Genomic DNA, 288,358 nt, shown 5'->3' with positions numbered 1-288,358 from the left:
TGTCTATTTTATGCACAGGCGTGGGTGCCCACACTTTCGTAAGCTTTTTCTTTTTTTAATCCTTAGGGAAAGTCCAAAAGTTCAGGTCACTGTTATGATCACCAGGAAAATCTGGCTTGTTCCTCTGGAGTTACTAGGTCTAGATTACAATCTTTAAGGGCGTCCCCACAACAAGGAGCTGGTCACTAGCAAATGCTGTCAGTGTGGAAATTTGAAAAAAATCATCTGAAAGCTGCCAGTATCCCAGTCACCAGAACTGCCCCCTGAATACTGCAGAGAAACGGGGCTGGGTGAGTCCCTGCTCCTGGCCCTCCAAAGAGGTGGGGGCAGATGAGTGGGAAAAGCAGTGTTGCTTAGAGAATGAGACTTGAGTCCCATCTCAGTTCAGCCACCCAACAGTGGTGTGACTTAGCCAGGATGCTTGACTGGTCTGCCTCAGTCTTCTCTAAAAATTGGGCTGGTTTCGGCCACTGTGGCTCAGTGAGTTGAGCATGGTCCCTTGTACCAGGAGGTCGTCGGTTCCGTTCCCTGTCAGGGCGTATGCCCGGGTTGCGGGCTCCATCGAAGTTTGGAGGCAGCCAATCGAAGTTTCTCTCTCATTCACGTTTCTATCTTTCTTTCCCTCTCCCTTCCTCTCTCTGAAATCAATAAAACCATATTTAAAAAAATAAAATAAAAATTGGGCGGGCTACACCTCCGAGGGCTGCTGAGAGTTAGTGAGAGATGCTGACAGCACCCAGCACAGTGCCTGGTGCAGGGCAACCACCGACTGATGGATCGGCGTTACCCAGTTCTGCCTCCAGGGAGAACCTGTTCCCGCGGCCACTTTGTGACCAACACGCCTCCAGTTCTTGCTCCCGGACAGGGGCCCTGAGGAGAAAGGAGCAGCAGGAAGCAGCAAAGGCCCCCGCAGAGCTGCGCGGCGCGGCCCAGCTCACGTTTATGAAGAATGGCATTTATAGGCGAGCGTTTTCCAGGGAGCATATTTCAATAACAGAAAACAAATCACACAAAAATACCAGCGCGCCCCCCCCCCCCCCGGAAAAGTATTTACTATGACGTTTACGAGAAGCTGACTGAACTGTTGAAAGAATGTTGACATGAGCAGCCACTTGCGAAACCTCTCGGGCCTGGAAACTTGTGGGTGCGGGGCTCCGGCCCGCCCCGCTGCGTGACTGTGCGAGGAACGGCTCAGCGGGTGAGCAGGAACGCCACTGTCCCCTCCTCCGAGCGCGTGTCCGTTCCTAAGGAGTCGGCGCCGGGGAGCATCAGGAAATGCCGCTTACCTGCTGGACCCAACGGAGTGGCACTCAGTGAGCGAATTATTTGGCACAGCAAGGCAAGCATGCAGACATAAAGTTGTTTCAGAGGCTCGCGATGCCCTGATTTTAGTTTTACTTTATGATTGAAAAAATGAATTCAAGTCTTCGTTCTTGAACTGTCAAGGGAGCGGGGAATTTATTCCACCTGACCAGTGTGGCCAGACGTAGACCGATTGCATTGTGTTTGTCAACAATGACCAAAATCATATAATCCAGCTGAAATATGTTTTCGTGCATGTATACACATATGTGTATGTGTTAGACTATAAATAGGAATTACATATATATATATAATGTGTGTTAAATACACTGTGCTATAAAATATGATGTGTGTGTGTATGTTCTGTACAACCCCTAAAAATGAGGTGATTGAGGAGTATTCAGAGACAAGGGGAGACGGTAAAGTAAGATGTTGAAAAAAGATTATAAAACAGTATTAGAGTATGATCCTAGCTTTGTAAAATATCTCTCTCTCTCTGTCTCTCACACACACACAGAAAACATACAAAGCAAAAGTTAGGATACATAACAATAGTTACTTGGTCATATCTGGGTGGTTGGATTACTGGTGATTGTGTTTTCTTCAGACTTTTCTGTATTTTTTTACATTTTTTTCAATAAATATAACCAGAAAAAAAAATCCCACGATAAGTATTTTTTGGGGAAATGAAATAGAAACGCTGGTGTTTTCTGCGGCCGAGGGTCCGTCAGCTGCCTTGCCTTCTCGGTTTTATGGCCGAGACCTCACAGTTTCCTCGGCTGATGTCATACGGGCGCCGTGGTGAGAATGTCACTAATCTTTGAACAGGGCCCTGCCTCTTCACTGGGCCCAGCAAATGATGTAGCTGGTCTTGGGTGAGCCTCTGACCTCTCCAACGGGGACTCAGGATTATAAAAGAAAACCAAAGAGAGTAAAGCAACAGGTTAGCTTTCCACCGCTGCAAACTCGTGGTTGCGAGAACAGCGCCCTGGGGAGTGTACCGGGGATGTCCCATGTCCACTGTTTCTGTTCCTTAAGAACAAAGCGGACAAGCTCAGTGCCAGGCTGGTGGGGCTTTCACTTAGCTGTGGACTGATTTTTTCTATCTTCTGGAGGGAGGCTGTGCTGGGGCACTTTCATGGCCAAGCTCTCCCCTAGTGGGAGTCTTGGTGGCACATGGGTGCCATGTCCTCAGATACTTCGAATGACTGTGTCGTCAGACCCGGGGAAGGGCTGCCCTGCTCCCACTTTCTAGGCTGTGCCTTTCAGATTTGTGACTTACGACGAGGCTCGTTTGTTTGTTTGTGTATTTGCTTGTTTGTTTAGAGTGGTTTTACTCAGCACCAAAGGGTGCCATCAATATAACTTGCCCGCTTTGTTGGGCTGGCGCGCTCCAAAGAAAAAGCGAGATGCGTGCATTTCATTCCGAATGGCTTTCCAGGCAACTGAGCATTTAAGACAGAAGACGAAGAGGCTCGGTCCTGACTCGGGCTTTTGCCAGAAAGAGGCAGAAACCCCTTAGTGAGGTCCCCCCGGGACGGCTGATATTTTTGGTTTCCCACCGCTTCAGATGCTGCTCCTGAATGAAACACAAGCCGGCCCGGCCTCCCCGCACCGGCCGCCTGCTGCCGGGCGAGCCCGCGGCCTGGGCGGCCCCTCCGGCTGCCCCGCATTCCCCGCTGAGCCCCGGCGTGTCATGTCCGCGTGGGCTCAGCTCCGGAGTGCTGGCCGTGGTCACAGCATGCCCTGCTTAGCCTCGGTCTCACTCGACCCCGCCGCAGCACGGGGACTTCTCTAATTACAAAGTCGCCCTCCCCCAGCTGTTGAAACCTGGTCATTTGGCACCTGCTTCGCTGAATTCGGAGCGACCGTGTGTTTGATGAGCTGCTCGCTTCATAAATTCGCCCCTCTCCACTCTCAGCGCTCGGCCACCACTCAGTTGTGTCCCCACCCAGCCTCTGCCTCGGCAGCACCAAGGGGCCACTTTGAAAGCCTCTGTTTGCATCAAGGTTCCCAAATCATGATTTTACATCTGTCTGGAGGCTTGAGACAGCGTGATGGACAAAGGATAAAAATTGGATTCTGATCAAAACAGCCCGGCCCGAGGGACCGTGGCCTTCCCGCCACCCCCCACCTGCCCGAACACCAGCCGGGGTCAATGCAGAATTGTGCTTTTCCTAAAATCCAAGTCGAAACCTGCCTCACCTTCTCACCTCTGCCTGGGGGTCTGTGTGTTTGTTTTCCCTTCGTGAAACCACTGCCTGGGTTCGTTTCCCCCTCAAAGATGTTTCAACACCACTAATTGCTGGCAGCACCGAAACCCGGAGCTCCAGGGCGCTTCTGTCACTGCGGGGGCTCAGGCCAGGAGGTGCTTCAGGTTGGTTAGGGCACCGGATCCCCTTTCCAGCCACGAAGCTGCCCTCCTCCTTTTGTCTCGGGGCTGAAAGGGGTTCTCCTCTGTGGGCTCAGACAGCGGCACCCACTCTTCTTACCCCCTGCGTTGCCCATATGTGTTCATCCAGATGGCACGCCCCTCCCGGCTGGCTCCGTGTGGCAGGCTTGGTGACTCTAGAAGATGACTGTCCGTCTCTTTGATGGCATCTCTTTGGGGGCTCCCAAAGTGCCTGTTTTGGACCCGTCAGACCACCCAATGTACCTGGACAAAAGCTCTCTATCATCTTTGCACGATGTGATGACAACATTTAAGTTCAGGGACATATTAGGTTTCAGCCATTTCACTCCTCCTGCTCTCCAGAGCCCCAGGACTCAGAGACCTAAGCACAGAGCAGAGACCATTCGGCTAAAAGAAGGGTTTCAGGCCTCTCCAGAGTCGCCGTTAACTAAGAACTCACAATCTCCAGCGCAATCACTACCTATTATTTTGATATTTAATAATACTACCTGGGACTTCTTTCTTTTTAAGTAAAGATATAATTAACAGACTGTAAAACATTGTTTCTCAAAGTGATGTTGGAGCCACCTGCATCAGAATCACCTGGGAGGAGGGGGGCCTGCTAGTGACCCCCTGCCTGCCCCGCTCTACAGGTACCATATTGGAATCTCTAGAAATAGATAAAGGAATATGCGGTGATGACGAGAGGAGGTGAGCCTGGTGCTCTAACATCTGAGAATCTCCATCAAGCCTGGAGTGTGTGTCCGAGCCTGGCCATCCCCTGGGGCTCAGGGCCATATACCCCAGAGGCTGTTTGCGTATATACCCCAGCTAGGGTAGTAGGGAGGCTGAATTGAGCCTAGCAAGAAAGCAGCAGCTCTCTTACTAAGGAGGGTCTTAGAGGCGACGCCCCTTAACTTATTTGGGAGGGACCAAGCTGTACACACCATACCTAGTTTGAAATTTGGGGTGTTGCGTCCATCACATTGAGCTGAGCCCCTTGAAGAGGACTTGAACTGTGGCTCTCTCAGCGAGTAGAAATGAGTGATCCGCCCTCATCTATTGCAGGCGGGGATGTAAAATGGAGAATGTGCTATGGAAGGCAGTTTGGCAGATTCTCAAAACGTTAATCGTAGAATTAGCTTATAACATAGCAGTTCTCCTAGTTACCTGTCCAAGGTAAATGAAAAGACCTATTCACACAAAGTCTTGTATATGAATGTTCATAGCAGCGTTATTTACAGTAGCTCAAAAGTGGAAGCAACCCAAGTGCCCACTAAGCGATGAATGGATAAACAGAATGTGATATACTCACACCATGGAATATTATTCAACAAGAAAAGGGATGAAGTACTCAAACATGTCACAATATGGATGGACCTGTGTAGGTTGGCCCAGGGTTTTTGTTTAATGGCTATTAAAGATCCTGCCAAGTAACGACAAGTTCACAGCTGCTCTAGGAGGGTAAGTTATCTGGTGACAGCCTTCCTGAACTGAGAGGCTCCCTGAGAGCCTGGAGCCCTGGGCCTGAGGGTAAGCACCCACCGCAGCTCAGGTCCACAGAGGGCGGAACCTCACAGCCCCTTGCTGAGCTTAGAGGGCTTTGCCTCTGGCCCATTAGCTAAATCTGGGCCAGGCAACCAGCCACAGTCCACTTGTATGTTACTTTATACAAGTAACATAGTTTTATACAAAACTATGTTACTTGTATAAAAACCTTTCTGTTTTTGAAAAATTGCCCCAGGTCCACCTGCATTTGCAACTTTATTTGGGCCATTTGGCTGGAAAATGGATGGAATTTTTCAACATGACCATTTTACAGCTTGAAAGATAAACTTTCTTCTGTTCTCATTCAAATATTCCACTTATTGCTAAGATTCTGCCAGTGAAAGGCGAGCTTCCCCCTGGGAATTATTTACACTGTCTCCTATAATTCACTCTGGGTATTGTCATAGCCTTAGAGATGGAACCTCGACTTCAGCAACCGCAAACTCTTTGGAGTTGTAGCGTCCTATTTTTGTTCGATCTCATGAACTTCCCCTACTCCTCCTCAGAGAACCTGGTTATGAGTCTGAATTCTAAGCCTCAGCTCTATCAGTAAATTGTGCATGCTGTTGAGCAAGTACTCATTAAAAATTAGAGTGCTGGACTGGGCTTCAGGGAACCCTTGGTTCAGCCCTTTAATCTACACATTAGGGCCAAAGCTCCTTTGGCAGATTGCAAGTCACTTCAAAAGCTAGTTCAGGCCTTGGTTGGTTCATCTTTGAAGTGGGATAGATAATATTTTCCCTTCATTATTATTATTTCTTCATTCATAGAACTGTTGTGGGCATAAAGTAAGATCATCTGTGTAGATGTGTTTTGAAAAAACTTTAGAAGAGCTAGATAAATAGTACTTTTAATAAAAACATGCAAACTCAACTAAATTTTATTCTGAGAAATTTAGTGTCTGCACTGAGAAAGTCCGAGACCCTCGGTGGGGCCACATCGTTAGAGTGGATTCCTATTGTGCTCCTCTGGTAAACCATGTGTGACAATAGTGGACGAGCTAATTCAGCTTCTCAAGTCCAGAAGGAAAGCTGTATTTAATACACTGTGTTCCCACATATCTTTTAACTGTTCATCAGCTGTATAATTTTCACACTGAAGGAAGAGCTTTGACATGATGTTGTAAAGAGGAAGAAGGCTTGAGGTGAAACTGTGCCATGTCACCAGGGTAAGAGCCATTGTGAAGCAACCATAGGAAAGGGTTTGAGGCACGGCAAAGAGTTGGCTCCAGAAAATGGTATTGGCAAACTTGAAATAGCTGTTAACTGTCGATGTGAAGATGGAAAGATGGGACAATTTAGACTTTCTTGGTTTTGATTTGAATGGAGGGAATGATTCTGAGGGTTGTATGGTGTTCTGGCAGCAATGACAGATTTCCAAGCCCATGTAATCATGTGAGTTGTATCAAAATTTCCCATAACTAAGTAGAGCAATGAATCTTAGGTGAGAAATCAGTCTAAAGGACTACGGAAGTATGCATAGAAATTCCCAGGTGGAAAGTGCAATGAAGAAGCATGAAGGAAGCTAAGACTGGGCTAGAACGCACACCTCTTGGCACTTTCTTTAACAGAAGCAGCCAGATGTTTCTGTCATGCTCGGTGAAGCCAGTTCCACTTACAGGTCAAGGAAGAATGAACTGTAACTTTGCTCCCAGCTAAGAGAGATAAATAAAGTTGTTCTGGTAGATTTTCTGCAAAGCTGAACGAGGTTCAGAATTAGACTGTTGTCTTTATGCTTAAGCTCACAACTGACAACGTTTTCAGCTCAAGTGAAGAAAAGTTTGGAGGTGCCTGCCCAACGCATGCGCCCCACCCCTGAGAACCCCTCCTGCCACCATTCATAGGAATGGGCTCTTCCGGCATATCTCTACTGTGTAACCTCTCCTTCGTTGTCCAAACAGATTGGGCCAGTGGGGGACACCCAACCCAGGTGGAGCCAATCCAATTTTATTTCCCCAGAACCTGGAATTAGAGTTCTGAGATGCTGGCCAGATTCAGCTGGACTTTTGGGCTAGACTAGGATGTGAAGTGGGGTCTCAGGCAGAAGCAGAGAAGACTGGTGAGCAGAGAGAGGAAAATAGAAGGGTGCAGCCACACAGGCAAAAGCAGAACCAAGAGGCCACGTGGCCCCAGAGAGAGGGAGAAACTGACTTGGTTCGACAGCTTTACAGTTTCTGGTCGAAGTCATTATAAGTCACAGCTATACTTCCTGTCCTAAGATGCACAGATTTGCTGAAATTAGTTTCCGCAGGTTTACATTATTTTCTATTTAACAAGCTGTGTCCAAAATCTTGGGGAATTTTGTAGATGAGAAAAGATGGGATGGTTATCTTTTATTAGAAAATATCCTCTTGATCTGTAAAATTTTTCTTGTTTTAGAAAACTTTAAACTTTAACACATTCTTTAAATGTCATATGAATACCATTCACATTATTACATACAAATGCCACGTTAGCCACGGAAAGCAAGATACTTAAATTGCAGCATAGTTCAGGTTCAGTGAGCATTTGTTGAATGAATGAATGAATCTTTCTTTGACAGGCACTCACTAAGCCCCATTCCCATATTAATCCTATATCTCTAAAATTAATGATTAATGTTCTTGGAATATTGTTGTGTCTTTCATCAACACATAAGTGAAACATTTTTATAGATTTCCTAGAACACATGGTCAGCATATGCCATGCAGTTGTATCTGTATTATTTCCATAGAAGAGATTTATTGTCTCCTATTAGCAATAAGGGGAGGAAAGATGGTGTTGGGCCTTTGAAGACATAGTTTGCAGAAAGAACCCGTGGTTAAAGTTCCTACATGGGAAAATTTTAGTTTAGGATTTACTCATTTGCATTGCTTAGATGCTTTGTAGATACCTAAGTGTAAGGTCAAAGTGATTTCCTTCATTTTAGACTTAGGCTTGGAATCAAGTCCTGCTCAGTGTCTGGGAAGATGAATTTAATGCCTCTCTAAACTGCATAGCATTCTTTCCAGAATGACCTTGAAACTGTTTGTGAGAAGCATCCCGACTCCCCAGGAGGAAGAAGTTAATCTATACTGGATACCTTGACACTGAGTGACCCCGCCTAAGGCTGATGTACAGGGGTCCTTCTGGACACAAGCGGGGCTCCTTAACCCCACCTGTCATTTGATGGGGAAGATGGTGGCCTCTGGCTATTTCCACATTAGCTACACTGCCTTTTGGCCTAGAAACTTTCTGAAAGTTAATTTTCCACTGCAGTTGCCCATTTTGAGTCTCCCATTAACAATGAAATAATTCCTAGTCTATGATTTTATATATTTTTCTAAAGCTGTAGGACATTAAAAGGGCTTTTGGGGACTGATTATGCAAGGAACTCTTGTATGATTTTTATTAGCAATATTATTTCTGTTTAAAATAATTTAATTTACATAATCAAAATAATGAGGGTAATGAGTCACTTTAAAGATGTGAAAGGAAATCACAGACAGTTTATTTTGTGTTGTCTGACATGCAGCGTCAAATTCTCATTTGGTTCCACACCTTTTAGGGCAATAGATAGGTCATGGTAGCCGAGATGCTTATGGAAAGCAAAGATGCTAATTTCCTGACATCTGTATCAGAAAATGAGTTCAGCTACAAGTAACAACCCTGTCCCCCAAACAGTGGCTTACACAAACAAAGGGTTTTATTTTCCTCACTTTTCAAAAAGTCCAGAGGGTAGTAGTTAATGGCCTTGGCAAACTGACTTAAGGATACCAAGGCCAAGGTATCTGGGAAGACCTAGGAGGAACAAAAGTAAAATGGTGCAGACCTGCCAGGCCTGTCCTCCTTAAACCCACCTACAAGACCTCTGTTTACAGCCTGTGAGCTAGTCTCTGGGAAACGTGGATTATTAGCTGGGCGCATTGCACCTCCAGACAGAATGATGGTTTTCGAAGAGGGGGCTGCTCCAAAATTACTTCAAAGTGAGGGTGAGGAGAGGGCCCTAAACATCTGGAAATAACACCTCATTGTGGATGTATCGCCCTGAATGTATCTACACTTGCTCAAATCTATTTCTACTTTCAGCCAATCTAGTTTTTAAAGGAAAAATCAACAATGCCAGAAACAACTCAAAAGTGGTTCTTTCCAAGTTAGTTTTTTTGGAAGATAGGAAGAGCACAGTTGGCAGACGGTTATGTAACTTCACCATTTTGGGGGTCCTCGCTCACTTTTTAAAGAGCCACATGGGAACCATTAATACCTGGAGAGACTTCCCTGCCATCCCTGTGCCTCATCCCTCCACACACACACATGTGTTCAAACCTTTTATGAAAATGAACTTCCATTCCCCCACCATATGCCAGACTGTCCTTGAGCCCCTTGGTGTTCCGAGTTTTGGCTCGTCTCAAAGGCTCAGGGTATGCAAAGACGTATGATTGAATTGAAGCAGAAATTTAAATCCCACATATGCAAGAGAGTGGATTAGTTTTCAATGTTTTTCCAACTTTGGTTCAGTGACCACCTTCATCAAAGCACTTGGGGTTTGTTAAGATGCAAATTCCTAGACTCCAAGGACTCATTCTGAATCTCTGAGGGAGAGCTGGGGACATCTGCTGGGATAACGCAAGCTCCAGGAGGGCAGGGATCATCTATTTTCCCTCTATTGCTGTATCACTGCCTGGCACAGTGCCTGGCATGAGGCTGGCACTCAGCATATTTGTTGGAGATGAGTAAGCACATACAATGCTTCCTATGTCCTGAGTACTGTTCTTAGGACTTTTATGTATTAACTCATATAATCCATCTAACAGCCCTTTGGGATGGGCACTGTTGTTATGCTCATGGAACAGAGAGGAAGTTGAAGCGCAGAGAGGTGAAAGGACTTGCCCAACGTCTCAGTGAGCAGGTGGTGGAGCTGGGGTTTGAACTAAAGCTTCTGAATAAAATTAATGACTGACAGCGAACTAAAAATATTAGGTTGGATAAGAAAGAAAGAAAAAGGGACAGAGAGAGAGAGAGGGAAGCACTAAGTAATCTAGAGGATTGTGACCTCTCAGAATGCATCTCTCAAGACTATCAGAAGATGATAGTAGACACTGGAAATGCAAAGATGAATGGATGGGAGGAGACAGACAATTAACAGGGCCGATAACAAAGCCGTGTGATCCATGGCATGGGAGAGGTTGGCTTGGTGGGTGCTGGGAGCTCTTGTGAAGCTAAAGGAAAGAGTCGGAGAGGCCACTGGGGTAGGGCCGTGGTAAGGGTTGGACCTGGAAAATGATAAAGCAAGTTTTTTGCCTTGACAAGGACACGTAGAGAGGAGCAGAGAGTGATCCAGAGCAGAGATGGGTTGCTCAGGGCTTCTAGAGGGCACAGGGAAGAGTTAGAAAATGGATGAGCTCAGGGGCATGTGCTTATTCGTTCTCATGAGCACTAATAAGGCCAGTAGTTACCAAGCATCTATCTGTGGTGTGCCAAGGACAGTCCTCTACCCATGTGTGGGGTATCTTACCTCATCTCTGCTGCAGTCCTATGAGGTTGTTAGTATTCCCATTTTACAAATCTGGTAACAGAACAATTGACTTAACCATTTGCAGGAAAAAACTAGGTAGTTCATCATAGAGTATCAAACCTTCAAAATAGCAGAAAGAAAATGTCCAGGAAGGTTATTATAAGGAAACCTAAATGGTATACCAAATACGATGAAGTCATCCTTTCAACACGATTCACTGTCTCTTCTCTTTAATGTTTGTCAGTGCCGTTCTACTGAATATCAATTTCATGAGTGTTCCATGCTTCAGTTACTCTGAGCACTTCTCCGAAGCTGAATATTTCATATATGAATGGGATGACTTTCCCTAAAATGCAGTTTGTTTGTCATAGGTGAAGCAAAAACTTTGTTTTGTGAAATGGAGAAACCAAGTCTGCATGAATCTGAATGTGGGCCAGGGGTGTTTATATGTGCGTAAGTGTATGTTTTCTTGAGCATACACAGGGACGCTGGATGTTTGTGCATGGCAGATACATATGTAAAGATATTCCTAGTCACAATCTCCCAATTCCCACCCATAACTCTAAACTATTCTCTTTGAATTTAGGAAAGATGGTAGACATAAAATTGAACTTTTTTTTTAGGAAAAAAAGAGCTATTTTATTGTTTATAAAATCCTTGAAATTCATTATATGTTCAACACTAACAAAAACAAGAAGAAATTACCACATCCCAATATACAGTGAACTTTAAGAGACTCCAGCAAAATACAAATTGGAATACATTTCATAAGCATATACTAGAAGCAAGTTTTAAGTAAACTGGTAATTTGTTAAATTAACAAATTGACGAATGGCTATTATAGAAATTGCCTTCTGGAGAATTGGCCTAGAATTCTTTCCACATATATCAGAGTTAGATTGGATAGCTTATAACAGAAAACACAAATGACAGTGGCTTAAGATAGACATTTATTTTGCTCTTCCGTAAAAGGAGTAGGAGGTCCATGACCCAGGGCCGTTACAGATGCCTGTGAGGTCGTCAGTGTGCCAGGCTCCTTGGGTCTTTCATCTTGACCACCCTTAAGGCTTGCCTTCCACCCTCAGGTTCACCTCATGGTCCAAGATGGTTGCTGAAGCTCCAGCCATCACTTCTGGGTTTTAGACAGTAAGAAGGAAAAAGAGAAAAGGGAAGAAAGGACAAAAGGGCAATGTGCCAGCTGCCTGTCCCTCTTTTAAGGAGTTTCCCTTGAAGTCCTGCCTGAAAAATGCCACTTATATCTCAGAAGCAGGGGAGGCCGAGAAATGTCATCTTTCAGCTGGACACATTGCTTCCTGGAGTAAAATTAGGGTTAGTTTGGTAAGAAAGAAAGGAATCGTGGGCAGACCGTCTTGGCCACAGTACTGCACTGAAATCCTGCATCGGTTCTGTACATTAGGGCCCAAGTTTTAAGTAAGGAAGAAAGCCTAGTGTCATCCTTTGGGCACTTACAAAAATGATGAGTTCTCAGGTCGCTGGCCTAAAAAAAAGGGAGATTGATAGCCCAGCAGCAGTTATCAATCTAAAGTCACAGGACCCTTCCTACTTTGGGTGGATAGTAAGAAGCTGGCCTCAGAGCTGCCTCTGGCCTTCACGCTCACGTCTGCCTGAGCATCACCGGACACCCGCCCATCACAAGTGACATGATAAAGGGTGACAGAAGGCACGCAGAAGAAAGTAGATCACTGTTATTCTCCAAACTTGCAGAGAAGCCATGAAAAGATGTGTTTTTCCCCTTGCAGATGAGCTTGGGCAGGGAATCATTTGTGATGCAATGGAACTGGTTGTCCTGAGCTGCAGCATACACTGCTGGATCATCTGAACTCTCAGTTGACTTAGCTGTGCGTTGGGACGGGACGAGGAGAGGGTTTCTTCCCCCTAAAGCCTGCGTTGCTCCAGCACAGGACGTGCCTATCAGTGGAAACCCTCAGTGCAGGGACGAGCTCCTGCCTGGTGAGTGGTTCACCCACAAGAACAGGGTGCTCCTGCCCTGCCCTGGGTGAGGCATGGGGTCTGTGCCGCATCCCAGCAGAGGCGCAGAATTCCACTCCCCTGCTCACGTTCACAGTCAGAATCGACCTGGGGCCTGCTGCGGCTCTGAGGTGAGCATCCTGAACACAGGGGGGCTGGACTTGTGGTAGAAGCACCCCCAGAGACAGTCCCCTGCTGTCTGTGGCATGCAGTGACTTTACAGAGATAGGACACACAGAATTAACCCCAGCAACTGGTGGACAGTTCCCTCCCTCCTTCCAGAAGCTGTGGTTGCATCTGCTCTACCAGCCTAAGCTTCCCCTTCCTCCCTTCTTTCTCCTCCCCCCCCCGGAGCCTTGTGTTGTTCCATCTTCTCCAAAATCACCAAAAGGTTCATAGCACCCTCAACACACTCTAGGCCAGGCTCGCATCTGCTTTGAGGTGCTGTGTTCTGTGAGTTGTAAAAGATATTTAAGGTTTACCCAAAATTAGGCTGGAAGTACTTGGGGTGGGGGCAGGTAAATCCTTGGAAAGGTAGCTGGGGGAGAAAATACTGTGGCAAGGGGGCTGTGGGGGAAACAAAAGCCTCCACTGCGCCAGGGCCCTTGGGGCTGGAGTGGGAGAGTCAGTGGAGCGGGGCTGAGAAAGCCCGGGCAACACCCAGTCAGGCGCCCCCACGGCTGGCTTTTCCTGATGCCTCCCGCTGGGCCACAAACCTGCATCCCAGGGACTAGGAGCTGCTAGTTATGTCACCTGCCTCCGCAGAGAAACTTCAGGCATTGCCCTTGCTGCTGAAGGGTTTGTAATTATGTCAGGACCTGAATTTGGAGCTGACAGTTTGAGGGGTGCTGTGGAGGTGATGGGGGAGTGGATGCGATCCTACCACTTCTCATGAAGATGGAGCATAGCACTGGGTGAGAGAAACAGAACACGAGCAACATGCATCCCTTCAATTTCATCTGATGAAATTAATTTGAATTATTTTAACTTATATATCCAAAATGTTATCGTTCCAAAATGCAATCAATATGCAAATATTACTGAGATACTTTGCAAATTTATTTTTGAACAGAACTTTCAAAATCTGGTGTATATTTTGTACTTGCAGCACATTGCAGGTCAGACCGCCTGCTTTTCGGGTGCTCAGGAACCACGTAGGCTAGTGCTGCCGTGATGATCAGCACAGCTCTGGGAAGACCCACTGCTTCACTTTCAAAGCCACTTTCATCTGTCCCCAGACTCTCTCTCTCTCTCTCTCCTTTCCTTTCTTATACCACTGACCCGTATGAGTCACTTCTAAAATCATTAGAAATGAGAAGACAGTCAGGACCAGGATGAAATGGACAAAAAGAGCTTAACTTTATGGTATAAGAGAAGAGCTATAGGTCAAATTGTATGCAGGTCTAGCCTAAACTATAACATATCAAGGTCCAGAAAGAAATAATATTTCTAAGTGAATTTCATATGAAAAGGGTTCATTAAATTAATTTCATTCATAGTGAAAAAGAAATGCCAACTCTCTTCTGTAACTAAATTACTCCATGCCCAAATGGGTCAAATTTTCCAACAGTAACCATACTGGATTTCTTTCAGTTGCATGGAATCTCTTTAATTGCTCGATCTCGGTCTTCATGAACTAGCATCCAAGCTCATGCATGACATGTGGGGAGCATTTCAGATGCCACACTCTTCTCTGCCACCTGAAGCCCCTCAACTTATACCTACGTTTCTTGGAGACAAGAATGAGAAGATAGTTTCATTTTCCCGCTTTCCCTTCTCCCTCTTTGATGTTCAAGGTCAGCTGAGCAGAGCCTCGGGGTGGTTGGCTCAAAACTGTGGGATGTGGGTTTTGCTGGGGTTGACAGCTGTTCTTCAAAGTCTTTAGTGTGCAGAAAGCCCAGCTTCGGCTCTAAGAGACTTAGATTTCCCCCCGACTTCCTAGTTCCCTCTGGCCCTATTGCACTCAGTGCTACCTACTGAGTTCATCAGAGATCCTTTTTGGTTGATTCTGGGTATTCCTTCTTAATTATCCCAACTCTTCCCTGCCGTTGGAATGCGCTATGGATATAAAAATCCTTTTAAAGTTTGGATTTGGGGCCCTATTGACGTGCCGCCTCAAGCTCTCAGTCCATTGAATTAAAAAATAAGTCAAACCATTGTTCAGCTTCTTAAACAGAAATCCGTGGTTGGCTGACTGTTTTGACTGCCCATTGCCACATTTAGATATGATTTCGGTTAACTGCCTTTCCCACCACGTGCTAGCCGGCACTGAAACTCTGCTCTCTCCCGCTCTAGCCTCCCGGCTGCGCTGGACCGAAGCTTTGGTTGTTTTCTGCCCAGTTTATCCACCACCCACTTCATCTGACCTTAGAAACATGTTTAAATAGATTTCTCGGATAATGACCATTTTCCTGGCAACTTCCCGTTGAGATATTACAGCAGGCACAGTGCAAATTAGAGGGCAGAGCAGAGAGCACTAAGAATCATGAGACCCCGGGTAAATATAGTGGACGTGCTCAGCCTCGAGGGACAAGGCTGGGCCTGGTGGCCGCTCACCCGCTGACTCAGTGAGTGACTCCCGGCGGACACAGTAAAACAATCATTGGTTTCATCCACGGTGACTCAGGCGTGTTGATCTCGATAATGGGGGTCGAAGAGGGAGTTTACTGTCACCAAGACACCTCATTTCCATCCTGTGTTTCACTGTTGGCTGGGCTGGCCTCTGAGTTCACGCCGAGGAAAACAAAGGCCCCTTATGCACAGTGGAGGGGACACTGGGTGATTATCAGGGTGACTGACCTTATTAACAATGAGAAGAGTCTTTCTAAACCTTAGCAGATGGACGGATAGAAAGAGCAGGTCAACCTGATTTTAAAGGTGGCCTTTAATAGATGGCTTTGCTCGATTTGGTGCTATTTTGATAACGTGCTTTGCTGCTCTGTGATTTCAGTGATAATTCAGGTCCACGAATGATCCAGACTTTCAGCAAACAGAGGCCTGCTCTTTGCTCAGCACCCAGCACAGTATTTTGTGCATACTAGGTGCTCAGTGCACCTTGAGAGCGCGGGAGTGGGTGAAGAGCTGGGAATGAGGTATGATTAAATCGTCAATGGGCTCGCTCACTTCCTTTGATGGCAGCTTTACTTGTTGACTTGATTTTCCAGGTGTCAGGATGGTCAAATCTGAACCTCAAGTCTTCTTCCTTTCGCTGATGTTCAGAGTAAGGGTTGGCTTCATAAGCATTTTCAGTTACTTGGCGGCCATTGCATGGGTCTTTTACATTCAGTTATTTGCAAAGGATCAGACGTATGTGGCCTAGAAGGGAAATATGTTGAATAATCTCTCATTAGCTCTTATTAAATAAACTTAGTATTTCCATATTTTCTTATTTTTTTAAATTTATCTTTATTGTTGAAAGTATTAGAGGTGTCCCATTTCCCACCCCCAGTTGACCCCCTCCACCTCCCTCCCACCCCCTCCCCAGGTCCGTATTTTCTGAGTTGAAACAGGAAATGAGAAAGTAAATTATATAAAACTGTATGGCAATTTGATGAACAACTGAATTGAATTTTTTTCAAAATGCAGAAAACAGATCTGTGTATTAGAGGGGAAAAAAACAACTTGCAAAACAGGTTACAAAAAAAGTTAACCAGTTCACACTTTTTTCCTCTGGAGAGTGCAAAAGCAACTTCAAATGGATGAATGATGTTATTATTGGTGAGGTAATAAACATGTCACCTTATACTATATAGTTCTTTTACTCTTTTTACCCCAAATACCTTTATCTACTCCCAGAGTTGCCTGAGGCACAAAAGTGCACTGCGATCCTCGAGCGGAGATGGTGATTGAGCTTTGCCTCCGAAGATCTCTTGGTCTTTTTGGGAAATTACGGTGTATATAAAAATGAGCGAAGCTGGGCAGATTCTGAGAGCCCATTCGGGAGGAGTTCCGGCAATGCTGCTTCCACCTCCCTGAATCAGGGAAGCCTTTCTGGAGGAAGGTGTGTTATGAATTTAAAGGATTAGTTAAGCTAAAGCCAGTTGAGAAAACTGACTTTGGTGGATCAGAGATGCAGAGAAAGGGGCAAAAGCAAACACCACTAAGTCTAATGATTTTCAAGATTCCTTAAAATGTTTCATGCGGATCAGTTTCCGAGTGCAGACTGTCACTTGCGCTATGTATGTGCTGATTGTACTGAGTTCGGGTCCTGGCATGACTCTCACAGAGCCATATTCTGCTAGGTTCCTGAGACAAGCAATGAAAACTATAGGATGGCCTTTGGCTGAAGGATACAGCATCTCAGACCTGCGGCGTAGGGGACACTGCCCTGCTCTCCTCAGGTCCCCTCAAATTCATTTTACCATTTTGGCATGCCCTTCCTGGCTTCTGGATGATTGTTTCCTGGCTCGCATTTGTGACTCTACAGAAGACTGCCCCTTTGCCTGCAGCTTGAAAGCCAGCAGAGCCTGATGGTCTCTATCTCCCTGCAAAGGAGAGTGAAAGCCCAGATCCACTGCCTCCTCTTGGGGAAAATATGGACCTGCAATTCACACTCCAGAGTTCTCCTGAAACAGCAGGTTCACCTTTCAGCCTTTGTGAAATTGCCCTGAAATCACAGCACCACCTGGCTTCCCCCATTCCCTATCCACCATCCATCTTGCTCCATTCCCTCCTAAAGTAAATCTCCACTTCAGAGCCTGCATCTGGGAAACTTGTCCTAAGATAAGGAAACATGCCCGCCTTCCAGTTTAAGCTAAAGGTCTGTAAGAAAAAACCCAGAGGGAAGGGGTGATGCTGCAGCTGAGCCAGAATCATCTCATCATTTGCCAAGCACAGGAAAACTCCCCTCTGCATCTTTTCTTTCTCCAAGTCGAAAGCTCTGGAAGTTTGGACATGGTGACCTCTGACAACTGTTCCCTGAATAGAAATGAACAAGTCTGTCCCTCCGTCTCTAGCGTCCCCCATGCAGTCTGTGTTCATAATGTGCCATTTGGAGATGGTGATGACCAGAAGCATAATCATAGTCACAGCCTGTATCACTGCTCTGGACCCACACAGCCTGTTGCTCACCCACCAGTGTTTACCAGGAGGCAGCTCCCCAGAAAGGAAATCAGCTGTGGGGGCTGAACAACTCCAGGAGCCAATGCGTCAAGAAGGCATTTGTGACTTTTGGGCGTGGAGGCAAAAGTGGAACAAAAGTAGTCTGTTTGCTTGCATCATGGGAGCAGCACTGGGAGAAATCACTACTGACCAGCCAATGCTAGTTGGTGGAGCCCAGATTTTTAAGACCAACTTGCTGTCCACGAGGAATGCTATCCAATGGCCGAACCCACCACCCTGGCTCTCTCTGTCCTTCTGTTCAATTTTTTGAGAAGAAGAGCCAATCTGTGATGGCTGCACTCATGTGATGACTACACTATTGTGCATCCACTGACACTAATGATGTACAGACTTTCCAAAGTTCAACTGTTTTATAATGTTCCAAAGTTAATTCCAAGAGCATTTCTGGGAAGAAGAAGGGAACTACTTTGACATATGGACCAAATCTGATGATTCGTCTGAAACTGATCAGCTAAATTTTTACCTCCTTTGCCCCCTTCTAGTCCCTTAAGAAATAAGAATCAAGCAATGTCACATTGTCCAATTATTCCAAAGCAAGGAATTATCAATAGCACCTTACACTTAAGAGGGGCTTCCTTTGATGACCTCAAAGTTTGTCACACAGAATAGGACATTGTGAAATCACTAGAAACTAAGTTTGTGGCTCATGAATTTTTTTCTCATTGAGTAGCCCAGTCTTGATAGTCATTATTCTTATTGCTAATTAATGACTGGATTTTAGAATATTTTGTATAAAACTTCATATTGAAAGAAATGTCATCCTAAAAGATTTTTCAAATGCCCTGATGAAATTCAGATATGCTATGATTAGCATGCCCTTCCCCCACCATGCCAGGAGAAAGCATATTTTCTAAAAAGGTTATTTTGGCACAATTTGGTCTTAATTATTCCCTGATTCCTCAAGGATGGAGCTTTGTAATCATAGCTGAAGGGGCTTACCAATTCTGAGTTAAATGAACAAATAAACAAAATATAATACCATTGATCCATCCGTTCATTCATCATCTTATTTAGTATCTCTCTCCTTAACTATACTTTCTAAAGTGTTATTTACACTGTAAGTTGGTTTTACAAGATTCTTTTTAAATGAAAGGTAAAATTCAGTTCAGTCATTGTCTTATTGAAAATACCAAATGAATAAAGTCTAAATCTATGAGATTTGACAACTTTATAGTGGTCAACACCTATAGAATAGATAATCCAGGCTTTTATAGGACCTATATGACATCTATAGGCTATCTGGCAGAAAGAGGCTGCCTTCCCCATTTATCTCTTCTTACCTGCAAGGAAACCTCCTCAGAACCCCCAAGCAAGCCCTTGTATATTACCGGCCATGAGTGGATCCATGCTCTTTTCTAAATCAATCATTGACGAGGGAGAGAAATTGACAATAGTTAGGAATAATCAAGATTTGCTCCCTGAGTCATGTAAAGGAGGGGTGCAAACCTGAACAAAAACAAAGGAAGGGAGCAATGGGTGATGGCCAAGATACCAGCAATGTCTGCTCCAACTGCCCACCTTCTGCCCCAAAAGTGGGGAGAGGTGTGTTCGAGGAATGTGAGGTGACTTTTTGTAAGAGTGGCTTTAAGTGAAGACATGAGGCTACTAGGGTATAATTAATGGATGAACATGCTTACCTTTCCAAAATGTCTCACTAGCTAGTCTGAAAAGTCTTATTATATTCTTTTGGGTTAAATTATTTTATCCAGAATGAAAGTACTTAATAAAATGCATGTATAATTTTTGAGTGGTATAGCACAGTAAATAGGATATTTGTTTAATGTTTATTTAGCAACTCTTTAATAGCAAGGCACAATTCAAGGTGCCATGAGAGAGGCAAGAATATATCACAATAATCATTCATGCTGACAATCTATTAGTTTGAGTGAGCTATGTACACAGGAAACAAGGTAGAAAGTGGTACCACAGAGATGTGGCTGGTTATTGGTATTTAAAGGTAGGAACTGTAACTTTGAATGGTGTAGAGCAGGGGTGGGGCACGTCTGGCCTCCGGGTCATACATGGCCCTCAGAATCATTTGGTCTGTCCCTGCCAAGGCAACCACAGGTGGAACTAGAAATTCAATAAATCTAGGAGCTTTTTTCATAGCTAATTTTTAAGTTGATATTTTTGTATGGCCCATGAATGATGTTATAATATCCAAATGGCCCTTGGCACAAAAAGGTTCTCCACTCTGGTGTAGAGGATGGGGGAGAATGGTGGAGGGGATGGTGCTTGAGTGGACCTTGAAGGACTCTAAAATGGAAACAGAGAAGAGGACAACTGAGAGATAAGGTTTTCACAGAGATGAGGAGCACAGGGAGCACACAGGGAAAACTAGGCGCTCTCTCAGGGGAAAGGAGTGGGCAACCCATGGGTCACATTTGGTGCCAAGCTAAGGAGTTCGGTATTTATAACAAATCTAGAGAGGATCCATTAAAAGTATTGGAAGGAGATAATTTTTAAAAAAATAGAATTTGTTTTTTAGAGCAGTTTTAGGTTCACAGCAAAACTGAGCAGAAAATACAGAGAGTTCCCCTGTGCGCCTGCCCCCGAGGTGCACAGCCCCCCCACTGGCAACACGCCACGCAGGGTGGTACAGTTTGTTACAGCTACGTTAGCCGCCATCACCTTACGTCCAGGGTTCACGCTGGAGTTCACTCTTTGTGTTGTACGCTCTGGGTTTTGACAGATGTATACTGACATGTCTCCACCATCACAGTGTCATGCAGAATAGTTTCACTGCCCTAGAAATCCTTCGTGCTCTGCTTGTTCATTCCTCCCCTCTAAGCCCTGAAACCACTGATCTTACTGTCCCCTGTAGTTGTCCCCTGCTATTTCCAGAATGTCATACAGTTGACTTCTTTTACTTAGTAATATGCATTTGTTTCCTTCATGTCTTTTTGGGGAGTGCCTCTTGATCAGAGGTTTTATTTGTGAAATTGCTTTTTAATTGGTGAATAAATCGGGGGGATGATAATAGACTGGCAGTGGTAAAGGCTGTTATTTATTCATTAATGATTTGGAAGGGCCTAGTTAATCACAAAGCAATTCCACATTTTGATATTTGCCATAATCTAGAAGAGAAAAGATGAGACATTAAAGACAAGTAGCATGGTCAGAGAAGTTCAGTTTACACGAACCACCTCACTGAAATGTCTTGGCCATCCAAGAGGCAACACAAGGGTACCAGGGCCCCCAAGGAGTTAAAGTGGGTTCAAGGGTTGAGGTGAGGCCCGGTGACAACTTTGGCTAAACTCAACATTTGGCCCAGAGTAGAGATTTCTCCCAGGCACTGGTAGGTCTCTTTTAATCTATGGATGCTAGGTTCCCAACCACTGTCTATAGCTCCAGGCATTCCCCGAACTGGCACAACCAGCACCCCAGTCTCCCATTTGTTCTTCACTTCCAAATGACTCAGCAGATCATCACGCATGTCGTCTGAGGTGACTTAGGAAACTCAAATATGACAGATGAGACCTAGTTTCCTTGGGGCCTTTATTCCTCCAGGTAGTTTTCCATGGCAGCAGCTATGATTACCTGTGCATTTCTGCCCACAGTACTAATAATTTAGTTTGTGCTTCAGAGATTCTTGGTGGCAAGTCCCGAGTTTTGGAATTCACTTCCCCAGCAATTTTGACTATGTTTGAGTAGAAGTTCTCATTGGGAATTATGCAAGGCCACGCTGTATATGATGGATTCTAATTGAGGATTGGGAAGTAGGGGGTGTTAGGAAACAGCAAAGATGAATTCATTAGATCTTATCCATATTATATATCTGTATGTAAGAGAAGATACCTGTAATTTTTAGGACATTCTATATCAGGGTTTACTTTCGCCAGCTGGGCACTGTTACAGCAGACTGGCCAACATCCTTTATGTTATGGGCAGTGGTCCATGTTAGACTACTAGTTAATACATTGTTGGGCTATCACCATTGCACAAAATGCTGAATTATAAATTTAAAGAATAAAACAAGTAGAGAAAATAAGTTGTTCAGAAAACATGAAACCCCTAACCTAAACACTTTTACACTGGTACACCCTGTGTTAGATATGGCAACTACTGGTGATTTTGCATCTACAGATAATTATGTACAAAGAGGAAACTAATGTGAAAACTAAGTGGCATATTCAGAAGTTCCTTTGGTTTATGAGACATTCTTTTTAAGCAGAGCTGATACTTCAGTAGAACCAGAAAATTGTCAGGAAAAAAAAAAAAAAGCATCTAGATAGGTGTATTGGTTTCTATTGCTTCTGTAACAGATTTCTGCAAAGTTAGTGACTTAAAGCCACACAAATTTATTATTTTTCAGTTCTGGAGATCTTAAATGGATTTTAATGGGCTTAAATTAAGATGTTGGCAGGCTGTATTCACCCTAGAGGCTCCAGGGAGGAATCTGTTTCTTTGCCTTTCTCAGCTTCTAGAGGATGCCTGTATTTCTTGGCCCATGGCTCCTTCCATCTTTAAAGTCAGCCATGGCAGGTTGAGTTGCTCTCACACGGCATCCCTCTGATACTAACTCCTCTGTCTCCTCCTTCCACATTTAAAGGACCCTTGTGATTGCATGATACCCGCCCTGAACAACCCAGGATAATGCTCTCCCCTTCTCAAGGTCCTTAACTTAATCACATCTGAAAACTCCTATTGCCGTGGAAAGAGATGCATTCACAGGTTCTGGGAAATAGGAAGGAAATGCTGTTGGTGAGGCCATTATTCTGCCTCCTGTAATGGGTTGCTAAATGTCACAGTGGTCACACTTAGTGTTTAATCTTAGAGAACCCAGTGGGGTCATCATCTCAGACCGTGTCTTCTTCCTGAAGTTTGCAACTGAAAGACAGGATTGTTTGTCTATGGGGAAGATGGAAATAAATATGAAAAGTAAAGTAAGTAAAGTGGCCTGAAATGAAGAAATATCTCTGTAATGCTGCATGCCAGGCTTTCTGCTGAATGCTGTGGGCGATAACAACAAAACAGAAGAAAGCAGAAAGCACAAACCTATCTTTGAAAGAGCTTCAAACCTTGGAGGTAAAGTGTGTGCACAAATAACTGAAGTCTGTACACTCACCCATCATTTGCTTGGAGAGTAGACTTTTTTGTGTTTCCAGATAAACAGCCTTACTCACAGCCTGGAGCACACCTTGGTGCTCCTTCTGTGCTTTGCTCACAGTGGGCCCTGACCCCACAGGGCATGGTCTAGAAACAGAAAGTCAATTTGGCTGGAGCTGAGGCAGCCTCTCTTCCCTAAAGTGGCCTGGGTAGGGGCTCAGATGTTCGTTGTCATCAGGAACAGTTGGCAGGCTGATGGCCTGCTCCCCCTGCTGTGCTGTCCTCTCCAGCTTGGGCTGGAGCACACAGGAGCTGGCTAGTTCTAATGCGTGTAGCTAAGCTTCCCTCTGACATTTCATTGCTACCACTTAACAATGTCCAGGTTTCGTCAGTGGTCACGAGAAACAGTTTGTGAGACGGAGGGAGGAAAGCTCGATCATGGGGCGAAGTCTTTGCTGAGTGTGTAATTGCACTGCCAGTTCTTTAGACATGGTCCCATTTGGAAACACTTTAGTTCCGGCCCATTTGCGTGATCTCAGAGAAACAGTTCCACCTTCCAGCCTCCCTGCCCATGTCCTTCTTCCCTGCTGATGCCAGGGCTGGGCTGCGTGTTCCAGTTTCTTGTCGTCAGTGCTTCAACAAAGAACTTTAAGTGGGTCTCTCAGAACAAGATGTGGACAGACCTCAGAAACAAACCAAAACCCATGGAAATCGTCCTGAGATGCAAACAGAATGGTCCAAGACCAGTGAGACATAGGGAGTGGGTTGGAGGGCGTCTTCCCCTACTATCTCTCTATATTCCTAAGCACCCTCCGCCTCCTTGGCCATCGAGTCGTTAAGATATAAAAATTACCCTTCAGATCTCTGTGTTCCAGCTCAAATGCTAACATACAACTGTTTCTTATATTTTCTTCCCAGAACTCTAAAGCGATAAGCTGAAATAAAGGGAAAATCAGAAAAGAGAAAATAAATTTCAAAAGCAGATTTTTGAAAATGCTTATTAAATATAAGAAGAAAAAAGAAACACCCTTCAAGCCTGATTAAGGTAAAAAAAGACAGAGCCAAAAAAATTAGAGATGAAAATGGAGATAAACTATGGATTCCAGTGAAATTACAGTAATTATGAGATAATTCCCCTATAGCAGTAAGTTGAAAACTTAAAGTAAATGTATGGACTGGTTCTGCTTACAGTATGGACAAGTAAGCACTTACCAGACTAACCATAAAATATAGACAAAAATACAAATACAACTACTGGAAGGCACTGGAGAGGTAGATTCTGGAGGCAGTTCAAGGTTGGCACTTAGGAGAACGAAACAACTTGGGGTGAACTCCCTCCTCTGCTTTTCCTGAAGGTAGGTTCTAGTCTATAATATGCAAGGTGGCAAAGACCCTGAAGGAAACTCTCAATCTTATTGGCTTGTCGAACCAGAGAATTCAGGGCATCCACAGCCACAAGAAAGAAGATTCTTGGAGAGAGCCTGAAGGGGTGGGCTCCAAATACTGGGTGTAAACTGCTCAACTCTCTGGATGACCCCTGAACTATTACACAGAGACTGAGAGGCCCATCTAAGGCTAAAAGAATGGAACAGGAGTTGAGGCTCCACCCAAGAGACAAAGTTTGCAGTTTGAATCCAACCAAGTTAATTGCTGCTAAAACAGAAAAGTGAAATACTGGGTGTCTATAACTTAACATTATAATATTAAAGATACAAACAAAGTTATTTGACCTATAAAGAAACAGGAAAATGTTACCCATTTTTCGAAAGAAAGATGAAGCCTAAGAGCACTCAGATGTTGGAAGTAGCAGACACAGGTAAATATAAAGCAGCTATGATAAATATGTTCAGTGATATGAAGGAAAATATGTTCAAAATTAGTGAAATGACAGGACATCTCAGCAGAGAAGTAGGAGCCATGAAAAAGAATTTAAAAAATTACAATGTCTGAAATTTTAAAAACCTTACTGGGTGGGATTCAGAGCAGAATGTAGAAGACGGGAAAGAACCAGTGACCAAGATAGATGGAGAGAAAAAATACTGAGAAGAAAACGAACAGAGCCTTTAAAATGTAAGGGACAAAGGTTACATATATGTGGACTTGGAATCTCAGAAAGAGACTAGGGAGAGGATGGGCCAAAAAAAAATTTGAAGAAACAATGACTGAAGATTTCTCAAATTTGGCAAAAGCCAAACATTTTATAAAAATTCAGCTAACCCCAAGTAGGACAAATACAAAGAAAACCATGCCTCATCATGCCAAACCTCTGAAAACTAAAGATAAAGAGAAAATCTGGAAAACAGAGGAAAGTGACAGATTACATACAGGAGAATAATATTTGAAATGGCTTCTGCCTTCATCAGAAACTACGGAGCTAACAAGACAAGGAGAAAACATCTTTAAAGTGCCAAAAGAAAAATAAAAACAAACAAAAACTGTCAAGCCAGAAACCCCCTTAGTTTTCTCAGACCAAAGAAAAGGCAGAGAATTTGTCATCAGCAGATCCGCACCGCAGGAACGAAATAAAGGAGGTTCGTTAGGCTGAAGGGAAGCGATACCAGGGGCAAACCTGGATCTCCAGGAATGAGTGAGGAACATCACAAATGGTAAATATCTGGCTAAGTAGGCAAGATTTTCCTCCTAATTTCTTTAAAAGGCAGTTGACTGTTTAAAGCAAAAATCATAACATTTTAATCTTCTCTTGTTAGTGTAAAACATATATAAGATGAAATACATGTGACAACTATAGCTTACAGTATGGGGTGGGGGAAAATTGGCCTATACAAAAATATTAACTCTAAGGAGACTATGAAATATTAATAATATGTATCTTCATCCATGAGCAACCTTTACAAAACTATAATAATGCAAATAGACATAGCTGAAAGGCCTGTTGATAAATTAAAATAGAATTCTAAGAAAATATAAAGTATCTAAAATAATCTAAGACTAAATGAAAAATTTGTATAGGAAAGTTATTAAAATTTTCCAATAAAATGGTCTTACAGTTGACTCTATAACAGCTCCCCAGACAATCCCAATGGGCAACTGGCATTGGTAGCTGCCAATTTAATGCGTTAACTCATCAAAGGAATTCATAAAAGAATGGGGCAGTTACCAAAGGAATACATCCTGAATGTGGAATTCCAGACATTGTGACTTTTAGATAAAGAAGACAGTTTGGAGTTTGGCACTGAAAGTCCTTTCCATCACTTCTCAATTCACACTGTGTAGCACGTGAAAGTTTTGTTAATGGCGAAGGTCAACTTGGAGCTCCAAAGCTTTCTGATCAAAATTCTCCATGTATCCTGCCTGCAGATTATATGGTAGCATTTATTCCCATTTGTAAGTGCTAGCTGAATGTTATCTTAGTAAATTCTTACAGCAATTCTGTGAGGTAGGCATTATGAATCTCATTTTACAAATGGAGAAACAGAGAGGGGGAGTGGCATGCTGGAGGCCACAGCTGGGAAGTGAGAAAACCAGTTATAATGTTCTCTGCGGCCCGCAGTGCTGCATCCCAGGGGCCAGGCTGCGATGCTGAGCAGACTGGTTTGAGGAAAGGGACCAGAGGAGTAGTTCCCTACCCGCTCAGCCTAGAGGCTCTGCAGACCCATGTCCACACGGCGGCCTCAGGTCAGCTGCTTTTGGGACTTGAAGCTGCGCTAAATTAAAAATAAGCCCCTCTCTTCCTCCTCAAAGTCATTGCCCTTGGGACCTGAGCAGCATTTCCATTTCTCATTATGTCTTCAGAAATGAGAGTTGAGTAAAAACATTGTATTTGACATCTTCCTTTCCCCTGCTCTGTTAAGAGTGCTCTGTTAGGGTCGGGCAAAATTGGGGAGTGACTGGTAGGTGTTTTTGTTATCACTGTCCTTTCTCTTCTGTGTTCTTCCTTCCCTTCTATGGAATCCAGAAACTTCAGGCTTTTTAAGCAAAACTTTCTCTCGGTAGGGGATAAGATCAGTTCATTACACTACAGTGTAAATGACTGATAGGCCCCAGGTGCCACGTTTCCCAGGGACAGTCACATCTGAACAGGGGACAAAGAGTTCAGTCTGGGTGTCCGATGCACATGGACTTGAATCTGAGGCTCTGCCTACATACTGGTTATGTAATATTTGGCAAGCAACCGAACCTATCTTAGTTTCAATGCCCTCATCTCTAAAAAGGGAATAATACCTCAGAGAGCTGTGATGAGGGTTCATGAGATCTGAGAAGGTGCCTAGCACAGTGCCTGGCACATAGTAGGTACCTGTTAACTGTTCCCTTGTCCTTTCACCCCAAGGGCAGAATTCATGCATCTGTTAGGCAGGAGTAGAAGTTCTTTGGGACATGTTATTTAGAAATCTCTCAACAGCAGGTGGCGTCTGCTTTCTCTGTTCCATGGACGGCACAAGGAACACACTGGACTTCTCCCCAGTGAGACACACACACGCGCGTGCTCCATTGCTGTGTGGCGTAGACAGGCCATGTAGGAAGGTCATGACTATATTTAGCATCTGCGCTTCTGGTCAGCCCTTCCTTTCAACCCTGAAAAGCCTCCCTGGGCACCCAGGTGTGACGGTCCATATCTGCCCTCTGATGCACTAACTCTTGGGACACATTTTGGACAAACAGCTAAGTCTTGGTCTTTCTTTCTACGGAGGCTGAACTGCAGTTCTTCTGAATGAGAAACCAGAGGCTGTGTTCACGGCGTGGCTGGCATGCAAATATGCTTCGGAATTTGGGTCTTGATTCCAGTGCATTAAAAAGGTGACTTATTACAGAACAATGCAAAGCCCTTAATTACCAAGCTTTCAAGGAAGCTTTGTGCACAAGCTCGACTTTCATTATCTGTCTTTGTCATCCTTGTAACGGATCCTATTAGACTTTCTACCGAGACAGGGAAACCAGGCTGACAATGGAAAGTGAGTTGTTTAATTGCTGTTACCTTTGCAAGTTTGAAGTGCATTTTTCTTTCATAATTGTTCCAGGAAAAGAAGCCTGGACTTGAGGACTCTGTTAGGTGAGTTAAGGATTGAGATGGAGCTGGCTGCTCCATCAGAATCCTTCTGATGTTGCAGATCCTGCCCAGTGACAGTAGGATTCGGACCTCACCTTGACTGAATATACAGACCCAGCTCTGAGCCACAAGGATCTGGGTTCAAAGCCCAGCCATGCCACTTACCAGGTCGCAGGCCTTGCCAAGGCATGTAATCTCTTCATGTCTCAGTCGCCTCATCAGTAAAATCCATAGGATGACAGTATCTCCAAGGGTCTTTGTTAAGGTAAACAGAATTTATGTGATGTGTTATCACATTGCCCAGGGAAGAGCCAACAGGGACTGCTGATCTTTCTCTCCCCTGTGCGACCAAATGTAGCTGGTCCAGAGCAATTACACTTGATGAAGTCAAACGCGGTGGGCATCACGGGCAGTACTGGAGGAAAAGAGAGGTCACGGAGGGAAAACACCCTGGTGTGTGTGTGCGTGTAAGCCCCAGTTTCTGAAACTCTAAGGATAAGCTGTAAAAACCCCAGTACATTTCGATAACTATCTGATGGCAGCAAGTGCAAAGAAGATCCCCAACACCAGCCCTGGGAGGAGAGCCATTCACCTGGCCTGGAGAGATTTGCTCTCTTAAAATGTCATTTCATAGCACGGGATTTGATGAGTTAATTCAAACCGAGTCCAGGCAGTAAATATCTTGTCGGATAAATAACAATGGGTCATGCCTTTCTGAATCATGTTTTCTGGACTTTTTTTTTTTAAACCAAAGGAGTCTTTCCTGGCTCCCGAACACAAGCCGTCTTCATCTATTTCCTAAGATAATCCATTATAAATTATGACAGGCTCCCAAGAGCCTGGCGGACAGCGCGGCCCGATCTGCTGCCCACGTCTCATTTTTCTGTCCTGGTCATCTCCGACGAGTTCCATGCGTGACTGGTCAGGAGACGGCTAATTCCAGTCCACGCATTTTTCAGATGAGCTTCATTTTATTTTTAATTTCCCCACAAATCCACGCCAGGCGCAGATATCGTCAGTTACAGACATAGCTCTCTAATCTCTGCCGCCCTTCCGTAGTTCATACTATCAGATGAATTAAGGTCCAGTTACATATAAAAGTGATTATGATCAGCGAAATGTCTGCCCACAGTGGCCCTCTCAGAACAGGGCCAAGATTCGAGGCTCTGCCACTCCCCTTTGGCCGCCCTGGGGCCACAAACTGTACAATAAAAAATGACCCCACGGACCGTTTTCTGAAACCCACGCTGCCTTCAGATTTTCCAGCTCCGTGGCCTCGGGCCACCGCGGAGCAGAGAAAGAAATTGCTTTCTTGTGTTGGATGAAATGATTTGTTTTCTGTCTTCATTGGACAAGATTTCTTTTCAGAAAAACTGACCTCATCCTTTAGAAATCTTCCTATTTCACCTCTACCGGCGCCTGGCTTTCGCTCTGAGGCAGGTGACTTCTTTCCAGATCCTGACATTTGAGGGGCAGGACTTCAGGTCGTCTTGGGGGTTCTTGGGAGGCTCATCCAGGCGTTTCTCGGGGCAGGTCAGGGCATGAGGACTCTGTTTCCCCCTCCGGTCGCCAGGGGCCAGGAGCACCCGGATAGGCACTGCAGAGACTGGGAAGGTAATTCAGGAACAGGGAGCAAAGGGACACAGGCCACCTGCGTCTGCACACCGTTTCTAGTCTACTTCAGAGAAGAGCCAATAGTGCCAGGGTGGCATTTAGTTATTGTGCTCTGTCACCTCGATAGGTTAACGGGATACGTACAAGACCTAGAGAACCAGGGATGGTGTAACGGAAAGGTTCTTGGGGGCCAAGGGGCTGGGCCGGGCCACCAAATGAGGGCTGAGACAGGCCTCACTGCCTGTCTCTGGGTGGTGGTACCCACAAGTGTACAGTCTGTCATATTGGGGGCTTCTGTGACAAGTGGGGAGAGGGCTGGGGAATCAGGAAAGCCTTCCTCATCGGAGTTTCTAGAACAATGATCGCAAAAACGTAAGCAGGCTGACCCTGAGGGGACGTCTCAGTCTTCCCCGTGACCAGGCCCCTTCCTGTGGGGTTTGCAATGTGCTGTGCAGGCCCCACAGCGGGTGAGGCAGTTTCTTCAGGCCCTTTGAGACGGTTCTTGTCAGAGTGGAACCAGGATGGTAAAAGGCCCAGCAAACTCTCCCACCTCTGAACCCCAGCAGAGCCTGAGGTGCGGTGCAACAGGGGGGAGGAAATGCTGCCCCCCACTGGCAGGAGCCCGCATTGCACCTGCTCCCCTGGCCCGCCAGGCTGGGGCCCGACCGCCCTCTGGGACAAGCCAACCTTGGTAGTCACCCAACTTGAGGATCTTCTGAGCCCTTCCTGTCGCCATGCCCCACCCCATCCCATTCCGCCCTCGCCTCCTTTTTCTCCCTCTGGCAGCCGCTCTGTTTTCAGATGTTTACCCCGAGTCAGAACCTCAGCGGCCGCACAAGGCCTGGGGTGGGGGGCAGGGAGAGAGCACCCTGGAAGCCGGTTCCTTTGGGGGGCATCTAGGGTGCGGCAGATGGATGCCTACTTTCTCCCTGTGTCCGACAGACTGTGCGGGTGCGTGCATGTTTTCGCTGGTTGACTGTGGTCGGTCTCCAGCTTGCAGTGGCATTAATCCTAGATTAGCCCGAGTCGGATGCCTTTTTTTGGGAACACCGGTGTCATCTGTGCGCCGAACACCCCATCTCAGTGGTCTCAATTTGAGCAGGACATCCGGATTTTGTAACATCATTTTATAACTCTTCCCCCGACCCTGATTCCATCCTTCAGAGCTCCCAGGACGTGTAACTGGAAGCTGCTCCCGTGGCTCTCCCCCTCTGCGTGGACCCCTGTCACCTGCCGCCTTGGCATCATCACCCAGGCATGCACTGTCACACTCCCAACCGGAATGTCAGCTTGCTGTTTGAGATTCACACCGACACTCGGTCCCCAGAGGGCCCCTCGCGGAGCCAGGGCGGCCTGCGCTTGGGAACACATAAAAGCACAGGAGTCCCCTGCTTTCTGGAAGCACTTCAAGCACTAGCCCAACCAGAGATCTTGACCGCATACTCGTAAACTCCACAGGCCCCAAGGGCTCAAACACCACGATATTTATGCTCCCGGGTGGGTAGCCAAAATAGTTGCCTTGTTATGCAGACATGGGTCTCTCAGTCAGGGCCAGCATTTCTGACACCTGTTGATTGGCATTTGAAAGAAGTGAGTCGAGGGGGGGTGGGGGACCTTTGGATCAGCTGCCAACCTGTACCTGAACAGCAGGGAGTCCAGCAAGATTTTTGGCCCACCCAGTGGGTAGGAGATTCCCTGGGGGAGATGAGAAAGGAGTCCAAGGGCTGCCAGAAAGGATAGTCCGAGAAGGAAGAAAATAGGAAGGAGGGTGAGAAGAAAGGTAGGAGACCAAGAGGGGAAGAAAAAATAGAGGGCGGGTATTTTTAGATTTGCTAGCACAGAGCTTTAGCAGTGGCACCCTGGTCCCTGTTTCTGCAGCACCAGCTCTGCTGGCCCAGCTGGGAACAAGCAGTCCCTGTCCTTTCCCCCCCGAGGGTGAAGACCCAGTCACCTTTCAAGGTCAGCTGCAGGACCCCCTCCTCCATGAACCTCCTCTGAAGGCCTGGCCCCTCTTCCTTCTTGGCACTCGTAACACAAGGTTCAGCACCCCCCCATTCCCCGTGTGCTTCTCATGACTCTCCCCACCGACCCCCCTCCCCCATTGTTAATTCCTTGGGGTCAGAACTGAGACTTCTGACCCACACTGCCCAGCATAGTCCTAGACTCAAAGTAGGTTCTCGGTTTCCACACTGATGGATGGGTGTTCTCCCTCTGGTCTTTTTCTCTTTTTGAGTTCCAGGCCTCCTGCTTTAACTTCTGCTCAGCAAAGCCCCCTCTCTGTTCCCACATAGCTTCCAGCTGACTCATCTCTGTGTGTCTCCTTCCCGGTACCTATCTTGAAGTTTGGATGGTCCACAGCTTGACCTTAGGTGAGACTAAGTTTAAATGACTTAGTAAAAACGATTTCTGTATTTCATTATTAGTGCACAAGAAAATGCCCAGAAAGTCCCTATTTATGAACTGATTTATATTCCAGAAGTCAGCTTGTAAATTAGTTGTTTGAATCTGGAAGTTCATAAAAAACAGTATTATAAATGAATACATTCATTCATTCATTCATTCACTTATTCGACAAAGACATCTTGAGCACAACTACAAGGCCAACACCATTTTAGGTGCTGGGGATCCTGTAGAACAAAGCATATTAAAAACCTTTGTCCTCAAGGAGTGTATACCCTGGTGGAGGAGACAGATAACCCACAAGTAAACAGTAAAGTACATGATATGTCGGATGATCCTGAGTGCCATGGGAAGGAATAAAGTAAAGAAGGGAAGGAAATCAGGAGTGCTGGGGTGGGGCTGGGATTATAAATAGGCTGACCTGGGAAGGCCTTATTTGAGAGACACCTGAAGGAGTGAGAATGTGAGTGGGGGGAAGAAAGTTCCAAACACAAGGCAGGAGTGAACTTGCTATGTTTCAGGAACAACATGAAGGTCAGATGAACTGCAGCAGAGTGAGCACTGGGGAGAGAAAAATGCTGGTTGGTTTCTCCGGCCAGCCTGCCGATGTCCATTTAGCCCATAACATGCCTGAGCTGTAATTCTAATTCAAAGCCATGCACATCACTGATGCCTACTGTCTACCAGGGATCAGTGCTAAGTGCTGGTACTAATATCTCAACTAACGTAACCACGGTTCTCTGGGAATATCTCCTTTGGGTGTCAGCTGGGGACCCACAGAGCCCACGCTGGGTAGCATAGGAGGCAGGCAGGTAAGATACAACGCTCGTTAGACACAACCTCCCTCCTGGAGGCAGCGTGGACACTAGAGCCATGTCTTGATTTCCTCTAACGCCAGATGGCTTCCACCATCTGGAGTCATCAACCGTCTCTTGATTTGGAGACTCAGGCACTTGCTTTGTTGCTGAGCGTTGGTTCTTGTTCGTAGGCGCGTTATGTAACCTTTCTGATCTTTGATATCCTGGTGGTGGTTAATGACTGTTTAATCTTTTTTATGTGAAAATTAAATGAGGTTAGTGTATATAACAGAGCCTTATATAATCGTCTTTTGATCTGAGTTACCATAATTTCAGAGCAGTTACTCTGGGTTCTACATCAGGAATTAAGTGAAGGAAAAGGGCTCAGAAATAGGTATCTCCCTCTGACACCTTCGTATATGGGGACTGCTGGCTTTATATTGGCTGTCTAATTTCCTCTGGTGATGGGGTGGGCAGTTTCAAGGTGGCGAACAGCTCTGCTAAAAAATCCAGGTGGGAGAAGAAACTGGGTGATGAAAGAGAAAGTTGCCTGACTCCAGGGGAGGTTGTGGAGTAGAATTTCAGGAAAGGTATGTAATTCACTTCAAAAATGACAAGCAAAAGGACAGACCCAAACAAATCGTTATATAGGTAAAATCATATTTCCTCTTTGTACACTGCTCTTTTCTCTCCGTTTCCCTGCATCCTCAGGCCCCATTTTCCACAGGGTTTAAGCTGTTCAAATAGCCCAGGTGTCACCATCCTGGCCCCAGCCATCCAGGCCCTCCCAAGCCTGCCTCCCTTCCCTCCAGTGCCGGTGAGAATGGGGGACTCTATGCAGGAAGGAAACTTCTTAGCAACAGAGAACTCACTTCCCTGTGATCGTCAGGCTATGCATCCTGGAAAGCCTTTTATTAGAAGTTCTTCCTCTAAGTCACTTAAAATCTGCCCCCTGTGCTTTGTATGCCTACATGCTGGGTCACCCTCTGAGAGACTGAGAGGCATTTTAACTAACTCTTCTTTTAAGACACAGCTTTTCAGGTATCTAAAGACAGGTCCCTATCCCATTGCCCTAACCCAGGGACACTCAGTTCAAGGCTTCCTCCTTATCTTTGGCATTCACAACATAAAGTGTCTGTTGTTGTTTTAAATGCTGCCCTGTATCAGTATGTGCTTTCAATCTGATGATTCATAACCTTCTTTGCTTCTTAAATGTTCTCCACTATTGCTTCTTCAAGCACTGCTTCTCCCCCAGCCACTCTTTCTCTTTTGTTGAAATGATTAGACACGTGTTGGGACCTCCCTAGCTACCTTCCCTGTTTCTGACAGCTTTTTCATATTTATTTCTTTATCTCTTTGAATTGTGTACTGAGTGAATTCTTCAGAAATGCCTTCCAATTCACAAATCCTCTCTTTAACTCTATTGGGTGTAGCATTCACCCAATATTGTTTTATTTGATTTTATTTCTATATTTTAAATCTCTATTACTTTCCCTTTATGCTAAATATCTATTGCATGGAAATGTCTGTCTTAACTTAGAGCACAGCTTTTCCTTTTATGTTCTCCTTCGGCATTCTGGTTGTAATGGCTGTGTTTTCAGAACAATGCAAATTTAACTCTCTGTCTTGACTGTCCCTGCATAGTCCCTGAACTGACTTCATAGGCCTGATCTCCTGAGCTTTCCAGACAGGATCCTGTCCTCTGACCTCAGAACTGAATGCGGAGAACCCCAGCACAGGCTCTGAAAGTCAGTCTTAGAGATGAGACACTGAGCAAACAGGATTCTAACAACACCTGTTCTTTTACAAGAGCATCTATAAAAGGGTAAAAGGAAGACACCAAAGAAATTTCTTGAAGGCAGTTAATGGGCAGGCTTAACCTGGGTCAACTGTAGGGGGTGTAGATCTATGATAAACAATGCCCCTTAATCCAGGGGAAGTCGGACCAAGTCCTAGGTAAGAAGCCTCGATGGGGAACAGAAGTCATCAAAGGCCAGCGGGAGGGAGCCTGTGGAAGCAGGAGGCCATCCATGCTTTGGCTTTGGAGGTGATAATGGTTCCAGATAATCAAATGAGGTATATCCAGTTGGGCCTCAGGTGCTTCTTGATCATGAATTCACTTCCATCTTGTCTATTAATTGTCACTCCGTGGGGGGTCTAACCATAGGGAAGGTTTGCTGGAGAACAGCAGGAGAGCAGAAGCAAAGATCTCTGCTCACAGGGAATGAATTCTCTCCATTCATAGCAGAGGGTGGGCCTCAAACAACAAGGTGATCACAGGCCATTATGGTTGTTTTTCCCTTTTTAAAACAGCCCAGGTGAGACCATCTGGTTTAAGAGCATAAAGTGCCTACAGTTGTCAGCCCTTTGCAAATAGCATGTAGGTTGTCTGCTGGAAAGAGCATGAGTTCTGGACTCAAGCTTTTGAAATCTTGGCTTTATAACCTACGAGCTAGGTGTTGATGGAGTGGTTTCTTTACCCCTCTGAATTCAACTTTTGCTAAATGGGATAATGATACCTACATTATTATAAATGAGGGTGAAATGAAATAATGCATATAAAGGGCATAGAGCTAGTCTTCAGTAAACCTTTTTGGCACCCCTTCCTTTGACTGGGTGTCATTTGACAGAACTGGGGAGAGGAAGGAAGCCAGAAGGTGGGAAAATGAAGGGGATTGTTAAGAATATAGGGGATTATTAAGGGCTGTTGCAAAAGGACCTAAAGCCACTTTGGCCGTTAGCAGTTGATGGAATCTAGTGGTGAATATTGGTTACCTCCAGCAGTTAGGGGTGGGTATAACCCCACGTCTTCTTCCTCCACAACCTGGCTACCTGGTGGTAGGCAACAATACATGAAAGTCTCAGACTCTGGTCTACCACATTCTGACGCTGACCAGCCATTAGGTCCCCAAACAATCATGCGAGCTGATCCCCTGAGCTCAGAATGGCCCCTGTGGCCCTTTTAGACAATCTGACAATCACTTTGCGTGAAAAGTTTACTCCAAGCAGGCCAAGCCAAATGTATCAAACATCCTAACAGGAGAATCGGCAAACACATCTCCACCAAGCTTGAGTCCAGAGGACAAATGAAACTCCAGGTCAAGAGCCACCCCCCAGGTAGGCGGCTGGACTCCCTGGCTTCGTGCAAGGGCAGACAAGGACAGGCAGGCAGAAGACTTGGAGAGGCCTGTATCCTTCAAGTGAAATCTAAAGATAGATGTGAAATTGCAGTCACTTGTTCAGACGGGAACAAGCAGCCCTCTCTTTCTCAGATCTGAATGACTTCTATCGCATGGCTTGTTTATTCTAATGCCTCCTTTGATCAGAAAATGACTCAATTCCCCCTCAAATCTGCTCATTCCACCACCATTCCTCACAGTCTTCAGGAGACATTTTCTATAGAAAGATTTTCATATAGACTTGAGACTTCAGAGATAGGATGGCAGGAATCAGTAAAGACATTGATATCATGTATACCTGTATCTGCATTTCCTTCAAATTCTAATCTGTTCAGTGCATCTGAGTAGCTAACATTCCACCTTAGATAATACTTTTCTAAGCCCCTAACTCCCTCTAACTTTCCCCATTGGTTTGACAGGAAGACCCTAGGCTTCATCTCTGGCAGAATTTGATCAAAGCATGTGGGTCTGGCCTTTCAGCCTCGCCAAAAGTGATCGGGACACTAGTAAGTGAGCACACCACTCTACCTTTATGGTAGAGCCAAACACCCTCCATCTTGGGCTGTTTAATGTGAAGACCACGTTGGGTTAAGAGCCAAATGCCTGGATTCCAGCTCCATTATCTGGCAGCTGGGTGTGTCTGGGTAAGTGACCTGTTCAATGTCCTAATCAGTCAAGTGGGCTATCGAGAGCAGTCAGCCTCACAGGGTGCTCATGAGATCAAAGGGCAGACTGTGCAGATTTAGCTTTGTAAATTATGTGCAAAGAAGTATGTGTATCAATCATATACATACACTCAATCGTTTCTAGTGAATGTACCTTATCTTTCCAAGTAGATCTTAGGATTCTGGAAAGGGGAGGTTACAAACTATGAATGTTTGCAGTACCTAGAAGTACCTAACACCTACTGGTGCTTAGTGAGTGAATGAAAGAATGAGATTTTTTTTAATAGAGAAGATGGCTAGGACTGGGATTAATATTATATAACATGTCTAGAGAAATATTTCAACACCATTTATTCAACGAAAAATTATTGAAGACCTACTGTGCTCAAAGTTTTGTGCAAGGCTTGGAATATAAGATGAATATGATGTGGCTTCTGCCTTAGGAAATTAAGTGGGGTTAAGTGCTGAAAGGGCAGAAAGTCTGTACGGAACACAGGGAACCATAGGGAGTTGGGGGTGGACATGAGAGGAAGGAAGAGCTTCATTCAGAGAGTGATGCATGAATAGGGCCTTGAAAGATGAATGGGCACTCGACATGAGGGGACTCGGAGGGCACAGACACTCTGCTCAACAGGGGTAAGGTGGGCAGAAACTGGAGCAGGGTGGGGCCAAAGGCTATGGTGGTTTGTAGGACCAGAGAGTAGGGAGCAAGAGAGGGCTGGTTAGAAAGATGTGAGCCGTGGCCAGTGTGGCTCAGTTGGTTGGGCGTCTTCCCGTGCACTGAAAGGTTGCTGGTTCAATTCCCGGTCAGGGCACATGCCCAGGTTGCAGACTCGATCCCCAGTAGGGGGTGTGCAGGGAGCAGCTGATCAGTGTTTCTCTCTACGTTGCTGTTTTTCTCTCTCTCTCCCTTCCTCTCTGTCTAAAAATCAATTTTAAAAATATTTATTAAAAAAGAAAAAGAAAAAGAAAGAGGTGAAATTAGAAAGGAAACCTTTCCCACTCTTAGTTTTTAAGAAAGGGGGTTTTTTCCTATGCACACTCCTGGCTCCTCTCCCCCATGGGGAGGTGCAGTGACTTCTCTGGCTGGTAAACTGGGGAAGAATATTCAGGCATGTGTTGCTTAGCCCTGTCCTCTTTCCTCATGGGATCAGGATTGTCTGCCACATGGAAATCTGCTCCTCTGTGCCCCCACCTCAGCCACATGCCTGAGGCTACGTGGGGGAGTCTGCCCAGTTGGGACCAGCTGGCAGTCCCATTGGCTCTCATACTAAGCTGGGTTCTCCAGTTTTTTCTTTATCAGTAGTGAAGGTGATGTTCAGGCCCTATTTGCACCTTGGTTTTATTTTGCAGTTTGCCCAGAGTCCACATGGGGGAAGAATACACTGGGTGTTGGGGACCCCACCGGGCGGCAGATGAGGGTGAGATCATGGAGGGCTTGGAATGCTCTGCCTAAGAGTTTGGAATTACATGGACCAAAGTGTCTCCATTTCAGTGTCACAGGATGAGAGGGCCTGAAGAAAGAAAACAGTAAATGCAGCCTCTGTAAGGAGAACGTGGATCTGGGCATTGGGACCACTGGGAGCCAGCCCCAGCTCTGCCACTAACAATCTGCTTGACTTTGATTGAGTCACTTACACTTTTCTGGCTTCAATTTCCTCATCTGTAGAATGAGTTGGTTTATTAGAATATTTAATGGCACTCTCAAGTTATTTAAAAAAAAGGAGATTTCCTAAAATGGAGAATCCAGCGCAGGTGGTGGAATGTCTTTCCCTGGAGATCTTGAAGAAGCAGCTGGTTTAGCCTCCACTGTAGATGCACAATTTAATTCATGTTTGCTGGGTACTTTATCACAAGCATCATGTGAACTCTCTCATTCAACCCTCATGCCAACCCATGACGTAGACACTGTTATTATTCCTCATTTACATACAAGGAAACTGAGACTCAAGAGTTAAATGACTCTCCCAGGAGCCTACAAGTAGTAAGTGCCAGTGCTGAGCTTTGAACTTGGGCAGGCTGGCACCACGGCTGCACGCCCCGGCACTTCGCCGTACCACCTCCGTGCTAAGGGGCAGCCCTGGGTCCTTTCCCAAAAGCCCATCACAATCCGTGGAGTCTCTGGAGGGACCCAGTTTGCAGCTTCTCAGACACGTGCAAAAGGCAGGTGCTTGGCTAGTGAGAGAAACCGAACTCTTTTGGCTCTCTCTTTGCTCTGTGCCCTCGCTTTTGACATTCAGGGGCGAGAAACACTTGTTTGGCAATTAATAATGTGCCGCCTTCTGACATCTCTTCTATTGATGTCTTTATTGTTCGGTTTCTACGGGCTTATGATTCGTCGCCTTCCTTAACGTTGATTCCTGATTACCCCATCAGGTGCCCTCCTACATGCTTTAAATGTGTTATTTCATTTGACACTCACAACAATCTTTCAAGGTAAGTTCGACTATTATTCCCAATTTCCAGCTGAGAAGTCTGAAGCCTAAAGGGAAAGATACTATTGTATTGCCCATGGGCAGTAGACACTGACAGCATCTACCAGGTCCTTGATAGATATCTGCAAGCAGATTGATTAGTCAAGGTTCATTTATTTCAAAGATTCTCTTCATCCAGCTCCTTTTATGTAGTCTTCTATTTATTCTCTATTAGTTCCCTCTTTTTAATATTTCCTTTATTGACTGTGTCTCAGCTGCTGATTAAAACCAAGCAGCACAACCATGGAATATTCTTAACTACCTGTCCTAGGGGGCCTGGAGAAGTCATAATCCAGAACACACATGACACTTAATAATTATGCATTAATTGGCTAACATACTGATGGCACCTTAGTTTGCTTCAAGATCTCCTGATAAACTTGTTTGTTCAGTCATTTATGAATTTCAGGCCAGATAGTTAAATTTTTTCTTGCTTTTTTGTTGTTGTTGTTCTTCATTCTCCTGACTTTTGGCTTTCTTGCTACTTTGAGGCAGACATAGGAGAAACTAAAATCAGTAGAGTGAGAGTTGATGGGGCAGACACACTTTTCTGAGCCTGTGTGTGTGTGTGTGTTTACACATATGTTGAAGGGAGTTGGAGCTGGGAAAAATAAAACCCTCTCCTCTCTGCCTCTTTAATGTCTCATGAACTGTGTCTCAATGTCAAATCCACAGTATCTATTTTTTCACTTTGGGTTCTGACAGTGAGAGTTTAGTCTCCTCCAGGGGGAGTGTATCCACTGTGGACCCGCCGTTCTACATTAGTGTTATGCTTTGCAAACCAGTCCAACCTGACTGTGGCTGGGAAAACGGTGCCGTGACAGCGGCCAGACCTCACACGCTCAGGGCCCACACCGATGTGCAAGCTGAGGTCCACGGATCCATTGTGCCCACCGCCTCTTGTATCCTGACCTGTTTAAATCTCTGGTGGACAAAATTAGTTTACAATGAAAAGAGTTAAGCAAGAATTAACACAATAGGCGCTTTGCCTCTTTGTCACTGACCCTTCTTTGGTGACCACTGTGCTTGAAGCTGCAGTTAGAGAAATGTGAAATTCAACCTTGGGCCTGTTTCCTTTGGCTTCACTTGTGACACATCTCCAAATAAATGATAGCATTTTGCAACTTTGAAAAATACCAGGAATACATATTTTTCCATGAACCCCAGGAAATTCTCAGTATCGGAGCATGAGCTTTCACCCCACGATGCTCACGTGGAGACTCGTGTGCACGGCCTCCCTCTGGCGCATGGTTAGGCCTCTGCCATCAGGTGCTGCCGGTGGCCATCCGGATAGAATCAGCGTCAGCTCGGCAACAGCGCTGGGGGGACCCCGACTCAGTTCCCTAACAGGACCCTCACGCTCTCCGTCTGCACTGGCCTGAAAATACCTTGTAGAATAAAAGTGGGCCTCTTTCTGATATTACTGATATAAAATTAAAAGCAGGCAAAAATATCACACAATTCTCAGAGATCCATATATATGTATGTAATAAAAGTATAAAGAAATACATAAGCCCTGGCCAGGTGGCTCAGTTGGTTGGAGCACCGTCCCATACACCGAAAGGTTGTGGGTTCGATTCTTGGTCAGGGCACATACCTTGGTTGTGGGTATGATCCAGGTTCAGGGTATGTATGGGAGGAAAAAGATTGATTTTCTCTCTCTGTCTCTCTGTCTCTCTCTCTTCCTTCCTCACTTTCTAAAATTAGTAAACGTAGCCTTGGGTGGGGATAAAAGAAATTAAAAAGATAAAAATAAAAACTACAATGAACTATTACCTCCCGCCTATTAGTATCACCTCTGTCAAAAAACAAACAAACAAACAAAAAACAACAAAAGCTGACAAGGATGTGGAAGAATTGAAACTTTGGCACACTGTTCGTGGGATTATAAAACGATGCATCCATTTTGGAAAATAGTGGGGGGGGGGGACTAAAAAATTAAATATAGAGCTACCATGTGATCCAGCAACACCACCTCTGGGTATACACCCGAAAGAATTGAAATAGGATCTGGAAGAGATATTTGGATGCCCACATTCATTGCAAGATTATTCACAATAGTCAAGATACGGAAGCCTCCTAAATATCCATCAGTGGATGAACGGATGGGGGAAAGGTGGTACATACATGCAATGGATCACTATTCAGCCTTAAAAAACGAAATCCCGGCAGGCGTTACAACATGGATAAAACGCAAGACGTTATGCTAAGTTAAATAAGCCAATCACAAGAAGACAAATGCTGCATGATTCCACTTGTATAAGGCATCTAAAGTGATCAAACTCGTAGAAACAGGGAGTAGAATGGTGGTTGCCAGGGGCTGGGGAGGGGAAAGCGAGGAGCTGTTGGATAGGTACAGAGTTTCAGCGAATGCGGGCTGGGAAAGTTCTAGAGATAACGCTGTGCGTGGCAGGCATACGGTCAAAAATAACCATATTAAGAGGGTACATTTATGTTGCGTGTTTAATCACAATTAAAAAACGAAAACGTGATGAAAGCAAGGACCAGTGTTGGGATGACCTGCCCAGGATCATGAGCTAGTTCGTGCTGGGACTAGGTCTGGAGCTGGCCAAGTCCCAGTCACTGGCCGTTTCCCCACCCCCCGCCACCTCTCCTTGTCTTGATGTCCACTTGTGTTTTTGTTTTTGTAACTCCATTTCAGAGATGTGAGACGGCCTTTAGGGGTGATGGCTCTCGAAGAGAATCCGCTCTGTTGAACAGTGTTGTCTTTCGGTGTTTACTTCTATCTCGGGGAGGTTGCCCACCACGCTTCTCCAGGCTTTTATATGAGTTCCCGATTTTGCTCAGCTTTTGCAGCCTTTCAAATGTGGAGCTCACGGTCCTTCTGAGGCAGCTCAGATCCATGGTTTGCTTACTGGATGAAATGACAGCTGTATTGTACAGAGAAAAATGTGAGGCCCAGAGAGGGGAAAGGGCTTATCTCACATCCCAGTGCCATCCTTGAGGGGAACAAACTTTACCCTCACATTACCTAAAACTTCCCCACCCTCCCCCTCACCTCAGAGGGCGATTGTCTGGAGCAGTGGAAAGTGGTTTAAATATAGAAATATAGAAGTTTTCGTAGCAGCAGGCCCACCTTTGCCCTTGGAAATGACCTCCTCCCCGCTAGCTCTGTGATACTCAAGCCTGAAGGATTCCGTAAGGAAAGTATAAAGTGTCCCCTTGATTCTAAGGACAGCTTTCTGCAGATTTTCATAAAGTTGGGCTGACTGAAACTTTGAGGCGAGAGGGAGCATGGGAAAGGCACCCAGAGGGGTGACATGGACATGTTGAAAATAAGTCACCCCTGCAAATGGAAGTTAACAGCCAAGGGTCCCGATCATGATTCGGCCTCTCTGTGGCAGCCCTGATTCATGGCGTCCCGAGCCCTTCAGAGGTTCCTGCGGGTGTCAGGGCTGCCTTCTCAGGGCCCATCTGCCCAGTAGGGGTCACAGTTGGGCAGACGGCCCCCTCTGGGGGGTGGCTCTGGGCACTGGTCAGCGGCCTCCTGGTTCAGCTCAGGTTCTCAGCTTAGAAAACGGAGGCTGCCCGTTGTTTACGCCGGCTTCCCTGATGACTGGCTTCCCTTCGCTGAACCTGCCCCAGCTGGGTTCCAGGAAAAATGCCACTCCGCGAAACACGAGGCAGAGGCTGGGCTGCGCAGGGATCCTGGCTGCGCTTCTCCAGGGCCCTGCTCCCGCGTGGCCTATGCGTGGCATGGGGTGGGGGGGTCGTCTTCTGGCACCCTTGGGCCCCTGTGACCTGAGTGTTTGTGGGGACGCTCTGCCTCCCGATGGCCAGGGATCTCGCGCGTCGCCTTGCATTCCTCGCCTCGGGGTGGCGCATGGATGCCCCTCCGGCCTCCAGCCTGACCTCTGGGCCCTGGGTGTTGGCACAGATTTATGACCCTGAGCTGTTTTTTATCTCTTCGGGAAGTAAACGTTTTGGTTGGGAAGTTTTTCAATTTCCTCCTGGCCTGGACCAAACCGCTCAGATTTCCAAGGGCGAGATCCCCTCTCCTCCGGGCCCCTCGTGCACTGGGGTGTGTTAGGGGCCTGGGGCCTCTGCAAATGCTCAGAGCCAGGTGGACGGGCAGGGACCTGACCGGCGTAAGGAGGGGACACAGAGCTGCTCCCTGCAGGCCTGCTCCTTTCACTCTGCACAGGAATGGGCCTCTCCAAAAACATAAAGTAGGGCGTAATGACGGCCGTCCTTAAGTGTCCCTGAGAGTCAGTCCACAGTCTCCGGGCAGGGCCAGAAACCCTTCTGGTACGCCCGCCCCTGAGGACCAGGGCTGTGGAGCCTCAGCGATGGCGTGGGGAGGCGAGTCCTGGTGCTCTGGCGTGGAATCCTCCTGCACCCCTGTAGCATCGTCTCCAAGAGCAGAGCAGAAACCCAGGACCTCCCAGTGCTGCCCACTGGGCTCCTCACCACTGACACCAGTAACACGGCTCCTTTACTTTACTTTATTGTATTTGGCCATAAAGTTTTCATCCTGTTACACACACATCTTATTATTATTTTTTTACCTCCAGGGGATCCCCTCCTCCTAACCCACACTCACCCTCCCGCAGTTTCCCCCCTTAGCCCGTTGCCCCACTGGGGTCCTCTGGAAGCCAGGGAGAGCAGTAAAGCCGGGGCGTCCCTTTTCTACCTTCCGAATATCTTCCGTTTGGATGGGCCCTTTCATCCTGAAGCCGTCGCCCACTGCGTATCCCGGGATAGCTTCTCCCACCACTGAAGCACCGCCAGCCGCTCAGAGGGTAAGTGGCAGCTGTTGCCGAGTTCAGGGCAGGAAGTGGGCAAGAACATGATCTTCAATGAAAACTGCGGGGGAATGCGCGAGACACGGGGTCTGATGGGGACTGATGGCCCGGGAGATCCGCCGCCCGAGGCCTGGCCCCAGCTCCGCCACCGGCTCCGGGGGTGACCTTGGGCCTGTCACTAAAACCTTCTGGGCCTCTGTCTCATCTGGAAAACGGTGGTGATGATACCTGCGTCCTCGCTGGGATAGTTGTGAGGATTAGGGAGATTAGGGTCCTGGACAGGGCTCTTTTGATCCCTTCAAAGCCAGCGGCGAGGGATGGATGGGTGCAGAAAGTGGTCTTAGGCGGAGTGGACTCGGCTGCCAATTGCAGGATGTGATCTGAGGTGTAATGAAAAGTCGGCGGGTGCTGGGAGGCCTCCCGGACCAGCCTGCCCTGCTCTAAAGTGCTGGAAGGGAGCAGTTGAAATATAAATGCGACAGATGTGACATTTGGGGGCAACGGCGTGTCCACAGCCTCTCGCCACTTAGCCGGAGCAGTTTGCCAGTTTCCCGGGAGAAAAGGGGCCCCGAGGACTGAGGCCCCTTGGAACAGTTATTGGAGGAAAGCTTAACACAAAGAACAAGACCATTGCAGTTAGGGACTCAGAGGGGAGGGGAAGTGGTGTTCCAGACACTGTGGGGAAACACTCTGATCGGCGTTAGGTTGTTAACGACAGTCAGAGAGCCTGCCAGGTGCTGCTGTGTCTGTCCTCTGTGACACTGTGCATCGTCTCGTCCTGGCCTTGCTCTGTGTGGCACTATTATGCTCTATGTCTATGTCTGTGGCACCAGGAGAGAGGCGTCCTGTTGGAAGTGTGACGACAGTGATGACGGTGCTGCCGCCAGGGTCATCTCTTACGTTTACGTTTGTTAGAGTGCAATCATCGAACCAGGGAGGGTGACGAGTCCTGGGTGCGAGTCGGAGTCCCAGCTCCATCACTTTGCTCTGGAACCCTGAATCCTTGATCTTTCTGGGACCCGGTCTCATTATTTGGAAATGAAAGATAACAGGCCTACTTCACAGTGTTTTCCCGGGGATCAGATGCAGAGGTGCCATGTGACATTGTCCCTTATACACGGCCAAGGGCTACACAAAGGGGAGATGTGGCCTCAGTCGGCACAGGCTGGGCTATGCTTCAGTAACAAGCAGGTTATTGGTAATACCTCCAACATTCAATGGCTGAAAGCAGCCCAGGTGCTTTCTGCTTCTACTGCATGCCTCCCGCACTCTGGCCCAGCTCACTGTGGTCCTGCCAGGACACAAGCCCACAGAGCAGCCACCAAGAGCTGGTCAGAGGGAAAAAAGAATGTGGTGACATCTTAGAGCCTTCCTCTTATAGTTCAGTAGCCCAGGGAAGTTACACACCATATTGACCCAAGTGGACAGGGACCTGCAAACCTATCATGTGTGGGGAGGAGACAGAGCTGGAATATCTACTCGCAGCCCGTCACAGGCACAGTGGCTACTCTGCAAGGCTGGATGAGATGGGGCCCCTGCCCTCAGAAAGCTTACGCAGAACTTTCCTCCAGATCCCCCCCAGAGGCTGCTGAAACATCTCCAGAAGAGCACAGCACTCCCTCCCGCCCCCCTTCTGCTCTGAGCCCTCTTGCAAGCCCCAGGGCTGGGCGGCCCTCTGGCCTCACGTTAATGCCTGTGCTAAAGGCTCCTTGTAAGCTAACCCCAGGCCTCTCTTTCAGAGCTGGTGTCCTTTGTCCTTGGTGCCCAGGCGGCAGGCACCTCAGGACACCTCCCCAGGCTGCCGCTAATTGCACTGTGCTTGAATGCTGCTGGGAGGAACACCTCCCCTTGCCTCCAGCCCTGCTTGTGTCAGATGCCTGCTGGGCTTCCTGAGGCCCAAGCCTGGGTCTGTCCCTCTTCGTCTGGGGAAGAAACAGGCCAACTTAGGTCAGGCTTTGCCCTTCTCACGGTCCCTGCCAGAGTGCAGACATCTCTGACCATCCACAGATTCCTGGCATGGTCTGACACACTCCCTTCCACCTTCCAAACCATGTGCCTTTTCCCTGGACACTTTAGTTGGGGCCCTCAAAGAGAAAATAAAAGTTTAAATAATACTATTAGTAATAACAATAACGATAATAGCTTACCACATGCAAGGCTCTGTTCTGAGCACGTGACAGATATTAACTCATTAAATGTTCACAACATCTTATGAGACATGGATAATTCAAATCCTTGTTTTAGAAATGAGGAGGAAACAGGCCCAGAAAGGTTAAGTCAGTTGCCCAGGGTCACACAGCTAGTAAGTGGCAGAGATAGGACTTAACTCAGGCAGCCTGACACATTGTTTTCCATCATGCCAGTTATTTATACAGCGGTTGAGAGAGGTGGTTGGAGTTATAGGATGTATAGGCCATTGGCTGCCAAATGCTTTTTGTGGCCGGAGGAGAGCGCACCTGGCGCATTATGAGGCCGTGACTGCCCTCCGGTGGCCATTCCTGAGCATTGCCACTCAGCGCACTGAGCAGAGCCCACTGGCAAAGGCCTCACAGGCAGATTCCAAGGGCACCTGGCAAATAAACCTGCAGCTCACACGCAGCAATGACACTGACTACTTCTTTCCCTCTGGTTTGGCATGCTTTACATTTGTTTCTTTTCTCGTTGGAAAAAAAGAGAAAGGGGAATAAAAAGCAGTTCCCCACCTCTGTGAGAGTAAGCAGAAGAAAACCACAATTATGCAGCCATCCTATGTGTTTATTGTCATGGAAATGCGTGCGGTGTAGAAGCCCAGGGCATGTCATCCCAAGCAGATGGGAGAGCACATTTCCAGTCGTTTATAACGAAGTTAGAGTAAAATGCTTTCCCGAATGAATCAGGGTACTCTTCCACTGTAGAGTGTTGCGTGCAAAAAGATTCTTAAATTCACCCGGTTGGGATTATCTATGTCGAAATGGACTTTGGACGTCATGTTCTGATTTGATGTGGAAAGTTGAAGGTGGCCGTGGCTGCCATGGCTGTAAGCGGGCGCCTCGGCCTGAGAAGTGGTGGTTCAGCAGCCACCACTCTTCACGGGGCAGCCTGGCTGCTCAGAGGGCCTCCCAGCCAGGAAGGCCCCTCAGACGAGGTGACCCTGCCCCGTCAGTCTTCATGCAGAGGAGGAGGGAGAGGGAAGGGGATCCCCACCTGCTGCTCCAGAAATCCAATCCTGGACGCTGCGCCCGGGGGACTGCCCAGATGGCCCCTGGTAACAGGTGGGTGACCTACGGCGTCATGGCTCCCGGCGGTTGGGTTTTCAGCCCCCAGACAGCACCATCTGCACCCGCCGTCCTGAACTTGGCTGTTCGACGTTTCTCTCCTTGAGAAGATTGAGCGAGTCATGCGTGTGCAGCACTGAAGTCGCCAGCGGGAAACCCTGCAGCGATCAGAGCTCTTCTGTGTGTATTTGCCCCCTGGCAACACACCCCACTTATATGAATGTGGAAAATCACAAGAAGACTGCTGATGGGAAGAACTAGTAAGGAGACCTACTTTCAGGACACACTTTAGGATGTGTGCTCACTCAGCCCCACTGCGCGTGCCTGGACCGCGCACATTCAGATCTTGCCTTCGGCTAGCATTTTCTGTATCATCAACTCCACACGGGCTGCTTGCAAATCCATTTTCTTACCCCTGCCTGTCCTGGGGTCCCAACTTGCATTCAAGTGCCGGACGGATAGCTCCATCCAGTTGCCCCTCCCCGCTCCCCCAGCACGTCCAAAGCAGATCCAAGCATCCTGCCTCTGCAAGCACCTCCTCTTTCCATCTTGATGTCTTTCAATGACCTCTCCACTCCCCCGTGATTCCAGCCCCAAACCTCCAACTCCTCGATTTTCTCTCTGCTTCTGTCCCACCCACTGGACCTAGTCACTTGCTGATATGCCTTATACCTGCCTTCCTCCTGCTACCCACCCTGACCGCCCTGATGCAGTGAGTTTTGGAGTCAGGCGTGGGTTCAGATCCCAGCTCCACTGTTCATTACATGTATGAATGTAGGCTTTTTATTTAATGTGTTCAATCCTCATCTGTAAAATGGTAATAAATAATACTGATTATGAGTTAACTGGGTGTTATAGAAATAGATTTGTGTGTGTATTAGAGTCAGGAATATAAGTGTGATGTATGTATTAGATTTGAAATAAGTAACTTCATCTTGTGTGACCGAGTGTAATTGTGAGGCCTGCATGCCACGATAAGATTAACACTTTGTAGCCCTGGCTTCCAAGCAGGCCCGCGTTCTGTAGGACCCTGATAAGACACACTGAAGACGCACCACACCTTCAACCCAGCTGTTAAAAGCAGGGGCTTTTCGGCCACATCTTTGGATGCTTGTCTGCCCTCCACAGACTTCATCCCCAGCTCCGGGAAAGCTGACCCTGCCTTGCTCTGCCCTGCACCTCTCTAGGAGAACTCCCAGAGGGCTGCAGCGACCGACACCGTCGCGGCCGCACCCCCAGACCTTGTGTGTGTCTTTCAGCGGATCCTCCGGGTGGCCTGCTGGTGCCAAGAACCATTGGGAACTGGTAAATAAACCCTGTGTGATTTGCTTCATGTTTGTCTCTGTCTCCCTTCTTGAAACTTGAATTATTGGCTCGGTCTTATTGAATTAAAGTGTCTCTCGACCCTCACGGTGGTATAGCCACGTATTGGGAGTTAGACCACCTGCGTTTATGTCTCCAGAGAAACTGGGACACTGGGATAATATAGGTCAAGTGCTTAGCACATGGTGGATGCTCAATATACAGGGTGTCCCCCAAAATGTATGCACACTGATTATACATTATTAATTCTAGTGGGTTAAACCTGAAAAGAAAGGAACATCAATTGAGCTATCAGCTGTTAAAGAGTGTATACATTTTTTGGGACGCCCTATGTATCATTTCTCTTTCCTTTCTTTGAGGCCTCCTTGCTCCTGAGCAGGGCTAATTTAGTAGCCTCTTAATTAGGCCTTGCTTCTTCGCTCTTGTTCACAATTATTAAGCGAATGTGCACTATTTGCTGGGCACTGAGCTGATCACCAGGAAAAGAAATATTAAGCAATCCCATAAGGTCCTGCCCTCATGAAGCTCACAGTCCAATGGAGAAAGTAAAATTCTCTCCTTCCAGGGACTTATTTTCACTCTTCTGCCCAGCAAATCTTGCTAAACCGTGGATTACTTCATGCCGTTTCCCTGCTCAAGACTGTCAGTGGCTCCCCATGTCCCATCTCATGAGATACACATTCCTTTTCCTTGTATCCAAGCCCTCCTTAATCAATAAGGTCCTTACCTCCTTTTGGAGCCTAATTTCCTTCTCTCCCACACATACCCTCCTTTCTGTCCAAGTAAAACTACTTACTAATTCCACAATCTAGTAGACACTTGGTCTTTTTAAAAACTACTGGTCATTGAAGCATCCTGTGTTTTGGAGGAGCCCCCTGACTGCGGTCCTGGTGAGAGGCAGCAGTCCCGTCACACGCAAGTGGGCGCTCCTTTTCCCCACCCGCGGATGTGCGGACACGGGCAAATGACCCCGGCTCATACAGTCCACAATCTCCCCGGGGTTCTGAGTTTGAGAGGGTGACACAGTATCAGATGAAACAGTCAACATGTTGAAGCAAAACGATCTCAATGAAGAGACGATTACAGAGGTGTGGCGGGGCTACGGGGGTTAAGAAAACAAGAGATGATGCTCGAAACCAGTGAATATCAATGACCAGTGAGTATATTGTGCTGGTTTTCCCAGAACACGATATTACAGGGTTTTGTAAGCAAGAGCACTTTCCCCCCGGGAACCAACAAGAGCCACGTGGACTTGGGAGCTGAGTGTGCCACCTGGACACTCTTGCTTCTATGCCCACTCGATAAACAGGCAAAGTGGAAAATATGATTAGCTGGGGCGACTGACCCAGCTACCAGGAAAAATAAGTTTGCTGGGAAAGCAGGTGGAACTGGGGGTCCCCTTTCTGGTTTTTCCTTCCAGGATCCTCCCAGTCCCTCCAGCGGCTCCCGTGTTCCAGCTTCGGCTTTCCTCTCCCCGTCCAGAAGCCCTGTAGTTTCCCACTGGGCATCGTGGACACCACGACTCCTCGCCCCCAGCTAAGAGACACAATAGTTGGGATTTCCTGCAGCTCCCCTCTCCCTCGCCCTAGGTTGTCCTCCCCCCTTGAGTTTGCCTGCCTTAGATCACTGCCCACTGCCTCCGGTAACCCTTCTTCCTCACCACGTACAGGCGTATCCGTCGTTTTCTGTGCGGAATCGTCCTCTAGGGTCTAAATCTATTACATGAACCCAGGTGGGATTTGACAGAACCGAATGGACCGCAGTACCCATTCTTAAAGGCGCACCCCTGAGGCCCTCTCCTCCATGAAATCCTTCCTGCTCTCCCATCCAGAGGTCACCTACTTACTGTTTGTAATTATTCAACGCTTTTGAACATCTTTGGGCATTTGTAATTTTTCATCTTGTATAAAATTTGCTTATTTTATCCCATCCAGTTTCCATTAGACTGTAAGCACTTGGAAAGCAGTCAAAGAATAGTTACCATTGTTGTATTTCTCACAGCAGCCAGCTCAGTACCATGAACTCAGAGGATGTTCTGAGCAAATATTGGTTCCTTTGACTTGATGTTCCAAACAGGGACCCTAAGATCTCAGTCAGTCAACGATTCTGTGGTCTTTGTCATCCTATAGTAGTCATATTTACAGTAATGATTAAATTTTGTTGTTTTTTTTTAAAAAACAACAACTGTGGTTAAATTGCAAAATAAAATTCTATGCAGTAATTCCCCAAACTGCAAGGGAAACATTCTCACACCCTATTTCCTGCCTCGTACTCACCTGTACACCCAAAAGAGTGCTTTCCCCAAACACCATCTCATTTAAACCTCACGCTGACGATGTGAAATGGGAATGAGCTCTTTCACTTCACACAGCACCGAGGGACGGGGTTGGGCTCCTCACCCAGACTTTCTGACTCGAGGTCCAACCTCCCCCTCGCCTTCGTTTCAAGCTGGGGCTCCAGCGAGCCAAGGGCCCTAATTCTCAACGTCTTTTCTCCTCACTAGCAAATGCCACTAGACATACAGGCTTTCATGTTTCAGACAAAAGTACACATGGACAGAGTACTTGTGATTCCTTTGTCCTGTGAAATAAAGGGGCAATGACGGTCTTACTCCTCCGGCCGAGGGGCTGTGGACAGTCGCTTTCTCAATCTCACAGCTCATCGCACGTACATACATGTGATTGGCGCCGGCTTAGGAGCGCGCAGGGACCGTCCTGATCACTTGGCAGCTGCCTTCTGATCGCCTTCAGAACTGGGCTGCCTTGTCCCCCCGAGACTCTGGCAGAGGTTTAGTGAGTTAAAACTGCCATGCTGCCGGCAGAAATTGAACGCAGCCCAGCCACGGCTCCAGTTACTGCTCTCCTCCACCTGTTTATTATTTGCATTCTCGCTGGTGTCCCTTGTCTCAGGGGCTGATGTCATAGGAGCAGATCTCCTTGCTGGGCCGGGAGACTAGGAGCAGTACATGTGCCCTGGCAGAGAGGGAGGGTTCATTCCCTCGCTGTCCTTGGAGCGGCCCCGAATACCTGGAAATGCAGCCCCAGTAAGCTCCCCTTGTGACCGGCTGGACAGGAACTGTCCTGTGGCCAGCCACCCACGCTGCGGCGGGGAAGGTGCTGGAACTGTCGGGGCAGAAATGTCAAGCTCCCCACCACACCCTCTTCCTTACGTTATGGTTGATGCCTAAATTCCACAAACAATAAGTCACTTTTTCCTCTCCATCTGGTTTTTGAATCCTGAGAAATTGAACACATTGATTCTGCGTATCTGATCTTACCCAGTCCCCTTATCTGATCAGACAGTTTTGGCTCCGGGACCTTAACCACTCTCTTAAACGCCAGCCCAGTGTGGGCCAAGTACTGAGAATACTGCCTGGCGTGTAAGTCCTTAAACAAGGTAGCTGTTACTGTTGTGATTTTCATCAGTGTGGTTCCATTTGTCCTGGTGGCCAAGTAGGCTGACAGCAATGGCTCATTCTGACTGAGCACATACTATTCGTGGTGTCCGTCTAAGGCACCTACTTTGCTATTTATGCATTGCAGCCACCCTATGAAAGAGGGGCTATTATTTGACTCATATTAAGGATGAGAAAGTGGAGGCAGAGACTTAAAGAACCTTTCCCAAAGTTAAAGAACTAGAAAGTGGAAAAAGCAAAACTGCTGGCACCCAGAAGAGTGGAGGAATTCGAGGGAGGGGCAGCAGGAATATTCTAACAAACGAGCCGCCTGCTTCTACGAGGGCTGGGAGACAGAGTGTACCTGGAGAACATTTAAGGGAATTTGTCTAGAAAAAAAAAAGTTCAAAGGCTGTGCCATTGAATAATATAGGCCCTCTTTTCCCCCCAAGCTTTCAGAATGGGGCACATAATATCAGAAGAGCCTGGACACGGTATTACTTCCGCAGCAGAGAAGGCGCAGTAGAAATGTGGTTCCCAACCTTCCCTGGTCCCCGTCGGGTTTCTGCGGTGGATGACTCCGGGGGCCTTGCCTGGCTTTGTGCACAACCGTCTCCCAGCCTCGACCTGCTCGTCCCTCCTTCGCTATTCCTCCCAGGAGTGGAGTAATGAAGTCATGTCTTCAGGCCAAGTAACTTCAGAGAGCGTGGCTCTGGTGGCCCCAGGGGGCGACCTCCCAGGGAAACTTGCCCTTCTCATGCTCCCTACAGGATATCCGTGGTGCGGTTATACCTATGGCTTCACCTGGAGAGTCAGGAGACTTCCTGACAGAAAAATGAGAGCGATGAGAAGGACAGAGGTATGGCTGTGCCCACCCAGATCTTGCCAACCCAGTTCAGACGTGGTAGAGGAGAGGTGGTGGCGCACCTACCCAGCTTTCCAGCTCTGCAAACGCATGCCCAGCTTCCAGACTCGGGCTGCAGAAGGGAAGCCAGCCAACCACTGGTTTCCACGCATAACCATTTCTCTTTGCTCACATGGCCACAGGTCAGGGCTGGGCTGGGCTTTCAGCTACAGGTTGGTCCAGGTCTGTTCCAGGAGGCTCTCCTCAACCTTGGATCAGTGGGGTTCTGGGAACATGCTCTTCTCATAGACAGACAGAGTCCTACTGGCTAAGCACCGCCTGAGCCTCCGTTTGCATTGTGTCTTCTAACATCGCGCCAGGCAGAGCATGTCCCACGCGGAGTCCAGTGTTAAGGGATCAGGAATTACACTTTGCTTCCAGTGTGAAGAGCTGCAAAGTCACATGGTAAAGGGTGTGACTCTGGGGAGTGGTGAAGAATTGGGGCCATGGAATTCAATCTAACATACCCCCGGCTCCTGAGACAGGAGCTGCTGCATTTAAAGTCATGGGCAGCCAGGATTGGGATGGAACCTTCACTATGGTCAGCTCTGGTGGCACAGGGGCCTCGGGAAGCTGAGGCAGTGGACCCAGGGGTGGCCCAAGGCAAAGGGTCACTTTTCAGGACACTATCTGCCTCTTTTCATAAAAAGTTTTCTCTGCCCACGAGATGGCGCCCAAGGCCAACAAGCTCAGACAAGCCGGCCCTGCTGGGTCCTAAGTCGCCCCCAGCCCAGCTTCCCCGGTACTGTGGCACTCTCAGGGCAGACCTCACCTCCTGCTCACACCAGAGGGTCCAAACTGGAAGAACTGGTCAGCGCCCATTTGGCTTCCAGGCATCTGCACACCTAGGCCAACCCTGGGACTCCCTTTGGAATTTCTCACCATAGATTTATTAACATTTTCCCAAACCAAATTACCTTACCTTGGAAACTTCTGTTTAGAAACTCCACTGGTTCCCCAAACCAGAAATGACACACCTTCCAACCTCTAGCTGAGATATGTGATCACAAACCTTACCATTTAATGAAGTAGATATTTAATGTAATTTAAGCTTTTGAGTTTACGGTTACATAAAAGAGCCAACTATACTCGCCAAGCGTGGGCCGGGAGCAGCAGTGTGTGCAAAACCTGGGGGCTTATCGGAAATGCAGAATTTCAGGACCTGCCCCTGCCCCACTGGTCACACTGTGTTTGCATAAAGCTCCCCAGGTTAGTCCTGCCACATTCGCCTTTGAGACGCACATGAGAGCCATAGCCCATATGAGGTCTTCCTGGAAAAAAGAAAGGGAGGTGTTTCTCTGCAGGCAGATGCAGCAGATGCAGCCACAAACTTCTGAGCACAGCAGGATTTCAGCGCCCACCAGCATGTGCTGGGGGTTAAGCAGCGCATTAAGCAGAGAACCTGATTACTGATGGTCAGGTGACCTCTCTCCCCCCTTGGAAGCTCCCATTCCCCTTTCTTTCTATAGGAAATGCACCCCAAGATCCACCATCATATGCATATATAATATTTGTTTAATCAGAACACAGCAGCTTACCTGCAAATGTGTCTGTGAAAAGCACTTTTGATTTCCAGCTACAGCGCTTGGGATATTTCTGTCACATCCAATAGCCCTGGCGATCAGAGCTGGGTATAGTCTGAGTCCTGGGATCAGCACACGGCCACTCTCACACTCACACTGCAGAGCCGATGGAGGGACTCGAAGATGCGCCCATCTCTTCCTCACCAGGCACATTATCCCGAGACAACATGCATATTTCTTTAGAGGCTCCGACTCTTGTTTAAGGAGTAACAACAAAATATTCTTGACGGTCTCTGCGTGAATTCTCCTCGTGTTCTTCCTGAGCCTTTCTGCCTGATGCCCAGCACCTGGGGAATTAGGTTAAATCCCCCTGGAAAGCCCTGGCCTGAGCCAGCCTGAGCCATTGATTATTCCGAGGGTGGTGACCTCCTTGGTTTCCCGTGCCACCCACAGAGTGAAGTGTTACCTAAAAGACAAAGAGTGACAAAGGGTAAGAGAGGAGCCCAGAAAAAGAGGCACAGATGGGTGGGGAGAGAGAAGATGGGAAGGGGGGCAGGGAGGTGGGAGACCCCCAGCCCTGCACTCTGCTATGCCCACGCCCACCACATCCTGCAGCGATTTTGCACTCGTTGTCACAAGTGTTAAGACACCCTTCCCCGGGTATCTACGCGCCTTGTTTCCTCCCTTCAGGAAGGTTTCTGCTCAAGATCTCCCCCCAACCCACCCACATAACACTTTACAAACACCCCTCCCCTGCCACCCTAACCCTGCTTTATTTTCCTTTCCCGCCTTTATCAACCTCCTGGCATGTTACCGGTCTATTTTTTTCTTTGTTGTGCTTGCTGGACAGGAATATTAGCCCCAGGAGAACAGGGACTTTGTCTTGTTCTCCATGGATCCTCCAGCACCCAGGACAGTGGCTGACACGCAGTGAGGGGTGGTGACGCCCTGGGAGGGGACAGAGGTCTTGCCTGCGCCAGGCCCCCTTCTAAGGCTGCTGCTCATGTCAACCAGTTTAATCTCCACTGTAGCCCTGGGGAGTAGGCTTTGCACTGACGGGGGCCTGAGGCACAGAGGCGAGGTGACCCTCCGAGGTCTCTGGGTTTGGGCCCTTCTCTGACTGTCCTGCCCAGGCTTTCTCCAGGCAGGGATGCTCCAGGCAGATGTCAGCAAACAGCACCCTGCTGGCCAGACCCAGCCGCTGTCTGCGTTTGTAGAGAACGTTCTAGTGGAACGAAGCCACACCCACTGTGGCTGCTTTCGTCCACAGCGGCACAGCTGAGTGGTGGTGACAGAGATGATGTGTCCTGAGAAGCCTAAGCTACACACTGCCTGGCCCTGTGCAGAAAATGTTTGCCAACCCTTGTTGAACGTAACCCAATATGGAAACCAAGCCAACTCGTGGTTGTCTAGGTGGACGCGCTGGTCCAGGAGCTGAGTTTTGTCACTTCTTTACCAGGCACTCAGATGAGTTGAGAGACAAGAACCCCAACCTTGGATTCGGTAAATGTGTTTTCATCTCCTCTCTGTTCCTCATTAGCGGTGCCACCTCAGCTCATCGGTTCATGTTCCTGGATCTCTTTTCTCATATGTGATGATAATAGTAATGATGGTGATAATAACAGCTCTCACTGAACACCAGGCTCTGTTCTTGGCACTTTACTGTACAATGGTCGTGTTCGATACTCTTGGTGAATGAGCAGGACTTTTCATAAATGTTCTGACTCTGCCCATCCAGCCACATGGTAGATTGGTACTTCCACACACACCTGGAGGGCAGTGCGGCCTGGGACTTGTCTGGTGTCTGAAGTAAATACATATCGTTAACTTACTATTAATTATTTACATTGATTTATAATAATGACATACATATAATTACACAGTGATTATAATTTAAAGTAATTAACTTACAGTGATTATTGCGAATACTGAGAATAAATGAGCGTCAGCCATAGTGTGGGCCTTCTTTCCGGCTGTGTCTGAGGGTGGAAGATATTTCTGGCATCTGGCCTGTCAGGACCTATGAGCTTCTTTTCCCAAAAGCTTGTCATGTCATATTGTGTGAACCTCTGTGCTTGGTACAGCCCCCCTCTGTAATCACTCGCGGACTGGAAAAGCCCAGTTTTGATATTCCAGTAGACCTCTGGCTTGAAGTTAGGTTTTTATGATGGAAATTCATTTCCCCAACCAACCAGCATTACTTTGATGGGTTCTGGTTTGAGATTTAGAGACCTAAGTGCTACCCAGGTCTCTAAGCTTACAATCTTTGGGACATCGGGGATATCTTTTTGAAAATGGGGTCTTACAAATCAGCAAGATTTTGCCTTAGTTGTTTGAACTCATAATACATCCAATATCAAAGAGAAGAAGTCCCATCATGTCTGAAGCCCTGGCAGGTGAGCTTCCAGCCCACGTAATTCTCTAGCAGGATTTCTTTATGTCAGTGTACACATGAAAAATGTAGGAAAATCTACATTGCACATCTTTCCTTCCTTGCATTTTCCTCAGCCTTTTCTCCCCCGTTTCTGTGATTCCGTAGCTGTGTTATTTACAGGAGCTCTATGAGTTTAGGGGAAAGGCGTCGTATACAATGAGCGCCATGCGCGTGGCTCTGCTGTCCCACTGTGGACACATTCTGAGCACGCGGAGCACAGACTTTCTCCCATAGCAAGTGAAAATGAAATGAGTGCAACATTTTTGTTGTATTCTAATAACACTGGAAAGTACTCTCCTGGAGCAGCCCTGAGATGGGCAAACCTTGCTTAGTTTCCTTTACAAGAGGAATAATAAATGTAAAAGGAAATATTAGGTCTAGAATGGTAGTAACTTGTAAATTTGGAGCTAAAAAGAAACTTGAATTCATTCAACTTAGTCATAGATGAGAAAAGTGGATGCCTTAGGCTCGCTGGAGATCAGCCAGGCAGTGGAAACATCAGGCTCAGAACCCTGGTCTCTTAGTTTGCAGCCGAGGATTTATTTCCATGGATTTTATTGTCCTGCTCTGTGTCCAGCGCGGGTTTGAGTTCAGTCTTCCACTAGCATGTGCTAGCGTGTGCCTCACTGCAGCATCAGAATTGGTGTGGCATCTTTTTTTTTTTTTTAATCCGAGGACATGCTTAGGGAGAGGAAAGGAAAGAGAGAGAGATGCCCTGAGCAGGGATGAAACCCGCAACCCTGGTATGTACCCTGACCTGGAATCGAACCGGCAACCTTTAGGTGGACAGGACGATGCTCAGCCAACTGAGCCACTCCAGCCGTGCTGTGTGCCATCTGGACATAAACCTTAACAGACACGGGCTTCCAATCTCTGTAAACTGCATGAAGAGCATTGAAAAAAGAAATGCCCTTTTGCTGGCTCATCCCACATGATGAAAAAATGAGGAAGAATTGTGAAGAAGTGAAGACACTGATATGGATTTTAAGAAGCACTGACATGAAAGCTGTGATTTATGCTCATGAGCATGTCCCCCCCTAATTCTGCCTCTTTACATACTAAAATGTCCACCAGTTGGATTCCATTTTGAAGCTAAAATTCCATCTTGGTGAGGCCGAGAGGAAGATCTGAGCTGACTCTTGTTTCAGTGTGGCCGGAGCGCCCGCGCCATGCCAACTTCTTCATTTTTCCTTTTTTGTGTATTAATGATGCCTTCTTTCTTCCTTGAAGTTTAACTCCATGAAACATCCTATTTAACTGCTCTTCTTGTCCCAGTCTAAACAATTCCCCAACCAAATAGTTCTGCCTCCCAGCACAATACCTCCTCTCAGAGAGCCCCAAACACAGATATGCAGCAAACAAAGTGCAACTGTGTGAAAGTTGTTCAAGAGCCGGCCAGTGAGCAGCCCACCAGTGAGGGGGTAGAGCAGAGGGGCCCGCATGGGGAGAGAGGCAGAGCATCCAAAGAAAAGAGCAACAATTTGCTTTCAGAAACAAGTTAAAGAACACCTTTTGCAAATAAATAAATACTTAGAATAAGAATGCTAATATAGGACCCAGCGCGAGCACTCCCAAGGGAAAGAAAACTGTCTAATCTAGAAAAGTTAAGCAGATGGACGGCTGTTGCATGGAGACTGTTAGCTGCCTAGGGCAAAGCTCTGTGGGGTATCTGTGACATTTTAGGGTGTCCATTAGATGGGTGAGGGTGTCCTATTAGACCAAGAAGATCCAAGGAGTCAGTCCATTGGTTTGGCCAGAGCCTTAACATCCTTGAAATGGTTGCGTGTCATCAGGAAATTCATGCTTTGGTCGTCAGGAAGAAGAAAGGAGTCTTGGTTGGGGCGGGGGAACATGGAGCTGGCTGGTGAAAATGGCCTGAGGCTAGAGAAGAGAGTTTTTAACAATAAGCCATTGACTATGAAGAATTTCAGAGACAAGGCAGAGAAGATATTAATGGAAACCGTGGGTGGGTTGTGAGACTAGGCAGAATGGGATCGTATCAAGCGCCCCTCATACAAACAGTGGTCTGGCTTTTTATCCTTAGGCTTCTATGGAAATGTATGGTTCCTGACTATTGCACGCGCAAATCGGCGGAATGTTCCAGAAAGCGGTGTGTTGTCTTTCTTACTAAGTGGAGCAGTAAATGGAGGGATGTTTTGAAGTCACCCTGTAACGCTTCTTTCAGTAACATTTATTTACTGAAAATGAGTGACAATGAGCTGCAAAATATTCCTGAATCTTGTCTGAAGGGTAAAAAGTGAAATCTTTGAGATTTAACCTGTCACCCCCAAATTGTATTCTTATTTTGAGGAATACTTAAATCTTCTTTTCTCTTTCATTGCTAGAGTATCCACTTTATCTGATGAGCTTTGTCCAGGTGACACAGATATTTGGGACTCTTTTGGTAGTTTTACATTTCTAAGCCAGGTTCAATTTCATAAAGCAGTTAGTTTCATCATCTGTCTCAGTAATTCTCAAGTAGTGGAGTGCACAAATGAAACTGAGGGTCTTTATGACTTTGACTAACTTCAGTTTGAAATTATAGCTCTAGAAATCATCTTCCTCTCTCTCTCCATATATATGTGTGTGTGTGTGTGTGTATATATATATATCTCACAGAGATCTAGCCTTTCCCCAGGATAATCAGTAACCCCTGAAGCAGAAGAAGACAGTAACCCAGACCTGACTAATGGTGACATGGTCTGTACCTCTATAGACTAAAGATAATACCTTGACCTAAGTTATGTGTCAGCTCCTGAGCACTAAGGTGAACTCACCCCCTGGCTACTTTCTTTCCTATGAGACCAGACAGAGAGACACCAGAGCAGACCTCGGAACTGTCCTCAAGACCTGAAGAAATGATTTATTACCTCACCTCCGACCAATCAGCTCCCAGCATCACCCTGAAGCCATAACCCACAGTGTCTTGTGATTTTGTCCTATAGAATATATAACCTACAGGCCATGAGGGAGTTCAGGCTTTTGAGCATTAGCTTCCCCTGAATGGCACCATTCATAATAAAATAGCCAATCTTTCTCCACTGTGATTCTCGGTGTTTATTGTTTGACTCTGCTAGGGCCCATGGACGAACTCTTCTAGTTCTATAATGTAAGTGCCCACTGAAAGCCTGTTAAACTGTGGATTTTTGGGCCCCACTTCCAGAGATTCTGATTCAGAAGCTGTGGGACCCAGGAACCTGCATTGTGACATTCTAGGTGATTCTGATTTTCTCCCAGCTGGTCCACCAGTGGCACTTGAGAAACACTGCCTTGCCTCATCCCCTTACAGTCACTGTCCTCTTCTTCTCTTCCTGCACCCCTTCCATTTCTCACCACCAGAGGGAACTCTTCAGAATCCACATCAAGGGAAAATTAAGTGCCCCAAACTTTCTCAAAGTCTATCTCACAAGTCAGCAGCACCCAACTACTTGCCCAATCATTTCAACTCCAACTCTTCTATCCTTTAGAATCAATCTCTAATTCCACTCACTCTACAATCAGGCAAAGTGAGAAAGAGATTGGTGAGAGCTTTTCTTGAAGCAAATCACAATCATGTCTTTAGTCCTTTGGACCATCAACTATAAAAATGAAACAGTTGGACAGGACTGATGGTTCTCAGACTTGTTTGAGAGGCAGAGTGCCTACAACTTTTTGTGGAATGCTATAGGAATATAGAACTATTTACTTACTCCCAGTGCATGAACCAGGAACAATTTTATTAAAAGAAAACTTGGCCTCACAATATAAAATTATAACCATGGCCACACGAGGGGCAGATTGTCTTTCCCAAAGATGTACACACCCATCTATATATGCCATCCCACATATTCTTCTTATAATGTGACTGACACTTCTAACATTGAGAGGTGGACTCTATGTTCCTTCCCCTTGAAACTGGGCAGGAGTTTGTGACTGCTCTGATCCACACAGTATGGTAGAAATGATTACTTTGTGACTTCCAAGCCATGTCATAAAAAGAATGCATTGTGCCTGGTGCTCCCACCTCCATTAAGCTTATACTTGGAACCCAGCCTCCATATTGAGAGGAAGCCCAACTATGATGAGTCAATCATTCTGCTCTTAAGGAGGCTGTGTCACTCAGGTGTAATGTTTGGGTTAAGGCACGGGGAATTTTTATTCTGTCAGCATTGGGACATTCTCTTATTACCGATACCTGTGCCACTGAGCTTAGGAGTTTTCCATTTATGTCCCTTTAGGGATTTTTCACAACAGACCTGGTTATCATAATAAGGAGTTCTGATTTCATTCTAAGTGCAATGGGAAGCTGTTGGAGTGTAGTAAGGAAAGGAAAGGCATGCCATTATTTACATTTTTAAATGGTAATTCTAACAGATTCATGAAGAATGGGCTGTGTAGAGAAATATGGGATATGGGAGTCCTGTAAGAGGTTATTTCAGAAAAAAATTATGATGGTGTAGATACAGGTGGTAACGGTGGAGATAAAGGTAAGTGGATGGATCTGGGATGTGATTTGGAGGGAGAGTTGACAGGCTCTCCCAGTGGATTTGTCATGGGGTAAGAAAAAAGAGTTCTCTTGGCTTTTTGACTTGATTCCTTGGTTGGAAAATGGAGTCCTTTACTGAGATGGTTAAGATGGAGGGAGGAGTAACGTTGGACTGGGGAGATGCAGAAATCAGTGGTTCCCTTTTGGGATCCTAATAGTCATCCACACAGGTGTATCAAGTCCAAAGAAGGGCACCTGTGTGGAGCTGAGGGAAGAGGTCAAGGCTGTAAGTGCACATGTGAGAGTCATCCCTGGGTCTGGATGAGAGCAGGGAGAGAAGGGCAGTGAGGAAAATGAAGGGAGTAGAGGCAAAGCCCTGGACAGTCCGTCTGGAGAGCTGTTAGAGAAGGTGCAGCTGCCCAAGGAGACTGAGAAGGGGACACCACGGGCAGGAGAACCAGGAGACTCTATGTGCTGATGGGAATAAATGAATGGAAGAGAAAGAAAGGTGGGGGAGGAGAGAAATAGCCACCTAAGCGGAGTCCCTGGGAAGTGAGGGAGGACTGATCCAGAACACCGGTGGAGGGTTGGTCTTCCATGGAACAGAGAAACCGCCTTTGTGGCTGACAGGACCGGGCGGACTGGGCATGCGCAGAGGCTGCAGGCTGGTAGATTTCATGAGGGCAGATGTGCGAGTTCGGCGCGAGTCCCTTGCTCTAAACCCACTTGTTTGTTTATTTGATAATCCTTACGGAAAACCTGTTTATAAAGGTCAGCAGGTCTTCAGGGAGGATCAGAAGCTCAATTTGGCATTACTGGGAAGGTGTTTGCATTGCAGAGCTCGTCGCAGAGCTAAGACTGACCCTGGGCAGATGGGGAGGTAGAGAATGTTTATCTTTAGGGAGCCTCCCTCCCCACGTCCTTCACCATTGCTCCCCTTCCTCAGCCTTCTGCTCAGTGTTCTCAAGGTAACTCAGATCAAAGACGAGAGCGTCGAATACACTTCTCTATCCCAAGTCCTAAGGGCTTGAGTGTCACCTTTCCCAGGACTGTCTGCCTCTTTAAAGAGAGTTCTGGGAAAATAGAAGACAGTTCCCAATGCAAATCCCCAGTGGAGGAAGTCCAGGCATGGGGAAGGTTTGGGGGAGTGGCTTTCCACTCTCAAATCCCCGAGGGGACAGCAATCATCAAACAATGGCAGGACTGAGAAGGAACACGTCAACTAATCACTGTGTACAAATCTGATTACCACTCACAGGTGCCAGTCTGCTTTATCTTCCCAGGTATGTGGGGCACACTGTGAGTCATCATGGTGGGGGGAGACCAGAAGAAGGGGACAGGGGAGGGAGGGAGAAGAGCGAGAGTATGAAAAATATATTATTTGGCATAATTTATTGTTGTAGTTTATTGACTCTAGCTGGCCATGTAATCATACCTTTCTAATAATCCATTTTATATTTGGTAGCATCTCGAGCTGGCATGTTTAAAACGTTGAGATTATAATGTATTCTACATCAAAATGGGCTTTTTATGAGAGTTGGCATAGTTATCATCAGTCACTGTGCTTAACTTTAATAATAAGGTATAAAATTTCAGATAGAGCATTTCTGTGTGTTGTATCAGAGGCAAAGAAAGGAAATCGAGTTGGCTATTTCAGAATTAGGAGAAAAGCAGAGTCATTCTAACCGCAATAGCAGCTACCGTATTGAGCATCTATGTGCCCAGCACAGGGTTAGGTACTTGGTATTATCCCATTTAATTGTTCTCATTTCTTCTTGTAGGTATTTTCTAAAGCCCATGATTTCATCAAATAAGTAGCTGTCAAGTTTGCAAATTTTGAAAGATTGGAAATAAGGTGGCCCTCAAAACCTGTAAAGGTCAAAGGACATGAATCTTTAGCGGTAGGATTTTGTCAAGTCCAAAGAGCACGTGCTCACTGTGTTGATTTCTGCCTCACTCAAGCCAAGGGACACAACACCCTTACCCCTCTGCATTTGCTTTTTGGCCTCAGTTCTACATCTCTGAATCACTTCCAAAATCTCTAGTGATGTGAATGCTGTGGAATGAAAATAGTTATCAGTCAACACAAACCCACACCTGGCCCCTCCCCCTCAGCCAGCAGCTGACACTCAGATGCTGGTAGCATCTGAGTCACAAAGCCAGCTATTGATGAGCTGTGTGGCCTTGGTCACGTTCCTTACCCTCTCTGGTGCTCAACTTCCTCATTAGGAAAGTAAGGGAATCCTGACCTTCCTGTGAAAATCAGATCAGAGAGTGCATGTGAACATACATACTTTGTAGTGGAAAAGAGACATTGAATTTGCTGAGTTTTAGGACCTTTCCATCTGTGAAGGAAGTGGACTGAGAGAGAAAGAGAGACTGGGAATTGTTTTGCACATATGGGAAACATTTGATTGCTGGCTGTAAGGATGAATCAGTTTCAGTGAGAAAAATCACAGTGAATAGCTAACAGTTTTCTCTCTCTCCCTCCTCCATCCGCAGTAGTTTCCAATATCTGCCCCCCCAAAGCTTTTGCAGAGGGGTAAAATGGCAGACTGCGTCACCTTCTTGGGACAATCCTAATAAGGGAAAGAAAATGGTATGAAGGTTTTAGATCATTCCGAAGCTGAACGATCAGCCCCTGACTAGTTGAGAGCTGACTGCTTCTCAACATTGCTTCAGGCTGGTTCGTGAGCGGCCAGTTCAGTGGACACAGAGCCGGGCACGGCGTGCCCACCACCCTCGCAGGGCCTCGCACGGGTATTTGACCTTGACCTAAACTCCACAGAGTCCAGGGCGGCCTGCTCTGCGTTTGGCACAGCACACGCTGTGTGTGCTCAGTGTGTGCTTCATATGTGTTTAAAACATGTCTGCGCACTTTCTAGTGGCCGCAGGGAAACGAGGCTACCGGCCTGCAGCCATCCCTCGCTTACCTGAGGCGGAGTGGAGAAAACATTCCCACTAGAGTTTACTGAGCACTGTCAGTAGAATGATGTCTCGGCTGTGAGTTTAGTAACAGACAATAGTGTGATTAGGAAGTGAAATCTGTAATATATATATAAAATAGATTTGTGCACTAAATAACTATATAATTAGCTGAACTCTATTTAAATTTATTTGTCTTGCCATCTTGAATTCTAAATAAACTGGTATTTGAACTTCCATAAGAGTCAGAAAAAAAATAAAATAAAAACGCTCCCACTCTTGTGTTCTTGTGGACACGCCTGCAGTGGGATAAACAGCCCCACGATCAGTGCTGGCGCTGTGAGGCTGTTTCTTTACTCTCCAGCAGGAGCCACGTGTGGGGGCCTTGTTAGGAAGGGCAGGCGCCAGCCTCGTCCCAGGAGAGCGGGGCATGGAGCATTAAGTGCTTTCTGTGAATAAGTGGAAGCAGCAGCCACCACACACATTTCCAAATCTGTGGCCTTTCTTCTCAGTCTGGGAACAGAATGGTTCTTTCCGAGGCCACTCTGTCACCTTCCACACCCCACAGGAGGTGAGAGCTCGGCCCTCGACGGGGGTGGAGCCGAGAGCAGGTGCTGGCTCGGGCCCCAGGAGCTGCTGTGAGGTCGGGGGCCGGTGATGCCCAGTGATCCCCTCCCACTCCATGCACCCCCACGGGCTCCATCACTGCCTTGCTCATTCCGTTCATTCTTTTCATTTGTGATTGGCCAGGTAGCGGGAGAGGCACCGCCTTTGAAAAGAGTAAAAACAAATCAGGGAGCTGCTGGGCTGAGACGGGACAGGACACAGATCTGTCTGTCTGAAAAAGAAACGTGCTTGTTGTGGGATAAAGTCTCAGGGTTGGATGTGGGCTAAATGGGGACTCCTGTTCCCAAGGGTCCGGCCCTGCTGGGTCTGCAGATACTCCTGGGATCGGAATCATGCTCCATCTATGACTCAGGTTGCAGGGGGCGACTGGACGTTCAGAATGTCCGAGTCAGTGACCAGAAGCACATGCTTCCCTCACTGTGAGAACGAGATTTGAATGTATGTTCCAGCAGTTGGTCTATGACTGATGCCATGTGGAGGGAGGCAGGGAGGGAGGGGGGAAGGGGGAGGGAGGGAGGAAGCTGACATTCATGCTGCTGGTAACATTGGATCTTGCTTTGCCCTGTCTACCTGGCCGGCATCCAGCTGCTGGGCTTTGATCTTGGAGACCCTCGGCCAAGGCGCCCGATGTTCAGCGGAGTGAAAGCAGCTCGCTCCCCAGCATCCTCAGGCAGGGCTCGGTGGTGGTGCCCAAGTTCAGCTCGAGGAGGGGCACAGTGGAGTGGGCGAGGCGTTTGTAAAACTGGCCTGGAGCTGCATCTGCCTGCACACACCACAGTGGTGGAGAAAGGCAGCTCTGTGCCTGTTAGACTTAAGCAGTGAGCCGGCTCTCAGTGGCACTCTGTCGTTTTCCCTTCAAATCCATAGTTCTTTCAATGCAGAAGCTGTGACATCTGAAAAATACATATTTGTTTATTCAGTTGGTTTTAAAACAAGCAAAAAAGTATTCTGATGTAGTCTCCAAATTTGGTAACTAAGTGAGGAGACTGTGACTCCCAGTGGCCAAGCATACGCTTCTTGTTATAAGTTTAGCTGCAAATGACTTTTCCTTTCCTGTTCCTTTCCTGATTTGTTTAACGGGGAAAATTTCCACGATTCTATTTTAATGGGCTCCTAATGATGTTCTAAGCATTCACTTGTACATTATTGGAGAGCAGTGGGCTCATACGCCTAATGAGGTTGATGGTTATAGAAATTCAAACCCAGATCACATCTGTAACGTATGCGATTCTTTTTTAACCTCAATCTACTTGTCAGCAGCTAACGCCTCAATATTGTTTGACTTTTGGCCTTTTACACAGGCATGTGGGCAAATGAAATACTGTACCAGCATTCCTAGGTCCAACACTTAGACCTCAGGGAAGCCTCTGACACACTTAAAAATGCCTTTGTTCTTGAGCTGCCCAAATCTTTTATGGGCATCTTATTTTTAAATAATTTAGCTTATTTTTTGAGTAGATAATATGATACATACAGTATCCAAACAGTATCAAAGATCACCTGGTGGGAAAGCAGGGCCTTCCCTCTCCCTTGTCTTCTAGAAACCCAGTGTCCTGCTCTGAAAATTATCACTGTTACCCATTTCCTATAGATCTTTTCAAAAGTATTCTATGTATATGTAAATAAACATGTATATATTCATTTTCCTATGCAAATACGACATTATACTATAAATACTCTTTGGAACCTTTTTTTTTTTTTAATGTAACAATATCATCTAGAAGAACTTTCCATACCAATACCTAAAGAACTTCCCTTTTTGTACAGTTTTCTATTTTACAGATACCCCATGCTCTGTTTAACTGGTGTCTATGAATGGGCATTTAGTGGTTTCCAATCTTTTGCTGTCATAATATTACAAACAGCATGTTTGCTCAATAATGTCACTTTGCACATGTGAGAGTGCCTGTCAACCAAATGCCAAGGAGCAGAAGATATGAGCATTTGAAATCTGAGAGCTACTGTGAAGGACTACGATTATATGATAATGTCTTTGAAATGACCAATGTTGGGCCCCTCTCCTAGGGAGTAATTCTCCCAAAGGAGCCCCATGATGCAAGGAGCCAGCAGCTTGCTTTGCTTCTCTGGGCCTAGTTGAAGGGCCAAGTGCACACGGCAGCCCATATCTAATGCTGGTGAGTAGAAACAATTTGCAAGAGGCAGGGGTGTTTGGGGTTTGTGGTGGGGGTGGTGAGAGGAGTGAGACGAGCAGACTGATGGCATTTAGAATTAAGGCCAGCCTGGCTGATGATCGCAAGGAATGTCTTGGTTAGGAAGGGTGACTCCCTGGAGGAGATCGTTGTGCAGTTGTGGAAAGAGGGGTGTGTGGAGAGGGGAGAGAGGAAAGGAGAGAGAGAGAGGGACACTAGTACTGGGCCTGGAGTTAGAAGATCCAGGTTGGAACCCTGGCTCCATCTCTCACTCGAGCTGTGTGACCTTGGAGCGATTGAGATAGCAATGCTCGCTTCCCAAGGTCGTTGTGAGGGTAAAGAGAGGCTGCATGTGAAAATGCCTGGTAAACAGTATGAACTTAACGACGGGGGGAATCTGAATGAATTTAGGTTTCAGCATGTTGAGGCCCAGGAAATATGAACTTCAGAAAGTGCGCCCAAACTTCAGCCCTGGAGGCGCTGGGCTGTGTCTGCCTTGCTCACTGCGGTCGCCCCGTGCCCAGAATTGTGGCTGAATCAGTGCTCAGTGACTAGCCACTGAATGAATGAAATTCAGGTCATCTCTACACAACTGAGGAGCGAAGTGGAAATGCAAAGGGACAGGCTGGTTAAGGTTGGAGGTATAGTTTGGGGAGCTCTACACTTATAGTTATTAGTTCTAATCAGAAGGAAAACCTAATTGTGTAGCTGTTTCATGAAAATTTGTTGATTAAATCAGTGAACCAATGAACTTCTCAGAGTGCTTTCAGAAATTATTTCATGAAGTCATCAGCTCCCCAAACCCTAGAGTAGGAAAAGAAAGATTTTTATTTGACATATGTCTATTACAGTGACTTGAACTGTTGACAGAGTTACTCCATATTTTATTTTCCTGTATTTTTAAACTATTTTTTGACCCATGCTTTGGTTGGAATAGATTAACAATGCATGCCAGCCCCTGTTGTTGGCCACAGAATCTAAGGTCTACTTTAAGTGTCAAAGCGGTTTATGTCTCCAAGTGGAAATACACAGATAAGGGGCAGTTCCTCAGACTTGCTCACTGATCAAGGATCAGGTTTTCAAAATGAAATGAGGAAATTGGATTAGAGGATCCTGCATGTTCTTTTCTGCCCTAAAATTGTAGAATAACTTTATGAATAAAAGCATAAGGGGAAGAGCAGAGGTTTAAAAACAAAACAAACAAACAAACAAAGAAAACCAGGATCGCTGGGAGGCAGAAGCTACGTTATACTACTTGGGAAATGATAATAAACACCTGACATTTATAGAGAGTTTACTAAGGGCCAGGCCTCACACACACCTTGTTTTCCTTAATCCTTACAATCCCTATAAAAGGGGTGTTGGAAATTCTGCCTGGTGTCGGCAGCTGGAGAGGAGGCGATCTTTCTAAGCACATACCACAATCGGAGGCCGAGAATGTGCCAACAATAACAAGCTTTGTCAAAGTCTTTGCGGCCCGAAGTCAGAGCACTGTCTTGCACCGAGTTGAAAGGGCTATTGAACGCGGGGTGGTCTCTCCAGCCGCAAAGGCCTGTGGAGATCATGTCATGGTTGACTCGAGGGCAGGGTTCTGCTGGCTGGGCCGCACGGAGCAGGCCTCTTTTGCTTCCCTTTCTCTAGGATCTTTCTTTCCTTAACGGGCGGCCACCCTCTCCCTCCTTCCATCTGTTTGCTAGTTTTGCTGTGAGCTGGCCTAACCCAGCCTGGCGGCATAGGGTCCGCAGTTCCTGTACTCAGACTCGGCATTTGTCAGTAGGCAGAGGTAGGTGAGGACTGCGCGGCTCCAAGCCCGTGGTCATTGTCCAGCTACTAGAAGCAGGCGGGACAAATTCTGCTCCACACAAACATAGCTGACAGCAGTCATGAAAGCATGCAGCTCAGTGGCTTCAGGTCCTTGCTCTTTTAGATGTCCCACTTACTCCCTGTTTAAATGGAATATTTGGAGCAAATGCCATAACTTCCTAAAGGCAGAGTTTGGTTAACCTTGTAGTTGCCAGCAGATATCCAGAATCCTCCAAGCCAGCAGTGAGCTTAGGACCATCCAACCTTGGGAACCATTTTAATGTGCCAAGAGATTTCTATTCTTACACCCTGCCCGTTCAAGGACGGTGGGTGTTTCTACACTATTCTAGCCTAGCAGTTGGCAAACTATAGCGCACAAGCCAAATCTGGTCTGTGCCTGTTTTTGTAAATAAAGTTTTATTGGAACACAGCCATGCCAATTTATTCACGTATAGTCTATGGGCTGATTTTGTGCTACAATGACAGAGTTGAGTGATTGCGACAGGGATCATTTGCCTTCAAAGCCAGAAATAATTTACCATCTGATGCTTTACAAAAAGTTTTCTGACCGCTGCACTAGCCAATCCATACTACTATTTTCAGCAATGGAAACCCATTGTTAATATTCATATTGCTAATTAGCAAAACCTCTGGTGTGGATCCGAGATAAAGATAGCTGAAGTGCTGACAGCAGCTGCCTCTGGCATGTGGCCTCCCTATTAAGTTCTGGATGACACCCTGCCATGTGCGTGTCCCACCACAGCAATAACAGCCTCTGAGTATTTATGAAAACTAATGCATATTTACAGAACACTGTCAATTTGGAAATTCTGAAGGTAAATTGCAGTCATCATAATACTTTCTTTTATAGCTCCTCAAAACCCATGTTTGGTAATGATTCTGATAAAACCTTCAGACACTCTCAAATCAATAACAATATTAAGCCCAGAGTTTGAAAAGTATGTTAACCGATTGGACCCCAATGCAATAGCTAAGATAAGACAGGTTTGTTATGACCCCATTTTATAAAATGAAAAGCCTAAGGTCTGAAAGTAAACCTCATTTTGTCACAGTTGCAGAATTGGTGAGTGCCCAAGTGAGACTTGAATTTGAAGCTTTTTATTTCCCAGATCTTAGTCTCTCCCCTACACCATTGTAGCTCCCCAGGAACAAAAGCACGTTAATCATCTTTTTGGAGGAAACTTTGCAGATTTTAACTTCAGTCAATAGAAATATATTCCCTCATCAGAAAAAAATAAAATAAATAACATTCTTAGAAACTTCTTGACTATTTTTCAATCTACCTTTATAACTCCTTTCTTCACCTTTTTTTATTCTTAAAGTTGTAGAGCCACCATTGAGCTTCAGGATTGGTTACTAGGGTTGGGGAGAAATTTCCTAGAGGAATCAAAGGAATGAAGGTAAATGCTTGAAAATGAATCTGTTTCATCAGCTACATAAAATGAGACCCTTCAGAGTCAAAGAAGGCTTTGACGGGCCACCCAGACTTAGTCGTCTGTAACTGCAGCACAGTGGAACACGGCTGCAGTGCCAGACATAGGCTCCCGGCTAGAGGAAGATGGGGCTCATTCTTAGGTCAGCGAGTTCACCCCCGCCTTACAATGCTGGGCTGTTCTCTCAGCGGCGTGTGACTGCATGGGAAGTTCATTTATTATTGATTGGCCGGGCGGGGGTTAGCAGAGCTGGTGGGCCGTCTCCTCAGCCTTTTCTCAGCCACTTTGCCTCATGACTCTAACCCTCAGTTTCCCATAATCCAGCCCTCCCCATCCCATGGCCTCATCTTGGCTGGATTTAAGCCCGTAATTGGTGCTGGTGCGTCTCACTTCTTCCACCTGCAGGCTCTGAGCTGGAGGCAGGGGAGCTTTTCCTCTAAGACAATCCCTTTATATACATGAGCTCCAAGGGGCCTCTGTCATTACCATAACTTCTGGGGAACAAGCTAAAGGGGCAGATACTATATTCAGGGACAAGAAAATTTAGGAACAAAGATATTAAAATATGAGTCTAAGAAGGAAGTTAGAGGTCATCTCTTCACACCCCGAGTGGTTGTCTGCAGTGATTTGGATCACAAGTCATAACCATTTGGATTCTTCTAGCAAATGAGTGCCCCCATTGGAGACTTAACAACTTTAAAGTAACAACTCAATAGTGCAGAGAGACAAAAATGGGTTCAAATGTGAGTCCACTGGTAGATGTTACAACAGCAGTAATGCTAGGAGAAGTCCCATGTGTGTGCATTGAGAAGATATAAGTCACTTAGAGATAGCTCCCATTTCTGAACATCTGGGAATCTTCTATGTGATTCTTCTGGCTGACTTTTGATGACACATGGAAATAGCAGTGTAAATGTTGGGAACAAGACAGGACTTTAAAAAATTTGAGTTCAAGATTAAATATTTATGACCCAACCTCAATAGAAAAAGGCAAAAAATACCCAATGAAATCTTGAATTCTGATTTTTTGGGAAAAGTCTTATTTTTCTTTTAAAGATAATTTACTTTTCACATAGTACTAACTTTAGGATTATATAGTATTTCACACACGGTAACACAGAACCTCAAAATCTCAGTGGCTTAAAATAAGCAAGGTCTATTTTTCATCAGCGTGACATATCCATTGTGAGTGTTGACTTCCCTCTGGGACCCAGGGTTACAGAATGATCACTGTGGGACATGGCCAATCACTGTGACAGAGAGAATGAGAGCTTTGGAAGGACTTGACCCAGCAAGTAAAAGCTCCAGCCCAAAGTAATATTTGCTCACAATTCATTGGCCAGCACTGGTCACATGTCCCACTCAATCACAAGGGGCCAGCAAGTATAATCCTACTAAGAAGCTGGGGGGCAGAGAGCTGAAAGCATTTGTAAACTAGCACTAATGGGGTCCACCTGCCATTAAGGTTAGAAGGACAAAGTTTGGGCTGGAGTATGTGCAGAATCATGCATGTCAGATGCTTCTGGTAATGCTGATAAGTTGACTTTAAAAGTGAACACTCACAATAGCAAGAGGCTCTACCCAGTGGTTCTGTGCACTTGGAGAGTGAACAACGGGATGTCTCCAAAAGTCTAAAAACCACTGATGCCTGGGTTCCACTCCAGAGATTCTAATTTAATTCATTTGAGGTTCAGCTTGGGCATCAGGATTTTAAAAACTCTCTGGAGTGACACTAAGGTACAGGCCGAGTAGGAAGTCACGGTCTATTTTAATGGAATGGGTATTAGGGTGATTTTCAACTCCAATACTATCTATTTGTGTGGTCTTAAGTCAGTTAACATCTCTGATCTTCATTTTATTATCTGTGAACTTGGGGTAGAATACAGTGACTTCTAGACATCCTTCCAGCCTAAAAAATCTCTCATAGGCCACTGACTTCTATTTAGAAAATGTTTCAGAGCTCAAGTTAATGTGTAAGTGCAGCCAAATTACTTTGTGAGTTAATCTGGTTAAGCTCCTTTATTTTCAATAATGGAATAAGTCCCTGGAAGGAGACTTTCCCAGGTAAGTAGCTGGGTTTTCCCACCCAACCAGGGAGCCTGGCCAAACTGGGGGAGAGAGTCGTGTTACAAAAAAGATGTAAAGTTAACTCAATCTCTTGGTTGTATGTGGACTGAGGGTGAACTCCCTGATCTAAAACGAAAAAATTGTATTACCTAAGGCTGTTCAGATAGAAATAAATTTTAAAAAGCCACTTCCCTCCATTCTTCTTGCTGAAAATGACAGAGTTAAAGGTTTCACAATTTCTCTGCCATGTAATCCTATCTTCGTGCGGTCAGTGTCTTAATAGTGTATTGATTGGCTCGCACTCCTGCTGTCTTTTAAGAAGCATATGACCCTGTTGGGCCAAACATGAAAAACTACTTTTAAGGACCTTTTTAAAGAGTTTTTTGATTTTTCAAAAGCTTCTTGGGGGCTTATTGAGCTTCTCTGGCAGCTGGAATTAACTTTACATGTGATTTCTCTATTTCTGACACTCAGAATTCATCTGAAGCCAAAAGCTATCAATGACTCACAGGCAGGAGAAGATAAGGGGACCCTGGAGATAACTTAATTCGGAAATTATTTACATCGACACCTGTAATTTTAGGCTCTTTCTAAGAGCTACATTGGAAACTGGGGATCATTATCAAGACCCATCTTCAATATGTGAAGTTAATTCCAGTATTAAGGGACAGAAAGTGAGGAAAGGAGAAGATGGGTGGGAAAAATGAAAACCATTAGTGCGTAAAATAGAATTAAACTGTTTTCAATTATCAAAATGCCTGGCAAGTTGAAATAAGACAAAATCTTCATTTTTAGCTCCACTGGATTTATTCAATGTCTGTATCTGTCTTCTTCAATTATTGGAAAAAAGCATCAGAATAATTTTTATTAAATGCTTAGAAACATATTGAATGATATACACGAAAATGCTATCACCTTGGGTGATGGATGGGACTGTGGGCGGGTCCTCTTTCATCCTCTGGGAATCTCTGTGTTTCACCACTTTTCTCTGCTAACCATCCATATAAAATCACCCATATATTTGGAACTGGTTTCACTTCTCACTGTGTTTTGTGGGAAATTACTTGACCATCCTGAGCCTCATTTTTGCACCTTAAATGAAGGTGATGATAGTATCTACCTCAAAGGGTTGTGGTAAATATTAGATTAAATCGCATGAAATAGCTGATATTTGATCACCCTTTGACCTATGAAAATCATTTGAAATGATTCAGCATAATCATAAACACTTAGCATTGTGCCTGACTGAGCAGTCAGGAAGCATTAGCTATGAACAAAAGGTTAAGGAAATATGGAGAGAACAAATTTAAAAATAGAAGACATAATATGCTATTTTTAAAATTCAGGTTTATTGAGGTAAAATTTACATACAGTATACACTATTTAGAAAGTTGACAAACACATTCAATTGGGTAACCACAGTCAAGATATAGAACAGTTCTACAATCACCCCCAAAATACATCCTGCCCTTGCAGACAGCCCCTCCCCGCCACAGTCCCTGGCAACTGCTGATCTTTAAAACTAGTATGAGTCTCCTTTATGTGCATTTACTACATTTATCTTCAGTGTTTTTGTCCAAATGCAGTTTCACACTTTTTAAAATGTAAAATATAAACTGCCTGAAACCATTTGATATACTTAAATATCATACATCTACTTCTTGTTCCTACTTTTTTATACCTTACTCTCATGCCCAGGTTTCCAAGCTTACACCGGGTCTACGAAGCAGAGCATCCGAGTAGGCCCCTTGGTTCCCTTCGAGCTCTGAAATGCTCCCTTAGCCCATCCAGCCTTCCCCACTGGGTCTCAGCCTCCACCTGCAGGTCAGGGGAGCTATGCTCCTTGGCAAGTTTGTTCACTGGTATGTCAGGGCTAGGCAAACAGCAATCTGTGGCTCAAGCCTTTGGGCTCCCTCCCTGGAAAAATACCTCTTCAAGCCGTGATGTTCTCAATTCAGACAATAATAAAATCTTAGGATCAGAAGTTTCTTCTATGTTACCTGGACCCTTGTCACTCAAATGTGGCCTTTGGATAGGCAACTAGGACATCATCCAGGAGCTTGTTAGAAATGCAGAATCTCAGGAGCCACTCAGGCCTGAATCACAATCTGCATTTTATCCAGATCCTGAGAGATGAGTGCACACATTTAAGTCTGAGAGGTGCTGCCCCAGACCAGCTCCTCTTCTGATGGATAAATCCGATTTTCAGGGTCTTCCTCCTGACCACCCCCAAGCTTTCCCCTCCAGCTTCAAGATCGACTCTCTCACTGTAGAGCAAAGGTTCCCAGCTTTGCCAATTAAAGTCACTTGGGGAGCTTTTGCAAATCCCAATGCTGAGAACTCAGTGCTGGCTAACTAAATCAGTCTCAGGAGAGGGAGCCCGGGCACCAGCATTTTATGAAGTTCCCTGTGAGATTCTAATGTGCAGCCAAGTTATGAACCCCTGATCAAGAGCCATCCATTTGCATCTGAGGCTATTTACTTTATCCCTGGCTCTGATTTTCTGTGAAAATGCCAATATCCCCTCAGAAAGGCAAAACTGTTATCTTTCCTTAACACTTTGCTTAGAAATACAGTTCACTTTTTTACCCAAATAAGTAATTTATTGCAAACTCTTTGATATTATGCACTAGTTGGTTTGGCAGATCACTCAAGAAGAAAGCGCAGGATATGAAGGCAGGTTGCTGAGGTGTAGACTTCAGGTTACCTGTTGACCTGTTCTCGGTCAGTGAAGCTACCTTGGGTAGGAAGGGGCAGGGCCTGGCCAAGATCCCAAAGTTCCTGAGGGGAAAGGGAGGTAGGGGGGCAGTGAGAAGCTCTATAGCTGCCAGGCTGGTGGGCCCATCATCTGAGCACGAGGTTCCCAGTCTACTCCTTGGCCTGAGAGATCCAAAGGAATTTTGCTAATGTCATAACCTTGCTGACCTCAAAAGCAGATAGCTGTTTTTGTCCACTCAGTAATCCTCTTGAGTAATAAACCCTTTTGTTCGTGACAGGACTGTCTGAGAAACTGAAATCTGTACTTTTTCTTTTGCAAAGATTTAGGGGGAAATAATTTTGTTGATGTTTTATGAGCTTTTAAATGATCTGGTTTTATTTAGACAGTGCTGCATTAGAATTGTTTAGGAATATATAAATTATGTTAACAGTGATTCTGAACAGACTGAATTCATAGTCAAGTAAAAGTTTGGGGGAGAAGGGAGAGAGTGTTATTTTAAAAGGAAAATCAAATTACTACCCATCGTCATATTAGTTTCCTAGTAATATAATACAAAACAAACCCTTACTAGTACATAATTTTGGAAGCTCTAACTTTAGATTCTAATGAGTATCATTCACATATGAAAATAAAATTTAGAAAAATTGCAGCTTACAGACTCTCCTTTCTACATATTTGTTTTGCAAACTAAATACCAATAAGCTCATTGATTTGGATGTTGGAGAATAAAACATCATCACACCTCTTCTCCCACCCGTCCCCTGCTCGCATAGACCTTCCGATCTGGATAAACAGCTGAGAGTGCTTGTTTAGTCATGGATCTGACACATTAGACAGACAGGCGGGTGCTCTAAGGATTTTAAAAGTTGTCAGTTCCTTAAACATCCCAATAGGTAACCTTAGTGATAACTTGCTATTCAAGTTGACTCTTCAGACTAAGCATGTATTGTAGGACGCGAGGATGTGTTTTGGGGACCTGGAAAGGTACAGAGAATTCTTTACTGGCTTACATTTTTATTTCAACAATGCTTTGTCTTTATATTTCAATATGCATAAATTAAAATTAAAGCTAACACTTTAGCTTGAGTGTCAATTCTACTCTCAATGAAAACATCTGGAAAAGTCTCCCTGAAGTGACTACTTTCCTAAGATTTTTTAAGATCATGAAAAAAACCATCTTCCAAATGGATCTTTTGCATAAATTCTGATTTCTTAAAAAGAAAGACATGCTTGTGAGAGCCACCAATTTGAACTGGCAATTTTGTTTATCTGCTTGACTTGTCATTAAAATGCTGAATAGTTGAAGTTTGAAACTGTGTTATCAAACTTGTTAGCGAGCCCTGTGTACTTCTTGGAACAGAGGCGAGAATGTTCCTCCTGGTCTCTGCCTCTTCCTCTTCTGTTCTTTTCTCTACTCCCAATTTGTTTCCTTGACTTCTGGGCTGCTTCTTTGTCCTGATTCCCCTCCATGTAGTTCTCTACTGTTTGGGTTGGGAGGCCCAGGTGTGCCTGGCATGGGTGGGGTACATGGGGCACATATATACATAACACACTTGAGGATGCATCCAAAGTAAAGTCACTGCATTGGTCCAGTCCGCTCTTCACCCCAGCAAAAGGGGACAGCTTGAATTGTGTGTTGTCTTCTTTTCCCAATTAAACTCATGATCATAATAGAGCTTGGGACCAAAGAACAATTAAAGCCATCCCTGTCTGTTCACCAAATGAATACTTTCAGGACAGTCTACTATGTGCAAGTCAACATCTGTGTCCACTTCTTGGCTTTTCCCATCTGGACTCAGCAACTACTTTGGTCTGTTCCTTCAGTTCAGACACTAGAGCCATGGTGGCATTTCTCTGGGATAAGTTGTTGGGTCTGGCAGGATTGAGGAGAATGTGCCCGGGGCTGCCGTGCCCGGGGCTCCCATGCCCCAGCCCAGATGCAAGAGTGTCCAAGCTGGGAAGGACCTTGTGTTTCCTGCAGTTCAGCCCATGAAACTGATGCCAGGGAGGCCATGTGACTCACCCAGGATCATGCATCAGGGAACGTGAAAAACATGCATACTGAATCAATTAGGAGGCACTGAAGCTGAAGGAAACTATGAATGGGCGAACGTTCCCAGCAGCTGTGAGGACTCGCTGGGGTCCCACCAGCTGGAGGTGTACCCCATTTGCGTTCACTTATTTTGATGGCTCGGCCATTATTCTTTCCCGGGACCATCCCTATCTAAGTACGTCATTATCTTTTGGGAGAGATCCTTCATTGTCCCAAAATACAAGCCCCCATTTTCCATTGTTTCCAGTTCCTGTTGAAAGTGTCTAGATCAAAGCTTCATCGTTGTCCCCAAGTCTTCCTGTGCTATCCTAGACATTATCCGCTGGTGCTTCTGGGCTTTAACTCTGGGGGGGCTTAGCCTGTCTCTGTGGTAAATGCGAGTGAAGGATCAAAATAGAGCCAACGTTCAGTGAAAGCCAAGCATGTGGTGTGCACGGTGCCCTGGATTATCCCATCTGGCCACACAGCCTTCAAAGCAGGCGTTACACCCCCTTGCACAGGGAGGAAACCGAGGCCGATTCCCTCTCGCCCGTCACAGTTGATCTTCCTTTGTATCGTCGTGACTCTAAGTCATCCCCTCCTATGTTTTGGATAAGGAGAGTCCTTTGAAGCTGTCCCGCTCCTCTTCCTCCCACCAGCACTGCCATCCTGACCTGCAGACAGCTTCCCCAGCTTCAGCCTCTCCTCTCACACCCTTTCTTCTCTGGGCTGGGTAATGTGGACAGAAAAGGGGCCACGTACTAACCCGACAGGCTCAGGGGAGGCCTGCAGAGCGGGCCCTATACTCAGAGGCTGGGTGTAACCACATAGGATGGTCTGAACTTTAAAATTCCTAATGAAAAGCAGGTCGTGGCGGGTGGCCGTGTCCTAGGCCTGTGGCTTCCTTGACAGGTCAATCTTTACCTTATGTGTCTTCTTGCATCTAAGATAACATACCTTGGAAGTGTCTTAGTAATCTCCTTTTTCTGGACCCATTAGGGTCCACCCACAGAACTCCTCATGGTTATATGGTTCCCTGCTGTAAATGTTAATTATTAACTATCCTGTTCCCACCCATGTAAACGAGTATGTGTCTCTCTGTTTTACTTTTTATGTGACCCCACCGATTCCCCTGCTTTGCTCTCTCCTGCCCCCTTGATCTCCCATTGTTGGATTTCATGTGACCCTCCTGATGTCTCCGTCTCCTCCTTTGATTCTAACGTATAAAATAAGCTGCAAAACTGCCATTCTCCGGAGCATTTTCTCAATTCCTTGAGATTTTGATTCCCGGCAATTGCCATTTTGGCTCAAATAAATGCTCATAAAACTTTTTCTTAGACTGGATGTTCTTTCTTCAAGAGTACAAACGAAGACTACTACTCCCCCAGCTACTTTCTACCTCCTGGACACCTTCTGATTGGTGACACTCACCCACTAGATCACAGCTTCAAATCTTCCATTCCCCTCCGCCTTCTCACTTCCTCCCTTAAAAAGCACACAAATAAAAATATAATCAAACTCAGAAGGAAAAAACTGGCCTTTTGCTTCTTTCCACAGGTTTCCTCTTGTCATCAGAAAATCTGCATTTATTTGTAGTCACTAAATAACCCAGAAACTGAGCCAACATTCCTGTGCTTCCTACGCCACTTCCCAGCTCTAGTCTCCCCTGCCCCGCCCTTCACACTCCCCTCCCCACTTCCTCCGGCTGGCTGGCCTGGGAATGTGTGTCCTCTTTTTGTTTTTAAGTCGTGACATCTGTCTGTCCTGGGAAAAGAATAGAGCTTCTTCTGTGGAAGCCGAGATTGCGAGCCCAGGACAAGCTGGGACACCATCTTATCCAACGCCCCCATTTGATAGAAGAGAAAACTAAGGCCAAACGAGGTCGTCGATCGAATCCCCAAAGTCCCACTGACCATCAGTGACAGGGCTGGAGTGACAGTGCAGGTCCCCTGAGATTTTCCTGACATCATCTTGCTTCACAAACAGGCCTTGCGTTTGGGGCTTGCGGGCTGGCTCGGTAGAGATGCCTTTAGGGGGGCGAGCAGTTGCCCGTGGCCCCTGCGGGGCTCTGGCACTGGGTCGTGTCGTGCGCGGTCCCGGTGAGCCGGAGCTCACACAACCCGGGAGACCCCCGACACCTCCAGCAGGCTGCAGGAGCACCTACACGTCCAGGGGGATGCCAGCCCCTTGCTCTCTTGCTTGCTCATTAAACCCGGCAGCACCGGACTGAGTCCCGTCACCGGGGAGCCTGCCTCTGACGCCCCCTCCCTCTCGGCAGCGCCTGACTCAGACCCTCCATCCCTTCCTTCTCCTAAGATGTGTGGGACCCGAGACTCTTTTCTGGGCTTTTCTGTCCCCATCATTCCTCCTGTCACTCCGCCTTGATTTCCCTATATTCTTTGACAACGCATTCCTACTTTTTAACCCAAATAAAGATATTCCTATGGTTAAAATATAAGCAGTAGAAAAGAGCACAGGGATATTTCCCCCCATTTCCCTGAGACCCCCAACCCCCTTCCTACACTCAGTTAACACCTGCGCTCCGTTCTGCATCTTGCTTTGTCCGTTTCGTTCCATGTTAGCGCAGGAAGCGCCACGTCCATTATTTTTAGATTGCTGGGTTGTGCTCCATTATATTCCATGATGCGTTTTCCCAGTTTCTCCCTGGTGATGGAGATGATTCTTGCTTCCGGGGTGTTGCTGTTACAAACGACCCATATCCCACATTCTGATCCCCGAGCACCACAATTCCCCTCCCAAAGCACAATCAGACTCCTGTGTTCCGCCTGCTGCAGCCCCTGGTGCTGATGTCCTAAGCGACGGCTACATTAGCTAATACGTTAGTCTTTACCTCTGTGTTAACAGGCATAGTGTTAATGAGGTCTCTCTTCCTTTTCAGGAAAAATACATTCATTTCAAGAGGGATCACTTAGATAGAAGTTCTTAAAATATCTCTGTTCCATCTCTCTCCAGTGCTTTTTGGAATAGTAGGGGTCTAAGTCCTAAACAAGTCATACTGTCAACCCATGGCAAGTATCTTAGAAATTTGAAGAAAACGGAGAGACCAGTAAGTGAGATATTTTGGAGCAGATGGGCTTTGTTTATGTTCTGAAATCCATAGTTCAGGTTGGCTCTGTACATGGCTTACACCAGGTGAGAAGTGCAGTCACAGCTTTAGCCTTGACCGTCAGCTGGGCTGATTCTCGCAGGAAAAGGTGGAGTCCAGAGCCACATCCTGGAACTCACACCTCCTCCCTGTGGAGATGCAGCCGCCCCTCCAGGGGGGAGAGTCCAGTAAAAAAGGCTCTGAGCACTACCCCACATCATACGCAGAAATCTACTGCTGACCTAAATATGAAAGGTAACCAATAACTCCTTCAGAAAAAAACACAGGCTAATATCTTTGTGACCTTGGGCTAAATGTTTTGCACAAGACATAAAAAAATGCTAGACATTAATGAAAAAAATTGATCGACTGTACTATATTAAAACTATGGCTGTTGTTCAATAAAAGCCATCATTAAGAAAGTTAAGGGCAAGACAGAAGGGGAAAAATATTTTTTATTTGTTTTTCCCCCCTTTTTATTGAATTTATTGGAGTGACACTGGTTAACAAAAAATATTTTCAATATAAATATCCACCAAAACCAAAAAGACTCCTATCACTTGTATCCAGAATATATAAAGAACTTCCACAAGCCAATAAGAAATAGGCAGATAATCCAATAGAAAAATGGGCAAAAGACATGAACAGGCACTTCACAAAATAGGATATATAATAACCAATAAACAAGTGAAAAAGTCCTCGACTTCATTAGTTATCAAAGAAACACAAATTAAAACTACATGATATTGCTGCACACTCACCAAAATGACTAAAATGAAAAAGACAAACAGTATCAATGCTGGTGAGATTGTGGAACAACTGGAACTTTCATATGCTGCCAGTGGGGGTAGAAATTGGTAGAGCCACTTTGGAAAACTCTTTGACAGTGTCCAAATCTAAACATGTGCCTACCAGATAACCCAGTAATTCTGCTCACAGATATCCCAACAGAAATGCATACTGTGCTTACCAAAGGTACATACCACAATGATCACACAAACATTTTTAGCTGTAGCTCCAAACTAGGTAATACCCAAATGTCCATCAGCAGGAGAATGTGAACAAATCAGAATATATATACATAACAGAGTATTATACAACAATGAAAAATAAACAACTTGAAGGAAGATCGTAAACACAACATTGTGTTAAAGAGACTAGACATAAATGATTACATTACTGGACTAAACTACTGGATTCCATTTACATAAAGTTCAAAACCAGGCAAAACTAATCTAGAAGTTAGAAATTAAGAAAATGCTTTCCCGTTTGGTTGTGGGGCATGTTATGACTGGGGGAGGAATGAAAAGGCTTCTAGGGCCTAGCATGGTTCTATTTCATGATCTGGGGGCTTATCCCATGGGTTTATTTCCTTTGTGACAATCCATTGAATTATACACTTAGGATTTATATACTTTTATTTATTAAAAAGTTTACATTAAAATGAGAGGCTGGAGAATCATCAGGTTGCTCAATTTGACTATAATTCCCGGTCACTTTGAGTGAATGCTGCTAAAAATGTATAGAGAAGAAAGGACAGATTGGGGAATACCAGGTAATTTGCCCTGGTGACCAGTTCAGCTCCTGGTGAATCCTATTATGTATATAAGCAAAGTTTAAACATTTGTAAGGTTAATGGCTGTGTTTTTAATATATTATTACATAGGCTGTCATTTGTAATACAGGGCCTTTGTCTCTTGACAGGACAGCACGCTGATTGCACTGTTTCACAGAGCTTCCTTGGTTCTGCTTTGTGGAACCGTTGGCTGTGCAACCGTCTTCTTTCAATGACACTGTAGTCTTCCAACAACACTGTAGTCTTCCTGAGTGCAGAAGACACTGCTGGGTTTTCTTTCCTGTTAGTCTTTCTCTTCTCAGCACAGAGCCTTCTACATAATGGGATCAAATCTCAATGAATGTTTGTTTCATTTTGAGGGTGGGGAGTGCTTACATGTTTCGCTGATCTATTTTTATTTGTGTATTTTAATTAAAAGTGAATGGGAAGTTTGAACTCCATTAATACTTCAAAAATATATAAACATCTAGGGCAGAAACATGAAGAGGGGTGACTGGGGTTGCTGGCCATGCCCCCAGCTCTTGATCTGGTGGTGGTGGTTCAAGTCTGCTCGTACAAGTCTTTGCTGCAATGCATCAATCAGTGCGCTTATTATTTGTTTACTTTTCTTTATATGTTGTATGTCAATTATATGTAATCGACATGTATATAATATAATATGTAGTTTTAGTTTGATAAGACACTATGATGAGAGTTTGTGGAAATGGTCACGCTCATTCATTGCTCATGGGTGTATAAATTTCATACACTCTCCTTGGGAAGAAATTTGGCCAAATTATCAAAATGAAAAGGCATTTACCCTTTGGCTGAGCAATAGCTAGTCTAGAAATGTATCCTACAGTCTATTATAACATGTGCAAAGTGTTATATATTCAAGATCAATCACTACAGTGTTGTCTATAACAGTAAAACAGGAAACCATAGAAGAAAGAACAAATTGCTGTACATCACACAACAGAATATTGTTCGGCAGTTAGGAAGAGGGAGAGAGATCTGTGTTTGCTGATTTGGAAAGATCTTCAGGTTAAAAGTGTGTACAAGATGCTCCTGTTTGTGTTAAGTATATGTGTATATATTTGTTTGTTTGTTCCTAGAATATCTCTAGGAAGACACACAAAAAACTGATAACAGTGGTTGCTTCTGAGAGAGGAAGGGGTGAAAAGAAACTTAATTTGCACTGTACACTCTGCCTGGTGCACATTTAAAATTTTATATGTACATATAACCTATTCAAAAACTAAATCTAACGCTAATTTCTTTGCTGCTGTCTTTTTCTCACTCTCATTCAGGGACTTTCTAAACATTCAGTAATTGATAAGTTTGCCTTCACTTTCCTCTAACAACCTCCAAATCCATTCCATGGAGCAGAGGTCAGAGTCTTTTTCATGATATTGAGCAAAGCGTGCAGGTCAGTCTTCTGCTGGCGACCTTACTAATTGAGTTTAGGCCTCCAGTGAATTGGAACAGATTTTTAAAACTGAAATATTCAAAGCCTTCTTGCCTTCTTTAGCTCTGCTTCTCCCAGGGGCAGGAAGAGACTGAAAGGCAAGTGTTCTGTTTGTCTTTCATCAGATTTACAAGTGTCATAAACTGGATGTTAAACGGGAAGAGGGATGCATATGGACCAGCCAAGGGAAGGAACAAGTTCAGTCTGATGTGTGCCCTAGATCTGTAACAAGAAGATCTCAAGGAGCAAGTTCTTAACTCGATGGCCTGAGGATCCAGAGCTTCTGGAGGCACCAAAAGTAAAATATAACAATATCTTCAGAGGAAGTCCCACAAGGAGGAAACAAGAAGGGCCTCTGAAGAAACCAAGTCAGCTTCTAAATCGCCTATAACCACCTGCAGAGGATGGGAGGGAGGCCCAGGGCCAAGTCTGAGGAGATGGTGTGGACGAAGGTCGAAGGTATCAGCAAGGCTGGAACTCAGGCTTGCAAAATCTGCAAGGGACAATGTGTACAGGTCTTTCAAAAAGCATATTCAGAGCAAGAATGGCTTGGATTAGATGGTGCTAGTTTCTCACATAATAAAAAGAAAGCAAAATCTGTTATTCAATTATGATTTCATCCAACCCCTATATTTGACCAAGATCTAGGACAAGTAGGGTCCAGGAAGAAACTCCCACATGTCCTGTTTCTCAGTCCCCGCTGTGTCCACTCTTCCTCCACCTGTCTGTTAAGCCCGGACTCTGGAACCAGACCGCCTGGATTCCATCAGAAATCTGTCTCTTGGAGCTGCATGACTTTGGACAAGTTACTCACCTTTCAATGCTTCAGTTTCTCCATATGTCAAATGGGAATAATACTACTATCAATACCTACGTGGGATGGCTCTTATTGGGGTTATTGAGCAATTCAAAGAGGATCTGGTACATAGTAGGTGTTATATAAATGCTAGCTAGCCACGATACTCGTGGTTATTATGACTTCCAATTTCTACATCAGGGAGGGTCATTTTTTAAGTGGGAGATAGCAGAACCAACGAGGTAACACTTGCTTGGGTGTGGGTGCTGCCCTGGGTCAGATATAAGAAACCACCTTCTCATGAAAAGAGCTTCCAACCACCTCTGGGCTGGAGAGTCCAAGCCAAGGATGCTGAAGGCAGGTTCCTGTGGGTGCGGAGGCAGGGCCTAGATGACTTCTAGGGGCGCTGCTGATCCCTAGGGTCTGTGACTCCCCTGCTTGTGAGACCAGCAGCCCTGGGGCTGTCCCACCGCCTGGCTTCCAGACACGGCTTAGTCATAGCCATGGAAGTGAAAAGCACAGTCTCTCCCGACTTTCCTGCTCCAGATCCGTGTAAGAGGACAAGCTCCGGTGCCACAGCTGACTTCCAAGCGCTCCGGTTGGAGTGGACTTTATTTATGGGCAGTGGCCCACCTGGGAACGCCACCATCAGGGAATATACCCACAGCTTTGCTCACGAGCAAGACCGGGCTCAGCACACACCCCTTCTCCAGGGGGTGCGTCATTGGGGGAGATGTATCAGTCAACCTTTCTTCGCTCGGGCTCTCCAGGCCTGGGAGAACAGGCAGGGCGGGGGCGCCGCAGCCTGGCTGCGCGGGGGCGGCGCGCGGCCCCCCGGGTGGGCCACCAGCCCGGCTCCCTCCGCCGGCACGTCCCGGGCCTTGGGTCCGGCGAGGCTGCTTTCCCTCTCGGTGTTTATCCGTCTGCTCCCTCCTCGCGCGCTCGGAGCCCAGCGCGCCCGCGCGCACCGCGCCTGGCGTCCCGGGGGCTCCCCTCTCGCCGGCAAACCTGGCACAAGGCGCGTTTTACTAAGTCCTCCGGCAGCAAATCGGAAGGAGAAGGTGCCTCGATGGGCCAGGAAAGCCAGCCGGGAACTCCGACCCCGGGATCAGGGACCAGGACCCTGCGCCGGCCCCCAGCCCCGGCCGCGTCTTCTCCGTGCTCCGCGGGCCTGGAGCGCGCGTCCCGCTCCCGGACGCCAGGCGTAACCTGGAGTTTCATCTCCGCCCCCGGAGGGTCTCAAATTGCCTTCCTCCGCCGCGAGGGGACCCCACTGCCCCGCCCCGGCTTTAATCTCCACCCGGCGTTGGCTCCCGAGCCGTGGGGCAGCGGCTCTCCATCTGCGCGTCTGAAATCCCTTTATCTTCTTAGGGGACCCGGCCGGCCCCGCCCCCTCTGCCGCCGCCCGTCTCCTGTTTGCAAAGCGCAGACCCTCCGCTCCGGCTCCCTTGCCCCCAAGTGCGCTGGAGACGGGGCGGCCTTTGGAGGTGCCGGGGGAAGTCCCCAGGCTGGGTGGGGACCTCCCAGAGCCCAGCGGCCGGGGCGCGTAAAAGCAGGGGGGGGGGGGGGCGCCGCCGTATTTCAGCGCGAGGACCTCGGCCGAGGGTCCCGGACTCTCTCAGTCACACAACTCCTGCCCCGCGTCCCTAGGGGTTGAAGTTGCCCCTCCTAGTCCCCCATCTAGGTCGCCCGCCGGCGGGGAAGGGCCGAGCCGGGGTGATGGGCGGGCCGTCTGCCCTAGAGGTAGGCGCACAGTAAATTGCCTCGGGGCCGGCCCCTCTCCCTTCCACCCGACCCCCACCCGGTTGTAATTCCATCCCCGGGCGGGGCGAGCTCCCTCCCTGTGCGCCCGCCTCCCCCAATCGGCCCCCCCCCGCCCCCCCCGGAAAAGCCCTGCTGCTGGCAGCCGGCTTCACTCCCGCACAGCGACCTCCCAGCTCCTGTCCTGCCTCCTCGGACTCCTCCGTGTTTGCTGGTCCGGCACCCGCAGCCCCGCACCTCCTCACCCCGGCCAGGGGGTCCTCGGGGCCACAGCCCTACGAGTCCCCCCCCCAGGAGACGCCCTTTTCCTGTGCGCCCGGGACTTGGTGGAACTTTGCAGGCGCCCGCGGTGGAATGGATTTCATCCAGGGCGTCTTGCTCCGGCTCCTGCTCCTGGCTTCCAGCCTCCGACCAGGCACCGCGTCGCTTGGAGACGGTCTCCGAAAACCAGGTAACAGGCTCCGCACGCTGCGCCCGCGCGAGGGGCACCGCGCCCGGGGCGCCCGCGTCCTGGTCCCGGAGAGGACGCGCAGCCGTCCACGCACCGCCTCTCTCCCGTTACCAGCCGCAGTTAAACCGGGTTCCTCTCTGCCCAGGGCTGAGAAAAGATGCAATCCCCCCCCCCCCATACTCCCCCCCAGTCCCCCGCGGGCCCAGGCGGTTCCAGGGATATTTGTTTGTTAAGGGAATGATCTATTATGCAGGCTCTGCAGAGGTGGGAGGCTCTGCATCTGATCACAGAGCTGGGGCTGGGGTAGCGATCATGCTGTCTCAATTACGGAGGATTGCAACTGTGCAGTCAGACGGCTCCTCCTGTGTCTCCAAACGTCTTATTGAATTCATATTGTCCAGAGCCCAGCCATTTCCTGTGAAGTGGCTGAGGATTTGCCTGGAGTCCCCTCTGCCCATCTCTGGTCCTGCCCACGCACAGTGTAGGGATGTGGCCTCTAATGTCAGGATTCTCTTGCACTCTGAGGCCACTGTCTCAGAAAGAAGCACCCAGTGGGTTCATGCCATCTGGTTCTGAACTCCTGCCTTTTCTCTGAGATTTAAACAAAATGTATGGGTTGTAGGCTATTAGAAAGAATTGGAGAGAACTTGAAACGCAATAAATTGCATTTCCTCTAGTTACACGGGTAAAAAATCTCCCTCTATTTTGTTTACTTTGATTTGGCCTGCGTTGTGAGGTTATTGAAAGTAGAACATTCTGAGCAATAAAGCTCCAGCCATTGTTTTCCCTGAATAACGATTTTTCTTTTTCTTTGCTGACACTATATTTAGAATCCTGAAAAATCTGTTTTTTCTTAGTTTACTTTGTAAGCAAGGTTGTCTTATGGAATTAATTATATCTTACGAACAATGGAAAACAATATAACTTTATTTGAACGCAGTCTGCAAAACTTTGCAGAAAGTGCAGTTTGTCTTTGCAAGTGGCGTTTTTATAAGAAAGAGACAGACCAGGGGAAATTGATCAGAGGGCAAAGGAAATCATCTTGGCAGATTCCCATATGGCTGCTTAAATATATTTGCTCTTCAAGGATCTCTCCATTTGGCAGTGTGACTTGTTGCCTTTCAGCCCTGGGAGACACCCTCCCTCTTCAGACTGTATCTATTATCACCCGAGCCTTGCTACCTGCCTTGAAATTGAGAACATTACCATAATCTGCAGCATACTTAAATTATGAGCTATTCTATTTCCCTGTTTCCACTGTTCATTCATTTTGAAGACAATAGCAGCAGTCCAAGGTAATATTATGTTAGTTTCTTTTCCTACGTGCACACGCACACACATCTACCAGGATTTCAGTGGAGGGCTTCTGGCTAATTTTTCCTCCGTAAAGTAACCACATCATGATTAATTGCATTCTATGGGTTTATTTATTCACATAAGACCATCTAGTCACAATTTTGGACAGTGTGTACTTCTGTCTGTAGTTCTTAAACATTGTGTATGCAATGTGCTTTTAAGGATAGATTTCAATCATTTAAGCAGATTTTTTTTACAAAGCATTTTACAAAACCTTGCTGTACAAATGGCTCATAAGATTCACCATATTTCCTTTCTTATTTTTTGTAGCTCCTCTCCTAGAAATGTTTTCTACCTGGCTTATCCAGAGCCTCACTCTGCTAGTCGTGCCATGATTGTGTCATGTTGGCCTCTTTGGCTTTATTTGAAGCATGGATGGGGGCTTGATAGTGGAAACTCCACCTGTTAAACAGGTTAGCATATTAAATACATCAAATTTGAGGTAGAAGGAGTGTTTGGACTATGTTCAGCCTAGACAAATTTTTCATTACTTTATAATTCCATCCAGACACTGGCTTTCAGGTTGGAAAGCTGCTCAGATTAAAATGACAGCTATTTTATAAACTTCAGGAGGAAAAAAATTTCCTCCTGGGCTCATTTACATCCTTTGGAAAGACCAGTTTTTGATCCGGAAAATTGGTCCAGATTAAAAGCTGAATGTGCCCCACTTGGCCCTGATGTGAACAGCAACCAGCTAATTTATAATCTTCCCCAGACACCGGCAAATCCTGTTAGTATCCATATGGGAGATTCTTTGTACCTTGTTTCTTCAATAGAAATTGGCTCGTGCGCAGTGCTTTGAGTGCAGTATTGCCCCCGTGTAGGCGTGCTGGAGCAGTCTTGTTTCATTTGGTGACCCTGGCCGTCTCCTCACACTGTGAAATCTACTTTTGACAAGTCCAGCTTTGTTGGGGAAGTCTTGGATTCACAATCAACCTGAAAATTCCCCATCCCACCCGCCTCTGGTGACAAAAAATCAAGTAGCGGTTCCAATTACAAGTCTTTGGGTCCAACATAAGCACTTTCCCTGCACCCCAAGATAGCTCATCTTCTGTCACCAAGCATTAATAAAGAAACCTCTGCATTATCCGAGACCCACAAGAAATGACAGTTTTCAAGTTAAGTCAAATTAAATAATAATAACTAACACTAATTAAGTGCTTGCGACAGTGTTCTAAGAACTTGACACATATGGAAGTATTTGATCAACCCAACAGCTCTGTGAGCTGGGTACTGTTATTACCCCTGTGTAGCTGAAGATGAAATTGTGGCTTAGAGAGATTAAATATCTCACCCATGGCCACACAACTAGCAAATGGGGGAATGGGAATTCAGGCTCCGACGTTCAGGGCCAGAAACAGAGTTCCCTGCAGCTCCTGGGCAGAAGCAGTGGCCTGTCTTGGAGGGCCTCTGCCTCCTGGGCCAACAGGCGCATCTACGGGACAGAGCCAGGTGACGATTTTCCCCCTGCTGCTGAGTGCAGGGAACCTGTGAAATGCTGTTAAACATTTGCACATGGAATTATGCACAAGTTTCCAAAGGTAACAGAATGAGAATGATAGCACTAGGGAGTTCTGGAAGCTGCTGTCTACTGACATCCACGAGAATCAGGGGCAACTGTGCTGGGTGATGAAGCGCTTTCTTCCTCTTGTTGAACGGCTGGGAGCGGAGGCTTGGGAGGGGCAGAGTTCCTGCAGGTAGAAAAGGGGCTTCTGAAGATCAGCAGGACACTGTCATTTCCCCAGGTCCTCATGACATGGAAATGCCATTCATTGGATGTCCTTCATTCCTTTTCAGATTATAAATCAGAATCCTAGACCTGGAAGGAGGTACAAAGCCCTCATTTAACAGCTGGGCTCAGGGTGGTTGAGGGATTTGCCCAAGTTAACAGCAGAAGCTGAACTTGAACTCGTCCCAGACCCTCTTGATTGGTCTCTGGCACTTCTGCCTTACGCTGAGTCTCACCAAGAAGTGCAGGTGAGCCTTCCCATGTGGGGCAGGAAGAGGGGAAGGGAAATCCAGACACATCTGCGGGACCAGCACGCACCAAGCCACGCCTGCTCCCAAAGGCAGACTGGTGACTCTGGGGTTAATGAACTCTCTGGGCTGGGGGACTGCATGAGGGTCCTGCCTCCCTCCTCCTTTGCCTGACGGCCCAAGGTCAGCGGAACAAGGTCAGGTTAGGGTTCAGAATTCAAGGTTTTCCCTGGAGGACCGGGGGCTCCGCAGTCATCCTTAGGGAGATGCAGGTTTCTAACCTTTCCCTTTGTACCCTTTGCCCTCCCTCCGCATTTCTCTACATATAAAATTGGACAAAAATGATGATCCGGGGAAAGTCAGAAAGAAAAAAACCAAAGCCTGGAAGAGCAGAGATAGCTCCTGGATAATGTACCTTGTCGGTTGATGCCGGGGGAATACCTGTGTCTCTAGGTGGTTTCTGCTGCTGCTAGTGTGAGGCTGCAGGGGTCAGGGGTCAGGAGTCATCCTGTTTACTTCCCTCATCCACCCTGAATAACCTGGTTTCACAAGATACTGGTTACCTCCCAGCAGCTCTCCTCCAAGTCCCCTTCCCCTTCCCTTTCCCAAAGCATGTAACTTGGGGGATGGTCGTTCATCTCTTCTGAATGTCCCTCCATCCCCCTTTCCAACCAACCACAGAGGCCTCCAGGGATATGTGTGTGTGTGTGTGTGTGTATAATTTTATTGAGCTAGGCAGATACTGTGTTTTTTACAAATTGAAGGCAAGATCCTCCACCAGCAAAAAGGTGTCGATGAACTGAAAACTCAGATGATGGTTAGCATTTTTTAGCGACTTTTAAAAATTAAGTAATATCCATTTTTTAGATATAACGCTACTGCACACCTAATAGACTACAGTATACTGTAAACATAACTTATATATGCACTGGGGAACCAAGAAACTCCTGTGATTTGCTTTATCACAATATTCACTTTACTGTGGTCGTCTGGAACTGACCCCTCAAATCCCTGAGGTGTACCTGTCTGTACATCGCCAGCACCCGGCTACCAGGTCAGTCCAGGCGCTAAGCAGAAGTACCTTCCTCCCATCCTTCATTCCATCAGCCTTCCTGCCCTTCAGCATGTCTAATCCTTATAAAGCAGCCCTGTCCCCTCTCCCTCTCCCTCTCATCGTTTCCCCCTCCCCGCCCTTTGGCTCTTTATGAGGTAATGGCACAGAGAGGTCCAGGTCAGGGGTAAATGTAGTAAAACATGACACAGTACTTCTTTCTCAGGGTTCTTTCTCACGGAACAGTGACTTGGCCAGGAAAGAACTGAGTGGTGTTTTTTGTCTTTCTTACCCTGAACCAGGGCTTTTATAACCTTAGAATTCTTTGGGGACCAGTTGTCCATCTGCTCACGGGTTACTGTAGCTCAAATGTGGCCGAGTGACTCAGAACTAGATTTCTGGAAGACAGGGACTTGAGCATCTGAGGTGCGATGGGACCTCGGCTCCCGCAGGGTTACCCTGTGGATATTCTGTATTCTCCTGTCTCACCCACTCGGCAAGCAGGACTGTAGTTTCTCCCCACTGATTGAATGACGTAATGTCTTGATTGCAACAGGTCTTTTGAGCTGGCCAAGGCCCCTGCCGCTTGTTTTAGTCGCAGCATGTCACACTGCAGGTATTGGAAGTGCACCTGCTGTTTCAGGGCTGGGGAAAGGAAAAAGGTGAGGAGATGCTACAGAGCCTAAATGGCAGTTTGTAGGGGACACCCTCCCCAGACCCATCTTTGGTTCCATTGGTTGGGAAGCTCCTTTTTGAGGAAGGACCCCAGAGTGTGGATTCTGTCTCATGAAATGAGCTAGAAGACATTGCCACCTTGAAGAACCCCTGATCTCATGGGATGGGGAAGCTGGGTTGGGATGAAAGTCAAATCAAAGTGTTGCCAGCAGAGGGCACACTCTCCAAAACTGGCCCGAGAAGGTCTCTAACCTCAGGCCTCAGGCCTCTGACCCACGTAAATAATTCCCATGTGGGTAAGAATTCTTGGAGTGCATCCCAGGCATCTGCCTTTTTTACATGACCCTCAGGGGACTTGGTGCACGTGGGTCATAGGCCACGCTTTGAGACTTGACAAAGTAGAGTTTGGGCTCCTCCCACTGCCTCCTTCCCTCAGTACCTCTCTCCCAGGTATTCTGTGTGACACTGACAGTCTCCACTTTGTTCATCCACACCAGGGGGATTGGCAGCAACAACATGACCAGTACTGTAACCAGAACAGCCCTGGGCTTAGACTCTGCGGGTGTTCCAAAGGTTGGATTTGGGACTTGTGGCCTTCTGAAAGCTCCTGAAGGATGTCTTTTCTTAGCAGACCCTCCTCCCACTCACCCTGGCTTCCCCAACCCACTCATTGAGAGACGGCTGCACAAAAGGGGGGAACCCTGCAGCTGCATTAACAAAAAGCCATGCTCAACTTATATAACCAACCTCTCCCCGCAACTTCCCTCAGTCCACTCCACCCCCACCAGCTCGTCTCCCAGCCTCCAAGGCTGGTTTCTCCCGGCTGAGCAGGGAGGCTTGGGAGAGAGCACAGACTCTGAGATTTAACAGATTTGGGTTCAAGTGCTGACACTATTTTTAATTGGTTACTTGGTGACACAGGGCAAGCTGTATTAGTTCTGTAAGCCTTAGTTACCTCATCTGTAAAAATAAGATAGTGAAAAATCTACCATTTAAGGTCGTTAGAAGGGTGAAGTGAGGCTACACATGTACCAAGGCATTAAAAAGGGTTAGAAGCCTGAAGCTTGAAGGCAATGTGTGTGAAATGGGGACTGTTTAGACGGGGCGGGGAGGGGGCGACACGGGACCTGAATGAATGGGGGTAACTGAAGGGCTGTGTTCCAGGCATGGTGATAAACATGGGCGCTTTAGGATGTCATGCACTTCGGTCCTTTTCGATACATGTTAATGTATGATTGCTTACATGCGATTTAATTTGCACTGAGTTGTAAAATTTTTGAGATAAATTAATTGGCAAATCCAGAAGGCTCGTTGGTCAACCACATGCCTTGATTTTGGGCCTGGAGAATGTGGCTGCCAGCTGTGTGGTCTTGCTTGAATGGACTTTTTTGAGAACCAATAACCCCAAGGGTGATGGATGATTTTTGACTAGTAATTGTCTTGGGGAAGTTTTGCAGGGTGTGGAAGGGTTGGGGGTGGAAGGAGAGAATTATCCAGATTGATGTGTGACTGGGGTTGGTGAAAATCTCAATGAAGCTAGAAAGCTAAGAAAGGCTCATTGATCAGTCAGTAGGAGCAATCCATGCGCCCTGACCTGTGATGCAGAAGGATAAAGACCAGACTCAGTGGGCTCTTCCTTTTTCTATTACTGATTTTTTTTTCATTTTCTCAGCTTTAAAAAATCCCCCACTTAGGCCAGATAACCCCACCAGCTTACTTTCAGAATCAAAGGAAATAAAGCAGACCGGCGCTTTGAAAGCTGAAGTGCTTCACAAAGATAAGATATTTTTATCTAACAATAATCGTGGTAATTATTATTACCTTAGCCAAGCAGAACAGCCCGGGACACACTTGCTAAAGCTTTGATCTCATTTGCGTTTTCTCCTTTCACTCCCCTCAAGACACCGGAAGATTCTTTCCTCTGACTCTGCAAATCCCGAGCAATTTAAATCTTAACACTTGTGTTTGCTGACAAAGGCACCCAAAATCTCGAATCAGATTTAATGCCATGTTAATTCTATTTATTTTTCTTGGTGCAATAAGTTTATATTAGCCAGTTAGTGGTTTACGTTGTGCAGAAGGAGTTGCATCAGCAGGCACTTTTCTGTAACATCTGGGCAGTTGGAAACATAATACTTAAAGACAACCTGAATTTAAAGCCTTCCTTGGACAGATGGCTAATTTTATTGATCTAATCTTACACTTAGAAATAGATCCCATGGTCCTTTGCTCCTAATTCTTAGAGTGAGCGGAGAACTGAGTGAAATGGATGGTGGCTGTGAATTAGATGCCTGTCCTATTGTTTGTAATTCATTTTTTAAATACTTCCATGTAGACAGTCACCATGTGAATTACCTTAATCTCTACCCTAAGGATGCTTAATTAATACTTGAAGTAATCCAGGAGACAAAATACTGCTCTGGGGTAAGAGTTTACATCTGTTTTAATGTATTTTAATCTCTCGGTGGGTGACTGTGCTAGACCTCTGGTGAAACAATATTTCCAGTGTCACCTAGGCTCTAGTGGGGGGACCTGTTCCCTGGGGCTGGTTTGTCACTGTTTGGAGAACTTTGCAATGAAGCCCATGCTCAGAGGTGGCGGGGAAAATATTCAAAAGGATGTTATCAAAAGTCCAGGCTACAGGGTTTGTTAGTTTGCACAAATCATGTTCGAAATAACGTTTTCATCGGCGGAAGGTGGGATTAGCTGGAAAGGTGAACTTCGATCTTTACAGGGACCGAAAGTGAGAGTGCCACCAGGCCGGTGGCCGGGCTCCTTGGCAGCGGGGCTGCAGCTCCCTGCAGGACTGCGTGTCCCCCGCTTCACAAGCAGCAGGCTCAGTGGCCTGGGCCCGAGCTGGTTTGCCGGCCCTGCCGTGAGAACGCTGACATGCCCGCCTCAGCAAGATGCTTGCAACAGACGACTCCACATCTCAGGGGCTCGACACACAATGTGTTCTTCATTTACCCCAAGTCCGAAATGAACGCTCCTTCTTGGGCTGCTCTCTTGGGCTGCTCTCCTCCACGCGGTGACTTGAAGACATGAGTCACTGTCTTTAATAGCTCCACACTGTCACGTCACCATCTTTAAAATGGGGTGCCAAGGTGTTGTGGAAGGTAAGGAGAAAGAAGGCTTGTGTGAGACGTTCTTGTGTGCCAAGTCACACATGGTCACCCGTAGGCTGGGAAATGTACGTAGTTCATTGTGTGCATCGGAGGAGAGTGGCCAGATGTGATGGGGTGTCTTTGATGCAGTACTTTGGAGTCCCTAAAAGGGACAAGAGTAGAGAATGTTTGTGACTTCTTGCCCATGAGTACTTGTATATGTGGCAGAATTTGGCCTGGAATTTGCCTTCATTGTAGTGGACAGCCTGGTTGAAAAGCAGGTAGTTGCCATCTACCTTTACTGGCTGGAGGCTACTATGATTTAACAAAAGATCCCCAAAGCTAAGCAGTCAAATTGAACTAGATCAGTTTGCACTAGGGCCCAAAAATATGTATATGGTTATACGAATGTATGCTATTTGTTGCTGTATATTTCCTACATTTTACAAAAAGTAAAATTAATCCCTTTTAAAAAGTAAAATAACTACCTAGTTCGTAGACAGAGGAAGGGGGAGGGGGAGAGAGAGAAAAACGTCTATCTGTTTCTTCCTGCACTCCACCCCCCACCAGGGATGGAGCCTGAAACCTCGGCATGTGCCCTGACCTGGAAATGAACTGGCGACCTTCCAGTGCACGGGGCAACGCCCAACCAACTGAGCCACACAGCCAGGGCAGGTAGAGTGAATTTCTAAGGCACATCAATTAAAACTCATTTTTTCCCCTACAGTTCTCTAGAAGCTTTTTCTATTTGTGTCCCATAATAAAAAAGAATATTCATGGCAGAATAATTTATTCAGTGAGAGATGCATCTGAAAATATAAAAATTATTTTTTAGACACCGCAGCCTGCTTTAACGGGGGTGAAGATGGTATGGCCTGATCCCAACAAAAATAAACTGAACCACTGCCCCTTTCCAAGCACTTTCAGAGAATTGATATCTTCTAACCCTTGCCCCACGAGGAAGTCTGGAGTGACTGATTTAGCAAAGAGGAAACAGGCAGAGCGGGGACATGAACTCAGGTCATCCAGCCCCAGCCCCGTTGCCTCCCATCAATCCAGAGGTGTTCCTGCAGCTAATGGGTAGGGGCGTGATCACTGCAGCGTGCCCGGCCTAGTCCTGCAGCCAGGAGGGACCCAGCAGGGACCTTGCCAACAAGACTCGCCACCCTTCGCTGGCGGAGGCTCCATACATTTCATGGGACACTGTTTACAATGAACTGGTATTGTTTGACTCATACTCCTGGCAGGTTGGTGAATTTTACAAAATATATGATGACTGAGGAGCTCTTTGCAATTGAGAGACGGCTATAGTAGCTGAAGGATGGCTCTAGAATCCTCCCAGTGTCTTTCATAGAAAACCATTTTGGGGTCTCAGGGACCACCCAGATGACTCAGCCTGGCTTTGAAGCTTTCCATTCTACCACCATTTCACCATCTTCTTTAGAAGCAAAATATATTTATTAGAACTTCAAAGTGGCGTATTTCAATGTGGCATCATTCAAGTCTCAGGGCTTTCTGTGAGTTTCTTAAACATCTCTGTGAGGGCCTAGGAGTTCTTAATTGGTGTAGTTGAACAAGTAAACCATTAGTTTGAAAAAAGAAGCATTCCTCTGATAGCTATTTTACAGTAATTGATGGGTTTTGGTTACAACTTACACACATAACATGCATCCCTTCAACTTGGAGGAATTGTAACAAGAATCCTATAAAACAGACCTGAGTTTAAAGTTAAAATTTATGGCTGTCTGATCCCTGATAGAGCACTTAATCTCTTCACACCTTTGATTTCTCACCTGAAATATAAGGCTCATAGCACCTACCACAAGGGTTTTGAGTAATAAATAAATGAGATGATGTGATGACTGGAAATGCTCCTAGGAAAGTGCTTAAACATCTGGTACATAACGGGCAGCCCAAAGTTAGTTCATATTAATTAGGTCATTAAGAGTCATAGAGTCTATGTAATGGTAGAGATGATAGTTTTTTCATGTTCGATACAACCTCAAATATGGACAATACTGACACAAATGTATAACTGAGCTTAGGCTCCCATGAAAATGGAATTGAAAAGAATTTCATTTCTTTAATTTTATATTATAAATTCTTATATCCCCAAAGGGTGACTTTTGGTGTCTAGATCGGTCATAAAGTTCATGGCATTGATGAAAGACCTAGAGTCAGCTTAGAGCTTAATCAAAATAGCCAACGTGCTATGGACTTTGTACACAACCAAGAAGACTCAAGATCATATGTTTTTTTATAGCCACTGTGGAAGAAATAGATTTTCATGTATCAGCTATATGGCTCCTCACCCAAAAAGAGGCTATTTGCCATTAGAATAGCTGCCCTTTTTACTGTGATATTAAGAGAATAAATGTAAAATATGCTACTTCTATGATGTCCACTATCTCCCCATTTTGCTTCAACCCTACTCTGCTGGAATAGTCTTCCCCAAAGGTAGTTCTCATCTTGTCCCTCTTGTGTTTAGCATTCTTTTCTGGCTTTCTATTGCCTTCCAGACTCTAAAGCTGAGCACCCGAGGCCTGTCACATGTGGCCCCAACATACTTTTTCTGTTTTCTCCCTGGATGCACACCTGTACCCCGTCCAGCCAAGCGAGATTATTTGCCATTCCATGGACCTCCTCTTTGCTTTCCCAGTGCTGAACCTGTCCACATGTTGCCCTTCCCCCTTGGAACATCCTTCTCTCATCTCTGCCAAGAGAAATGCAATGACCCTTCAAAGCGTGACACCATTGTCCCTGTTCTGTGACACCTTCATGGACTCTCCCAGCTGGAAGCCATTTCTCCCTTCCATCCTGCCTTGTATTGCGTTATTGGTGTATCTGACCCATGCCTTCTCTCAGATTTGTAACTTTGTCAAGGAAAGTACTGTGACTTTTTCACTTATGTGTCCCCTCCATTGCCTGGCGGAGTGTCTCGCAAGCAGCCGGCCTTTCCCAGACAGCTATGGAATGGAAAATGATGACCTCCTTTGGGGAAAATATGTTTGAACACCGTGTAAAAATTCGATCCTGCTCCCAGCTCCCAAATTCGTTTTCTTCCTCCAGTACAATTTGGAAAAGGGGTCACTTCTATGTGTCAAGAGTTTTGCTTCACCTGAGCAGACACTGAAAAACCCACACTCCTGTGTGATTTTGAGAAGGAAATGGCCCAGGGAGTCTGTCTGCATCGGTATGTAATTTAAATCCTACCTCCATGCTGCCAGAGGCTTTTGGAATTGTGGGTTTTTAAGGAGCATCTGCTTGAGCCTATACTATGAAATATGTCATTTTCGATACCTGGAGAACAGGTAGAGTATAAAGTAACATGTGGAGCTGCCTCAGACCTGCTTTTTCTCATGTCTTGGAGGTTAAGAAGCAAAGCCAATACCCTTACCACTCATACATCAAAATATAGTGTGTGGGGGAGGAAGAGTTAAAACAGTCCCATGTTCAATTCCCCTCCTTCCCCCATCTGTCCTTAAAAGCAAAGAAGGAAACTGGGGCTTGAGTGGGAATGGCACTGGGTATGGTGGAGAGGGCCTGGCTGCAGGCGAGGGGATGAAGGCAGTCCATCTCTCCTAATGAGATCTGCTGTGAGGTCATGAGGAGAACAGTCCTCCAGGTCTGCAGCATTCCTCTTCGGTTTGATAGTGCTGACCCTGGCTTGCTTACAAAGATCAATTCCATAATCCCTGGAAGGTGAAGCAGCCAAAAGCTAGTGTTTGCGGAGGTTTCTGCAGTCTTTGCTACTGAAAGGACCAACATGCCTGATAAAAGGAATGTCCCTGGGTGGCCCAGTGGAAGCAACCAATTGATTGCCCCATTCACCAATTATATATATTTAGTTCTTGGAATATACTCAGCTCTAATGTGTATATATGAATAAAGTAGAGCTGAAAATGAGTTGCGTTGTACTGGCAAATAAAAAAGCTAAGTAAATGAGATGATGAAGTATTTAGGGGGAGGTGTATGGCTATCTGAACTTCACTTTGAAATACATCAAAAATAAGATTCACTGATGGATGGAGAGAGGGGTGGATTGCTAGATATATATATGGTGAAGCAGGTGTAGTGAGTGTTAAAGGCAGAATCCATATGGTGAGTACACACACGTTCACTAGAAAGCTCTTTCACTTCTCTGTGTTCGATTAATTTCACAAGAAACCGATGGATGGACAATATGAACTAAGTATTAAGAAAACAAATGAATGCAAGCCTGACCCATCAAGAGTGGGGTTCCAGCATGTCCTGCTCTGCACCCACACACTCATGGGTCTTGTGTTTTTGTCCTGTTTCTCACTCCACTCTCTGCTCCTCTCTGCCCCACTGTGCTCCGTGGGTCCCTGGTGCATCACTCAGACTGCCCTGTCCTTTGGTTTCCTTTGGGTCCCACTAAGGGGAGGCATCAGAAGGAGATCCAAGGAGAGCAGGGGAGAGAATCTGGGGTATTTCTTCCCGATTCCTCCGGCCTCTGGTACTGCGTTTCTCTAACACCACATCTCTCAGTCCTCCGCGGCTTCCAACCCTGCTGGCCCCATAGCAGTTTCTCTCTGTCTGCACATTCTGCCCGGGGCACTGGCAGCATCTCATTGGTGCTGGCCTCTGGCTGCATCAGTGTTCCTGGCTGGTCCTTGAAGCTGCTCACACCTCTGTAACTAGTCTTTTAATTGAACTCTTTTTACATTAAGTATGTCCTTTCTGTTGGGACCCTAACTGATAGCTTTGGTTCTAATGCTTTGTAATATATGGTTTATTTCTACTAACTTTCCTCCTTGGGCATAGCCATAAGGTGTTGATTTGTGTTTAGCTGGCATTCAGAACTCTCTGAGGGTCTGGTCTGATTTCGCTTCAGGATACCTGCTGTAAATTCGTGGATCAACTACAAGATCAATAGAAATCTTGATCATTTGAGGCTGAGCTTGTTCTCTGGGCCCAGATCTGCTGGCTTCTTGGATAGGAGCCCATTGAAGCTAACCTATCCATCGCTGTGTGGAGTTGAGAAATGACTGCAAGTAGTAGAAATTCTGAGAACCTAGAGGTTTCTGGAACACATGAAATGAAAGGATGATAATTTTTTATCTCTTGAGAAAGTCAAACTAACCTCTTATAACTAGCGAATTTGACCTAAAAGGAAGGACCACAGCAAGCTTGGACTTTCTCCCATTTCTATCAGGTTTGCTTCTGATTTTTAGGCTCTTGACACTTTTAGACTCTTCTGATTTCTTGGCTTGTACCTGATATTTTACTGATGAGTAGAGTTGAAAATGCTTATTTTTCTTCTTAAAAGAATTAATTAGGCTATACCCATTGTTTTTGTTTGGATTCCCCATTCACAGACTATAGGACAAAGATTTGGATGAAAATAGTTAATTTGAAATGTAAAACAAAACAACACAAAAACAAAAAACAGGAGAGTGGGGAAGTGAGACTGGGAGTGCACTGAGGAGGCAGTCCATGGTTTTCTCATCACGCAAGTTATACTGTGGATGGTCAGAGCTGAAACTCATGGAAGAATTTCTAGAAAGTGGTATAGAACACATGGCTCAGAGTTATCCTACCTGAGGGGTGAGGTGGCCTGGGTACTTCCATCAGTGCCACCCGTCACTGGAAGAAGGCTGTTGCAAGGCTGGCAGTTAATCCCCCGCACCTCCAGCCCACCAGGCTGCCAGGCAGAGTGGGTTTCTGTGTCTTCTGAGAAGACTCTTGGGCAAGAAGTTGCTGGGGTTGGTGGCTGGAAGCGGGCGGCCAGCTCTGAGGAGGTGAGGCCTGCCGGGTTACGGTGGCTCCTAACAGCTCTTAATGACTTATTAAGAGCTACACCCGTAAATGACTTATTTGGAAACTCAAGACCGAATGCCATTTCCACTGTGATAGTCAACCTCTTCCCCACAAAGGGTTTATAGATATTGTGGGGAGAAGACAAAGGATGTTTGGGTAGTCCAAATTCTGAATTCCACTTCACAGTCCCAACTTGAATCAAGATTTTTAGGAAGAAAAATTCTACATTGTAGTTCAAAATATAGGCTAGTGATCAAAGCAGTTCTCCAGTTAAAGATATATAAGAAGGGTGATTGCTAGGGTTTTAGATCTAAGAACCACCATCAACAACAACGCTCCCCTTCCCCGCAGAAGAAAGCTTTAATTGAAGCCAGTGGAAATCTCGGTCTTCATTGCTTATGGTTATGCTCTGTTGTTAGAATTTGCTTTTAGATTGTGGATCGTTATAATGAGGATGAGCCCACATTTCCATTTAAAGGCAAGCATTGTGCACTTACAACACAGTAACGCTAGCTAACGCTCATACAGTGCTTGTTATATGCCAGGCACTGGCAGTGACGGCACAGGCTCCCGAGGCTGGCGTCATGGAATCCTAGAGTTTTAGGGAAGGGGCCGTAGGGACAGCTGCCTAACCCTGTGTGGCCTAGTGAAGATGAGGCACTTGCCTAAGGTCATGCACCTGGTTAGTGCCAGAATCAGCACTAAGACCCAAGCCTTCCGACGCCCTGGCCTAGCACTCTGTCTATTAGACCCACCACCTCTATGACCACACGGTATGTCGAGACTCATACGTGCAACTTCTCTTGTCATTGACCATCTCTTTTTTCCTTTGACTTTGGTCTTGCTGTATGTTTAGAGGTAATGAACCCCTATCCCCAGCTCCTAAGACAATGCCACCCCTGGAGAAACAAATGAAGGTGGCCCAGGCCTCCTTCTCGGCCCCTCCTGGTACTTCAACCTGCAGGGTCTGTGAGAAGTGCCGTCTTCCCAGCCAGAGAGCCTCAGGTAGACGGATGGGGTGTAAAGGCCAACAAAAGAGTACAATTGTGCAGGATCAAGATCCCCACCTGGAACTGTCTCCACAGCATGCTCTTCAGGGAATCCTTCCAGGAGGCGCTCCCGAAGGGGGAAATTGAGGGGACATTTTGTCTTAAGACAGTGTCAGGGGCTTAGTTGATCACTTGGCTTGCCTCTCATTGTTGAGGATAACCCTGAGGAATTAATTCACTATGGCAGAATTCCTGAACATTTTTAAAAAGCGCAGTTACAGCCATACTTCATAAAGTGCTGCCTTGTGGAGAATTGATCCTTTAGAGCCGAGGCGAGCAAACTTCTCTGTTGAGGACCAGATAGTAAATATTTTATTTTTTGTATTTTTATTTGTTGGGTCTGTATGGCAACTGTTCAGTCCTGCCATTGTAAAGCAAAAGTAGTCTTAGGCAATATGGAAATAAATATGTGACTGTGTTTCAGTAAAACTTTATTTACAAAACAGGCCGATGGCCAAAGATTGCTGGAACCCTGTATTTATATATAAATACATTTTATTTTTAGTTAAGAGACAGCAGTATGAAATTTATTTGGCAGTGTTTGGATGTACGCAAAGCTCTTTTTTTTTTAATATGGGCCCACCGATTGGAGTCCTTGTTCACCCTTCAAGCACAAACTTAAACAGGGTACATCTGCATACAGAAGGGTGCTAGAATTTCCATTCTCATAGAGCTGCAGTAATTGTTGTTTAGGAATCACCTTTATTGAGTTATCTCAAAGCAGTAAACCTAGCCTTTACAGAAACAACTTTTTCTTATTGCATTTATATTTTATCTATTACAAAACGAAAGGTCATGGGATTAAAATAGCAACATGGAACAATACAGAAACTCTTGGTAAGCACAACACTCAGCTGGTGGGGGTGGGGGAGCCGATGCCCTGCCACCCGAACCCTTCCCAGGGCACTGGCGGCCTTTAGCCTCCAAAGCTTTGCAGAGGGGATGGAGGCTGCTGATTAATTCAGGATGTGAAAAGGTCAGCTTTCTTGTGTTCAGAGTGCTTTGGAAAGTTGTTTTGTTTTGCTTTGTTAAAACAGACCTTGCCCTCATGTTCACACTCATATTTTTACAGGTAATTTCTGCACAGTACACAAGCTTCTGCCAAACTCTGGTGAAACTGTCAACTAATTTTGCCTTGGTGGAATTCAAAGCAATGAAATTGTTTCCAGTGAGTGTCCATCCGGTTGTTCATCTGGACCTGGATGGTCCAGTTGACCATCTGTGTCTTCTCTAATGACACATAGGTTAAAAAAAAAGAAAAAAAAGGTGACTAGTAAACCATTTTAGAATTTTTAAAAAACTTAAACATTCATATAGCTTTACATCCCAACTATTATTTCAAGTACTTAGAAAGAATATACTTTTCTTTCTTTTAACATCCCTTTGAGGTAGGTCTTACCCTTGTGCAGATGAAGACACTGGGGCAGAAAGACATGAAGTGGCTGAGCTGGGATTTGAACCAGGGGCTGGAGCTTTTCTTCTTGACTACTTCCTTCTGCCTCTCTGGGCTTAGGTTGCCCAGCAGAGAATGGGTTGGAGACTTGACTCAAGTGAGCCCTCTGACACTGAAATATTTTCTATCATACAGTTCACTCCAGTCAGCACAAGTGAGAGGTTCTCAGCACAGCTATCATGAGATGTCAACCTGGGGGACGTAAGGTGAGCACAACTCCCAGGTCACAGGGCTCCTCAAAGAAGACACGCTTGGTGGCCATGGTAGACATCCAGCCAGAGAGAAGTCCTGCCAGGGCATGAGAAGCCCTGAGTGGGCCCAGCCTCTTTAACCCTCGGTCATGTACCTGAAGCTCCAGCATACTTAACAGTATGGACACAAAATTGCCAACAGGAAGCCTTATCACTGGGCTGAGCACCCGAGGGCAGGATCCTGTGCCACCAGCACCAGCTTGCTATGCTTTATGCAGATAAAACAGTGAGCAGATATCACTCCCAAATAGTGAATTTGCGCCTATGGAACGATAGCCAGTGTGTGAACTCCTCAAACAGTCATGTCTGATCCAAACAGACCAAGGACGGGCTGAACACAGCAGGCCTGGCCAGAGCATACCCAGAGGTCCTGCAAAGTCAGGACCCCACTGATGTGTGCAAGGGTATTTGTTGCCTTCAGACAAGAGCTATCTATGAGGGCAGTGATAGAAATGTAGGAGACTGACAGACTATGATGACGATAGCTCCTATTTGCATGGTGCTTCAGAGTTTGCAGAACTCATCTGTGTTATTAGAGTTGCTACTAGTGATAGATGTGGGAGTCAGGTAGAACTGTTTTGCAATCCTACCTCCTGCATTTGTGACCTTGGTCAAGTTCCTCCATCTTTCTGACCCTCAGTTTTGTTCTGTTTTTTCACGTGTAAAATGGGGATCATTCATTTCCCATTTGGAGTTTTATGAGTTAAGTCCTTTAATGCTCACGATGTGCCCAGCACTGAGCCCAATTTGCTGTGGGTTAAATGAAGATTTCCTTTGCATATGCAAACAGTGGTAGAACCAGTCCCTATGTCTTCTGACTCTTACGGGAGTGGCCTCTGCACTTTATTCAACATTGTCCAGAGGCAGGCACGTTTCTGTTTAATGACCTGCAGGGCAAAGCCACCACCCGGTCAGAATGGACACCCAACCCATCAGAAAGAAATGGATTGGTGGTCTGAGCTGAGACACGGAGGTGAACATCACTCATGCCCTGAGTGGGAGCCATGACAAATGAATGTGCTTTTGCTAATCACTTATTTATGATTATATATTCATTTATTCATTCACCACTTGTTTAGTTAGCAAGTACCATATGCCAGGTATTGTGCTAACTGCTGGGAATAAAGTGAATAAGAAATATAATAATTTCCCTAAAACTCATTAACGCTTTTCAAAATGCCAAAGATATAATGACTCCTGTTGGAAATAGAAATTGCTTAGTTTCTAATTTAACTGTATTAGATTTAAATCATCTGATTACAGATTACAGAACTAATTATAAAGCTGAAAGGTACATTATGACCTGGGTTTTTTTTCCAGTATAATTTCTTAATACAGATCTTTATTAATGTATTTTTATATAAATGAAAATTCAGCACACAGGTTAGATGGTCTGCAGATTATAAAAGTAACTGTTAAAAGGGCTTAAGTATATGATGAGACTGTTTTATTGTACCACCCAATTTTCTTGACATCTTCTAGCACTTTTAATATGATTAGTAAAATAGCTGTGACTTCTGGGTTGTGAAAGAATATGGTCATTTTTAAAATTGGAAAATGGAAAAAACATATTGCTGGCGAAGAAAAGACCTTCACTTTGATGTTATCTATTATGCATTTTATTATTCTCATCTTCTGGCCAAATAGAAGGTCCTCATTTCACAGTTGTACTTTACCTAGAAAAATCAACTAATTTCATAAAACTTTATAATATCAAAGGCTCTGCTTTTAAAGTTTGAGAGTAGGGTTTTGAGTTTCTGAGACTTTGATCCACAAGTTGAGAAAATGTAGGGCACCTATCAATTTTTGAAGTAAAGTGGTATTTTTTTCAGTTACATAATGAAGCTTAGGACGACCTAAATGCTAATTTTTCTCTGATAAGACTCTCTCAGATTATAAGAAGGAGAAATATGATGAGTACTTGCTTTATTTTTCTTACAAGTTACATAATCAATTTGTCTAGACAGTATTAAATCAACCACATTGTTGAGCACCCCTCCTCTGGCTGTGTAGACCAGATGTGTTATTTTCTCAGTGTTGGGGCAGTTGTGAGTGGCGGGAGGAGCACTGGGTCGTAGGGCGGGGGCCAGGAGTCTGAGCTGTCCCACCGTAGGTCCTGTATCGGATCCATAACAACGCGTGGTGATCGGAGACCCACGATCCCTGTGTGGGCAGAGGGCATAGGAAGGCTTCTTTTGGTGGTAAAGGGTCAACCTCTTCAAACTCGCATCTCGAAACAAGCCAGCCTCTCTGGGACCTGCTGTTCTTCTCTGTTGCCTTTTCCTTCTACCATCTTCCTTCCAGTTTCCAAGCTTGAATCCCTGGAGTCATGTTTAATTCCTTTTCTCTCCTCTTTTACTTGCCCATTCTTCTTCCTTGGCAACGCTCTTTCCCACTCTCACGTTCCCCTTTCTAGGTCTTATTTCAAACTCTTTTTGCTTGAGGCCTGCAATAGACTCCTAAGTAACCTGCCTTCAGTCTCTCTGCCTCCTTCCACCTGTATTAGTCAGGATAAGCTAGGTCATGCTGCAGTAACAAACAATTAGAGATTCTCAGTAGCTTAAAACAAAATTTGCTTGTAATTTATGGCCATCATAGGTTATAGGAGGCTGATATCCACAGCATCTGCGCTCTGTGACCCAAGCTCTACTATTTAGCATTTTGTCAGTTCCTGATGCAGGGGCTAGAGGGACCTGGAGAATCTCACATTGGCAATTAAATATCCTGTGCCAGAAGTGACTCACTGATTTTCACTCAGACATTTACCAAAACTAGTCACATGGCACAAGTGTATAACTCTCTCATGCTATTAGAATAAGTGGAGAATTGGACATTGGGGAGCACTAAGGGGCTTTACTATTTCATCCTACAGTGAAGGCCATGATTCTACCAAGAAAATCAGAGTTCAACACTGAAGACCAGAATCCTCCAAGGAAGGTCATTGGTAGTCCCCTCAAAGCACTCCTTTACATAAAACCTTCCCACAGTTTCCCACTCTCTACCAGACACCCTGGGTTTCAAGGATCTCTCACGTTTATTGAATGGCCAATATTTATTAAGCACTCACTATGTCAAGTATCCTGCTAGGTCCTTTATAACCATTATCTTACCTATTTCTTACAACAATTATTCGAGGTCGGCATTATTCTCCCCATTTGACAGATGAAGAAACTGAGAATTAAGGAATGTCCTAGTTTGGGTTTCTCCAAAATCAGATCCTGAGGCAAGGGCTTGGATGCCAGGAAACACAGTGTGTGTGTGGGGGGGTGGGGGTGGTGGTGATAACAGCAAGAGAGCAGTGTGACTAATGTGTTAATGAGTGGGTTACGCTGTGGGCAGCTAGGGCTCTTGGTCCAGCTTCGGACCATCCTAGAAAGTGTATGGAGCAGAGCTCCGCACTTCAGGCCCAGGGCCTAGGGTGGTTTTCTACCATCTTCTGGACGTCATTGGTTGAGGGTTGCTCTTGAGAAGGTAACTACCCAGCACTTTTGCCCTGCCCTGCCCACAAGCCAGGCACACACCATCAGCCATAGTGGACCCTTCGGCAGAGGGCGCAAGCTGTCAGCTCTCTGGGACAGTGCTGACAACCCCAGGGGCTGTGAACGTTGGCAGTGTCCGCTAGAGAGAGGCGAAGTTACTTGCCCATGGAAACAGTGAATAAATTAAACCTAAACACTCTAATTCCCAAGCCCACTGTCTGTCCACGCTGGCATCTTACTACTTACTAACAGTGGACAGAGATCTTTGCTCCAGCCGAAGTGGATCCCTGACCCCTCTGCAGTCCATCCTGTCCTTTCCGTCTCGATCCCTCTGTTCGTGCGTTTCCTTCTGCTGGCAGTTTCTTTGCTCTGCGCCTCCTCTTTAAATTCTGTCCATGTTCTGTGCCCAAAACATCGCCTTCCCCATGAAGCCTTCTCTGATTGTCAGACACGCTGCCCCTCGCCGCTAACCCCTCCCTGGTCAGCCGGGCCGCTGTCCTGCCCGCAGGGCAGGGATGCGTGTGTGGGTCTTCCTCTGGGTCAGACTGTAGGCTCCCTGAAGGCAAGGACCAATTTTTATTCCGTTTCTTCTAGTGTTGGTGGAATAAGGCAGATGAATATAACCGTAGATGGACACGTATATCCATATGCGTATTTATTTCACAAGCTGGCTGGCCTTGCCAAAGGCCACACTGAAGTCTGGATTTCGGGAAGGGCTGCTTTTCTGTTCTTATTACTGTGCCACTAGCAGCTTCTCTGCTTCCCCAGCTTCTGGCATCTGTGTCGCCACTTGTAGTTTCCACCCTGAGCCGTGACAGGAGAAGGAGCTGGCTGATGAGGGAAGGGTGCTTCCCTGCAGTGTGCGGCAGGTCCCCTCCATGTGTCATGTCTGAAAGATGTGCACCTGCCATTATTGCCACTAGAAATGGAAGTGGGATCGAGATGGTTTGCCCCATTCAGATGGCACGACCAGGAGAATGCAATTAACCTTAAGGTGACACTCCATATCCCAAGCATTGCTAATGACTAGGAACCTTTGGCTCTGTTTGGTTCTAAACTGGGTAAAGGAAGCGGCCCTCTAAGTACTTTCGCCGGACAGAGTTACACTCCCTGTTGCTGGGACAAGTGGTGGGGACCGAAGAAGAAATTCCACCTGCTCTGCCTCGCTTTCAGAGACACCCGTGTTCCTGAAGAGTGGCCACCAGTGCACACGGAGCTCCATATTGAGAAATAACAGCAGGATGGAAGCCTCAGCCATGTGTCGCTTCTGTCACCCCATGAGGCTTTCTAACGGTCATCCCAACCCCTCCTTCAGTACTGCGTTCAGTGTTAAAGCCCAGAGCCCAAAGAGGAGGTTCTGGCCACAGAGGTGTTCATTCTAAACAAAGCTAGGGGAACCTTCTCGACTTTTCTCCCCTTAAGTGCAGAGACAGATTATATTATTAGTCAACCCTTTCCTGGAAAAAACTATATCAAGTCACTTGCCTTAATAATTTCCTGCTCAGCAAATTCTTAAGTCAGTGATATAGTGGATGGAAAAAAGTGCATTTTCCTTAATCTGTTTAAAATGAGTTGTTTTTTGATTTCCTTGACTGCTCCTTTGTTCTTATATGACTGAGAGTGTATTTGAAGAATGGCAGCCATGGGTGGACCTGGAGAGCATCACACTCAGTGAAATAAGCCAGGCGGAGAAAGACAAGCACCATACGATTTCATTCATATGTGGGATCTAACGAACAAAATAAACTAGCAAACAGAATAGAAACGGACTCATAGATACAGAGGACAGACTGACGGCTGTCAGAGGGGAGGGGGTTAGGGGCGGGCTGGTGAAAAGGGGGAAGCAGAGAAAACTCATAGACACGGCCAGCAGTGTGGTGATTACCAGAGAGAAAGGGGTGGGGCAGGTGGAAGACAGTAAAGGGGGATAAATGGTGATGGAAGGAGACTCGACTTGGGGTGGTGAGCACACAATACAATATATAGATAATGTGTTGTGGAGTTGTACCCCTGAAACTTATATAATTTTATTAACCAATGTTGCCCCCATAAATTTCATAAAAATTAAAAAAATAATAATTTCAATGTCCTATTTAGGTTAGCAATGCACTCTGATCCCTGGAAGAGATTTGTTCATTTCTGATAAGTTTATCTTTAAGAGGAGTTAAATCTTTTCTAAGTGTGGGTTTGTTGAAATCAACTATAAAATTATAAAACTTTGCTATAACAAACAAGTTTATCCTCTCTTCCAAAAGCAAACAAACAAAAAAACACACACAACAACCAAAAAAGGCTTTGTGGTGTTTTGTGTTTGTCTCCACTGCTTAAAAGAGAGAGTCTGAGAGGAAAACATTGACAAAATCAGCTGCCCAGTTGTGAGTCTCTTGCAAATACAGGCAACCTCCAACTTGGCTTTTATCCTCCAGCCTCTGAAATCCATCCCACTTATAAATCACTCATGTGCCCCCCTTTGCCATGCTACACTAACCAAGTACCCAGTCAATGAGTTAATATTTATTCCTGTATAAAAAAATCATACAAAGATCCCAGATATACTAAGAGGATAGTACGCACATGTACATGTGTAAACAATTTAAGTGCACTTTGCAAAGGTACGTGTTGGTAGTATGTGAGTTTTGTATATATGTGTGTCAGCAGGTTGGCCAGGGCTAGGAGGGTGGGCAGTGATTTATCAAGGAGAGCTTTCTGGGAGAGTCAAATTTGGTGTCAGTGTTAGGAGGAAAGAGCATAATGCTATAGCAAGACATATAAACCTTTATTATTATACTTGGGGAGATAGTGATATTTCTATGGAAAACCATTAACAATTGTTTTAAAAAAATCCGTTCCTGCTCTCTGGCTATTCCCCTCACTGTGGAACCTGCAGCAGAGTTGCAAAGCAGCTCCACTGTAAATCTCCTTTCCTGATTTTTGTTTGAAGCTTTTATTTTTGCCTTGAGCCTCTGATTTCATGTTTTTCACTCAGAAGAGTTTGGACTATTACTGACTGAGAACTTCTAGTCTAACAGGCTTTTTATTTTTAACCTTTTAATTGTCCCAGTGTTTCAAACGATGGAGACCCTTTGCTCTCCCATCTGGGCTGGGTGCCACTGTTTCCGTATGTGCTGTGGGGGGAGAACATGGGATTTGAATCCAAAGACCTTGGTTTGAGTCAGCTGTGTGACCTTAAGCAAGACCTCTAATCTCTCTGAACTTCTGTTTCCTCGTCTGCAAAATAAATTAAATGGGGATAACAATACTTAACTTTCCACAGAATTACAGTAAGGATTAAATTCAGTCATATGAGTTATATGAGTTTTAAATGTTTTTTTTTTAATGATCAGTGTTATAATTACACTGGCACTATATAGACTTGGCTGCTAGGAATTTCTCCTTTTAAGACCTTCCCCAATTCCTGAAATGCTTTAACTGTGAACAGTTAACCACACAGAAAACATCTTTTTCCTTAGCAGTTGCTCTTTCCCATCCCCCCAAAGTGTCACGTGCAGCTCAAGATAGAAACAGCGGCCCACAGTTTTAATGGGGCCATTTCCTAAGATCACGTCAACAGTGCACAAGGAGTCAACTTTATTGTTGAAGTCTTTATTATTGTTATTCTTCTTCATAAAGCTTAGTGTATGTGCTTTGATGTCTACACACGCGACTCTCATTAGGGAGCCTTTTGCAGGGACAGTATTTCTCTCTAAACACTGAAATCACACTCCGGGGCTCAGAGTCACCCTGGGAGGTGCCTGCGGGAACTGATCCGTTAGGAAGAAGCGGGCTCACTCCCGTGACACACGCACTCTAGGTGCTCACTCGTTAAGCACAGGGTTATGTCGATGTTTCTTTCTTTCCTTTCCCTGATTACTCCATCATTGGCAACCCCCCGCCACACCGCATGGCTTCGGAGAGCTCTCATTCTTTCTCACTCGTGCTCCTGCAGGCTGCCTGGGGTCAGGTTATCCAGGCCGGACTCAGCTGGGCAGTGCCGTTCAAGGTGCAGGTTCTTCTGGGCTTGACTTGCTGACACTGGTCAAGTTCAGGCCTGCTCCGTATATGTCTGTTCAGGGACCCAGGCTGCAGGGGCTGTCATGGCAGTGATGGAGGCAAGGAGGCAAGTCCGAGTGCACAAGAACATTTACGCCCCTGTTGTATCATGTCTGCTGACATCTCAGTGCTCAAAGCCAGTATTATTGCTAAGCTTAAAGACAAGAGGTGGGGAAGGATATCTATCTATCTATCTATCTATCTATCTATCTATCTATCTATCTATCTATCTATCTATCTATCTACCTATCTATCTATCATCTATCTATCATCATCTATCATGTATCTATCTCTATATCTCTATCTCTCTCTATCTCTATCATCTCTCTCTCTCTCTACCTCTATCTATACCTATTCCTATTCCTATACCTACCTATATCTATCTATATCTATATCTAATCTATATCATCTATATCTATATCATCTATCTATATCTATATCGATCTATATCATCTATATCTATGCCTATACCTATATATCTATATCTGTCTTTATCTATCACCTACCCTGCTTACTATGAAGCCAATCATATGGCCAAGCCCGGTGTCAAAGGGGCTGAGAAGTATGCTCCTTCCATGTTGGGGTGGGGAGGTTAAGGATTTTTGGTCAATGATCTAATCAAGCCCTATTGCCTAGTGCATAAGTTGAGTTTCTATAGGTAAAATACATACGTATGGTACAACTCCCCAGTATAAGCATAGGTCCAGTGCCCCTCTACCAAGGCCATCCTGAAGTGATACACGGAGGACGGTGGTCACAGGATGATGCCTCCGCTGTTAGAATCTTTTTTATTATTAGGGAAGGTGAGAGGCTATAGGTTTTACCGGGTTGCCTTGGATCTAGCTATAATCCTACCATTGCTCTCCCTTTCCAGAAAGTATATCTTATCTTGGTTTGTTTTAAAAGACAAACCAGTCTTCAGCTTTGGGACTTCAGGTATGATGTGTAATGAATTGCTTGTGATAAGCCGCATGCTCATGGCAGCAGCCACAGCTAAGACACCCCACACTCCTGGTCACGCGATGCTTCTAAATGACATGTCAGCAAAAAGCCTGCCATGAGGTACTGAGGGGTAGGACAGAGAGGAGTGGTCTCCATCCAGGCGCCTTATGGGAGCAGCCCAGGCTGAAAGGTAGAAAGGCAATCCCTTGACTCTTATTGTTTTAATTTTATTCTAAACTGAGCTAAAGGATTGTCCCACAGGAGGCAAGAGTCAATTCTGGATGATGATGACGATGATGATGGTGACAGAATTGACTTACTGAATGTGTTCCCTGGTAAGTTGAATAGTTTGGATTCTAACAGAAGCCAGTTTAACTCTGAGCCCATTCTCTTTCATCTGGACTCAGCAGCCTCCCCAGCGCCCTCAGCTGCCTCTTACTGAAAGACAATGGCATCTTCTTTACAGAAGAATCACAATTAATAAAAGTCAAAGGATTAAAGGAAATAGAAAATCACTATTAGTCTAAACATGCTGCGATATTAACTAATGAAGGGCAGGATCTAGCCATGGATGAAGTTAGTGGGCGAATGTTTAAAGAGAAGCAAGATAATTTGTAGTAACAAATTCTCGCCCGAAGATATTTTTTAATTACAAAGGGAAAATCTTTAACTTTAACATGGAAAAAGTTGGCAGACACCTCCTCATCTGTGTGACCAGGTTAATCTCACCAGTAATAAGAGATACGGACATTCTGTATCCCTCAGAGAGGCATCCCTGCTGTGGTATTCTTGCCTAAAATGTATAACTTCATTCTAATCATGAAAAAAGCCAAATTGAGGGATATTCCACAAAATAACTGACCAGCACTCTTCAAAAGTGTCCAAGTCATGAAAGATAAGGAAAGATTTAGGAGTTACTGTAGACTAGAGGACATTAAGGAGACACAACAATTTAATGTAATATGGGATCCTGAATTGGATCTTAAAACAGAATAAGGATATTTGTGGAAAAAATGGCAAAATTGGAATAAGGACTATAATTTACTTAATAGTACTGAACAGTATTATTTTGTGGATTTTATCACTGTGCTAAAGTTACATAAGATGCTGATATTCAGGGAAACTTGGTGAAGGGTACACAGGAACTCTCTACTATTTTTGCAAATTTTCTGTAAGTATGAAATTATTTGAGAGTAAAAAGTGTAAGAAAATAAAGATAATGGTACAGTTTAAATTCATAGAGGCTGGGGATTTTATTGTATCATTAGAGTTACCATTTTATCAAATAGAAACTATGATCATCTATTATTTACCTATGAGAAATATAGAAATCCCTAGAATTTTAAAAATATCTAATCTCTTGGCAATGAATTGCAAATTACACAATTCTGTTTAGCATTAAATTGTCAGTTGGATATTTCCTTTCTTTTGACGCTGCCGTGTGGATTTTGGACTTTTTCTATAGACTAGGCTAATGAACAGTAAAGGGAATATTTTCAGAATAATTCTGTGCCCAGCCAGCATGGCTTCCCGGTTGAGCATCGACCTAGGATCCAGGAGATCGAGGTTTGACTCCCAGTCAGGGCACAGGCCCAGGTAGTGGGTTCAGTCCCCAGTAGGGGGCGTGCAGGAGGCAGCCGGTCAATGACTCTCTCATCATTGATGTTTCTCTCTCTCTCTCTCCCTCTCCCTTCCTCTCTCTGAAATCAACAAAAATATATTGGGGGTAAAAAAGAAGAATTCTGTCCTAAGCAAAATTTGCTGGACTCTCTGAGCCTGTCCTGACTCTTTAGTAATTATCTGGTCTCTAAAGTCACCCTTCTCAGGAACAAAGTCAGCAGGAGCCATTCATTAGTAAGTGTGATTAGCACCAAAGGATTGAACTTGTTGTTCCCGGGCTCACTATCCAAATAACAGCACCAGGAGGTGTTTCAATCATTTCTGGGCTCTGAGAACCTCCCAACAAAGCTTCAGAGCTATTTCTGGGTGCTCCCAGTGGCCAAGGGGGAGATGGCTTGCAGCTGGGATCTGCTCCCCATCAGGGTCCAAGGACAGTGTTTTCCCAGTGCCTTTCAGTCAGGATCCAGCCGTTCAGCCCAAATCCACATTGAGAGTACACAACACCATGGGGAGAGTGGTGTCTAGAAAACTAAAGTCTTGGGGGTTAACAAAGACTCGGGCAGAAAACATGGCCAAGCTTGACAAGACAGGTAACAGAGGAGCTGTCGCCAGCTTAGGGAAGGACACAGGTGCTTTTCCAATGTGCTCTGCCAAAGAGGTGCTGCACCTCCCTTCGATGTTCTCTTCTGTTGTGTCAAGAAGAGCCAATAAAATGCCCCGGGGTGGAGGAAGCACCCAGGAGGCCAGGGTGGCTGCAGCTGGGTGGCGGGGGCGAGGGAGCAGAGCTGTGGCAGGGCTCAGCCGTGCAAGGCCCTGAGGGTCAGATTGCTGCTGAGGAAATGAGGAGCCACTCGGGGTTTTGAATTTTCTTTTAAAGTAACACTCTGGCTGCTGTGTTGAGACTGGACTTTGGGAGGTTAAACATAAAAACAGGAAACCTATGGGAGGTCATTTGATAATCGCAACACCTCCTGGTTCCATAATCCCGGAGAGAGAGCGGACGGTGACCCAGCCCAGGGCGTAGCAGCAGAGGTGGAGGGAAGGGCTTAAATTGGGGCTCCTTTTTGAAAATAAAGCCAACAGGATTTCCTGATGCATTAGCTGTGGGGTGCGAGGAAAAGGGAGGAGGTGAGAATGACGCCACGGGTTTTAGCCCAAGCAACCAGAAGGAAGGACTTTGCGCCAGTTCAGATGAAGGAGACGGGGCTGGAGCAGGGCTGATGGCTGTGGGACCATCGGGCTCTGGGTGTGTTCCGTCTGAGATGCTTGCTGGACATCCCTGCGTCAGGACAGCAGTCGCAGATGCGTCTGGCGTCCAGAGGAGAGGCCCTGGGCAGGATGGCGGTGTTGAAGGCCAAGGTGGATGAGCCCGGCAGGGGAGGGAGTGTAAGCACTGAAACATCAAGACGTCAAAGAAAAGGAGGAATCAGCAGAAGGTTCTGCAAGGCGAAACCGGGAAGAGCCCAGGAGAGCCTGGTGCCCTGGAAGCCAAGGGAAGAGAGTGCGGCAGGGAGACCTCTGGGCCCTGGCAGGTGCTGCTGGCAGACCCGGTGAGGTGGGCCAGGGAGCTGGCCCGTGGGCTTCGCAGGGGGCACGGGCACCTGAAGACAGGCGTTTCACTGCCACGGGAGGGTAAAAACCTGCCCTGGCGGGGGAAGGGGAAACGGGAGGAGAGGAGAATTCGCATGGCTCTTTTGGGCAGTGTTGCTGCAGAGGGGAGGAAAGAAGTGGGTGGTATTTCCCAGAAAAAGAAGAATCTGGAAATTTTTTTCTAAGATGGGGAAAACAACAGTAGGTTGAAATGATTCATAACTCGGGTCCCTTTAAATAGCATTATGACATCTTCCTGTGCTAGGGTTCACATAGAAAACCCAATAAAATGTTACTGCTGGGGTCAGGTGGGGATTAGAAGAGAGGCAGAGTGGAACAAGATAGAAATGAAATGGGAAGGAAAAGAGAGATCTGAGGGTCGGCGCATCTTAAATTCTGTGAATCTGGGGACAACTGGTTATCAGCCAACTCTAGATCAACCCAGTGTCTTGTACCAGGTGAGTTGCCCAGTGCCTGGTCTACAGCTGGCATCAATCTCCCGCTCCCCTGACAGCCCCAAAGGTCCAGCTTAATCCTGTGATAGAAAGAGATCAGCCTAAACTAGACACATAGACCTCAAGCTATAGACGGGAAATCTAAAGCCAGGCTTTCTCCAAGATGGTAGTGATGGACCTCACATAGACCTGGGAGTCAGGCAAGTTGACGTTCAAATTTCCGTGTGTCCACTCTCTTCTGTGTGAACTTGGGCGAGTCTCTGAGCTTCCATTTCCTTATCTGCATCATGAGAACTGTAATAATCACTACCTTAGAAGTTATAAAAATGCAATGGAAGGATAAATATAAAAAAAGAAAAAGGAGCCAGTAAATTAGTTCCCTACTCCCTCCAAAAATATAAATTAATTTTATTTCCATCTTTAGTTTCATTTTCCCCTAACAATTCACAGGCATTTTTTCAAACTCTTGAAGTTTCAGACTCTATTTCTTTAAGAGATTTGTTTTTAAGTGTCTGAGAATCAAAAAAGGGCACCTGGAAAACAAGCCTTTTTTCCCATGTTCAAATAACTGTAAAATGGACAGTATAGATTTTTCTAAAGCTCCCTCACACCTGGTAAGAAGCAAAGCCTTAATTATCTCAGCTCCAGGGTGATTTTCTGAACAGGCTGTACATGCTTGAAGTGAGTTGTTCATGAGTAATCTTGCTACTCCCTAGCTGTCCTTATGCCCTAATAGCCCAGATTCAGTGGTGAGCTCATTCTAGACTCTTGGAATCCCAGGGATTAGCAAGTATCATCCAATTTAGTTTGTATAGCTGCTCTTAAAAAAAAAAAAAAAAAAAAATGAGGGAGGTTTTTCATTCCCATTTTACAGAGGAGTTAAGAAAAGCACTTGAAGTTATAGAATTGCAGAGAACACACCCCTTGTCCCTGGGGTTTATCCAGAATGCTTTTGGGATATCTTTAAAGGATTTCCTAAAGATAAAAACATTTCCCAAGTCTAACTGCTCCACCTAAGTCAACTGTGGCATTCTCATTTGTCCTCAATTAGGGAGGGATGAAGGGGGAAGGCCACTGAGCAGTCACCTAAGGAGTGCAAAAATATCACATGGAAGTAAAAATTTCACTGCAAATATAAGATGAAGACAATAGTAGTTATCAGAATTCTTCTCATAGAGAGTAGTTTATGATTAGAAGATATATTTTGATAAGATACTTTGGGATGGGGTGGATGGGATAAAACTCTCAAGGGGAATTCTTGTTAACAAGAGTCCCTGAAATTCCCTGTAGGGAGATGAGTCCATTTATCTACTAGGGCTTCTAAGTTTTGCTGAGTGAGCTATGCAAGTCTGGGCCAGAGCTGAATTGCTGGGCATGGGTAGCATATTGAAAAATATATACACAGAATGCCAAGACCTCTAGTCTTCCTTACTCATCTCCCATATTTTTGACAGACAGACTTCTCCTTTCAGGTCGGATATTGAAGGGTCCCTCTCTGGGATTTGACCAGATTAAGAGGCACCATTTAACAGTATTGGTATTAAAAACTTGAAACACCTACAGTAAAGTTCATAGTCAAGGAGCCCCAATAACGCACACGTTTACAGTGAGCTTTTTATTAATATCTAAATATGAACAGATAATTGAGGCTTCTTAGGCATCTAAAGGATGTCTCTAACTTGAAAGATAGAAACCAAAATTATACAACAGAAAGAAGCAACTTGGAAGAAATAGGGACTGTGAGAAGGAAAAAAATTATAAAAGAAACACATAAAAAATTATTCACTCACATCCTTAGAGAGATAAGATATTGCAACCATGAAACATGAGCAGGATAATATATAAAAGGAAATACTAACCAGAGGGCAAGAAAAAGAAGTCTGGGATCTTAATACTATGATATCAGAAATTAAAAATTCATTACAAAGATTAAAAAGAAAGTTGGAGAAAACTTTTAGAAAGCAGAGCAAAGAGAAGGCAGAGAGGAAAGAAAAAGTAAGAAAGTGAATGCCCAGTCCAGGATATTAAATGTCTAAATAATGGGCATTTGGAAGAATAGGAGGGAAAAGCCCCAGAGAGGCAGCACTCACTCACCAGGGACTGCATGTGCATGGTTCCTACGGTTGTCAGCAGACTGAGCAGCGATCAGATTAGTCGAACTTGCAGAGATCTTCACTGTTGGCTAGTTTATCACGGCATCCCTAGAACTGAAGTGGAAAGAAACCTATTAAATTATTACTTGGTTTGTAAAAGTCTAGGCCTAGTGAACAGAAATCTTATTTGAATCACCACAATTTTTTAAAAGACATTATCACTTTGAAGCGGCACCAGATCATTAGCCGATCCACAAATCTAAGGTTAACACTCCGCCTCATGGGCATATCTATTCCGAGACAATGGACCCTGCAGGGAACACGTTTTAGGCCTGGTGGCTGCCTAGTTTAGGCTGAAGTCCTGGTTGTTGGTGGCCTGGCCTCTAGGCTCACGGGGAAGCTCTAGCCAGTCCCCAGTGTTGGCTTTTAAAGGTCAGTGTCTCATGTTCAGGGCCATCTCACTGAATTGCACTGCGCTATTGTCGCCATCCCATAGTTTATATTCTTTTTGCTTTCGAGCGACTATTTATTCTGCTTACATATGCACTGAAGTCACACTGCCGAGTACGCCATAGCCCTCAGCCTAGTGAGAAGAGTCACCCCGTGGTGTGTTCCCTTGGCTTCCCCATCGGGCCGTGCGCCCTGTGGGTATTTACGCCCTCCTGCTGCCCTCTCTCTTGGGATGCTGTGTAGCTGTCATTATTTACGGTGTTTACTGCGTTCGTGGGATTATTTACATCTAGTACTGATCCCGTGGAAATCCTGCAGCTTCTCAGCTCCCCTTCGTGTTCAGTGATATCACTGGTGACTGAAAATTGGCCGGGGTGGGAGTGTTGGCACCACAGGAGTTGGCTCGGCTGCCAATTCGGGCATTTAGAGCACCTCTGCCAGCACCCCCTGAGTAGACAGGCTCGAGACACGCACACAGAAGAAAAGCATCGCTCTCTCCTGCAGCCCAGCAGTGGCCATAGTGAACCAGAGGCGAACACTAGGTAAGAAAAGAAATGAGGAGTGAAAGGCAGCGAGTCCCCTGAGCTGCGGCTCGCTGTGCCCTTGCCTCCGCCTCTGTCCTCACTGGGCTCACCCTCTCCTGCACTGACCAGCCCACGGCCACCCCACCCATGTGTGACAGCTGAGGAGCCGCGTGGGGCGCGAGCGGCAGCCCTGAGCCGCGCAGCATTTGCACACAGCACCCGAGCCAAGGTTGCAGCTGCACCTCGGCCCGGTGCTCTGGGAAGTGGTCTCTCAGCCCTGACCCCCGGGGGCACTCGCTTCATCGCCCTCACTCCTCTGACACAGCAGGAAAAGGGGACAGACACACCGCCCACGATCAGCTAGTAAATTCAATTCTTTGCGGGTCAGGTAAAGTCCAGCCTGCCTTTCACTTTACTGAACGATAGCCCGACACTGCACGGTAACACCCAGTGCCACCGTGCCACACGAGGTAACACCGCCCGCTCCATCGGCCGTGGCAGGGAGCTGGCTCAAACGACCCCCAGCACCGTGAGAGCCTCGGGTGCCACGTGCGAGGAACACAGCCCCATGGACACTAGATGGGACTAGTCTTCCCTGGAACAAAAGCTCGTTCTTACCTTTTGAGGCGTTTTAACAGATTTGAGAGACCTTTCCCATGTGCTCTCCTGGCCCTTGTTTCTCCAGGTCCCCGAGCAGTGTCATCTCTCCTCGCCATGTAGCTAAGCCTGTTCGGCTCTGAGGTCGCGCTCTGCAGGCTAGAGAGCTGTGGCCCGGGGGCCAGACGCTGGAGCTCAGATCCTGCTGTCACTTACAAGCTGAACAGTTTGTGCCTCAGTTGCCTCATCTGAGAAATGGGAATGATAACAGCACCTACTGCATGTGATTATTGTGAGGATTGGATGAGTTACACATACGATGCCCACGCTGCTTGTGTTCCTCACACGTGTGGCACATACTATGTACTGAGTTAAGTCACTCAGACCCTGTGTGAACCAAGGCTCAAAACGTGTCTCTTATAATTATTCTTTAATTATTTTCATGTGAAGATGCTGTCTCCCCGCCCCTTCTGCATACTTTCCCCCTTCTCTGGTCCTCTCTTTGTTTGAATGTTAGAAACTAACCACTAAAAGAAAAAATGTTATCAATTTTTCCCTAATATCTTACATAACTTTAAGGCCGTTATCACCTACCCTTCTGGACTGAATCTGCAGAGTTTTCAAACAAAGCACAGGTTATAAATGCAGTGACATTGACCTCAAGTTTTCAGCCTTGTAGCATTTTATCTGACATGCCCCTATTTCAACCAATTTGGCCAATAAACTCTTTCCTTCTCACCAAGAACTGTTCACGTGTGAAAACTGCTGCAGAATGATCATCTCGGGGTGTCACTCTGCCAGAAAGCCTGTGATGGGGAGATGGGGGATCAGCATCTCCCCTTGCTTACTTTCCAATTGCCCCCCCCCCCCGCCCTCCCTCTACCTGGCCCCTTGCCTTTCTCTCCTACTTGGAACCATGGGGTTGTCACTAACGACATTTTGTGTGAGCATCCATCTGTGTTTTATATATATATATATTTTCTTTGTTTTAATGGGAGCAAGAATGGAAATAAAGACACCTACAAAACATTGTAATACATTTATACTCCCCTCCTTACCAAGCTCTTCATCAGATCATGAACTTGGAGCAAAGTTAGGAATTCTAGAATTGCAGATGCTGAGAAAGGAAAGCAAGAGGCAGAGAAACAGAGGGAGGGATGACTGATAAAGCCTTGGACACGCAACGGGCCGAGCAACCGAGCGCATCCTTCCTTAACTAAAGGAAAGGGGGTGCAGAGGGAACGGGAGGAAAGTGTGGGAACTGTGTGTGCTAGTTCCTTAACCAGGCCAGCCGTCCAGTGGGTAGGAAGGCGCTGGGCAGAGCCGGCGCCCGAGTTCACAGGCAGGCTCCTTTCCTGCTGGCCCCGTGCTGTGGTCACTTAACATTCCCAAAGCCTCAGTGTTCGCGTCCGTCAAATGGTATCCGTGGGTTGCTGCAAGAGTTAAATGCCATAATCACTGTATAGTTACAAGCACTGCCTTTGGAGCCTGTCTGTGTAGGTTCAAATCCTGGCCCCATCACATACTCACTGGCTGTGTGATTTTGGAAAAGTCGCTCAGTCTCTCTGTGCCTCAGGTTCTTATCCATAAAATAGGGTGAATGAAACACCAATGATAGGATAACATATGGATCAGTCAGAGCATATCTGCCATCTAATGTGTGTTAGGTGTTACTCGGCCTTTAGTTGTAGGTGCTTCTGCCTTGATTTTGTCAAGTACCCAGCATGACACCTGACGCAGTCAATACTCATTTATTATTATCAATTATTAAGATGCTTATTTATCTCTCATAAAAGTACTACCGCTCTTTATAGAAAATTTAAACATATGGAAAAATAGGAATAAAAATTAGTCATTTTGAGCCAACTACGAGAAACTTTTACTGATTTCTTCTCTGGGTTTTGCTCTGCATAATTTTGTATTGTATGTGCACACATTTCTTAGGCTGCCTTGCTTATGTAACATCCTCACAGCAACATTTATTATAAACTCTTTGTAAACATCATTTTAATAATATTAATGATAGGCCATCGATTACGTATGTTACTATAACTTACTTAAACATTCTTGCCTGAATTCATGTTTTTTTAATAAAGATTTTATTGATTGTTTTTTAGAGAGAGGAAGGGAGAGAGGGAAAGAGAGAGAGAGAAACACTGATGTGAGAGAGAAACATCGACCGGTTGCCTCCTGTACGCTTCTTGACCAGAGATCGAACCCGCAACCTGGGTATGTGCCCTGACCGGGAATCGAACCTGCCACCTTTTGGTGTACGGGTGACTCTCCAACCAGCTGAGCCACTCAGCCAGGGCTCATGTTGCTTTTCATTTCTCAGCACTATGAATATATTGAGATGAACATGCTTGTGCATAAGACTTTCCCCCTCATTCCTGAGATTATTCCTTCGGGACAGATTGTGAGAAGTACAAGTACCAGGTCGTATTCCATATTTCAGATTCCTCATAGGTTGCCCAATTACTTTCCAAAAGATTTATACTAAGTAAAACTACAATCAAAATGTATAAAAACACATCCTTTGTAGAACTGGGTTTTATCATTTTTAAAACTTGTTCAATTTATAACTAAGCAGTGACCCTCAGGGTTGCGGGAAGTTGTGCTTCTTTAATATTAATGTGTTTTGAACCCTTTTCTCTATGTGTTTGCAAACTTTTTCATTTTTAGTAACTTGTCTGTTCATGCCCTTTGTCCATTTTTCTCTATAAACCATAAACTGTTTCTGTTGACTTTTGTATGAGTTCTTTATATATTAAATGATACTAATTTTTTCCTCTATAAATATTTGTCCCCAGGCTATATATATGTTTTATCTTCGGTGGTTGTTTTGACAGGACAAAATGTTTATTTTTTTAATGTGTTGTGTAATCTGTTTATTTTGTGTCTGATTTGTTCTATTAACAAAATCTTAAAAGTAAACATGCTGGGTGGTTGAGGGTAAAAGAAGGAGAGTCTTAGTGTTTTATGACTCACAAGTGTAAATTTCTCTAATTCTTTAATCCTTCCAGAGTTAAGTTCTGTTGTTGGTGTGTAGTATGAATTAAGACTTGAAATTGATTTTCTCTTCTACTTTGCTAACGAACTGTTCTGTCATCTGTTGAATAATTCTTCCATTCCCATTGATCCCAAATACCTCTGTAATCATAAATTAAGTTTTTTATACATTCTGGGGCTATCTGTTCTTTCTATTGATCTGCCTGTTCATTTCTATGCCAATACCATGATGTTTTAATTATAGTTGAAGGGTATTTTAAGTCCACTATTTCAAGGGAGAGAGCCCAGCAGAGCCAGAACAATTACGTGAATGTGAGGATATGGGCAATAGATACTTACAAATGCCTAATAGTTTTGTTCTCCTTGCCCATCTTTGGGCCCCAAACATGTCACAGAGTGTTGGTAGTTGTTGAAAGGAGATACTCAGGAATGCAGACGTGCCCCTAAAAGGCCTCCCAGGCATTAGCTCCCTGGGGCAGGGCTTCGGTAGGTGCCACTGTCGTTTGCCTCTGCTTCTGCTTTTTCTGTCTTCACATGAATCCCCACCCCCCACCAAGGAACAGCATCCTTTATCTCACACCTTGATGGGATGCTAATGGTCATCTATAACGTTGGCATCTTGAGCTCAGGTGGGGCCATGTGACTAACTCTGGTTAATGAAGGTGAGTGGTAATGACATGTGTCACTACTGGGAAGAGGCTTGAAGAGCCAGCAGGTGGCTTACCAGCTTCCAGGTAGAGGGTACTTCATGAGCCCGGGCCCACCGTGGGGACAGCGTGGAGGAGAGTTGCAGCCTCGGCAGTTTTATAGAATAAATGATAAGTTAATTCTTATTGTTGTAAGCCACTGTGTGGGGGGTCATTTATTATAGCAACGTGACCTCGCCTACCCTGACTGATGGCAGGTGTTGGAATATTTCACTGTTGGTCTACTTGCACACCAGCCAGGACACCGTGGGGTGCATCCAGCATGCCGCTGGCCTTGTGCTTTAGTCAAGTCTTATCACCCCCATCTCTAAGGTGACTTTTCATATCTCCAATCTCATTTACTGGGTATTGATTTTCTAACTTAGATTTTATAGTCCTTAGTGATTCCAGTCTCTTCTCTGTTACCAAGGACATGCTTTGCTGTGCTGGGCAGTAGACAACTTCATATTTTATTGTTTCCGCTGTGTTTATCTTCTTTCCTCATTGAGATCATAAGTCCTAATAGGCATGGTCAATGTTGATGCAGCTTCTGTTCCTTCACGGACTATAACGCCACGCTGGACCTTTCTTCATTCATCCACAAATATGTATCATGTGCATTTTATATTTTCAAAGCCTGTGTGTGAGAGGCTCCCACTTTGCTTTGTTAATTAATCCTAAGACCTTATTGCTCCTAATGGAACAGAACTGCACAGATGATCTGAGATGAGAAGCATTAGGTGGGGGGAAGGATATTGGTGTCCTCCCCACTAAAAGGGGGGATGGTAAAGCCTAGTGGTTGCAAGGATTGGTTTCTGGAGTCCAGCCACCCTGGATTCCTAGCTCCACTGATGAGGTGTGTGATTGGGGCAATTTTTTCTATCTCTCTCAGCCTCAGTTTCCTCATCTATAAAATGGGTTCTTGGTAAAGATCAGATGAGAAAATATGTATAAAGTGCTAAAGCACAGAAGTGATTAAAGCAGTTATTTTATTTGCCTTTATTACTCGTTTAGCCCAGATGTCTTTGGGGGTTCCCGTGCTCCTGGCTGGTTGGTTAAATTGGTAGTAAGTTCCCTGCGTTACACCCCAGGGCTCTGGAGTTGTCCTCAGTGCATGGTCTGTCTCCATCCCCTTGGAATAGCTACTTAACTTCGCTCTTTCTCAGATTTCTCACCCCTACAATAGGACAATATTAGTGCCTACCTGACAGAGATGTCGTGAGGATTGGTGGGGTAAGACATCCTGAGCCTCTAGAAATCCCCCTGGCGTGTAATAGCGGTCAGTAAGCTCTCACTGTAGCTATTCCCCCCTCCACGTTTGTAAGTTTGGCATTGTTTGTTGACTAGTCGGCAGCCACCCTCTCCATCTTTTAGGCTCAATTCCATTACATTCTGCTGCCTCCCAAAGCCCGTGCTCCCACTACCTGCCCCTCACTGACCCCTGAGCCTCCTTGAGACGTAAGGTCCCATTCGGCTGCTCCTGCTATTTCTCTTCTGGGAAATAGCCTTGCCAGGTCAGCTTGCCCCCCACCCTAAATCTGGGAAAATTAAATTTCCCCGTTTTCTCATGTTACCATTTAAGACGCTACTAAGAAAGGGTGGAGGGCAAGGGAAGCCTTGCTGTCTTGGTCCAAGGGCAGAATAAAAGGCTATGCCATTGATAGGACTTTTGCCAGCAATTAGTGTCCCGTGTAGCAAATCCCTTTGCTCCCATCCACACTCAAATGGCTCTCCCGTCACATGGCCCTGGAAGTAGTTGCAAACATCTATTTTGGATGGAACTTCTACCCCCGGGGTAAAATCCTGGCGGCTCCATTTTCTATGATCTTGAACTTGTTAATAGTTGCCCTTCCTCAGTTTCCTCATTTTAAAATGGGTATAAGGACACCTACCTTGCAGAGCTGTTGAAAGAATTAAAGAGAGTAATTTCCACAATGGTGGGCCAGGCGTGTGCAGCCGAGAGTTGTGGAAATCAGGAATGCAGCCGGGGGTCACTGTCAACCCAGGGGCCACTGAGGCCACACTGTCTGGGAGCAGAGAATCCGTCCTGTCTCCAAGCCTGGGCCTGGCCTGGGGTCCCGTGTCTGCCTGGAAGAGGACATGTCCTGTTTGCCCAGACATGACCTATGGTCTGGGGGTGATGGAATGGGCTCTCTGTAAAATGCTGAAGACTGCCAGGCCTTGAGCTGACGGTCAGTAAATTACAGTTGTTATCCTTAGCAAGCTCCTATTCCGAAACTATGGGCCTACTGCTTTTAAAGTTTCCAGCATTTAGGGCAATGGAGGGGGTTGGTTTAGTTTCCATTTTTAAATGACTGTTAACCTCTGTTCCCTGAAGGATAAGAAATGGTTAAGTATTTTGTGGTTACATACGAACATATGGACTTATTCATGGTGAAGCTTCATGTTCTGCTCACCCAGTGGCTTTGCCAGGAAGGAGCCACAGGTGAAGGTTTGGCAACATGCTTCTTGCTGCCACCCTGAAAGTGGCAGAGGCCAGACTCCGGCCCAGCACCAGGGAAAGAGGGAAGCTGTTTCCTCAGTCAGTGTAGCCTAGGCACCCCAGCACCAGATGTGCCACCATATGGCACAGGGGCCAAGGCTGGCAGGGGAACAAGAGAAACCTGACCCTGGAAAGACAAGAAAGAGCGAGAGCTGCTCTCACCAGAGAGTTACTGTGGCTGCCCAGTCCTTGCAGGTGGGCAGTGACAGAGAGGGATGCTATCAGCTTTCTGTCATTGATTTTCAGGCTTGGGACAGTTGAGCTTCAGGAGGGAGACAGCCTTGCCCGGTTAAATGAGCCCTGCCTGAGAAAACAGGGTCTCCTGCTGGGATTAGGATGAAAAAAAGGAAGGATCCACATTTTTCCTTCAGCAGTTTTATCTGGGGGATTAATTTTAGATTTCTGGAAGAGTTGTGGCAATTTATAGAGCTTCTGTAACTCAGCTTTCCCAGATGTGAGCATCTTACATTGCCATGGGACAGTTATCCAAACCAAGATGTTAACGCTGGGTATGTGCCAGTAACTGAAGGATGGTCCTTTCCCAATTTTTATCAGTCTTTCCACGAATGTCTTTTTTTCTATTCCAGTATCCAGGGTAGCACATTGCATTTTTTGGTCCTATGTCCTTAGTCTCACTCCATCTGTGGCAGATTCTTTCTTTTTCATGTCCTTGATGCTTTTGAAGAGTATTAGTTATTTTGTGGAGTGTCATTCAACTTGAGTTTGTCGAGTATTTTCTACTGATTAGACTGGGGCTGCATATTTGGGGCAGGAATACCAGGCAGGTGAGGTTTCCTTCCCCTCTCTTTAGATAAGGGGACGAACAATATCAACACGGCTCCTCACTGGTGATGTTGACCTTGACCACTGGTTAAAGTGGTGGATGGCAGGCTTCTCCACTGGTGCTGCCATTTCTGCATTTCATGCTCCATTTATTAGAAGCAAATCACTAAATCCAGGCCACTCTGAAGCGAGGGAAGTTAAGCCCCATCTCCCAGAGCAGCGATCTTCAACCTCTTTTATCTCATGTCTCACATAAACTAATTCCTAAAATTCTGCTTCAGACCCAAAAATATAGTTATGGCCAACTTGACCAAAAAAAAATAGGTATCATTTTGATTCATTCACACTGGACAGCTATTGTTTTGCTGCCTGATGTCATTTTTTTATCTGACAACCTAAGGGAAAAGAGGTCAGTGCCCCTGACTCAATAGCCAGGTGTTGCACGTTTTAAACATTCCTGCAGCACACCGGTTGAAAATCGCTGTCCTAGAGGAAGAAAGTCAAAGAATTGGTGGACCCTCGTTAAAATCACCACAATAATTAGTAAATATTGTTGACAAAATACTTTGAGGCTATGCACACATTCTCTGTATCAGAGCTTCCCCCCTGGAGTTTTTCTTGGCCCATGGATTGTACCTGCATCAACGGTCACCGTGGGGTTCTAACGGTGCTTCTCTCTTTCCAAATGCGGACCCTCGTGGTCACATTCTATGGGATGCCGGGAGCAGCGTAGAGATTTGCATCTAGAACATAAGAGAGAGGAATTAAAGGTGTTCCCAGGTTTTGGACTGAAGGGAATGTGGGAGAGAAGGAGATTTGGAGGCTGACGATGATGGTTACCATCTGGGACATTTGGAGTTTGAGGGGTTGTGAACCATCAAGGCTGAGAAGACCCATTAGATACCCATGTGGAGCTTACTTGAAAAAGTGCATCTGGCAGATGCCTGGGGCACACGGGAATGAATGAGATCATCTGGAAAAATGAGACTCACAGTGGGGCTCAATCTGGAACAGGTGGGGAGTTCAGTGGACGCCCACATAATCATTTGTGTAGAAACTCACAATTGATTCAATAAGCTAACAAACTGTAAGATGCGATACTTTCTCTCCTTCTAACCCTGACAAATATACTTTCGTCATGACCTGGAAGACCACATTCAAATTTGGGTTTCTCAGACTCCCTGAGTTTCCACTTTGGAAAGAGGCAGCATGAAGAGAACTGGCCCTTGAGCCCTGCTCTGGCGCACCTCGCTCTGCCCTTCCCTGAAGGGTGCTCCTGTGTGTGGAGGTGGACCCCTCAACCTGCAGGCTCTGTGCACCACCCATCCTGGCAAAGAGCAGTCCCTTGGCCACCTCTCCCCCCGAGGGTGCGTGCTCCAGCCACATGCTCACCCTCAGAAGGACAGACCCGGGGAAGAAGCCACCAAGGACCTGGAAACAGGCTAAGGACTCTCTAGGCAGGGAATCTGGGGTCTTGGGTACTCAGGGACTGGCCTACAGGTGGGGGGGGGTCCCCAGATTCTCAGCAGGCATGTCCTCTTAGCCCGGGATGCTACACTCCAGCAGCCATGGGGGGGTCATTAGCCAGAAGTGGTAGGTTATGCTCTGGAATTAGACTCTGGAGTGGTGGGTTACTCTCTGGAATTAGACTCTGGAGTGGTAGATTACTCTCTGGAATTAGACTCTGGAGTGGTGGGTTACTCTCTGGAATTAGACTCTGGAGTGGTGGATTACTCCCTGGAATTAGACTCTGGAGTGGTGGGTTACTCTCTGGAATTAGACTCTGGAGTGGTGGGTTACTCTCTGGAATTACACACTAAGGTGATGGATTTCAGAGGGAAACACAATGTGATGTGAGTTCTACCCTGCGTCCCCACAAAAGAAGCTGACAGGGCTCTGGTAACATTTCATGCTGCTCCTAGTGTTGAACTAGGATCCCTGGGTAACTAGAACAAACACTGGTCTATGTCTTCAACTCACATTTTTACTGCTGCTTGAAGGCATCACCTTGGAACTGGCCTAGTGGCAGATCTGTGGTTATATATTCTTAGCCCTACTGTAGTAATAATAGTTGGAGCAAGCTTCAAAAAGATGGAAATAGGGTTTTTTCCTATTCAGAATTCCCCAACTATTTTTAGTTAGTCCGGGCACTTTCCAGTGCATCAGAATCTAACGTGGTTCATTCCGTGAAAATCAAATAACTAAAAAGCTGGCGATGTACTTCTGTCACAGGTGATATTTTTATTTGCATTTTGAAGTGTTTTTATGAATTGAATCACAAAACTAATTGAATCAGAGATGAATTTTTCTCAGGAAGTTGAAGTATTTGATGAAATAAAATTACCATAAGAAATTGACCTAATTATTCAGAAGTTTCTGGTGCAAAAACCTAATACGGTTTTGAAAGCCCTCCAATGAAGAAAGCCCAGAGTACAGCTCCCTCATGGCAAAGAGACACACTCTTTCTTTATTTATGTCTTAAGAAGTATAGGTTTAGCTCACAAGAACACAGCTTCAGGATATATTGTGTAAATGCATCATACTAGTTTTAAAGCCTACAGTTCTTCAAAATTAGTTTTCTATTGTGTAATATACTTCTCTGTCATTGTAACCATTGTTGGTTAAATATGAGTGTTATTTTTGCATCTAACCGCTAAAATCTTGTTCAGTCCACATGTGAGTGGCCTACTACTTTGATTTTTTTAATATTGAAGAAGCGTTGGTATGTTTTTATATTATAATAGATAAAATCCCAGAAGACCTCAGTGCTATAACCATTATCAAAACCTTTTTGCTTCATTCAGTTTTTGGAAAAGGCAGCTGGGGCTTGACATTTCCAAAGATTAGACTTTCTCCTGGCGACTCAGAAATTGTAGAGATGTGAGAAAAGTTCATTTCACTCTTATCTCTCACTTGGTAGCTGGAAAAGATTTAGGGAAACACCTTGATTGGCTCACCTGGATTAGGATCACATAGATGTCTCCTAAGCTCACATCAAGCCATGTGGTCAAGACCTTTCCTGCTGGTTTCTCTGGCCTTCTGGTCCACCACCCTTCCTTGCCTGGACTCTATCTTGGGGGCTGGGGGAGGAGGCGTGCTTTTCTCCTGCCTTTAGCTTATCCTGCTCCATACATATGCCAATAATTGTTCAAGCTGTGTATAAGCATTGTGCTTGGTCTGCAAATACAGCTTCAGATGGCCCCCAGCTAGAGACCTGTCCCACCCTCAAGGACACTTCCAACAAACACACCCGGAGAAAAATGCTGTGTTGCTATGCAAATGTGCCTTCAGACCAGGCCTCTGGTGCTTCCTTCCAACCAGGGGCCATTCTTCAGCCCTCCTACTCCAAGTTTTAAAGCCACCAGCCCTATGGCCCTAACAATCTTCATGTTTCATTCAGCTGCTTTGCAGAAAAAAAGTTTCATTTAGTTTACTAACACGCATTCTTCAGAGGGGTGCAGGCTGTAGAAGCTGTGGGAAGGAAACTATCCCTTAGGAGCCAGAAAGGCCAGAGATGCCAGCGGGGAAGTCTTGACCAGTGGCAAGCAGGTTCCACTGCCCCAACAGCTCTGAACACTGGTAGAGTTGCTCCAGGCACTGGGTTGAAGAGGATTCTGAGGCCCCCCCATGAATAAGAGAGGATGGGTACCATGTGACCTATTTGATGCCGAGGGTGACTGCCAGGTTACTGGAAGTCATGGTGGATGGCGATGCTGTTTACCAGGACGGGGATTGCTGCAGAGGCTCGGGTTGAAGAGAAAGTTGAAGAATTCAGTTTAGACATGTTGACTCTGAGAGGCCCAGGTGACATCTGGGTCCACTGGGCAGTTGAGTACGTAGGCCTGCCTCTCTGAAAGAGACGGCTGGCCTAGAGAAATAGATTGGGGAGCCACCAGCATATATGTGGTAGCAACTGGCAGGGATGGGAGCACCCAGGTAGAGGGCATAGTGGGAGCTGAGGAGGTTGGGCACAGCCGCCGAGAACACCCACGTTAAGGAGTGGAAAGAGGAAGACTGTCTCTGCCTTGTTTCTCAGCATCTCTGTGTTTGCCCCATTGATACGATCTTACATCGGTGCGCAAGGATTGTCTCTTCTCTGCATCCTGTCGGCACTATTGTCTCTTGGCTTTGTGATAATAGCCATTCTAACAGGTGTGAGGTTTTGATTTGCATTTCCCTGGTGATTAGTGATGTGGTGCACCTTTTCATGTGTCTGTTGGCTATTTGTATGTCTTCTTTGGAAAGATGCTTATTCAGGTCCTTTGCCCATTTTTAAATTAGATTCTTTGTATTTTTCTGTTGAGTTGTATGAGTTCCTTTTACATTTGGGGTATTAATCCCTTATCAGATATATGGTTTGCAAATATTTCTCCAATTTTATTTCTTAAAATGATCTGAAAATCGAAATATTAATAATAATTGCAGTATCATATGAATGTTAGTTTGAGAAAGAAAGTCTTCCAGTCAGTGTGTGGGGACATATGAGTAAATCTATGTGAAGGCAGAATGCTTGGAGCACTGGGCCTCCCCACCAACTCTAGTTTAGGATCTTCATGAAGACACGAAGCCAGGGCCCTGGTCATGCACCCCTCACTCCTCCCCTGGACGTGTGAGACCTGGCTGGGATTCTCTAGGCCTTCACGTCCTATGAGGCCCTGTGGCGATGACCCTCTAGCTTCCACTATGTGAAGAATCCAAGGGCAGAGCTGTGAGACATAGTTTATTTATTTTTAATTTTTAAATATGTCTTTATTGATTTCAGAGAGGGGAAGGGAGAGGGAGAGGGAAAGAGATAGAAACATCAGTGATGAGAGAGTCATTGATCGGCTGCCTCCTGCACGCCCCATACTAGGGATCAAGCCTGCAACCTGAGCATGTACCCTAACCAGGAATCAAACCGCAACCTCCTGGATCATAGATCAATCCACTGCTGAGCCATGCCAACCGGGCGAGACATAGTTTAGAATCAGAACTGTCCTAGGAAATCCAGGGTGTAAAACCGTATATATATATTTTATATATATATAATAAACACAACAATAAATAGAATAAAAATAATATAGATGCATACATAAGTATTTTAAAAATTGCATGTGACTAAAAGGAGGCATACTCTATTAAAATATTGACAAGACTTACTTCTGAATGGTGAAATTAGTATTATTGCCGTATTTTTAAAATTTTGGCAATCTGCACATATTGTTTTTATGAACATAAAGTTTGTTATGTCTAAGTGTAAAATTATTTAAGGTAAGTGTACAATAAAACGTTTGACATTTTCTAGCCCCCGTTTGACACTGAACCATATTTCGAAACATTCTGCAATGGGAATATACTGGCTCTGTAAAGACCAGTCTATATAACACATATATAAGACATCCGTATGTTACTGATTTTAAAAATTCATCGTCTTGCTTTAATGCATTCCAAGCTCCCGGAGTCAAGTCAGAGCATTTGATCTGTGGTGCCCCACTTTCCCTCTACTGGTCCCTAAGGTATTAGAAGTAACAGAAGGGCCTGAGGGCCTGAGGGCTATAGCTGGGCTGATTTCCCTTTCAGTGCCAGGTTGGGAGGGGACGGCAGAGTTAGGTGAAGTCACATGGGAGAGATGGCTGCATTGCCTGCTCTATCTGTAAGCACCCGCTCTTAAGTCCTGTGTAATTATACGCAAGGTAGGATGCATGGACCTTCTAACACAATCTCTTTTGTTTTGGCAAAAACAAAACAGGCAGGATGGGGCCTCCTCTGCACGTCATGCTGGACGCATTGAACTGTACGGCTTTCAGCATCCAGTGGAAAATGCCAAGGCATCCCAGGCATCCCGTCATGGGGTACACCGTGAGTACCCGGGCACGGGTTTCTGCAGTGGGTGTGCTGGGATAACTGTGCCCCTTCTCACCTCTGTTCCTCTGGATATGATTTTCCATCAGCTCTCCCATATCGGTCACTGCCCCATTCTCCCTCCTGAAGCCAGAGGAAATGTTTCCCTTTCAAGGGCATTTGTAAGTGCCCTGAAGGTCAGTTAGGATCTACCTGGTCCTTCCTCTGCTGGGGGCTGGGAAAATACAAACTAAGTAGAAGACATGGTTCTTGAACCCAGTTGCCTGCGGTCAAATACAGAGACTAAAGCAGAAACATGGGAAATACTAGGGAGTCACTGTGGCATGCTGTTGATCCATACCAAGTGCTGTAGTGTACAATCTGAGCTAAAGGAAAGGGGCGGACTGGCAAAGTGGAGGGGGAAGAGAGAATGCGTCCTTCCTATCAGAGGTTACAATTAGACTGACTGAAGTTCAAAACGTTTTCTTCTAGCAGTGTTTTTTAAAATGACTCAACATGTAGAAGTCTAAAGATTTCAGATAAATATGTGGAGTTCTCAGATCTCTGGGGATATTGGGAGAGGTGGCGGCACTAGGTCCGCATTCCCATGGGCACGACGTGGGCTGGAGCTGAGCCGCCCACTTAGACAGGACGGAGCCCCGCTCCCACCCTCACCCCAGTCTCATTCTTTCACCAAGGGAGGGTAGCCGTTTATCAACGCCCTTGTCCTATTGTCTTCTTAAAGTAGAGAAATGTGTTTCCTGACTCATTGTATCAAAGGTGAGAAAATGAAAGATTACCTGAGAGCCATGGTTTTGAAAAAAGTAACAGGAGCTGGGTCGAGCCCTGCCCGGCCCACCTCACTGGCATGGCCTCGGCAGGCTCCCGAGCCGGGGACCCTGGCCGGGTGTGCCTGACGCCTGTGCCCTGTAGGGTGTGTGGGGTGAGGCAGGGACCCAGCGTCCACCACGGTGAGAGTGCGCCCAGACCCCGGGCCCATCCGGCCGAGGTGGGGAAGCCCTGCCCTGCTCTCAGCTGGCGTCTGCGTCTCCCCAGGTCTCCTACTCTGCGGTTGGCACAGATGAACCCCCGCAGGAGCGGCACCGCAGCGCGCAGCTCAGCCAGGACACCGCCGCCACCGTGAGTACCTCCATCCTGGCAGCCCCAGCACACCCGGGGCTGGCCTCTCCGCGACACTCAGGAGGATTTCCAATAGGGCGTGCGTGCTGATGTGCGGGTGGTGACAGTAACCAGTGTTGCGTGTGCCTTGTGAACGTGTGGGTGCCTTTCGCGTATGCGTGCACCTGAGGCTACAAAGGCGGGCACGCGAAGAACGAGCTCTGGCCTCGGCGCTCAAACCCTGCACTCAACCCACCCATTCACCGCTCGAGACATCAGCCACCTAACCGCTGTTCTTCCCCTTCTGTCCTTCAAAACGTTCAACTCTAATGTTTGTGAAATCTCAGTAAAGCTTTATCGGTAAATAAACACACGCGTGTCCTTCCCGCTGCCTGGAGACAGAGCAGAGGAAAAGGAGGTGATTTGAAGTGTACGTTCCAAGGGTCCAGGTCCTTCATTTCTGTTCTCGGACCCGCACCCTGCTCTTCACCAAACAATTGTGGCTCTTCATCCGTTTCTTTCCTGTTTCCTGTCAAGGTCTCTGGGTGAATTTCTCTGCTTTAGGCATCTTTTCTTTTTCCTTTCCTCTCCCCCTCCCATCCCCTCCCTTCCCTTCCCCTCCCCTTCCCTCCCTCTCCCCTCCCCTCCCCTCCCCTCCCCCTCCCATCCCCTCCCTTCCCTCCCTCTCCCCTCCCCTCTCCTCCCCCTTCCCCTCCCCCCTTCCCGGCTCTGCAGTTGTCCTGCAGGCTGGACTTTCCAGCCGCTGCAAGGAGTTCTCGGTAGTGCCCAGAGCACTGCGGTCATGCCGCCAACTCCCCCTGGACGGGTGCCCACTGGGTGCTGCACACGGAACCTAGTTGTCCCCGTGATAAGCAGCTATCACTTACCGAGCCTCTGGTACCCACCAGGCTCCATCCCTCACGCTCTCCATTTGTTTTCCCGTTTAATCTTCACCACTGTCCTATGACCTCATTTTCCTGACAAGGATGCTGCGACTCAGATGGAATGGCTCCCCCAGATCATACACTCCGAGTAAGAGGTGACTGTAACCCAGGGCTCCGCAGCCCTGCTCTGGCTGCTTGTACCAAAGCCCTCATGACTCCTAAAGAAGACACGCGCATTTCCAGCTTGCGTGGGCTTTGCACGATGTGCTTTTAATCTCAGACTTTGGCTCAGGCTGTTCCTCGTTTGCCTCAGCAGCCCTCAGCCTCCAGGTCTGTGGTTTCCTCCATCCTAACGGGGAGATGGGGTTGGCCTCACCTGGGAGACCATCAGTTGAGGTTCAGTCTCCCCTCGGCAGCACTGGGACTTTCCACAAGCCTGTGGTCCTATCAAGGGCTGGTGGTGTCTTGGGCAGTGTCCCCAAGCCCTCAGCCTCCAGTTCTGCCATGGGTGTGGCTAGAACCGTCTGGGGAGGGGCGGTGTGCTGGTGACAGGTATTTCAGAGTCTTGACTGTGCCTCCAAAATCAGGATCCCGCCCCATCTGTGAACCTGGGTTGGACACTTGCACCCTTTGACTGTGTACCTCACATTACACGGCATGTCTGGACGGCCACCACAATGCACACAAGAACAGAGGGCCAGGAGGGGACAGCACCCTGGGTTACGGACCACCTTCCTGTCCATCGACAGTGTATCTCTGATTGCAGGCTGCATGCCAGGGTGCTCCAGGCTCGCAGCCGACTCCCAGGGGCACATGGAATATTTGGACTTTTCAAAGGAAACAGCCCCATCTGCATGAGCTAGTGCTACCAAGTCACTTGAGTATAACTATAGAAGAAACGGAACTGTTAGGCCTTTGGATTAAAGGTGCTGTAAAAATATTACCGAGACACCGAAGGTGACATGAACAGGGGAAGTTTGGGAACCTCTGTCCTGTACCGTATCAGCTTTTAGCATACGGATGTCGTGAGCATTAAACGAGGTCATGACCAGAGCCCTCCCCAGCCTACCTGCCAGACAGGAACCGAGGGAGGGGTGGGCAGAATCCACGCTGAAGCTGTGGGAGTCAGTGGGCTCATTTCACTCCTGCAGCGCTTCCTTTCCTTCTCATGTGGTTTATCTTTCTCCTCTGCAGGGGCAGCCTGAGCATCAGGTGATTTTTGTAAGTATGCTTGAGAAAAGTTAAACCCTTGCCCCACCTGGGGATCCGGGGGTCTCTTTTGATCAGCCTGTTGATTTCCCCATATCTGCCTCACACGGACTGAGGCCCAGTGAGGACGCTTAGTTCCTGGGAGCAGGGCTGCACAGCACCCCAGGTGAATTGCTAATCATCTGGGGAGAAACCACGTTCCATCTCATGTCTGCTGCTCCGTCTCCCTGGGTAGAGTAAGATTAGGGAACATTTTGAAAGGTTGAAGTCATGTAAGCTCTGTTCCAAAACTGGGTGAAAAAGACTGAAAAGGAAAGAGGCTATTTAATGAGTGAGCACCACTGTGGGGGTATTTCCCCCCTACCCTCTTCCTTTCTCCTTTCCTTACTTCCCCTAATCCTTGCAGACCTCCCCAATAAGATAGGACCAGGCCACCGAAAACTGGGTGATTGACTTTTCTGGATTGAATGACAACCAAAAGATTAGGCTGGCAAGTGATGAAATGACCCGAGTTGCCTGGCTGGGAACGTGGAATTCCGATGCTTTCTTTGATAATCTGCCTACGTGGAGGCTTCTGATTTGGTTAGCATTTTACACTTGCCTTTTTCTCAGGAGAGCAACCTGCAGTTTTGTCCTGGGAAAATAAACAGTAAAACAAATCAGGGCAACCTGGTAATTTCTTGGAATTAGAAATAGAACAGGATGTTTAAACTGGCAGCCTCCACACTTTTTATCATACATACCATAGGTGAACAAATACTTGAACATGTACCAATATGTGTATATTTATGTACTTATCAAGTATACATATGCTACTCTGCTGATATATTATGTACATTGTAAAATCCCACAGAATTTTAAAGGAGGCCTTAACATAGAAATAGAAAGGTCTCGTGTTTTCTTCTCGGTGGATTGTCTTGCTCACCCAGGGGTGGGGGGGGTGGGGGGGGCGTGCACCACCACCCTGCTTCGGACTCATCTGTTCTGATTGACCCAGAGCAGTGATTCTATTTGGATCTTATCCAAGGTTAGAGAAAGAAAACTTAGGCAGGAATCATGAGACTTGCATCTAGTCCCAGCTCTGTCACCACAGCAAGGGTAACCTTGGGCAAGGTCACTGAACCCCTCTGAATGTCCCTTTGACTATAAAATGAAGGGGTTGATGAGAAATGGTTCCCAACTCAGGGGTCCTTTCTCCCCTGTAGGGCACATGGAGATACGTGTGGGCATTTTAGTGGACAAACTTCAGGGATGCTGGCTCTCTTGTAATATGTAGGACAGACCCATACGAGAAAGACTAGTCCTGGCCCAGAGCCAATGAGGTCCTTCCTGCCAAACCCTGGAAGATACTCTCTAACTTCCTGTGGTCACCCAGGGAATGGAATCCCTCCAACTCCTCCCTCCACTCGGGCCTGCACAGTCTTTCTCTGGACCGCTGGAAGAAGGATGTTTGGAAGATGGTACTTTTTTATTTCTCTGGTGCCTTCCACCTAATGATCCTGGATAGTCCCAGCTTGCACTAGAGCAACTGAGACCCAGCCCTGACCTGTCGAGTCAGCCGTGAAGTTGAATCCAAAGTTACCATGAAGGTTATTTAAGGAGAATCTTAGAAGTTCTGTGTTAGAACTTTGGCCCAGAGAAGGTAAATGGCACAGCTGCTGGCCCAGAACCTGGGTGCCCTGGCTCCTGGTCCAGGGCTCCCACTTCATGCCTCCTCTCAGCCATGTAAACTGCGTGCCTTCACAGTATAGTAGCTACATGTCTGGCTAGTGCACAAGACAACATCTGGCATCATTTTTGGAAACAAATATCCTGGGTTTCCAGCAGTAGGAGCAAATGGGAAGGGGAAAGGTGAGGTCTGAAGTCAGGGTCTGATATTTGAGTTCTGATTTTCACTGATAACCGTTAAATTCCTGGTACATAATCTACATTTATCAATAAAATGACAATACTCTGGTCTTCACTCTTTATGATAAGTATGTTTTGTAGATTTAAATATTATCTGATATTTTTCATCGACATCTTAGAGAATTAGAACTTGGGCCTTGAATTCAAACAAAGCAGACTTCACACACTGCCTCACCACCTCATCAATATATGTCCGTGAGCAGATCGCTCTCTTCAGGGTTCCCTCTTATCTTCTACAAATGAAAATCAGATACCTACCTCATAGGAAGAATTAAGCCAGGCTATCCGTGTACCTAGGACAGAGAAACAACACATGGTCACTCACGGGAGCTGTGTTTGGTGTTCGCTCATAGCTGGCATCTTTAATAACCTGTGAAACCACATCACTAGCTCCGCACTTCATACAACACAGTGACTCCACAGGGCAAGGGATCCCATAGGAAAAGCCTGTGAGAGCATCATGTGGGCCTGGAAATGCATCTCTGCTCCATAGGAAAAGCCTGGGCGTGGCAGCTGGGAGAGAAGTGAGAACCGAGTCTGCTGTCCGCCTGCGACATCCGGTCTCTGAACCCAGCTTGACATGAAACCAGGGGACAGATGGTGGAACGAGGGCTCCCAGATGCAGGGAGCTAGAGCCGGAGGGGCTGTGGAAGCAGGCGCACATATTCAGCAAAGACCCCTTGTCAACTGTCAGCTGCATGTAGGAAAAAAGAGGGTTGGGGAGGGGGGAGATGGAGATAGACACTCTCCAGGTGGCTGTAGAAATGGCCCAGGTCAGGATGCGGAGGAAGTGGAAGGAGGGAGCATCTGAGAGGCATGTACAGGTGGCTGGAGGGAGGTGGGTGAGAGGGAGTCATCCCCATGTCTGGACTTCCTCACTAACTCCAGGGCCTGGAGCACAGGTACAGATGCTGTGAATCAAGTCAGAGGGGCCAGTTGTAGGAGCTAGTTCTCTATGAGGTCATCTGTTTGCATTGGACATCTTGGTTTAATTTCTTTCTTTTGCGCATTCACTAGTTCATGCATTTGCTCATCCAAAAGCATTGTTGGGCATTTGCTACATGTCCATTAGCACTATGCTAAGCTCTGGGATGCCAGAGGGATAAGAACTTGCCTTCTGCCCTCGGGAAGGTGGAGATAAGGTGACAAATAAACAGACAGTCACAATATAAGGTGAGTGGTGTTGAGATTGAGGTGCACCAAGGACGCCAAGAAGCAGAGAGGAGGGGCGCCTAACCAGACTGGAGGCTGGGGCGCGAAGAAATGAGGTAATGTCTCAGCTGAACTGAGTCATGAAGGAGGAGCAGAGCTGAGCCAGGCGGGACTGGGAGAAGGGCATTTGGTGTAGCGGGAGCAGCAGGTTCAAAGGCCCCAAGACAAGGGATGGAATGGCCCAAGTCTGAGCCCTGCCAAGTCCTTAAGTCTGACTGGAATGTAGAATGCGGGGGAGGGAGGTGGCATGAGATGACACGGGGAGTAAGCAGGGGGACACAAATATGCACTTCTAAGGGGGTTTAAAGTGGGAAGAAACATCAGATTGGGGTTCAGGGAGATAACTCTAGCCTGTGGAGTCTACATTGGGGGTGCAGGCAATCCTGGTGGCAGGGAGAGTCAGAGCCCGTTGTCAGATTATGAGGACTTGGACTGAAATGTCTGTGAGGATGGAATGAGAGATTCAACTGATGTGAAAGAGCACTGTCACTGTACTGGTAACCTGTTGGATGGTGGTTCAGGAAGACAGTGAGCAGAGAGGAAAGTGTCAAGGATTTCTCCTTTGGATAGTGAGAAAGAGAGAGCATAAGAGAAAGGTTTTGTTTTTTGGGGTTTTGCTTTTTGTTTTGTTTTGGTTTTGGTTTTTGGTGGGAGCAAGAAGAAGGATTAGCTGAGCTTTGGTTATGCTTGAACTTGAGTTGCTGCGTCGTTGTTGGGTAGAGATGTTCAGGAGGCAGCCACAGAGCCTCAGCTGGAGTTCAGGGGGCAGGCCTGAGCTGGAGATGCAGACTTGGAAGGTGCCACGTGAGGGTGGTGCTGGAAGCTAAGGGAGCAGTAGGTGAGCTTACCCCAGCAAGACAACAGCAGTCTTCCCTTATCCGAGGTTTCGCTCTCCAACGTTTCAGTACCTGTGGTCAGTTGAGGTCTGAAAATATTAAATGGAAAATTCCAGAAATAAACAATACGTAAGTTTTAAATTGCACGCTGTTCTGAGTACCATGATGAAATCTCGCACCATCTTGCTCCCCATTGACACCTTCCCTGTTTGTTCATTGACAGGAAGAAGTGATCGGAGATTTGAAACCAGGCACTGAATATCAAGTGAGCGTAGCAGCTTCCAGCCTGATGGGCAAAGGGTGGCTTAGCTCTCCTCGGCATGTTACCACCTTGCCCCAAGGTAAAGTGGGTTCGATTCATTAATAATAGGGAAGTGATGAGTGCTCTTCATTTATTTCTTCATTCAGTATATGTCAAGGAAGACCTACTATAATGCCAGGCACTATACTAGGCTCTGGGAATTCAATGGTGAACAGAACTGCTCTTGCCTTCTTGGAACTTAGTGGGGTGGGTCAAGACTTCATCCAATTAATGAGTAGTCACAGATTGTGATAAATGCTACCTGCAGTGCTGTGAGAACATACAAAGGAAGACCCAATGTAGGGGGGAGGTAAGAATCCCCTGAGATGATGGATTTAATTGACATTTATAGAACATTACACTCCAAAGCTGCAGAATAGGCATTCTCCTCAAGTGCACTTGGGACTTTCTCAAAGATGGACCACACGTTAGGACACAAAACAAGTCTTTACATTGAAATCATATCAAGCATCTTCTTGGACATTTACACCATGGAATATTATGCAGCTATAAAAACAAAGGATCCCATACTCTTTGAGACAGTATAGTGGGACCTGAAGAATATTATACTAAGTGAAATAAGCCAGTCATAGAAAGACATGTGTCACATGATCTTACTCTTATGTAGAATCTAATGAACAAAATAAACCTATGAACAAAATAGATCCAGAGACATAGAAGCATGGAACAGATTGAGGAATCTCAGAGGGAAGGCGGGGATGGGTGGGGAGAGATTAACATAAGAATTTATATGCATATATGCATAATCCATGGACACAGACAATAGTGGGGTGAAGGCCTGGGGGAAGGGGTACAGGGTGGAGAGGATTAATGGGGGGGAAAAGGGGACATTTGTAATACTTTCAACAATAAATATAAATTTTAAAAAACAAATAAAAAGAAAAATGTTCAAAGTAAAAAAAAAAAAAATTCCCTGAGATGACTACTACGTGTAGATCTGACAGTAGAGGGAATTAAGAAAGTGAGGAAGAGGAGTGGGAAGAGAGATTTATAGGAACCCAACAAAGGCTCACTAAGGTGGCCCTGGGGGCAAAGGTGCTTTGATCACATGTCATGGCTCACAAGGGGCTTCTGTGGAGGGAGAAGCAAATAGTAAGCAAGCAGGTCCAGTGTATCTGAGATCTGTGCAGTGGACTTTGGAGCAGTCAGGAGAGAGCACTCCCTCCACCTCGAGGCTCAGGGAGGGTTTCAGGAAGAATCATATCGTTGGCCCAAATTTTGAAAACTGTATAAGATTTTGATAGGAAGAGAAAGCAGGAAAAATGTTTCTGGCAGAAGCAATAGTATAAACAAAGGCTGAGAGATATGAAAGTCTGGGTATGAAAATAGTAGCAGCAGTTACCTTGGGGTGAGAGGATCATGGGTGGGACCTACATCTTTACCCATGAGGGCATTTCCCAAATGTCCTACCATTGGTATGATTCTGATGATGATGAGGAGGAACACACACACACACACACACACACACACACACAAAGTGCCTAAGCATTTATTTTCCTTGTAGGTAAATATCAACTCCAACATGCAAACAGAGATGAAAGGCTGGGAGGAGGTGGGAGTATGACTTGAGGTTTTAAAGGGTACACACCATTGTGTGTCCCAAAGTCAATAATAGTTCAGTTGTATTTCCCTCCAGGGGCCTGAGGGAAGAAGGGGAGACCAGCTCTTACTGATTCAGAACGTGCATGGTGAATCCAGTTGTGAATATTTTTTGGTTGGGTTGTTTTGACTTTTGAGGCTGCTCCGCACAGAGATATTTAGGCAGTAGGAAGCACATATTTTTATATATATGTATTAAGCCTCTCCAGCAGCAAAGATCACAAGCCAACTAGCCTCTTGCTGTCTTGCCTAGATTCCTGCCTGCCTCCAACAGCACCCCAGCAGCCTCATGTCACGGTGGTTTCCGAGTCCGAGGTGGCCCTGTCTTGGAAACCTGGAGAGAGTGAAGGAAGCTCCCCTATTCAGTACTATTCTGTGGAATTCATCAGGTAAGTGTGTGTGTCACACCCAAAAGCCAAATGTAGTGACCTCAGGTATCCCAAGCATGATAGAAGACTAGAGGCAGCGTCATCTCAGAGCATAAGTATTTAACAGATGACAAAGGCATGGAGACTATATTTATACTCTGTCCTTGGGCCAGCACCTGTCCCCCCTCCTCTTCTGTGGTGGGTCGTCTGGTAAACCTGTCCTCGCTCACCTGACCTCTTTCCCATGTCCCTTCCACCATCAGAGACTGTCCTTGCTCCGAAAACTCCCGAGGCACCCCTGCCAGCAAGCCTACCTGCATTTCAGGCTTGAAACTTGCCTCCTGCCTTTGAAACATTGTCTTCGAAGTCAATATTTGCTGGTGCTTTTCTGGAGGGAGAGAGAAAAAGCCCTTTAAAAACAAGCACAATTCACCATATCTGTACTGCCTTGGGCAAGTTTCTTGGTGTGGTTTCAGCTCTTTTTCCCATATCACCTCTCCAGCCCTTGTTGTTCAGCTTCTCTGAGGGTAGAAGGGTGATTAAAAGCTTTTCTAAGAGTTCGCAAATGTGAAACAGGGCTTCTCAGGGCTGCTGTGTGATTTTAAGCAAAAGGGGAAAAACGAGAGGCAGGAATTCCCAGTCTAAGGTCCTTGCTCGGATCTCCGGTGCAGTTGGGATTTGAGTCGAAGCCCCCGGCTGGTGAAAACAATGTCTGTGGAGCCGGTGCTCTCGGCATTAGAGGCGGTGGGCTTGCCTGGGGCGGCTGCTTCACGGTTCATGAAGGGACTTGCTCAGTTCCTTGTTCTGGAGGCTCTCTGGAGGATCCTTCCAGGATTTGAGTAGCTCTGCTTCTGGTCCTTGGCTTTCCAGAATATTCCTTGGTCATGGGAAAGTTATTTGTTTCTCCAGAGAAATTCTGCGCTGAGTCTCTTCAAAGCTTGGGTACAGAGCTTGCTGCTGGCAGGTTTCTTGAATTCCAAGTGGCAGGAGCTTGAAGGAAGATGAAGCAGTAATGCATTGGTTCCTGTGTCTGTGAAGACCAGCAGCAAGTCTAAATCAGGGAGGACCAGACCCGTGTCACATCGGCAGCCTGTCTCGGGCCATTTCTGTGCTACGCTTTCCCCGTTGTTGGCCTTGCTTTCAGGGAGGCTCTTCCTGTAGATGGCAGGATGGCCACCAGGCACTGAAGACCAGCAGTGGGCTAGCTTAGCTCCCTGCTGGGAAAGGACCCATCAGAGTCTCAGTGTTCGCTCCGATTGACCAGGCTTGGCTTCCTCTCTGTTCTCTGAGCCAATCATTGTGGCCAAAGAGGAGACCATGTCATATTCAGAGCTCTGGAAGCATGGAGCGGCGGGTCATTCAGACCTGACATGGACTGAGAGTTCAAGAGGGTGGAAATTGTGGTGCAATTAATGGAAAAGGTCCATTGCTTTTCCTTGAGGATAATCCACAATCCTGCTGTTGAATGGATTTGGTAGGCAAAGCCCAGAGTAAGTCTGGAGTAGGAAAGATTCGAATTCTAGCTCCAATAATAGTTAAAACTATAACCCTGAAAAGTCCTAAAACTTCAGTTTTCACATCTACAAAACTTGGAGTGAAATTTAACAATTCTAATTTATCAGCAAAGCAAAACGTAATACTTCAAAATTTTGAAAAAGTGCAAAGTTTTTCAAAGGTAGCTTCGCAGATGGTCTGTGTAACCCCCAGCAAAAATGATGGTTATCATTTATTACTCATTTTGCACTAAGGTGTGTATTTTTAAAATTTATTTTAAGTCTGGCATCTGGGTGGAAGGTAGAAATTAGTTTGTTGCCTTGTGTGTACAACTGAAATTAGGAGATATGAGAGATTCATTGGATTAAGAACCAGAAGAACTGGGCAGGTGGCCTTGTGCTTGTCACTTGCCCTGCTGAGGCCTCCATGCCTCTCATAGTTTAGGGTCCCCCAGAGCAGAGCCTGAGACAGGATTTGGGTGCAAGTCATTTAATTTGTTTGGAAGTAGGAATGAGATGTGAAGAGAGTGAAAGAAGGAAGAAAGACATGTAAGGATGTGTTGCTCAAGTCACTTCTGCAAGCACCCGGGGCTTCAATGGGAGCGTGATGCCACTGTGAAGTCTACAGAATTCTTCCTCTAAAATTCCCCTGTCAGAAGGGCAGGAGCCTTCTACTCTCTGACTCTGTTCTCCTCTGTTGATTGAGTGTTTCCCCAGGAGTGTAATTCTCACCTTCTAGGCCCTGCTGGCTGTGGCTCAAGGAGGGGGTCCTGGGAGAGCAGGAGCTGTGATATGAGCACAGCAGGTGCTTGGGGTTGGACACTGGCCACACAGGGAGAGTCTGAGCTCACATGAAGCTCTCTGAGCCACAGCTGCTGCTGAAACCAGAAGTGGGACAAGGGAGTTGACAGAGGCCCCAGAGGCATTGACGACAATGTCCTTATCTGCAAAACATGGGTGATAACTGCTTCCAACCGCACAATGTGTGGTTAGGAGAATCAAGTGAAATCATATAGGAGAAAGAATTTGTAGACATTAAAAACCTACAAAAGTGCGAGGTATAGGTGACTGCTCTGTACCTACATTTAATAATTATCATTCCTCTCCAGCAAAATGCATTTTAACATTTGGAATTGCCTCTAATATTTGGGGAGGCTGAGGCCCCAAATTCTCAAGTATAAATATTTTTAAATGACTCACCATCAAAACAAACTGTTACATATTTTTTTCTGTTTACCTTGAAAAATATACCTTTACAATGCCTGGAAAGCTGGCTTCAAACTTAGAACTGCTGGACATGGTGGAGTTCCTAATGGAGTGTGGGAGCGTGGGGAAGCCAACCCCTGGTTCAGCCCTGTACTAGGAATTCTGCCTCTATTATCTCTCCCAGAATATGTAACTGGTCACGTGCCCTTATCTCAGACTCTGTGTTTCCTCATCTGTGATATCAAGTTCATGTGACCCTCATTGCAGGGCTGTTGGTTATAGATTTCACACAGTGTGTACACATAGTATTCAACCAGCGTGTTATTTCTTTCCCACCATACCATTGTTTCCCTTTAACCAAGAAAGAAATTGAGATTCAGTTGTTTCAGTTGCTTTGCTGAGGCAAAATGATGATGGGGACAGAATTAAAATGGGAAGTGAAGTCCCCTGACTTCCAGCCCACTGCCCTTTCTGCACAACCCCCATCTCTTCATGTCTGACCCACCTTCAGAGACGGAAGGAAGCATCAACTCAGCCCGCCCGGGGCCCCACTGGCTGAGGGCATGGGGAGCTCAGTGTAAGCTGCTGTTTGCTGTTGGACCAGAAAGAGAGCTTTCCCAGCTGGTTGTGGCATTTACTGTTTGGCTGCCGGATAAATCCCCACATTCATTTGTAAACATCTCAGAGTCTCTCCCATTACAGGTGAGTCCTGAGGATGTGTGTTTAGCGAGAGCTTTCCTGGGCTCTATAGCAGCAATTGCAATTAGCCTGAAAAGCTTTGGGGGTCCTCAGATCATTCTGTTTTCCTCAGAGAGGTCTGTTTAATGTTTAATATTGAATTCCTTTTGCCCAGACAACCTCCTGTGTACAGAAACACCCGTGACGGGTCTCTGTGTAAGCACAAAGTTTTTTGTTTTATCCAAGAGACGGGCCTTTGGAAGGCCAAGGCTGGGAAATTGTCGGAATCAATTTATATTCTCAGTTTCAACCATCTTAATATGAAGTCTACATCTAGGTTCTATCCTTGGAAGATTAGGTTCCCGTCCTCTCTCTCGGTAGGTGCTTATACATCAGTTGTTCTTCTTACTTATTAAATGAACATAATGGTAACAAAGGCATTGTTAAGAAATAGTCTTTAAAACCTTTATAAATACTTAACTGGCTAATAAACAATTAACCAGGGAACTTACACTGGACCAGGGCGTGGGGAACTGACTGCTTTTTTGCTAGTTTTAATGATGTCTCAGGTCGACATTACGTATTTATGATGCTCTCTGGGGTCCTGGGCTTCCGACCAAACACATTTTTGTTCCTCATGTGCCTCCCATTGCCCCCCCGAGTCGGCCTGGGGTTGTTCAGTATCTTCCTTGCTAACAGTGGATTTTTAAATTTTTAATCAGTGTTGAAAAGATTTGAAGAGGCAAATTCTAAGTAAGGCCTCAGGCGGTAACATATTTTGCAATGCTTTCAAAATTTTCACCTGCTTTCTTAAAACGGAAAAATCACGCATCATGGTGAAAGAGAGCATTTCTAAAGTGATACTGAAAATTTCTTCCCGGGCAGCAATGCTTAGCTTTCATGAAAATGAGAACCAAGCATAAATATAGCTACCTATGTTTTGAAATATTTTGGCTATAAATATCTGAGAAACTTTCCTCCTCCTGCCTAAGAATTTCCCCAGGGTAAGGGCCTTTCTCACAAGCAAAAAACATATACTATGCTGGCAATGAAAACCGAGTCCCAGACGATATTCCTCACCCCTGATGTCCCAAATGGGACTCCATGCTTCACAAACACTCTCTATCAGGTTGGTTAAAGGTGGAGAATACTTTTCATTTAACTTGCCTATAGTTTTTCTGTAGCATGACCGGATTTGTTGAAATTGCTTCAGAGCTTTGCAGTGTCAATTGCTGAAAAGGGTAGATTACGGTTTTCAGTGGCTGTCTTTAATCAAAGTCCACTGCTGGCTTTTTCTGGTGTGCATGTGAAAGTTCACAATATTTCTGTGTATTTTAGGGGCACAGGTCAAGAAATACGGATCTCTAAATCTCAGCCCAAGAGAGTTACACTCATCAAGGGGACAGAACAAGGTTTCCTTTCTTTTCCCTTTTACACTTTCCTTCCTAAATCATCCCCTGACCCCTTGCTTTCCGCCATAAGACTTGCAAAACTCATCTTCACACAGGGCTGCTTCCACACTGACTTTCACTTGAGAATCTCAAGGTCATGCCCATCTGGGTGAGTTTTGAAAATTATTCACACATTGACATTTTTGTCAAAATCATCTGTCTTTCCATCCCATCCTAAACTCGTTAATGTTCAAGTGATGAATGAACTTAGTTCCTTCACAGGAAGTTCCTCTGCAGGGGCTGTTACTGAATGAAGATTGACAATGGAGGCTGGTCAGGTTCTGGATTTCCTGGGAATAGGGTTGTTTGTTTGTTTTTGTTTTTTAATTTATCTTTATCGTTGAAAGTATTACAGGTGTCCCATTTTTCTCCCCAATTGACCCCCTCCACCTCGCTCCCACCCCCTCCCCAGGCCTTCACCCTGTCTTTGTCTGTGTCCATGGGTTATACATATATGCCTATAACTTCTTTAGTTAATCTCTTCCCTCCTCCATCCCCCTTCTCTCTTCCCTCTGAAATATGATCATCTGTTATATGCATCAGTGTCTCTGGATCTATTTAGGTCGTCAGATTGTTTTGTTCATTAGCTTCTTCTTAAAGAAGGCCCTTCAACATTTCCTGTAATGCTGGTCTGGTGGTGATGAACTCCTTTAGCTTTTCCTTGTCTGAGAAGCTCTTTATCTGACCTTCAATTCTAAATGATAGCTTTGCTGGGTAGAGCAATCTTGGTTATAGGTCCATGTTTTTCATCACTTTGAATATTTCTTGCCACTCCCTTCTGGCCTGCAAGGTTTCTGTTGAGAAATCAGTTGATAGTCGTATGGGTGCTCCCTTGTAGGTAACTAATTGCTTTTCTCTTGCTGCTTTTAAGATTCTCTCTCTGTCTTTAACCTTTCGCATTTTAATTATGATGTGTCCTGTTGGGGGCCTCTTTGGGTTCCTCTTGTTTGGGACTCTCTGTGCTTCCTGGACTTGTAAGTCTATTTCTTTCCCCAGATAGGGGAAGTTTTCTGTAATTATTTTTTCAAATAGGTTTTCAATTTCTTGGTCTCTTTCTTCCCCTTCTGGCACCCCAATAATACGAATTTTGGGCCTCTTGAAGTTGTCCCAGAGGCTCCTTATACTATCTTCATATTTCTGGATTCTTTTTTCTTTTTGCTCTTCTGGTTGAGTGTTTTTTGTTCATATTCCAAATTGCTGATTTGATTCTCAGCATCCTCTACTCTACTGTTGATTCCCTGTAAATTATTCTTCATTTCAGTTCATGTAGCCTTCATTTCAAATTGGTACTTTATTATGTTATCTATTTTCTCAGTTATTTCCCTAATAGTCTGCTTAAACATCCTTATAAACAAAATTCTGAATTCTGTGTCTGTTAGCTTGCTTGGATCTATTTCATTTGGTTCCTTTTCTAGAGATTTCTTCTGTTCTTTCCTTTGTGACATATTTCTTTGCCTGCGCATTTTGGCTGCTTCCAGGTGTTTGTTTCTGTGTATTAGGTAGAGCTGCTGTGTCTCCTGGAATTGGTAGAGTGGCTTTGTGTAGTAGGTGTCCTGTAGGGTCCAGTGGCTGAGCCTCCCCAGTCACCTGAGCTGGGCCTTCTAGGTGCTCCCCTGTGTGGGCTGTATGCGCTGTCCTGTTGAGCCTTGGTTGCTGCTGGTGTCACTGGGAGGAATTGACCCCCAGGCCAATCAGCTGTGAGGACCTGCTGCAACTATAGCCAAAGAGCTGCTGTGCTGGAGACACCCCTATGGAGCAGGATTTACTTCAGTGGGGCTTTGGCGTTCACCAAGTGTGCCCCTTGAGTGTGTCACTCGTGGATATGGTAGGGTTGTAATCCAGTGTGGTCCCATCTGACCACCAGGTGCACTGTCTCTGGGGCCTCCCGGGAAGTGCAAAGTCAGCCTGTGCCAGTGCCTTGCCCAGGGCCACCCAGCATGAGCTACACAGCAAACCGCAGTTGGCTGCTCCTTGTGCTGGGCTTGGAGGTGCCCAGGAGAGGCCAAGCTATGAGCCAGTGCAGCTGCCGCTAGTGCCAGGCCTGGGCCGCTTATCAAGCCGAATGGGGCAGCTGCTGCTTGTTTGAGAGATTTTAGGAAAGTCCTAAGCATGAGGCTTGAGAGGCCACTTGCACAGAAAGGCCCCTGGAAATGGCCTGGATGAGCTGCAGGTGGGGAGGGGCGGGGCCTCCGGGAATCACGGGGCGGGGCCAAGGGTGAGAGTCAGGTGCTGGCGACTCAAACATGGCGCCCGCCTGCCGGCTGTGCGGGGAGGACTCGCCACAGGAGCCATGGCCTCCGCCAGCCCTTCTGCCTGGAGGAAGCCGCCCTCCGCCTCTCGCCCGGATCTCAGGCAGGTTAGTTCCTCCCGAGTGTCCCGGGTCCTTTCAGGCTGCTCCCGGCGCTGGGCTCAGAGGGAGCGTCCGAGTGAGTCCGTGCCGGGCCCTTTGAGAGGAGCTGCTGGGGCTCCTGCAGCCTCCGCGACCTTCAGGGACAGTCCCCGCTGGTTTCACAGCCCCAAGCTGTGGGGACGTCTATTCCCAGCCCTGGAGCCCTGGGCTGGGGGCCTGCGGTGGGGCTGGGACCCCTCGCTCCTTGGGAAACCCCCACCGCCAAGATCCCCTCCTGGGTTTACCCCACATCACCGGCGTGGGCCCCCGGCCGCGTCTCTGAGATCCAGCCCGGATCCCCCGCGTCTCCACCCCTCTTGCCGGTCTCGGTGCTGCTTCAGCTCTCTGGTTGTAGGGCTTCTGTTCAGCCAGATCTCAGGAGGCTCTGAGTGATCTCCTGGGAATAGTTTTAAGAAATGATGTGATTTGACTCATGGTCAAGGTCACCGCCTAAGAAAGTTAAAAAAGTTTCTCATTCAGAATTGAAACTTACAGTCCGATTCTTGGTTTTATATCTCAGGTTTAAGTTTGTCCAAATGTGGAATCAGAAGACAAAATCTGAGTTGGCCTCTAACCCTTGGCCTCTAACCCTGGGGACAGGTGGCTTGGTTCCATTTCTCAGCTTCCCTACATATAAAATAAGGCTGGACTCTGATTTTCTATTGTCATGACCAAGGAGAGGTAGCGTAGACTGGTGGCTTATGTACAGGCTCTGGACCTAGACTCGCGGGTCCAACCCTTGCCCCCACCACTTTTAAACCATTTGCTCTTAGCTGGATTATTTGTGCCTCTTCTTTGTGCCTCACCCAGAAGAATGGGGATAACAGTTTCCTCACCTCGTAGAGCTGCTGTGAGATTAAATGAGCCAACACCCATGAAGTGCACAGAACAGCGCCTGGCACATAGTCAGTGCCCCCTCAATGCAAAGTCTTCCTACTTCTGGATTTTGCGATAGGTCTTTTCCGCTTTTCTATATAGCCATGGACTTTCTTGGCTAGAAGTCTTTAAGCTGCTCTTCTCTGCCAGGATAACTCTACTACTTCTTTACCTACCTAACTCTTACTCATCCTTCAGGACTCTTGCTTAATTATCACTTCCTCCAGGAAGCCTTCCTGTACTTCTGCTCCTTCCTCAGACCGCAGTTACCTGCAACACTCATCGCACTTGCAGTTAGTTACTTGTTCAAGGTCTGTCTTCCTCACCATGACGTGCGAGCAGTGACTGACTCCCTCCCTTGCGTGGATACAGCACCCTGCGTGGAGCAGACACACCACGAGTCAGGGAGGTGCCGGCGAACAGCTGGACACAGGCAGTCATGGGACTGAGTCTAGAGAACGCCAAGAGCTCGCCGGAACCTGCGCGAGCTCCTTCCTTCGGCTGTGAAACAGGGATGATGTTAGCAGGGTTGTGAAGATAGGAAAGTGTCTGTACAGCACGTAGCGGAGCGGCTTGTGGGCGGTTTTGCGTATGTTGCCCCTTTTTCCCACCCTGAGCCACGTGGAGATGGAAATGTATGGCCACTCGGGCGGTCCGTGAGCCCTTTGCCCCTGCTCTCAGAGACCACGACAGACACCAGCATCCTGCCTGTCCGCCTGCAGGAATCAAAGCCAGACAGAACCCCAGCACGTGTCTGCACGGCCCCTCCCCTCTCTGCCCCCTACAGTGTTATTTATGGCTTTTGTTTTCTCACCCTAAAAGGAATATCGGTCTTGGTAAAAGTAAGTAAGCCTCCAAGACTGCCTAAATGTATCAGACTAACGTGGCAGTTCCCACTGTGAGCCCATTTCACATTGAATGCCGACCTGCGTTTTGGAGCTCTTTGTAGCGTGTGAGTGAATTGTCAGTGTTTTTTCATAGCATTTTACTGGAATGTGTATCATAATTGGGCAAATGGCTGCAACACATAACAGTGATGTGGCCCAGTGTCAGCCTTCCTGCCCCTAACAGTACAGAACTTAAAATATTTAAATAATTGTTTTTTCACAATCAGTTAATTTGGGGGAGAATGGGGAAAATCCCCCTGTCTCTGTAAGAAAGTGTTTACGAAGTTATGCTTAAGTAAAAGCCTTTCCGACCACCAGGGATCGCCTTAGAAATAAGGAAGAATGGTGCCCGGTCCCAGAAATTCTGGTAGCTGTCAAGTTCATCCATTCAGGCTCGAATGGAAGGGCAGTTCTGCAAGTCAGACCAACTGCTCCACAAACTGATCCCTGAAAGCTTCAGTCCCTCCCACCATGAGCATCTTGATGTCGTCCCTGGTCCGACCCAGGGCAGTCGACATACATTGAATTCTTGTGTAGTGGCCGTGGAGCCGTTTGTAAACTGTAAATGGCAGTGTGCTCCCCTTGCCCCGCCTGGGACAGAATGCCAGCCGAGTTTCCTTCTCCATTCTGTCCCTCTGCTTGTCATTTGGTTTAAACAATTTGTAAATAAAGAGAGAAGGCTGAAAGCTGAAGGTCAGCTGATACATTTTTTGAGACTGTGTGGTTTTGGACTTAGTGGTTTTGGACTTTTCCTCTGCAGTTCATTTCAGTGCAGAGCAAATCCTGTGGAACTGACAGAGAACTGAAGGATTTTTTTTAAGCGTGAGGTTCTCTCTCTTTCCTACCATGGTCGCCCTGGGTCATCTCGGGGATCATATCTCTTCTAGAACAGGGTGCTAGCCTGCAGTCTGTAGATCCTCAAGAGGTCCATTGGCAGAATTCAAAGGGTCCCTGGACTTTAGTTGGAGAAAAATTACATCCTTAGTTTTACCGAATCCTGCATTTTTGTTGTTGCTTTTAATTATGAATGTAGGCAACAAACCACAGTGATATTAACTCCTGAGACTTTGTCACCGTTAGAATCCTAGATGTTTTCTTATCCCATTGCAGTTGTTGCACATATCCCCAAATATTCATTATACTTAGCACTACTTTAAAATTATTGTAGTTATTAAATCAATTGCTAGGTAGTGTTATTTAATGTATTAATAAAGAAGTTCAGATACCAGTATATCATAATTTCTTGCTTTTATAATTATTTTCAGTATAATTGGTTTCCTTGGTGATCCTATGTATTTCTTTTTTTTTTCCTTTAAAAATATTATCAGAGAGGGCTCACAGGCTTCTTCAGACTATCAAAGGGGCACAAACAACTTTAAAGATTGTTGTTTTGGGCCAGGGGTTGTACAACTCTTTCTCACCGGGTTGGACAGCAAATATGTTATGCTTTGCCAGTTATATGATCTCTGTCTCCGCCACTCAGCTCTGCCATTGTGGCAGGAAAGCAGCGATGGACAACTAAACAAACAAGCGAGGCCGTGTTCCAGTAAAACTTTATTTACAAAAGCTGGCAGCCGGTTGAAATCTGCGGCTCCCTGGTTTAGGGCATCTTGTTACTCCTAAGGTCAAACTCTAAAGATGTCCCAGCTCAGCTCAACCCCCCTTTATTGGACACTTGCTACGTGTCTGTACCCATCCAAACATGTGCTGTTGAGCACCTTCTATGTGCACAGAGCTGAAGCTGCCCTGTCTTCCTCCACCTAAAGATACTCCTTCAAATGCACAGACACATCCCAACCCTAACTTAAGTTCTTTCCCACCCTCATAGACTTTCCCCAGGATTTCTGTTCACATCGACCCATTCAAATAGAGCTCTTGAAATGTGCTATTTTGCATTGGCTTCCTACTGGTCCTTAGATGTGTCATCCCCCAACTAGATTGTAGCTCCCTAAGCATGGAAGTACCTTTACAGTTCCTGGAGCCTCCAGAATGCAGCTTCTGTGACGGATGCCCAGCCGACCCTCATTAATCACTTGCCAGGGGACTCGCCCAAGGCAGCTGCCTGCTGGGCTTGATGGTACCAAGAAAAACAGCTGTCCACTAAGGATGAGGCTGGCAATGGCAGAGGTGCTTAAAATGCCGAAAGAAAGAAAGGGAATGAAACAGAAAAATATACCGTCGAGTGATTCTGTGACTTCGGATCAGTTATTTCCTTCAGTGCCCCCACGGGTCCAATGAGAGCCCCTCGACGAGACAAGTGACTCTTAAAGCTTTTGAGAATCTGATGAGTGCTAGGGACCCTTTGCTTAGGAAGATAAGGTGATGTTCACACATAAGAGCTCACATGTAATTTCTGAGAGCCTCAGGCACTCGGACGAAATGATCTCTAAGGTGCCCAATAACCAGGTTGGATGCTACATTGCCAGCAATCGGGCTTCTTCCCACCCCAATGAACCAATAAGTGAGTCTTGATTCCTTGGATCGGCTAATTGGGATGCGAGCAGCCACTGCCAAGACCTTGCTTGTGCCCCTGAACTCCCTGCCCAGCCACCTCCCAGAGCATTCCGCTGACCTCCGGAGACGCAGGGCCCGACCCAACCCTCGCCCATGATTTGGAAAAGTGCTTCCAGTCCCCATCCGCTGGTGGCTGCCCATCTTTACCTGGGGTGGCAGCGCGTTCTTAGCGTCTCTCCCTCTAGCCTTTTCATTGTTGGGGAAATTGGCGGGCGAGTGTCGCTCTGGTGATTTGACTGGCAACTGTGTAGTTGAAGAAAATAATTTTCTTTAGTTGCAAAAAGAAGCTCTGGCTGGAGGGTGATCTGAGACAATACTTTTGCCTAGTTATCCCTTTCTCAACATCCCCTTTGCACTTTTGTACTTTGAGAGACACTAAAAACATTTAAATGCAAAACCCGTGAGAAAAGCCGAGGCCAGATGTTAAAGGTTTTGAACTGGTACTCAGCCTGCGTGAGCTCTCCTCTCTCACTCTGTATAATGAAATGAAAGGTTAATAACGTTAATCTCTTATTTGCTGAAAAGATAGCTTTCTTTCCTGCGTTAAATGAACAAATACAAAATAACCTCCCTTTGTGGGAGAGGGCTGTAATTTTTACATAAGATTGTTGCAGATATTTGGGTAAACAGTGGCATTTAAGAACAGTTATAGGTCATTTCCTCTAGAAATGCCACGGGGAAGCTTAGCAAAGACTCATGGGAGAGCAAGATTGCATCTTCTCTGGCTTTGCTTTTAGGGCATTTCCTGTGGCTTTCCTCTGTGAAGTGATTTTATTAATTTGAGTTTGTAAATGTGTTTCCAGCCACTCACTGAGGTTTCCTCTTTGATGACAAAGTTAGTTTACAGGAGAAGCCCATCTTTAGGGAAAGGATGTCAAGAGAGAGAAACCAGCCCTGCTTCCTCCCGTGGGCGCCCTCTGTGACCTCTGCTTCTCCCAACATGTGGATTTCCTACATGATCCCGGCCCCACAAACTACTCTGCTCCGTGAGCCCAAGGAGGCATCTTCTCCTGGGCTTACGGACCCCACCTGGCATTCAACTTGTTAGAGAAATCTGTGTGTAAGTCCCTTAGACAATGGGTGACACATGCCGAGAGTTAACGATGGGATGCCAGGCACCATGCTAAGGATGTAGATCTAATTTCGTCTTTACCACAGCCGTCTTAGATAAGTACTTTTATTACCCCCATTTTACAGATGAGAAAATTGAGACTTAAGTCACAGAGACAGGATTTGAGTGGCTCTGTCCAGCCTGAGTTGTACTCTTACCCTCTGTGTGTGGCCTTCCAGGTGGCAGCTTTAAGCGAGGGTCTGCACTCTTTGTAGGGTTCTTAGGACACATGAAAACCCGGCAAGTTGGCAGAGTTGCACGGTTCTGTTCAGAGGAGGAAGAAAGGCCACGAACAGAATCTTCCTGGGTTTTCCCATGGCGATTCCTACAAATTAGTCACCCCATAAAACTTGTATTTGTTTATTTTGCGAGCAGACTGTGAGCCGATGGAATCTGTGTTCTCCCCTGACCTCTGGGAATGGGGACCAGCAGGGGAAGGCTTGTCTATGAAACATCTGGAGGACAGTCCTGGAAATGAACTCCTACGGGGGACCTTTCGCCGCAGTCAAGGCCTTGCGAGGAAAAGCGGCTGGTCTTTAAATGCTGCTTAAAACTGATCTACTTGCTTTTATTGGCAGGGACTTAAAAATGATGACCTATGATTTAAAATCAGGATGGCTTTTGGATAGGACATGTTCTCTCATTTTTATAAGTATTGCTTCGAGTTCAAGCCCTGGTGGTTTCCGCAGCGAGCAAGCGCCCCTTTCCCCTGCTGTTCGTAATTAACTGCTTCTTGTTTTGTTTCCTTCCTTCATCGATAAAGACCAGATTTTGACAAGAGTTGGATCTCAATCCAAGAGCGAATCCAGATGGACTCCATGGTTATCAAGGGCCTCGATCCGGACACCAACTACCAATTTGCAGTGAGGGCGATGAATGCCCACGGCCCCAGCCCCCGCAGCCAGCCCAGCGACATCGTCCAGACCTCCAGTGAGTACCAGGGCCCTTCAGAGGGACAGATGCAGCCACATGGCTGAGGTCGCCTCACGAGGGCCCACTTAGTGCCCTGCACAAGGGCAGCCTGGAAGGGGCTCCCCTCGGCCTTTCCTGTGACAGTTTTCCCAGACCTTTGCAAGTTGCAGGCTTTCACCAGGGACACAGGTCAGCGGAAAATTTATTTCTGCACCATCCTTAGGGAGTATGAGGTCAGTTTTCTTTCACGATCGCCGCAACAGAGCACATACCACACTTTTTATTTTTTGAGAAAATGGGTTCATTTTGAAACCATTTTAGAATCAGTGCTCCCAGACTCTTCAGGGCTAGTGTTCCCTTGCAAATCAAGGACACTCAGGTAGGTCAGTCCCTCCGGACTATGGTCAGGGAGAAACAAAGGAGTCATTGGTATGCTGACGTGTTATTGGGGGTTCCAGCTGATGGCAGAAGTTCCTGCTGCCACAGTGCCGCTCTAGGGGGTGGGGAAGCTGGGTGTCTAGCTGATCTCCTGGGCATTTTTTTAAATGTCAGATTCTTATCATAGTCCAGGGTTTAAGCAGCTCCCACATGATTGATTCAGGAACCACACTTCAATTACTTAGACCTCCCTGCCAACCCCTCTTAGAAATCTTTGTCTTTTAAAAGTGGGGGGGCACATTTACACAAAGCTGGGGCCCTGTGTAGTGGGGAGATCTCAGAACTGGAACATTGGCACTTTTTTTGGGAATACTGTCATCTTTTCAGTTTTGCCAATAAATTCCTCCAAGTTTCTGTCTGAAGAGCCCTGCTGTCCCCCTGGCTCCCCTTTCCCCAGGAAGGAACTTTGCCTGACACTGTCATTTGGCCAGTGCAGAGCCCTATTTCTCTTGGTTAGTGGTTCTGAATAAACCCCTCCCCTCTCACAAAACATCCACACAGCTGACTTCCAAGGTCACTGCTCTTATCGGGGGTGGAGGTTCGCCAAGTCCCCCAAGTCCTAGGAATTTTCACTCTTCAGAGACTGAATTGTTGGGGGATGTGGAGCTATGATGAGGCCACACACACACTCACACCCACTATGATCATCCAACAATTGTTACACTCCTTCAGAATTTAGGAGCTAAAACTCCCCAGGCATATGACAAGGAATGAAACTCCTTCTTTCTAGAAGAAATGTTAATGATTCTATTTCAGATCGAAGGAGGGCCTCCTTCCACTCTTGCTGGCTGAGGTCTTTGATATAATCTTTGGTTAAATTTTGTGATGCGTGGGCAAAAATTGGGGTAACCGGAGCCGGGGCAAGCCTCGGGTCTGACTGTATTTTGAACGTGTAGTTTGCCCTTATCACAATCTGAGCGGCACTCGCTATGCCCACCCCAGTCTGCGCCGCTGCTGTGAGCTGACCCATGCTCACCTCCTTCCTTCCAGCCCCTAGTGTCCCCTTCTCCGCAGAGACAGGACAGGAGAAGGGGGAGATGGAACAGCTCTGGCCCTGGACGTGGGTGTGGACGTGAGTCGGGGAGGGGGCGTGGGCTGAGGCATCCCTTGCTCTTGCTCTTTTTAAACTGAAGCACGGTTTTGGAGTTTCTGGTAATCATTGGCCACTGGTGGGTCCCAGTTTTGTGGATTAAGTAGGATAAGCTATGCGAAAGTGCTTTACAGATACATAATGTTTTTTTATTGAATTTATTGGGGTGATATTGGTTAATAGAAGTGTATAGGTTTCAGGTATACAATTCTATAGTGCATCACCTGTATATTGTATTGTGTATTCACCACCCCAACAGATACGTAACATTTCATTACAATTGGCCTCCTATGAGAAGTAAAGTTTTATCATTTCAGAGTAATTGTGTGCAAGGGAGGTGGCTGACTCGGTGAAAACTCTCAATTATGAGCTATTCTTAAATAAATACACTGTAACTGCTTTTACATATACATGGTTACTCAAATCAGGATAGCAGAAATGGAATTTGCTGGATGGCCTGTGCAAATTCTATTGCTGTAATTGGTATTTCAGTTGTGTGGTTTTAATTTTTTTTTAAGATTTCTAATGTTTTGGAGACCCCTGTATTCCAGCACATTCACACTTCTTATTTGCTTTTAGTTTAAACTATTATTTTGTTCCCAAAACCCATTTTCCAATATATGAAATTACCTAATTACTAAGCAGCACTTATTTGGATTAAAATAGGTTCTAGATATGAGAGCTACCGCTGTGAAAACCTCCTGTGAGCCAGGCACCACACCAAGCACATTATCTGGCAAATCTCATATTAATCCTCACAAACAACCCCATGCCGGAGGATGTCCCTTTTCATAGGTTTTTAAAAATTGAGTTTTTGAAAGGTTATGTATTTTGCCAAGAATAAAAGTTATAAAGGTAGGATCTGAACTCGGGTTTGGCTGACGGCAAAGCCACTTCCCCGAGAGAGATTCAAATTAAAGGAGGTTCTCATTAATGCAGAGCAGCACCAGAATGGTAAGGTCGGCGATTAAATAAATGGACTGCAGAGGTCCTGACACCACGGGACAAGCATATAAGATTTTTTAAGACTATGTTTTTATTGATTTTTAGAGAGAGAGGAAGGGAGAGAGATAGAAACATCGATGAGAGAGAAGCATCGATGGGCTGCCTCCTGCAGGCCCCCTATTGGGGATCGAGCCCACAGTCTGCATGTGTGCCCTGACCAGGAATTGAACCAGTGGCCTCTCGGTGCACGAGACAACGCTCAACCAACTTGGCCACACCGGCCAGGGCAGATTTCTTTTTCACTTAAAACTTGTGAGGTGTGCTGTACATTCGTGCAGGCCTGAGATTCACCCAGTATGCGTTGGTACAGCCCTGGGAGTTTGCAGCCAGCAGCCCTTCTGGTTGGTTAGACCCCAGCCCGGCCAGCGGCACCTAGTTTGAACGAGGCCCTGAAGGAACTTGTGAGAACAGCATTTCTGCCTGTTGGGCTTTCCCGCTCACTGCTCCTCCTCTGCACCTCAGGGTCCTTCCTCCCTGGATGTTTCCTTGGTGTGATGCCCACTTGGCTTCCTGAACAGCAAATGTCAGTACAGGATGTTCAAGTGACTACAGAGGCCCAGAGTGCCCTAGGGGAACCTTGGATCCCACCCTGGACAGGCCACTCGCTGGACTCCTCTTGCCTATTTTAGGCCTCTGCCCAACTCCTTTCAAAGGAAAAATAACACTTCAGCTTTACCAACAAGGCTTCACTTCCCGGGGACCTATTAATGCCAGACCCTATTAGCAGCTGATTGCTCAATGGCACGACTGGTAGATCTCATTGCTTTTATGCCCTTTGGTTACTGAAAGCCAGGGCCAATGTTCTCCTTGGTTACACTCAGCCTGAGTGAGGCCGGGAGGGGGGGTGTTTGATGACATCACTGTTGCAGCGCCCATTCTGTTCTAGTAAGGAAACCCAAGGCAGAGGTCATGGACCCTCAGTTTTTGCCCCATCCTGCTCCATTTTTAAAGAAATACCAATAACATTGTCATTTGCCTCAGTGTTCCGTGGCATTCTTCTATCCCCGTGATTGATTTATAAATTAGCCAGTCCGAGCAGGGGCCTTGTGGAGCCTCACAGACACGGGTACACATGTGGCTCTGTGGGACATGTATGTGCCCGCCAGGCAGTCACTTATTCTCTAGGAGCCACGAAGGATGGAACAAGTAGTAAAAGTATGAACTCTAGCCCTGACCGGTGTGGCTCAGTTGGTTGGGCACCAAAACGTTGCTGGTTCGATTCCGGGTCCGGGCACGTACCTGGGTTGCGGGCTTTTTCCCAGGTAGGGGGCGTGCAAGAGGTAGCTGATCGACGTTTCCTTCTCACATTGATGCTTCTCTCTTCTCCCTTCCTCTCTCTCTAAAACTCAATAAACTACTCTAAATATACACACATATATATATATATGCACTATAAATAATAGAAATGGCAAAAATCAGAAAGCGTTTTCGTTTTACCAAAGACACATGAAATGAAATAAAAAAATAACTGGCATGCGTGACCGGCTTTAGGATCATAACAGCCTTCCCTGGGAGCCTGTATAACCCTGGCCCCCTAAAGCACTGAATTTCCCGTGTTCTACCCTCCCGGTATAGGCAGAGAGAACCAGTGAGCTCTTCACGGAAGCGAGGTTGGCACCCTCAAGGCAGAGCCCAGGAGATGCCCTCTCCTTGCTATCGAAAGGCATTTTCTCTTCCCCGCCTGGGCGCGTTTGCACCCTGTTTTCTCTGCTGGGACTCTCCCTCCCCAGATCCTTCCATGACCATCCCACTCACCCCCTTCCTCAGCTGGGCCTTGGCTTCCTCAGACAGGCTTCCCCCTCACTGTTACTCGGGCCCACCCCCTGCTTGATTTTCTCTGTAGCCCTTTCCCTGCCTGAACCGAAACTATTTGTTATGTATACTGACCCAGCAGGATGAGCTCCAGGCCGAGCTGGAATGCCTCGTTCAGGGCTGTGTTCCCAACACCCTGTACAGGGCAGCAGCTCAGTGAGTACTGATCGAAGGCGTGAGTGACTGAACGAGACTTAGCGCAGGGACAACTCTGGGGGCTGGATAACTCTCTACTGCTACTGTCTGGGGAACCCGAAGAGGAGGTCGGGGGGAGAAAGTTGGTCGAGAAACTCACCAGAGTTGTCCAGTTGGTAACATTTATAAGCAAAGGCGAACTCCCAGAATTGCAATGTGACACTAATAAGAAAAAAGTAAATAGAGTCAAGGAGGGAGGGAGGGAGGAAGGAACGGAGGAAACAGACCCAGGGGGATTAAGCTCAAGGCAACAAGGATGGGAAAGAGGCGCTGGCGAGAGATCCCAGTGATCAAGAAGACAATTTGCTACTGTGGAGCAGCACCTTTAGACAGAGCAGAATCCAGCAGGCATGGCTGGTCTGAAACCAGGAGAGCTGTTCTCTTGTTACCTCGCTTTGAGATCTTGGCAAAGTCACGTCATCTCTCTGGGCCTCAGTGTCCTCATTTGTAAAATGGATCCAGTAATGTCCGAGGTAGGTATGTTTTCTACTTCTCAGGGTTGTTTTGAGGAAATAAATACGTATGTATGGACCAAGATTACGACATCTTCTCACTCTGCAAGATGAAGGAGAGTTTATCCATGAGTCATTGCTGAGGATGCTGTGTCTGGCCCGGTGACCCCAGCTGGTCTAGAGCTCTTTCTTAAAGACTTCTGCTTGAGCTCTGGTCTTGGGACTCGAAGGCATTAGACATCACGATTCAGAAACAGAGGTCCAGGAGCAAAGCGTTGCTGACAGAAGTAGAATACAAGGACCACACGAGTTCAGCCAAGTAGAATCATTAGCATGGGTTTCGGTTGGTTGGTTAGTTTCAGAGGCTGCAGAGTTAGAGGACATCAGAGAGTCCAAACTGCAGGCACAATAAAATTTTATAACTCACTACTCAAGCACATCCTGGATCAGGCAGAAAGGAGTAAAAAAAGAAAACCCCACAGTTAGTGCTATACCCCTGGTTTTTAAGAGCGTGTTTGCTTGTTTGTTTTAAGCTTCCCACTATGAACCATTCGCTTAGACAGGGTCAGCACATTTTTCTGTACAGGGCAAGATAGTGACTATGCTGGGAGTTTCAGGCACCTCTGTGTGGCAGCGGCCTCGCATAAATAATGTGTGTTCTTGTGTTCTAGTAAAACTTTGTCGATGGACACTGAAATGTGTATTTCATATGGTTTTCATACGTCACAAAATATTGTCCACTTTTAAACCTTTTATCAACCATTTAAGAATGTAAAAACCATTTTTTTTAAATTCCTGCATTGTTAAAAATGGTTAAAGAAAACAATTTAGGTGATAAAAACCATTTTTTTCTGAGACTTCATGGAGCGGACAGTCTCCGTTCTCAAAGGTCCAAAGAACTAGAAGATGGGGCCGAAGGCAGGACGCATTTATAGGATAAAGAACAGGAGACAGAGACAGAGGAGTGGTTGAGGAAACGGGAGATCAGTGCAGAGCTCAGAGCTGGCTTGGCATCTGTGGATTGGCCCAGGGAACACCTGCGGTTGCGGCCAGCGGAGCATCTGCAGGGACCACGAGTGTCCGTTTGCTAAGGTGGCGCCGGACAGAAGCAGCTGCGTCTGGGCCTGTGACCTGTCAACAGTAGAAAAGCAGGTGGCAGCCAGATTTGGCCTCTGGGATGTACTTTGCTGACCTCTGGAGAGTGTCCAGGAAATTTGGGGAACCCTCTTATGGGTAGCAATTTTGTCAAACTTGGAAAGAATCAATTAGCGTGTATGAATGAAACTGTCGCCTTGATAGATATCCCTGTGATTCATTTTTCACATGAATGTTCCGAAGTACACCGGAGACCTGGAGAGCCTGCGACCCGGTTGTATTCAGACAGGTCTGTGCTGCTCTTAGCACACAGAGACGCGGGGGGAGGGCTTGTTGGCTCGGCGTCACTCCGGGAGCTTGGAATACATAGGCCCACACGGCGGTGAGCTTACGAATGTGTAAACCTTCGGAAGGTGACACGAACAGAGGAACAGGAGGAAGAACAAATCGTTTGCTTTACTCAAAGCCGAGAGCGTCTGCACGTTAAGTGTGCAGCTTGTACATGGGCATGCCTCGGGGGCTTGGTTTGCATTCGGGCGCCCTCCTCGGGCCTGGCTCTCCGAGCATGCAGCGGCCTCCATGCGTGCAAATCGCAGTGACAGTCACTGGCGCAGCTTTATCGGTTCCAAAGGAAATGATTCACTTTGCTGCTTAGACACCTGCTGCCTGTTAATCGCTCCACTGAGGCCTTGTACGTCGCTCATCACCATAGGTTTACTTACGATCAGTTCACCGGTATCCCACCCCCTCCGGCTGGTCAGGGCGGAAAGACCGAAGCAAGTGATAAGCCAGTAGACTTCTCCAAAGAAAAGGCCCTCTCGGTGCCCAGCTTCAGTGCAGCCTCTGTCCAGTCAGCCCGCTGGCACTCAGCAGCCGCGTGGTGAGCACTGTGCGCAGTTTATTCCCGTCTCAATGGATTTTTCAACATTAATGTGTTGAAGTGAGCCATACACAAACGTTAATGATTTTTCCTTTGTTTCCTCCTGTTTCCTTGCTACTTGGTTTTTTCTCCTTCCTTTAGACTCCTCATTTTATGGTTAATCTCTACTGTTCTTTGCATTGGGGCACTTCTTGTTTTTACACAATTCTCCATTTGGATGGTTTCTTAGCATCTCGATCCGAATCACTCAGGTTCTTTGATGAGCGTGAGCAGGGCCATAATTGTGGTTGAGCCCAGATAAGGAGTTATAGGAAATCAGCCCAACACAGTGACTGAAGTACAGGAGGGACACAGGGACAGACACAGTGGCTGCCAGCTGAGTCTGTTTGATCTCATCTGATTATGCAGCCAAATGTGGAAAAATACGTACAAACACGTGCAAGTCAGAGACAACCGTGGGAGAAAGAGACAATTTTTCTAATGATCTCAGTTGTCACCAGGCTCCCGGCAGGAAACAGAGGCACGTGCGATCCGGTCATTTGAGATGAATTTAGTGAAGGGACTGTTTGCACAAGCTCAGACAGATGTAAGGGAATCGAGAGGAAGCAATTGCCAGCTTCTGGAGACAGACAGGGAGGGCCACCAGGCAAGAGCTGTGACCTCCAGACGCGTGTCTGTGTCCCGTGAAAACCTCATGGGATGGCAGTTGAAGAACAAAGACTCTGACTCATTTCCCCCCACCCCCCCACTCTCCTGCTGGGGCTTCCCGATGGGTAGAACACAGCTGGGAGCCAGGCAGCTCAGCCTCCTGGGGCCCAGGACAGAGTGGAGAAGGGCAGGGGTGGGTCTGGGGGGACATAAGGAAGAAATCCACCTCAAGAAGGAACAATATCATCTCATATAGTAAGAGAATGGTGCCTTTTATGTGGATTCCAAAACTATGAGTTATTTCTTGGTCTTTCACTCATAGATTTAGAGCACAGACCTTATCTTGTGCATCTTTGCCTATTGAGCACATTGCATTGAACACAGGAGATCATCAGGTCTCACAGTCTAATTTTTGTTGATTGAGGGTTTGTAGACTCCTAGAGCTGGAAAGGACTAGCTGAGAGGAAGCTGAGGCCTGCAGTGACCCAGCAGCCTTCTCAAGGTCACTTAGTGGCAGATTCTGGGCAGGAACCCAGCCTGAGATTATCTTGTGAGTGGGATTCCCACTTTCTAAAGAATCAGTTCCCCAAACTATTTTACAACGTATCCGTTTATTCTTTCAGACTAATATTGAGCGCCTACTATGTACCAGGCACTGTTTTGGATGCTGAGAATTCAGCAGTGAAGGAAACAGGCCAAATCCCTGACCTTACAGAGCTCACGTTCTAGTCCGGCAGTCAGACAGAGAACAAATACATTTAAAAATGTAGGTAGCAGATCAGATGGTGATAAGGGCGATGGAGAAAAACAAAACTGACGATAGTAGTCAGAGAAAGCCTCCTGAGAAGGTGACATTTGAGCAAGAAGAGCTGGTGAACTCTCTGGATATATGTGCCTGGATCAATTATCTGTCTGTCTGTCTACCTATCTGCCTGTCCATCCGTCTATCCACCCACTGTGGGAAGAGCATTCCAGGCAAATGCTGAGGTCCTAATGCAAGAGCATCCTGGGTGTTCATTGCTCAGGGACAGAAGGAGGCCTCTGTGCCCTGGTTGGTAGGTCTGAGGGACAAGAGTGGAAGGAGATGAGGTCACAGTTGGTGGAGGCTGATTAGGACCCAGGAGACCCCAGGAGACCACTAGACTTTGCTTTTGCTCAAAGAGCAGTGGGGAGACTGGAAGATGGGTGGAGGGGAGGGTGTCGCTTGACCAGAGGAGTGGGAAGACCTTGCTTAGGTTTCAGCAAAATCTGAAGGAAGGACTCTAGAGGGGCGAAGGCAAGAGCAGGGAGAGCAACGTTATAATAATCCCCAAGCAGAAATAGCTTTTTTGTTGTCTCTAAAGAGAAAAAGTAATCCATACTTATTATTAGAAAAAAATTCAAACAACATAAAAAGTGCAAAATGTAAAGATGAAAATTATGTCTGATCTCAACATCGAGACATAATCACTATTAACATTTTGGTATATAATCTTCCAGAATTATTTTTAATCCAATGATGAGGTCATAGTACATACACACTTTCATTGTGTAACAAAATGCTATGCACATCTTTGAATATAGATCTACTGTGTTGATTTTAACAACCACAGTGTATTCCATGGTAAAGCTCTACCACATTTATCGAACTAATTCTTTATCGGTGGACATGTAGCTTGTTTCACTACTGCATACAAAGCGGGACCGCGTGGCAGTGTCCTGACTTATCTTTTGGCTTGTCCAAGTTTGTATTTCCCCTTTTGACATGTCAGTGGAGCAGGGCGGGTCAGGTCTGTTACCTCTCTGTGTTTGTTGATGGATAGACTGATGTGCACAGCCACAGGTAACATGGATGGCGTTTGACACCCAAGTCTTACTTGCTAGTCTAACCGTATCCACAGTTAAGACACTTTTGAGACAATTTTTTTTTTTTTTCAGAAGAAAAAAATCATCTGCTATAAGGATGAAAGTACCTATTTTTTTTTTTTTTTTTTTTTTAGCTCAGGTCTCGTATTGGACATTTTGGTAGCTCTAGCTTGTCACTTGCACCTGCGCTGAGAACAGAGATCTGTCACAGAACAGGACTGGTTGCCGTCTAACTCCACCCCTAGGGTCTACCATATTTAAAAATGTAAATGTATGCCCATCCTGGCCCAGTGGGATGTGCCTCCCATCAGTAGTCTTGATCACACAGTCCTCAGGGATTCCAGAGCCCAACAGGATCGGAGGATCCCGAACATTAGGGAACGACCCGCCAGGGGGCCTCAGGAGCAAGTCAGGAGACCCATCTCCAGGTGGCGGCGGTTCACAAGCCATCCAGCAGGTGGTGACAGGTCACAGACTTTCAGAGCCTGGAGAGCCCTTTAGAATTAGTTTGGATGGTTGAGAGGAAGGCAAAACAGAGCAGGTCTATTATACTGCCTTGGGTGGGGGACTTCGTCCATCACTAACTAGTCCCAGCCAAAATGGGAAAGGGCCACTAATTTCAGATTTTAGTTTTTGCACTAACATGTGTTGCAAACATCCGCTTCTCTGTGACTTCTCTTTCATGTCATCGTATCAATTACTGAATAGAGAGGTATTTTATTCATGTCGTTATAGTTCAGTTTTTCATCCAGGATGCATGTGTTCTAGAGTTTTTCAACCACTTCCTTTTTCTAAGGTCATGAAGCAAAATCCTGTATTTTATTCTAAACATCGACGTTTTTTGGTTTTCATATTTAGGGTTTTAACCTGCCTGGGATTTACTTATAGGTGTGGAGAAGCAGGAACCTCATTTACTACATTTTCTTCGTACAGATAACCAGCTACCCCAGCACCGATCCCCGGCCCACTCATCCTCTGTCCCGCTGACCTGTCACGGCACCTTCTGACGCCTCCCCTCCGTGCGCGCGTGGACCCGTTTCTGGGCTCTGCGGTCCCCTTTTTTATCCCTCCATCAGTGCCACCCTGCCCTAGTCTCTACAGCTTTATAAAGTCACGGTGCCTGGTGGTAATTCTGCTCCACGTTGCTCTTCAGAATTGCCCTGTCTGTCCTTGACCCTTTGCTCTTTAATATACATTTTAGAATCAGTTTTTCCCTTCCATGTAGAAACCTGTTGGGATTTTTAAAATCAGGATTATGCCATATATACTATGTATATATAGAAAAACTGCGATGCCTTTATAAAAACAAACAGGGTTTTATAAAATAAAAGCCGTCCTTAATTGATCAATGGAAGTTTGTATTTTGTGTGTTAGTTTTTCTGATAGTGGAATACCCTTGAACTTGTTTTTTATCCAGTCAGTGGTTTGACTGTTCTGGTTCTAAATAAATGCCTCCCTTTTAATGTTCTCTTTTCCTAATTAACAAAGTGCCAAGTAGAAAGAGATAAGTTATGCACTTTAATTATAATAGCCCCAGGCTCCTGGGAGAATTCTTATCACTGGCTTAGACTGTACATTCTGTCTTTAGTAAAACCTTCATGTAAGCCCTGGATTTGAGATCTAAGGTGGTGGGGCTGGCAGGACCCGACAGCAGAGAGCTTTATTCCAGGTTTCTCCCGGTCATGCTGTGTCTGGTCCTCTCTGTGTGTATTTCCTTCCTGTTACAAATGGGAAAGGACTGTTAGCCTGGGTTAGCATGAGAGATGGGGAGTTTGAGATGCTGCAGAGAGTACTTGACATGGCACCGCGAGTCCAGAATTCCAGATCATCTCTGCCACCAATGAGCTGCCTCCCTGGGCGAGTCGCGTGGACTCACTGAGCATCAGTTTACTCCTCTGTAAAATGCACTTTTGCTGGCTGATCGCTAAGGTCTTGCTACAAAAGGAAAAATTTCTTTGGCTCTGAGTCTTTGTAATTCCATATTCCTTTCCCCACTCTTATCTCACATCCTTTCTGTCCCCAAACTGAGAAGTAATTTCTGGCTCCTGGGAGATAAGTTATATACAGTGTCAAAACAGAGCAATTTTTATAAGGACCAAAGAACTTTATCCGGTGACTAATCCATGCCTTATTTATACTTGTCAAAATGAGCAGAGAATCTGGAATCATTTCCATGCCCATCATGGTACCATTTTGCACCTGCAGCCACACATCACGGTCCTTTTCTGGAAAGAGGTTCCTTCAAGATGGACTTCCTAGGATGGGTTGGGGGCAGGAAGTCACTTCTCTTCTGTGGCCTCGGTTCACACATTTATGAAATGGGCAGTTAGGACTGGGTGCTGTCTAAGTTTCTCTCACCTTTAAACTTCTAGTCTGAGTTGGGGAAGGGACAGGAACAGTGGCAGTTTCGAGGGTATGTCTTTGGATTTAGGGGCAGAGTCTCCCCGTGTAAGGTTTCCTCTCCATGCACATCCTGTTGGGTCAGGACGGACAGAGAGAGCCCACCGTAGACTAGCAGCATCGCAGGAGAGGAGATCTTGGCCGTTGGTAACCACGTGATGTGTTAATTAAATGGGGGAGGGAAGGAATATCAAGAGTCTAAAATAAGGTTTCTGCCCTCCAGGGGTCCACAGCTGAGTTGGGGAACACAAGGACAGGCATTCAGAGATGTAAATACTGTCTGAAACATCTATTGATTTCATCAACCTATGGAGCTGGTTCCGAGCTCACGACTAGGGGCAAATGTCCGTGTGCCGACAGCCCCATCCAGGAGGAGATGCAGGAACACCCAACAGGTCTCGGCAGCTCCATCTTTTGTGGAGTCACCATTTTTCCTCCAAAAGAATCTGATGTTTTCTTGTTAAAATGTCTCTTGATTCTGGCCGTTGGATGCTGCCCTGTGTCTCCACAGAATGCGTGTAGCTGGAGGGATGGAAAGCTTTGCAGAAGGATGTAGGAGAGGGAACAGGATGGCAGTGTGGAGAAGAGCATTAAGCAGAGTCTTGGGGTAAGAAAACACAAGACATATTCAGGAGTCAACTGGTAGACCCTCTTAGCTATTAAGACCTTTGAAGAGGGGGGAAAAAGCTGAAGACACAATTTGGAGGCAGATCCTGAGAGGCACGATGTAATCAAAGAGAGTCCAAGGATAAACTCTAGCTCTGCCATCTACTATCTCCATGCCTTTGAGCAGGATCTTTCATCTTTCTGAGTTTATGTACCCATAGGTAAAATGGGAGTAATAATGCCAGTTTCAGAGGATTTTGTGAGGATTACAGAAACAATGTCTGAAAAGCTCCTGGCACAGTAAAAATGATCAGGAAATGTTAGTCGTCTAAATCCCAGGCGCCTCTACCTGCACAGTGGCTCTTCTCTTACAGGGGACTTGGAGAACGGCACCCGGACAGGCCTGGCTGGGACTTAGGCTCGGCCAGGTACAGGGTCTCTGATCTTGGCCGGGTCACTTCACCTCTGAGCTTCAGCTCAGTTATCCACAAAGTGAACTGGACCGTACTTACTTACCTAACAGGATCACTGTAAAGTTTAGGAACTTATTATGTTAAACACTCAGCAGCGTGTGTTTGTGTTCGCAGGGGAGAGGCAGTGGGCTTCAATCGGTAACGGTGGTGGGAGAAAAAAGGAGTAGGAGCGGCTGGTATCACCGAGATCCTTGGATTCTTGACCAGGGAGCCTGGGTTTATCTTGTAGGCAAGGGGGGTGGGGGGCAGATCTTTGAAGGTTTTTTTTCAGATAGGGAATCATAAGAGGAAGGATCTTGACGTTGATGAGACTAGAACAAGAATTAGAAAAGCATGCACAGGGCAAGAAAGAGCACTCTGGGCACCGGTGAGAGACGAGCCTACCGAAGGTCCAACCCAGCTTGCTTCGTGAAAGTGCCGTGTAGCTCTATTACCAAACGGATTCTTTCCTCTGAAATCCGACAGTTCTGAATGTATGAGGGAAGCTGACATGGAAATGGACAGCGAGAAAGAGAGAGAGAGAGGAAAGAGACCCAGAGAAAGAAAGAGAGGCTCGGAGGGAGGCAGAAAGATTCGCAGATGCAGAGACCACAGGGGGGAGCCGTCTTCTAGGCTCCCCGACTTCCTGCGTGCAGACATCTGGCGCCCAGCTGTGCAGGCTGCAGGCAGGTGGCTTGGAGAGCTCGCGTCAGGTATAAATCTGGCACCGGCAGGCCTGAGTTTTCAGCTGACGTGTGGGCCGTTTGAAATAAAACGGGAATTGGGGTGGAGGTGGCGCGTTATCCCACCTCCCCCGAGATGCGCCTGAGCCCCTGCAAACAGCTCCTTCCGCGGGCTCCGGATCCTCTGCCGGCCACACTTCCCCCTCCAGGCCCCCGGCAGATTTCTGCCCAGAGCTGCCCGCTGAGAACACTTCCCACCCTCCCTTCTGTCCTCTCCTTTAGCCTTGTTTCCAGCCTGCTTGCTGCTTTGCTTAGAAGGGGGTGCATTTGCTTTTGTGAGAAAGATGTTTGGCTTAGCTTTTCTGAAAGCAGACTGTCTTTAAGTTCAGTTTGTTTTTAATGTTCTCTCTCTCTCTCTTCTTCCTCCCACCCTCCCTCCCTCCCTTCCTTCCTTTCCCTGTCATCTAAACACTGGATGTCTAATAACTAGTGGGCATCAAAAACCTACAAAAGTCGGCTCTGTGGCCCGCATTGCCCCTGCCCTCGAGACTGGTGCCTTGTGTGCCTGTTGGGGGAAGGCGGCTGGGGCCTGCCCTTGCTCAAACCTGCTGGGAGGAGGTGGGGTGCTACGGAGCAGAACTCTGAGAGACTCCCACCTGGAAAGTGCTTCTGGGTCTAGCCCAAGTCAGGACTGCTGCAGATCAGTAGACTCCCTGGTTGACAACCGAATAAAAATGCGAATCTGACCATCCCCCAAAGGACAATGCCAGTATTGTCTCCTGAGAGTTCTTCTCAGCCCACCTTCCAGCGCTGCTGAAAGATTCCATTGTCCTGCTCAGTTGAATGGAAATGGTTGGCCCCCAGGATACCACACAGGGCCCCTTTTTCCTGGGTGTGGGAGTGCTTGCTCCAGTCTCTTTCTTATTTTAAAGAATTTTCAAGAAAAAATATACACAATATATAAATGTAATATGAACACTCACATGTACCAGCACCTATCTTAAGAAATAGAATATTCTAGATACTCTTGAGGTCCTGTAACACCTCATGCACATCCTTCTAACTTCCACAGGTATATTTGTCACTGTCTTACTTAACCATTTAAACTACATGTATGTGTATTTTTAAATAAGATATTAAGTTTTGCTTGCTGTTGACTTTTATATAAATGGCATTAAACTGGATGTGGTTTTTTGCAACTTGCATTTTTGGCCTGAAATGATGTAAGATGAAGCCATGTTGCCTTATTAAATGCTCATTCATTCATTTCCTCTGCCACACAGCATTCCTTTCCATAGATATGCTATAATTCATTCATCCATTCTCTGTTGAGAGATATTTGGGGTGTTACTTGCTATTATAAATAACAAATTTAAGATCTTTTTTACGGTTACAAATTCTGACGCTATGAACATGTCTTGCGCGTGCCCTGGTACATGGTTTTCCAGATTTTGTAAGTTAGGGTAGGATTGCTGGGTCCAAAAGCATGAACGTTTTCTACTTTATCAAATGTGTCCAAGTGCTTTGCAGAATGGTTGTGCCGTCTAACATCAGTGAATACGAGTTCCCGTTGACCCCAACCTTGGTGGTACTTTTTATTGCCCAGCTTTGACATTTTTGCCAGCCGTGTCAGTATAAAATGGCAGCTCTTTCTGGGTTTAACTGGCATTTTCTTGATTACTTACGAGATGAGCCACTTTTCCTCTTTTGGGGTCATTGATGCTTCGTCTTCCGTGTTGAATTCGTGTGTGCCCAAGACATCCCAGACCCTTCGGTGCCGCTGTAGGTGACTGAGGCAGGGTAGACGGGCGCAGGATGGGCTGCCAGCAGTGTGCTGCTTTTCTCTGTGAAGGCCCCGAGGAGGCGGGAAGTGGCCGCTATGGACCCCATTACCTCACGAGCACGGGAGTGGGTGACGATGACGACGGATTTGAAGACGACTTGGATTTGGATATTTCCTTTGAGGAGGTAACGAAAATCTCTGCTCTTAAAACCCAGGGTGTTTTTTGTTTTCTTGCTGAACAAGGCAGTTTGGCCGATGGACTGTGAGCATTTTACTTAAAACTGACTTAAATGGGCTCATTTGCTTTTAACACATTTATTTCCTCTGACTGTTAGGCTCCAGGTGATCATAAATTAGCAGTGATTAAGTACTACCCACGCTGATGTTCCAGGGGCAGCCCTGCCTGCTGACTTCCCGGCCCAGCCAAAACATATTGAGATTTCCCACCAAGCGAACTTTTACAAAGTCAGGTATTATAAGGAAATGAACAATTCCTTGATGATTCCATCTTTGTGGTATTGTAATAATAATAATAAACCAGCCCGGCTGGCGTGGCTCTGCGGTAGAACGTCGACCTATAAGCCAGGAGGTCACGATTCAACTCCCAGGCAGGGCACATGCCTGGGTTGCGGGCTTGATCCCCAGTAGGGGACATGCAGGAGGCAGCCGATCAATGACTCTCTCACTATGGATGTTTTTATCTCCCTCTCCCTCTCCTTTCCTCTCTCTAAAATCAATAAAAACATTTAAAAAATAAATAATAATAATAAACCATGTAATATCAGCTTTACTACTGATTTTCTGAGTAATAAAAAGCAAGGTACTAAAAATCCTGAGCCTCAAGTTCTTTATCCGTAAACTGGGGTCAGTGCTGTCTGCCCAGTCTATATCCCAGGGTGTGGGACATACCAGAAGTGGCATGTTTTCAAGTACCAGGCATCCACCATAAGCTGGCAGTCTAATTACTGGTGCTCTGTGTCAATCCTTTCCTGGCTTTAGGTTAAACCACTTCCTGCTACCCAAGGAGAGAATACGAAATTATTGGTGGAACCCAAGACTGCGCCAAGATCAAACCCAAAGGCCCTTTCTAGGCTTGTGCCCCCTACCCCAGCATCTCTCCTTACGCCTGCCGTGGCTCCCCAGCCCACCCCAGCGAAGAGAGAAGGAAAGGATGGCGTGCCTACGATGCCGAGGCTCTTTCATATTCCTTGTGATGAAACTCTCTGCCCTGTTGACAGCTTTTGTGCCAATGACTACACCTGGGGGCGCTCACGATGCCACTGCAACCTGGGCAAAGGTGGTGAGAGCTGCTCAGAAGGTAGGCCACTGGTGGGGGAATAGCATGGTGGTGGGGTTGGCCCCACTGGAAACCAGAGGGCAGTTTTGCGGTTCACCTAAGATAAGCCCCTTCTTCCATGCATCAGTCATTAAATTAGCTACACGGGGCAAATGTGAGGCCACTTCCATTGCGTGGTTGGAGAACAACCCGATTTCTATGTGTGCCAAGCGGGTAATACTTTTGGTGCGATGAATAAATCACCCGGATGGCACCTTGGGGAGGTGGTCTTTACTTTAATCACATGTCTACTGAAAAAATGCAGCCGAGATATGTGCATGCAAATTAAGAAGGGTCATAATTGGGCCCACGTATGTTACACAGATGTACTGCTGGACAGCAGGTGTCGGTAATCTTACAGCCACCTTCGGTGTAGGGTAGCAGGCGAGAGTCTCCAAAGGCCCAGGTCCTCCCTGAGAACTTCAGGAGCTCAGAGTCCCCCAGAATGAGGATTCTAGGTGCAAAACATAGAGAAAAGAAGACCGTGAACTAGGTTTAACAGATGAGAGGTTTTCACCTAATGACACCCAAGTAGCGGTGTGCATTGATTTTTGCATTTGAAGAAGAGAGGAAACGTCGGCTTCTGGGTTGTCTTTTTATCTTTTCAGATATTGCTATACAGTATCCTCAGTTCTTTGGCCACTCTTATATGACCTTTGAACCTCTGAAGAACTCTCATCAGGCATTTCAGATCACTCTCGAATTCAGGGTAAGAAGGATTCGTTGTTTTATGAGTGCCCATTGGACATCCTGTCACAGGAGGAGGGGGAGGGGGCAGAGGAAGCCTGTTCACAGGGTAGCAAGGATGACAGGCGCATTCACACGTTCAAGGGCACCAGCAAGGGCAGGTGGGTTCTGCATGTGACTGAACCATGGACGTGGCTGGTCTGAGGTTCCCAGAGAGAGTGTTTGAATCCCAGCCATGTTGCTCATAAAGTGACTCCTCCCTGGCCAGGACATTAGAAGGCACGATGCTTCCTCACTCCCAAACCCCGTGAAAGGGAGCCCAAGTGTCTGCTTCATTGCTGCGGCTGTAACAGAGCAAACAGAAACTGAAATACCCTGGCGTGGAGTAGATGTTCTCTGATCTGAACCAACTGCACATCAGAATTCAACCAGCGACTTCGGCTTAACGCGGTTCTTTTGGGTATCTCAGAGGACATGAGAATGTCTGGAGATCTGGAAACAAGTCCCCTTTCAGGTCACGGTCACAATTTTTTTTTTTTTTAAATTGACTTTAGAAGGAGAGGAAGGGAGAGGGAGAGAGAGAGACATTGATTTCTTCATGCAAATCATACACCCACTGGTTGATGCCTGTTTGTGCCCCGACTGGGGATCGAACCCACAACCTTGGTTCACCAAGACAATGCTCCAACCAACTGAGCCACCTGGCCAGGGGGTGGTCACAATGTTGAGTGACCAGAAGATGATCTGTTGCAGCCCAGGATGGCCAGCACGGGTGAAAACCAGACCAGGCTATTAGCTGGGCTCTGCATGGTCCTGCTCTTGATAGAAGGAAAGAAGCAAATTTGTGTGCTTCTCGGAGGAGGGAAATTAGGAAATAAATAAATGAAGGCTGACTACAGGATGCTGTCTGGGGAGATAGAGCTGATGAGCACAGGAACCGCCTCTCTGCGACCCTGGTCTTTGTGCCCGTGGTTTCCCGGAGGCTCTGCTGGTGGATCCACAGAGCCAGGAAGGAGCAGGTTGACTACGGGGCTGCCCTCCCCTTTGTCGCCTCCCTGCCATTCCTCACACCGTTTATACCACTGCCGTTGGGGCATTAGAAGTGAACCGGGACTACGTACCTGGGGATGCTTGCCCGTTTGTTAGGACCACAGACGAGGGAGCTCAAGCTCCCCACTCATGAGTGTGTCCAGGTGGCGCCCGATGGACGTGGCGGGGCTCACCATTCCCCTGGCTCTTGTTTGTCTCACAGGCAGAGGCGGAGGACGGCTTGCTGCTCTACTGCGGGGAGAGCGAACACGAGAGGGGCGACTTCATGGCCCTGGCTATCATCCGACGCTCACTCCAGTTCAGGTGACTCTGCCAAAAGCCCACAGATTTTTCAATACTACTCTATGTTATATTCCCATTTTTATAGTGGGAGCAAAGTAAATGCAGGATGATAAGGAACAGCGTGTGTGAGGTGGCCACGGGCCAGTCTACTAAGTCCTGGAGTGTCGGGAACACGAGGTGACCTTTGCAGCGTTTGGAACCCGGTGACCATTCATTCGTTCAATAGCAAGTGTTTCTTGAGCACCCGCAGTGTCCCAGGCTCCGCTGTAGATCCTGGGATGCAGTGGTGAGCCACAGCGCTCAAGTCCCGTCCCTCCTGGGCTCTGTGGATGTGATCAGATGAAGGCTGGAATCTTCTCCATGTCGTCTACGGTCAATACAACTGACGGTCATGGAGAGCAGAGAGGAGCCAGCAGCCTCCTGAGAGCTCCCAGAGGCTCAGGCCCCATCCTTGCCTTCCCTCGGGGCTGTGGTGGCCTGTCTGGCTACCTCCTCTGGCCTGGTCATTCCTCTCCCAGCACTCTGTGGAAGCCACCTTGAGTTTGCGCATGGTTTCCCTGGGCAGGGTGCAGCGGAGGTGGGAGTGTTTTAGCTGCCTTCAGGGAGGTGCACACGGCACGGATGTGAGAACCGCCCGTGAGAATCAGCCTTGTCCTTCTCTGCAGTGCACTTGTTAAGATCCTGAGGATGCCATCCCCCCCTGCCTGACCCTCAGCAAGAGACAGCCTCTCCAGGCCTGCGCTTCCTCCCAGGGCTACTGTGAGCATTACACGAGTTAATGCGTGAGAGTGCTTAGAGCGGTGCCTGACCCGTAGCAAGCTCCCAGTCAGCATCAACCACTGTTGTCTTTTGATTATTTCAGCACAAAACAATACCTTGGGTTGGAAAATAAGTTGGAGGAGACTGTTGAGCATTGCACTTGGGGTAGAAATGCCCCCCTCCCCTGCTTCCTTGGCTCAAGGCTTTGGCTCATGGGAGCCTGATGTCAGTCACCAGGATCGGGCAGAGGTTCTCACCTGCTGGGGCTGTAACACTTGGGGGACCTGATGGGCTCCGGTAGCACCAGTGGTTATTGGCTGGTGTAGCTGTCCATCCCGGCAGCTCCCACTCGTGATTCTGGTATCTTCCTGCAGTGCCTCTGACCCCTCTCCACTCCACTGAGGATCATGAGACAGAGGGAGCCATGAGAGTGGCCGGAATTGGCTCAGGTCCTGATGAGGACCATGCTTCCTTCCCCACCAGCGATCTTGGGACCCACGGGGAAGTGGCATGGTGGCTGTTTGGAAGTTGACGGGAAAGGGTCAGAATTCTAGATGTCAGGCATAGTGACCAGTGGGCACCCCGGGACGTAGGGAGGGTGAGGGAAAAAGAAAAAAAGAATGCAGCCATCTGAAAATGCTCCCTGTGCGCCCCCCACACCTCGCCCCTGAGCGCGAGCCTCCTGGGAACCTGCCCCTGCATTGGGCGCAGCTGAACTCGGGTGGCAGCGCTGGCCGGCTGGTCAAGAGGAGTGTGAAAACTTGGCTTTTGACATTTTATTAATATCACTGAGCCTGTTGTTTGGAAGTCGGAGGAAGTCCCCAGAGAAATCCCTGAAAGCAGAATGACTCCAGTTCGGGTTCCCTGCACCTTGAATCTAATTCAGGCGCCTGGTCATCTCTGGAAAGGACTGGGATGTTCTTAGTTGCCCATGATTTTCTGAGCTGCAGAGAAAGTCGGGTTAGAGAGGCCCCACATTTAAAGGTTTTATGGACAGGTTAGAAATGACTAGACTGACCTCATCCCAGAGAACAGGCTTCTAGTTCTTCCACGCTTACATTTAAACTGCCCTTGATATTTGTAAGCCTAATTCTGAACAGGTTGGCTCTCAGAGAAGCCATCACCCTGAGATGATGTCCTTGGGGCCTGAAAACACAATGAGCTGGTTGATCAGAGAATCTTTCCTTTGCTTCCTCCGCAGGTTTAACTGTGGAACTGGGGTTGCCATCATCGTAAGTGAGACCAGAATCAAACTCGGGAGCTGGCACACAGTCACGCTCTACAGAGATGGGCTGGAAGGGCTGCTGCAGCTGAACAACAACACGCCGGTGACAGGCCAGTCCCAGGTGAGTGCAAGCCTCACTCCCTGCCCACCCACCTGGCACTCACCCTAAGCATCCTGAGGGGCCCCGCCACAGAGGGCTGAGGCAGGCTTGGCAGGATGCAGGCTCTGGATGGGCCATTTCTCATGGTGAACCCATGCAGCTGAGCTCCGGCCTGCTCCTGCGGGGTCTTGCCACTCTAGGTGGGCTTTCAGGGCGCACATCCATCCCCCATCTACCCGAGAGGAGAACGGAATCCGCAAGCGTCATTGCGGTAGGCACCCAGGGACGTGTTCTTTTCCCACAAGGACATGAAAGCCAGGGTCAGGGGAAGAAGCCATTATTAGTGCCAGACCCAAAGCTGCTTTTGGGACGGGGTGGGTGTTGCAATCCTGCGGCTTTGGAAAATAGTTCCAGGAGGTTCACTTGGTTCGATATGCAGGAACAATCCATTCATCTGCCTTTTTGGGGGACTGTGATTATGGGAAGTGGTGAAACAGTTTAACCATTGGGCTGCTCAGCAAATCACCCAGGTAGTCACATATTTGTCATCCTTGGGTCAATTTTAGGACCTCGTTTGGAATAAACAGTTTGGGTTAGCAGCCTGCCCAGGAACCGAACCTATAATTATAATCAGTCAGGTGTCCGTATCCTGAGGGAAAATGTAGCAAGAAGGCCTTTGTGTACATGCGGACAGCTTCCTCCCTGCCTGGGCCCTTCGCCACTCTTTGCTGGCAAGACTTGTTAAATGAAGGGCCACGCCTCGCTGATCCCCGTTAATCTGGACCCCGATGGTTCCAAAGGAACAGGAATCCAAATAGAATGAGTGCGAATCCAGCGCAATCACTCACACATGTATTTCTAAGGAAGGAAAAACCAGAATAAATGAACTACAGAGTCACGTCAGTGCCAGGACAATAGGCCCAATGCGATTAAAATTAAGTTTGATAGGAATAAAGCAGCTTTGGACTTGGGTCCAAAATACTAACATGAAAACAGGATGAAGAAGCTATAATAGAAGCAACACCTGTGAAAATACCTTAAGATTTAAAGCAAGAAAGTTCAAGGAAGGTTAACCAACAGAGCCATGTGGTGACAACAAGCTAAAGAAATTAGAGGTTATGTTAATAGAGGTATACCATCTAGGAAGAGGGAGGTGATGATCCTGTTTTATTCTGGTGACCCTGATCCTCTAAGAGGATTGTATTCAGATCTGTGATTACACTCTGACAGGGTTACAGACAAACCAGAGCATGTTCAAAGAGCAGCCACTGAAACAGGAAGGTGACTTGAAGTCCCTGGAATGACTGATTGAAGGAGCACTGTTTAGTTTGGAGAAGATGAAGGTGTGGATGGTGGCTTTTTACCTGAGTCAAAGAGAAAGTGTTGGGGAAGGACTTACTCTGTGGATCCCAAGGCTGAAGCTGAATGGGGTGAGCCGCAGGAGCCAATTTTAGCTTTACCTAGTCGTGTAAAGGTGTACAGATGTGCAACAGACTTTCTCAGGCGATGACTCCCTGTCCTTGGGAGTGTTCCAAAAGTAGCTTATCTAAACCTCTTGGTAAGGATGTTCAAGGAACCCAGCAGTCAATGGGAACTTGGGTTATATGAGGTTTCATATTTTTCTGATCCTAAGAGTCTGCAGTTTTAATAGATATAAGAATTAATTGCAAGAAGCATATAATTTTATGGATACTCAGGGCAACGTTTGTCCCTCTCTGCTACCAGGACTCGCTAAGCAAGTTGTATAAGCAGGACCACAGATGTGGAATGTTTAATAAACTGACTTGGGAGAAAATGACTCTGTCTTAAGTTGGAGTTCCCCAGAAACAGACCTGAGATGAGGAGTCTTGTGCGAGTGGTGCATTAAGACACGGATGCCATAGGAAACCTGCAGTGGCGGGGAGAGATGGACAGGGAAGGGCAAAAGTCAGCAGGAGTGGCATCTCAGGCACAGCTCTTCAGGGCCTGGCTGCAGGCTGACCCCGCAGGGGAGCTTGAGTATAAGTTACACCTCAGAGTGATTCCAGCCCAAAGCAAGTGAATTGAATTTTCATACTTTTGCGCTCATTGAAAACTGTTAAGGGCTGTGCCAGGGGAATGCAAACTCTGGGGCAATCCCAGTTCCCTGCATAAGCAGGCAAAGCAGGCTCTAGGGACCTGAAGGCAGCCCTCATCAGAGGAAGGAAAGGGCTAAGCTCAAAGACTGTCACCTGGGATGTCGCGAAGGGAGCCTCAAAGTAACCGGCTGCCCTACGATGCGTCTGTTGCTCCAGAGGAGAAAAGGCTAGGGGTGCCAGGCCCCTGCCATGGTCCCGGGTCAGGGAACAGGGCCAGAGGGTGAGTGTCAGGATGCTGACGAAATAAGCCAACAGGGCACTCAGTCCATGTAATGAAAGCAGGAGGCCAGTGGCTGCCAAACACAGTCCTTCAGCTTCACTGTGAGCACTTTAAACCTGCCCAGCTCGAGCTCAGTATACTGTTTACAAAGGAGTCTTTTCTATTCACTAGCAAAGATAAAGCAATGACTATATCTTCTGCTTTTTGGTGACAGTGTAAAGGAGAAAGGTTACATTTCAGTGGCTTAGCTTCTGGACACTTTGTAAGTCTGGCAGCTTGCCTTCTCCCAACCCCCTCCTATGCAGCCATGCATCCAAATGGATGGGATATTCCCACAATTGAAGGACAAATGGCCACGGGTGACTTAATTTTGTGCCACCTAACGCTCAGCTTTGTATTTCGTAACCCCAAAACCTGCAACCCAGGTTGCGGTTTGCTCTAAAACTGAAAATGTCTCCACCTAACTGTAATAACACTTTAAAAAAGAAAAGAAAAGCTGTATCCATGAGCAAATTTCCAAATATTTTGCAACAAAATCTGTTTGGACATTCCCCCGCCCAGTGTTTCTTTGCAGGATGTAGTATAAAGGTGACCGGGACAGAGAAAGGGTAAATGTTAGCCCACGATACACAAAATTAACATTATCACCTTCGAAATACAGAGCAGCCCTGTGACCCATCCAAGGTACACAGTAAACCGGTGTCAGGACTGGAAAGGGAAAGTTTTCTTTGGATGCCCAGCCTGGTCCACGGCCTGCTGGGTTGCTCTTGGCTCTGGCCTCCCCTCCCTTCCTTTCCAGGCGCTCCAGAACCCTCCTCGCTCCAGACAGCCCTCCGAGGAGCTCGCCGAATTCCCCAGGGTGACCGTGGGTTTAATTTCGCTGTAGGGCAATGTCTTAAAGATAAATACGGGTGGCTGCAAACTACCCCCTAATCATGTACCTCATTAAAATCAGTTGCATTTTTGGCTTTTGATTTTGTTTAGTGAATCGGTTTTCTTGTTTCTTAAAGGGCCAGTACAGTAAAATTACCTTCCGGACGCCCCTTTATCTTGGTGGGGCTCCCAGTACCTACTGGTTGGTCAGAGCAACAGGAACGCACCGAGGCTTTCAAGGCTGCGTGCAGGCGCTCGCGGTGAACGGGGAGAAGATGGACATGAGGCCCTGGCCGCTGGGCCGAGCCCTCAGCGGGGCCGATGTGGGTGAGTGGCTGCTGGTGGGCTGGGGGCGCTCGGGGGATGGCCTTTCTGGTGGGGGCCGGGGACAGGGGGTGAGCAGCTTAGTGAGTTGCAGCCTTAGGCGGCTGGTGGATGCAGAACCTCAGGAGGAGGTGGGCCCAGGGGAGATACTGGTGCTCTGCAGACCCTGGGCCTGGACACCAAGACGTGGAAACGGGAGGGCGCAGCCAGCCAGCCCGACTGTAGGTGGCTGCACCCCGGGCCTCTCTGAAATGCGGCCTGGGCTCACCCCACAGAGCAGCAGGCAGGCGGGCCCTTTCGCCCGTGCCCACCCCGCCCGGTGGAAAAGCTGGCACAGTAATGGAAGAAGAGCTTTCTCATGCTCTCTGCTCCTAAGAGAAATGGGCAGATTCTAATTCTGGACCACCATGCCCAGCACTTTCCCGTAGGCCCTCTCCTTTACTCCTCACACTCACTCTAGGAGGTAAAAATTATTATTATACCTGTTTTATATGTGAAAAAAAAATGGGGCTAGTAAAAGTTAATAACTCATCCAAAATAACAGGCAGAGCTAGGACTGATTTTTTTTCTTTTCTTTTTTTTTTTAATTAAGATGTTATTTTTCGAGAAGTTTGAGAGTCACATCAAAATTGAGGGAAGGGCCCCGCTGGTGTGGCTCAGCAGTTGCGCATCAATCCATGGACCAAGAGGTTGCCAGTTCAATTCCCGGTCAGGGCACATGCTCAGGTTTCGGGCTCAATCTCCAGTAGGGGATGTTCAGGAGGCAGCCAGCCGATCGATGTTTCTCTCTCATTTATGTTTCAATCTCTCTCTATCCCTCTCCCTTCCTGTCTCTCTAAAAATTAATAAAAACTTATTTTTCTTAAAAAATTGAGGGAAGGTACCCAGATTTCCTGTACACCACCCATCCCAACACAGCATAGCCTCCCCCGTTAGCAGTATCCCCTACCAGAGTGGTGCGCTCGTTACAGAGGATGAACTTACACTGACACGTCATAATCACCCAAAGCCCATAGTTCACAGTGTGCTTCACTCTTGGTGCTGGACATTCTGTACGTTTGGACAAATGTACAGTAATATATATTCATCATTATGGTATCATACAGAGTATTTTTAGTGCCCTAAAAATCCTCTGTGCTCTGCCTGTTCATCTCTCTCCTCCCACCTCCAACCCTGGGCAACCACTGATCCCTTTTTTTTTTTTTTTTTAAAGAGAGTATTTTTTTCTTTTTTTTTTTTTTTTTAATCTTTATTGATTTCAGAGAGAGGAAAGGAGAAGGAGAGAGAGAGATAGAAACATCAATGATGAGAGAGTCATTGATCGAGCCCGCAACCCGGGCATGTGCCCTGACCAGGAATCGAACCCTGATCGCCTGGATCCCAGGTCGACGCTCAACCGCTGAGCTACGCCCGGCTGGGCCACTGATCTCTTTATGTTCTCTATAGTGTCGCCTTTCCCAGAAGGCCATAAAGTTGGAATCATACAGGATGTAGCCTTCTCAGGTTGCTTCTTTCACATAGTCATGTGCATTTAAGGTTCCTCCATGTCTTTTCATGGCTTGATAGTTCACTTCTTATTAGTGCTGAATAATATTTCCATTGTCTGGATGCACCACAGTTTACCAATTCACCTACTGAAGGGCATCTTGGTTGCTTCTGAGTTTTGGAAATTATGAATAAAGCTGCTATAAACATCCACCTTTTTTGGGTGGGCATAGTTTTCAACTCCTCTGGATAAATACCAAGGAGTGTGATTGCTGGGTGTTCACACTTGCTCAGGCCCCCTCCACCTTAAACCAGCACCATGTTCCTACAACCCTGCTGCCCTTCTGGTTTGGGAACCCCGGGCACCTCTCCCCTCTCTTTCAAAGCCTGACTCCAGCAACCCTTCCAGGCCTGTCTGAACCTCCTGTGGTGGGGCTTCTGCCTTCCCTTCCCCAGCAAAGCTGCTCTCCTGAAGCTCCGATCATCCTCACGTCACAAACCCACAGCCCAGCCTCTGCCCTCCCTCGGTATTGACTCAGCCTCTCCCTCTGTGCCTGCTCCTCCCTGAGCTCCTGAACCTGCCCTGCCCGGGTCCCCAGGGCCCTTTGCCTGTCTCCCTCTGTCTCCTCTGCAGGTTCCTCACCCTGTTTGGTTCCCTGAGAGTTCCATGGGCCCCTTTCATCCTGGCCTCTTTCAGGGGGCCATTTGTCCTTGGCGTCAGGGTCACCCCGCATTGTTGCTGCGCCTCCATCCCTCACCAGTGCGTGGATCCCCTCCTGCCCGCGGCCCTGAGCGGCAGATGTCTCCACAGTCAGCAAATACTTAAACTGAGCAAAAGCCAACTCCTCCTCTGCTCCCCAGTTCCCGCTGACAGCGCATCCATTCTTTTCCTCTTGTTGCTCTTTCGTCTTTGAACGAGAAACCTTGAGGTCACGCTGGAGTCCACCTTCTGATGCTGGAATGAACTGGCTATTTCTTCTTTCCCCGTGTCTCTAGGATTCCTCACTTTCTCTCCGCTTCCTCTGCAGCCCTGCTTCCTCCTGGAGGGTTTCTTCCCTCTCGCCCACCGCTCACATCTGTCTTGCCTGCATACGTTGCCAGAAGAAATTACTGCAGCGCAATTCCATCAAGTCAGCAACTCTGGCTGGCTTTCACCTCCCACCCCACCCCCAGCTCCCGCCTCTTAAAAAATAGCTACAATGCAAATATGTTAAAAATATATATATTTTCCATGTGGATGTAAGATGACCCAAGGGACCCCACTTCTTCCTGCGGGATTAGCCCCTCTCTGAGAAAGAATCTCAGCCCACAGAGATTGGAGCTCGGGGACCTGCAAGGGTTTGGTTCTTAGGATCAAAGTCAGCCTGTCTGTGGAGCCTGTGGAGGCCCGTGATGTTCTTAGGGCTCTGGCTGAACAGAGACCTGTGGTCACTTCTGCCTCGACTTCCAGTGGCCCCAGCTGGAATTCCCAGAGGCCAGCCACCCCGGCTGCAGGGCAAGCCACCTGGAAGGGTTTTCATTCAGTTCCCCTATCAGCCCCTGACAGCCGTCTTCTCTCCAGAGTGCACACATGCCCCCAGCCCTTCCCTTCTGCCCAGTGAGGCTTTATGGAAAGAAAAGACCGGATCAGTTAACAGACAGGGGTGACCGATGCGGAAAGGATACGGGACTCACCTGCTGAGCTGATAGTAGGAGCAGCACTTTACCGGAGCCACACACATGAGAACACTTTTCCCATGCACTCTCTGTTGACATGGGAGGGACTGAAACACTCTTGTGGGAACAAGAGATGAATTAAAGCAGGAACGACTCAGCCTTCCCCATCAGTGGTCATAAAATTGCCCCAAATCTAGTATGTGATTCTCTGTGCCCACCATGTTTGGAACAGTCTCTGTGTCTGTTCGGAAAGATCACGCCAGAATCAAACCAAAAGAAAGGTCCCACGCACCCTGAAGGCCGGCTTGCAGCTGCGAGAGGTCCGAGTAACAGGAGTGGGGCCTGAGGTGTGCTTACGCGGAGCCCGGAGCTGTTGGCGTGGCCCTGGGCTGGCTGGAGACAGATCGGCTGGGTCATTTCCGTTCTGTGTCCAGGCGAGTGCAGCAGCGGGATCTGTGACGAGACCTCATGCGTCAACGGTGGCACCTGCGCAGCCAACAAAGCTGACTCCTACGTTTGCCTCTGTCCCCTTGGATTTAAAGGCCGACACTGTGAAGACGGTGAGAGAGAAACAAGTTGATGGCGATTTCTATCTGCATGTTAACGGATGGTGATGTAAATTTTCATCGGTGTACTTTTAGCAAAGTCCCACGCATGTTTGTGAGATTAACATTGCTTTATTGGGAGGGTTGGATCTTTTTTTTTTTTTTACTAGGTTGGAATATCAAAGTATCAAACCAAAGCTTCATTTTAAGATGCCCCTGGGCCAGGCTTTGGTGGGTTCCTCTTGGCCCTCAAATAACTTTGAAAAGCCTGTATTGTGTGGCCTGTATCTGGCTCAGTTTGAAGCATTGACATCTCCTGCTCCTTAGAGTATCTGAGAGTTTCAGAGCAAAGGTTGGGAGACATGCTCAGGAGCATTAACCGGTAATGGGATAGGAGTGATCTTGTTTCATAGTCTTTGCACTGCTCTGCTGAGTTATCCCACCTCTCAATACTGTGTGTGTTGATTATATATATAATCAATTACGTATGCACACATATATTCACATACATGGAAACACATGAACACACTAATACACACATATAAGAATGGGAAACTTTAAAGATTTTGGAAAACCACGCGGGGTTTTTTAACTTTTCCACCAGTGATTCAGACTTGCACCTCAGGCGCCATACTGGAGAAAATTTTTGCAATACTGTATAATGTAAAACGCCATGTCACCTAGAAGAGGGCGTAGGCTCAGGGTGAGCTGAGGCTGTTACGTGCCATCTCATTTCCGCAGCCTAACGTAATAAAGGTTGATCCTTGCTCAAGTCCCACATTGCTGCAGGTCAGCGGAGGTGCTGGTGGTCGGGGGCGTGGCCTCTGCTCCACGCAGTCATTCAGGGAAACAGGCTCCTGCTTTCTAGCGGCTCTGCTGGGGCCTCAGAGTCCTCCACCGAGCCAGCAGGGGAGGGAAGGGAGAACACGTGGAGGATGGGGGGACGTTCTGGGGGGCAGACCTGGGTGCTGTGTAGTCCTCCCCGCCACGTTCCCCTGGCCAGACTTCAGTTCCACCACCCACCTCACCGCAGGGCAGGGCGGCTGAGATGCAGTTAAACTCCCGGGAGGAAAAGAGCGTGGCCAGTCCTGCCACGGAGGGATCTCTAACGATGTGCTTCTTTCTTCAGCTTTCACCCTGACCGTTCCTCAGTTCAGAGAGTCCCTGAGGTCCTATGCTGCAACGCCTTGGCCCCTGGAGCCCCGGCACTACCTGTCCTTCGTGGAGTTCGAGGTCACCTTTCGGCCGGACTCGGGCGACGGCGTCCTCCTGTACAGCTACGACACAGGCAGCAAAGACTTCCTGTCGGTCACCGTGGCAGGGGGCCACGTGGAGTTCCGTTTTGACTGTGGCTCCGGGACTGCCGTTCTCAGGTAAAGGCTGAGACCTTCAGTGGCCCTCCTCCCCCAAAAGCCAAACAGCAGCCACTTTGGGAAAAGATGAGTTTGCCGTTCGATAGCTTGTGATCTCCCTGTGTTCCCTACACGGTTATCTTTCCCAAAACCTGCCCCGATTCACCCGGGTGACATGCTTCCTATAGATCGTGCTGGCTGCTGCAAGGCTCCCGTTCTTAAATAACTACCCAGTAGGCGTTGATTCTCTGCCGCAAGCTAAGGAAGACGGGCTTGCTTCAGATGGGGCGCGCTGCCTTCCTTTCCACGTGGGGTCACACTGTGCCACCAGCAGAGACGTGAGGAGTTGTACCGGATCAGCACCTTGCACCGAGTGTCACTTGGTGGGTGCTCAGCAAATAAATGACTATCAGTAAATGTATTAATAGAGCCCTGGCTGGTGTGGCTCAATTGGCTGGGCATCCCATGCACAGAAAGGCTGCTGGTTCAATTCCCAGTCAGGGCACATGCCCAGGCTGCGGGCCCTATATCTTGTAGGGGTCGTGTAGGAGGCAGCCGAGCAATGTTTCCCTCTCACATCAGTGTTTCTTTCTCTCTCTCATTCTCTCCCTTTTTGTCTCTCTAAATATCAATAAAAATATTTTTTTTAAAGTAGTAACAAATTTAATGAACAGAAATGTCCTTGGCAGCCTCGCTTCACATTTTAACGTTCCTCTTGCGCCGTGTCTTCAATGGTGACTTGCTCTTTAGCTCATCTCTCTCCCACTGTCTGTTCTTTGACAATGAATCCTCAACAGTTACAAAGGCCCACCTCTGACCATGTGCTCTCGGAGGCTGTGTGATGAGTGGCTCAACAGTATGGCAGTAAATCGGTGCCTCAAGTACTTGCTAGTACCTGCAGAATTGGTTCTGAGTCATCAGAACTTTCCTTCAGTTGCCTGGTTTGTGGTATTAATTTACTGAGCAGATCGATTGTTCCCGTGCAGTGTGAATACCTTTGTGAGTCCCTTGGAGCCTGTGGCTGGGAGGTGCAGAAGTTTTTCTTATTTGATTGTGTCTCTCTCCTCTTTTTTTTCCCCATGATCCCTCCACCCTGTATTCCCCCCCCCCCCCCCCGCCCGGCTGCAGGCCTTCATCTCACTATTGTCTATGTCCATGGGTTATGCATATATGCACATAAGTTCTTTGATTAATCTCTCCCCACCCACTCCCCCCAGACCCCCTTCCCTCTGAGATCCCTCAGTCTGTTCCATGCTTCTGTGTCTCTGGATCTATTTTTTTCCTTGGTCTATTTTGTTTATTAGATTCCACATATGAGTGAGATCATGTAAAACAATCGGGAAGAATCAGAAAAACCCCCAATAGGCCAATAGCAACTGATGAAATCGAAACAGTAATTTAAAAACTCCCAGCAAACCAAAGCCCTGGTCTGGATGGCTTCACAGGAGAGCTTTCTAATTCTTTAAGTTGTAGGGTTAGATAGTTTTCTAAAAAATTTTCTTGCTTTTTGAGGTAGGCCTGCAGTGCTATGAACTTTCTTCTTAGGACTGCTTTCGCTGTGTCCTATAGATTTTGGGTGGTTGTATATTCATTTTCATTTGTTTGCAAGAAGTTTTTGATTTCTTTCTTGATCTTATTGGTAACCCATTCAATATTTAATAACATGCTATTTAGCCTTCATGTGTTTGAATGTTTTTGACTGTTTTTACTGTAGTTGATTTCTAATTTCATGCCATTGTGACGAGATGTGTGATATGATTTTAGTCTTCTTGAACTTGTAGAGACTGGTTTTGTGTCCTAACATGTGGCCTGTCTTTGAGAATGACCCATGTGTACTTGAGAGGAATGTATATTCTGCAGCTTTGGGGTGAAATGCTCTGCAAATATCAATTAAATCCATCTGATTGAGTGTGCCATTTAATCACTGTTTCTGTGTTGACTTTTTGTCTGGAAGATCTATCCAGTGAGGTCAGTGGGGTGTTAAAGTCCATGACTATGACTGTATTGCTGTTGATCTCTCCCTTAAAGTCCTTAAGGTTATTACTGATAGGTCCTTATTTATTGCCATTTTAATTCTTTATGCCTATGTTTCTCTCTATATTTCTTATTATCACAGCAGTCCCTTTAACATTTCTTGCAATGCTTCTATTTCTACTTCTAATTACAGCAGCCCCTTTAACATTTCCTGCAATGCTGGTTTGGCAGTGATTAACTCCTTTAGTCTTTTTTTCTCTGGGAAGCTCTTTATTTCACCATCTATTTTGAATGATAGCCTTGCTGGATAGAGTAGTCTTGGTTTCACATCCTTGGTTTGCATTACCTTGAATACTTCATGCCATTCCCTTCTGGCCTGTAGAGTTCTGATGAGAAGTCAGCTGACAACCTTATGGGAGCTCCTTTGTAGGTAACAGATTGCTTTTCTCTTGCTGCCTTTAATATTCTCTCTTTGTCTTGAATTTTTGGCATTTTAATTATGATGTCTCTGTGCATGGGCCTCTTTGGATTCTTCTTGCTTGGGACTCTCTGTGCCTCCTGAACCTGTGTGACTTTTTCCTTCACACAGGTTCTCTAACCCTTGCTTACTTTCAACCTCCTCTGGCACTCCTATGGTGTGAATATTGTTACATTTCATATTGTCACACAGCTCCCTTAGACTGTTTTTTAATTGTTTTTTGTTTTTGGGTCGCTGATTGAGTGATTTTTTTCTACCCTGTCTTCTAATTTGCTGATCTGATCCTCAGCTTCCTCTAATCTGCTGTTTATTCCTTCCAATGTATTCTTTATTTCTTTTATGTCATTCTTCATTTCTGACTGGTCCTTTTTCATAGTTTCCATATCTTTTTTCATGCTATTGAGCATCCTTACAATCAGTGTTCTGAACTCTATATCTGAGAGATTTCTTATCTCCATTTTAGTTAGCTCTTTTTCTGGAGACATCTCTTGTTCTTTCATTTGGGGCTTGTTTTTTTTGTCTTCCCATTTGGCTGACTATTTGTGTTTGTTTCCATGTATTAGGTATATCTGCTAGGACTCTCAGTATTTGGAAGGTCTCTGGTGCAGGCCAATGTCAGGCGCTGTTTGTGACTGTTTGGAGCTATCAACAACCCATGGCTTAAGGTCTCCTCTGCTAGGGCTGGGTGCATTTGGACAGGACCAAGATGCACATCCAAGTCTGCTTTTCCAAGGCTCAGGTTCAGAAGCAGATCAGGCAAAGACTCAAAGCACTCTGAGGTCTGCCTCTGCCTGCGGACTGATTAATCTGATTCTCTTAATGAGCCTCAGGCTGTAGAAACTCCTCTGGGTAGGGCAAGAGGTTTTCCAGCAGGGTGGGGCAATTGCTTCCCCTTCAGGCAAGAGCTTCTTGGAAGGTAAATGTATGCCTATGAAAGATATCCTCTGCAGTATGGGGGAATGACTTGGCACAGGAATACAGAGGGGTACCCTCTGAGCTCTATCTCCAGAGCCCACAACTCTAGATTCTCCCCACACAGCTCCAGTTCACTCTGCCCTCCCTTTGCCAGAGTCCAAGGTGAGTGGCCACAAATGAAACTTAGTGTGTTGGCCCTTTAAGAGGGTGCCTGCAGTTTCAGCTGCCTCTCCCTGCCAGACAGAAACCCCACTGCTTTTCACAGCCAGATGTTATGTGGGCACCTTTCTCAGTTCTGGTGCTCTTGGCTGGGTGGACCAGCCTGGGGTTTAGGCCCCAGAGTCCTCAGTGGGAACCCCCACAGCTGAGATCTCCCTCCAGACCTTCAGCTGCTGCCTGTGGGAGCCCAGCCAGCCCTCCTGCACCTGCACACTTCCTACCAGTGTCTATGCGGTCTCCACTTTTCCTCCTTGGTTATGACAGTGCTCCCCAGCTCATCTTCAGTTGCAGTTGATTATTCAGGGTGTTTTTTCTATATTTTAGTTGTCATTCCAGTTTGGTCCTGGGAGAGTCAGTGTAGCTTCCACTCAGTCCACCACCATCTTTAATATCCTCTCTTCTCTTAACTGTGTTCCTCCCATGGTAGCTTTTACCTTCAAGCTAATCTAGTGCAGTGTGCTTCTTGTTCCATTTGTTCAATTCTACTCTTTGGAGACTTACTGGGATGTTCGGCTTCAGAACTGCCTGCAGCCAGAAATCAGTGAGGTTGCTGTTGTTTGGAAGGTGATCCCAGGTCATAGTTAATCCAGTCATATTGCTGGACTGTCATTTCTAGAGCGAGCATGTGGGTGAGATGCTACAATCATGCATAGCTCTGCATTGCTGGTCATTTTTCATGGCTGATGGGAAATCCTCACTGTTGGATTTCCATAATTCTTCAAAAGGACAATTCATCTCTGTCCTTACAGCTGAATCCCTGCACATCAGGGACACCTCCCGCCTTGGAGAATGGACAAGAATTTTTGTGCCTCTGGTTCTGCAAATACATCCTGTGTCTCAAAACACCTTGGGTGGTATTCAGTTGATGCAATTTACATGTGATTATGCAACCAGTCTAAGCAATTCTCTGGGAACTATTTGTCAAGTTGAGAAAAGAAGACACCTTGCATATCACCTTGTACTTTCAGGTGGCGTCATCCTGGGTAAGGAATGAGGGGCCAGGAGCCAGGGAGGGTCTGGGCTCATCAGCCCTCCTCCCAGACAGACTGCTCCCTGCACCTCAGCAGTGGCAGCTAATAATAAGTTATTGTTTTCCTGCTTGTCCGGAAAGGCACCTAGAAACACAATTCTTGAGTATTAGGTGTGATGAAGAGGAGGCAGGCGAGCGCTGAGAGTGCACAAGGAACAATAGTCATCTGTTCCCTTGTCCCATCCCCTCTCCAGGGTAACCTGACAACTGTGATCACTGTGGGTATTTCATATGCCCTTTTGGAAGATATTTATGTTACAAACCGTTTCAAACACTTCCTGCTTAATTGGGAAAATTCTGTGAAAGCCTGAACTACAGGGAGTTGTGGAATGGGCCAAAGCATTTCAACTTTAGGAAAAGGGTGCAGTATAAAATTCATTAGGAACTTGATTCGAGAGTCGAGGCGATTGTAATGAGCCGGTGATGGCCGTGATCGATAGAGCCGAGCTGAGGAAGCGGCGTATCGACAGGGAGCGACCTCTGTAGGACAAGAGCATGACTCAGGCCAGGTGCCGCTACTTGTTATGGACACGGGGCCACTTACAAATGCCACTGGTTTCTTTATTGCATATTGATTTAGCCAAGGTGATTAAATCCTAATTGCTAAGGACAAATCACGAAAGCATTTGCCAGAGCAAAAAATCAAGTAAGGGGGTGAAGACCTTGCAGTAATGGTGCCCATGGCTATTCCTGATGGTTTCCAGAGATCGTCCCTGACCACAGAGTAATTGGGAGGTGCAGCAAAGGCCAGGGACCGCGTCATTAGAAATACAGATGCAATAATTACACCTTGTACACCTCGCTGTAAAATGTGTAAAACTCGTATCGATATCTTTTATACTTCAAAGGCTTCCACCTTGAATTGAAAACGGAATGTTTAAAGAAAGTTTAATCACCCTAGCCGGTTTGGCTCAGTGGTTAGGATGTCAGCCCACAGGCTTGAAAAGTCTTGGGTTCGATTGTGGCCAAGGGCACATACCTCGGTTGCAGGCTTGCTGTGTCTCTCACATCGATGTTTCTTTGTCTCTCCCCCTTCCACTCTCTCTGAAAAGCAATGGAAAAAATATCCTTGGGTGAGAATTAAAAAAAAAAAGTACATTAATCCCTTTCACAAAATCAGACAACATGGAACCTGTCCTGGCCTGTTTTATTATGAAAAATTTCTAACATAGAGAAGTTGAAAGAACAGTACAGTAAACATCCTTATACCTGCCTCATGTAGTCTACAGTTACTGCTTTGCTGTATTGGCTTTAATCCCATATGTAGCCTCCCTCCCCCCCACCTCCCTCCCTCCCTCCCTTCCTTCCTTCCTTTGTCCATCCATCCATCCATTCTCTTACTTTTCTTTGCATTTCAACAATGCTGCAAACATTAGGACACCAAGGACTCTCTGTTTGCCCCATTGCCCTCATAATTTTCTTTTCTTCAGCGCTTATGTGCAACAATGATCACATTTTACCCTCCTGTCACCCCTCATCTAGAAACAAGCTCGTCCTACCCACATGTCCAGCCTGTCGTAAGGAATAAATATGATAATAACTGCAATTTTCCTGCCTCGAAGGGGTCCCATAAATGGAGCTGCTGCCGCCGTGTGTACTAGGTAGTAGGATGATCGTTTTCTTTTCGCTGAACAGAGTGAGGTGCTGAGGTTGGCATCCGTGTCATCAGAGCTAGATTGACGAACAGTATCCGTAACACGGAGGATGCTAACCCACGCTCAGCTTCCTTCCTTCGACAGGAGTGAAGAGCCCCTCGCCCTCGGCCACTGGCACGAGCTGCGCGTATCTCGCACAGCAAGGAACGGCATCTTACAGGTGGATAAGCAGAAGGCGGTGGAGGGCAATGCGGAGGTAAGAAGGACTCGCTCGTGCTCCTGGTGGTGTGTGGGGACTGGGTGACTGTTCTCTTCCTGTCCTGGAGACAGAAACAGCAGTGGTGACTTACCGGGGGCCCAGATCCAGGCTGCCTGGGCTATAACCTGAGCTCCTCACAGGGCAAGTTACTTAAACTTCTGTGCCTCAACTGTGAGTGCAGATAATAGCAGTAGAGGCCTCGCAGGGTCGCCGTAAGGATTAAGTGAGCTACGACAGGGACAGCACTTGGAAAACTGCCTGCCACCTCCACTCCTCAGCCCTTTCTGTGGGTGTGCAAACCACTGGACCCCAAGTTTGTGTTTTCTCATCTATAAAATGGGGTTAATGGTGATCATAATAGCACCTACTTCATGGAGTTGTGCAAATGAGAACAACGATATATGTAAATCACAGCAGTCCCTGGCATGTGGTCAGCACTATTTAACTGTACTTACTATTATTAGTTGGCAGTGTACTCTCATGGCCTCAAGAGCTCAGAATTTCTACTCAAATTTATAACTTGATTTTATTTCCCATGATTTTATCTCCAAGGATATGTCCAAAGGAAAATGACATTTTTAAGAAGAGATAAGAGAGATTTGCTTTAAGCTATAACCTACTAAGATTCTGCACACCCCAAAAAATTTTACAGCCACCTAAAAGCAGAGGGTACTTCAGATTTGCAAGTATTTTAAATCCCGACACTCTTTATTTTGTGCATTGCAAGATTTAAAGAGGGCACAGGTGAATGTGGGCGCTCCGGTAAGAAAATGGGTCGGCAGAAAAAACACAAGGAAAGAAAGAGGCTTTGGGTGGGGAAAGAGGGATTTGGTTGCGGAGAAGAGAAGGGCTCATGTCCGGGAGCCACCTCGGGGACGGCACAGCGAACCACTCCCTGGCTCTGGAAGCTTCTGCCCAGAAGTGGTTCACGTCTCTCTTGCTTCTGTTTTATTGACAAGCACAAGGGACATGCCCCTCTTGAGACTGAGGTTGGAGGTGGCCTTCCAGCCAGGAGAGGGTGCTGCTGCTGGGGTCGCCCGCCCCATTCACTGTGGCACACCCGTGAGGTGGATACTGTGGTGGGGATGGCATTTTGGAGATGGGGAACCTGAGTCTCAGGTTAAGAAATTCAGATCAGTGGTCAGTGGCAAGCAAAGCAATGTGAAAGTCAGACCGACAAGAAGACGCACTGTCGGGATGGGTCTTGAAGGGACCCGAGCTAGTCTTAACGATCTTGTCTTAAAGTTAACCGCGTTTTGTTTTTAATCTGCTGGCAGGGCGGCTTCACACAGATTAATTGCAACACGGACATTTTTGTCGGCGGAGTCCCCAGTTACGATGAGGTGAAGGAGAAATCGGGCATCCTCAAGCCGTTCAGTGGGAGCATCCAGAAGGTACGGGCTTCTCTCCCTCGTGTTTGTTGCTTGGCCTTGACCGCAGGCAGTGGAATGGAGAATTGTGACCAGCGGGCAGCCTGCTGCACCCAGAGGCATTCTGAGAAAGTTTTAACATTTTTAAGACTCATTTTTGAATGGGCACAGCACGGCTTCCCAACCCCATTTCTTATGATGTCTGCTCCTGGGTCCGGGCCCAGCGGACATAACATGAATGCAGCTCGATGAGGGTGAGTTTTTACAGCAGATCCACAGAAATATCCTGGGACTGTTGAGGGAGGCAGATGGCATCGGGTCACTGCAGGAACCTCAACAGAGGGAAGGAGGTAAATGGAGTCTTACGGAAGTCTTGGCTGTTTGCTTCTCTGTAGGTTTACTTGGCACTTTGGCAAGAACCAGCTTATTCCCCCTCCCCCAGCTCACCCCCACGCCCCGTTTAGCAGTTGTTCGTCAGTCATGTAACCAAGTTCTCAAGAGTCTATTATTAGAGTCCTTCCATGAAGGCTCAGCTAGTGAAGGACAGAGGACACTGGCCCCGCGTCTACTCATTCATCTCTTGCCCCTTCCCCTGGGGCCGCCCGGGCCCTCCGGGCATGAGAGCAGAGAGCTCTGTCTGCAATGGACATTCAGGTCGACTCACCAGCCCAGGTCTCCAGGCCACCAACCCTGGGAGGGAAAGGACTTGAAGAAAAGCATATTGGGTTCCTGAGTGGCAGTGCCATCCAGCTTTCCTTCAGCTGCCGAGGGTGCCACGTGGGCCATCGGTCCTTGTCAGCCCTGAGGTGGAGCAGGGCCTGGGAAGGAAGGTCCCATCAGGATTCGCTCATCGGAGCTGGGAAGGGCCCCTGGGGCTTGTCCTTCCCTGCTCAGCTTTACGGCCACTTGGAAAGCTTTGGAAGGTCACTGGTGACTGGGTCCCACCCTCAGAGATTCTGACTCGGTTGCCTGGTGGGTCCTGGGCGTTAGATATTTCCTAAATCTCCCCAGCGAGTCTAATAGGCGCCAGGTTGAGCACCGCACTTTGTAGTTACTGGACCTTCTCTTTGACCTCTGGTGACCAGGCCTCCCAGCCAGAGGTGCTTGACTCCTGCCCATTTTCCACGTGCCCCACGTCACCACTGCAGTTCCTGTGTCACTTAGGACTGTGAAGGCAGCAACTGGACTTTCTCTTCTTTTTAAGGCCCTCTCACTGCACGTGGTTCCGGTTAGTGGGCCAAGGGGACACTTGACAAACCACAAAGATGTCTTCTGAGGTCCTGAATCTCTTTACGTTGTCTCTCCCCAAGATCACCCTGAACGACCGCACCATCCACGTGAAGCACGACTTCACCTGGGGCGTGAACGTGGACAACGCCGCCCACCCGTGCGTGGCGAGCCCCTGTGCCCACGGGGGCAGCTGCCGGCCCCGGAAGGAGGGCTACGAGTGTGACTGCCCCTTGGGCTTCGAGGGTGTGCACTGCCAGAAAGGTACACGCGGGGGCTCGGGCTCGGCTCGGGGGGCGGGGGGCGGACAGACTGTTGGCGGACCGAAGAGTTGGTGACAGAAGGGCAGCTACACCCGTTATTTTTATCAATGATTCCAATGACATTGTAGATGGTTAATCATATATAAACTGCTATAATTAATAATGAAAATGCTGAAATCCTCCTGTAACAGTAGGTAAATACCGTCCCCATGCCTCTGCCTGGCTCCTTCCCTGAGAATCCCCTCATGGGCCAGCATCTAAAAGGTTAGCCCATAATGTAGGGGGGCTTCCAGGAACCTCCTCCATCTGAGGTACTCCCAGAGCCCATCCTGATAGACTGACAAATATTTTGTCTAAATAGTTTGACCCCTGCCTATGAACATTATAAAGAAATCTCGCCAAATACAGAAAAATACTAATTGTACTTCTCCAAAGTATAAATAACCGCCCATAGTGTGCTATTTTCCATGCTACCTAAGTTTCCCCCGTGCCTCAGTTTCCTCATTGTAACATGAGAATAAAAATAGCAACAGCATCTAAGGCAGGGGGTGTGGTTGGTGTGGATTCAATGAGACAATGTCTGTTCCTTGGAAGGGTGCCTGGTAAGGACTCAGCCAAGACTAGCTGTCATTATTACTGGTGAAAAAAGTAATATCCATTACTTGAGCTGGACTGAACCTCCCTCACCAGCTCCAGGGAGGCAGGGCCACGGCCTGGAGCCTGGAGGAGGTCTGTCCACATGTGGCCAGCTCGTGGGGCCACGTGGAGCTTCTTGTTTAGATGTCAGAATGGTCTCACCTGTTCGAGAACTAATTTTTTAAAAAGGTAGACAGCCCTGCAGGCAGCCTTAGTGAAGGAGTACACTCTCTGTCTTTATTATTTGTTTCCTGGTTCCTGATTTTTATCGGACATAGGGCTAGAGGAAAGCTAAGATTATGAGGCAGGTCTTTCGGTGTATGGAATGATAGAAGTTGTTTTGCAGCAGTCTTGGAAAATATGAAAGATGCCAGTTGGCCAGGTGGAAGATTAGTAGTATCATACTTAAATGAATTTTGAAACCTCCGTCGCAAATCGTGTGAAGTATATTTATTAACGTAGCTCACCAGAGTGATAACCCCTCAAAGAAGAGCCATTGATCCATTTGTGAGTGAGCCTGATGAGAATTCTGACAAGCAAATCCTTGTTTAGCTAACAGCTTGTACTTGCTGAGATTTAGTTCAAGAGTGGCCTGTTCATTCAGAAGACTGGGTTTGGATTTCACACATCAGTGTTTGAATTTCCTCGGTCTCCACCTCACCACCAGCACTGCAAGCTTGCTCCTGCCTTAAATACCAGGACTCACGGTCAATTTAAAGTCCAGGCTTCCAGGAACAGTTAGCAGCTTCGGGAATTAGAGGAGGAAGGAAAGGATCATTTGTGATCCTGTTAACCCTGGTTTCCTGCTACAGAACATTAGCCACAACAGGTTAAAAAAAAAAAGAAAAAAAAAGCTTACGTTTATAGCGTCATAACTGTGGGCTCAGATTCAACAAGAAACACATTTTACCAGAATGAAGGGGCAGGTTGTATCGTTACCTCCTTGTGCTTTGAACAAAAGACGGTCCTCTGGCACCCTGGCAGCTGTGACTCATTCTGGGGAGACTCACATACGGGAGGCACAGCCTGTACCACAACTTCTCCCATTACATGGCTTCCGAGGAGTAACAGGGCTCAGGGTGCAGGTTCGTGCTGCTAAGGACAAGTTTTCCAGGCCCCAGGAGGCACACAGTGGAACACAGACTGCTGTTACACTGGGAAGAGCACCTCGTCCCAGGTAAGGATTGGAAAAATTGCGAGGTGGCAGCTATAATTGTTCCGTAGGATGCAGAAGAACATTCTAAAAGTTTGGGTAAATTCTTAGCTTGAAAGACCACAAATGGTTGGAAGCCATTCTTGGTGGTCAGAGAGAATGCTGTCTAATCCAGCAAGGTGGTTTGTAGCCTCATAAAGATTTAGGGGGTTTTTGCCCCCTACCTGAAACCAGGTCATGCTTCAAAAACAAGAGCCTGTTCCTAGCATTCCCCATGGAAGTTAGACCCGCCCCATTATACTGAGCCACATGGTGTAGAAACCACCAGCACCAGGCCCCATTCAACCCATACCAAGGGGCACCTCCTCCATCAGGAACGTAGTGTGGGGGCTCCTCTGTGAGTCTGGTTTTCTCTAACCTCATCAGGCAGGTGAATTCCACTTGGGACCTCATTGGGAGCTGGGACACTTGTCCGGAGGGCTGGGCCCCAAACTTGGACAAACCTGAAGGAGGTTCTGTGGCAGTTTCAGGAGCCCCCTGCTCCCTGCAAGGTCATGGGCAGGAGCAAGAAAGCCTGAGCCTTGACTTTGGGGGGCATGGAGGCCCTATAAGCTCCCGGGGCCCCCAGGGCACTGCAGGCTCCCTGATGCAGCAACTGCAGAAAATGGAGCCACACTGTCCCCACCTCGGGGACCCATAGGTTCTTCTGCCTCCCAGCCAGGACTTCAGGTGCTGATGAAAACCAAGAGGCTTGACTTTGGCCATCGCCTCACCTTCATCTGGGGGCTCTCCCGCTTAGGTGTCTTTCTCCACCTCAAACTTCAGCTCCCCAATACCAAGGCCCCCTTCCTGTCTCACCAGAGGGGTGTCAACAAGGCCTCCCTCCTCAAAAACAAATACGCCCCTTCCTTAGAGATTTTTTCTTCTTTCGACTGTCATCCAAATGTACCCATCTTGTGTTCCAGTTCCTCACAGCTCTGTATCCAAGTAAGTTACTAATAAGTTAAAGCCGAGTTTCACAAAGTGCACGTAAAAATTTAAGTTCTAAACAATACTAATGGCAAAAAAAAAAAGAAAAAAGAATATTAATGGCTGTTTTGCACATACATTCACATGCACACAATGAGAGGAAGGGTTCTGTGGTCAAAGACGTTTGGGGAAACATGGTTATACAGCTTCTCTTCTGCAGGACTTCTCAGAGCCTATGCTCTGAGTGTCCAAGACATGGGTATAGGATGCAGCTGTGTTTTCCTGGGGTTCTCCCAACCAATAGCACACAGGCTGCTTGGGGAAGAAATAGGAGCCTGGTCCTCCCTTCCTGTCCATGACTGAGAACAGTTTGGACTCAGTGCCACTAGATGGGGTTGTTTCTCTGTAGCAGGTGAGCTGACCCAGCTCACTGCAGACACCCACAGCCACTGAGGCCACGCCTGGGCTTCCGGCACCCATTCTTCATGGATGCAAGATCCTAAAAGGTGCGATCTGGCCTGACCTACCCTGACCTACCACATACGCAACATTTAGGACATTTTATGTTGCTTTTAGTAGATTCACACCATATTGCTGGGTCTGATTTGGATTAATTTTTCTGGTCCCAGTATATGAAAAATAGCTTCAGTAAGTATAGGCCCTACTTTAAGAAAACCCAGTAAATAGAAAAACATCAATAAAATAGGCATGCCACCGGGAATTCTTTTCTCAGGATGGTTGATGATTAAACAGTGAAAAATTGGGGGCTGTCTAAAGACCAGATGCTGGTCTTTAGATAGCCGAGGGCTTGTTGTATAGAGAGAGATTTTTGTTTGTTTGTTTCCTTTGTGGCTACAGAGTCTGCTTCATGGAACAAGAATGCTGTACCAGGTAGTTCTGTCCCCCAAGGGCGGGCGCTGCCCCCGCCAGGATGAGGGAGGTGCCTTTTGCGGGCTGGGCTGCCATCCGTCAGGGTTTTGCTGAGTGGAGCCCTGGTTGTTGGGAAAGCTGCATTACAGCACCCCAGGCCCTCCCTTTGCTCCGTCCTGTGGCTGCACGAAGGAGCCGGCCCTCCTCTCAGCCCTTCATAGTCTGCTGGGAGTTTCAAGTCCCTCGAGTGGACAACATGCTTGGCTGAGAGGCTGCCGTTCACGGGGGCCAGAGCATTGTAGGTACAAATGTGAGGAAGTGACAAGAGCACATGTCAACTGATGCATCAGGAAGGTCTTCACCACAGGGAACAGACAATGTGTAAAAAAAAATAGAGAGAAAGGGCCAGGTTCAATATAATCAGGTTTGCAATATTTCAACAAACCTTAAAGGGCCCCAAAAGGCTAGATGGTCACCTCCAGCTCCAGTGTTTCGGGATAGAGTTGCACATGTGTCCATATAGACTGACTAGAGAGGGTGTTGCCACTGTTTGCTTCCGGTGCTATCATTTCTGGACGGTCCCCGGCCCTTTGTTAATCGCAAGTAACCAGAGCTCTGGAGTCTTGCAAAGGGGGGTGCCAGGGTGGGAATTAGGTTGATATTTTCCACTCTGCAGAGAAAAGAGGCAGCTGGCTGGCTTATGGTTCTTTGTTTACACACAGCCTAAAGCCAAGAAAAGTAATAATCGCTGACAAGGTAAGTAACTCTTTAGCAAGGACCTGTTTCTCCAGCTTTAGAATAAATGAAGACTGTCAGTTCAAGGTCCGAGAGCCTCAGAGGTGTCAGACAACTTGTCATACACGTCCTCTTGGTCCCCTGCCGGCCCACCCTCACCCCCACATGCAGCGGGGCTGGGAGGCGAGCTGGGCCCTCTGCAGGCCTTTATGAGGGAAACGCGGCTGGTTTCCAGTGATCTGCACCGGAGTAGCTGGGGTTTTACAATGCCTGTGAGATCCTGACTCTCTCTGTTCTGTTTCACGCTGGCACATGGCAGAGTGTGGGAACTACTGTCTCAATAGTAAGTACAATAAGTCCTGGGAGAGACTGAGAGCGCTCTGGGCTTGCGCCAGGGAAGGCTCTGGCCGGGCTTCGGGCACGGTGCAGGCCAACCACACACAGGGGGTAACCGGGGTGATCGGCGTGGGACTCGGACATACCCATCAGGGTGGTGGGAACCCCCCCTCCAAAAGAGCCAGCCTGAGAATGCGCTTGAGTCCCAGCTGGACCCCAGGAAGCACTGAGCTCCTGAGCTGGGGGCTTAGCGGGCAGCTGGACAGGGCTCACACAGACCCCTTGGAGGCTCCGTGGGCAGAGCTGACATGTGACTAGCATGTCCTGACCATTTCAAGGAGTCCAGAAGAGCCATAGCTGTTGGCCACAGGCCCGCGTCCATGGCCAACAACAGCAGAAACAGGCCCTGCCTGTGCCCCGCGCCCTGGGGTTGAACCAAGCCGAGCGGGGCACATTGGTTCTGTGCAGCTCCGGGAAGGACTCCTCCATCAGGCCGGCGAGTCTCTCTTCTTCCTCCATTCTCAGCACCGGGTCCCTGATTCAGGGCTTGCCCCCCTCCCCCAGCTAAGAGCCCCCCAGTACCTCCAGCAGTTTTGCGCTCGCTTCTCTCCTGGTCCTCCGTGCCTGCCCTCTTGCCCCGGATCCATTCTCTCTGCACCTCGCCTTGTCCATTCCCCTTTCCGTTCCCTGCCCGGGGCTGCCGTCCACCTGGCGCCCTTCCTTTTCCTGCCTTCCCCTCCTTTCTCTCTAACTTGCCCCTTTAGCCCCGCTCCCCACTGTCTGTTTTGCACCCCATTCTTTGCTCCTGTCCCTCTTTCCCCTCCCCCTCCTCCCCCCGAAGGTGGAGATGCCAGTGGCGTGGCCCAGAGTTTAGCGGAGACGCTTGGCTCCCTGACTCTGTCTCCAATAGGCCCCCTGGGCCGGCAGGCACTTGTCCAGGGCTGTGTCGCTTCAGGGAGCCAGAAAGCTACTTCTCAGAAATTACTTCTAAAGTTTTTATTTCCCTTCTTTTTCTTTTCTTTTCTTTCCTTTTAAAATTTTTACATTTTGTGAAAAGATTTTGGGGAACATGCCATAGGTGATCTGTCAACATAGGAACTTTTACTCGGGGGCCCAATGTCATTGGGTTTTGGGGTTTGCTGTTACCTCTCTTTTTCTAAAAAAATGTTTAGAAATTATATTTAAACTCTCCTGGTTGTTCACAGTCCAATGATTATATATGTTCTCTCCTGGGGGTAGACTCCTGCGTTCGGTGTCTTTTCTGCACCAACCACATATTCTTGTGAAACTCTAACTTATTTTATAAGCTGCCTTATTCTCTTATTTTGCACATGTCTTTGAAAATGAGATTCATTCTACCTTAATTGTTTAAATTGCCATTTCTGTGTTTTCCTAAAGAGCAAAGAGATATGGGTGTGACCTCTTTGGCTGCCATCTCCTAAATTATCCCCCAGTGTTTTTTTTTTCAATATATCTTTATTGATTTCAAAGAGAGGAAGGGAGAGAGAGAAACATCAATGATGAGAGTCATTGATGGTCTGCCTCCTGCACGCCCTCAACTGGGGATCGAGCCCCCAGCCCTGGCATGTGCCCTGACCGGGAATCGAACTCCAGTCACATGGATCCTAGATCAACGCTCAATCGCTGAGCCACGCCGGGCCGGGCTATCCCCAATTTTTGACACCAAACATGACAACATAGTCTATACTTGTGCTAACTGTGGAAAAGGAAGATTTCTCAGGAAGACAAAGCAAGGGCAAATTGAGAGGAAGGAAACACACTTCTGAAGTCCTGGAAAGTAAAAAGCAGGCCGAGGACCAGGAGTAAGGGGAGTCGGTCTGGGTCGTGCTCTCTCGCCCTCTTAGCTGTCTAACCTCGGGCAGGTCCTGGATGGTTTCTGTGCCTCATTTGCGTCTCCTATAAAATGGACATAACCAGCCCTCCCCTTTCCCCAGTCTCCCGGCTGCTTCATGGGGCTGTGGGGAAGGGCCTATGAAACAGGACACTGGAGGCGATTTGTGAAATCGGGTCAGCGCCTCATTCCTCGTTCTTCGCCCCTCCCTCGCGGTCACGGCTGAAAGGGTCTGGGGCAGACTGGCTCAGATACAGGAGTCCTGGTGGGCTTGACTGGGGGGTGTTTCCTCCGCCTCCATGGAGAACATCTAGGGCCGCCCTCGCTGCTCCCCACGTGGCCCGTGATCGCGCTTAGGCTCACAAGAATAACTGGGCCTGGCGTACGGCAGGCCCTTCTCAGCCTTGCCGAGGGCATTCACAGGACGGCCAGCCCCAGGGAGGGGACAACAGGGAGGCGCCAAGTCCAGGCCATCAGGCCAGGCAGCTTCAAACCAGGTCAAGAGGAAGGAGCTGACAAGTTGTTCAATGTCCTAATTCCAGGAGCTGCCCTTCGTATTCTCCCGCCACGTGGTCGAGGGCTGGGGTCGGGAGAGCCACAGCCACGTAACTTCCATTTTCTCTTGCCTCAGCCATCACAGAAACCATCGAGATCCCGCAGTTCATCGGCCGCAGCTACCTGACCTACGACAGCCCGGACATCCTCAAGAGGTAAGGAGTCTCAGCGGGCACCTTCCCTATCTCCGTGCGGCGGATTTCTCAGTCTCTCTCCCCAGGCTTTTCTTTCATTTTATGAGCCAGAACATAATCCTCAAAGAAGGCAGTTTAGCCATGGCCTTGGGCGAAAACCACCGCACATCATAAACATAGAAACTAGACTGAACACAACAAAAAAAAAACAAATTAAAAACTTGAAAGAGGCAGCCTTTCAAACAACCCAAACCCTGCGGAGGGGGAGCGCCCCGCCTTGGGCTCTCCAGGCCTCACAACTCCCCAAGCCGGGCTTGTGAGTGGTTTCCCAGGCAGGACAGCTAGCTTTGTGCTGTGCGTGGCCACCGTCTGCAGCGCCGCTTCGGACCTGCAGCAGAGGGTCCCGGTGCCCCCGCAGCTCCGCAGACGGTGCCAAGTCCCTGTCCTCCTTCGCCCCTTCAGCCACGAAGGTGCACTGTCCAGCCAGCTCAGGGAGGGCCTCAGCTCTCCTCACGTGGATAACAGCTTCTTGGCCCTCTCTGCCCAGCCTTCGCAGCAACACCGCTCGGGACCATTGTCCTATCAGGCCACCTCTCTTGTCCGACACCCCGCCTCCTGTCCAGTTGCGCCTCTGCCCTCAAGGACAGTCACTGGTGGAGCTGGCCATCCACAGCCACGATCACAGCCCAAAGAAGCTGCCAACTTGAGCCTCTTAGAAATTAAGAAACCCACTTTCTGTTGGGGAATGGGGGAACACTTTCCCAAGGACCCATCAGTGGTAGGACAGCGAGGAGGGAGGACTGGGGTGCGTATTGGGGCCCAGCCTGGGACCGTGGAGTTGACCAGGATCTGGTTAATCTGGGCTCATCGAGTGCTCTCTCATGGGGTCGCACCACACCTGGGACGGAGACATTGCTGCCGAGCAAGCTGTCCAGACTTTTAGACCCTTGGTGTTGTGACTCGTGTGGTGATGCCTGCCCCAGTCTCCTGGTAGGCGTGTCAGAAATGCCAGGTCATTCTTATCCCTGGCTGGTCAAGGCCAGCTGATGAAACTCAGAAATGGATGTGGGTGGACAGTGGTTAATGGGGTGCAATTGTTTGTGTGTTTCCTCTAGGGTGTCAGGATCAAGATCAAACGTATTCATGAGGTTTAAGACGACTGCCAAAGATGGCCTGTTGATGTGGAGGGGAGACAGCCAGAGGTCCAACAGCGACTTCATTTCCTTGGGCCTTCGCGATGGAGCCCTGGTGTTCAGGTAACCCCCTGCCTGCTGCCTTCGGCATCACCTTGCAGGTCATGCCAGACAGAGGGAGGCGAAAGTGAACAGAGTCTGCTGGAAGGACTGGAGCCTGAAGCTCCAGGTGTGGCCGAGGCCCCTGGGCTTTGTGTCCAGCATTCGCCTTCCAGAGCAGCAGCCAGAGGTCCACAGCCTGGGTGCCACATCTGGCCACCCACCCATTTTTGTCAGTGAAGTTTTATTGGGACACTGCCAAACTCGTTCACTTATATATTGTCTCTGACTGCTTCATGCTACAGCGGCACACTTGAATACCTTTAATAGGGACTGTATGGCAAAGCCTAAAATGTTTGTTATCTGGCTCTTACAGAACAATTTTGTGACCCCCCCCCCCCCAGTTGCACTATGTTTCTGCCATATGCTCCCCACTTGCAAATAGGGGACTAGTAGAAAGAGGACTCCATACAGCTGAGCATGGACCTGGGTACTCAGCTTGGGGCTCTCGGGCTGTAGCTGAGCGGGGACCTGGGTACTCAGCTCGGGGCTCTCGGGCTGTAGCTGAGCGGGGACCTGGGCACTCAGCTCGGGGCTCTCGGGCTATAGCTGAGCGGGGACCTGGGCACTCAGCTCGGGGCTCTCCGGCTGTAGCTGAGCGGGGACCTGGGTACTCAGCTCGGGGCTCTCGGGCTGTAGCTGAGCGGGGACCTGGGTACTCAGCTCGGGGCTCTCGGGCTATAGCTGAGCGGGGACCTGGGCACTCAGCTCGGGGCTCTCCGGCTGTAGCTGAGCGGGGACCTGGGTACTCAGCTCGGGGCTCTCGGGCTGTAGCTGAGCGGGGACCTGGGTACTCAGCTCAAGGCTCTCTGGCTCAGACTGAGCTGATGATCTGCAGTCGGGAGACCTGGGGTTCAGTTCTGGCCAAGCTCCCTATTAGCTGTGCAGCCTCGGGAAGGAGAATGCTGCTTTCCAATCAACCACTGCGAAGGGGAAAAAGCATAGGTTTATATGTCAGTAGATCATCCTAGCATTTGGGTTTTTGTAAATGCTTCTGGGTGATACTTGTAAGGATGTCCCTGGAGTTCTTAGCTCTTTTCAGTGAATTTAGACTGCTCTCAGATTTTTCAAATGGAGGGCTATGAAACAGAGAAAGGATCCCCTGACGACGTCTTCCCAGCAGCCTGGGAGGAAGCTGGCTTCCCACAGGGCCAGGACTGGCTGTGTGATAGGAAAATACTTCTCTGGAGATCCTGGTAGCACCTCCTCACTTGAGGCTGAAATAACTCCTCTAGACCAATGGTTCTCACAGTGTGGCCCCTGGCCCAGCAGCAGCACCCGGGAACTTCCTAGAAAAGCAAATTCCCAGGCCCTACCCCTGACCGGAAAAGCTCCAGGAGTGGGGCCAGCGCTCTGCTCTCACCCTTTCTCCAGGTGGGTCTGGTGCTGGCTAAGGTTTGAAATCCCCACTCGCTGTCTGGCCCGTCTCTCTGTGGGGGCAGGAGTTTCTCTGGCTTCCCCGTCTTTACCCCCCTCTGATGCCCAGCACACGTGCTCACTGGGGGTACGGAGTTCATTTGAATTGAAATAGACAAAGGCAAAGTAAGGACTACGGGAGGATTCTGGGCCTGATTCTGGGCTCTGTGGTCAGGCACTGGGGTTCCTGGCAGCCGGGGTAGGACCATGGAAGTCTTTTCCACTTGAATAAAAAGCATCTTGAGAGGAAATGTCCCTCATCCAGCACCACCCTTGCCCCTAAACAGCAGAGCCTAAGTGATGCGATTCTGGGACTGTCGGGGACTTTTGAGGGACCTGTGTCCGGAGGCTAGAGGCTGGCCAATGAGAGCAGTTCTAACCGTCTCCGCCCCTTTCCCCCCTGGCCCCAAGGTCAAACGCCAAGCTTTTCACACCCGGTTTCAGGCTGGCTGCCGCGAAGCCATTTTCCTGTGGTTTTCCTGTGGTTAACCTCACCAAGGCCTCAAGTTCTCGATTGTGCCCAGAAAAGGGAACTGAAACAGTAGCTCAGCAGTGGGTGGGAGGCCAACTTCCCCGGTAACCTGCCAGCTGAAACCTATTCACTACCCACCCCAGCAGAACAGGGAGACTCCATCTGCTGGGGACCACCTCGCAGCCCCCACCGGCCTCACACCCACCAGCCCTGGCCGGCCCCCCGGATGCCCTCATCTCCCCACACCCCTGGGCACCCTCCTAACAACTCCACTCCATCCGGAACTTTTTCCTACGTTGCTGTGTCTTTCTCAGGTTTTTGGAAACTGGCCCCATGTTTTTCTTTGAAGCCTGGAGCTCTGGCTGTGCTCTGTGTCAGGGACGTACAACTCGGCACCCCCTGAGCCTGTCCCTGGGCCTGGGGCCACAGCTGCTGCTCCACTGAGCAGTTAGTTCCCTTCACGAAACACAGATGTGGGAATGACCTGTGGGAGGCTGGGCACAGAGGGGACCAGAGTATAGGCCAGTGGCTTAGGTCAGCCGGGAGCTTGTCTCAGAGGTAGATTCCTGGGCCCAACCCGGAGACTCTGATGGAGCAGGTCTCCTTGGGTGCCAGAGCCCGACAGGAAACAGTCGGGGACCACGCCCTGGGAAACTGGGTCTGAAGTGGTCAAAGGCGTGAGCGTCCGAGTCAGAGAGGCTGGTTCCCATGGCCGCGTGACCTCCTGCAAGCTACCGGCCCTCCCTGTGAAAAGGAAAGGGTTGGTGGCGAGGGATGAATGAGTCCATTCGTGTACCGGGCTTAGTACAGGGCCTGGCATGTCTAGTTATTAGTGATAATGATTATCAAATTATTTCCTTTGATCAAGTGTTTTCTATGATCTAAAAACCACTATGTATCAGGTCGATAATATAAGTAAGGAAATTAGAACAATGTAACTGCTTCATAAAATGTAGCTATTATTATTGTTATTGTTTTTAGTAAGAAGTAGGCCCCACCTTCAAGCAGCTTACGTCAGTGGACCCTAGAGCGTGAACTGGCCTATTGGGTAGGAGAAACCGTTTTTGAGGTTTTAGTGTGTGACCCAGGTCCAAAGCAAACAACAGGAAACATAAGAATACAAATATGTTCTCAACCTTCTTGACTTTTCCCCTTCACCTACATGTTGGTCCTTCTGCTGACTTAGTGCTCAAAGCCCTTCTGGCAAAGAGCAAGGAAGAGCAATGAAACTCTTAAAAAAAATCATTTATGGCTTTTGCGCAAGATTAAGTAGAGGAAAAGGAATCAAAGTGCTCAGCTGAGTGCGGTTTTCCGTTCCTGTTTCGTTTCATTTTGTTTTATGATTATATGTGGCGCATAAAAGCCAGTGAGCGAGTTTTGTGAGAATCACTGGGCCGACCATCTTTCCCGCTCGTTTTCTACGTGACCTTGGTAACATTTTCATGCAACAGAGAAAGGGCAGAGATCTAACCTTGGCAAGGTGCCCTGTGCTAGTTTGAAGGGGGAGCGGCTAAGGGGAAGTGTCGCCACATGGAGGCGGCCGAACGGTTTCTCGAAGGCCTCACCCGCTGGTATTTCCTGGAGGCCACCTTGGTGCTCAGCTCACGGCCTTTGGCGCCCGCCGCACTGCCCAGGAAAGCTCGCATCAGGAGAGCCGAGTAACGCTAGCCACCTCCCCAGGACATTGCTAGTGAAACCAGACAGGCATTCATTTGTTCATTTTTTTTCATTCATTCCCATGTTTCTCCTTTTAAAAAAAACACCTGAGTTGTAATTTACATAAAGTGCACAGATGTTAGATGTACAGTTTGATAGATTTTTAAATGTCTAAACACCTGTGGACCCCCCCCCCCCCACACACACACACACAGAACAAGATATTATAGAAAAGAGAGAGACACTGCAGGATGTCCGGGGAGGCAGGAGACTATTGGAGGGTCTACATCAGAGGGAGCTGGGCCATGGAGGTGCCAGCTGAGTGTTGCAGCCCCATGTGGTGCTGAGGCTGGGTTCCCGTCTGCTGGATTTGGTGCTGCCTCCCTGGGCACAGTCTGGCTGCCAGGCTGGGCAACAGGAGGGAAGCCCCACCCTGTCCAAACACAACTGCAAAGGTTTCCACTCACCGGATTCCAGTCGCGTTCCAGTCCAGCGGCCCCGCCATTTTTCCCGGTCACCTCTGTTCCGAGATCTGGGTGTTCGTGACCTTTCGGGTTACATATTGACAGCCTGTTGGTTTAGGCTCACACATGACTACTCCGGGAGAGGCCTGACGAGTCGAACTCTCGCGGCAACTTCCTCCTTCCCGGCGGTTCCTGCGGATCCGTCGCCCGCCCTGTCTGTGAGCTGCCTTCAGTACGGCGCCTACTTGGGGTGTTGGGATTATTTGTTTGGCCTCTGCTAATGTGCTGTGCTCTTTACATATGTTATCTTGCTTAATATCCCCTAGGACCCTTCAGGGAAGGTATAATTACCCCCATTTCACAGATGAGGAGACTCAGGCTCAGAGAGATGCAGCACATTGCCCAAGGCCACCAAGCTGGTAATTAGCAAGAGCGGGAATAATAATCGGGGTGGGTTAGTCTGATCCGTGGGTCCCTCTGCCTCTCATGAAAGCCACACATAGTCGTTCAGCTACGTGCCTGCCAGCCGGCCCTCAGCCCTGCTTCCTAGTCATTCATTTCTTCGAGACGCCTTTGGCCAGTGAATCGTGAAATCTGAAAATTCCACCCCTAGGCGGCTTCATACAAGGAGACACTAGATGTGGGAAATTTCATCGGGAACCAGTGGACTTTTCAGGGTCAGAGTCACAGCCTCGTCTCGTAGTTTGTCAGGTCACCCAAGTTCTATTCTCGATCAAATGTCAATGGGCTGTGGGACTCCTTTGAGCCTCCGGTATTGACGGAAGAACCCAGAGAGCTTTCCCTGGGGAAAGCCGGGCGCTCTCTCTTCTTGCTCTTTTCCTGGGCTGAGTGCGTGCGGGGGCCCAGGAACGAAGCCAGGCTTCCTTATTGCTTTCTCTTGGCCAGTGAAGTACAGGAGAGAGCTGTCCCGGGTGGAACACACTTCCCTCCAAAAGCATGATTATGTAGCTTTATTACGTTACCAAGGGGAGGTCCGCGCACTTGGCCCTGTGCCTGGCCTAGCGTGGTCACTCACTAAATATTTGTTGAATCAAATCAGATTAGAAAAATTGAATGAATGCTGGACTGAGAGGGATACTTCTCTCTGGTAAACAACATGTGCGTGTCTTCTGATACCCTTAGGGTTTCGGGGCATCTGGAAACTGAAATAGAAAATAGAAAGCTACTACCAAGTGGGCCAGATATCAGAGTAAACTGAGGGGAGGAGCAGATAAGACACCAAGTTCAAATCCTACCCATTAGCTTTGGGATTTTAGGCAAATTCCTTTCATCTCTCTCAGGCTCAGCCTACTCTGCAATGTTGTGGCTTGTTTTGCTTTTTAAAAAGTGAAAACACATGTATTGGTTTCCAAGGGCCGCCATAACAAACTTTCACAAATTGGGTGGCTTAGAGCAATGGAAATTTCTTCTCTCAAGGTTCTGGAGGTTCAAAGTGTGACATGCAGGTGTTGGCAGAGTTGGCTCTTCCGGGGGCTCTAAGGAGCACGTGGCCTGTGCCTCTCTCCCGAATTCTCGTGGTCACTGGCAGCCCTGATAGCTACATCACTCCAGTCTCTGTCTTCATCTCCATAGGGCATTCTTCCCTGTGTGTCTCTGTCCAAATTTCCTTTTCTTATAGGACACCGGTCACATAGGATTTAGGGTTGCCCTAACCCAACATGACTTCATTTTAACTAATTACATCTACAAAGACCCTATTTCCAATTAAGGTCACAATCTGAAGTTCTGGGTGGACATGAATTTGTGGGGGACACTATTCAACCAAGTATAACACATTATAAACGATAAAGCCCTTCTTGTTCCTGATGTTTCTGTACATGGGCCTAAAAATAATCAGCCTTGAGGACACAGTGCTGAGTGAAATAAGCCAGTCACAAAGACACAAATGCTGTACAATTCTGCCTATATGGGGTACCTAGAAGTAGTCAAATTCCTAAGATAAAAAGTAGAATAGAATGGTGGTTGCCAGGGGCTGAAGGGAGGGGAAATGAGTTGTTGTGTAAGGGGTACAGAGTTTCAGTCCTGCAAAATAAAAAGAGCTCTGGAGATTGCTTATACAACAATGTGAGTATATAAAACATCACTGAACTGTACCCATAAAAATGGTTAAGGCAGTAAATTTTGTTACGTATATTTTGCCACAAAACAATTTTTTAAAAATATGTATCTTTATTGATTTCAGAGAGAGGAAGGGAGAAGAGAGAGATAGAAACATCAGTGATGAGAGAGTCATTGATCGGCTGCCTCCTGCACGCCCCTGACTGGGGATCGAGCCCGCAACCCGGGCATGTGCCCTGACCGGGAATCGAACCCCGATCGCCTGGATCCTGGGTTGACGCTCAATGGCTGAGCCACGCCCGGCTGGGCTAAAAAATTTTGATCATCCCTGGCCTTGCCTGGAAACGTAATTGATAACACTGATTTGTTTCGTGTTGGGGAAACTGCATCCTGAGTTCCACAGGCCTTTTGCGACGAGAGGGTTTGTGGGTGAGTCTGTCTGTGCTTCAGCGCCCGATTCTGTTCTGCTTCTTCTCGATTCCATCAGCTACAACCTGGGCAGCGGTGCGGTGTCCATCATGGTGAACGGCTCCTTCAGCGACGGTCGGTGGCACCGGGTCAAGGCTGTTCGGTGAGTACCTCCCACAGCGTGGGGCAGAGCTGGAGCCCAGAGGTGGCACGTGTTCCCCAAGTCCCTTCAGTCCCACTCTCCTCCCCCCAGCCTTGCCTGGCCTCCCATACTCCTGACTCAGGTCATTCGGGGCACTTTGCTACCAACTCCCACTGTGCCCTCCAGGTCACTCAACAGCAAGTTTCTGGAGAAATAACTTTCCGATGGCTCACAGGAACAGGGCCTTGCTGTTTAGTGAGGCTTGGACATCTCTAGTGAGATGGGATTTCAGGGCATGTGGACTTTGAGCAAATGCTTCAAAGCTCATAATGTAGGCAACTGCCTGCTTTTTCTTTGACATCACTTTATCTGAACCTTAAAAGCTTGTGTATCCTGCCCCTCTCACAGAAGTCACGACCCTGGCCTCTGATTAACTTGGGGTGAATCACTCCCTTAAAATTACGGTCTTGCTACCTATGTCCAAATTCCTAACAATATATTTTGAGAAACCAGATAGTAGGCCCAAACTTAGCTGTGTGCAGAAATCTCAATCCTGCCATGTTAGATGAAGGTTCCAGGAGATGAGCTGAACAGAGTTTTTGATTTGGGTCCCCCGAGAATTTACTACAACCCTTTCTGGGGAGGTTAGTGGGTAAGGTCAAAAGTGACACTTAGGAAGCATGGGGCTACCAATGTCAGCTTCCTACTCCGTACACATATAGCCATGGTGGGCGCAGCCTTGCTGGATCCCCCTCTCTTGTCCACTGTGCCTGCCTTTGACACCCTAGAGGATGTGTGAGGACACAGAGGCAGATCTGTGCCCATCAGCTGCCCAAGTAGCCTAGGAAGCCCTGGCAAGTGATTTTGATGAAGCCCCCACTCTGACTTGTTGAAAAAGGAAATGTCTTCCCATAGTGAATATTTACAGGCTTGATCTAAAATATACTCTAGAATATAAATTTAAGTGCTCATAGTCCAAACCAACTCCAAGATAGGTTACACTATGTGGCTTCTAAGTTCTTCATTTCTCTCTCACACTCGTCTTTAAAAGGGCTTGCTCAGAAACATCCGAAGAAATGAAATACTTGACCACACTTGATCCCTGTAGCTCCCATCCTGTGAGCATCCCGCTCTCAATTTCCTTAAACAGAGAAGGTTGTTAGGACACTCAGATATTGTGGAAGGATTTTTAAGCCCTCAAAATTGTTGTGGTTTGATTATGTGCATCAAGATACACATTGGTGGGGATTCCAAGCACTTCCTAGACATCTAAGGAAACAGATGTTAAGTGACCTTCCCTAGACTTTACAACCGTTTGTGGGCAGAGCCAAGACTGGATTCTGAGATCAAAGTTCTTACCTTCCCACTCCATGGTGCAGCCCACTCCAGCTAGCATTCCAGATGTCTCGGAGGGAGAAGACAGGGAATGTTCCACCAGAAGAAACTCAGATGTCAGAGCCTCAAGCTTGGCACCGTGAAGATGGTTTGCAGGCTTGGTTCTCACTACTGTAATCACTGACATCTCCCCTAGCGGGCCTTAGGCTGCAGTGAGGGTTGAACAGAGAGAAGTGAGACCAGGAACTGTACAGATGGGAGGATTCAAGCAGATATTGTGATCCAGAGGGGCAGATAGGCCTGGAAGGGAAGGTTCAACAGATCTAAGCAGGAACTGGGTCAAGGCTACGGATATCAAGCATGGCAAGCAGGGTTGAATGGATACCTTAGTTCTTTGCAGCAGCTCCAGGGTCAGAGATTGGGGGGGGGGGTGTCAATGCAGCCATCTGCAAGGGGAGCCTTGCTTTGTACCCTGTCTTGCTCTGAGTAGTCCTGGTCTTGCAGGCGTTAATCCTGGCAGAAGAGAGAAAGCAAGTTCTCACTTATTAAGCATCTTCAGGATGCCAGGTGCTTTACATACTATATCTTAGTTAATATCCATAGCAACGTAAGCTTTATAGCCTTCATGCTGTGGGTGAGAATGATGTATTGATAATGGTAACAACACCCCCCCACACACACTCTTTGCAGAGCAGGCATGTATTGGGTGCATGCTCTGTGCTTTGGATGCACAATCGCTGACCTCAGAGTAGCCTGGAGACGGGCACAGTTATTCCCCTTCCAGATGAGTTGTTGAAGGTGCACAGTTCGCCTGTTCATTCTTCTGCCTCTGTGAGCCCTAGACTGTTCCAAACACGTGGGATACATCATCAAACAACACAAGCATCCTTGCTTGATGGGCTTGCGTGCTAACGGGAGGCAACAGACAATCAATATAAACATATGAAGACGTTCATTACTCAAAGGTTAAAAGGTGATACCACGCTTATTTCCAAACTGAAGATGCCATTGATTGTAAGACATATTCTCATTTTAGAGATAGAGAAAATCTCTTAAAATTGATGAAGTAAAGTGGAAAAATGGAATTTTTTAGAGTAATGGAGGAAAATGGCAGGCCGGGCAAGGCAAGGCGTTGGGCGCATTGGTGATCCCAGCATTCAGGTATGAGATTCTAAACCAGCATCTCCACAATGGGGAGGCAGCATGTGGTCTTGAGGGTGGAGACAGAACAGGAGAAACACCTCCAAAGCCAGCTGCTAAAAGGGTTGCTCTCAAGAAGTGAGGCCTGGGCAACCAGATACATACCATTGTACCCCCCTCCCAAACGGGTAGAGCCAGGAAGGTGAATGAGGGGCTAAAAGCAGGAAGATTGGCTTAAAAACTTTACTTGAATTAACTTGAGGAGTTAGAGCCCAAGCTCTACTTCATGTAGCTGGCGCACAGCCCTTTTCCTACCTGTGGAAAAATAAGTCGATTCTCTGGACAAAGTAAACTAAAAGTCTCCGGAATGGGGGACACTAGGTCTAACTAAATACTGGGCTACTGTATATTGTACAAATTAAGATGAGACTTTGCGACAGGTTGCATGTTGAATATTAAGCACTCCATAATTCTTTCTCCATAATTGGGATTCCAGAATGCTGGCAGCCAGACACAGTAGGGGAGTAGAAAATCCAGGTGTCCCCCAGGACATGATTGAGCCAGACGAAGCCACAGTCAGCAAGACCCATCCTGCAACCAGAGCTTCCAGGCTGCTTTTTCAGAGCTCAGCACTTAACTATGAAGGGGTAGAGACCACAAAGCCCTGGAAAAACGTTTCCAGTATAAAAGATGGGTATCAGAACGAACAGACATAATAAAGCATCTTGTAGGAAACAGAGACTATGAATGAAAAAATGATAGAAATATTAATATCATCAGAAAGATAAGAGAGGTTATTAACCCAAGAAACAAGCACTGTTTGCTATAGAAAAGGAACGTTAAAAGACCAATAAATCTTAAGGGGAAAAAAAAAGAAATGCAGCTTGAGCTGGTATCGCCCCCTCCCCAAGAGCTAGGGAAGCAGACGTACTTTTCTGAAGAAGGTTCCTGGGGCTGGATGGTTTGGGAAACCTGCAAAGCCGTCGCACAGATGCGTATCTCCATTCCACTGTCCTCCGAGTCACTTCTGGGTGACTCCCTGGGTCCTTTAGGAACTTCTGAGCTATTCTTTTTCCTTCCCTAGAGTAGTCTTCCACCTACCAAAACCGCCTCACTGGGTTGCCATTAGGCTCAGAATAGCATCCGGACTCACCGCGTGTCACCAGAACTGCTCCCTTTGAAGTTCTCTGGTCCCCTCACCTGCAGGATAAATTCTAACTGGGCTCTGCGTGCCCTTCACCACCAGCTCTGGCTTCATCTTTCTCCTCTGGGCCGCCACCCCCGACCTCGCTGTGCTCAGTCTGCACCAACCCCTGTCCTCTCTCTTGTCATGGCGACTTTCCATCGGCATTAGCTTCCTCCCTCGCTTGACCTACGCAGCCTCCAAAACTCCTCTTGGGGGAATCTCCTGGGGAAGCGTTCTCCTGTCGTTCCACAGGGTCCTGGCAGTCTTCCGCCTCAGTGTGGTGACACTGGGCTGTCACTGGTAATGCGGTTGTTTTGTCTTCCACAGCAGGCCTGAAAGCCCCGGGCGCCGGGAACGTGTTCGTTGCTGTCGTTTTCCTTTCTGCAGCTCTATCCCTTAGCGTAGTGCCTGGTGCACAGCAGACACTTTAACGCATTTTTATTGAAATGAGTGGAACAATTGAATGAAACTCCTAACGTGGTGGTTTTCACAGGGACGGTCAGTCGGGAAAGATGACTGTGGACGACTACGGGGCCAGGACGGGCAAGTCGCCCGGCATGATGAGGCAGCTCAACATCAACGGGGCGCTGTACGTGGGTAAGTGACCTGGGCCAAACCTAAATGACGCCGGTGCCTCTTCTCGTTACTCCTCCATCGGCCTTGCTGGGCTCCTCAAAATCTCGCGCTTCCCCGAATCAGCCAAATACTTGGCAACGGGACGCTCTCCAGATAGTCTGTTCTCCTGGTTTCTGAACTTCTGACTCATGGCCGAGGCAGGAAGCCCTTAGATGCCTTTGTGCTTTGGATGATCCACCAGGAAAACCAGGCTTTTCTTGTTTATCGAGCAGGAATCTGCTAAATTTAGCTCCTCGATTTCCCTCCAAGGAAGGAGGATCTGTTTTTCTGGCCCCTTTCAGAATTAGAATGAATGGGATTTCCGTAAATAGCTTAGAGCCTGCTTGCGCGCACACATAAGCGTGAAGGGATGCCTCCGTCCGTATATTTTCTAAGCGTGAACTTAGTTGAAAGCACTCAACGTCAGTGTATTTCTTTCGGTTTAAGATGACATCCCCTCTAACTACATACTACACTTTATTGATATTATACAACATTTCAAAATGTACCAGGTACTGTTTGGTTGGAAGTGGCCAGCTGGGTCAGAAATCACACGTGAGGTGGGTATTTATAGCCTCCGGTTGTGTATCCCACTGAATCAAGCCACCTGTTCCTTCAAGGAAACTATAAAGTAGATGCGATGCACTGGGCAGTTCGAGGGACCCACAGTCCTCCCTTATCCTGTCCGTCCAGGGAGCCTTGATCAGTAGATACTCACGTGCCCTAAGGAGACGCCGATCCCTTTGGCTCACCCCATCTCCCTCTGGCTTCCTGGCAGGTGGAATGAAGGAAATTGCTCTGCACACTAACAGGCAGTACATGCGAGGCCTCGTGGGCTGCATCTCTCATTTCACCCTGTCCACCGATTACCACATTTCCCTCGTGGAAGACGCCGTGGATGGGAAAAACATCAACACTTGTGGAGCCAAGTAACACCAGCCGGCCTTCCCAGAGGGACGGCGCCTTCTATCCCGAGAATCCTGGGGGCCCCGAGACCCTGCCTGAGGCCCTGTGCCACACACAGAGGCATAGGGACCAGGTGTGTTTGCCCTCATCGAGGAAAAAGGACACCCTAGTGGGAAACTGGAACCAAGCTGGGTCCCTGTGTGGCCTTTTCTGCTCACACGCTGTGGGCCACACCCAACAGAATCTTCTGCGTGGGAAGCATCGAACTTTGTCCGTGGACTGTACAGTGGCTGCCAGGGCTCACGCGTGAAGGCAAATTCGAGAGCCCGTCTGCTGTAGTCAATGACCGGGTTGTGATTCATAGAGCATTAAACAAAGAAGGAAAAGAGAGACCCAAAGGGCAGCATTAAAATACTCCTCTCCTTCCCTGACTCACGGCACTTACAGCAGAATGACTGTGTGACCTTGAACCTGGGATTTCTCACCGTGGCCCCTGAAGTACTAGGATTAACCCCTTCCACCCCTCGCTGGCTGGTTCAATGTGCCCTGACTCTTCCATGAAAGTAAGGGTGAGGGGGGACTAAACGTAGAACCGTAATCACAGTGCTGCCCCCGCTAAAGTTTACCTTTAGTGAGAAATCCCTACTTTTTATAATGCTCATCTAAGAAAATGGGCACCCTGATTTTGTAGCTGTCCTTTTGTATGTGTATATTTTTATAGCTGCAGATTGTCCACACAGTATAATTTTGCAAGTTTGGGTGGACGACCCTGAATTCTTTGCACAGTTCCTAAAAATTTTCTCCCAAAGGAGACTGTTGGGGCCCTTAGTGGCATCAGTGGAGTAGGATAGGTAACCTGGGGTGGGCAGTCTCCTGGGGAACTGACCATTCTCTTTCAGTAAATGTTGACGGCTCAAGGAAATGAATCTGAAGCTTCCAAAATAAGCAGATTAACAGGTACATGTGTTACTGAGGGGGTCACTGTCATTTTTGTTTTAAGAGGGGGGGGATGGCTATAATAAACTTGAATAAAGGAGATGAAGAAGGCTAGAGCTCCTTTACTTAGTCATTCATTCATTCATTCATGGAAGTGTCACTGAGCCCTGCAGAGGCCACGTCCAGAAATGGGCGCTAAGACAATCAGAGCCTCCAAGGCTGTGCTGCGGGGTGAGAAGCAGGGCTGCCTCCTTCTGAGCCACTGGCCGTCTCTTTGCTATTCATGCACGTGACACTGGTGACAGCTGGCTCGCTGGCAGATCCCCATGACAGGACTCGCTAAGGGAAAGGTGAGATGCACGCTGCCCCCAAAGAGCAGGGAAATATGATCCAACGCACGCAAGAGCCTATATTTAGTCCCAGCCATGACTTCAACTCTTGTTTGTGTAGCATTCATTCAGCGAAGACGACTTTGAGCTTTGTGCAAAGCACAGCTTCAGGCACATTTAGAATTCTATAAAATGAATAAATTAACCTAGAGACATTCACCTGTGCCTCAGCCTCTGCCTCCTGTCTTTGGGACCCTTTGATGACCAAGACCCTCCTCCCAGAGAGACAATAACAACAACAACAACAACAATTCATACTCTCCTACATCTGTCTCCTTGTGTGTGCAGTTTGGAGGAAAGACCACACGGTAAAAAGTGGGGTTTAGCACCTCCCGAACACCCTCACCTCAATATCTTTTCCTTGGAGGCTGTTAGGGCCAGTGCTTCCCAAAATATGAGTTGCTTTCATAGCACGTTTTGAATCAATTGCCTTCAGCCAAAAATGTCTTCGTGATTTTAGAAAAATGTCCAACTGAGCTGAAGCCAGAAGAGCTGTGTTGTCCATGAGCCATTGTTGCATGCAAGTGTTATCCCGGAAAGAACGCAATGGCCCCGGGATGCGCTTGGGGGGTGTTGAAGTGGGTGAGGATTCTGAGCCACCAACTTGGGTGGGATGCAGAAGGGGCTAAAGGGGGAAGGTGGCAGGCACCGGGATGGGCTCAGCGCAGTCGAGACCCTGCTGGATGAGAGGGCTGCCCAAGAGGAGCTGATCACACGGGAGGCTCAGGGTAGGACAGCAAGGTAAGAGACAGTAGATCCCACGCCAGGAGGAAGGTTCTGTGATCTTCAGTGAACAGGACCCAGGGGATGAGGGCTGAGTGTAGCAGAGGTGGTTGTGAGGGTAAAAACTGTGTCCTGAAGCTGAGGGATTAGGCCCGGGCTCAGAGGCAGGCGAGCCGAGCTGAGCCTGAGTGTGGAGGTCCCCCGTTTTCTCTCTAAGTGTATCTGCTATCTGTGCCTACAATAATGCCCCACGACAGACAGCCGCAAACCCCAGTGGCATACCAGAATAAGTGTGTCACTTACATGCCTGGAGTGGCCACCTTGGCAGCCCTGCGGATCTTGGCTGGCTCGACCAGGCGCTTCTCCTGGTCTCAGCCGGGCTTGGTCACGTGTGTAGCAGCTGGCTAATACAGGACGGCCTTGCCTGAGACGGTGAGGTGACGAGTCAGCTCCATGGGGCTCTCGTGCTCCGCCTGGGACCTGTGGGACCCGACATACCCTTTGCGTGATGACGGAGGAGGGTAAGAGCCCTAAGCGTGAAGCTTCAGGCCTTGCACAGCTGAGGTTTGGAACTGTCACATCCTATTAGCCCAAGTTCGTAGGTTCAAGAGATGAAAATACAGACTCCACCCATCACCACTGGGCAAAGGGCATGGATACAAGGAGGGTGAAAAGTCAGGGCCGTTCATGCCAGGAACGCAAGTCATGTGCGTTGGGAGAAGTGGCGGGTAGTCCTCCTGCGGGACCCTTGCAAGGGGAAGGGGTCTGTGAAGTTCTCCGTGACGGGCCAGGCCGGGCCAGTGGGGCAGCACTTGCCCCTCCGCCACCTCCTCTGCTTCCTCTCTGCGGTCCCTCGTTCTCACACCTGTCCTCTGCCACCTGGCAGCGTCATTCTGAGGAGGGCGGCAGCAGAGGGGTGGCATCGGTGCCTGGCTTAGGGCAGCGGCTCCGAGGGGACGGTGCTGGAGACGCTGGCTGGGCTCCTGCCCCGAGACAGGTCTGAGGAGCAGCCAAGGAGCACCGAGCGTCACACAGTCCCGCCTGCCCAGGAAGGACACGGTGAAGCCTGGGTTCCTGAAAGCCTCTGGTCCCACCGTCAGGATCTGAGAAAATTCCCCCCAACTTCCCATGTGCTCTAAGCAAGAAAGGCCGGAGGGTGGGGTGAGGGACCGTTCTTGCTTTTCCTAGTAAAACTGACTTGCTCACAGCCCACGTTTCCTCTAAGCCCCGACCGGGGGTTTCCCTCGGGAAGGTCTGTGGGCCTTGCTTGTCCCCACGCTGCCCCAGAAGCCGAGGGGCGGCAGCCTGGTGACCTGCCCGGCCTCCCGCCCCGTCGGTGCCTCTCCTTTCCGGAGCGGGTCCTGCTCCAGCGGCTCCAACACAAACAGGCCCGCTCTCCCTGCAGCAGGCGGCTGCGGCCTTGCCTCCTGCCCCCCCCCCCCCCCCCCCCCCGCGCTCCCACCGCCGCCCCCGCCCTGCGTGGGAGGAAGGAGCTCGGACCCGTGCCCGGAGCTGGCAGCCAGCGCTTTCCACTTGGAGGAAACGCTGCATTTTTCACCTTTAACCTAGAAAAATATGGTTCTCAGAAAGCTTGTTTTCAGCACTGCGCGTCCCCAAGGAAGACGAATGGGGAGTAGGAGGGGCCAGGCCCGCCCGCGAGGCTGCTGCTCCCTGGGAGGGAAGCCCTGGGACAGCCCAGGCCCTTAGCAGAGCAGGGCACCGGGAGCTCACCGAAGGCCGAGGGGAGTCCCCCGGGACCACCGCCCGAAGGGGCCCGGAGGGCAAGGGCCGCCAGCAGGAGTCAAAATCAGAATCCGAAGTGAGGGACTTGCTGCCGCGGCCCACCCCGCAGGTGCCTCCCAGGACGGAGACGGGCCACCCCACTGCAGCTCCACCGCCCACGCGTGGGGCACGCACTAAACACGGGAGGGAGATGCAAGCAGCCCCGCCCCGGGCTGCTGAGCCCCTGGAGCACAGGGTCGGCCCTGCGCAAGCTGCTGGTCTTCCTGGCGGGTGGTTAGGAAGCTCAGCTCGCAGGTGGCTGCATTTAGGCAGCAAAACGACTAATCCAGCTCAACACGTGCACCCGCTCCTGGGGTCGGTCCCGTGAGGAACCGCACCGCAGCCTCAGGCTCAAAGAATGTTCTTCCTAGCAGCCCCCCTAGACGGGGTCAGCACACACGGCAGGGCCTGCTCGACTCGGGGAGACAGAGCCACTCAGGAGGTTGGGGTGGGCGACTTGCCGTGGTCCCACCGCGAGGACACGACTGTGACGCTTCACCGGGGCTCCTGTACCTGTTCCCTGACCTTCAGATGCCCCCTGCCCAAGGACCAGGGCTGCTCAGTGTGCTCTGGGGCCCCCTCGGGCCAGCTGTCCTGGCAGTGCAGTCCTGTGGGTGAGGGGGCTGGGCACAGGCCAGTTTCTCGTCACAGCGCCAACTCTGCCTTCTTGCGGAGCTCTCCTCCTGCAAGGCCCGTGGGTTGAACAAACCTGAAAGCAGGGACCAGGGCCGCTCCACCAGAGTGGGGTTCCGGGTGCCCCCAACAGGGGAGGAGGTGCTGGTGTGAAGCCTTTCCCTCCTCTCCTTTCCCTTCTCCGCCGACGGCCTCCAGGGCTCAGGGGGGCTGCGGACAGCTACCTGCGAGCAGCGGCGTGCTCCCCGGCCGGTCGTGGCCCAGCCCGGAACCGGGGAGCAGGGCAGGCTGTGGAGCGCGCCCCTCCTCCCGTCCTGCCCAGGCCTCCGTCCTAGAAAGTGCGTGGCTCCCGGGAGCGCCTGCCTTTTCCTGGAAAGAGGGAGGGGAACACTGCGTCTCAGCATCTGGGATGCGGCTGCCGTTCTGCCTGCCTTCGTCTCCCTGGCTTGCTCAAGTTCCAAACGGTTGACAAAGGCACGGACATCCCCGAGCATGTGGCGCGGCCTCCCCTAAGGCCCCAGCCGCCCGCCTCCCAGCCGGGCCCAGCGCCGGCCGCGGCCTCGGACAGCCCGGCGCTGAGGGGCCGCAGCTGCGACCGGCTGAAAGGTCACTGGCGTAGGAACGCCTCTGGGAAGGGGGGCCAGGGAAGCTCCAGAAATTCGCTCATATAATACACTCATTTAGAAGCAAAAGTAACAGGCGCCAGGCCGCGGGATTGGGGCAGAAAGCCCGCTAGGAAAGCGGCGAGGGCAGGCGAGGCTGGTCACGGGCGGTCAGGCCCAGAGCCGCGGAGGAGGGCCGTGCGGGCTTAATTAATGATATGCATTACTACATCAATAATATTTATGTATGAAAATTCACACGTTCACACAGGAAATCATCTGAAAGGATGTTAAAAATAGCTAGTGCTGCCTGGGAAGGTTGTGTAATTTTTTTTTTTTTTCCCTTTTGTCTATTTTCTGGTTTTTCTTCAGCTGGCCGGGAGTGGGTACTGTTCTGTCCACTCTGAATGTCGCCTTGTTTCTTTTAGAGAACTGGTTCTCCTTCAGCCCGAACAGGAGGTTCTTCTGAAGGTGGCCTCTGACTACAACCCCCCCACCCCCCATGACTGGCCCAGGCATGTGACCAGGCCAGGCCAGGCCAGGCGAGTCCTCGCTGGGGCTGGGAGGAAGGGCGCCCTCTCCTCTGGTTGTAAGGCTGTCGGCTTGGAGGAGCCTGGGACCAGGGCCCAGCTCTCTGGGGACAGCTGGCCTGAGAGAAGGAAGTTTTGGATACAGAGAAGAGACGTGCGCTACATCTGGGAGGAGTGGGGCTTGCGGGATGTAGCAGGACTTACCTACCCACCAAGTCGAGGCCTGAGAGTTGGGCAAGGGCTGGCTCCCGGGGAAGCAGGTAGCTACCCAGGGAAGAGGGGTGGGGACAGGGAAGAATCACTTGTCACTTGGAAGGGTACAGAGAACCTTAAAGTGAGGAGGAGATGAGGGGAGCGGATGGCCAGGGGTAGAAGGGCTCTAACCTGTTACTGCAGATAAAGCCTGTTAATCCGTTGTTGTTGAGATGAAGGCAGATTTCTGTGAGAACCCAGGGGAGCCGCAGTGGCCCCCACGTGAGCGACGCCTTGACAAGCCGCCTGGCGCAGGCCTGGGAGGAGCTGCCTTGGCCGCCCCACCGCAGGGGGCCTGGTTTGACGGGCCCTCCTGTCTTTCCACAGCTGGAGACTTCCACAGGAGGTTCACCTTTCCCTAAAATAACTCATTTCTAACGTCCAAGGAAACACTGAGCCACTGCTGTTTTCCAGGCACAGTTATTTAGAGTCTTTACCAAGCACCGTGGCTCAGCAGATAGCGCTCTGCTCTGTGGACGCATCGCCCCGCGGGATAGATCCGGTGGTTCATCCGGGACTCCCAGGTAACCTGAGGCTCATCGGCCCGACCTGAAGCACTTACACCTGTCAGGTGCTGGGCAGGGTCGGGTGTTGCTGAGGTCGCTCAAGGGATAGAGGCGCACCTGTCCTGTGGGGAGCAATACTTACGCTCCCTGGAATCCTCACAACTTTGGAAAAGTAGGTTATTAAGACCCGAGGTTCAGAGCTGAGAATGAGGTTGAGCAGCTTCTCTAAGGTCACCCGGGTAGTAAGTTACGTGGTGACACTGGCCCTGAGCCTCTGAGCAGCTCAGGTGGGGCAGCAGCTGTCCTGGGCATGGAACCTTCAACAGCCACCACGGGAAAGGAACGGACCCACGTGGTCACGGGGGGATCCGACTCCGGGTCCGCTGCTGACGGGCGCGGCTGTCGGCCCCGGGAAGTGGGCGAGTGGGGACTAGCGGGGCCGCCGGTTAACACTCTGCTTGTCCGGGCTTCCCGGCTCCCCAGCGGCTCCGAGGGCACGGCAGGCCGGTCCCCGCCTCTGCAGCCTCCGTCCAGACGGGACAGGAGTCCGAGCTGGGACGCGGAGGTCGTTCCCGCCTTTCAAATGTTGGGGGCCGACGAAGGCTGCGCAGCTCAGGGCCCTGCGCTCACGGCAGCGCGACCTCCTAAGGGCTTTGACGCTCAGAATCCTCCTCAAAGGCCTTCCTTGTCTCTTTAATCTGAGACTAATCACTCAGGGATAAAACCAGCTCCAATTTAATCCCCAATCAGTTCAAGACATCTCGTTACTTCAACTTCTCTGCTTCTCGCAGATGGAACAAATAGAACTTGAGTTTGTAAGCTCACATTTCGGTGTGATATAGAATACCTTACATTAAAAAAATATTCACACATCTCTAACTTTCTTTCCTCTAATTATGACATCACTCCTCTTTTTCTGACCTTTTCAAAGTTCCTGGGTTGATGGTGCTATACGTTTTGGCTCAAGAACTCGCCATCTGGGAAACAAGTTACGTACCGAGACCTCCTGGTACTTAAATACTAACACGTGTCACAATTAACTTCAAATTGGTCTGAAGGTGCTTCAGGTTAAACCCAAGCCCACTCACAGCTCAGCTGTTACTCCAGGTAAGTGTAGGCTACATACGACTACTGAATTTCTCCCCCACGAAGTTCTATTTAAGACCAATTCATACTTTAAAATTACCGAGGTTTTGCTGAATCAATGACTGTATTTCCAAATTCAACGACTTGCAATGACATTTTGATATATTTCTAGAATCTCCAGAAATGCTGAGGTTATCTTCATAGGAAATAAGTTAAAAACCGTACTTTAAGGACCAGGATTTATTTTGTAATGTTAGATTCCCACTGATTATTTTTATGCTAACTTCTCTGGTAAGTCGAATACAGATTTAATGGAACATATGAAAGGTTTTATCGATGCACAGCGATGTATTAAAACACTAAAAATTTAGTGATAGCCCTAGGCGACCTCTTCATAACCACTGTAATTCTTATGAGGTGGAACTGAAAGTATTAACAACAAAGCACTTTTCCTAAATGCTTAAAACAAGAAGAAAAAACACACACCACCAAACAATGCACGTATCTGTCAGGGTGAGTTGTAAGAAAATATATTTATTTTTTCCATGACAATACTATGATAAAATTGTTAAATACATGCATGTTTTAAAAACAGACATAGTAACATCTTTAAGAGTTAACAGCCAAGCATACTAGTTTTACATTTAAGGTCTCTTAGTAATAGGTTACTTATAGTCTATGTTCTTGCTATAACCACGTTTTCCAAAAGATATTGAAACTAAACTCTGAAATTATACGATATAAAATGACCAAATTTTCCATTCTAGCACAACATAATCTCCAAATTTTCCCGAGGCAAGAAATACCTGTCACCTGTGTCGGTGGAGCTGTTTTACTCCACATTCGACTCAGAATTCTGCGCATGAGACTAAGTCACACAAATGTCCTACAATCTACAGCTTGCTTCCTGTATGTATGTAAATGTTTCCTTATATGACTAAGCATGATCTTAGATACAAAACATCACACCTGATGATTCAGGTCAAAAAAAGGGTCTGTAGTGGTAACATTTCAAGAAACGAAAGCAGGAACAGTTTTCGATTGGCAGTTTCTCCCTGTCTTTCAGCTACATTTGCACACACCTGACCCAACAAAAATTAGTAAACAGCTGCTAGCATTTATTTAAAAAATTGAAAATATTTAACACATAACATCCCCTTTGAAAAAACACTCATTCTACAAACCTTATAAAAACAAAAACTTATAGCTGTTCACAGTATGTGTATTTTGTAAACAGTAATTCACTAGAATGCAATTTTGAAAGTAAAAAAAATGGTGATTTCCTAGCATTGTAAGAACTTACGGACAGCTAATGAAAGAGAATAAAAAAAGAACACATTCCTACTAAAAATGTCGAGTATTTTTAAGTGATTTGACCTTTGGACATACCTTTTATGGTGGTACCATCTCAAACTTAGGATGTCTTTCTACCCAGGCCAATCTTTCCAAGCAATTCTGAATTGAAATATTGTTTTTAAAAAGGCCATGATCTTTTTTTTTTGGGGGGGGGGGGATAATAGGATAAAACAAATCCTAGGCATCATATAATACCCACCTTTCCACAACAATAAACAGAATAAGGTTTCTTTTTGTGTGTTATCTTCAACTACTGATAATGTGTTCACACCTTTCCTAAACACTATGTATGAAGAAAAAAATTAAGTAGAAGGCTATATCGTAAATAATGGGGAAAAGTATTTGTAATCTAACAGGGGGCAGAATATTTGAAAAATTATGAAAATTATTCAATATTGTTTTCTATGACCAATTGCAAAAATACTAATGTCAAACCTAACAGCTAACTTGTCTATGTTTAAATGACAATTGTGTTACCACCCAGAAATCTTCTGATCTTTTATAACACACCACTGGAATGCTTAGAAAAAAACAGTAAGTTCAGAAATTGAAAGTTAACCATTTAAAATGGACTAATTCTAAAGAGAAGAACATTTTAAATATATATAAGAGAGGTGGAAGAGGGTGTGTGGGGGATAAATGGTGATGGGAAAAAATAATAAAGTGAAACAAGGGTAAAAATATATGTATATAAGGGAATTCAATACTTTTAAGTGAGCCATTCAATCAGTTGTACAAAGTATTGTTGGTGTAAGTGCAGCATAAGGTCTGTGTTATTTTTTTTAAAGTTCTGATTGGCTACTGCAAAGGCAATCTTAGGAGATATATGTAAATGTAATAAAATCAATTTCCTTATCAATTAAATATTAATTATTTTCCCATTCACATCTCTTAGTTTTTAGGGTATTGAGTTATAGCAATCATAAAGTAAGGTAAGTTACTACTGCTTTGTATTTGGTTAAATATTCAATCAGTTAATAGTTTACTTAAGGGGTTTTGAATTTTTTGTTTCCATGGTTCTTCAGCTAGGCACTTGCACATAAAAACACTCAGAGGGTTTCCCTCTTGAAATATTTTTAATTTTCATTAAAGTGTTGCACAGTTAGAATTTGTCTTGCATAGGTAAACTGTTTATAACCAGGATGCTTATAATCCAAAATATTAACATTCTTAATATTGGGAAAAATAAGCATTACTTAAGGTTATAGAATCCTGTCCTAACTCAGTATCATAATTAAATGGATTTGTATATATTCTAGATTAAATTAACACCCCCTAAAATTTTACTACACACCATAAGGCCTGACATTTGGACTGAATGTTGCTCTTAATTCTCCATACTGGCACTGGCACTGACAATCGATGGTACATAATCTGTGAAGACAGAAACCGACCAAAGCAAACCAAGGAGTTTCCAATGATGCCCAACTTGACTCCTTCTAAATAAAAGATTTCATAAAAGATACACAGATTTTAAGAGACAACAGCAAACATTATTTTAAACAAACAAGCGGAAAAAGTCTTCTCAGATTACGTGCCTGAGCAGAACATTCTGAGATAACATTTTCTGCACTGTGACATGTTAGGGAGTATACTTTAATTTCAAAGTACCATAAAATTGATTGCAAATTCCTTTTGGAAGAAAATAGTCCCTAGTCCCCTTTACTAAACTAATTATTCAAATACAGAAAGGATGGCAATGCTCTTTAATATGGATGGTATGAAGACAACTAAGACACTATAGGACTAATTTCCCACAAGAGTACAAGTTGCATGAAGTGTTAAAAATGGGACTTGCCACAGTGCGTAGGACTAGCTGTTGATGAATCCCTCAACCCATGAGCCATGAAGGCCGGGCTGGTATGGAGCACGAGGCTGACGCTTCTGCCCTTAAACGTTTCTGTGAATGGCTGCTCTGGGTCTAAGCTGCAGGAACACGGCACCTCTGTCACCTGAGCACACGGGCTATGACTCAATGACCCAGGTCTTCGTGGCCACAGTATCAAATCCAGGTTTCTACAGGCTCAACACACTGAAGACTGGAGTTGTATATGGGTCTACTCCATGCAAAACATCATGTCGAAAAAGGTCTACCTAATGTCAAAAGCCTAGCTAAGTGTCCTAAGAATATTTTTATATGAAGTAGTGTTTATTTAAGAGGGCCACTCACAAGAGAAATACAGTCATAATGACCACCAGGATCTCCCTCACGAGCGAAGCTGGACTTGAACTTGGCTGTCAGAGACGTGAAGATGCGGTCTGTAGGCAGCGCTCTTCAGCAACACAGGGGAACGTCACTCGTGGACAGAGCGAGAGGATTCCCGAGCCCCAGGGATAGTCACCATCAGCCAAACAAACGAATCACTATGTAGAGGGCACTGGGTCCAGAAGGTCATGGGTGAAATACATCAATATGGATGACAGGGCTCATGGTCTTTTCCCATGATCTCAGTTAGTGTCATCTGGACCAATAAACTTTTACCTTAGCCAACACTTATCCTATCTTAAAGAGATAAAGTGAAGGGCCTGTAGGTTTCAGTGGGGAAGGAGGCAGGGGTTGGGGACAAGAGGTACTGTGATGACAGAAGGCAGCCGCAGGTCTGAGTGGCTTGGGTGAAAGCTGAGGGAAGGAGCCCAAGAGGAGAAATAAGATGAGAGAGCAAACCCTGTTAGGGGCGGCTCTGGTTTGACACCTGTCTCGCTGATGAAAGCCTCTGCGCTGTTATAGTTTTAATATACTATGTGTGTACACAACTGATTCTGTATCATTCCTTGTGCCCACAGAGCGTGACGCTCGGGAATTTAGCTGAATTCTAGCAGTTAAAATAGAATTCATAAGCAGAGTACCTACACAGGTTTTGTCTTTTGTCGCCTTGTGGATTTTTCCCACAACATGGTTTTTATAAAGATGCACGAGCTAGGGGGGGAAAAAAGCCCCAACCTGATCCGTTATGTACAAATACATCACAGAGCCTCTGAGGAGGGAAAAACAGGCGTATCTTGACTTACTGAGATATTTCGAAATATTAAGGACTCTTAAGCATCAAAAGACAAAATATACAGACCACCTGAGGTCAGGGACAATGTAAGATACACTTTGTAGATTTTTATCTGCTTTCCCAAGAACTGCATTCAACCCAGACATCACCTATGACCACCAGGGTGGGCACAGGATGCTGGGGGACACAGGTGCGCCCACCCACGCAAATGGATTTTATGACATTTCACATAAATAGCCCGTGAGTAATTGTTCCTTTAAGAAGCATTACCTTTTTAGTTTATATTTTTAAAAATTGAGGACTGGATCGAATAGTCTGGACTTCTGATCATATAAGAGAGAGGAACTGCTAAGAGGCGCCGTCAGCAGGAACATCTGCTACGAGGTGTCGCGGCCACTGCCTGGGTGACCCGGCTCAAGGGCATGGCCTTCCCAGGGGACACGGAAGCCAGTCAGAACTGCAGAGCGCTAATGCCGCTAGATGTTGCTTAGTAGTCTCAAATAGTAAGTCACCAGAATTGTATGTTTAAGAATAGTACTGAATTTACTCATGTATTTATACAACTGACGCCGTGGAATAAAAAATAACCCAGATTAAAAAAAACACACAAAAAAAACCTTAGATGTATAGTCTTAGGAATTTAAGATTTAAATATTGGGGCAATCAAGTGCGATATGGGAAGCTGGCAGGAAAGTTAAAAGAATGGAGAGGTTTGCGAACCCTTCCCGAGGCGGGAAGGGCGATTCCGACTTGGGCTGCTCAGCGTCGGCTCGTCTGCCAGGCGTGTACCCTGAGAACACTGCGTGGTGACCGTCATACAGCAGGCACAGAGGTCAGCACGCGTATCAGACACACGAAATGCCTGTCGCTGCGGCAAACACCGTATTAACTTCGGCAGATGCTGTGGCTGGAGGACCATGTCGGAAGTCTTCAACTCTGTGCTTGGTTTTCATCCAGACCGGAGCCCACGCCAGGCGAGCCCGCGCCAGCGGCTGCCCCGCCTCCCGCCCTCGCCCGCGGACCTGCGGCGCCAGCGGCCACCGAGAAAACCACCGGGACAGCAGGGCGCGGCCGGCGGGCGGCCTGCGCGCAGGACGGGCAGTTAGGCCAGAAGAGCTTCCCAAGGGCAGGGCCCGGGAGGGCGCTGTGGCTCGAATCACAAGTGGCTCCCAGTCGCGAGTGGCGTGGGCTGAATCAGTGTCCCTGTGCTTTGGCTCTAGGCTACACGGAAAGCACACGGACACGCGCAGCGGGACTTGCACACAGTGACGTCCACCCTGCAGACAGCGCTCCCCAGGGTCCCCCCACGTGCCCGGCGCCCACGCGGCAACGCTGGCGACGGGGGCTTATCGAGATGGCGGACGGAGGGGACACCGTTAATCGTTTGGTTTGTTCTGGAAAAAGTTTGTGAAGGACCACCCTCCCCCGTCAGATTTCGGAGAGTCTTCATCCTTAGGCGGAATCAAAAACTGCCGGGAGTTGATGGAGCAAGGGCTTCCGAAGGACACCACCTCGCTGTTGCTGTCCGTGGAGCGGGGGGAGTCTGGGGACACCAAGGTCCAGGTGTTCACAGTGGCCTGCGGTCGGTACCCCGCGGCCTTACCCAGGTCGCCCTCCTCGGCTGCCTCCTCCACGGCGGCCGCCACGGGGAGGCGCATCTGCGGCTTGTAGCCGGCGCCCGGCGCGGCCTCGGCCTCCGGGTCCTCCTCCGGCTTGGCCTGCGGCTGGTACATGGACTGCACGTCGATGTAAACGACCTGCGAGGTGCCCCCGGCTTCATCCGCCCCTGGGTTCGCTATTTCCTCCTCGATGACGGGGGGGCAGTAGGACACGACCACGTGGTTCTCGGGCTCGGCCTCCGCACGCTCCTGCGGACGCTCGGCCACCGGGGAAATGATCTGCGTGTCCTCTATTTTAGGACCCGCTGCCCGAGTCTCCAGAACCTCCACGTTATTTGGGGTACAAGGATTCATTTCCAGTGTTTTAAGAGCGCTGTTTCCCTGGAAGTCAATTGCAAAACAGAGATGAAGGACAGCACCAGGGCTCCCGCACGAAGGGGCGTTATTTTACCCACTTTCCCAGGCCTGCTTGTAAAAATCGCTCTCCTGTCCTGTGGTGCATACCAGAGCGAAGCTACCTTTTCCCACACATCGATGCTACTCTCGCTATTAACAGCAGTGGGGGGGGAAGCATGATGCAAGTGATTTAAAATCGATAGCTGCAGAAATTCCGCAGATGTCAGAGCACCGTTATTTTTTCAACATATTTTACTTAGGATGACATTTGCATGTTAAAAACTTTTCACAAAAGACTAAATAAAATAGGTAAATAAAATAAATAAAATAACAAAATACAATAAAAAAAAATAAAAGCCAGTGCTGCAGGATTACCTCACAGGTGCTCTTCTGGAACTGCAGGGCTTTGCAGTTCTCGGGATTGGGGATGTCCGGGTAGAAGGTTTCCTTTACCCTTTAAGTAAAGAAGAATCAGGCACATTTAATAACTGGAAGGCCAGCAATTAGGCAACCAAGAGTTACTGAATCACAAGGCCGACTGGACATTTCGTAAGAACCCTGAACGGACACGAGATGAAGAGGCAAGGTCGTTCTCGGTGTGATCGACCATTCACCGGGACTTTGCACGCCATGTGTCCAGAGGCTCCGGTTTTAAAACCACGGACACACTACTCTTAGTTCCAGAGCTGCAACAGCTTGTGCATCTTACGGAGATGGAAAGCAAAGCATTAAAATGGTGACCGGGCTCTTAGGTCAGAAGTAAAACGCAGGCCTTGCTCACGTAAGCGAGCTGTTCGCGCTGCGCACCGCGTGAGCAGGATGGAAAACGCAGGGGACTCGCTTGTGTGCCGCTCTCTAGGCTCCTGGCAGGCTCTGGACTATCAGAGAAAGGAAGGCTGTTCACCCTGAGCAAAAACTGAACACAAACAGAAAGGAGACTCCTCTGTGCCATGCCACCGCACAGCGATTCAAAAGGGCTTTATTGTTTAAAATCCCCGCAGGGAAAAACCTTGTTAAAGCAAGCCTGAAATGCTCCAACTTCAAACTCGCTCCGCACTTGATCTCTTTTTTTGGTATTGAAATCAGTTTTATGCTGAGAGTGCTGGTAATGAGAGTATGGTTAGCAGGACAGGGTTAGCAGGACATTATTACTATTTTGATTTATAAGCCAGGGTTGCTAGAATACATTCTTGTCTTTCTCATAAATGATGGTTTTTGAGGCCAGTGAGGACTGTCTAAGATGGACACAGCCACCGGCCCCAAGCCCAGCCCCGGCCAACCTTGTCAGCTGACCACGAGGCCTGTCTCCCGCTGGGCCTCGCGTCCCCTCCCCTCCCCTCGCCTCGGGACACCGCGCCTCACCTCCACACACAGTTCTCCTCGCTTTCTCCAGATCAACTTCTTTCCCAGCTCCGGGTCCTCACAGAAGTCACTTTCCCTGCCTGGAACATTCTTTCCCCTCCTTACCCTTTGGGATGCTGCCCAATCGCAACTCCCGCAGGGAGCCCTGGCCGCCACCTCCAGGGCCACGGCTCTCGTGCCCTTCTCACGGCGCCCACCTGCTCGTACCCACTCTCACTCTAAGCCCGCAGCTTCTGGGTGGTTATGGCTTCATGTCCAGCACCCCACTAGGCTGGAAGTCTGTCAGGACCACGCTTAGTTTACCGCCACCTCCCTCCTCACCTGGGAGGCGTCGCCCATGTCTACTGACTAAACGAATAACTGACCTGATTTTCTAAGGGGGTCACCAAGACAAGCGAGGTCTTAATCACGCAACTACATTTCACCTGGCACATAGCTATTGTTATATTTAAGCCCGCGAATATTATTTTTAGCACAAATGCTATTATTTTAGGTTATTAGGAAATACAGTAGGGAAAACATTTGCACGTTTATTTTTAAACCTTTAAATAATATGCCATGTTCTTGCCTAACATTAAGTCCAACGTTAATTCTCACTAAAACAAGTATTTCTTTACCAACTAGCTTCAACCAAAAAAAAAAAAATGTACTTATTTGTTAAACGTAAACAGCCACACCCACAAGAATAAAAGAGCAAGAGTGAGTGCAGATTACCATTCTCGCTTCCGGTAACAAAGGATACTTGTCACCACTCCAACGATGACAGCCACTGCCACCGGGATGAGAATGGCGATTATCAGTCCCACGGCTGGAGAGAGAACATTGCAAATACTGAAATCACCATTTTCGGTGTGACATATAGAATAAATTCACCTTCGGAAATATTTAAGTTGGCAGATGAGAAGGAAAAATCCTAACTGCTCCAGGGACAGGGGAAAACTATTAAAATATAACCTTCAAGCATTTTAATAATTTTTATCTTCGTACTTAAATTCTTCAGAGCAGGGCTACTCAATCTTGGCTCTGCTGACATTACAGGCCAGGTATTTCCTCACGGTGTGTGTGTCTGTGTGTGTGTCCAGGGAAGGCTGTCATCCACTGTAGGAAGTTTAGCAGCATCCCTGGGGTCCTCACCCCTAGGTCCCAGCAGACCTGCCAGTTATGACAACCAGAAGTGTCACCAGACATTGCCAAGTGTCCACAAGGAGGCAAAACCACCCCCAGCTGAGAAGCACCACCTCACAGCCATTTACACTGAGAGTGCGCAGGAACTCCAACCACAGGCATCAAAGTCAAGTCTGCTGCTGCCAACGGGAGGCAAGTCCATCACGCCTCTCTACTTTCCATCTCAAATTTATAAGCTGTGCTCAACACATTTTTAAAAAAATATATTTTTCACTCTTCCCTGGATATGTTAAAAACCACAGAATAATTAGGGCAAAAGATTTTAAACTGGTTGGCCATTATATAAACTCCACATGAACTGAGAACTCTGGACTTCAGGTGTATCCTTCATTCATTCATTTCTCAGATACTCATGAGGAAACAGCTTCAAATAATTAAAAAGAATAAATAAGTCTTCTCATGGCCTTTTAACCCTGCCTTATACCAACTATAAAAATGCAACAAAATGTGAAATTTAATAAAAGGGAATTCCTATACAAAGATCGTTAGAAAACTGTACACTTAAGTATGGGAAGGATCTCAACAGCAACATTTAACTCACAGTTTTCCTTGGTCACCACAAACATGCTCTTCTCGGGGCCCAATCCGCCATTCGTGTAGGCCCGCAACACTAGGTGGTAACTTGTTTTACCCTGAAGATCAGCGATTCTCAGTGTCTTCTGGGATATGTCCGTGATGTTCTTAACCTTGACGTCGGAACGACCTGTTTTTAAAGTGAAGAATATTATCCTTATTTCTACGGCATTTTAAACGCACCCCCGCATCCCTGCTAGGGGAGTCCAGCAGCTGGCCACATCCAGGCCTGAGCCGTGGAGCCAGCCAGGGCCACGGCCACGGCCACGGCCACGGCCACGGCCACGGCCGCCAGTGAGCAGCTGTGTGAACTGGACCCTTCATTTAAATCTCCCTGAACCTGAGCGTCTCTAGCCATGAAATAGAGTATTAGGACCTTATCTCGCAGGGCCGTGTGAAGTTCTCACCCATTCAAGGCAGTAAACACAAGCCACTTCTCTTTCTGCTGCTAAGAACATGAAAAACCGATGCCACCCGTGAGTGAGACCTGAGGCAGCGAGAGTACAGATCAACGGAGAGGACCCCCAGCCACTCAGGAAAGAGGCTCTCAAGTGAGACGCTAGTGAGGAAGCCTCTGGGTCATTTCAAAAAGCAGTGTGAAGAACTGTGAGCCGGAGAACACAGAGGCGCCTCTCACAGGCCCAGCCAACGGCAGGCTGATGGCCAGAGGGAAGGGGGGTGGGGGCTGTGTGGAGGCAGGGACATCTGCAATAGTGTCAACAATAACGGAAAAAAAGAATTGCTTAAAGTATTATTTTTTAAAATTTCAACCAAAATAATACATTATGTGGCTAATAACCAAAAAGCAGCTGTTCCCCATCAGCGTCTCCCCCACCACCTACACCTACTTTAAAATCATGTTACCAAGTTCCTTGGATATTTACTTCCGTATTTCAAAACAGACTTAGGTTGGCAGTGCTTGATTTTTAAATTGCGGGATTATCTACCCATGTCCCACAGGTAGATGCAGACTTAGCTCTCTCACGACTACCCCCCTGGCCCCACACCCCCATACCTCACACAGAAACATCAGAACACCCAGTAAAGCCAGTGTTTACGTTACTGTGATCATCTGCAAATTTTGTAGGATGTTTCCTTTCTTGTTCTTCTCTTATAACTGCTTTTTACCCTCGTCTGCTGGATGCACCAATTCCTAATTCTTCCCACATCCTCCAGTGACTATTTGGTACACTTTTCCATGTGGTCCAACACGATTGAGTCCCAGGGCCATCGCCGGCCCCCAACCCCCACCAGCTCCCCCCAGGGCCAGCTCCCCGCCGGGGGAACCTTCCCAGAGCATCTTCTCCTGACTGGACTCCCTTCCCCACTGTGTCCTCACTGGTGACCTTGCCCAGCAGCTTCCAGAGAAAGGGCGTGTGCAGGAAGGAAGCCGGTGCGGGCTTGCAAGCCTAAGAATGTCTTCATTCTCCTCTCCTATCCGTTGACAGACGGCCAAGTACAGAACTTTAGGCTGAAAGTAATGTTCACCCAGTATTCTGAAGACACTTCCGTGATACCTTCTAGTAATGGGTGTGCTGTGGAGCGTCTGGGCCAGGCTCGATTCTGAGGAGTTCTACCTGTCTTCTGATTTTCCCCTATTACAGTGACATGTCTTTCCAAATACATACGGCAGGTCTCAATGACCCAAGCAAGTTTTATTTTGTTTTAAATTACTCTGTTCCTCACATTGAATGTTTCCTCTGATTTCTTCTGGTTTCTGTCTCTCATGTTAGGAGCTTTCTCAGCCACCTGGTTACCCCTGGTTGCTACCCACGTTCCAGAGGAGCCACTAAAAGGCCCACGGAGGCTCGGTGGGCGTGGGCAGGCTTATTTTTATTGATTTTACAGAGAGAGGAAGAGGGAGAGACAGAAACATCAATGATAGAGAAACATCTATCTGCATGCCTCCTACTGGGGATCAAACCCACAACCCAGGCACGTGCCCTGACCGGGAACTGAACGGGAGGCTTCTTGGTGCGTAGGAAGGATGCTCAACCAACTGAGCCACACCAAACAGGCTCATGGGTGGGGTTTATTGGTTGGGGGCTTCACTTATTCCTGGTGGGGAATGACCAGGCTTTCCATTGGGACAAACCCGCAAACATCAGTATCTTTTATGTCTTTCACCAGGAACCATTTATTTTTTCCAGAAAAAGAGCCTATAATCCCGACTGGGAAAACAGGCCAAGCTAGAGACGTCCTACTGGCCGGGTGGGAAGGAGAAAGGGGAAGGTCTGCCGTTTACCAAGCTGACCCCCTCTATGGAGGGGCTCTCAGTTCAGTTTCTCCAAAAAATAAACCTCTTGCCTTCAGACAGGGCCTGGGCATTCCTATCAGCTACGTGAAGCTGGCGTAGGGCTGGGGGTTCTAACTGCTCCTCACACAGACTTCCAATTAACCCCCGAGGCTCGGCCCAGGTCCACCCTAACGGTCCCACAGGATGAACCCAGCGATCTCTCACCGATGCTGACTGTCCCCTGGATCCCACCAGCCTCCCCTCCAACAGCCTCCAATATCCAAAACTCCTTTCCTGGTGTACTCTTACCCCTCTAGTTCTCTTTGTGGCTTTAAGCATTGGTATGATGATGTTTTTTCCTCTTTTTACTCTAATTTTAGTGACCAATCCACCATGTCTCATGGTAAGTCTAGATGCTTGAATTTTAACTGGTTCTAGTGCAAAATTTCTGAGCATTTGAGGAAAATTACACCAGACTCTGGGTGTCTGTAGAGTTTGGCATTTAGGGATCCCTCCTTCATAGGCAACTCTGAAGGCTCAGGAAACACAGACTTGGGGATCTGGGGAGCGTGTGTTTAACGCAGCTGCTCTTGGGAAGGGACTTGGCCCAAGCCTGGTCAGCATCTCCATGCAGGGATGCTATGCTGTTCTCTACTTGTCAGACCTGCACTGGATAATTAAAACGGTTTCTTTCCGGGGAGAGGTCATTAAGGGAAATGAAAGCACACAGACTGATAAGGTGATACGCTTGTATTACGTGGCTACAAATAAACATCTGACTCCAAAAGAAATATAATTTAGGGAAATGCCAGAAGCCTGCACAAACATTTTTTGCGTTTGTAAATTTGGGAATTCTCTTACTTCTCTGGACATACACTTACCAGGTGTCAGGGTTGGCTGTACTTTTACGATCTAATGGATACACTTGTCTTTAATCAAGTCCATTAAGTTTCTCAGCTCATTAAAGCCAAGGCTATCGGTGAGGGAGGCATTTTGTCAGATAACAAAAGAGGCTCCGAAGCCATTCTTTGGGTGCCTGAGCTTTTCCCCTCCGTTATTGTAAGTACAGGAAGACTTTTTTTTTTTAGTAACCTTCATAAGATGCGATGTAATGGATCAGGCCTGACTAGTAAGAGATGGGGCTTACAACTCAAGGCTTCAGAACAAATAATTTAAATAATTTCTGAAAGATTACACTTTGATTATCATGGACTTAAACTATTAACATTCTCGTGTTTATAAAATGATAGCATTTCCATTTCCCTATTTTCCAGGCGGTTCTGGAAACCAGCATCGTAGCAACGAGCCGCACTTCCCTTCCTCCTCTTCGTAACTAACGCAGGGCTTCTTGGCTGCCCTCAACTCACTTTAGTAACGGACTTACCTGGTTCCAAACCCCTCATCTTCGATGTGTCTCTCTCTCCTTTTTCAAAGTAGAATAAATATCCCCGTAGAAAGCCCCTAAGCTCTTCCGCAGGAATATCTTCCCATTTCACTAGTATCGAGTCTGCAGACGTATCCTCAACGGTAAAATTGGGAGCGACGATGGGAGCTGTAAAAGGGGACAGTCACGGGTGAAGGGGAGTTTACTGATACAGAGTAAGACACCAACAGTTAACGGGATTTCTAGCCTCGAAAATAACTAAACTCGGAATCAGGAGTTTATTTCCTATTTAATCATAAACTTTCACACATATTACTACAAACACTTCTGCTGTGAAGCTAATCACCAGACACACAAAGGCAGGACTATTAGGGAAGCAACTACGCAAAATCTCTAAGTGGATATTCAAACAGACTCCATTTGTGGTTCCCCTCTTTACTGGTTATCTGGAATAAGTCGATAGCTGTTTCAATTTGTATAACTGCAAACTAAGTATTCTTGACATGCAAAACACGATTTTTTTCAATGACAATGAATTTGTGAAACACACAATTAAACAAATGAAGTACGAATAAGTAATCATAAATTATTTTAACTGTCATACAAATTATTTTCCCTTCCCTGAACTAAACTTCCCCATTTAATCTAGTTTTAGGACCCAACTGTTCACTTATAATTCCTCACGTTACCTTGAGCTCTGAGAAAACGGGCCCATTTAACGTACCCAGCTCTTCCGTGTATCCGATCACAGAGCGCAGCAGCTGATAGCCTTGGTTTCTGCATCCGTACAGGAAGAAGTTGTACCTCACGCCGGGGCGAAACTGATCTACAGGGCGGACAGTCAGTCAGCTTTCGTCAGTGCACGTTACCATGAATTTCTATCTCAGAAACATCAAATTTACAGGAACGTACTCTGAAAACTGCCAAAGCTAAATTTAAATAGATGCTTTCTTATCAAAAATACATCCGTATTTTCAAAACTGGTAAATATTCACAATGAACACTGACTAAAAAAATTTTTTAAATTTACTTTCATTGTAATGAAAAGTTGAGCATTATTAACATGGTGACCAAGGCTTTGACTTTGTTCCCTAAAACCCAGCAATGACGCCTTCGTCCAGTCTCGGTCCAGGGTCAGGCCCACATCGTGCTCTGAAATGCTCCCCCCCCTCGGCTGCTGTTGGTTCTGGGTCTGAGAGCCGCCCAGCTCGCCCCTCAGGCCAAGAGCAGACACTGAAACGTCCACTGGCTTTGGATGCATCCATGTGAAAGGAGCTGGTCTTAGAGTCTGTTCCTTTATGGCATCTCCATTTAGTGCCCTTGAGTGACCCTGCCATACAAGAGAAGCACCTTAACTTCAGTCAGGAAGCCCCTTTTAAATGCCCCCTCAACACAATGCCATGTGGGAGACGCTGGGAACAGAGGCCCTGGCCTGGAGAAGCGGGCAGAGAGGAGAGGAGAGACAGGGGGACTCATTGTGAGACCAGGGGGACCTATCATAGGCTGTGGCACCTCCGAGGAGGGACAACGCCACCAAGAAGTGACACTGGAACAGGGACTTGAAGGGCAATTAGGAGCTCACCAATGGTGGCCTGGGGAGAGGATGCTGCCTGGGGAAAACGCCAGTATAGGGTTTGCATTTAATTCATGGAACATGACTTTTCCAGTGCGGCTAAAGCACTGGCTGCCCAGCTCTGTGCCCTGGAACATCGGGGACCCACAGGCTCTGAGGGGAGCTGGTCACCCTCTAACATCATTTCGTCACTTTCTCCTTTGGAGGCAGGTACGCTTGAGGTTGTGATTTTATAATGCGCGCACGCTGGTAAATTTGTACCTAGAGTTTGATGTTTCAATTACGTTTATCTGTATCCATAGTCTAGGATTCCGATTCCTGAAAAGAAAAGGTGCCTGGATGGGTTACAGCAGGTCATGAAAGAGGGAAGACGGGTGAGAGCGGATGAGAAAAGAACAGGAGAAACACCTGCTACGGCCACCCGCTGTTCCCGCAGCAGCGAATGAAAGACAAAATCCCCAGCTTCCCGAAGCCCCGAATTGCTTCGGATTTGGATCCTGCTGCCATCGCCCTCGTCCTGTGACCTTGGGCAAGGTCGCTGACTTCGCTAACCCAGGAGGGCCTCGTGGCTGGGGCGTTCTGCTCAGCCCACAGGTGTTGGCTTAACTTCCGTCCAGATGCTGTCCCTCGGGTGGCACCTCCGCACATCACTGCACCTGCCCCAGGCCCTCCCGCGGACCCCAAGCCCCGGTGAGGAAGCATGGAGGGGCGGAGGGGGGCTCAGAACCCCACAGAGCGCCCTGGGCCAGTGTGGGTCTCAGGCAGCTCCCGTGGGGGAAACGCAAGGGAAGGTGCAGGAAAGGGGGGCTGAGGTGCGACCAGCAGGCTGGGAAGTGGGGTGTCCGGGGAGAAAGGGTAAAGGGAACCATCGCCCCTGCCTTGGCCGACTCTGCACGGGAGGCCGTCTGGCTGCGTTCCAAGTAGAATGGGAACATGAGCGGCCCCCACAGGTGGTAAGTGAATGAAGGGGACCCCTCCTCACCATCTGACAGCGACAAAGGGAAGGAGGAGAGAACAGTCTGGCGCCCCTGAACCTCACCAGCACGGGGGTGGGGGGATGTTGAGTCACGGGGTAAGGACATCACCACCCACAGACTGCAGGTTCCAGCATCCCTGTACCCTCTGAGGGTACAGAAACAACACTAGTCAGCCCCTGCGAAGGAACAGGGACAGTGGAGAGGGGGCACCCATTCCCCAGGACAAGGCTGGCTTAGCCGGTAGTTACCAAGTGCCCCTGGGGCTAAATTCAGGCTTCACAGTACCAACGGCAGCTGCCAAAGAGGCCCAGGGCTCCCCAGCAACCACGGAGCTGGCCCGCCCCCTGTGCCCGCTGCCAGGCCGACGTCCCCTTGATGGACCCCAGGCTAAGTGGTAATAGGGGTGCAAGTCCTCTGTGCTCAGTCTCCCTGACCTCGGGAACCTGGGCCCTGGGCAAACAGGCAAAATTCCTGCGAGAGCCCACACTCCTTAGTTTCGTAACCTTCTTCGTGGGCATTTCCCACACTGTTAAACCTTCCACGCGTATTTCAGTGCTACTTAAAACTCCATCTCACAGAGGTACCAGTTCAACTCCCTCTCCTATTGGCTGTTTTCCATTTTCACGACTATAAATAATGCTGCAGTGAACATTCTCAGATGTAAATCTGTGTTGCTCTCTCATTATTTCCTAGAATAAATTCCTAGACAAGTAATTATGAGATCAAGGGATCTGAATCCTTCTACATACACATTGCCTGGAACCACCTTCCAAAAAGCCAAACCAGTCCAGCCTGGCCCAGTGGTCGGGAAGAGCGGTCCGGGGGCTGCTCTTTTAAAACTGATCTTGGAGACCTCCGAGGAACACATACCGGACTCTATGAGGGTCTCGGTGCTGTTCGCAGGGACCTTCTTCCAGTCCATCAGGCAGGGCTCCGGCTGAGAAGAGTTGCACCACTTAACGACGTAGTCGCAAGTCATGTTGGGGTCGTGGTTCCACGTGAGGAGGATCCCATTTCCCATCCCGACCGTCTGCTCGATTTTCAGATCATCTTCAATGAGAAAGAAGGACACTTATTAGCTGGTGTTAAAAATAACACTGTAAGGTAAACCTCATGAAAATGGGCAGGAGTTAAAAAATTTACTTCCCTGTACAGAAATTTTAAAAGTGCTCAAACTAGATAAACCTTTAGTAAGTGTCACTCTGTTATTTCTGTTGTGACCATGGCAATTACCTGTACACACAGATTAACTCAGCAGCTGAAACAAAGGAGTAAAAAAGCAAGTAGATCAGGTGGAATGAGTGGGGCCAGGACACGAAGGTCGAGGGCCGGGGAGGCTCGGGCAGAGGGCATGAGGGCACCAGAGGGTCCAGGGCAGGCCGGAGGCAGAGCACGAGCAACAGCCTGCTGCGTCCCTCCTCTCATTACCACCGTGGGTGTGAGCTCCACGGTGGGGGGCCGTGCCTGCAATGCCAGCCCTGCATAGCGCACAGGGCAAGGGCACAGCAGCAGGAGGCGGACGGAAGGCTGCTCCAGCCCCTCTTCCATTCCTGGAAGACGGCCCTCCCGCCCTGCCACATGGGCTGCAGAGAGGAGGAACCTGCTGAAATGGTCTGGGATGAAACACCGTGGGAGGGGTGGGATGGCCAGTGAGGGCACAGAGAGGGAAAAGCCCAAACAGGGCCCGTGGGAGATGGAGGGGTGAGGTGCTGAGGCTGATGGGAAGGGGCTAGCACGAGCCGGTGCCAGATCTTGGCCTAGGTGTCAGGAGAGGTCCAGGTGGGGGGTGAGAAATTGGCGTGGGTTAGGGCGGCTTGGCCAAAAGGGAGAGGGGGCCTTTTTCCACAGTAACACGGGAAAGAAGTACAGCCGGGCCTCCGTATCCACGGGTTCTGCATCCGCCGATTCAGCCAAGCGTGAAGACGGTAACCGCAGCCCGTGGCGGGAACCCGGCGGATGCGGAGGCCACCTGCACGCTCCGTTCTGGTCATTACCTGAGAATCGTGGGCATCCATGGGCCTTGGTTTCCCAGAACCAACCCCCACACGTGCTGAGGGATGGCTGTAATTTCTATAACCGATGCGTGTTTAAGGGTTTAGTAAAAAGCCAAAGACTTTTTAAATCAAGATTTGCATTCATAAAGCAACTACTACTGAGGACAAGACAATGGTCTGACTCAGAATAAAGACTTTGGATATAACAGCTTTGTGGTTCACTGTGATTAAAAACCCACATGGTCATACTGTGCTGACTGTGAGGCCTGCCACTTGGGAGAACCTCCAGGGACGGTGATTTATTCTGGGACGTCAGGAATGAGAGCTGACGAGGCCACTGTGAGTTCTGTAAATCACCACACTCTGGAGACACATGGAAAAGGTAACAATATAGGTCTTGGGTCAGAAGATAACACGGCTATTGCCTGTCATGAGAGCAAATATCTAAGTGAGTGGTTATCTGCTTCGAGGCTGTCCGCACATCTCTGTTTCCCCCTTACCCTCTGGGGCCCTGGCTGGTGTTGTGCGTCTGAAACATGCTGTGCTCCCCATTCCCTCCTTCCGATTCCCCTGCATCCCACTGAAGCGAAGAACCAGTTCAGTAACAAGCAATAAGACTGCCTCCAGCAAGAACTAAAAAGATACTTAGAGGACCCAGCGGGACCAATCTGTCTTCCTCTAGAAGTGGGTGGTCAGAGAAAGGTGCCCCATATTGGGGCAGAACAGCCGGGGGACAACTCAGAAGAGGAGCTGACCGGGACCAGAGGCGGACGTGGTATTTGAACTCACCGCTCAAGAAGCTGTCGAGGCAGCTAAGGAGGAACGGACTACTCACTGCTAACCCATAAAAATTAAAGGAAGGCATTAAGAAATTTTAAAATTACACCAAATTTCTTTTATAATGAAGGTCTAACTTAGACTTTCAAGAAGAATCCATAAAGGACTCCTATTTAAAGAATGTCTTATCAACAAAGCTGCCATTTAAACCGAGCATCTTTTCCTGCCCGACAGGATGGAAACAGCCCAGCTGACGTAAGAGTCCTCTCTCAGGGTGTCGGGGGACAGATGAAAAGGGCATCTGAATGAACCGCTAAAGCATTTCTTGCTAAGAGTAGCAGCCACCACGGCAACTCTCCAGCACTATGCGCTAAGGTAACAGGGTCAGCGATTATCTCGCCCACCCGCGCAGGTGACAAGTGGGACTCGCGGCTGCCGTCTGGGCGAGCGCTCATTCACCCACCCGCAGCCGCAGGGAGCACGCGACGCCTCCACCACGCTCCCGCTTTCCCGCCCCCGGGCATCGCGGCGCCCGAACACTCACCGTTTGGGATTTCCATGCTGGCTATTCTGGACGGTGGCGAGGCGCCCGCCGAGTTCTTGGCCACCACGCTGATGATGTAGTCATTTTTGTCGAGCTGTATTTCTGCCTTGTGCTGAGGATCGGGGATCTCGGAAAGGGACTGAGTTTTCTCGTCCGACGAACACGACACGTTATAGAAGAGTATTTTTCCATTAGCTTCGTTAACGGGCAAAGGCTACGGGAAACAGAAGGGTCGCTTCTGTTATAAAACCTGCAACACTGACTATGTGCGGGGGCAAGGCCATCGAGTCTAAACGGGACACTACGCTGATCGTGACAGGATAGCATCGGGAAAGACGCAGCGGTGACAGAAGGTGTGAAACCCACCGGGACCTCGGCAGACAGGAAGGTGGGGCCGGGGGATGTCAGTGCTGTGAGCAGGACAAGCACACACACGGGTGAAAATTAAGTACGTGAAAAACAGCATTTAGCCTCACACTGTTCAGGAGCAAACCGAAAAGAGTTACGAGAAGCCCTGCTCTATATAGAAACAAACACCACATTAACAAGCACGGCATCCTAGTTTTTTAAACATTCACCGTTTCCTCATTTTAGAGCGGTCCGTGCTCATTACAGAAAGCGTGCCCTTCCCTGCCGGTCGCCGGGCCCCTCTGGCCTTCCCAGTCCCCTCTGCTGGCTCCTCCTTTGCCGGCCCTGGATCTGCCGCCAGCTCCGAGGCCCCCGCCCCGGCCTCTTTCTACCTGTACATTCTCCTGGAGGGATCCCATGTACTCAGGGTGGGGCAGCAGAGTTAATTCTTGTATTATTATTTATTAACTACTGCATTATTTTCCGCACAAACAACTCTAAGCCTACTTTCGCCCCACCCTGGATGCCACTCAAAGCTCTGTCTTTAGCTCCCATCTCTCCCCTGAGCTCCAGAGCCTTACTTCAAACCGCCACCCACTGGACTCTACTCGGATATCCCAGTGACACATGTTTAAAAACCTCAACATGTCCAAAACAACTTAATTTTCTACCCAAATATGGCAGAACAATTAACCTCGTGGCTGCAGTTAGTCTGAATCACTTCAACATTTTTAATCCCTGGTTAAACAGTCACCCAGTGTGAGCAACATTCCAAACGTCCTCTACACGGCAGCAATTTGTATAATCATTACCGTTACGTGAAATCTGACAGACGACTGAGGGGAGCCGGCGGAATTTCTCATCAGGAGTAAGGGGGGAAGCCACAGTCCCATAGAGACGAGCCCAAAGCAACAGAACTTCTACAGGATGTGTGCTCAGATTTCACTACTCAAAGCTGTACTGATGTCACATTTTTGTAAAAATGACTTATTCCACTTTTGACAACAAAATTCACTATTTAAAGGAATCTGATGATGACTGCTCTTATGAAATCTGATGTAGAAAACTGACTTCAATGTTTATAAAGCAGATAAAAAATATAGCAACAAAAATGTTTGTTCTACTAGGGAAAACCAGTAAAATGTAATGCAACTCATATTTTATCTAAAATTCTACCCAACTAAAATTGTCATAATTTTGATGTAACTTAATTTAAGGGAAACAAATTACACATAAAATATATAAAAAGTTGGTTTCCTATTCATCAAGGGTAAAAATGCAATATAAGTAGTCAGGGTTCTAACTTGTAGCTTTTGGCTTTGTTTCTGACTAAAGTGAGAGGGACTGAATTCATGAAACCCTCAGGTCCTTTGTAGGCCTCATAAACTCAAAGCACAGAATCCTGAGATCCTAACTGAAGTGACCGGGGTGCAGCAGTGAGGAGAAATCCAGGGGTTTAGGAGCTGGGTTACATTCTCAGCAATTCTGCGAATCTGAGAAATCCTAGTTGCTTGATAACCCAAGTACCATATGTAAGTTAGGTAGTTTACCATAATCAAGTGCTGCAAATATTCAAGGAAACATTCGATATTTACCTTCCAATATATTATTAGATTTTTCCCATCAGAACGCCACTCTCTCCAAGTATCTGGTCCCTTTGAAGGAACTAGGAAAGAGATGGAAAAGTTAGTATTTGAAGATGCATGATCCGTCAGTTGACAATGTCAATAACTCAGATGGCGGTGCTTGAAATTTATTTCTAGGTTTTTGGAATTCTCAATGAACATAGGAGCACATAATAGCCTCCACTCAGAAAACAAAGTAAGGAAAAGCCCTCCACGCCTTCAAAGCATACGACCCTTTAGAATGGGTTAAAAACACCCTCAAGGCTGTAAGTGACGGGTGAGGGTCCCTCTGCTCTGGCCACACTGGCTTCCTGGCAGGTCCTCAGACCTGCGGAGGACACCTGCCCCAGGCTTTCTGCACTTTCCCGCCCTCTTCCTCTGCCCAGAGGCCCCTGCCCCTGAATAAACCACCCGGGCTTCACCTCCTTTACACCTCAGAGCAAGCATTACCTTATTAGTGAGTCTTGCCCAACCGCCCTATTTAAAACTGCGACTCCCTCCCCCGCCACCTGGCCTTCCATCCCCAGCGCCCTTTCTAGGCTTTATGTTTCTCTGCGGCACTCACTACCACCCAACATACTACTATGTAATAAAAACAGTCATTCCTAACCCTCTACCGTATACATCCCACCAGCAGAGATTGCTGTTTTATTTGCTGCTCTGCCCCCGTGACCAGAACAATTCCTGACACATGGTGGGTGCTGGGCAGGTATCTGTGACATGAATTCCTTCATCTTAATGAAGTACGAACAAACTGCTCCTTTCCTTTCGGCTACAATGGCTCATCCACTGAAGGATAAGTGCCCGTGGAGGCAAGTCTACAAAACGACCGATGGAACTGGTCAGCACTCCTGATGTTCCTGCCCTTGTGGGTGCCCTCCCACCCTACGTCAGGTTTGGCTTGTGTGACCAACAGGGTACAGCCAACAGGAAGGCTTGTCCCTTCTGAGGCTGGGTCCCAGAGACGCTGTGGAGGTAGCCTTGTTCTCTGTACCATCACAAGTCCAGCAGGAGATGGTTACCATGTTCAAAGGACACCCCGGCAGCCCTGTGCAGAGGAACAGAGGCCTCCTGCCTGCAGCCCTGTGAGAGAACCATCTGCAGGCAGACAATCGGGCCCCAATCAAGGCTGCAGCCCCCACCCAGATGGCTACTAGCTTCATGAGAGACTCTCAGGCAGAGCCACTCCGCTGAGCTCCCCTGACACTCACTGTGGGATAATAAATGTTTGCTGTTTCAATGCACCAAGTCTGGGAGTAATTGGCCACACAGCAATAGATTAACACACTCTTTCTCTGGACTCGTGGATAGGACTCATTTCTAATGATCCAAGCAATTCTTACCCATACTGCAAAGCTCCTCTCCCCCTCTCTTTGCTCTTCACGTGGGGAGACAACATCCGGACTAACGTCTGATCGCTTTTGCTTTCCCGTTTGCTAAATCTGGGAGGAGAAGCCTTGTGCTTCCTATTTATATAACGCCAAGAAAGAACCTGCTATCTTTTCATGAACGATTCCTGAAAATCATACCTATTTCTATGTTCTGTCTTAAAGCTGACATCTGATTAATCAAGCAGAGAATGTTATTCTGCCTTGGGAAATTATACTCAGAAAACCAGTTCCCTGATTTTATAGCTGTTTTGCTCTGTGTTCTGTAGAAACTAAAGTTCAAGACCTTAGCCCCATCCATTTCTCAGGCTTGGGCCAGAAATTAAAATCCCAACTAATTCTCTTCATCAATAATTGTTGTTAATAAAAGAGGCCATCTAAATAGATTCCGGAAAATCCGGGAAAAGGGGGAAGGAGTGAGAAAAATCACCCCACAGCCTCTCCGCGGTCCAAAGTCTGGGTTCCTGTGCTCGCCTGAACACAGACGCGACCGTGCTGCAGAGGGGGGCCTCGTCCCGGGGCACGACCCAGGCCCTTTGTGCTTCCATATCGTCACAATGCTCCAAAGACCCTCACTGAAAACGTCTATGTAATATTTTACTAGCAGATAATACGGAATTACGCAATCTGTCTAAGCATTCTCCCGTTTTTAGTCACTTTGGTGACATTTTCTCTAAAAATAGTTATAGGATTTCAGGATCCATAGTAATAATTAACCATAAATCACTCTGTTAACTTACTGGCCTCTGTGGTTAAATATTGTTTTTGGTTGCTCCATTTGCTCCACTTCCAGAAAGTTTCACTAGAACAACGAATCCGAAAGGTATACACAGTATATGGATTTAACTTGTCCACAGCAATGAGATAATTCGAGTTGTCCACTCCTTTGACTGTGACATTCCGCTATTAGAAAACAGGTATGTATGTGTAAAGTATCATGTGTGCGTGAATGCATATATATATATACACATATACACATACTTTTTAAAATAAGCCTCCCAAATTTATAACAGGAACTGACTGCACATCCACATGAGCCCACCTCTGTAAGATCAAAGACAGTTCATCCCCTATAATATTTTAATTCTTATATAAATGCCAAATCAGGGAAATTAAGCTCTGCAATAGCAATAAACAAAACTGAGGTGTCTTCTTAATCCAAATATTGAATCTAAAGAGTAACGGTCAATTAAATCATGCAGAGAGGAGAATATAAACTTGGTAATAGTCGGTGGCTAATGGTGGTGCCGTAAACCTTAATATATTTGAGTAATCTGAGATGACCTTGAGGATTACGTGTATTATTCAAGATGACATTTGGAAGCTTACTCGAAGCAGGCATCATCTTAGACCTGTTTTCCCATATGGCACTTAGCAGCTCTAGTGTAGTGCTAAACATGCATACTACTCAACACATATTTAAACTAAATAAAATTAAAATGAAGTAAATGTGAAGATTTGCACACCTCCGGGAAGCTTGTGAGCTCCCGATTCCTTATTATAAAAGAGTTCTCAGAGTTACCTTTGACAGTGTGACTGGTATTCTAGAAATCACCAGCAAGTTTCCAAATGAATATGTAAGTATGATACCATTTATTTTGGACTTACCACAAATTACAAGACAGTGCAGTATAAAAGTCAACCTAAGTACTTAAAATGTATTAAAAAGTCATGTTTTGACTCATAATAACCAATTATAACTTGCTCCTGTGGCTGCACTTAGTGGTTTTTAAAAATCGTATCTTCTCTCTGGTGCCAATTAGTCCATTATCTGGTGCTAAAGGTTACAGCGAGAATGAGTTGCTAATTCACAAATTTATTGAGCACCAGCTATACGCCAGGTGCTACACTAGAGCTGGAAACAGTATGAGTGGCAGAAGTCAAACTTATGTTCCATAATAGCCAGTATTATAATCGTTTTCAAGTGCTAAATACAATGCTGTTATTACATTTATACATAATATCTCGGTTCTTAGTAAATCTCTATAATAAATAACCAGAGCTTAGTTACTTTTGAAAAGTAAGTATTTCATCCAACATAACCTCTAAGGAAGCTTGTAGAAGTATCTTACTCACCAATTCTTGCACTGAATTAGCTTTGTTAATTTCAACTTGACACAGCAGATTAATCTTTGCAAAGCTGCCTGGCAAATGCCAGGAAAGTGTAACAGCTGTTGAATTAATATCCTTCACTTTGATCGAAGTAGGAGTATGGGGATAAACTGTAAATATAATTTTTAAAGATTAATTACTTTAAAAGCTATTTTCTAATATGACAAATAAGAATCAAGGAAAGTAAAAACAAGAGCGGCATTGTTCGTGCCGATCGACAATATTTCCTCCGTGTTTGTGGAATACACAAACCTCACTTCTTTGCTGACAACGTGCCAACATTTTTAAAGAATCGATCACACTCAAGGTTCCCTGGCGTCAGGAATAGTAACAGGTAGTTAGAGCACAGTCTCTACCTGGCAGGAACCCCTGATTTACTTGGGGAATGACAAACAGAAAGAAAGAAAATTAACAAGAGCATCTATGCTAAGTTCTAAATGCGTGGCACACACGTTAAACACTGCAGGAATTAGATACAGACATGGTAAGGAGGTGCCTACAGTGAAGGCAGGACTTCGGGCGAGCTTTGAAAGAAAAATCAGACCAACACGGGCAAACCAAAGGCAGAAAAGCATTTCAGGTTGGGGTCCTCGCACAGAGAAGCAGAGTGCACGTTACACTGGCGATGGTGCACATACCCATTTGATGGTGGGAAAGAATCACGTAGTAAATACGGCTGAAATGGCAGAGGGCAGAGAAATGCATACGAACGCTGCTACTCAAGCATAAAAGGTAGCCATCCTGTCCTTCGGTGAAATGAGGAAATAACAATGATGATGGGAAGAAATAAGTGATGAAAGTGACTTTCATGTAAGTAAGGAGACGGCAGCAGGGCCACCTGCCAATCGCCTGCCAGGCGACACCAGGGGGCACTGGTCTAAGCGCCTTCTCCCCCGAGTCTCCGGTGTTGCAGAGCCTGGCATGGGGCAGGGAGCTGCAATGACCATGGGAATGAAGGACAGAATGCTGGACCATATTTTATTTCTGTTTTGGGCTATATATTAATAGGATTGGTAAAAATGAAGAAATCATCAGCAGTAGAAAGGACTGAACTATTTACTGATCCAACCAACAACTTGGATGGATCTCAAGGATATTACCCTTAGTAACAAATGCCAACCTCCAAAGGTTACATACTACATGATTCCATTTATATAACATTCTCAGAATGACAAAGCAACAGAGATGAACAGGTCTGCTGTTGCCTGGGGACAGGGGTGTGCAAGTGTGTGTGTGTGTGGGGGGGGGGGGGCGGTTAAAAGGACATCATGAGGAAGTCTCCTTGCGGTGAAAGAGCAGTCCTGTATCTTGACTGTTTTGGTTCCATGAATCTACACATAAATCCGATTGCACAGACTGACACACATACACGCACACAACACACACACATACACACACAGGTGAATGCATATACAAACTGGTGAAAACTGAGCAAGGTCAGCAGTGTGGTTCGCAGTACTGTTCCAAGGTCAATTGCCTAGTTTGGACAGTGCACTAAAGAACATAAGATGCTGCCACTGGGGAAAGCCAGGTGAAGAGCTCACAGGGCTCTGATTTATTATTTTTGCAACCACCTACAATTATTTCAAAATAAAAACGGTGCAGAATTTTTTCAGAAATCAAAAACTATTAGATGAAGCCACTGATGGTTTCCATGTAAATGAAATAACTAATTCAAAATTTTACCTGGATTCAATAAACAGCAAAACTTGAAATTACACATTTTAAAGCTTTTAAAATAAAATTTGCAAGATTAATATTAAGCAGTTATAAAGAAAATGATCAGTAAGAAGTAATCCGTAGACGAACTTCTCGTTAACCTGGAGATATTTCACCCCTTCTCGTGTTATTTTGAGGCCCTGATCTAAGGAGCAGCTTACCTTTCTCAGTCACATTAATTAATGTTGTCGATTCTGAGTGACCCAGAGGGTTGCGAGCATTCAAAGTAAAATTATACATTTCTTGATTTGGATGCATTTGGAAGAATAGCTGATAGCTGTCATTTACAGGCACTTCGACTCTTTTAAATTTAACATATTCTCCTGAAAAACTGTGAATTAAGAGAGGAAGAAGGAACATTAAAATAATATCAAGCCCTGGCTGGGTAGCTCAGCTGGTTAGAGCATCACCCAATACACTAAGGTTGCCGGTTCAATCCCCGGTCAGGGCACATTCAAGAATCAACCAATGATGCATAAAGACGTGGAATAATAAAAATCAATGTTTCTCTCCCTCTCCTCCCGCGCCCTCTTTAAAATCAATCAATTAAAAAAATTTTTTTTTAAATGTCAAAATGGCAAGAGATAAACAGGGCAGAAAAGAAGTGAATCGATAAATTTCTAATAATGTTTTCAAAGTATTTGCATTTCTAATTATAGATGTACTACATACTCAGAAAGGAAAGTGTAGACGATACTGAAAATAGAAGAAAACAGTCGGCCATGAGCCCACGACCGAGAACCAGTCTCGTTCGTATTCGAGGGCTCTTCTTTCAGGGCTTTGTAAAAAAGGAGGCAAACCGAGTCTGTGCGCGTTAAGTTGCAGTATTAACGGTATGCCCAGTTTTATACCGCTTGTTTGGTTTTATATCTTGCTCACAATATAAGAGAGAGAGCATTTCGCTGTGTCACATAACGAACCCCTTCTGACCGGCTCCGCTGCTGAAGCCTGGCGTCCCCACCTTTCAAACAGCGTGTAACTGGTGCCGCGTGGGCCCACCAGCGCCGTCGGCCTTCCTGGCTCCCAAGTGCAGATGATCTCTTTTAAATCGTAAGTCTCACAGTTCAGTTTCTGAGGAATATCAGGTGGATCTAAAGGGAGAAAGAAAAAAAATGTACTTACTTATTTTAACAGACATGCTCCCTGAAAATGTTTCACATGTTCATTTTATTTTGTACCATTTCCTTAAAATGAAATCATGTGTTGTTTCTATTTTACTTTTTGAGCAATGCAGGAGTTACCATTCTTTCCGTAGCATGCTTCTTCGGAGTTCATGATACATCAGACATGAAAGATGAAAGTATGCTGAGGAGCGAGAATCGGCTCATTTGACAGCCCCCCAAGAGCAGCCCGAGGATACCGACTACCTTTTTTCCCTGAAATGCTTTCCGAGTCTACCAAACCTCTCAGAGGGAGGTGTGTCCAACAGGACAGAAAAACCTACAGGTTAAACGTATTATTACTGGTCATCCGCATATATGACTTGAAAAGAAGTACCAAGTCCTATTAACAGTCAAGGTAAATCATGTTACACGTTTCGAGTTCTTAAATAAGTCACAACGACTATTATTCACAAAGTAACTCGCAGTAAAATTCAGCATCTCCCTGTATTCAAAGTGAATACTGCTCTTCTGTAGCTTTCGTTCTTAATTGAAACCATTCTCTCTGGTTTTGTTCAGGCAGGACTAGAGAAAGAAAAGGTAGTGTGTCTTTTTAAGCGTGTATGAGACTGTTAAGGTGATAGGGGGAAATTCTGCAGTCTGACACCGATTATAGAAATTGATATTTCCGTGATCACGTTTACCCAAACTTATGTAGAAATCGGTATTTCCTACTATGGCGTTTATCTAAACTGTCACTGAAGGTGAGCTTTTAAAAAAACAATGATCTACTTGTTGAAAAATTCTGTAAAATATTTTTATTTTGAAACAACTAAATTTTTAAAATAGTTCTTAGTTTATCAACCAAGACTCAGAAGATTTCACACGCCTGCTCCAGAGATAAGCATATTGTCCCTCAGTGATATTTTAGGCAACACCAGGAGGAGTAAGGAGTATTTACATCAAAGCCTAACAACAGGGCAATGAAACTAACAGTGACATGCCTGTTTTGAAAATTGTTTTAAATCTAAGGCGAAACTTTCCTTTTATTAAAATGACATACCAAATTTTTTAGTATATTTAAAACACTGACTGTTTCAGTATTTGACAGATATATTAAGATGAAAAGTCCAAATAACAGAAGCAAAACAGAAAGAAGTGGAAGCAAAAAGAGAAAAAGTATGAGAGGGGAGTATTTATAAGTAAACACACAGATTTCCTTTTCTGTTCAAAGAAATTAACTTACAAAAGAATCAACTGAAGCTGGGCAAGCCAGGTTTAAATCAGCTGTGTTTCCATGTACCGGCAAACACAGCAAATAGGAAATACAATTTAAAAATCAAAGTCATTTTTGTGACAATATTTTCAAATGAGAAAGTATAAAATTGGACGTGTGAGACAGTTACATGCTCTAATCCCATGTCACAGTGTATTATTTTAAAATATCTTAGGTATGATGAAAGATTGACATTTAGGTCAATATTTAATGCTGAAGTGGCACTATCGATCGAAATAATTCAACTGAATGATTACTGAACAAATAATGTTCATAAAAGATCTGTTTTGCTTATGACTAAATTAGCTCATGCATGAACACTGACAAGTACTGGTAAATAATTATTCTTCTGACTGCTGGATAATAAATTTACTGTTGATTACAAAAATAAACTGGAGAAGACAAGAATCAATTTTTATGGCATAAACATCAAACATGTAGGAGTAAATTTACTAAAAGATATACAAGACTTTGTATCACTAAGATAAATTAGGGAAGACCTAATTAAATGGAGGGATGTACCATGTTCTTGTTTTGAATGACTCAATATTATAAGAAAAAAAGTTTTCCTAAGTTGATAGGTTTAATGTAACCCAAATTACAATCTTGGCAGGTTTTGATTGTGAATCTGTGTGCATAGGGGGAAAATGAAAAGCTGATTGTAAAATTTGTTTCTGTCTTTTCAGTGAACTGTGGGCTAACAGGACCCCCACAGGGGAGAGAAGCTAAGTCAGTCTTGATCCCTTCCTCACACCACAGACTGCCCGGGGTGCACGTTCCTCCACAGGGAAATTCTACAGCTGCTTCTGAGTTCACAAATATCGAGCAACATTTCAACCTACAAATGTTACAAGTGAAGGTTAAGTTAGGAAATAAATGGGCTTGTCCTAGAACTATGATAAAAGATTGGAACACTGAAATAACACCACCTGTGGATATTCTCATCTTTTAAGTGTTAATTTTTTTCTTTCATACTTTTGAGTGAATATCTCACTTGTTGGGTGTCAGCTATCAGGCAGCTTTGCTCTGTACACCACTGGTTCTCAACTCAGACTGCAAGTAATTTCCTAAAATATCACCAGGAAAGAAAATGTAATTTTCTACAACTTACACTGAACATAACCTCACCCTCCCTGAATTCCACACTGCATTGCTGGGGAGGTAAAAGAAGAGTAAGGTTACAGCCATCAAGCTGAGAGGTGCACCTAATCCTGGCTATTCCCTTGGAAGTAGCTCAGCCACTGAATGTAATTCATCCTAAGTTTGTGTGTGAGAGAAAAAGAGACTGAGGGCAACTGATCTGGAGCACAGCCGAGAATCAGAAAAAAGCAAAAGAAAATCACAAAGCAATAGAAAGAAAAATCACAAAACCTACACACTACATTTCACACGCTTTGTTTCGTGAGACCCTCAGAGGGCACTCAGAGCCTTGAATGAAGAATGGGGGGACAGGAAGCACTGCAGGAGTCAGAGCCACCCCTGCGCTGCATCAGAGGGACCGACCGCGGGGGAGGGGGCCGAGGGCAGTGTTATCCATGCTCGCTCAACACAAGCCAGGGGCCGGGCAGTCCCTGCAGCGGCTTCTGGGCTGCGTGGCGTTTTAGGCCTGTAGGAGCGACCACATTAATAAAGACGCCCTTGCGCTCTGGGGCACAGTTCACACAACGCAGAGAGAGGGTGGCTGCTCACCCGTGTCCTCCAGGTACCTTCTTCTCAAAGATATTCTTTTTTAAAGTTGGAGAAACAAATATTATGCTATTGACAGATTCGGGGCAAAAATCATTACAATTTCATTAATTCGGGTACTTACTTTACAAAGGTATGCTGTAATTAGGTGGAAAATGAACTTATATGAGAGAATTCCTAAGCAATGTGGGATTCAGAAATATTATATATTAACACCCCTTGACTCATAAGCCTGTTAACTAAGAATCTAAACTAACAGTTTTAGCCACTGAATGTTTAAGTCTTAATACAAAACCTACAATTATATAGATACACGTATGCAGAAAACAAGCTTAGATCTCACTTTTAAACAAGTAAAAATTCTGATGCCTTTTATATCATTAACATTAACAATAAAAATAAAGTACAATCGCCCCCCCTTGCTCCCAAAATAGCATTAAGGCTTTTGGAAGAGACAAAAACTGATGAACAGAAACTGGTTTTAAAAAAATTATCTTATACTTACATCCTGCAAAAATAACTGTCCCATAAATGTTCTCCTTTGTTGTGAAAACGACGTTTGTCCCACTGTTCTCAGAAACAGAAATGTTGTGGATGTGGATTGCCACGTTCTCCCCGTCGAGATGCACAAGGGGGCACTTTGTGTAGCCGATCTGCGCCGATGACACTTTTTCTTGAGTCACACAACAAAATGTGATATCTGAGCCCACGAGTATCACTTTGTCCTGAGGAAAAACCTTACTCTGAGAACGAGCAGACCCTAGAAAGAGCAAAAGGAATTACAGATACTTTAGAAGCCTTTTACCATGAAGGAGCCCAGTGCATACAAAACACACCTGGGGAGCTTTCTAATAACGGTGGTCCAAAGATAAGGCGTGTCCTCCAGGTTCCAGGGGAGCAGGACATATACAAGAAATCAAGGTGCGTGGTTTTATTTACTTATGGGAGTGATGGTGCAGGAGTGGAGGGGATTGTAGATCAATGTCTAAGGTCACAGGTCACAGGTTAATGCCTGAGAAGTTCTAAAAATTCGAGAAATGGGTTTACATCCACATGTGAAAAATCAATACCAAGAAAATGTCACTCATCAGGCCCACTCCTTGGAGATGACCCCATGTGTTTAGGGCAGACTTCCTACCTTCCATCAGCCTAAATCTGTGTGCAAGTCCTCCACGTCCAAAAAAAGCACTTTAATCCCAACTCACGGCAGCTTAAAGCCACACCTGTGGTCGCTCTTCTCCTAAAAGGCCCATCCTTTAGGTTACCTCTCGTCTCCTTTCTACCTACTCACTCCTTCCCGGGCGCAATCCGGCGCCCACTCCCCTTCTCCCGAAGCAGCCAGCTGGCCCTACTGCTCCGGGAGCTGCCTCAAGTCCTTCTGCAAACTCCCTTGGCCCCCGGGTTCCCTCCGTCCCCTCCCGGGCTACTCTGCCCCTCTGGCAGCTGTGTGCTTTGCTCGTCTCTTTCTTCCCTCCTCCCCTTGGGACACAAAGCTTCGAAGGACTGGGTCCTTGGTCTCCATTCCTTTTCCTGAGCTACGGTACCTCCAGGATGTAAACATTTCCACATCACATATGTGCTGATGATTTTCAGATATGTACCTCCAGCTCCAACCAGTCACCTGGATGCCGAACTTGTACTTCCAGCTGCCGATGAGACACTTTATTCGTACGTCTCTCAATCTCAATGCACCAGAAATGAAGCGGATCTTTCCTACCTAATGTGTTCATACGTCTTCTCTCAGCTACCCAGCTGCCCAGTAAACAGTCACCTCTGGCTCTGTTCCTCCCGGACCCAACGCACGGTCCCTAATTCTCACTCAGCCTCCTCAGTGTGTGCTCCCCTTCTCTCCTTGACATTTCTAAACCCAGTGTCCTTGTCACATCTTCACTGTCCTTTGCTAAACTGCAACAAGATTCTCCTTACTTATCCACCTGCTTCCAGGCCTGCCTTCCTCCAGATTGCCACTGAAGTGAATCGTCTATGATGACCAGCGGTCCTTTAGGGACTTCACTGTACTGTCAGTAATTTGCTAGGCCTTCCCCACACTGCCAGCGTTCTACCTGCACATGAGTTTTACTCAAGTACCGGTGATTTGGGGCATATTTGCAGATTCTCATGTCTCTGCAAAAACCATAGCTCACGGGTCTGCTCTGTGGATGAGAAACTGGGAACCTTTTTTTTTTTTTTTTAAATACAGACTTGATCTCATTACCACCCACACACACATTTTACAGGCTCTTCAATGTCTCCCACAGTGATTTTCAAACCTGAATGTTGATCCAATCATTCAGGAAGTCTTTGAAAATACTGGGGTGGGGGACTTGGAAGATCCCAGGTGACCCCCATGCAGACAAATGGGGTTCTGAGAACTGAAAGCTTAAACTACATCTTCCCCTGAAGCAAGGCTAATCCCATCCACTTGAAACAAAAATTCTTTAAATACAAGCTTACAGGAAACGTTCTTCAGGGGGCTCCAGTCACTCCACTCTTTGCGACCAGAGAAATGAGGATCATCGACATAACATCGAATTCCTACGGAGTGAGTGGCACACTCCAGGGGCATGTCTGAGGCCCAGCTCCAGTGGTGAACTGTATCCTCTCCATTCAGAGTGGTGCTGAAGGTCTCCTACAAAACGACACAAACACAGAGTTACATTGCCCAGTAGTGACATGTTCTGCTTTCCTTCAGGATTAAAAAGCACAATAAACTGTGTGTAATCACCAGCTAAGTAAGTTAAAGGTTTGTCCTTTTATAAAACTATCTCCGTTTCCTATAAGGCATAGGAGAAGAGTTATAGTAACAATAATCATCGTTCATTTATGTTTACTTCCTTCAACTTCAGGCCCTACTACATTTTTATACAAAATGTTGATATTCTAAAACATTCAATACAAGAGTGCACAGACAATTTTAAGGTGTAAATGCACAAGAAACACCACCAATAACATCTGGGATGCTGGACAGCAGATGCACGAGGGAAACTGAGCCAGAAGACCTGTGAAGGCTCAATCTCAAGCCTCCAGTGGGAGAGCCAGAAACAACCTGATTTCTTTCACAGAAATGCCACAGGGCTCAGGACGTGGCCGCATCAGGTTCCCCTGGAAATGCACTGTGAGGGCAAGATGCAAAACAGGAAGATTGCTTCAAAGTTGTTTGAAGAGACGTTAGGCACCCATATCTCCTCTCACATTCTGTGCTACCAAAGGCCTAACAGTCTTCACCTTCGCAGAGGAATGTATATTTATATATTTATGCTCTGGAAAAGTAAAACAGAATACCTCTGGATTGAAGAACCTCAGGAAGAGTTGAGAACAGGGAATAATAGGGGAGAACACCAAAAATAGGGGGGTTGCTGACCCATGCATTCTGAAAGCTGGGGTGAGGCTCCTGCCACCTTCCCCTACTCAGCTCCCAGGATAGTGATGGCCAAGTTCACCTTCACCATGTAGGAAGCAATGCCAGCTCATACCTGTTTAGCAGCCTTATAAATATCGTATCATTAACTAGAGCAAATATTAGCACCACTTTACAGATGAGAAAAGGGGGGTTTCGAGAACTTACCCTAAGCCAGTAAGTAGGAAACCAGAACACAAAATGTTCAGCCATAATAAAAAGCTGCTCAATGTAATTTTAAATCATAATTTTGAGACAACAGTGTAGAGCTGTATCACATCTAGCTGTAAATTAGATTGACAGGCAAGAACTGCCATTACAATTCAAGAAAAGAAAGCATTTTAGGCTGAGGTCATTAGGATGGGCTTTAAAATAGGATTTTACTTGAGTCTTGAAACGCAGGTTCAATTTGGATAGGTGGAAGGAAAGGGGGCATCTTAGATGAAAAATTTTATTCTTGATATGTAAAATAAAGTGTAGTGGCTAAGAGGACAGGCTCTGGAACCACACTGCCTGGGTTCGAGTCCTGGCTCCACCACTTAACGTCTTCCTGTGACTCTGTATCTTTATCCTTAAAATGGGATGGTGCCAGCAGTGCCTCCCTCGTGGGGCTGTTGTGTGGATGGAAAGGATTAACAAATACAGAGCTTTCACAACCGTGTCAGGCACTCTGCAAGCCTTAGATACGTGCTAACAGCAATGGTGACTGTTATCATCTCAACACTTAGGTTGCCGAAGAGGAAAAATTAGATAACTATGAAGGAGAATATCCTATTTATTGCCTTTACTATTTTATCTATGTACTTACGCAAATAAACTGTAACACCATGAGATACCACCTAATTCTTAAATCTCTAAGCGTACTGCAAACCCATTAAGGAAGAAATAAAAGGGGGAACTGCTACACAGCAGCTGTGAAAGCTTTCTGCTAGTCTCATGATCCCTTAGATTAAGAGCAAACTAGAGACAGATCATAAGGAAACTGTTCCCAATTGCATTTTATCAAAATAAGAGAAAGCCCAGCTGGTGTGGCTCACTGGTTGAGCGTCTACCTATGAACCAAGAGGTCCCTGGATCCATTCCTAGGCTGGGCATATGCCCAGGGTCGTGGGCTCGATTCCCAGTAAGGGGCGTGCAGGGGGCAACCGATCAATGATGTTTCTCTCTCTCATCGGTGTTTCTCTCTCTCTCCCTCTCCCTTCCTGTCTCTCTAAAATCAATAAAAACATTTTTTTAAAGTAATTTTCTCAAAAAAAAAAAAAAGCATGTATTACTAAATATAAGAATGTTGTTTCAGATGAAGATATATTCAAACTTAGATTTATCCAAAATTTCTCAACAATTACAATGACTATACATGTTCCAAAACATTTCTTTTTATGTTTACAGTATTAGACAAAGATAAAAAGAACAAACTAAATTATATGTACACTTTTAATTCATTTCTGTAAAATCATGCATATAAAACAGGCTAGACCGGAATACACAATGCAAGGTTTACCATGTTCAAGTAGTAGAATCACAGACTATTCCTCCCTTAATTTCCTTCTTACAGTGGCTGCACATTATTTTAATCATTGAGTGATTAGTTTTTAATGAACCCTGAAAGGCTGCTATCTGATCTACTTCCTTAATAATCCAAAGGTTCACCGATCCCACTTTAAAAATCATTTAAAAAAGCATTCCGTTTCTTTCACGTCATAGGGGGAAAAATCTACTTTGATCAGGCTTACCAATTTCACGACTTCCATATTCTCTTTACGGAGAATTTTAATCTCCCAGATGACATTTAAGTGACGTGGAAAAACGGAGCCCCTGTCCTTCCACTTCAGGTGTAACGTGGAAGTTGGGAAATCAGCAGACAAACTCAAGATCTCCGGAGCGTCTGGAATGAAGGCTTAAAAAGGGAAACAAAAGATAAAACTTAGTAAAGTAAGTAATAATTTTTCATAGTGTAATTCCATTAGTCAACTCATCTTAAACTCTATTACTTCCTAATCAAAAAATAAATAATTAAGAATTAAAAGCAAACTCTTAAACCCATTACTGAAAAAAGAGAATATACATATTTATTTGTATAAGCAGCTCCCAATGATTCGCAGCCAAATCTGAGAAATTCACTCATCAGCCAGCTGTTTCGAATCCATAGTCTCTCTTCTAATAGCAGCGGGGTCCCCGCCACACCCGGTGTCCCCCGGCCTGGGCCTGCAAGCAGGCGCCATCAGAGAAGGAAGGAGCTGCCTTTGCACGGCTGTGGGCCGGGGCTGAGAAAACGACGGGATCGGGAAGCTTCCTCCATGGCTTCCTGTGTGTTCTCTGCAGCCGTCCCCTCACCCCCCATGTCGCAGCCCCCCATGCTGGGGGAAGTCACTCACACGAGGATGCTATGGGCCATTCCTGGTTATAGGTATCAATAAATAGAAGCAAGGCCATGGTAAAGACCAAGACATTGAGGGAGGAAGCCAACGGGGCACTGCGAAGACCCAGGAGTCCTCCAGAAAGGCTGGGTCAGCAGTGCTGTGCACCCCGGCCTCCAGGGGACCGAGGGGAGGTAGGGTGACCAAGCAGGGGCCGCTGGAGAAGGCAAGCCTAGCGAGAGCTTGGGGCCTGCCACCACACAGAGAAAAGCCAGGACAAAACCTGATGCGCGTTTCAAACGAAGAGCTGGCTCAAAGACACGAGGGATCAGTGTATCAAGAAAGGCAAACATCTGAGCTCTCCGCAGGCTTCTAGCCCAGAAAAGCAAGAGAGGGTAAAGGAATCGGGGCCACTGGGAGGAGACGCAGGAGGCTGCTGAGGGTGACCAAGTGCCTGGGGACGGACAGGCGTCAACAGAGGGATCTGCAGACAGAGGAGCGAGACCGAGGACACAGACTGGACAGGATCCTGCTGAGTGTCGCTGAAGAAATGGATGTGAACGTATATGGAACAGCCAAAGCTTATTGGGGGACCATGGGCGGACAGTCACACCTGCAAGAACCCAGAGGCCCTGGAGAGGACACAGGAACAGAAGGAAACCAAGAAAATCCAGGATCACCGAGACCAAAAGAAATGGGTTGTCAGGCAGGCAAACGAAACAGAGTTCATGGAAGTCAGAAAAAAAAAATAGTAACACTGGTGAGGGGACTGTCAATATTAGAAAGAAGTGCGCAGGGGCAGAGGGCCCAGGAAGCGCGTTACAGAAGGTAGAGAGAAACCAAGCAGGTAGCCTTCAAAACCTTCAAGTCTCCCTGTCTATGAGGGACGAGTAAGCTACTGGAATTTCTGTGGATCAGTGGAAAACACAAGGTATGAGCCTGTTCCGTGTACTATGAAAAGTGGGCTTTCTGGTATGAGGGGCAGAGACACCAGGGACTCTGGGCTGCCAGCTCGCTCCTCAAGCGACAGTAAGGTGAGGGGAAGTTAAAAGAAATGCAGAGAAACGCGCACTCGGGCCTCATCGCTATCCCAGTGGCTTCCCACGAAGCTCAAGGACCAGTGAAATGAAATCCTGGCAAGAGGGTAGCCGAAGGTGCTAAATAACAGAAATGGCAGAGCACACCCCTATCATAACTTCACCCTGGAAGTAAGTCTGTACTAGACTTGACTACAGTCTGCTGGTGGGTTTGTGTGAAACGTTCAGGCCGCACAGGAACAGTAGGCGCATGTAGCAGAGGGGACAGTTACTCAGCTACGTGAGGACGGCAGAGGACACTGCATAGGAGTGTTAGTGGGACACGGCTCCCAAAGAAGGAGCAAATGAGGGGAAAGAAGTCGTCTTAGTGCTGGGAGAGGGAGAGGGCAAGGTGCCAGTGTGACCACACCGAGCACAGGCTCAAGGATGCGGGTCTTTCAAACGTTTCAAGTTATCAACATGTAGTAACTTCAAAATTATGAAACATGGGAGTATTTTACTAAGGCAACACTCATCCATTAAAATGCTTTCCTCCCTGAAAAGTCCACATAATTTACATTTCATCTAAATAGCTGTGGGCTACTCTTCAAAACACAAGTCATAGTCAATATTTCAAACTAAAGACAGCAATTACCAATGAAAGGATTAGACACACAGGCACACACTAAGTTCCCCTGAGCTCCATGAGCTGTCATCTGCATTTCTTTCCAACTGAAAGAGACACTTGAGAAGAATGTTCACTTGCTTTCTAGAAATGAGGAACTTTTCAGCTAGGGAAGAAATTCCATCAATCTTGTTTGTTTATTTTTTAAAGCTAGAGCATCCCCTTTGCCCCCCGAAACCTCCACGTTCTTTTTGCCTCAGGACATCAGAACTGGGGAGCTCTTTCACAGGATCCACAGTGTTTATTCAGCCTCAGACAGATCCAAATGTTCAGGTTATTATAAGAAACTTGGACATTAAAATTCTTAAAAAGACTTATTTTTGTGCCTGCCCTTGTCAATTAGAAACTTATCACATGTATGTATGTATGTTAAATATCTTGTTTGCTTTTTATATGTACACTGTTGAAAGCATCTTAAGACCTAGAGAAAACTTAATTTCGTACACTTTTCTCTAGTGGCAATTTGCCAAAGAACCAGGTCCCCCGAGGCTCATCTGCCTCTCAGTCCACAGCTTCCCCTGCACACAGCAGGTGCCCAGATCTCTGATGCGTCCATCTCCCTCCCTCATGTTCATCTACCTTGCTTCTCAATTTTCTTACCAGTTCTATTTCACTAGTAGTACTTAGTAATATCTTAGTATTGGTAGACTGTTAATGTAATATTCAAATCATAATCAAGCCATTACTAAAAACGCTATCGACAAATTATATGATATCCAAAAGCAATGACCTATCAACCAAACAGGTCAGCTAGAGCCACTCTTGACCTGCCTTCTAATTCTTTCTAATACTGTCACCTGTAAGCAGCTTCTAAGACAGACCTTCTGAGAACTTACTGAAAAATCTGACAATATAAACAGGCTCTCCGACGGAGTCCTGGGGAATTTTTTAAAAATCTGGAATAAAATTTGGTTCGATTTCTGATACCGCATACAAAATAATTCCATATGAATGAAAGATTTAAATCAAGCATGAAAACAAAACCAAAAACTTGTGAAGAAAAATAGCAAGAGATTCTATTGATATAAAAATGAAAACCTGTGGTGTGAAAAATCCCAGAGTTAAAATTTTAAACTTGGAAAAATATTTGTAGCAAATATGGCAGAATTAATAACCATAATAATTTCAGCATGAGAAAATTTACAAAGGATACAAATCATTCAAAAAAAAAAAAAAAAAAAAAAAGACTGATAGTTTAAAAAAAAAAAAAATCACAGAAATGCAAAAACAACAGAGCTATAATTTGGGGGCCACCAGACTGAAATGGCAAAACTAAGATGAACAACACTGGTCCTGGCGAGGATGTGGAGGAACAGGCTCGCTCTACGAGGGTGTTTGTGGGAATATAAAGGGATTCAAAATTTCTGGAGAAAAACTGGCAATGGATATGAAAAGTCATAAAAAGTGAAATTTTCTCTAATGCAGCATTCCTAACTCTAGGCAGTTAGCCTAAGGAAATCATCACACAGAGTCAGAAACATATATGTGCAAAAGATGTTCATTAAAGCGTTGGTTACAATATTGAAAAACTGGAAATAAAAATCTCAATGTTAATAACCAATGACTTAAAGTAATTATTGTTCCTCCCCTCCGTTCACTGGAATACTATGCATCTTGTAATAGAAAACAACTGGAAAATCTATCCATGTCTTCAGTTAAGCAGGTTATAAAGCAATATAAACCTTATCGTTTATATCTACATGCACAAAAAATATATTTAAGTGTTCACAGTATTTCTCTGTGGGAACTGGGATCGTGCTGATGTGTAAAAAACAACTGCTCATGGATCTCATATACAACTTCAGCGAGGAAACAGCAGAAAGGCTTTTCTCTCCTTACTCGAAAGATGGTGCTAGGCAGCACTTTTCCCAGACAACGCTTCGGCCAGAAAACGGGACAGAGTGTAAGTTCCTGGAGAGCACGCTTTGTTACCTTTCTAAATCTACGCGGTCTCAGACACAGACCCCTGCAAACACGCACCCTGGCCGTGAAGTTGGGCAGATCGCCAAGGGACTTACATTTTTCTTTCCTTTGCTTCAAAGTAAGTCATCCTCGTAAGACTCATTATAATATTACTATGATGCCAAGTCCATAATAGTTGTCAGGATCCATTAAACCTGCTTACCCCACCACTAAAAGAGTGAAGACTACTGGGGTATTGAAGTCTCACTACAGAGCAAAACTTCCCTCTGCATCTGCCTGGGCTTATCGCCAGCTTCCCCTCAGCTGGTGGCATAGGTCTAAGGCACTCAATCAACACATGTGCAAAAGACGCCTGCTGTGTGCAAGGCACTGGGCGAGGTGCTGGGTGCAGAAGACGAAGTCCCTGACCGGATGGAACCTATTTTCTTGTGAAAGAGACACACAGTCAGCACCTAATTACATAAAAAATTCTTAATGCAATTGTGAGAAATGCCACAAAAGAGAAATCCAAAATACCTAAGGGGAAAGAAATGGGGTCTCCTCTGGGAGGGGTGGTCAAAGGCTACTTCCCAGAGCAAGGAGAATCTGAAAGGTGTGCAGGAATCAACGAGGCAAAGGGACTAAGAAAAAAGTATCCAACTGAGGGAAGGATCCTGACTTCAGTGACATCTATTTCGATGGACTAGGGCAGTGATTGTCATCTTCTTTCATCTCATGGCACACATAAACTCGTTACAAAAATTCTGCGGTACACACAAAAATACATTTTTTGCCAATCATCTGACAAAAAAAAAGGTATAATTTTGATTATTACTGATGTGTCGGCTGTTGTGGTTTTTTTATTTGACAATCTAAGGAAAAAGAGATCAGTGCCCCTGACTAAATAGTCAGGTGTTGCATGTTTTAAACATTCGCACGGCACACCAGTGTTCCGCGGCACACTGGCTGAAGATCACTGGACTAGAGGACAAGTGCGCCTGCTCCTGGATCACGGCTGTGCTCTACTACCCACAGTGTGGGTGCTGGGTAAATGAAAGTATTTGTATCACAGCTGAAATTCCAAAGAAGGGTCAATTTTGCCAGTTATAAGCATCATGATACTAACAGAGGCACTGTTTTGAGTTACTTTCAAATCCATTTTCTTTTCAAATACTTACACACATTTTTTTCATTCAGTATGAATTTACTTATAGAACTTCCAAAATCAGGTACAGAGTTTATCGTTATTTCATAATCACCAGGTGTAAGAGGTGGGATTTTAGTAGTTTTCCCCAATCGATAACAAGAATGGAACCTGCAATATAAGAAATCAAATTTTAAATCAGCAGATAAAATCAGTATTTCAATTTCCATTAAAACGGGATTAACACAAAATGCACTGGCAAATACTTTGTTCTGCTCAACTCTGCTTTCAAAATGCTTTCACTTCCCACCCGCTCTCTCTCAGACAGAAGCGACCTTTCCTCTGTGGTTCCATGGCTCTTTGTATCTTTATGAAACACATTTACATTCTTTTTACTGTTATTCATATACATTTCTAACTTCCCACAAAAAATTTAATTCAAGTAGAGGGACTCTTGGTGGCTCCTATGTCCCTGCCCACACCCAGCCCCTAACAGGGGCCTGTTCACATTATTTACTCAGGGCTGAGGACCTTCGGAAAGGCTCGGCTCGCCTCCTCTCAACTCACAGTGAGGCTTCTTTTGGTGCCAGCAACACAAAACTAATACAGGGAAGAGGCATGAGAACTAAACAAATAGACCCAAGTGAAGCCATGTTAGACCGGGCACCTGCTACGTGCCACCAGACTGGAAACTTGGCTAATCGGTCATGAGATAAGATGACTATCAATAGCTTGCTCATACCACAAACATTTACTCCCACAGTAAGAAACAACAGGCCACAAGATATACCTTGTAAAGGTTAAAGTTGATATCAATGCTTTTTCAACTCTCTGTTTCCCCATACCAGCAATTTTCCATAAAAAGTATGGAAAGATAGCAGCTCGACCACCAGAGAGAGAAATGGCTGGAGTCCCCCTCGCCTCACAGGTAAGGAGAGGCTGCTGCTCTGACTGTGTAGGAGCCACTCTTGGCCTCTCCGCCTCACTAATAAACTCTCCTTCACCCGAACCTCTTGTCTGGCTCGTGTCTTAAATTCTTTCTTGTCCTGAGCCAAGAACCCTCTCGCCAGGGGCTGGAGTGCCCCCTAGGGACTCACCCCTCTGGCATCAAAACAACATAAATTCTCTAAATCGTGCTGTTTCATACGTTCATGCATTGCGCCCAATACTCTTTCCCTCTGGAATGTCCCTATGTCCTTTTATGCTGAGAAAACTGCGTATCCTGCTCCCCAACCACACTCCCTCCAAGCAGCGTCTCTGCAGCGCCCGCCACACTCCTCGGCCATGCCCCCTGGCCCCTCGTATACGATCCTGTCAGCGCCGAACCCACAGTGCTGATAGGGTTTGTCCACTGTGAGCCCCTGGGAATCAGAGCCAACTTCCTCTCCATGTGGCCTGCGGTGCTGTTCAGCACATTTTTGAGGTTTTGCTCGTCTGGATCCACAGGAGGATTACACGTCCCGCTCCTCTGGAGCAGGGCATGGTGATGTGACTTCGCCTGTGAGACACCCCAGTGAGATCATCCCATCGCTTCAGGAGGAAGCTGCGAAAGCCCCCCAGCTGTGCTCCCCGCTTCCGGACAGGACAGCCCCTGGGCCTAAGGAAGAGACATGCGCGGGCGCACATGACAGGGGACCCAAGACAACTCAGAACACAAGCAGAACATAACCCTTTATTTTCACGGCAGAAAATAAAGAAATAAGAATTGAGGTTGTTTCGTCAACACAACCAAACTCATCCAAACTGACAAATTACCCCAGGACTTAGAACAGTGCTCCATAAATGTCCACTGAATGAGCGAAAACCTGAGTGCATTTAAATACACATTTATGATGATTGACGTGAGGACCACCCATCAGTGAACTGGGACCTAGCACTGCTATGCTGGGGACCCTCTGGAATTGTTTGGACAATCCTGTGCCCTGCTGGGATCAGGGGAAAGCAAGCAGGGGAACTGTCTGGCTTACAGGCCGCCCAAAGGCCTCAACCCCGGACTTGAGCATTGCCTGAGAGGGTCAGGTGGTGTGACAGACCCTGCCACGTGCCTCCTAACGTCCCCTTTCCCACTGCTTACCTGGGCACTCTACCACCCAGCTAGGAACTCGGCTTAGCCATCTGCCCAAGTTCTGCCCATGAGACATAAGCAGAGGTGCCGGGTGGGGCTTCTCAGAAGTCTCCTTAAAGAAAAGCATCCCTCCTTTCCTCCCTGCTTTCCAGAACGCAGACAGGAGAGCTGCTCTTCAGGCCTCATCCTGGACCACACGCTCCCATGCGCAAGATGGTAGAGCAGAGCGGAAAGAGGAACCTGGGGCTTTTGGGGCCATAACCACCAGGTCAGCCCTTAACTCCTACCCCAGGCCTTTACGCTGAGCCACCGTTACGGACGTTTTCCGTTTGGCACAGCTGAAACTTCAGCCTGATACAGGCAGACACTGGTTTGGGGCAGACGCGCGAACCTTCCCCAGAGCAGGTGAGAACCCGCCGCGCAGTACAGGGGTGTTACCTGCTCTTATTCATACGATAAAAGCAGCAAAGTTCTGGCCAGGAGAAAGGTCTCTTTCTGTCTTGAATGATGAAAGACTCAGCGTTTTTAGGAAACAGACAGCTAAGATTTCAAATCTCATCTAAAAATTTACGGAACAAAATCTTTATGCTCTAAAATTAAAGAGATAGGACCTTTGTTTTTAGGTTGAAGCTGTAGATTAATCAAAGTATTTCCATTACCTGCTATCGAAGCAAATGCTGTAAAGAGCCCCGCGGCCTGCTCCTGAGGGTGCTTTCCAAGAACAGTCCCACGCTTGTAAATTGTTGGTTACACACTTCAAGTCACGGGGAGAGCCTGCAGAAGGAGAAGCCACACACACACACACACACACAGCTTAATAATGTAACTGGGCTGTGCAAAGTAAGTTAAATTGTTTCAGTCGTAAGCACAAGCACATGTGTCTGCGGAGGGCTCACGTTCCTGCGCTGAGATGAGCCTACAGCCCAGGAGGTGGCTGGTTTTATATTTCTTTTTGTAGCTCTGGCTTAAAAAAGCTTGAGAGTAACCTGATGATGAACGTGGGCCAACCGCGAACCCACTTAGGGGTTAGGCTTCCATCAAAAATTCCACTTCCAGGCAACTAAGATAAACAGAGGGAGTGCCTGTGTTGATTCAGCGGTGGGACCCAGAGGGGGCCTAGGAGAATTTTTATCTCCAAGAGCCTCATTTGCAAAATAAAAGAAAAAGTACCTCTAGGTAAAAAACAATGCCTTTCTCCCAAGCCCACAGGCAGGGCTCTAGACACCCCCAGCCACTGCTGCTGGGCACCAGACTGCCACCTACACAGAAACCCCATAACCAACCTTCAGCTTTTCATGAAACATATTGAATTTATACAGTAATGAGCTCACACAAGTATCTGAAATACATACATTTCATGTGGGCCTAGACAACTGGAAAGTAACAAAGAATTCGTAAGATTACAATGTAATAGTACTTAAATCTATAAAATAACATGCCATGGAATACGTAAGCACTATACAATGAACAGAATGTCATTCTAAATGGAAAAGACAGAAGGAGGGAGGGAGGGAACAAAGCAATTACAGCGTAAAAGAGGTATTCTATCTCAGACTCTCTATATCAGCAATTTTCAACCTTTTTCATCTCATGGCACACATAAACTAATTACTAAAATTCTCAGCACACAAAAAATACATCGTATGTTTTGCCAATCTGAAAAACAAACAAACAAAAAAAGGTATAATTTTGAGTCAATCACACCGGACGGCTACTGTTGCATTGGCTGTTGTCATTTTTTTTATGTGACAATCTCAGGGAAAAGAGGACAGTGCCCCTGACTAAACAGCCAGGCACTGCAAGTTTTAAAAAGTCTTGCGGCACACCGGTTGAAAATCCCTGCTCTCCATAAATGCCTATGAAAAAGTCTTTTTCTCCAATGTTTACATGTAGTTGGCATGGTATTTACGACAGCAATAAATCATAAAGCTGTTTGTATAAAACAAAACAAAAACAGAAGTGCTCACACTAGACGCTGTCAGTAATTATAATAAAGTTATTTAGTGGTGATGTAAGGGAAATGAGAAGATCTGTTTAATTATGAAAATCATATAAAAACTAAACCCAGGGGCAGAAGGATAATGTTGTAACATCTACGCAAACATTCTTAATATAGTTAAATAAGGTGAAAACGAGTAACGTATTAGAGAGAGAGGCTTGATTTCATTTACAGGACGTCCTGGAAGGCGCTGCAGAGACAGAAATAGTCCGGTGCGGCCGCCGGGGGGCGGGAGGGGCCGACCACGAGGAGCGCGGTGAGCTTTCGGGGGAGCGGGGACTGCTCTGTACCCTCACTGTGCTGGTGGTTACGGAACTGTACGCATCTGTCAAAATTCACAGAACTTCATCCCAAAAGGGTGAATTACAGCTTGTGTTTTTTGTGATTTTTTTTTATTGGGGAAAGAATACTTAGATCCTTTGGGGCCTTTTAAAAAGACGCCAAAAGTGCGTGGAAAAAAGATGACAGAAACGGATTTTAACTACCCGAGCCCTGAAGGGTCCGACGCAGACGCACAACAGCGCCCCTTCCCGTGACTGAGGCACTTACCCCTTCTCTGGCCGTGTACTTGATTCAGTAAATACAGGAGGGCGAGTGTCGCGAAGGACCAGCGGGCACTTGAAGTCGCCCGCCTTCCCCCGGCCGCCATCCCCGACGGCCGTCCGAGACGTGAGGCGGCGTCCAGCATCCGTGCGACGGTCAGTCCTGGGCGAGAAGGACGTGCGGCGTGACCCACTCCCGCAAGCACACGCCCCGCCCCCCAACACCCTGCCCGCTAAGAGCCTGGGAGGTGCCGGCCTCCAGCGGGCTGGGCCCTGGGGCGCATTCGCAGTGAGACCGGCCGCTGCTTCAGGGGTCCACTGTGGGGTCAGTTTTCCAACGACAGGCTTCAAGTTCAGGATCACGACTGAGCCGGTTTACCAGCTCCCACTCCATGCCACCAGCGTTTGAACAGCAGTGCCTGAAACCGCAGTGCGGACAGATAACTAAGCGATATGCGGGACGACGTGGTAACTGCTATATATTCACTTTTACAGTCACTTGCTTACGACAAGGAATACCAGGTTTCCATCGGCACTGTGAAATAAAGTTCCTATTTCGTACGCATTTAAATGGTTTAAAGGGCAAAAACGGGGAATAAATGGTATAGGGGTTTCCCGGTGTGACAAACATTGATAAATGACACAGAAACGACTGAAGTTTAACGCGGCAGCAACTATAATGGGATGGGGCGCTGGTAGAGGAGCACTCGGCGTCGGGGTCGGGAGCTGGACACCCACAGAGGAGCGGGGACTGACCGGGTGGGCGGCGGGGCCAGAGGAGCGGGGACTGACCGCGTGGGCCGCGAGGCCGGGACAGCCTCCCAAGTGCCAGGCCGTCCTCCAGGCACCGGGCACAACAGTCAACGAGACAAAGGCCCTGCCCTCAAGGACCTTAGACTCCGGCCGGGAGAGACACAGAGCTAAACAAATAAGGCATTTAAGATCCTGACATGCGCTCCGAAACCTTGGGTAAGTCAATGCGTGAGAGTAAATGCCGGCACCTGAGCTGAGATCGACTAACGAGGAGACTCCGGGACAAGGCCGGGGACAGAGCAGCAGGAGCAAGTACACAGCCCGAGACACCGACAAGCTTCCAGGAAGAGGGGCCGAGAGCGCGGGGACGCTCTGAGACATGGGCTGGTCAGCGACACGGCCTCGCGGCCAAGGGAAGGACGGGGAGTTTAGCTCGGCTGAGATGAGAAGCCACTGGAGCGTCCCAATCAGGGAAGACCCACGCTCTGGGGTGTGCTTGGGGGAGGCTTCCCCAGCGGCTCCGCGCAGGGCGGGCAGGCTCCAGGCAGAGCAGGGCAGGGAGCCGGGAGCCAGCTGAGCAAATCGGAGGCGAGGGCTACGGTTCCAAGAGCGGGGTGGTGAGGTTCGGGCGCTGCTCCGGAGCTGGGGGCCTTCCAGGTGCACTACATGCAGGACAGCGTGCTGCTTAAAACGCAGGCGGGGTCCGAACCCCAGCTTTGCCACCTGTTGTGTGATCTTGACCTCGCTGTGCCTCGGGTTTCTCATCTGTAAAGTGGGGATGGTAACTATCTTCCCCATGAGATTGCTGTGAAGGTTAAGTGAGTAAATACACGTAAAGCACTTGGAAGAGCGCCGAGCACACAGTCCGTGCTGTGGGCGGATTCTGTGTGTGGGGGTGGTACAGGGAGACCCCACGGGAAGCAAGGAGGGCGGCAGATTGGGTGGAAAAGCAGCGACGGTGGAGGGCGGCGCCCCTGAAACCCCCTCTGCGGCCCAGGGAGGAGCAGGCAGTGACTTAGGGGCTGAAACCGAGGGATCTGAAGCTCCCTCCACAGAAGTCACTGACGTGCTCCCCCTCCCCCCCAGAGGGGTTCTCCCTGCGGCAGAAGGAACAGCGGAGGAAACCTGGGCGGCGGACAAAGTCACAGGTGCCCAAGAGGAGAGCCGCCCACATCCGCCCACCACTGGGGGCCTCAGAGCAGGCCTCCGCCCGCTCCTGCGGAATGACGCCTGCCAGCCCGCAGGCCCGCACCGCACCACGAGCTCCGTCAGGCCCGACAGCGCCTCATTTACGCTGGCACAGACCACCGAGGACCAAAGCCACGCGGGTGGGCCAAAGCAGGTCTACAGGAGGAGGAGACAGATGCTACAAATAAATGCCATGCTAACTATTAAACAGTGACAAGAATAAACACTTTCGCATGCTCAGGACTGCAAACCTATTTTTGCCCGCCCTGCATACGCAGAGCCTAGGACGTTGAGAAATTCAGGGTGAACGGGACAACCAAAAGGCAAGGAAAAGTGACCCCCGAGGAAGCAGGGGTGACATGGAAAACTACAAGGGAGAAGGCCACAGACAACCGCCTGTCAACTGTTCTCTCGGCTGACGTGGCCCAACCGCAGAGAGAGACTGCCGGGCGATGGGGGCACCACGCGGCGGGCAGGATGCTTTGCTGAGCTGTACCCTCGAAATCTGTACGGGTTTGTGAACCGACGTCACCCCAGTAAACTCAATGGGGAAAAAATGTAAAGAACAGACTGTCTTCTGCACAAGGAGACGTTTGAAAGTTGACAACAAAAACAGGACAATGCAATCAGAAATAAAAGCAGCTCTCACAAATTAAACACATTGCTAAATGTCAACATTTTTTCAAAGACAGATAAAAACATTGAGCCCTCTTTCAGGAAAAAAAAAAAAAAAACAGAAACAAGAAAAACAAACCCCAAAGACGAAAATAGAAAATGTCACAGGAGATAAGAGAAACAGGGACTCGACAAAGGAAAGGAAATCCAACATCTATAACCGGAGCCTCATAGGAGGGTTCAGAAACGCTCTCCTTAGGGAGCGGAAATGGCCGGACTCTTCTTGGCGGCCGCTGAGCAATGTCCGAGGCCGAGGACACGCGTCCCGAGCAGCTTAATAATCATAACCAAAACATACACGAGGCGGGACCACACACCGTCACGGCGCTCAGTTATTCTCAGGATGAACAGCTTTCTAGTCTATTCCACTGTCATCAAAATTACTTCTCAGAATGAAAATGTGCTCATGGAAATTCTAAAATGCCAACTGCTAATGTCACAGAATTACATAGTGTGTGCGGGAAGAACTGAACGGCGGAGACAAAAATAACCGCAGACCGTATTCTCTGGCTGGCTAAACGTTACCTTGAAGGGAGACAACCCCTCGCCACAAGGTGACAGTTTTTCTAGAAAAGAGAAAAGGCCGTCCCAAGAGGTGGGGAGGAAAGGGGGGCGGAGGCAGCCCCGGCCAGCGCTGGGCCAGGCGCCCCTGCGGACAGACTGTAGTCCTGGCTCCGTTGCTAATTAGCAGTGGGCCCGAGGGCAAATCACTTAATCCTCTGGCTTCAGCCCCAAGCGACGGGCAGAGAGGTCAGCTCCACTCAGGGTCCGCACGAGAAGCCTCCCACTCCTGCCGGCGGGCAACAAGCACGAGGACACAGTGGCACAGGCCGGCGCCAGCTAGGGCCACTGATGGGGGGCAGCTGGGAGGTCATGAGCACCGGGCCGCGTGCTCTCGGGAACAGGCCGAAGGCAGTGTCGCCAGCGCCTGCCTGCCTGAAAGCTGGCAGGAGGATACACTCTTTCTTCTGTCGTAACACTGACAGAGAAAACTGAGCAAGTCGTTTCGGCAACATAACACTATGCTTGCAATAGATCTGGTTTCTCTAATGAGCAAAACTCTCAAACGGACTTGAGGCCAAACGGCACATGAACAGGGCCTTCCGATGTGGTTCCAGGAAAAGGGACATGTGAAGGTTGTCTCTGCTCCCTTCTGGTCACGACACTGTGGGAACTTGCCCCCCCCCCCCCCAAGTGCCTTATTCTTGGAGGAGAAGGCATTTTCACAGAGTTTCAGGAGCCTTGCTGCACAAGATGACAAAGTCCATGCCTCGAGGACAGGACGGGTAAGAACTGCACTGGCAGGTGCCGACCCGGCTGCCCCTGAGTCTCTGAAGGTGGCCGTCACCAGCCCGCACCATTCTCTGGAGGCTCCTAGAGGATGTGACTCACCCTCAAAATGGGTAGAAAAGAATGAGAAAAATGACCCATGAAACTGGAGTTTTAGCCCAGGGAAGGAGCCCTGTGCCCCCTCCTCCCCAAATATCATCATTCCAGGTCACATTAAAACTGAGACTGTTCTCCGAGCTGCCGGACTCCTCCATGACTCCGTGTCTGCACGTATTCTTCCTCCCGGCTGGAGTTTCCTTTCTGCCACTGTCCTCAGTTCACCTGGGAACCTCCAGGGAGGAGCTGGAAGAGCTCACCACCACCTCTGCAATACGTTCTGGGACTCCCAGGAGCTTAGCTGCTCCTTCCTCTGCTTCTACGCTTTAATTTACGCCCCTACTGCAGGGGCTGCACAAACTAGGACCCAGGAGCCAGATTCGATCCACCTAGGCTCTGTAAATAGTTTTACTAGAACACAGCCACACCCATGTTTGTGCACTGCCCACGGCCGCTTCCCACCACGGTGCCGGGGCTGAACAGCTTCCAAAAGACTGCGCGGCCTGCAAAGCCTAAAACGTGCATTGCCCGCTGGCCCCTTACCTTCGGTCCGCTGGCTCTGCCCCAGTGCATCCCTTCCCGATTCTGTAATTTCTCCACGGGCCTGTGAGCCTTGGGAGGAGTTCACTGCTCACGGTCAGGCCCCGCGTCCAGGCACAGCGCCTGGCGCTGAGCAGACACTGAGAGCTCGAAGCTGGCGGATGGAAGAATGAGCAGCGAGACATGAGTGGGTACATGTCCACTCTGTGCTCTGCCTGTTAGGCTGCACGCTGACCCAACCCTGGGAACACAGTCAGGGCTGTGGTTGCCAAACCCTGCACTGAGGAGCCCCAAGGCACAGAAGCAAGTGAACTGGGTGTTACATTTTAAATTTTCAAAGCGAAGAAAGTGGTATCTGTTCACCACTGTCGGAACCTTCGGCTCAGGACAGTTCAGTTTCAACGCTAGGCCACACTGCAGGCCTTTTCATGACGCCGTGTCTTCGTGAAGAGGAGAGAAAGGGTGGTGTTGGCTGCTGTGATAAAACACAAGTGCCATCAAAACTCAATGTAGAAGTGGAAATGAGCCCCGGCTGGGTAGCTCAGTTGGTTAGATTGTCATCCCAATACGCCAAGGTTGCAGGTTGGATCCCCGGTCAGGGCACATACAAGAATCAACCAATGAATGCGTCAGTAAGTGGGACAGCAAATCAATCTCTCCCTCTCCCCCCACCTCTCAACTCCTCTCTCTCCAAAATCAGCAAGAAGGAAGAAACAAAGAAGAAAGACAGAGAGAGAGAGGGAGAGAGGGAGGGAGGGAGGGAAATGAGGGTGGTGGTGTCCAGTCTGGTTCCAAAGTCTGGGAAGCTATGCAGTCCATCCCCAACAGGTTCACACATGTGGCCCTTTAAGAATGGAATAAAAATATTTTCCCCTTACTTTGATACACATTATTTTTTTAAACTGCTATTAATGTGTCAGGTTATAAATATCTATTAAACTGTTTGGACCTAACTGCTTCATAAAAGGAACTGTTAGGTATTTCTTTTGACCTGGGGGCACCATAAAAACATTAATGAAACACTAAGGGCACTGGGAGCCCAGGAAGTCTGGGAATCCAAGCAGGACAGCCCGCCTGCCCGGCTCCCATCGTCGCACCTCGATGTGCACTCCGCCCAAGGGCAGTAACTGGAACTGAAATCTCACTCTTGCTATGTGATGAGAATGTGTCTTTGTGGATCCTGCAGGACACTGTTTCCCCGAGAGAGCCCTCAGTTATTTCTTGGTCTGCAGCTCAAATAGAATGTTCTTGTTGTGTTTACGTTTTTCCTGGGAATTTTTTACACTGTCACTCAGACTTTTTGCTTTTCAGGGCCCTTACATCAGTTCTGGTCATCTTCACGCCAGTGAGGACACCCCTGTTAACGCAAGAGCCTATTCGTTATCCACGTCAGCTCATCACCGCAAACCCGGGCGCATCACCGCAAACCCGGGCGCATCACGGGCACATCACCGCAACCCCGGGCGCATCACTCCTGCTCCAAGGCCTTCCAAGGCCCCCACTGCTCCTAACCTCAAGCTCCTGCTCAGCCTGGCGGACAAAGGCCTTCATGTGGCCACCGACCCCCCCCCCCCAGCTCCACACCGCAGAGGGCCAACCACTGCAGCTCCCCTCACACTGCCACTGGACTTGGGGCTCCCCCTCAAACCACGGCCTCTCTGGAATGCCCCTTGTGATGTCCCCCCCACTCGTCCTTCCCATCCCCCAGGGTCCACTGGAAGCTCTATCACACTGAAGAGAGCGACCCGCACGCAACGGTCTTCGATAAATGTTAATAAATGCCCACTGAACAAATGAACTTGTTTGTCCCCTCTATCGCATCGGTGAAATACTCTATTACTCAGTAAAGGGACAACCTAAAGGACATTCCTTCTTGTTCAAAAAAATCCAGAAGATCTTTGAAATGCAGGAAGCTGACCTTCAAAACGAACCAGGGGCGGCTCCAGCTCCCAGTGTCTGCTTCCCACACTCTCACCAAGATCAAGGCATCTCTTTTCCCCCAGATGTTAATCTCTTCCAACTGTTAGGCATCAGTGGCATCTCCCTGCCTGTGCTCAAGGCGCCTTTCCACAAGTTTACAGATCTGCAATGCTCTGCTATAAAATGCTTATTGCATCCTTTCCCGGCTCTTCTAGTTAGGCATTAATCTCTTCCTCACCGACTGATAAGAAATATCGCAAGATGCACATTGACTGTTACACACACTGTAAATCTCTTTCCCAGTTTGCTCTCTTCCTCTCCAGCGAGGTTTTCATTTCATTTCCATTGTCAGATTTCTCCATTTTGTTCTTTATGGTTTCTGACCAAAATTTCCCTCTCGAGCCAAGATTTTATAAATCATCGCCTATACTGTCTTCAAGTACACGAAGGCTTTTGCTGTTCCAACCTTTAATCCGTGGGAAATTAGTTTTGGTGAACAGATTGAGTCAGGGACTCAGCCCCCTCCCACACACAACGTTACCACCTATCCTGACACCACCCATTCAACAGCCCAGTCCTACCCCGACCTGAGCGGTCATCTGGGCACCGCCCTGTGCCCAGGGGGGCCCGGCCCGCTGCTTCTTCACCCCCCGCTGCCTCGTGAACAGCATCAGCTGCTCCCGTGGCTCTAACCACCCCTCACGACTAACGGCCTCCGAACCTGTGTGTCCTGTACGGGCCTCTGTCCAGGAACAGACTCGCCATGGACTCGGCAATTTCTTGCCCAGCTACACAAACCCACTCCAATGAGGTCCTTAGGGAATGACCAAAAAAAATGTAATATGTTTTTGATTTTTTTTTAAGGGAGAGAGGAAGGGACAGGAATAGGAACAGCGATGAGAACATCACCAGCCGGCTGCCTCCTGCACGCCCCCTACTGGGGGTGGAGCCCGAAACCCAGGCCGGCGCCCTGAGCGGGAACCGAACCATGACCTCTTGGTCCCTAGGTCGATGCTCAACCACTGAGCCACGCCAGCTGGGCTGACAAAATGTTTTGATACTACTTACCCACTTAGACATTTCAGAGATCGCGCAAACACTCCCCATGTACAAATTAAACTCACTTGCGCTTCCAAACTGGCTTCCAATCTCTCGTGTGCCTCAGTCTCCCTTCATGGCACCAAGCAGGGGTTACCCGATTCCACCTCCTTCCTCCCCTCCTTCCACCTACTCACCAGCTTCACCCCCAAACCAGGCCTTGACTCCTCCCCCCCCCCCCCCATTTCCACTTCCAGGGCTCGGGCTCAGGCCCTCAGCCGTGTCTCCCGCACAGGGAATCTAAATCACTGCTCAGTTCATCTCCCGGCCTCCAGCAAGGGCCTTACTCACCTGCCTATAAATCACATCCGTCTCTTCAACCTTCCCCATTCGTTCAAGCTCCAGGCCAAAGGCCCGGGGGCTATCCCGCCAAGTGCCCAGACCACGGGTGGGACAAACTCAAACTCGGACCCCACGATCTGCCCTCCTCTTCCTACGCCGGGACCCTGGGGCGCCCCTGCTCTCAGGTCTCCTGCAGACCGTCCCTCCAGGTACCGGAGCTCTCCTAAGGCTCCCCCTGCACTTCGACTGTCTTCCACTTGGATGTGTATCACATCACCCCAGGAATTACAGAGACTGCTCTGTCCCTTCCTCCCACACTCGCCCCACTGCCCCATCGGTTACGACCTAAGAGCAGAGATCTCTCTCGCATCTAAGGGGGCTCTCCATGTGCTACATGCGGAGCATTTATTTAGTGAATTGAACAAATCTGCCCCCATAGCGTCTTTGGTGAGGACTTAAAATACTCTGATGAGACCCAATTGTTTCTTTACGGTCCAGAGAGAAAGCTGAACAGTATGCTTTGGAATGCGCTGGTTTGCTACAGAAATATTTATTACTAAGAAGACAGGATCGGCTCAAATCGCTGGAGACTTTTTTTTTGAAACACCTGGAGTTAAAACTATCCTGAACCCCTTCCTGCATTTTAAGAAGGAAAAATATGAATTATGTAACAGTTTCATGTATTTGATTTGATGCTGGTTTTAGCCAAGTCAATCATGATAACAGAGTCCCTGGATATTATTTTTCAGATATCACGCATTTGATGTTTATTCCAAGCAGGCACTGTTTCAGGTTCTTTAAATGCAGTATTAAGTTTAACCCCATAACCCTGTGAGGTCAGTATCACGCTCCCCTTTTTACACCAAGGACAATGAGGCACAGAGAGGTTTCCACACTTGCTTGAGGACACTCAGCAAGTCAGGGGCAGGGCGTGGACTCGAATCCAGATCTGACTAAAACTCTCATCTCTAGACCATGACACTGGACTGAAAAATGTGGACCAAAAGCTCACTGAACCACAGTCAAAGTCCTGGACTCTAGTCGCTCTTGCGCCAACGACTAAGTGGCAGGTACGGGACCTGGGACAAACCCCGTGACAGTTCTCACATTACACAGCTATGATCCAGAGCCTACTTTCCCCACTTCAAATGTCCTGAAAATTTACAGTTGTATTATTCTTAGATGTCGCACCTGGTCTGTCGCCTCTGTGAACTAGGAGATGGAGCGCGTGATCAGGAATGCTGGTCACCCACCCACCAGCCAGCTCCTAGCTGTTCTTGGGGGAAACACCACCTGCTCGACCAAGCCTTTCCATCTATCACATCATGACAAAGGGCTGGCAGCTCAGGGAACAAAACCACCACCAGCCACCACCTTACTGATCTCCTTCCAACTAAAAGTATGCTTTTAATTGCTTGGCTCTTATCGCAGCAGGTGCAAACTCACACGCACCCGAGGGCCAGCCTAACAAGTGAGGGAGCCGGTCATGGGAAATGCAAAGAGGAGCGGAAGGTTGGGGGGCAGTTAGCTCCTCAGTGCCGGGTTGCCACCTATAGGAGCGTGAGTCCACTGTAGTCATGACCTTCAAGATATTCCAAAGGGGCCAGAAATGCAGGGTGGTTGTTGCTCTTTCTTAATGTGAAATCTCCTTACTTTTAAATGCAGGCAACTAATTCCAATTTTTTTCAGAAACCTTGTGCAGGCCAAACAAAACACATATGTGGGCCAAACACAGTTCTTAGGGAGCCAGTTAACAACCTGTTTCAAAATGTATTGGCATTAAAAAATTCTGGTCTCACTGCTGAAATAACCTGAAAATATAAACCATCTGAAGATTTTTATTTCAGTGCACAGATTTTTGCTCAAAATGTGCCCGAGGGCTTGCTTAGCATTCTTTGGGGGTCTGAATCTGAAAGCTCTCCTCTCCAAATAAACTCAAATAGTCCTTTTTTAAAAAAAATGTATGTATGGTATTGTTTAATCCCAAATCTCAAAATCTTAAGCATCATTTTAGAATACAAATGCTTCTCTCAAAAAAAACCAAACAAACTTACACTTACACTATGAGTCTTCTACATAAGAGTGGAATGGAGAATGAAAAATGCAACAGATCCTGAAATAATTGGCATCTGGCAAAACAATTTAGGAAAGGGACATTCTGTCGAGAAAGCAGATTCCACAGACCAGTGACGTGAGCTATTTATGAGCAAGATGAAGAAATACAGATTGTAAAAAAAAAAACCAGAGTGAAGGGGTCCTCTCACCATGTGACCAACGGGTGCTAACTGATGGCTGCTGTCCACCTGGACAAAGGTTCCAGAGAGATGTGGCAGAATTCCTGACACTGTGACTACTGAACTGGATGGAGATACAGGAATCACGTTAACCAAACCTATAGATTAAAAAATGGACAAAACAGCAAATACACTGGATGTACTAATGAGCATTCTGACGAATTTATCCAAAAAACTAATCCGGTAAGATTAATTTAGCATTGACAATTTCAGCATCCAAAACCAAACGATGACGATGGTGGTAAAGATAACAGGCAGAAAATGAACAGATACAGGCTGGAGCAGGTATGATTCAGCAGCAGCATGTGGGAAAAACACCAAAGACTAGCCAGGGAAATGGGCCCGTGTGCAAAGTAACTGCCAAAGTAAGAAAAAGAGGGGTGTGCTGTGCCTCCCTGCTCCAGCACAAAGCCTGTCTAACACCCTGTCCTCGGGGGGTATTGAGACTGGAGGAGGCACATTTATTCTGAAAAATTCCTAAGTAGATAACCCACCATTAAGGTATTATTAATATGAAACGACGTCCCCGGCCGGCGTGGCTCAGTGGTTGCGTGTGGACCCATGATCCAGGAGGTCAGGGTTCGATTCCCAGTCAGGGCACATGCCCAGGCTTCAGGCTCCATCCCCATCGATCCCCAGTAGGGGGCGTGCAGGAGGCAGCGATCGATGACTCTCTCATCAGTGATGCTCCTAGCTCTCTCTCCCTCTCCCTTCCTCTCTCTGAAATCAATAAAAACTTATTTTTTAAAATACGAAACAGAAATCATCACTGTCTTTATTACTGCCCGAATTATTACAAATTCCCGCTTCAACACAGGTCTTATCTAGGTATTCTCGTTCCACCCCTCTACAGGCGCCCCCTACTCCCTCCTTTCCCCCTTTCCTGGGGTGCAGCCGCGGGTGAAGTTGGACGTGCTCGAGGCCTGCGGCGATGACTTCCCATCACGCTGTAAGTCACTCACACCTGCCACCTCACAGTCCCCTTCTCGGGCCGGGTGGAAACGCTCCGGAGCTCCTCTCCCAGTGACCTTCAAGTGCACAAGGCAGTCGGACAACCAGTGGCCGTGCTGTCCACGAGCCCCCGGGGCTTACTCCTCTCACAAGGGCAAGCTCGTCCCTCGGACCAGCAGCTTCAGCCCGGGCAGCCTCCGCGTCGCCCGGCTGCATGCCCCGTCTCCCACCGCCACCCACCCGAGGGCCTCCTGGGACACGGCCACTGGAGGGGAGTGTGCGCGCGGGAAGCACACGAAAGCAGCAGGGCCGCGCAGGACAGGAGCCTGCGGTCCTTACAGGCACGAGTGAGAAGGCAGACGAGCTTCCAGGGCCGGCCGAGGCGCGGGCGGGGGCCCCTCCTGGGCCCGCGCCACCTCTCCTCGCTGCCTCTGGGCTCCCCAGGGCTCCCGGCACAGCCTCGAGTCACCTTCCTGAAGCGTTGGCCTCGGAGGCCTGACATTTTCCACGGCTGTGCCTGGCCTACCAGAAAGGGCGCCAACTTCAGCACGGCTGAGGCTCCCCGCTGTTCCAGGCCACCCGACTGCCCGGTCCCGCTTATGCCCACTGGGCCTGCGCTCGGGTCCCGTGTCACTGCACACTGCGCCCTCTGCCCCGAATGCCCTCCTCGCTCCTCTCTTCCCTGTCCGTTTAACTAACACCAACTCGTCCTTCCAAACTCGGCTGACATCTCTCCTTCCCACTGTCTTTCCTTAGTGGTCCCCGAAAAGGGGACAAATTTCTGTTGCCATTTACCATCTGGAGTGTCACTGCTGCCTGTCTTGCAGCAGAATTTAAGAAGAAAGTGCAACAGTCCTTACTGTTTCTATCCGCTACCTAGGACAAAGGCAGGCGAGACCCCCTCGGCAATGCCCGAGTCCTCCGCGCCCCTCTAAGCCCCCGAGGTTCTGATCCCAGAAACGCAGCCCACGGGACGTGTGAGCGCAGCCGTCCCAGCTCTGGAGATCTGTTAAGTGAGCTGCAAAGTTCCAAAGCGGAGTCATCTGTAATTTTACTGAAGCTGGCATCCGAGAAAGGGCAAGCTGGCTGAGGTCTCTGTCCGGCCAACAGCCTCGTGTCTGCATGTCAGCACAGCTGGGTGGCTCTCTCTTTGCCATTACGTGCTCAGTGCATCTCATAATGAGGCATCGAGTGTTTCTTCGTGAAAAGTGACCCCCTCAACCAAAAAAACAAAAAAAAAAAAAGAAAGCTAACTGCTGGTTCCAATGGGGACAGAGGGGTTAAAGTGGTCCATGGAAAGCAATGGTGGGGACAGGAAAAAATGGGACATAAATAAAGAATAAAATGTTGACTTTGCTGGTGGCTCCGACCTGTGACATGACTTAACCCACCATGTGTTCTACACGGGAACATGAAAAAACGACTTGTGAAACCGACTTATTAGCTGTACAAGAGAAATAAAACCCAAGGTCAGTACTTGTCATGAACATTCCAAGACATCTTTCGTGACCACTGAGGGTCTACTTTATATCAAAATATTTACAACTGTTGCCAGCTCAAACAAACAAAAAAAATGCTGTCCCTGCATAAAGAACAAATCATGAAATTAATATCAGATACTGGCAGACAGAAACATTATTTTAAACAGAAAGCATTATTGCCCTCATCCTCAATAAGATTATGTGCTGGGATTTCCCAAGTAGAATATCCATGAATCCCATTCATCCTAAATTTATTAGCAGGAACCCTCTCAGTAATTTTATAAAAGACAATCTCAAAAAGGCAAGTCCCTCGCGGAAGATATATAGTAGCAATTGTAAGACTATTAGCCTAGGATGCTCTCACACATGTATAATGTAAGTCATCACTAAATCAGCGGTGAGTGTCAAGAAGTAACCCAGCCTGCTCCCGGGTAATTTGTGGAATAAGCAGGAGGAATGTTTGTGTTCACTGAAAAGTATCATGACAATAAAGTCTCTTTTAAAACTGCAGGAGAGGAAAGGAGGCCATGTGATGGTCAGCGGTGATAGCATGCTGACTGTGTCCTCCTGGCCCCGACTTGTACTGTCACTTCCTGTGTCACTCGATGCTAGGGCACGTCTGTCTTGTGCACTGCTGAGGATCTGGTGCCTACCCACTGCCTTGCAAAAAAAAAAAAAACAACAAAAAAGGCCCTTACGAGTCACTGAATGAATGTGTCCCCCTGCATTCTGACAACTCTAAAAAAGAACAGGCCCTGACCTTCAAGAACTTGTCCTATAGGATCATTGGAAATAAGAACAGAAGAAAAAAATGCCTTCAATTCAAAACAAAACTTCTTGGCAACAGAAAGCATTTCAGTTTTGAAGTAAATAAAGTCAACAAAATCTCTCCCAGTGACCAGAAGCAGTGGAATATCTTGTCAGAATGTCCTGAACTGCTTTTCACAACAGTTGATGTAAGTTATAAAATAGTTATTCTGCTTAGAAACCCTGTACTAACGGGAGAGTGTAGTGTTGGCCTCGGTCATCGCACTGGACTGGTGAGGTCGAGACAACCGCTGCCCACCTCCACCTGCGGGCTCCACGCGCTGGGTGTTTCTATCCCCACTTACAGAGAAGGACACAGGCACAGCCGGTAAACAGGGAACAGGATCTGATCTCACTCCCTTTACAGCATAACATGCTTTTTATGTTGGAAATCAGGAAAATAAAAATAATAGTCATCTGTAATTTCAACAGAGATCATCTCACCTAGCATTTGATGTATAATCTTCCTGGCATATTCTCTCTCTCACACACACCCCGGCTCGCTCTCTCACAATCATCCTCCAAAAACAAAAACTTTAGGTCAACCTATACATACGGCTTTGCAATTTGCTCTTTGGATTTACAAATGCTGAGTACCTTTCCACATCAGTAAACACCGCCCTCCCTCACTGTTAATGCAGAAAGGGCTCTCCATTTCATGGATATACCATAATTTGTGCAATGAGTCTCCCTATCATTGAGCATCTAAGTTGTTCCTAGTTTATAGTTATCATAATATCACAAACAAAACCACCAGGATCATTTTTGCAAATTAGATGTGTTATTTTTGAAGCCTGTATTTTTTGTGGAGGTCAACAGGTTCTGGAGAGGAGCTTTCCCCAAACTTTCATAGAACACACCCCTCCCAATGTTGAGACGCCCTACTGAGTAGAATTCCCACTGAGTTAAGACTCACCGTGGGGGGTAGAAAGCTAGGAACAGGAATACGTGTCCACACGCACTGCGGGGGGGGGGGACTGCTATAGATCGGTCTCTCTACACATGCTTTCTTTTTTCCTTAAATTCCTAGTGGTGGAAATGCCTGACTAAGGGGACATGGCACATTTTTGAGGCTTTCGATGAGTAATACAAAATTGCTCTCCTGAGAAGTTGTCACAATTAAAACACCCACCAGGAGCATTTGGAAGGGACAATTTCTAAAACCCTCTGGGCGGCTAGGTTTGTATTTAAACAATCAAGTCCCCCTATGGCCCCAAGTTTTAAAAACAGTGAAGCTATTAATAAAGTATTTCTAGAAAAACAGCCAACAATTTGACAACAAAATGACAGGTTTTAAAGTACATATGTTTTCAAACACAAAACACAAAAAAACGTTAATCACAGCAGATCTCAGCAGTCTGAACTCAAAGGAATGGCTCTTAGGAAAGCCAGGGACACCAGCTCAGAAAGATCCCAAGCTAGTAAGTGAAACACCACGTCTTCACATGCCCTTCTGGCTAATATTAGGCCTAATAGTTTGGGTTTTAATAGCAACATGCTCTACCTTTTAACATGAAATTCGTGAAATTGTATATTTCTTCAAATTTTATAAATACTACCTTATAGGTAACGTGCAACCTGAAGTTCTCAAAATCGTTTAGATGTTTATGCATCAACAAATGTCCGAGCGCCTACTCCTCTGGGGCCTGGTTTCTTTATCAGTAAACTGAAGAACTTGACCAGGTGATCGGAGGGCTCTCTGGCTCTCAAACTCTCCATGTCCTGTGGTTGTGTTCGAATGCTAGAGTTCCTATTACTCAAAAGAGCTTTGCATTTTAAGCTCTATGTTGTTCTTCCATGAAATCAGAACCTGGTTTGAAGAAAAAAAAAAAAATTTACATCTACAGCAAAACTCTGATGAGCCAGGAATCTTCAAGGAACAAACGTAGGATAAGGTTCCAGTGGGATGGAGATGAATCTGCCAAAGTTGAACTGTTTCTTAGAAGAGATTTCTAAAATGCTCTTGCCTCCTCCACTTTTGTGCTGCACTATAAATACCGAGGCATGGAACGTGACACAGGACCTCACTGGTATGGCAGTGGGTCTCCAGCCTGTGGGCAGGAATGACGGGCATCCAGCATTAAGGTGGCACGCCGGCTGGCACCCTCGGGGGCTGCCGCACGAAGTCCTGGTGGTGAAATCTTACTTCTCTGCAGCTTACTCCCACCCCGGGCTTGACAGACACCCAATTCTGTCTAGAGAATGTCTGCAACTCACGGCCCCATTAGGATTTCTAATATTAGAACTGGGAAGCACTACTGCCACCACTGGTTATTTTCCACCAGATGCTCTTGCGGCCAGGCCACCACTCCAACTGTGCTCGGGTCCAGGTCCCCGGGAGAGGTCTGCGTCTTACAGCATGGGGGAGGCACTGGCAAGGGGCCTAGAATGCAGGGCCCCCTCTAGGGCAGGGCCACACGGGCTTTCAGGAAGTAGTGTCGCCTCCTTGCGGTCTTGCCGGGTACTGCCACTTAGTACAGATGACACGAATGCTCAACGACAGGCACACAGACCGGCTCCAAGTCCTCTACAAACCAAGGGTGCCTGCCTACAAACCGGAGGAACAGCTAAGGGCCAAGCGTTCTCACCTCTGTGCAAAAGTACACGAAAACTTTACCCACCAGAAGTTTTTCCTCAGCTCGCAACATAAAACCATAAAACGCAACCTCTACTCACAAGAGCAACATCAGCAGCAGCGACCGGTGAGAAGGTGTGTTGTAATTTTAGACAACGTAAGACAAATGTGCAATTCCTGCATCTCTAGAGTTCACAAAGGAAATGCAAAGGAAGTAATGAAAGTACCTTAACTCAGACATCTAAGCCTCTAAATTTACCACAACCAGTTAAATATACAACAGATAGATACAGGCTTCTGCTATTTGCCGAAGAGCCTTCACTTCAGTGATAGTGACGAAGGTGACTCTACCTAGGACTCGGGAGTCACAGAATCCACCCTTGACATAGTGTTTGCACAGAGCTTACAAGAGAGGGCTGGAAGATAAAATTACCTTACATGGAAACAAGTATTGGGTACTGGTATCAACCAAGTAGAATAGGAAATATAAAAATCAAAAACCCTCATTCTGCCAGATCACAAAACTCCTGATGTCGATTGCGAGCCCAAAAATCACAGTCCGGGGCAAGACAACAGATTCTTGTTTTTAAATATGTTTTTATTGATTTCAGAGAGAGGAAGGGAGAGGGAGAGAGAAAGAGAAACATCAATGATGAGAGAGAGTCATTGGTCGGCTGCCTCCTGCACACCCCCTGCTGGGGATCGAACCCGCAACCCGGGCATGAGCCTCGACAGGGAGTTGAACTGTGACCTCCTGGTTCATAGGCTGATGTTCAACCGCTGAGCCATGCCGGCCGGGCGAGACCACAGATTCTTATTAAACGTCTGTAACAATCGCTTGGCACAAAATTCATTTCCCAAGCTTTCAATTAACATAAAGGAACATATATTTAGAATGACAAACATCAGAAGTGGGAAGAGGAAACACCACAGTTCCTGATAATCCCTAAAATAGAACATGCACACATTTTCCTGTGAGGAAAAAAAAGTACCTGCAAAAAGAACATAGATGTGTTCATCAATCTGTCATCAGCCCCAAAGGACTGAAACATTCAGTACCAATAAAAGGGGCATCTTTGAAAATTTTACACTTGAGCAAATGGCAAATCCATTGAAATCAAGGTGAAACGTCTGACTAAATGACTCAGAAATCACTATAATGTCCTGAAAAATCAGGTATGTTTTTAAGGCTTCATGCTTTAATTCTGGAGAACAGCAATCATATGCAGCCGACTTGAAACAAAAATTTGAGAGGCTGTGTTAATAGTGTAACCGACCTGGTAACGTCAAGGGCCAGCGCCAAGGTGGAAAGCTCAGATAAAAGACTTCCGAATCTAAGCATTCCGACCAAAGGGGCAAGATTACTTTTTAAACTCTGATTATTCATTAATTCAACAACTATCCACAACCCACTGTGACCGTGGCTGTTCCTGGTGCTGGCAACGCAACCAGAAACCAGCAGACACGTGCCTACCCTCCTGGGGCTTCCAGCAGGTGGAGAAACTCCGCCACCCCAGGTCTCCTCCACTTCTGTGGACACTTTGACATATGCAGACACACAGGGCGCCGGTCCCAGCGCCTGCTCTCTCCTGCCTGCCACTCTCCCCAAAGTCTGGTCGTCTGGCACCTGAGGCTCAGCCCCACTCCAGGGCCTTTGCACTTGCTGTTCCCTCTGCCTGAGCTGCTCTCCCACCAGATCTCCAAAAACATAGGCTTTTTCCTGTCCTTTAACTCTTGGCTCAAATCTCTCCATCTCAGAGAGGCTTCTAGAGGCACTCAATCTAAACCAGCAGCACTCCCCCTCCACACACACACTTTACCACAGCAACCCTATTTTATTACTCCTCCAGTACTTATCCCTATTTGCTATTATCTCCTTTATTGCTTCTCTGCTTTTTGTCAGTCTCCCCCACTAAGGTGGGAACTTAGCAGTGGGGCCTGTTGGTCCTGGGCACTGCTATATTTTCAGTGACTAAAAAGCTGCCTGAAATCGTTTAACAAATGTTCAAAACATACTTATTTAGGAAGAGCAAATATAAATAATATTAGCAGTTTTGTACAATGACAGGTACTAAATACTAAAGGGAAAAGAAAACAGCGTAAATGCTAAAAGATTTGTTTGATCAGTTAAGAGAAAAAGATCATGATTGCCTGTACTGTTCTTAAAAACATCCTCAAAAATGAACATAATGGAAATATAAAGCTCAACACTGGCTAATACTTGGATTTTATTGTGTATCTGGCTCAATTTCTAGCATTAGCATTGCTTCTGCAATTGATCCTGTTCTAAAAGCACTCTGAGACCTCAATTTTAGATCTAAAAGAGCCAAATATTTTCTAGAAGCATACTCCCCCCTCAAGACTTAATAACCTTCTCCCAAACTGTACAGTCTGTAACCATATTATAGCAGCACTCAAATATGAGACGTTGGTGATAATCTACAGAAGGGGGAGGATTTTAGTGCCTGGTGGCAGACAAGTTTTATCAAATGCAAACTGTCGTCATGTGTGACATAATCAAAGGTATAAGCCTTTTCTCCATGTTAAAAAATATTTAAACTCTTAAGACTGTTCTTCCAGATTAGTCTTAAAATTTTATATCTGTTCTTTTACTCCTTGTGTTAAAACAAAGAGCTATGGGTTACTTGAGGAATATGCCTTCAGTTACTGGCCTTCATCACTTCATCACAAAGTCACCAAAGGCCCTTATGGATTACTGTGAAATTACATAAAAGCAAAAGGTGGACGGGCTGAAGGGCCATTGATTTCCTGGCATGTGCTGCAAAGAAGTAAATTATTTCTTTGGGCCTTTGGAAATTATTGAAATCCACTTAAAAACCTCAAAAACTAATGCTTTACAGTTTTATAGCAAAATATCAGGAACAACCTACACATATCTCAATAAAGAAGAGGTTAAGTCAATTATGGTTCGACCTTAATGGAGCGCTCAGCAGCTGTGCGGGAATGAGACGGCTCTTAGGTGCCCACAGGGAGACTGCCAAGGCTCAGTGCTCAGCCGAGGGTGCGGGTGCGGAGCTGGTGCAGAGCAGAGCATACAATGCGTCCTTGCTCGTGGAAAGACAGATAAAAAAAACCAGTACTAAATGTTTATACCAGCCTAGGCTGCATCTGGAAAGATATAAGCAAGGAGCTGGTAACCCTGGTTCCCGTGGAAAACCGGGTGCCGTGGCTCGTGGGGGAGAGGGGTGTACACTGTCCGTTCCACACCTTTCTATACCTACTGAATCGTCTACAGCATGCACAGCCTGCCTGTTCCACAAACTAACAGGGTGACTTCAAATATTAGAACAGTTTATATTTCTGCCAACTTAGTATTCAGAACGACCATCAAAAAGCAAAGCCATTCAAAATTCACAAAAGCTTGTTCTCTTCAACTGCACAGTTCCTGATCCTTAATTCCCAGAAGAGAATCCAAGCCTCCACTAATGAGAGAGGCGTGCCTGTGATCCTACCTATTACAAAGCAAATAAGCCTCCACTCAATTCCTGGGAGAGAAATAGCCGCCCGGCTCACCTAAAAACCATACCTCATATTTAAATGGGGCATGTAGCTACCCTACGAAGCCTCCAAAGCAACCCAGCTCCCACCTGGCCATAAAACAAAGTCAAAGTAAGAAACAAGTTAAGGGGACAGTCTCCTGTTTGTAAAAACACACCAGACTTAGGTTTCCCTTCCTCTGCCAGGCTCAGGCGAGAGCTCTCTGATATTAGCGAAATATGATTTCAGATCTGTGGCAAAATGATCACTGAAGGGGAGGGGCAAGCATCATTTGTACGAAGCATGCTTTTAGAAGCGTCGTTGCCCTTTGTGGAGGAGGGGAGTTCGCTTTTAAATCTAGGCTAGAAATCATTTTCATAGCCCTGACTGATACTATTAAGTCACATGAATTTTACTTCAATAATTGTTTAAATTTAAAGATAGATCTGAAACGGAAAACGGACAAATAGGAAGGCAAACTTGAAACAAACTTTTCTGTTGAATATAATCTTAAAAGAACACATAAGAAGAAATGCAAAACAAAAAATCATTTCCACACAAACACCATTCATGCACATTGTATCAATATTTGACTCTACTAAACACACCCACACAAAAAGGCACACACAGATACCCAAGTGCAAATAAAAGACCTCATGTGTTTTTGGTAGCAGAAGGTGAGCCCCAGAAAGGCTCACGTTATTCAAGCCCCCATGTAAATGCACAACGCGCGTGTCGGTGGGAACTCGCGATGCCAGCTCCTCTGTTGGACGCACATCAGAAGCGGCATTTGCCAGGGAGCCTGACTGTGCCCGCCAGCACTTTAACTGGGAGCCGACCAGTATAGCGCCTCGGGATACCGGCGCACAGAAACACAGCGAGTCAGAGGAAAATGAAATCAAATCTCCTTCCCATCCCCCAGGTAGCCTCCGGGCTCACAACTCACCGCCCTCCGTGGGGCAGAAGTTCGCGGCCGCGGCGTCGGCGCCCTCGGGGCCCGAGAGGAGCCCAAGGGCGCGCGGGGAGCTGCGCGCCTGGGAGCGCCCCCTCCCCCCGCAGCCCCCCTCCCCGACGCGCCCGGGACCCCGAGACCCGCGCGGCCGGAGCGCTGCCCGCCACCCCGCCCGGGCCGCCCGGCGCTCGCGGCGACGCGCCCAGGGACCGGGCTGCGGGCTCCGCGCTCCCCGGCCCGCGCCGCGCCCCCCGCCCCGCACTCACGGGCCGCTCCGCGCCGCTATCTCGCCATCCCCCGCCGTCGGCCCCGCTGTCCGGCCGCCGCCCGGGGCTGCCCGGAGCCCGCAGTCGCCCGGAGCAGGCGGCGGCGAGGAGGAGGAGGGCCGGGCGCCACCGCAGCCGCCGCCTCGCCGCCGGTCCCAGCGCAGGCTGCGGGAGGCAGCCACGGGCGAGGGGCCGCCCGCTGCCCTCTGCGAGCCCCGGAGCCGCTGCCGCCGCGCGGAGGCAACGGTCACGGCCACGGCCACCGGGAGACGGTCCAGCCGGGACTGCGGCGCGCGGGGGCGGTGCCTGCACGCCACTCGGCTGGGGGCGCTGCGGCCCCGGCCCCGCCCCGCGCCCCGCCCCGCGCCCCCGCCGGAAGCTGCCCGCGCGCCCCCGCCGTGACACCCCACCCCCCGCCCGGCCCGGCCCGCCCGCGCGCGCCCGCTAGGCCGCCCCTGGGAACGCGCGGGGCCCGAGCGCGGGAGTGGGGCTGCCGCCGGGTCCCGTCCCGAGGCCGACGTGGGAAGGTCACGGGCGAGCCGGAGCCGCCGAGCGGAGCAGATCCTCACGCAAGGCCGGCCCAGCGCGCCGGGGCCCTGCGGGGACAACGGCTCCCGGGGCGCTGCTAACGCGCTTTGCAAACGGTGCGCAGCCAGAGGGCCATGCGGGGCCTTGCTTCAGCTTCCTCTGCAAACACCCGAGCTGGAAAAGCAGCTTCCGCGCCTGGGAGTCGGGCGGGGGAGGGGGCGGCTGCACAGATTTTACGAGTTACCTAAAATACCCCTAAGGGCCGGGCGCTGCGGCTCGGGCCACCTTCCTCCGCCCCGCGGCAGGGCCCGCTCGGCCCGACGGGACCCGCGGGGCAGCCTAAGAATATCCTGGAGCCATCTAGTCTTGCCTCCAAGGCGTGGTGGGCTTATTTGTGCGGAGAAGAAATGGCTCCCCTAATGGGGTGAGATTTTTCCTCCCTGCATTGTTCCCATTTCCGCAGTTTCACTTGGCCTCGATTTTCTTCCAGAGTAATTGCACCAAGTGAAATTAGCTGGAGAGCACTTGATGGCGCAGAATCATGGTTTGGAGATGTTTACACGCCACGCCGGACGCGTTTGATGATGTTCTCTGCGGCACAATTAATTCTGCAAAGTTCAGAAATGTGCCAGACAGAGCCCCTGGCACGCAGAGCCTCGGGGCTCTGCAGCCGCACCTTCAGTAAGAGGCCAGCTAGTTTGTTTCACTTGTAATTTATTTGAGGCACCGGCACCAAGGCCAACGTGTTTTAAAGAGACCTTTGGATGAAATTACAAAGCAATTCCTAAACTGGAAAAATGAAGCTTATTTTCTGAAATAACTTTTCCCTGTTGATAATGTAACTAAAATGGGCAACAAAATACCTGCCAGTATTGATTACAAAATAGGCTCCTTAGAGGAAAATGTTTCACAGTGACATGTTCCCTACCAGTGCCCTGATGAGGAACTCTATCCAGTTACATATTTTGAACACCAAAACTAAATGCTTCTGTTATCTGCACCTAAGAGTTTTTGTCTGTTTGCTTGTCTTGTTTGTTGCCAGAGGTGGAGAGGAGGC

General features: G+C 47.3%; 2 protein-coding genes across 2 annotated transcripts; one reads left to right on the top strand and one right to left on the bottom strand.

The window, feature by feature from the left end:
• Window positions 1–85,729: 85,729 nt before the first annotated feature.
• Window positions 85,730–214,810, top strand: EGFLAM (EGF like, fibronectin type III and laminin G domains). The gene is made up of 23 exons (XM_016223949.2): window positions 85,730–85,984; window positions 131,191–131,300; window positions 132,339–132,422; window positions 134,480–134,506; window positions 138,674–138,791; window positions 140,625–140,760; window positions 154,108–154,274; window positions 169,710–169,825; window positions 170,640–170,958; window positions 171,585–171,685; window positions 172,916–173,016; window positions 174,956–175,100; window positions 178,427–178,616; window positions 182,189–182,314; window positions 183,429–183,672; window positions 190,007–190,118; window positions 191,399–191,515; window positions 192,802–192,982; window positions 200,164–200,242; window positions 201,337–201,477; window positions 208,088–208,171; window positions 212,305–212,408; window positions 213,205–214,810. The coding sequence occupies exons 1-23, from the start codon at window positions 85,888–85,890 to the stop codon at window positions 213,357–213,359; spliced, it is 3,054 nt and encodes a 1,017-aa protein (XP_016079435.2). The 5' UTR covers window positions 85,730–85,887; the 3' UTR covers window positions 213,360–214,810.
• Window positions 214,811–225,315: 10,505 nt separating this feature from the next.
• Window positions 225,316–286,837, bottom strand: LIFR (LIF receptor subunit alpha). Its single transcript, XM_087815293.1, has 20 exons — window positions 286,774–286,837; window positions 266,115–266,270; window positions 264,226–264,340; window positions 261,536–261,672; window positions 256,131–256,294; window positions 253,455–253,629; window positions 251,506–251,760; window positions 247,900–248,029; window positions 247,100–247,269; window positions 245,184–245,329; window positions 243,848–244,010; window positions 241,690–241,760; window positions 239,747–239,960; window positions 237,302–237,481; window positions 234,606–234,707; window positions 233,882–234,049; window positions 230,230–230,391; window positions 229,218–229,311; window positions 227,517–227,595; window positions 225,316–227,126 (listed from the first exon to the last, which is right to left on the bottom strand). The coding sequence occupies exons 2-20, from the start codon at window positions 266,251–266,253 to the stop codon at window positions 226,503–226,505; spliced, it is 3,288 nt and encodes a 1,095-aa protein (XP_087671419.1). The 5' UTR covers window positions 266,254–266,270; window positions 286,774–286,837; the 3' UTR covers window positions 225,316–226,502.
• Between the last annotated feature and the right edge of the window lie 1,521 nt (window positions 286,838–288,358).

The sequence above is a fragment of the Miniopterus natalensis genome, chromosome 3 (genome assembly GCF_054644295.1).
Source record: "Miniopterus natalensis isolate mMinNat1 chromosome 3, mMinNat1.hap1, whole genome shotgun sequence".
Lineage (NCBI taxonomy): Eukaryota > Metazoa > Chordata > Mammalia > Chiroptera > Miniopteridae > Miniopterus > Miniopterus natalensis.
This window is presented reverse-complemented; position numbering and strand designations above follow the sequence as displayed.

Excerpts from the sequence above, each read along its gene's own strand:
- EGFLAM (XM_016223949.2), top strand. The coding sequence starts at position 85,888 with ATGGATTTCATCCAGGGCGTCTTGCTCCGGCTCCTGCTCCTGGCTTCC. Across the intron at positions 85,985-131,190 it reads AGACGGTCTCCGAAAACCAG|GCAGGATGGGGCCTCCTCTG; the intron begins GTAACAGGCTCC and ends AAAACAAAACAG. Across the intron at positions 201,478-208,087 it reads GATGGAGCCCTGGTGTTCAG|CTACAACCTGGGCAGCGGTG; the intron begins GTAACCCCCTGC and ends CGATTCCATCAG.
- LIFR (XM_087815293.1), bottom strand. The coding sequence starts at position 266,253 with ATGCTGGACGCCGCCTCACGTCTCGGACGGCCGTCGGGGATGGCGGCC. Across the intron at positions 247,270-247,899 it reads AGTTACACGCTGTTTGAAAG|TTTTTCAGGAGAATATGTTA; the intron begins GTGGGGACGCCA and ends CTTAATTCACAG. Across the intron at positions 229,312-230,229 it reads TGTGGTGACCAAGGAAAACT|CCGTGGGACTGATAATCGCC; the intron begins GTGAGTTAAATG and ends TTCTCTCTCCAG.